Source organism: Halichoerus grypus, chromosome 3 (assembly GCF_964656455.1).
Source record: "Halichoerus grypus chromosome 3, mHalGry1.hap1.1, whole genome shotgun sequence".
NCBI classification, from domain to species: Eukaryota; Metazoa; Chordata; class Mammalia; order Carnivora; family Phocidae; genus Halichoerus; species Halichoerus grypus.
In genome coordinates, this window is record NC_135714.1 from 200,577,873 (window position 1) to 200,821,665 (window position 243,793).

At 38.7% G+C, this 243,793-nt stretch overlaps 4 protein-coding genes across 13 annotated transcripts; 2 read left to right on the plus strand and 2 right to left on the minus strand.

Moving 5' to 3' along the window:
• Positions 1-11,677: 11,677 nt before the first annotated feature.
• SPCS3 (signal peptidase complex subunit 3) lies at positions 11,678-23,234 on the minus strand. The gene is made up of 5 exons (XM_078069871.1): positions 22,944-23,234; positions 21,388-21,463; positions 19,326-19,400; positions 16,112-16,227; positions 11,678-15,225 (listed from the first exon to the last, which is right to left on the minus strand). The coding sequence occupies exons 1-5, from the start codon at positions 23,084-23,086 to the stop codon at positions 15,093-15,095; spliced, it is 543 nt and encodes a 180-aa protein (XP_077925997.1). The 5' UTR covers positions 23,087-23,234; the 3' UTR covers positions 11,678-15,092.
• On the plus strand, positions 22,929-104,834 carry ASB5 (ankyrin repeat and SOCS box containing 5). 4 transcript variants are annotated; one of them, XM_078069869.1, is made up of 8 exons: positions 22,929-23,018; positions 54,902-55,186; positions 95,558-95,637; positions 97,957-98,064; positions 98,774-98,924; positions 99,088-99,222; positions 101,430-101,621; positions 102,811-104,834. In XM_078069869.1, exons 2-8 carry the CDS (start codon positions 54,991-54,993, stop codon positions 102,936-102,938), a joined length of 990 nt encoding a protein of 329 aa, XP_077925995.1. In that variant the 5' UTR covers positions 22,929-23,018; positions 54,902-54,990; the 3' UTR covers positions 102,939-104,834. The 4 variants fall into 4 exon arrangements, with proteins under 4 accessions (XP_077925995.1, XP_035966445.2, XP_035966439.2 ...); XM_036110552.2 differs by lacking the exons at positions 22,929-23,018; positions 54,902-55,186 and adding an exon at positions 80,276-80,400; XM_036110546.2 differs by lacking the exons at positions 22,929-23,018; positions 54,902-55,186 and adding an exon at positions 84,044-84,298.
• Positions 104,835-110,642: 5,808 nt separating this feature from the next.
• SPATA4 (spermatogenesis associated 4) lies at positions 110,643-123,162 on the plus strand. Of its 2 annotated transcripts, none has more exons than XM_036110566.2 (6): positions 110,643-110,881; positions 111,972-112,101; positions 112,466-112,584; positions 112,692-112,912; positions 119,749-119,865; positions 122,447-123,162. In XM_036110566.2, exons 1-6 carry the CDS (start codon positions 110,664-110,666, stop codon positions 122,515-122,517), a joined length of 876 nt encoding a protein of 291 aa, XP_035966459.2. In that variant the 5' UTR covers positions 110,643-110,663; the 3' UTR covers positions 122,518-123,162. The 2 variants fall into 2 exon arrangements, with proteins under 2 accessions (XP_035966459.2, XP_035966468.2); XM_036110575.2 differs by having other exon boundaries at positions 122,937-123,162.
• Positions 119,906-230,208, minus strand: WDR17 (WD repeat domain 17). 6 transcript variants are annotated; one of them, XM_078069875.1, is made up of 33 exons: positions 230,016-230,203; positions 209,667-209,828; positions 208,910-209,032; positions 197,598-197,726; positions 189,837-190,020; positions 185,223-185,453; positions 179,070-179,321; positions 176,804-176,926; positions 173,370-173,554; positions 170,999-171,167; positions 168,501-168,592; positions 166,226-166,308; positions 164,010-164,096; positions 158,729-158,893; positions 156,414-156,616; positions 155,298-155,447; positions 155,080-155,210; positions 154,655-154,780; positions 153,475-153,630; positions 150,525-150,589; positions 147,946-148,078; positions 147,073-147,164; positions 145,452-145,551; positions 144,492-144,631; positions 142,148-142,168; positions 140,168-140,279; positions 136,169-136,310; positions 135,639-135,741; positions 134,367-134,468; positions 131,030-131,128; positions 130,309-130,492; positions 127,349-127,517; positions 121,313-121,415 (listed from the first exon to the last, which is right to left on the minus strand). In XM_078069875.1, exons 3-32 carry the CDS (start codon positions 208,973-208,975, stop codon positions 127,398-127,400), a joined length of 3,945 nt encoding a protein of 1,314 aa, XP_077926001.1. In that variant the 5' UTR covers positions 208,976-209,032; positions 209,667-209,828; positions 230,016-230,203; the 3' UTR covers positions 121,313-121,415; positions 127,349-127,397. The 6 variants fall into 6 exon arrangements, with proteins under 6 accessions (XP_077925998.1, XP_077925999.1, XP_077926003.1 ...); XM_078069874.1 differs by lacking the exon at positions 121,313-121,415 and having other exon boundaries at positions 126,171-127,517; positions 230,016-230,202; XM_078069872.1 differs by lacking the exons at positions 127,349-127,517; positions 209,667-209,828 and having other exon boundaries at positions 119,906-121,415; positions 230,016-230,208.
• Positions 230,209-243,793: the final 13,585 nt, after the last annotated feature.

A 243,793-nucleotide genomic window follows, 5' to 3' on the forward strand; every position in this document is an offset into this window, starting at 1 on the left:
GGCACCAGAAAGAACAGCCCCGACAGGAACAGACAGACTTTTTCCTTATCCCTGACAACAACCATGGTCAAGATTAAAGAAAATATAGATCTATGGGAGATTCAGTTTCAGACCTGAAGGTTAGTTGTCCTGAGAACTGTGTACTGTCCTCCAGAGATAGATTACAAATAATTCTCCCACTCGGATTACAAAACTCAGAGCCCCTTCCACTCTCTTGGACCCCCTTGGATTATGAGTAAAAAATAAGTATGTGTTGTTATTGAGCAACTGAAATTTGGGGATATTTTGTACTTTAGCTTAATCCAGACAACCCTGATGGAAACAAAGAGTTAAATGTAAAATAAAGAAGGCAACTCCTAAGTCCACTTAACTGGGGAAACAGAAATACATCTTAATATGCCGAAAGCAAGTAAGGTATTGCCCTGTCTCTCTACACCTTGGAATCCTCACTTTTCCTGAGGAAACTGTGTATGCTGAATGTGCTTGTCATTTTCTGACACATTGATCGAAAGAAGGCCCCAGAGTCAATGGATATTTAACCTCTCTGACCTCACATTCCTGCCTTGCTTCATCATGGGTCTGCAACCATATTTCTGCTTGATAATTAAGATAAATATTCTCAGTCAGAAGAGTAAAACCTCCTCCTAGCATGTGCGTCCAATGATGGAGCATCTCAAAAGGGCCAGGTTGCTCTTTCAACTTTCAGTTCAACAGAATCATCTTTGTTACTTCGGGGGGGGTGTCAGGTCTGCAGTGGGGGCACTTGTCCCCTGGCAAGTAGGACCTCTAGAGTAGCACAGCCTAAGTCATGAGAACAGACATGAGAAGGACAAGAGGTACCATGGGTATAAATGTGAAAGCTCACTCCCAGTTCCCTCTTCATTCCTAGACCCTGATAATGGCCATGAAAACCAGCACTGAATGCTGGTTCTGAGTATGTATGGTATCCTACCAGGAAGTACCACCAACTTGCAAATGCTCTCTGTCAGGTGGCTCTACAAATCAGTCCTCATAAAGCTGTACTCAAAGTAAGTTTCCACTCCAGTGACGGCAAATCCCTGCTTTCTCCGTACTAGAGGTGGTCCAGTACGACCAAGTGACCCCTAGGTGACACGATTGCCTCCCGTCCTCCTTGGGACAGGACGCCATATTGGGGGCCGTGCATTGGTCAATGCTACTGGCACTCTTGAGTGGTAGTAGCCACCTCTCACTTGGCAAGCACAAGGGATCTTTGGGGTTAAACCCGTGAAAAACCACCATCCTTGTTAACAATGGCCACTTTATCCTAAACCCACTAAACAAGAACTGGAGAAGGTAAAGACAGAACTAGCAGCTACAAGACAAGTCATCCTTTACACTTGGTCATAAGGAGCTACGTCTTTGGTGAGAGCCCTTCAGTGAGCATTTACTCGAGTCGCTAATGTTTCCACATTCTCTGCACGTTCTTGGATGTCCTTGCACATAGTCTTCCCCAAGCTCACTTGTCACCTATTTTCCAATTTTACTTCTTCCAGATGCCGACCAACCATCCAAACCATAAGCAAGTCCCCAAGAACTGGTGTAGATCCATACCTCTTACACTCTCTGTCCAAGGAAAGAGGAGAATGAGACATGCTACTTAAATATCAGGTCACTCAGATTTGCTCCTTCACCATCCAGAAGGCTGTCTCCGAATACTGTGATACTAAAAGCCTGTCACTCCTAACTGATGCCAGAAGGTCATGTAGCATCATCTGTAAAGCAGGTTCATTTTTTTTCCCCTCAGATAACTCAATATAAGGTCACAGACATGGATTGAGAAAGGGATGGACGGCAATGAGCTTTTTAGCTCATTCAGGGCTTTTCGGATCCCATATAATCCCTTCAGTTTAATATTGGAGAACTGTAATGATTTTGAGACTTAGAGGATCAGAAAAAACTTATTTTATGATGTGCCTCTCCAATCTCCTAGTTACCTGGTATTTCAAAACCTGATAGTAAGCCAAGAATTATTCTCAAAAGAATATTTACTTCCTGAAGACAGCATAGTTTTGCCCCCAAAACCTGGGGGCATCCACCCTGATTCCCCTCCCAGAGCCCACCAGGCTCCACGCAGCATCCCAGTCAGATGCGGACTCTCCCACCACCACCGGTCCACTGGCAGAAGTGCGTGCAGACCCAACTGAGCGAACTGAAGGATCTTCTTTGATTCTGGGCCACAGAGTTACCAGCCTGTGACTTACTGGTGTACTGAGCATTTGGGTTGGAACAGCACCTAAATATGGTGTATGCTGCCTCCTAAACCAAAGGGGTCCAAGAAGAAAGGCTGCTTTGCATGGTGGTAGCAGGTACCAGGGGCTGCCATTTGCCTTTCACTTTAAAGGTGGATATATTATCATGACCCAGATTTCTGAATCCCTGAACACTTCACCATACAGGCAGGTCCCAGAAATCTGTGGGAAAGAGCTCCCACCCCGTCATATGCATGTGTATAAAAAGGCTACCTGGCTCACAAAGTTCTATCAGCATAATGTCACCAAAGTACTAAATCAGTATTATCCATCTTACAAGATGGATAGTGATAGAAGTAGACTCTCTGCTGACTAAATTATAGCAGGGGGGAGAAAAACACTGATGCCCTGAGGCAAGATAGTAAAGCGTACTTTAGTGTAAAAGCAAACTTCTGGCGTTCTCTGCTTATTGGGAAAAAGAAAAAGAGAAAAAAAAAATGCATTTACCAGATCAACGGCTCCATACAAGTTGCTAAGGGCTCTATTTTTGCTCCAGCAAGTTTTTTCTCCTACACATCTTTATTTGCCATCATATTGAACTAGGTCCTCTAAGAGGCCCTCCTGTGGCCATATGACAAAATCCTAGATAAAGTAAAACAAATTCCTAGCCCTTAAGAAAATATAAGCTAGCTTCAGGGGCACCTGGATGCCTCAGTCGGTTGGGCATCTTCCTTCCCCTCAGGTCATGATCCCGGGATCCTGGGATCGAGTCCTACGTCGGGCTCCCTGCTCAGCGTGGAGCCTGCTTGAGATTCTCTTTCTCCCTCTGCCCCTCCCTCCACTCACGTTCTTTCTCTCTCTCAAAATAAAGAAATAAAATCTTAAAAAAATAAAATAAAAGGATCATGGAAATTATAAAAGAACAAATTAGAACTTTAAGAAAGAAAATAAGAATTCCATAGGTGGGTTAAATAGCAGATTGGCCACAGATTAAAAGAGGATTGGTGACCTAGATACAGATTGGAAGAAAATATCCAGAATAAACCACGAGAGAACAAAGAGAACAAAACATGAATGAAAAGCTAAAGAGCCCTGGAAGAGAGGGTGTGGTGTGACATGTCTACCAGAATCCCACAGGGAGAGGAGAAAGGCAGTACTTAAAAGACAATTAGTGGGAGTCTTCCAGAATCCATAAAATAAACGAATCCACAGACACAGAAAATACAATTTCTATCACAGAGAAGATTTTACAAGAAGCCACAAAGAAAATGCAGAATAAGATAAAATGATTAGACTAACAGGTATATTCTCAGAAGCTAGAACACAAGACAGAAGATAGAGAAATAATACAGCTTAGTCTGTTAGGGCCACTGCAAGAAAACACCACAGACTGGATATCTGACAAATAACCAAGACGTATTTCTCAGAGTTCTGGAGGCTGGAAGTCTGAGATCAGGGGCCCCTTCTAGGTAACTGACTTTTCTGTGTATCCTCACACGGCAGCAGGGGCTCGGGATACGAATCTCGTTCACAGGACTCTGTCCTTGAGACCTAATCACCTAAAGGCCCATTGAACACCATCACATGGGCATTAGGATTTCAACAGAAGAATTCAGCCTAGAGCAAAAATCTTCACAGTGTTGGGAGAAAATAACAGCCAATCTGGAATCAATCATCCAGCAACACTTTTTAACAACACAGACAAAACAATGTATTTTTTGATAAATAAAAACTAACAGCAAACATCAGTCCTTCATCAAAGGAACATTGAACAGACCGACTTCAGAAAGATAAAAAAAGCACGAAGTAATGGTCAGTCAAGAAATCGGTGAATATAGAGGCACCCGCGTGGCTCAGACCTTAAGCGTCTGCCTTTGGCTCAGGTCATGATCCCAGCGTCCTGGGATCAAGCCCCGCATCGGGCTCCGTGCTTCGCGGGAAGCCTGCTTCTCCCTCTCCCACTCCCCCTGCTTGTGTTCCCTCTCTCGCTGTGTCTCCCTCTGTCAAATAAATAAATAAAATCTTAAAAAAAGAAAAAACAAAAACAAAAAGAAACCGGTAAATATATCAGTAAATCTAAACAAAGCTGTTTGTAGTGATGATGAGGGTGGTATCACATTTATGTTATTAAATTTAAAAAAATAAATAGATAATGATGGACAGCAACAGCATGTAGGCCACAAGCAAGTGAAAATGGCTAGTGTTCATAGTCCCACGCACGCTTGCAACTCTTCTAGCTGCTGGGAATATAGCAGTGGGCAGAGACAAAACCCCAGCTCTCACGGAGCTTACATTTCTTTGGACTTTACATTCCCAAGTATCAATTTAAGAATCATTAGGAATTTGTTACATATGCATGGTAATATGTCATGGTTTACCTGATTTTTTAAAAATCAATGAATTAAAAATTAAATAAAAATTAAATAAAACAAAAAGTCTCAATCAATTCAAAATAAAACAAGAGGAAAAAATAAGCATAGAAAATAAGCATAGATTATACGTAAAGTACAAAGAAGAGAGAGTAAGTCGAATTAAGTTGACATTCATATAACCACCGAGGAAAAGGTAGAGAACTTCAGATTGCATTTTTAAAACCCGTCTTTATGCTATTGAAAGGAGCTCTCTCTAAAACCTAAGACCATAAAAAGGATGAAAGTAAAATGCTTTCACACGTGTCTACTGTTGACAGTTCGTAGTTCAGAGTGCCCAGAAAATACCTCTTTCTGCATATCCTTAGTGGGTTTGTTTTTAATCTAATTTCCAATGATATTTTATTTTTATTTTTAATTATTTTTTTGGAGTGGGGAGGGGCAGAGGGAGCGGAAGAGAGAGAATCTTAAGCAGGCTCCACGCTCAGCGCAGACCCCGACAGGGGGCTCGATCTCACCACCCTGGGATCATGACCTGATCCGAAACCAAGAGTCAGATGCTTCACCAACTGAGACCCCCAGGCACCGCTCAGTGATGTTTTAAAATTTACTTGCCTCTTTTCAGTGAGAGGGGATTTATTGGCACTGTGCACACACATGTGATAACACAGATTGGTTTCTGGTAGGACCTCTCAAAGATCTGTACTTTTCTTTCCATGATACTGGTTTTTGAGTCCTCTCTCAATTTATGAGATTAGATATTGCTCCCTCTGCCTCAACACTCTCAAAGATTTTAGCAATTTTTATGTGAGGTAAGACTAAATGAACTGACAAGTGCACATTCTCACGGGTAATTTTTCTTTACACTCCTCAGCGTTGTAAATTGTGAACCTTCACCAGCCATCCTGCGCAGCAGGAAATGCTGAACTATAACTTGTTTTCCCCAACTGCACCACCAGAGGGCGCCAAAGCTCCAAAGATGTTGAGTAAATACTGGTTTAATTGAATTTATTGCTGTGATATAACCAAGTGTAAAGAGCCAGTGGTTTGTGAACGATCGATTTTAAGTTGAAAGTTATAAATCATGTGACATAGCTGTGCTTCACACTCCTCATCGTAGTCTCCTGATGAGGTTTCTAACATGTTACCTTAACCACTGTCACTTCCTGGATAAGGACCCCTGGTGCTGTCAGACGAATCTGCAGTTTTCTTCGCTCTCCAAATACCAAGGACAGTGCTGAGCTTTTTCTGAGTCCTATGCTCCCAGAAGGAAGCAGTGGTGAAGAAATCTCACTACCTTTGAAGTTCTGAGAAGCAGCTAACTTCCAGGGATCACCTCCCCCACACATTCCAAGAACTAAAGGCTTCCACCCTTGCTCATGATTTCCTTGTTCACCTCTCTAAAACCCCACGTCTTCTTCCTTTTGAGACATTCTTCTGCAGAAATGAATGTTCTCCCAATTGCAATGGGCAGAAGAAAATCATCTCCTTCATTGGTTGGTGCATTTTGTCTTGCACACCAACTTCCAGCCAAAGTTTTACTTCTTGATTTTTTTTTTTTTTTTTTCTTCTGGTCCTTTTTATTTCACATGGTTAAAATGAAGGTAAACTTTTCCATACTTTTCATGGTCATTAATAAGTCAATTTATCTGATTGAACTAAGAAATTGGTCTTTTTCCATTTTTACTAGAAAAACACTGGAGCAGACTCACTACTTTGCATCAAGTGAAATAACTACCTAACTTGTTCTATAATTATATGTAAGAGAAAAAACTCTCTCTTTGCGGAGACACTTTAAAGTCTGTGAACTGTTTAGCTTTGTTCCCTCAACCCCCCCCCCACATGCTCAACACTTCATAGAAATAATAAAAACCTGCTATATGCCAAGAATACTAGAAGTTCCTTTTCCCGCACACATTTATTTCTCACAGCAGTTCTGAAAGAAAGTTATGATCATCCCCATGTTTCTGAGGAGACAACGCAGGCTGGATGGAGGAGCTTTCTACTCTGGTGCAGATGCCAGGGTTTGGATATTGTCTTTACTACTAAACACCCTCATGACCTCAGGCAAGTCGATCCCGGTTTTCTCGTCCTTAAAATGGGAATGACAATAGCACCTCCCTCACAGAGCTGTTGTGAACTCACTTAGCGGGGAGTTTAATCTCTGCAAAGCACACGTACTCATGCCGGGCACATACAACTCAGTCCACATCAGACCTGATGTGTGGGCAAGTCACTCTGTTAGGAAAGTATCACTTACCCAAGTTCACATAGCTGGAAAGTGACAGAACCAGAATCCAAACCCAGATATTTCTGACTTCAAAGCTGATAACTCTTTCTGTTACATAGACCTGCAGAAGCTGAGGTTTTCTGTAAGATTTTGCGTACATATTTTGACTGCAGAGAAGTGTGGTAGAGTTACCAATAAAAGACTTTTGAAAAGAGAACTATCTGTACTAATACCCATTAGGATAAATTTTATTGGGGAAAAGGAATGTAAATATGATTTTAAGAAGAAAAAAGAATGATAAAGTTTTTAACATTAAGGAAAGATTTGTTCATTAGATAAATGGTTGTGACTATCAATCATTATGGTATTTCTATTCCATTTGATATATTTAGATACATTTCTTAAAGTAATATAACAGCTTGTACTTTAAGATGTTAATATTTATAATGTGCCAAAAATTACATCTTTTCTACTATTTTAACAAGATGAAAACTTTTTTTTTTTTAAGATTTTATTTATTTATTTGAGAGAGAGAGAATGAGAGAGAGCGAGTACATGAGAGGGGGGAGGGTCAGAGAGAGAAGCAGACTCCCTGCCGAGCAGGGAGCCCGATGCGGGACTCGATCCAGGGACTCCAGGATCATGACCTGAGCCGAAGGCAGTCGCTTAACCAACTGAGCCACCCAGGCGCCCACAAGATGAAAACTTTTAGATGTCTAATAATATTCGTGATTCTTATTTTTCCCCCCCATTTTCTATATGCTATGTAAGCAAAAATGTTCGAAGATCTCTTTCCTAAACACAGACATATCCACCAGGCTACCTGCGTAGGAATACTCACAGAAACTGTCCATCAATAGGAGAACAGATGAAGAAATTTTGCAGACTATGGACTGTCATGCATTACTATATTACAACTATTACAACACAACGAAAATGCATGAACTGCAGCTTCCCACAAAAATATTAATGAATCTCTCAAACTTACTAAGCCAAAGAAGCAAGACACAAAAAATTCCAATGGTAAGATTCACTTATGTTCATAACCAAGCAAAACTAAATTATATTGCTTAGGGATGTGTGATAAATTATGTCATTACTCCCAAGGATCCCCTCCCCTTTCCCCACAAGAGGATTACGAAATGCATGAGACTTGCACTATTTCCTTATTGAATTTACATTTCCACCTTTTTGAGTTTGGGGCAAAGGCTTTGCCATGTGACATGCTTAAGCCAATTAAATGAGTAGACATGAAGCTTGTCACATTCAACCAGAGGCTCCAAGAGGCATTGAGAATTTCTTGCTGTTCTCCTGCTGTTCGCTATTTCAAAGGGAACGGTCCTTCTCAATTTGGATTCTGGAATGAAGACATGAGGAGCATATCCTAAGCCAAACCATAAACTCTCATCAATACAAGAAATACATGTTTGTTTTTGTAAGCCACTGAGATGTTGCTATTGTTCCTAATGACAGCAAAACTAATATGATGCAATGCAGGTGGTAAAACTTGAGGACACAAAAGTGAAGGCCCTGGAGAGGGAGGAAGTCATGATCCAGAAGAGGTAGGGGAGGAAGGCTTGGGGTAGTGGTTACGGAGGTGCATGCTCTGTAATTATCCAGTGAACTACATACAAATACTTCATGCACTTTTCCGTGTTCCTTTTCTCCAACTAAAAATGGAAGCAGGCAAAAGATAGAAACTTAAAAGAATTTGATTGTCCTTTGCCTCATTTCAAATGTAAATTACTCCCAATCCCTATTCTATTTAACATTACTTAATATTAAGCATTATCAAGTGATATTACTGAGATACTTGTATAAGCAAATATAACTAAAAGTTACTCATCACGCTCATTTTCTTGCTTTTCATTAATTCATTCAATAAATATGTATTAAATGTCCCCTATGTAGAGAGATGGATAAAACAACATAAACATAGCCCTCCCGGTCATGAAACTGATGTATATGTACATTTGTCTATATCAGGGAGCCGATGAGATTATGTATGAGAAAGATAAAGGGATTGGGGAGGATCTGAGGAAATCATCCAGGGAGAGGAATAAAGACGTGTGTTGATCACGCAACAGGAACCTGCTTGGCGGGCTGGAGGATCTGCACGGTGGTCAGTGGTGGTTGAGCTGTGTGTGTACGTGTTCCAGGCTGGTGCGCTTTCAGTCAAGCAAATTCTGCTTCTGCTCCTTATATGGAAGCTACGGCGTCCCAGCAGCTTTGGGGCTCTCAACTGTTTATAATTACCTGTACTCAGTAGTCTGACTCCCAGGTATCTCTTCCAAGTCCAAATGGCAGGGACAACACCAGATAAAAGTTGGGCAAGAGCTCTGAGCAGCATTCACTGGGAGATCTTCTGCATATCTGAACTGCGTTGAGTGATACAAATAGCAGCAACCGGCTGGGGGGGGGGGAGGAAATCAATATAAACTAGGTACCCCTTCACTGAAACTCAAAAAATAAGAACTACTCTAAGGAGGGAATACTAGGTAGTAAGATTAGGTTTGTCAGGTAACTCTAAATGCCTGATAAGTTGCTTTAAAACCTAACTCTTAAAACCTAATATGCTCACCTTCAGAAAATCCCAAATGCCTAGACACTATAGATAAGATAGACCCCCAAAATACATAAAATGTTCAAAAGAATCAATGGGTCAAGCAGGGTGCTGGCCAGGTGATGCTGGGGAGCATAAGCAAAATGTGACAGAGAACTAGCTGTGCAAGAAAGATTTATGCTCCTCGCCCCAACTCATAGTTGTTTCTGAGAAGTGACCGCCCAAGAGAACATCGTCCTTCCCCGATGCCCCTTGCACCTCTGAATGGTCCTGCAATTAGCTCTCACCCCTGGAATCTATGACTCGCTGGTTATGTGACACTTCTGGGCCAAGCTAATTAAGCAGGTAAGATGTCTCCACTTTTCCCAACCCTCATCAGCCAGGTTGAAGGGCTGTGAGCCCCGGGATGGCCGTCCTAGCATGGGACGCACCTGGGTCCTTCAGTCACACCACGTGGAAAGCTGTCTTAACACCATCCGGGCTCCTTGCAAGAGCAAGAAATGAACTCTTATTTTCTTGAGCTACTCAGACTTTGATGTTCATCTATTACAACAGTTAGTGTCATTTTAATTAATAGAGTACTTGAGCTCTCAAATGCTGAACTGAGAGCAACAATCAGGTAGCAATCAGCCTCTCCCAACAGAAGAGCATTTGTAAACTTCTAAGAGGCGAACAGGACTCCCACTCAGTATTATAGTCTCTGTCTATACAGAAAAGTGCAACAGGGAGTCTTTTTTTTTTTTTTTTAAAGATTTTATGGATCTAGAGTGTGCGCAGTCTTTTTTTTTTAGTTTATTTATTTATTTATTTAGATGGTGAGAGAGTGCGCACAGAGAGGAGGGAGTGGGAGAGGGAGAAGACTTCCCTTGGAGCAGGGAGCCCAATGCGGGGCTGGATCCCAGGACCCTGGGATCACGACCTGAGCCGAAGGCAGACGCTTCCCCGACTGAGCCGCCCAGGCGCCCCCACAGTTGGGGGGGACCTTAAAAGCAGCAGCGGAGGCTGCAGCAATGGGACAAGCCCTAAGCTTCTCAAACTCACACAACCTGGGGGCCTCTTCTAATGGGACCTAGTTCCCTCTAAGCCCCAATGACCTTGTTTCGAACCCCTTGGAGCATGTGAAAATCCTCCTCCTCCAGACCCACAGCCATCAGACCCCTTCCAGCCCTTTGTACTCACCTCCTTTCCCAGGTAGGTTATAGCCCTTCCGAGCCTACAAGGGAGTGGGGCCAAGGGCGCAGACGTGGTGGCCTTTAGAAGGAGCAGAGACTTCTGTCTCAGGCATCCAGTGCTGATCAGGACCTTTACTTTTCTCCTCCCAGATGCTGGTTTCCAACAACGGATGCACCAGGGGGATGTGTATCAACTACACACATCCCAAAAGGGAAAGGCCTCTTTGCTATCCTCAAGTGGGAAGGAAAGGCCCAGCTGAGAAGCTACTTTAAGCTTGAAGTCTCTTCAGATAGAGCAGGGCACACCTATTAAAGTAAGTTTTCCTTCTGTAGGGATAACTCATTAATCAGGCGACAGTTTACTGCGCCCGGAATCCTTGCTTTAACCTACCACCTGGAGAGTAGGAAGGTGAAAGAGTACAAGGGCAAATGTTTAAAGATCAAAGTTCTGACGCAGGGTTGCCCAGGTTTGGAGAAAGCAAAAGCAAACAGCTGACCTCTTTTATCATCCCAGATAACATACACTTAGGTTTTAAAAAAAAAAGACCCTCAACTCAGCTGATTCTGTACCCTTAAAGGAGTATTTCTACTGTTTTGGTTGTCTTGAGTTCCCCTAGTAAACGTTCTAGATCTTTTTAGAAACTCCTCTCTCTTCTGATATAAAAAGGAAAAGTGAAATTTCGCCAACTCCGTAGGTTCAGTGCAGCCCCTCCGGCCAGATGTGAGAACCTCAGCCAAGCCAGCTCGTCTGCCCACACGGGTAGAAGCTCAGCAAACTGCACTTTCAGACGGACGCAGCTGTATTTCTGACCCATCTCTTCATGAGCTACACATGCACCTCGAGGTTGTTAAAAGTCAGGTCTATGTTGTGGTTTTCTTGTAAGCCCTTTACGCATCAATCTCCTCCTCCAGGCACTATCCCTTGGCTTTCTTAGGACCGCAAGCTGGGTCTAGAACAGAAGAGCTGCATTTGCCACAACTGAGCAGTCTAAGTGGGCTCCAAAGGAAAGAAGAGTCAGATCTAACATCACCAGGAGCTCAAGAAAGAAAGAAAATGGCAGGACTCACAAAGGAAGAAGAGTGTCAACTGCAAAGCAACCCCCACGGTTTGGCCACATTATAAAGACAAGGACTTCATTCATCATCAGTATTTATTAGGCGCCTATGACGTGCAGGGCACTGTGCTAGGCGCTGGGCAAGATACAAAGAGAAATCCAACAAGACTGCCCTCAAAGAGCTTACAGTCTAGTAGAAGAGCATTCAGTGTCTGGAGAAGATATTTTAGATGGAAAGCACCTCCCCCCCCCACCCCCACCCCACAAAAAGGAAAAAAAAGGCAAGAAAAGAAAAAAAAAATTAAGTTTACTAGACTTGGTTTCATCCATTTTCTTTTAGCTCAGCAGCTTCACATAAAAAGCATAAATCTGAAAGTCTTTTAAAATGCATACTTTTACTCGTAAACAAAATTCATTTTCATTAGAAAAAAATGCTGTTTATTGCAATTAAGAAAATCCTCAAACATCTCCTCAGTATTTTCATGAATTTTTTCTTATGAATCTGTTATTTGTGAAGTAAACAATTTCCCAAATTGCATCAAAACGCGCAACAACTTTTTGAAACCGATCTCTTTAAACCACTGGCAGTCACAGATAATGCCCACAGGCTCTCTGCTAAAAGGAAAGCTCCTGAAAGGAATGTGTTGTTTACTACCAAAGGTCACAGCTTATGGTAGTTCCCCCTACACCCATTTCATGTCAAATTCAAAATATTGTAAAATAGCACCTCCAATAACCTACACCTCCAAGACCCAAAGCTTTAGATCATCACTAAGTTTTAGATAGAAGAGTGAAAAACAATGTTCGTTATAACCTTAAAGCCCATCTCTTAGTGCTATTACAAGGCTGGCCAGACCCCATCAAAGAACTGGAAAACAATTCAAAAAAGGAAATTCGAAATCACCCACTTCCCTATTACACCCTTAGGAATTTCTGAAGTTTTCTATTATTTGCCTTGAAGCATAAAGAAACCAAGCGTCATCAATTGGGGAAATAAAAAATACTGACAGAGCTGCTTGTCTAGGTTAACCTGCTAGAGGAAAAGGAGTAGGTGAGCACATTTAAGATTAGTTCATTTCTCACCGTAAGTATTTTAGGTAAGTATCTTGCAATTGTTCTCCTTTCCTAGTATCCTGGGAATGTCTGGGCTCAGACATTTCTAATAATTTAGGGTTCTGGAAGTCTGAAGCCTTGGGTCTGTGTGGAGACTCTGCAAGACTTCTTGAAAACATTGAAACTAAAGGTAGATGATATGCTTATCAAACTGAACATGAGGCCATCTGTTCTCATGTAGAATCATGGTCAACCAACAAAGCTGTGTGCACCCAAAAATGAGTTCCTGAGACAGAGGTTTCTTATTCCCGTGTTGGAGCATTCACGTCCTGAGCAGTTTTCTGAAGTTGAGTAAAAAAAAAAAAAAACTATGTAACCATTGTGCTAGTTGGGCCTTTCTACTCCTCTTCCTCACCCAACTCAAAAAAACGGGTGGGCTTGTCAGGTAAACGTTAACTCAAGTAAATGTCAACATTCATCTCTAGCAAACTGACGGATCCGCTCACCACCCGCACCCCATCAGGTGCATGCCTTCCTGAATGCATGTACCCAATTTTTCAGCTTTGACATCTACAGAGACTAAGTTTCCATGTGTCATTTTTGTACAAAGTTAAATGTTCTGGGTATAAAATCTAACAGAGATAAAGTCAAATCAGCACACAACAGTTATGTGTTAGTCTTTCGGTCATCTTCTTGCCCTCCCGTTACTAAGGTGCTTTTCTGTTCAATCTCTCTGCTGGACAGATACCATGAATTTTATAGACTTGTGTGGTATAAAAGAACCACTATTTAAGTTAGTGAGTCCGACTCTGTCATTTTACAGATAAAGAAACCGAGACCCTGAACAGTTTAATGAAAAGCTGGGAGCCAAACCCAGGCTGGTATTCACGATACGGCAGCTTTGACCTTTGACAGAAACACATGCTCTCACATACAACAGCTGTTAAAACCAACGTAATTAAATGATGTATTTCCGATGAGGTAAATACAACAACTGTTAGCTTAAACCTATTCTTGGAAAACATTAGCCCTTTTTGGTTACTGCTGATAGTGTAACTAGAGTGTTTGGTCTTACTTTTAAGGGTAATTGATTTGTAGTTGCTTCCTTGAGGATGTTTTATTTGCTCAGTGTAGAAAAAAATCACGTTAAATTTGATCATATATTCAACCATGTATTATTCTGCATTTAATCTCTAAGTCATTTCTACATACATCTGGATTCTCTTACTTTATTAACATATGTAAAATTAATTTATGCAGAGAAGGAAATGAGATATTATCTCTACATAAGTTGTTGGCAGCTTGAGGGTGTCCAGGGTAACATAAAACAGAATGAAAATTGTAAGTAAATTTTGTTTAGTCTGTAATCTGAGCTACAAGAGAAAGGATAAGCGTAGAGAATCTGAGTGAAGTTTTAACTCCCTTCCTTGCTAGCTATGCAACCTCAAAGCAATTCAATAAATTTCCAGGTTTCAGTTTCTTCATCTGTAAAGAGCTAACATTTGTACTACTTACCTCATTAGATTATCGGGGGTAACACATAGTAAAATATAGGAGAGTGCTTGTAAGTGGAAAAGCGCACCAAGTAAGATTACTATTACCCAATAATTATTAAAATGTGGACCTACAGAAAATTTTAAATAATTACCACTCAGTGGTACTAGGCATGCTCACGAGAACAAACATAACTCAGAAGGTAAACCATGCAAACATTTTCAACTTTCAATGGCAATGCTAAAAATTCACACAAAGATATAATACAAAGGAACATTTTTAGAGAAAGCACTGAGACACACGTATTTGGTTGACTTAAAAGACTTTAAAATGAGTTAAAATGATTTATAGCATATAAAGAGGTATTTAGTCTTTAAGTGGAGAAAGTTGCTAGTCACCTGTAAGAAAAACAAGCATAACGGGGCATTCCCAAGACAAATGGAATAAAATTCCATCACTTTTGGCTATTTTGTAAACCAGGTGTCTTACAAATAACCATTTTAATTTTTCCAGTAATGAGAGATACCCAAAAAGAGAATGTCCACTTCTGAATCACACCCAATGTGAACTTGCATGAATGCAAGGCCTAAAATACAGTTCTTATAACTCCACAGGCACCTAAAAGTTTTAACCACTCTTCATGCTCACTGTATATTCCATAAGGAATCATGGACATATAGGGAATACCTCATAAATTTTTGACAAATCTTTATTATGTAGTTGTCTTATTTTTATAATACTCCACTCTGGCGGCCTTTTTTGTGTGTGTTTTGCTTGTAAAATTAAGTAGCATATTAACCTTTCCCTTCAAATATGCCTTTGATGTTAGTTCTTATACCACCCCCCCAAAAAAGAAAAGTACCAACCAAATGAAGATGCAAGGGAAGAGAAAAACGAGATATGATTCATTAAGTATAAAAATATGTTGTTTCAAATTCAGAATAATTTAATAACTCTTCGTTATTTCATATGTATCTGGAAATGGGACAGATACGTGACCTGATCCTGTCACAAGAGGTAGAATTCCAGCATTTGGTACAACGTTCCAAGATAGGGTTAAAGTGACATTCCTGTTTCCCCTATAAAAAGATAGAATAAACATGTTTATTAGATGTCAGGAGAAAACATTTTTAGTTCAACAAAAACATTTTAACTCAAGCACTGGGGTTCAAATACTTCATAACCAGCTATTTGTAACCGGAATCCTAATCTACCAACAGAAGTCCTCTCAAGTCTTTTGTAATCCAGGCATCCCATAATGACCTATCTGAACTCACTCACAGTGACAGTTATTAGAGCTATGGGCCAAAAAGCTTAAGTGAGGAAAACAGAGAGAGAGTACAGAAAGAGATCTGAGCTAGCTATCAGAAGGCACTGACTGGAAATCGAATTCTCTCATTATCTAGACCGTGAACAAATCCTCTCTCATGGCCGCCAATTTTTCATCTGCAAAACCAGGGGTTTGGTTACAACAGCTCTCCCCTAAGTTCCTTTCCAGTGTTTACTCACAGAGCTTAGGAGCTCCAATGACCCAAAATCCCAGTTATTCTAAGTCCTTCGCTGTGCATGAAAGGAAACGGGGATTCAGAGAAGCTACGCACAGCTGGAAATCCTCAGCGTCAACTCCTACACAGACACGCTCTTCCCTCCCAAAGGGCCCCCTGACTACTTCTCCCATTCCAGAAAGAGCCCCTTGCCAACGGCAGTCCTCCCTCCAGGTGGGCAAGCCCAGGCCCCCGGCATACCTCACAGTGGAAGCAGCTAAGGGCCTTTCTCGGTGTGAGCGGGCCATTTCACTTACTGCGAGAGAACGGAGCGCTCATCTTAGACCCGTGTCTCCGGCAGTGTTTCTACCCAATCTTTCCAGTTCAGATCTGTATTTCTTCTCTCTCAACTTACCCCTTTTTACCCTCTAATCACTTTCTTTAAAACAAAAACTACAAAGAATGACAAAGAATTGCTCACTTGAGGCCATTTCCATCGTCAAAGAAAAAATATTTTGTTTTCATATCTTTCAACAGCAGCTTTGGATTATCACCTCGCAGAACAATCTTGTCCCAAAGGACAACCTGGTTCAGAGCCTACATTAAAATGAAAATTAATTAGATATCTCATCAGAAATTGTATCTTTGTCACTTAAATTAAAAGCAGTGCTAGACAAATAGTTTAATTTACATTAATGAATATAAATTTTGAGGGAACTGCTAAAATAAAAGCATACAAAATAATAACAAGTGGATAGATACAAGAAGTTGAACTCTTCTGGGACAAAAGATTACTTCCCTAAAGGAAATCATTGCTTTTGCTAAAGCAACTGTATTACTTAGGGCCCTCAAAGCTTACTACAAGGTTTTAGACCCATGTGCACTCCAGAGTGAGGCCCTTGGAGAAACAGAAGGGATTACAATCCCCAGAAGGAAAGAAAGCATTCTCCTAAATTCTCTGTAAAACTTCTGAGACCTTCTGCATAGTGTCAGAGAAACTGAGACAACCATTCCTGTTCCATCACGCTGTTGATTCAGGTCTCTGCCGCCAGATGAGGTCGTGAATATTTATGTATCTCCAAGGTCTTTAAATTATCAAGGAATCACTAAAGACATGAAGCCTTCTAAATATTTTTCCTTTACGTTACATTGCATCATTGTTTTATTATGGAACATTCTAGAAGTCAATTCTTTTACTCCGCTATTTTGACATATCAAAAACAAGTTCTGTTTGGAAAATGAGGGGCATAAAATGGAGAGAAAACACATTTGTGACCACTATTAATCCTAATAAATCTGTTCTTATTAAGCTGTCATCCATTATTACTACCCTGTGAGGCCAGTTGCTCAGCGTGTGGTGACTACATTTGCTGAAAAGAAACGGGCACGTTATTTCTACGAAGGTTCAAATCTTCACCCTAAAGCCTCTTTCTAACATTAAACAGAAACATCAAGAGGGAAGAACATAGAATCTAAGATATGCCAAAGTGAAATGACTTTTTATGTACATTTATTCATTCACCGAAGCAGTGATCTGTCAAGTTCCAAGTTGTATTAACTTACTAGTCACACTGGGCTAAACCAGAATCATGAGTAAAATTTAAGTATACCTGTTGCCAAGAAGGTGACATATTAATGTGGATAATTTGTTGAGGCTTGTAGAATGGTATCTGTGCATACAGTCATTACTCTTACCTTCAGAATAGCTTTTTCTCTATGTTCTTTCTAACATTTTGTTGATTCTCAAGGGCAGGGATCGAAACTTACTCAACCCAATAATCCTAGTGCCTAACAAAATATTTGGCATAAAAGACACGCTCAAAATAAATGTAAAATGAAGTACTAAAAATTCCAGTTAACAATCAAGCCAATCAACAGATAAAGTTGATTAATTTTTCATCCCTTGAAAGTGAATACAGTTCCAATAAAATACAGAAGTAGACTCATCTCGATCTACAAGTTACCTCTAGACCATGCTGATAACAAACATGAGGGTGACTTTAGGTAAAAACAACACAGAAACACATTTTAATTCCATGGATTTCACCTTCCTATTTTAATTCATTTATCACACTCATTGACTTAACACTTTCAGGGGATTTCTGTTTTAGCGACATTCTACATAAGTATCTCAATCCTTACTCTCATCTGCAACAAAAGCTCTCAGACTGGACCAAAAAATTTCAATGACAAATTAATAATTTTAAGTGTTTTAATCTAATAGTTTAGTAGCTTTTAATTACAAAATTTCTGATAAACTCTAGTTTATGATTAAAAAGACTACTTTTAAGTCCTAAAATTTGTGAATCCCATACAACTCCAAAGCAAAGGAAAGTATTTCCCAACAGATGGAGATGTTAATTGTAGATATACGGTTTAGTAAGACTATCAAAACAGCTCACATCAAAAGAAAAATACAAATATTTAGGCGGATTTTAAAATAATCTGACAGGATTCAAAAATTTGTTATCTTTCCAGTTTTTGATTACATATACGGGTAATGAGAGTTGTAAACACAGGTCACAGATTTTGCTGATCCAAATACCTTGCCATCTTTTCTCCAATCAAAGCTGTGGAAGGACTACTTTAAAGAATCCCACTCCCGTGCAGCAACTCCACATCCCCATTTCTTAGTAGACTCATAATTCAACAACAGCCTTTCTGATCTTATCACTGGAAATGGTCTCCAAAGATTTCTGAGCACAAACCCCAAAATACGCACTTTTATTTATAAATTATGTGCGTAGTATACATTACTATTGTCATTAGATGATACATCATCACTGACAGTGAATGTAAATTTGCATTTCAAATAATACTCTTGACCAATGTTGCATTTTCTCAGCCAACTTTTTCTTAGATCTTCCTTTCTCCAATCCCTTACTGTGGCTGAGCAGCTGTGGAGGGCACACACCTCGGCTCCGCTGCCCTCCTGCTGCTTACACGTGGTTGAACCATTCGTATTATTTTCAATGTGTCATTTCTTTGCAGGAATCTTTTTAAGCCGTTTTTTCCATTTTGTGAGGATTCGTTTATTTAAAACTAGGTAACATCACCCACTGAACTGGATTACCCTGCACAACTTTCCAAAATGCTGAACTTGAATGAATAAATGCATGCAGAATGGTCAACCTTGTGCCGTGCAGAATTCCTCCTCGTACCCCAGAGAATCTGCACGTTGTCCGAGACATGCGACCGTCTGACTATGGGACTGAGGGTATCAACATCAGTCCATATTGCAAGTATTCATAAAGTTTAACTTCTTTCCCTTTTATTTTAAACACCGAAATATATAGCTAGCCCTCTCGTTTTCAGTATGACATGTCAGGAGCTTGGAAGCTGCCACTCCATCTTAACATCAAGTAAAAAGCTAACAAACTGAAAAACTGGCAACTCTCACTAGCTCTGTAAGAGAAGAAATAGTAACTCCTAATGATTTTCTTTATATACCTATGGATTACCCTGCATGCACCCCATTCTGGGGACCACAATACTAGAGGGCTACAGAAACAAACAAAAAAAAGAGGCTACCAGTCAAAGGAGATGTTTTCTTAGTAGTCACCTCTCCAGAGGCTTGTGATTTTTACCAAACTACTCACGTCAGATATTTTGAACATATAAGATTTATACCCTTTCATAAAGAATGAGATTTTAAAGGTCTATTAAAATATATCTATTTATCTATATATACTTACATTATTTTTTGTTGAATATTCTGCTGATAAATAAAGAAACAACTGCTTAACATTCCAATCAAATATATTCTCTAGATGTAAACTAATTAAGGAATATATAAATCATAAAGCAGCATACAACTTTTAAACCAATCTTATTCTTAATTATCCACAGCAATACTAATACTAAAATAGAAAAAAAAAAAAAGAGAGGTGGCCCAGAAACATACTGAGACACTAATTTAATAAAAATATATAAAAGACAAATACGTTATAAAATCCAGCTCATTTCAAAATAAAAAAAAACATCAGTGAGATTCTTAGCATCATCCCCTGCGTCACTAACCATGATTTAATAAGAAAATAACAGAGCAATACAAAATTTAGCTTTCTGTAACATTAACTAGGTCTAAAAGAAAGAGGATTTAATCTTTCAAGCACATTCAATTCCATGGAAGTTCTAAAGTATAACCAATCATCACAATTTACATTTACTGATAGGCAAATATGAACCAGCTCATGTAATTAAACCAAGTATAATAAATTGTTCACATTGCTTTTGGACACATGCCAGTAGAGATCAAAATGTCTCAGTCCACAAAGTGCTTTGGTAAGAATATGCAGCTGAACATCAATTTGATTTCATCAGCTTACCAGAATGAAAAAAAAATTCACAAGGATTAATTACAAGACCCATGTCACCGCAAAATGAACTGAGTTAGTGTTTGGATTTTATTAAGTATTACATGTAAATGGCTAAGTCATTTTATTACACGCATTTACACATACTGATAGCAACATGGTCATTATAATCTGCTTTTAGAGATGAGTATCTACTAAGAATCACTGTTGTAGAATTGAGAAGTCTATGAGAGCTCTTTATAAAAACAGGCCCAATTTCAAGTTTTAGCAGCAGCACTACAAAATCCGGCTAAACTATAAATGATGAGATTGAGAAATATAAATACAGTAGTTGAGATGTCAGGAAATTTCACTATAATTCTCCAGATAACGTTACTACTTCCATAAGAGATCCAAACTCCCTCTTACTAGATTGTTTTAAAATGACACGAAGACTTAAAAGCAGACATACCAAGTTTCCCATAGGACTCTTCTGACAGTTACACTCTATTTCCTAAAAAAGTACCTAGAGAACTAATATCTACTCTACTTCTAAACCCAACACTTTATTTCTAAAAAAATCAGGTTAAAGTAATTCCATGGCCGTAAAGAGCCAGATCAGGTAAACTCCCAGGGTTCGTCATCTGCTTCAACTGCTCTGATAGCTGCTTTCCAGAAGTTCCGACAGTGCAATCACCACCGCCAATTTTAATCCTGAGGTCTTAAACAGGCAGGTGTGATCAGACTAGACATGGCAGGGAACAACGCCGCCAAGACATTAATCTAAGACCCTAAAAGAAGATTAAATTGGCCAAAATGGACAGAGTTATCAAACGGTGGAAACTCAAGATAAAGAGAAAATATTAAATCATCCCCATTTTAAAGCACCTCTTTTAAATGTTAAGATTTCTCTGACTCTTATTATAAAAGTACTTATAAAAAAACTATGATGGCAAAATTCTAGTATGGTTTACCAATGATCATTCTGATAATGACCTTCTAAACCTTAACAGATGCCAATTCACTTTTTTAACATATGTTTCTCTCTGCTATCATAAAATATGGATATATTACTTGGGACTGTACATGAAATATTCAATCTAGGAAGGCTGAGCACTGGTAACATTTTTCTTTCTATAATCCAAATGACCTGATTTTATTTTTTTCTTCCTGAAATATAGATTCAAACTCTCTTAAAGCTTTCAATCTATTTAACGTTTCTGTGAAAAATCTAAAGTCGGTTCAGAAAATAATAACTGAAAAATCCATAAATAAATTTTCTCAAGGTGAGAATGAGGAGGTATTAAGACTATTTTACCCATGAAAACATAGGTATAGAAACTTCTAAAGTTTGGTTGACTCAGGGGAAAATCAGACTCACCGCCCCTGCCCAAAATCACTAAACAACATGTCTATCATGATCCCACTACAGAGAAAGCAATCAAGTATTTTCTTAAAGGATATCAGCAGTTATATCAAATGTAATGAATCCCAGATCACTTCTTTCTCTAGGTCCAGTGAAGTCTTCTACATTTTTTCTAAAAATAAAGATAGAAGTTTTACCATCCTTCAAACATAACGGCACACAATTCACATAATTCCTTAGAGTGAAAGAAAGGATGTAGTTGGAGGCACAGGTGGAAGGGCAATCCCACAAAGAAACAAGTAAAAATCAGAGAAACTTGTAAGTGTGAAGAGAGGATAAAAATTTTAATCCAGTATAAAATTAGGTCTGTAGCTATACGCATAACCCTTAAAAGAGCATCCCCAGCAAAATGGGGGGAGGGGGCGGGGAGCGTGAAAACCGCTCAAAGGCAGTGTGGACACTGCTGTAAAGCAATTTGGCAGCGGGGTGGAAGGTTACGGACGACCACAGGTGGCGGGGGAACGAAGCCGAGATGATAAGCACCGCCATTTACTGGGTGCTCACCGTGTGTCCGGGGCAGGTCCGACAAGGGATTTTTCATAATTATCTCAAATGATCCTCACAACAAGCCTACGAGTTGGGCATTATTTCCATTCTAGACAAAAGGAAACTAAGGCCCAGGACGGTAAGAAACTTGCTCAGGACTGACAACAGCTAACAGCGCCCGTGTCTATTTGAATTTAAAAACCAGTATCTAGCAACCAGCAAATGGGGGGGGGGGAAGGAAAAAAAAAAGGAGGGGGGGTTGGAAGTAGCCCCTCACAACAGAGGTAGCTCTTCGACGACGGGCTTGTCGGCGACTCCGGCAAAGAAATCAAGACAACTAACGCTGAAGAACGAAAGTGAACTTGATGCAAGACGGAATAGAGAAGATGTGAGAACCGGAAAAAAAAAAAAAAAAAAAGCCACGTATCAAAAAAAAAAAAAGTGCTAGCGAACACAAATTATCAAGGAAAAATAAAACAGGCATTAACGAAATGACAACGTCATTCTGAAATCCCACTTGGGGCATTTTCGCAGATTTCTTCAAGCGGCTGACTCTTAAAAAATGCCCCAGGCGCCGGCCCGGGGGCTAGGACGGCGCACGCCCTCGGCGCGTCCTCCCCTCTCGCCAACTTCAAAGCGGCCGCGAGTACGAGCCGCCCAGGAGGAGGCAGGACGAGGAGCGGGGCGGGCACGGCCGACAGGCCGAGCGCGGTCGTACGCGGCACAGCCGAGCCGGCGGCCCCGGAGCCCGGGCGGGCGGCGGCGCGGCTCCGCTGCTGTGTTGCTCCCTCATTGGCCGGGCGTGGGCGGGGGAAGTGAGGAACAGGAAGGAAGCGGAGGCACTGGCCTGAGGAACACTCAAAATTAAAATTTAAGAGCAAGCCCGGGAATCCGCGGTGCAGGGGCGGGAGCTCGAGGGGAAGCCGAGAAGCCCGCGACGTCCACCGGCCGTCCGCCCTCGGGGGGCGACGGCCGCTCAGGAGCGGGGGCCCCGGGGCCGGCGCGGACGCCCTGCCCGCGGCCCCCGGCGCGCCGGCCCGGCCTCGGCGGCCACCCCGGCCCGGTCCAGGCGCCCGCCCCGCCGGCCGGGCCTCGGCCACACTCACAGCATGATCCGCGAGACGTGCAGCCGCACCGGGACGCTCCTGTCTTTGAAGGCGGTGGTGATGAAGCAGCCGAAGGTGAGCGCCGCCATCACGCTCAGCGAGAAGGCGAACAGCGAGTTCGCCCGCGACAGCACCGTGTTCATCGCGACCGTCTCCCCCGAGCCCCGTTCCGCACGCACACCCGGGACCCCGTTCCGGCCGCGGACCGGCTCCCTGCGATCCGCGCCGCCTGCGCCGCGCGCGTTCCGGGAGCGCGCGCCGCCGCGGCCCCGCCTCCTTTCCGGTCCTCCGACGCGGGCCAGCGCGCGCGCGTACCCGCCTCCCGGGACACACCCACCCTCGCGGCCTATCGCCGCCACCAATCAGCGACGAGCAGGGAGGGGCGGGGTTTCTCCACGGAAGACCGGCCCCCTGTCCTCGCTTCCTCTCCTCCCAGCCCCTTGGCTCGCCCACCCTCCTTTCTTGGTCCTTCGGCCTGGTGGTCAGCCCTGAGGCTTCTGGAGCGCTACTGTTTTATTAATTTGCACTGAAACCCAGCAGCAAGGCAAGGTAGTTTGGAATGCATTCTGAGGCGTCGCGTTTGGAAGCAGCACTTCACAAAACTCTTCCCCTTTGTCAAATCTGGTCAAAGTTCGGACAGATTTTTGGAGGGTATGGGACATGGAGAAAGAGAGGACATCCCAGCTCCCCAAAGCAGTTTGCCTTTACTTCCCACGTCCAACCTTAGTCCAGTTCCTAGTAATGCTTTGCCTTCCAACTGCAGACTAAACTTATTTTAAAATTGATGTTACCAATTTTAAATATTTGCATTTAATGGGGTATTTCCAATAACTAAAAGAATGGCTTCACTGGGTTCTTAGGATCAAAGGAGATAATTACTGTGGAATTGCTCTACAGCACCCTAGAAAATTTTTTAATTAGCAAGGCATCAATACATAATGGCCCTGCTTCTTGGCTTTACACTCTGGTTCTCCATTCCCAGGCCCTCCTGTCTCAGATTTGCTTTTTGAATCTGGTCATTCAGACCACTGTCTTTGGTCCTGCGTGCACTTGACTATTTGCCTGCATGACGAGTTAGCTCATTTGATGACTGCTGCCTACTCCTCGTGACATGCCAGACTAGTTTATTGAGCATCCTTGAGGGGATATCAGACATTATACCAGAGACCGTTGGTTCCTGAGGATCTGTACCACACCCTCCCAAGGAAAATGAAGATCGAGGGGGCCTTTCATCCAAATTTGCTGGGATTCTTTGAATAGTTTAGGCAGTTGATGTCCAGCTTCTCTGCTCACATCACCTAGATGCTATGCTTCCAGGAAAGTGAGAGGCTGCTAGTGAAGCTTTTGGCATTTTCTTAGTTGAAGAACCTAATCATCTTTGCTCTTTCTGGCCTCCTCCAGTTCACTCAGAAATGCACTGTTGAAACTATATCTCGTACATGCCATGGTAAACATCTAGTCACTGGAGAACCCACATACATCCCAGGCATGCTGGTGCCAGCTGAGCAATCAGCCTCAAGGTTGGCTTTGGGGAATTACCCTGTTACAATATATTCAGACCACTGAAGCCCTAGGATAAGTAAGATCTGAAAATTCAGACCATGCCTGGTGAGGTTTATTATCTTCCTTAACTCATTTGAGTAATCCTTATTATAGAAAAGTTTCTAGATACCCACTGGCAAATGGAGCCAGACATATCTAGAATGGAAATAAAACGGGAAAATAGTTATGGGAACTGTGTACAAGGGTTAATATAACAGGTCTGAGACTTCTATCCTTAGAAGTACCTGCTTGCAAGATTTGCCCTTTGGCTTCCTGTCTTTGAAGGTGGTGATGAAGCAGCCAAAGGTGAGCTCCACCATCACACTCAGCCAGAAGGCAAACAGCGAGTTTGCCCGAGATAGAGCTGTGTTCATAGCCACAGTCTCCCTGGAGCCCCTAGGAAATTGGCTGGTAAATAGTTCCCTGCACTGATGTAAAATGTTTCCTAAATGATAAAAGTGACTCACTGCACCTAAACTGTTTATTGAAACAATGTGGTTTATGCCAAACACCTGCTTTCCTTCTGGAAGTTTGGAATGGCGGAGGGGGTCTACATGACCCTTCCCAAGTGAAAACCCTTGGCATTGAGTCTAATGTTTCCTAGGAATTAAGCACATACTCAGTGACTCTACTGGGAGAGTCTTTGAAGCTTCTGCCTGGTTTCCTCCAGACTTCTTTCCGTGCATGTTTTCCCTTTACTGATTTCACTTTGCAATCCTTTTACTGCAATAAACCTTGGTTGTGGGTATGACAGTATATTAAGTCATATATATATATGAGTCCATGAGTCCTGTGAGTCCTTACATAGCAAATCACCAAACCTAAGGGGGTCTTGGGGAACCCCAACACAAGGACTATCTCCCATTTCATAAATTTTAATATAAAAATGACCTTAAGGATTTCTACCAAAATCTAAGAAAACTTAACCCATTCTATTCTGTAAGGGAAGGAGTAGTAGGAGTAGTAATTTTTTTTTTTATCCTAAGTCTTATGAATGTGCCCAGTGTTTTGTTCAGGATGCTGTACTACTCACACATTTTGTCCTATCATGCTTTGCCTGGTCTTCAGATTTCTTCCTCCCCCCCTCCCCTTCAGATTCCCTCCTTCCGTCCTCCCCTTGGTTCCCAGTGCCTGTGGCAGGCCCTATTTGTGCTGTTAACTCATGTGGACACATTTCTTTTGGTTCTTGACCTTGAGTTACCCACTTAAGCTTGGTCTTTGCAGTCTTCTGCTTTTACACACGTCCATAGCACAGGATGGGAAGATGTTTTCACTACTTGTTCTTAATCATTGAGCCATTCAGTGTCTTTATCCGCTCATCTGACCTCCCTATAGGGGGAACAAATCAGGCAAAATCTGTTATCTCAGTCAAGTACATTCCTTGTGTGGATTTATTACTACTTTCGTGTTCCTCACTTATATATATAAGCTGAAAAGAGCTTAAAATCAATATATAACAGAGAAGGTTAGAAAACTCTGAATAATACCAAAAATTGCTTTTTTTCTGAGAATTTTTTTAACTACTGAGAATACCTGAAAAGTTAAAAACCCATATGCGACTCTATTATTCCATCTTAGTAACTTACAAAAAAGATATAAGAAAACATCTGAATTCTTCATATCCTTACTTTGAAAGCTCTATTCTGAAGGGGGAAAAAATGTTTCAAGAGAATGTACTAGATTTTAACTCCTGGATGCTAGAATATGTTTAAATTTTTTGCACTATTACATTTCTGTGAATCCTTATATTGGAAGGAAGTAAGAAGTACCATTCAAGTGATGTGAATATACAGCTAAAACTGAAATTCTTGAAGCACAAATTCTGCTTCTGTGGTTTAATCATGTGTCATATTGCAAGAGTTAGTCATAAGTGTAGGGACTTCTAGAGCAGATGGGGAAGCAAAGGACTGGTGACCTGGCCTAAGATCTGTTAACAGATGCCGAGAAAATGATCTTGCCATGCACCCTGATTTTACCGCACAGGCAGGCAAGACCCAGTGCCCCAGTGGTGCTCCCAGGAATGTGGTGATGCAAGCAACAATCAGCATACGAGATGTGAGTTGCACATGAACTCTTATGGTGCCTTTCTGCATTTGCATTGCTCATTTGCTTAAGACATGTTTCACTCTAAGCTACCATAGTTAGGAGTTGGTAATTTTTCTGACACCTTTACTGGGAAAGATCCCAGGTGATTCCTGACACCAAGTGATTCTTGACACAAAGGTCCCTAGAAGAAAGCAGTGACTACATCATGTCTTCCTTCTTCTGAAGGAAGTCTGTTTATCAAACAAGATAAAGAAAAAGCAAAGCTTTAGCCAATCTACAAATTATGTTTCTTCACTTTCTGCCTTCATTGAGCCTTTGGATATAGAGGTGGATACAGAGAGGGACGTACATGACACTTTTACTTTCCTTTGGTTCAACAGCTTAAAGTAAACTTAACAATTCTTCTAGAATTGTAAGTCTAAAATCGATGGTTTTAAAGTAAGAATTATTGTGTGTAACATCGTTTAAAAGTTATTTAAAAGTTTGGGGAGAGTTGCTGGAATAAAACATATGGATGATGGATATCTGGGAATATACCTTGGCCATTGACTTTACTTCTTTCAGAGATAGTTCTTGGTATATCTTTTCTCTGAAGTTGGGTTTTCTGGCCGCATAATCTTGACATATTACATGTACTCATTAGGCTTGATTTTCTGATTGTAAGAGAAGAACCCATGTTGGGGACCTTATCATAGAGGTAGTACTCAGCCACTGGGCAGGTAAGTGGTAATTGAACAGGTGTGTCCATGCAGAATATAGAATGCTCATGGGTATTCATGATAAGACTCCCAGGTACTAAATTGGATAATCAGGCTGAACTTAGAGGTAGAGACCATGGCAGACTCTCAATCCTATCTAAGATGGGGATGAGAATGGGAAGGGAATATTATAATTTGAGGGTAAACATGGCCCAGAAAGTCACTAAGGAGGCTTAAGGAGCAAAGCTGCCACAGCTGGGTCCCAGATCCCAGTTAGGGATCTTTGATTAACTGTGCTGCACTCTGGAACACAGGGGTATTGACACTGTTGATAAGCTTTCTTACCGAGGTCAGGATTGACCAAACAGCTGCAGAACTGAACCTGTAGGTTATAGGGCAGGAGGTGGGAGGGGGGGTCATCCATTATTGCCATAAGCAGCTTGGAAACAGAGGACCAGAAGGAGAAGATATGGGGAGCAGGAGGGCTGACATTAAATGCCTATTTTGATTTTCTGTTTTAAAACAAAATATCCATGACTATGTGAGGTCAATGAATCAAATCTCAAAACCTTTTTATAGAAGGATAATTACTAAAAAATACTCATACAAATAGAAAATGAGTTGTTTTTAACTCAATTATTCTGTGGACTTTATCAAATGTTTGAAACTTTTCAATTTACTCGCGAATATAATATTTAAGTTACTCTCTAATCATACGGCAAGTACTATCTTAATGCAAAAGATGATTTTGAAAATTTTCAAATTCAAATAATGTCCTATTATTGAATTATTCCAACCACTCATTCTGTAGAACATAGAGCGACCTGTAGTAGAGATCTTTTCCCATTGATTAAACACATTTTGCTGCTTGCATTCTATAAACTACCTATCGTAACACCTGAATCACATAGACACTCAATAAAAGATAGCTATTCATAGTTGCACTGCTAAAAGTCAGTTTTATCTAAACATACATCTCGAAAGTAAAGAACATTTGCTTTCAGTGTCATGGTTATACTTTCTCCCCAAGCTTTTATGTAAAAATCACATTTCGATAGAACAGAGCATTGAGTTAAACATCGATCAACAATGAATGCCACAGGTGTTATGAACAAGTGAGTGTATGAAGCAGATAGAAGATGTTAGAGCTACATTTCAGAATGAACTGTAAACTACTTCGGAGATCACCTGTAAATAGAAACCTGTTGTTTAATTTATTGGCTATTACCCGAAGTAGAAGAAAGACAGAAGGTGTGGGGGAGGGGGGCGAGAGTAGAAAATAGAGCACTCATCCAGATTCACGCCCTCCGGAGGAAAGCCACGTATCTAAAAGCTAGATGTGAATAGCGCTGCCATCTGCAGGTAGGACATCCAGCTCTCCGGCTCCTGCAGAGGCACCACTTCCATTGCAATGGGACAGCAGGGACGGATGGAACCCCTCTGGTCCCATTTAGGCACTGAGGGCTCGCGTGACGCCCCAGCGAAAGCCACCGCACAGCCCGGGAAGCTGCCGCTCTCAGATCTGCCATCACCCCTCTCCAGACCAGGCTGTAGCTCTAAGTGGCTCGCTATTCGAATCTGAGGTCATGCCAAAGCTCTAAAGCAGATGTGGGATGTAGCGGAGATACTAAATAGTTTATGACAAAAACCCAAGAAGAGAGGACAGGGCGATTCCCCAACGCTGTCCTTCTGCAGCACTTTACGTGGCTCCACCTTTAGAAGTGATCTCTTTGGGGGAGAAAAAAAGTGATCTCTTTGAAGGAGGGAGGCTTACTAGCGTCCTTTTCATGATACATTTATTTACAAGCCTACTGTGTGCCTAGCACTGTGTGAGCCTTTTCATTTCATTTCCTAGGTGTGCAATAATGAAGGGAACAGTTCTAGTCCCAAAGCTCATGGCTTTCAGCCTAGCAGAGGAGATAGACTTTAAACGACAAATAAATTATTCAAAACTGTAGTAAGGGCTGTGAAGGCAAGGAAGAGGTTGCTGAGAGAGATTGTAAAAGACATTGAGTGCTGAGGAAGGCCTGTAGGGAATTCTTTCAAGATGCTTTCAACTACAAGAAAAAGAGAACCAAAGTGGTTGACACAATAGGGCATCTCTGCCCTCACCTAGAGGGCAGGTGAGGCAGAGCTTCATGGTGGATGGATTCATTGGCCCATGTGGGTCATCAGGAGCTTGGGTTCTTCGTTCTGCTTTGCTGTCCAAAATACCTATTTCCTTTTAAGCCCGGGTCTTTTTATGTCATGTCTCAAACAATAGAAATTTATTTTTCTCACACTTCACTGGGATTACTTGCATTTTATTCACATCCGGCATGAGAGAAATAAGCTTATAGACTAAGTTCTTGAGCCTGCTAGTTTTCCACCAACATCCCTTCTCCTCAATTTTTAGCAGGGCACGTAGCCACCGGGAATAAAGATTACATTTCTCACGTTTCCTTATAGCTACATATGGCCTTGTGACTAGGTTTTAGCGATGGAATGTAAATGAAGGTAATTTGTGTAATTTCTGGGATGTATTCTTACAGGGAGGGAGTGTGCCGTTCCTTGCCTCTTCTTCCTTCCTGCGGCTTGAATGTGAACATGATGGCTGAGCGTCTGCAGCCACATCCTGAAGACGACAAAGCAGTATGCATCCTGCGAGCTTGACGCCTGTGGCCGACCATCTCTCCTCTCACTTCTTTCAAATGAGGAGAAACACATTTCTATGTTGTTCTAACCACTAGCTGGGGGCTGCAGCTCCCAGCGAATGCACTCTCCCTAAGTCATGAGCCAGACGGAAGAATGCCATACGCTGATTGACTGATTCTGGTCACTGCTCTTCCCCGGACTGAGGATGTGGTTAAGACTTCCTGAGTTGCAGAGGTTGCATGAGGGAGGGCTGGATGAAATCAAGGAGTGGTGAGGAAGGGAGGAAGGTTACTGAGTGACTGACCACTACTGAAGATGATTAGTTAACCAGGCAAAGAGAGGAGGGCTCAGTAAGACAGAATGGAAGTATGTGTTGAGTCTCTCACCAAGAATCAGCTTGGGTGTGGATGTGCTCACAGAACTGGAAGAAAGTCAACAGATAAATGAAGTGGGGAAATGACATAAGATGGGGCAGGAGTTAGATTATGTAGGACCTTTCGGCAAAGCTGTATCCGTGTTTGCCCAGGACTGTCCTGGTTGAACCACGTTGTACTAGAAAAATTGTAATGGTATTTCCTTTCACTTTCAAAAATGTCCTGATTTGGATAATAAGTTCCAAGAATGTGCGATAAATACAGCCCATGTTAAGGAATTTGGGCTTTATTCTAAATACAATGGGACGCAGTCTTCATCCTCATTTTGTCTTAGTAAAGACATCAGGCTTTTACAGTTGTTTCAAATTTTATCTTCTAGCTACTCCCTTATTTGTTCCCCTAGGCCAAGCTAGAAAATTCTTCCTGCCGAGGTCATCTAGCCTCAGAGAACTGATAAAAGCCCATTCTTGCCTCTTCTGAGCCACATGATGTGCCCTACAAGATTGCTTCTCTCAAGCTAGATTTCTAATCTAGCAGTACAATGATTGTATAAGGAATCTCGCTATGTTGTTGTAAACTATATTTCTATGGTTTAAATATTCTTGCTTCTCAAAATGGAACTACTATACAATCTAGCAATTCGAGTTCTGGGTATTTATCTAAAGAAAACAAAAACACCAATTCGGAGTATGCACTCCAATGTTTATTTCAGCATTATTTACAGTAGCCAAGAGATGGAAGCAACCTCAGTACATTCAGTGGATGACACCATAAAGAAGATGTGGTATACATACATACATACGTATAACAACAGAATATTACTCAACCATAAAAAAGAATGAAATCTTGTCATTTGTGACGAGGATGGACTAGAAGGTATTATGCTAAGTTACAAAAGTCAGAGAAAGACAAATACTGTAAGATTTCATTTATATGTGAAATCTAAAAAACATTTTGAAGAGCAAACAAAACAAAACAGAAACAGACTCATAGATATAGGAAAGTGTTGGTTACCGGAGGGTGGGAGAGGTTGGGGGGGGGGGGCAAAAGAGGTAGAAGGGATTGAGAGGCATAAACTTCCGTTTATAAAATAAGTCCTGGGGATGTAATGCACAGCATAGGGAATATAGTCAATAATGTTGTAATAATTTTGTGTGGTGACAGATGGTAACTAGATTTATCATGGGGACCATTTTGTAATGTATAAAAATATCTAATAACTATGATGTACACCTGAAACTAATAGGATATTGAATGTCAATTATACTTCAATTTAAAAATAATAATAAATAAGTATTCCTGCTTATGGTACTTCTTTTCAAATCTTTTCTAACTTGCTTTGACTGATCTTGTAGCCAGCCAGTCTGCTGAAAATTCTTCTTCTGTCTGCTTTTTGACCTTAGGCAGGTTATTATACATTTCCTGGGCCTCTTTCCTAGATCTATATTTACTTGTAAAATGGAGCTATTAATACTATTACGTAATAGGGGCTGTATTAGTCCGCTAGAGCTGCCATCACAAAGTATGAAACGGGTATAGACTAGGTGACTCAAACAGCAGGAATCTATTTTCTCACAGTGCTGGAGGCTTTAAGTCCAAGATCAGTGCATGGTCAAGGTTGGTTTCTGGCACGTAGATGGCCGACATCTTCCTGTATCTTCCCATGGCCTTTCCCTGTGTGGAGAGAGAGAGATTGAGAGAGAGAGAGAGTGAATGTCTCTTCCTCTCCTTGTAAGGACACCATTCCTACCAGATTAAGGCCTCCCCCTTATGACTTCCCTTAATCTTTATTACCTCCCTATAAGCCGTATCTTCAAATACAGTCCACTGGGGATTAGGGCCTCAACCTATGAATTTGGGGGGAGACATAATTCAGCTCATAACAGGGGTATTATGAGTAACAAATGAGATACTGCATGAAAAGCACTTGGAATCAAGTTTTATATCCTATATTTCAATATATTTTAGGATATAGAGAAATACAGAGATTTCTATGTATCCTAAATGTATGTTCCAGGGCTCAATAAATGTTACCTGCTACGATTATGGTTATTATTTGGGGTTCTTTTTTCTTAGGACTAAATTTTTTTCATTTTATCCCTGCCCTGCTCTTCAACGGGATCTTTATATCCAAGCTCTCAGCCGTTGGGACAATCATATGCCAAATGGACTTTAATGAGTCATTCTTCATCCAAATCAATGATTCTAATATGTAAAATTTGGCATTGCAGTTTATACTGTCTATAAGAAAACAGAAACTTAGAATATGAGTTAATTGCTTTATTGTGACCAAGAGGAGGGCAATATTATATACAAAATTAATTGGGAAGAAAACAATATCTTTGCACAAGTCATACTAAGTATTATTTGAAAGAATAATCCAGCACAAGCAGTGTGATAACACTGATGATTATTGGCATGATCTGTAGATTCAGAAAAGAAAAAGGGCTTAACTTTGTATCTGTGACTTTGATACAGCTGACACAATTATGATATATGCCATCTTGCTATTTTATTATAAACTATATTCATCTTGTTCATCATCTCTGGGTTTTAAATAGTAACAACTTGTAATGTAGTTAAATGCTATTTTAATTCTGCATTAACTATATTGCAGATTCACTCCAAATAATCTTGTGCCTTCCAATGTACAGTATCAGAGTCAAAATATTCTAGAACAATGGTTCCAAAATGTTGCTTCACCAATTGGTTACAAAAGAATCGTCTGAGATATTGGTCTAAATATAGTTTTCCAGGCCCTGTGGAATCAAATCTCTGAGGATGATATCCTACGGACTTCTCCCTCAAGTCAGAATGGTTGCAAGGGTCCTAGCTTTGTTAACAGCTAAAGCTCAGGAACACCAATGTGAGTAGTTAGGTGATACCCCATCATATTTAGTCATAACTCCTGAGTTTCTTGAATTTTCTAAGAATTTTATGGAAAATAATTTGAATCCTATCTATAATTGCAGTTTACAGATACAATCTTTCATGAAAACCAACCCACTGCCTTAAACACTAAAGTTGCTGGAATCTACCCCTAGAACTGGACAAATGCACTAAACTTCTCTACAAATTAAGCACTCGGCCTTGTGGCACACTGAAAAATAGGCGTGATCAACACATGTTCATCAATGTCATATTATAGAATATCTGTATGGAATATTTATTTGGGATCCAAAGAAATAATCTGGAATGAGTAAGAGGTAGTGGGGATAGATGCTTATTCTCTAATTTGTTGTATTCCATTATCAGTCTTTTAAGATAGTTCTTGGCTGCTTCAAATGTTTACCATTTTATGAGTCATTTTCCTGCTCACTTTCATAATGCATTTTCAGATGTGGACTAACCACTACTATTTTCGGTAGAGCTATATTTAGTATGGATCTCAAAATGAGAAATACCTCTTAGTGCCTGTCATACTTGCCTAAGTAAAATCAAAATATTTAATGATAGCAAATGATTGAAGGGAACTTTTTAGATAATGCAGTATAAGAATAACTAAATGTCATTTTCATTTGTAGTCTACATTCAGCCCACATAATGCTTTGTTCAGTCAATGCGTTATGAGAATTAAATAAGATAATGTATTTTTAAATTATTTGGAAACGATTTTATATATGTATATAACATAGTTATAATACATATAATATATTAATATATATAATACATAATATATATATCCAAATGAAATATATCTCTCTTTATAAATGTAAGCTAACAGAATTATTATTCTTAAATAAAATTGTATATTATTAGACTGGTCAAAAAAAACATCATAATTTTTTGGTTAAGCCAACCATGTTAAAGAGTAGGAGTCTGTTTTATTGGCCATGAAACACTGGTTTGATGTTTTCATTGTGTTTTTTTAATATCTGATTGTTGTTTTGCCAGAGGGATTTTGTCTCTATAGAAGACTTGCTTTAATGAAGACTTGTTCATTATCTGCTTTATTACTACCTAAAACAATAATGTTTGGTAACAAAGAAGAGAACGTGTTAGAAAGAAAGCTGCCAATAGCCGGCAAATTCCCCATTACTACTAAAAGGATTCACATAGAGCCTCCTACCAGAAACTGTATGTAGTAGATCGTTTCCCAAAAACTGCTTTGGAAGATACTAGAATGACTGATGCCAGTCAGGCTACTTCTGCAAATTCATATGCACAGAGAACTCTAAAAGCAAAGAAAGTAGAAGATTCTCATAGCACCAGCATACCAAGCTTGCCTACTGAGGGCGGTGCCCACACATGTCCCGTGCAAAGATTCATCACCAGTCATGCCTGATTGGTCTAGAAGTAAATTATTTGAAGACCAGTGGAATTAGAAAAGAAGGATTTCATTAGACTATCAGGCATGTTTAGATCTGACACACTATAAATAAATCTCTTGAGCAGAGACCCACTCTAGTGAGTTTGAATGATCAATTATACTTTTATTGAGAGAAAATAACTTTCTAATAGGTGACTTTGCCAAAAGGCAGGTTAACAGCTGATGCATTACTGAAGATACCCGTGCAGATTCTCAAATAATCATTTTTCATAGGAAACATTCTAAATCGAGCATCCGCAATTCTTTGGTTCCTAAATTTTTTTATTACGGTGGTGCTCAGTATTTACTATTCAGTGAAAAACTGAGTACATTTGATGATGGACTCAATAGAGCTGAATCTTGAGTGAAGATTTTGTAATGTTAACTACGGTAGACATCTGTCAGTCATGTCTACCTAAATTTTTGTCAGTGCTCTCTCCATATGGAGATAGTTGTCCACACTGTGCATTCAGCCTCCCCAGTGCAGGATCCAAGAAACCACATTTCCCAGCACTGCTTGTTGCCAGGGTACTGATGTGTGACTTAGATTTCACCAGTCAGGTTGAGCTTGATGAACCTCTGATTTGACTGATGACAGGAAAAAACAGAACTGACCTTCATACTTGCAGGCGTGGGTGTCCCTGAGGTTGAGGGTGAGTGAAGCTGCTCCTGGAAATCACAGCATCGTGGGCGCCTGGGTGGCTCAGTTGGTTAAGCGACTGCCTTCGGCTCAGGTCATGATCCCGGAGTCCTGGGATCGAGTCCCACGTCGGGCTCCCGGCTCAGCAGGGAGCCTGCTTCTCCCTCTGACCCTATCCCCTCTCATGCTGTTTCTCTCTCTCTGTCAAATAAATAAATAAACAAAATCTTAAAAAAAAAAAAATTAGGAAATCACAGCATCGTTAGGGTAGCTTGGGCGGTCACTGATGGCAGCGTACCTTCTAGATCACCGTAGAAACAGCATAGGTCTGAGGTCAGGTAAGGTAGCTGCTCCCTTGACAGTTCTTCCTGTTTTATTTAAATTTCACTTTCTTTTATTCTAGCCATTCACAAATGCTGGCCTCGTATAATTCCTATTTAAAATGCCATTTTGTGGCATTAGACTTATCAGTACAAGTCTTTTTTTCCTGGAATATCAAGCCATTATTGACTTCTGAACCTACCCCGGTACATTGTAATGAACATGAAGCATGTTTTCTCACTTTCTGGTAATTCGCTTTACAGTATTTAAGCTCAGCTTAAAAGTGCCAGATGGCAACTAATTGCCAATAATTTATTAAGCAAATACCATGTGATATACTGAACTAGAATAGGGAAATCATACTCCGTGGCCATGTTTTTAAATGTACACTGATTACATATTTCTATGGGGATAATTTTCTAAAATGAAGCCCAAATATCTCACAATATGTTTAACCCTGGAGTCTTTTCTCAGTACTTTTTTTTTTTTTTTTTAAACACAGCTGTATCCATGCTTCACAAGGCAGTGTTGAATTCTGGTGCCCCAATTTTCTGGTACTGCACATCCAAACTTTTGTTGCACCATCTCTTTGGTGTTATTCTTCGATGCCTTCCTTCGTCTCATTATCCGATTAATCACCAAGCTCTCTCGGTGGTACCCCTAAGGTATATGGTGTTCGTGCACTTCTCTCAGTTTTACTTCCATTACCCTCGTTCGGGCCATCCCCATGCCACCTGGACTATCCCAGCTCCCTTACTGCCCTCCGAGTCTACTCTCGCCCTCTCTGATTCCATACACACCAGCTAAAATTATCCTCCCTTGCTTTTATTAAAGCCGTTCAATCGCTTGCGTGGAGGTCAGGCTCGGGAAACCTCACTAGAACGCAGTCGGGAGGCCTCGGCAGGGGGCGCTCTCACGCCCTGTCACTCGACGCCCATCGCAGCCCCAACAGAAGGGGCGAACTCAACCTTAACACCGACTTGACCTTGCACGTCGCTACTAGGCCGCTCCTTCAGCAGGAGGCAGAGGTGCTGCCCTCGAACCCCAGCCTTGGCATCAGCTCCGCCAGGGAGAAGCCCCCGCACCTCGACCTCCCCGTTCACTCCAGGGGACTTTCAGTCCCTAACAGCCTTCCCGATCCACCCGTTTTCCTCCGAGAGAGCCGTGCCCGCCCTCGTTCCTCCGCCTGGCCTGCGGCTTGACCGCGGCGTGTTTGTCCCAGGCTGCAGTGCTCTTGTATTCCCGACTAACCCACCTTCTGCTGGGAAAACAACCGGCCGTTTCACTTTTCAGGGTGACGCTTTTCGTTGAATTGAGAATAAAAGCCCATGTACTTGCGGTGAGGCCGCAGCTTGGGGTCCTCAGGAAGAAGGCTCTGAGCCAGAGCCTCGCCTGCAGGAGGGGGGGTCGGGAGGCTCCTGGGCAATTCTCGGGAGACAACAGCTGAGGGCAGGCAGCAGGCAGCCCTCGCAGCTAGAGAGGAGCTACTCTGCTCTGAAGGCGGCGCTGGCGGCACATCCCGGCTGACGGTCCCCGGCCCAGCGCGTCCGTGTCGTCTCAGCCCAGCACAGGTCCTGGGAAGCCAAAAGCCTTCTCTCCTGGGCCTGGAAGGCTCTCGACGTGCCCAGCTCTCTCTCTCTCTTCGGCTCTCCGCTTCTGTCACTTTCTCCAGAAGGTGTCCCCTCGCTTCCCTAATTGTGGGTCACCGCTGTTAGGTTCTGTCACAGCGCTGCATTTATTTCCCACGTTGCTCTCATCACTGTCTTTGTCTTTTAAATAGTATTATTTGGCTTCTCCACAAGAAGATAAGCTCCATGACTAAAGCAAAAGCTGTTTTGCTCACGCTGGTCTTGCTAATATGTAACCTAGGGCTGCCACATGGCAGGCACTTAATACATTTTTATTGAATCAATGAATGAATGTAAATCTTCAGCACGTTTTCGCATTAGGGAAGCTTCGTGATCGCCTGGCTCAGACTGATCTAATTGCGTCCCAGTCAGACAGGCTCAATGCCCTGGTAACAATTTTAAAACTTCAGTGACTTAAAAATGCAAAGGATTTTTACGGCTGCCTCTACTTGTCCCTGCTGGGGAGGTGGGAGGCTCCGTTCTGCACTGTCTTCTTTCAAGGTCCCAGGCTGCGCGAGCCTTCTTTTCTTGCTCCCCTTATTTGCTGAGGCAAGAAAGAGGGAGCGTGGTGAATTGTGCACAGACACCGCAGACCTCTTCCTGGAAGTGACATACATGTGCTCACATATCACTGATCAAAGCAAGTCACATGTTCAGGCTCAGTCCAAAGGGGATGGCGCAGGGCAGTGTGGATTCCAACTCAGCTGTGGTCTTACAGGGTAAGGAGACAAGGTCCACCAGAAAACGTCTGTGCAATCTAATCTGCATGCAGTAGCTTTCCCTTTTGTGATGAAATTACATTTTTATCTCTGGAAGGTCACCTTATGAAGGATACCTCCGGGCGCATTACAGAAAATTATTAATGAGAAGCCATCATGTGGCAAAAGTGAGCCTACTTGGCATAGCCCATCACTGGGGTATGATCCATGTATTTATGGAAATAAATAAGGAACTTGAGAAAATCCATTGATAGCTGAGAATCATTCCAACAGGGAAAATAAAACCTGCTTTTGTAATACATTTGCAAAATTACTCCAAGAATGCCTAATTTTGCCTCAAAGCTGGATTGGAACAATGATTTTTAGCATTTGGATTGCTAGAAAATAGAGTTTGTGGCATTATTTCTTCATATACCTCCTTTGAGTTTAAGGAATTTGTGGCAAGAATCTTTTCCAAGTTATCATCCACCAACTCCGTGTGTGTGTGTGTGTGTGTGTGTGTGTGTGTGCGTGTGTGTTTACATGGGTACTGACAATTGTAGGACATGTATTTCAGGGACATTGCAGCAATAATTAACACTAATAATGTATCAAAGCAACTTTAAAGTAATTATTACAAATATAAGAATTATTACAGTGTCTGTCTTACTAGAAATGCACAATATTGTTACCATTAATTATAATAACAATAACTAAATTAATGATGGAGCTATCCCTACTAATGAGTTGTTCAAGGGCAAGACTGAGAAAGATGAAAGAAATGATTAAAAACAGAGCTTGATACGTAGGTGTGTGGTTACTGGAAAGCATACCTGGTTGAAGGGAATTTAAATGATAATTACCTTACAAGTTCACCTCACACAATTATACAAGGCCTATAACATAAATCTGATTAGCAAATGTTGCCAGACATTTATTGATGAAACAAATCAACACTCCACTGAAACTAAATGCATCTTGGCCCAGCTGGACATTAATTGATAAAGTGGATTATCATGAGAGAAAACTAAGGAAGGAAAAAGCCTCAAGGCTTCATATATAAAACAGTTTCTAAAATAGAATGTTATGGGGTATTTAATTAATTAATTAATGCTCAGTACAATTTAACTATTGAATAAAGTCTCTCCCTGTCTGACAGTGACCTGATTATGGTAATTCTCTGCTGTCGATTTATGAAGTTGTATTTTTATATCTACACACAGATGTGGAAGAGAAAAATGGGTCAGCAACTGACCATAGTCTTTATGACTCATCACCAATCAATATCATTTTTTTTAATTTATCATGGTAGTCTCAAGAACTGAAAGGCGACTCTTCTCGACCTTCTTCAAATAACATTTATTTTTTGTTTACTCTTAGGAAACTATGGATCAAAATTTGGGCATAATATTTTTTTTTTTTAGTGTTTGAGCCTAGTGAATGCCTTTTATTTTAAGCTATAAGAACATAGATTCCATGAGGGCAAAGAACTGTTGTGTTCATCACTGTATTCCCAGTGATTATTAAAAAACAAAATGCCTTGAGTATTTTTAACTACCTTTATTTCAGAGGACTTAGGCATAACCATTTTAAGAACTATTACTGGCTTATTGAGACACATAAAGCTTTTGCTTCAGTTCCTCTCTTATAGAATATGCTTAAAAAGTTAAAAAAAATCAAGCATAACTTCTCTCCTATTCTGCCAATCCTTTGAGAACTCCTAAATATTCTTAATATTTAACATTGACTCTTTGGAAGGGAATACTTCTCCTGATGCTTTTTCCTAGGTGTAGGGACTCAAGTGATCCCTCCCCTGAATGCTTTGTTACTTCCCCTCTTTCCCATCCCTGCACTGAGTGACTAATCTGATTGTCAAGTGTGGGGAGAAGAATCTGGACATGTTCACCTCCATTCTATGTTCTACCTCTTAGGAACTAGCTTCTAACCAGAAGGAGGCATTCTCTGCTGTTCCTCCAGGAGCAAGCTCTTCCCTGCCTCGTGGAGCAGTCTACTTCAGTCCAGAGTTGCCAGCACCTGGGTAGATAAATGTTCCCAGTTCTTACAGTAAATATAAGAGTCAAATGGATAGTATTCTGCAACCCAGACTTTATTGATAATAACAGTGATATTTTGACCCCAGCTTCATTGCTATTTGTCTTCTTCCCTTGGGAAGGATAAAGGTGTTAATTATTGGACCCCCTCAGGACTTCATCATTGGTTACATTGGCCAGAATCACAGAGAAATAAGTTATAAGGAATAAAACTTAACATGGAGTCATCAAAGTCTGGGCTTGGGGTTTCAACTTTCATGTGTGGAGGGTGCACCTGTTGTCAGGGTCAATTTACCCTGTAGACACGGTAGGCATAATGCCTAAAGCCAGGATACTTTTAGGGACCCCTGAAAATGTTTCCATTTCTTTTAAAATCTGAACAAAATAAATAGATATAATCCACCTTGTATTGGTCTTTATACCAATGCTGTCATAAAATATAATTTTTGGTATTTTAAAATATTTTTTCTTATTTTGTAAGGGGTCTCTGAAGGCAAAGAAGTGCCCAGGGCACACAAAGGGTATGATGCAGCCCGGCTTGATGGACCATGGGAGCTTGTATTAAACTGATCAGACATCTACAGTGGTGTAGTCAGCTTTTACCGCTCTGACCTAAGTTAGATTGGCTGCGGAGCTGTTATCCTGATGGGTGCGTGCAGCTTATGGCCTCTCTGTTCTGTCCGTGGATGAGTGGCCACGCCTGACAAAGGCAGAATTGCACGTGTGCAAGGCTCTAAGCAAACGGCTCTTGGAGAGCATCTCTCTGAAGCAAAGGCACCGAGACAGCAGCAAAGGTACATCCTGGGGGTACATCTGCAGAGGGTGGAGCCCCACGGGATGCTATCGTGACAAGAGCTGCAAGGAGGATTCATTAGGGAGAAATACATCTTACTGTATACAGACCTATTAGATGATAGAAGGCAGAATGTATCAGTTGCTTTTAGAATGCAGGATAACTGATTGCTTTGTTCCCACAAAGGTTCCAGAATTAAAAATGGGATGTCCCCAATTTTTTTCTTTTTCAAGTTTTTATTTATAGTCCACTAGTTAACATGCAATGTAATATTTGTTTCAGGTGTAGAATTTAGTGATTCAACACTTCCTTACAACAGTGCTGCCCACAAGTGCCCTCCTTCATCCCCATCACCTCTTTCACCCATCCTACCTCCCCTCTGGTGACCATCAGTTTGTTCTCTACAGTTAAGGGTCCGTTTCTTGGTTTTCTTCTCTTCCCCCACCCCCGTTCATTTGCTTTATTTCTTAAATTCTGCATATGAGTGAGTGAAATCATATGGTATTTGTCTTTCCCTGATTGACTTATTTCACTTAGCATAACGCTCTGTAGCTCCATTCACATCATTGCAAATGGCAAGATTTCACTTTTTTTATGGCTCAGTAATATTCCATTGTGTGTGTGTGTGTGTGTGTGTGTGTGTGTGTGTGTGTACCACATCTTCTTTATCCATTCATCAGATGATGGACATTTGGGCTCTTTCCATAATTTGACTATTGTAGGTAATGCTGCTATAAACATCGGGGTGCATGTATCTCTTCAAATCTGTATTTTTTTTTTGTCCTTTGGGTAAATTCCTAGAGGTGCAATTGCTGGATCATAGGGTGGTTCCATTTTTGACTTTTTGAGGAACTCCATACTGTTTTCCAGAGTTACTGCACCATTTTGCATTCCCACCAACAGTGTAAGAGGGTTCCCTTTTCTCCAGGGATGCCCCAAATTCTACATTTAAGTGTAAGCTGGACTGCAGAACAATAACCTTGAATTCATGTGGCTTATCCATGGGATCAAATGTAAAAATACTCAAAGAATCAACAGATAAACTTCAAAGTCACATGGTAGAAATCAAAGTGGAGAAAAGAGAGTATCTGAAGCAATTTTTTAAAAGGTTGATTTATATATTTTAGAGAGAGAGCGTGAACGGGGGCAGAGGGAGAGGGAGAGAGAGAATCTCAAGGAGACCCTCCGCTGAACACAGAGCCGGACTCGGGGCTCCATTTCACGACCCATGAGACCTGAGCTGAAACCAAGAGTTGGTCACTTAACCACCTGAGCCACCCAGATGCCCCAAGTATCTGGGGAAATGTATATAGAACTCCCTAGGCCTCTCAGGGAACAGGCATTAAAAATCCCAAAAGCAGCTTTTAGTTTAGGGTGATTTTCCAGTTTGGAACAAATGTAGAGAATTTGATTAACACCTTCTCTGAGATACAAATTTCTTAAACGGTAGCAATTCCACAGGAAAAGACAGTGGCAGCATCCTCCGAGGCACAAGACGGAAAATATCTGCTTACAGGAGAGCCCCAGTTACCCTAGAGAGCTCACAGCCAGCCAGAAATGTGAGGCTCACAGGGAAACGGACATTACCATGTTTTACTAGATGGGAAGGAAAGTCCCCCAGATAGGACCTGGTGACTGGAACTGCCTCCACTGCACATTTCGAATCTTTGTAGAAAGACTTCAGTGTCACAAATATCCCTCTCTGAGAGAGGAGATCGTATGTACGGTGGGCTTTTCCTTCCATAAGTTCCTAAGTTCATAGTAGCCTAATTAGGCTCTTGCTGAGAAATTTCTTCTCTTCAAGTTCACAGTTGTGGATGCTGTACAATTGGCATCTTTCCATAGGCAATCTGGTGAAGATAAAACCCGGATTTTTTTTTTTTTTTTAATCTACTCTCCTATGCTCAAAAACAATTGAGTTTCTGCCATGGCTTTTGGCAATGGTAATACAGGGTTCTAGAAAAGTAATTTTTCCTGGGATAATTGCCAGGAGCGGGGAATTGGTTTGTTTTCTGCATTTGTTCGGTATACGGCTAGGACTGTTGATAATCTTACAGGCCCTACTATCTCTTTGAACTTTTTGATAATGTCAGAAATGTCAGAGAGTTGGCATTGAGCTGAAAGGCCTTTCGATGCCCCGCAAGTTATTCCAAGTGAGGATCTGGGGTGGGGATGTTGCGGGAACTCTGGCTGTACCCAGTTCCTGACAACTCCTCCGACTAGGCTGAGCAGAATGAGAAATTAGTAAAATCATGTTTGGAGCTTAATTTAGCTTGAGAGTTTTGTTGTTGTGTTTTTTTTTTTTTTTTTTCTGTACTTCGAACTGGTAAGTCACAAGAGCAAATGAGTGTAATTTTGGATTCCAAGTCCTTTACGTCAACATGCTAATGGATTTATTCCCTTTTTAAAACTTAAACAATTCAGCAGCATATTGAAAATTGCACAAAATAAATGTCTATCTTAACCAGTGATCATAAAGTGGTAACCCAGGTCCAAGGAATAGGACATTGCCCTCGTCCCATGTACCCGTCCTGCCCCCACAGAACGCCCAGCCTGGTAAACACTGCCTAGCTATTCTTCATTATCCTCTTACCACCTAAGTCTGTATCTCTAAAAACAATGGTCAGTTTTGCCTTTCTATGAACTTTCTATAAATGAAATTACACAGTCCTTTTGTGGGGGGTAGAGGGGATCATTACGTCAGCAGAGTCGTACGTGTGGATAGCTGCAGTCCGATTTCATAATGAACTAAAGGCCTGAACCGTCGGGTCCGGTGAAGCAGAAACCAGATGGCGTCCATTGGGCCACTGCAGCTCTTCGGCCTCAGTGCCCATAAAGCAGACCTGAAAACGGATGTGGTCTCTCCACTCAGTGGGGGAATTCAACCCCATTCTCATAGTTCTGGCCAGTACTCCCCTTGACGAGCCTCATTCGATTTTTTATGGTTGTCAATGGCCTGTTTGGTCCGCCACTTGGAAAACTGCATACTGGTGAATTTGACGCTCCTCTTCGAGGCCACAAACTATGGAATCAAACCGTGCTACTAAATGAACCATCTGGGTCACTCATGTGGATGCCCGTGGTAAGGGCTCATTCTGATGAGACCTACTCAAGCTGCTGACTGAACCCACACGCCTGGTTTCCAAGCATTGTTGCCCGGATCCATCATGGCCCTGACCATGGCAACACATGGACATACTGGGCAAAAGTGAAAGATTCTGGGTTTTCTGCAGAGTTAACACTGCATCAGACATGTGACTCCTGTCTGAGGCTGACTCGTCTGTCCCCCAGGCGGGGAGGCTGCATGCCCCCCCCCCATCTCCTGGCACACTGACTACTTGGGGACTTTGACCCTCTCCTGGTTATCAGTGGTGCCTCATCGCCGATAACTTCCTTCTGTTTATGATCCTTTCTGGTTTTCCAGTCCAATCAGCTAACCACTGTGGCTCTCAAAACTAATCTGCGCCATGTGGTCCGCTTTCTGGATCATTTTCAGTCTCTCAATGGTGTGCTTTTTCTCACAAAAACTACTCAACGATAGACGGACAACGTATTTGATGAAGCTTCTGTGCTCCTTACCATCCACCGGCATCTGATCCTATTGGAATGGCTTCCTCAAAAATAAACTAAACAGGAAATTCTGGCCTTACCTTTCAGGCTTCTTCCTGATCCACACACCTGGATTAGGCAGACTGATCACTGAACGTGGCTGTCGCCTCCCCCATCTGCTTCCTGGATAATAATCAGAATAAAAGGAGTGGGTAGTTATATAGACACAGTTTGAAAGTTTGGGATTCTGCCCTGATCATTCCCAGGCGTAATGCATCTTCTTTTCCCCCTAATAAGCCCATCGAGCTCGGTTAGTACTCCCATCTGGTGGCAGCCCAGCCGAAGGGGGTTGTTGGGTATTCAAACAGTCCTAGTTGAGCCACCCAGATACATTTCATTTGTTGGAGTGGCATGATCCTAGATCACGACGATAAGGATGTCTGGTTGGGGCATCTGCTTGCCACGTCGCCACTACAAGGCCCACAGAGGTTTAATTTTTGCCCTCCAGATCCGCCCCAGAGCGTTCCTCAGAAATAAAAATGGCCTGTCGTAGCTTTCCCAAACTGTTGAAGGCACTCTCAGCTTAATGGGCGGCTGGATCTGGTGCCTCCATTCATGTGGTTCTAAGCACAATTTGATCACCATCCCTGTAACCATATTGGGGAGTCTACTGGAAGACAATGAGAATATTGCATTGAGAAAAGATGGTTCAAAATTTGTCCCTCCCTTTAGCTAAAGTGATCGATAAAACTACCTTGGCACAAGAAGACAGACACCAATGGCTTATGGGAGTTGTTCAGCTGGTTGGGTCCAGGACTCTGGAGGGAATGGTTGACATCAGTGCTGCAAGATTTTCCTCATCCCGCTGCTTAGAGTCTGGTAAACAGTAGCCTTATTTTCACTTTGTATGAGACAAATTGGATGGATTTGGTCCCAGCCTCTGTCCAAGCTTCTGTTGAGTCTTCAGATTAGTCACAGTGGCTGACAGAGTGACATACTCATGGGAAAATCAGCCAGAAGCCAGGATGGTACAGAAATGAAGGGTGAAGATGTTGGCTCGTAATTCCCCATGGGTCTCTTGAGTCTCTGCTCTTCTTCTAAGTAGAGGCACTTACTGTTTTTTTTCCCTAGACTGTCCTTTCAAGGATGTTTGTACAGTACATAGCCTTGGGAAATAGAGATCAATGTCTTTCTCTGGAGCAGAGAGCAGGTTTATAAAATGATAATGGTCTCCCTCCAGGGCAAAGTTTAGGCCGGCTTACTGACCATTACAAAAGATTTGGACTCCTAAAGCTTGGAGTTCCTCAGCTGTGACACAACCCCACTGTGTGTGTGGAATACTCCCGGGCCCTCCGTGTTGGCCGTGAGGGCCTTGGAGGCAAGAGGGATTGATGCAAACACTCGATTCTTGCTACTTTCTGTGCCATGAATAATAAAGTCCTCTGACAGGAAAGAAAGCCTTTGACCCAGAAGGCTCCTGTGTTCTGTGAGCAGCCAAGAAACTATGGCAGGCTAACTTACTACATTGCAAATAAAATACTATCTTAGATCCTTCATAGTTCTTGAGGGGACGATTTTTTTTTTTTTAATTAGCCTGCTCGGGAGTCATTGAGCTTCTTGAATTTGTGGATTGATATCTTTTATTAGTTTGGGGATATTCTTAGCCCTTATCTTTCCAAATTTTGCTTCTGACCATTCTCTCTTTCCTCTCTCACACCTTGATTAAATGTATGTTAGATTTTCTATTCCTCTTGTTCTTTCTTCTGCCTCTTTCACCCTGGATGGTTTGTTCTGACTTATCTTCCGATGTACAAACTTTCTTTTGGTTATATCTAATCTCCTGGTACACCCATACATTGAGTTATTAATTTCAGGAGTTGTGTTTTTTAGTTCCAAGACATGTTATTTTTTTTTTATATTTTGCTCTTAAATCTGTGATAGCCTTTTTTTCCCTTTTTTTTAAGGATTTTATTTATTCATTTGACAGAGAGAGAGAGAGAGAGCACAAGCACGGGGAGCAGCAGAGGGAGAGGGAGAAGCAGGCTCCCTGCTGAGCAGGGAGCCGGATGGGACGCAGGGCTGGATCCCAGGACCCCGGGATCATGACCTGAGCCAAGGGCAGATGCTCAATAACTGAGCCACCCAGCCTGTGATATCCTTTTTAAAGATTCCAGTTTCTTGTTGAGAATTTGAAGTTTGGCTTCCATCTTTTATCAGCTTATTATAATACTTGACACATATTACGTTTCTGGAAAACTTCACTCTCCAAATATCTATGGGTCTGTCGTTTTGTTGTCTGTGCTGGTTTTCATTCATATTAATCCATCTTTTTGTGCTCCCTTATTTTTGAGTGAGTGCTAGATACGTATGAAGAAAAATCTTACCTTGGTTTCATGGACCTCAGTGTTAGATATATTCACCTTTGTTTATCTTTGTAAAATATTTACAGAGCCCACTACTGCCTTTGGTGACATTGCCGTCTAAGGCCAGGTGGGGGAGCTCGCCAAAGCACACTAGGTAGAAAGCTTCACCAGGCCAAGCTCGGAGGCAGTTACCATGGAAAATGAAGCCCAAAAGTACTTGTTAGGAAAAAACTGAAGCTTGAGAATGGTGAGAAAGACAAGGAAGGAATAAAAAAAGCTCTGGTGTTCAAATGAAGGCTTCTCTTGACTTTTTGATGATTTTACATTCTGGGCACCAAAAAAAAAGAGCAAAACCAGTTGCGTAATTTCGAGAAAATCTATTGTGAAAAACTGGATGGTTCGTCTGTTCCAAGCCCCGACTGAGTCAGCTGGTGTTGGGCTTAACATGTGAGAGCAAGGACCTCATCTCCCTCGTCCAGCTTCGTATTCCAGCGCCCAGCAGAGCCTGATGCACAGTGCACGCACCCAAGAGGTAGATGTTGAATGAAAGAGCCTTTTCTTGACTTGCAAATCAGAGAAGGAGGTTGCAGACATTTAGCAGTGGTGAACTGCAGTTATTACTGGAGGGCAAGCTCGTTTATTATTTTAGAAAGGGCAATGAAATCAGAGGTTCATAAGTTGAGGTGTTGTCTTTAAAAGCAAATTAAAAATCTCATACACCTTTACAAGCCCATGAAGGATTTATTACCCCGTTTTACAGGTAAGAGACAGGGTTCAGAGGGTTAAGGAACTTGCCCAAATTTGACAGCTCGTAACTAGAACAACTGGGTCTTCTATAGACCTCGCCCTAGCACTCTGCACCACCTTATCCAGTCTATCCTGGGACATACATAATGTCAGCTGCTAGATGCTCATCAGACTAAATGTCCAGCCTCTTCGACGGCCATACAGCTTCCACTGTCTTCCTTCCCTTTCTTGTACAACTTTAGTTGGTTCACAGACCAGTTTAAGGTCATAAGAATATATAACAAAATACATTTTGCCATTACCGTTCTTATTATCATTGCCATCCATTACCTATTCAGGGAAGATTTTTACATTTCCAGTACCTTAGTTTCTTAACCCAGGAACCATGAATCCCAATGTGAGATCAGCTTTATTTCTGAGACTCGTACCTGCTTTCCCGCACTGTGTATCCAAAACTGCAGAATACCTTTGTCATGGACCAGGGAAAATATATAAAGTATTATAAAATATTTGTGATGAATCAATTTCCTAGGAAGTTATAGCTGTCCTTCATCTCTTGAAACAAAATTATATCATTTATTTTGTATCTAACATTGGTTGTGAATACCGGTTGTAGAAATGGGCACATTTTCTAACACCGGTGGGAGTCTGATTTCTTTTGTATGAGTACACATCTATTGTTGGCAGAAAGTATAGTACCACTGGAAGTTGGACATTTAGTTAAACAGGCACACAACAAAATTTCAGTGCCTCTGACGCAATGAATTCTAATTTAAATAACTTAAATAACAAAATAATAGAAATCATTACAATACAGATAATATTTGTTGAGCTCTTTTCATGCAGCACAAAGTGCTATGCATTATTGCATTTAAGCCCCACAACATGTGAGATAGATGCTTTAATAACGGGACTCATAATTGCAGGCAAAAAACAGATTTGAAAAGAGATCATATAAGGCAGTACCTATGCTGTCAAAGAAACTATAATCTTAGGATCCTAAAGAGATCATTTACAGACTCCAATTTTATTAGCCAATTGACCACATCCCAGGGAAATCGATACGTTTTACCTCTTTGAAGAAACGACAATTATTAATTTCTACAAGTGTATACGTATAAAAGCTGGTGAAATTGGCATGCTGAAATGGCTGAAACAACACTGGTACATCATTTCACTTCTAATGTGGCCCCACCCTTTGGAATTTCAAAACAATGCCACAGGGAAAGGCTTCTTTTTAACCAGTCTTGAAAATAGGTGGTTTGTTAAAATGAGATGGCTAGAACGCAATCTTAATACCAAAAATGCGGGTGGGGCCCATTAGCTTTAACTCAGCGAAATACACAAGTTTTTAGCCAAAGACTATTTCTAACCCCAACATGGCACAATGTGTGCTGTAAATCAAAGGGTGGGATAGAGTGGGAGGACAGTGAGACAACATGAATGTTTCCCCTCTAACCTGTGAACAATGACGTGAGCAGAACTGTAGCAGGAAGAACGGTGTGGGAATCTCAGCACCTGCACTTTAAGAGCTATCATCTTGTGCAAATTACCTAGCTTAAGTTTCTGTGTCTTCATCTGCTGCACAAAAGGGATAATGATACCTACACCTCATCATTCTTTATTTTTTAAAGATTTATTTATTTATTTGAGAGAGAGAGAGAAGCAGACTCCCATCTCAGTGGGGAGCCAGATGCGGGGCTCGATCCCACAACCCAGGGATCATGACCTGAGCCAAAACCGAGAGTCAGACGCTTAGCCAACTGAGCCACCCCAGCAACCCTCACATTATTCTTTATAATGACTCCAGGAAATATAAATTCATCAGGACTTTTTCTCTAAAAGAGAGACAAACCTCAATGCATATTGGCTTAATTAATAACAACAAATTTATTATTTCGATTACTGTCAGATTCAGCGGCTTCTGGTGCACCTGGATTCAGGTATATATTCAAATGAAGGTGCCACCATACTACCTCTCCAAAGCTTGACTATGCTTTCCTTTGCACTGGTTTAATTCCTACGCAGGCCATTTCCTTCCCGACGAGGATAGCTCCTAGCACTTTAAGACTTAGATCTTGCTATCTTGACTTCTGCTGAGTTAGAGCGTCTCTCCCAAAATTCCAGCAGAAGTCCCTGAAATACCTTTTGTTGGCTTAGTTTGGTCAAGTGTTGTTTTCTAGAGCCAGGATATCAAGTGCGTGGACTGATCCTCTAAAGAAATGCCAAGTTTAATAAAAAAAAAAAAAAAGATGCAAAAAAAAAAAAAAAAAAGAAATGCCAGGTTTACCAAAAAATGAAACAACAAACAAACAAAAAACAAAACAAAAACTCCATCGGAATAGATAAAATATCTAGAACAGTGGTTGGCACATAGTAGCTATCAATAAGTGTATGTTAATTTAAAGATAGCATCTCCTCTTCAAACCTTCAGATATGTAGAAAAACCAGCTTTCGGTGAAGTTTTCCGAGGCCACACGTACATGACGATCTGTTTCACCTCAGGGAGCCCCTAGGGAGAGATGACCACATATACGACATTTAGCGTGACTCAATTTTTAGGACAGAGGCCGTTCCGATTTTCCCCCAAAGAGCACAGTGAAATCTAAGTCAATGATAACTTGATGAATAACATGTGGGGTTTTTTTGTGGATTATCATAACACTAGCAGAAATTCCTCTTTTGTTCCATTATACTGGAAATATGGCTATAGAGGCCAAAAGAAAGCAAGTATTTACTCCCACGTAGTACAATGAAACAGAATATAATAGGTCTCAACCAAACTATTCCCAACTACCAGTATAGTCATTATTACGATGATTATGATGTCTATGAGAACTTATCCTTCATCAATAATTAAAGATATCCAGTAGAAGCCGGAATCATTGGCGCTGCGGTGACTAGAGTAGTTATCGATGACAGAAACATCACATCACAATGTCAAGGTCTCTATAAGAAGTTATGCCAGTGTGCTTTGGCTCACCTTTGTCAAGTATCTCTTTCCCTGAGTACAGCTTTTGGGTAAGTGAAGATAAACCAATTAAACAGAATCTACAGAATCTACTGAACGAAGATAAAGCTAAATTCAGTTATCAACTCCCTTTAAGGATTTCAACGTAAAGTGTAAACACTGCTGTGTTTATTTCAAATTCCTATGTATGAGATGACTGTGTTTCCTCTACGTAAAAATATTTAGGCTAAAGTTTATCAACTGGAAAGCACTCGAAAGAGGCTTTTTCTTTTTATGTCCCATTGACATTTTCAGTCTAATAACTTGCATCAGTACTGAAGCTAAGTCAAAAGAGGTTAAGCCCCATAATCTCTGGAAATGAGATTGTTCTATGAGAATTTAAAGGGTAATCTGGCCACATGTGAAAGTCATCATCATATTCAACATCTGCATGACACGAAATTAAGTCTCTGAAACACGCCAAAAAAATACCAATTCATGTCATTCCCTGAGGTGGTAATGGGATGTTGAAAGAGCTTGGACAGGAGACAGGTTGGGCGGCCCAGGGACTGCCCATGGGGGGGACTCTCCTCAGACACCTAGGTGGTGGAGATGAGCAGATCCAGTGCCTAGAAAGGTGATGACAAGAGGAAGCCAAGGAGCCTTTTTGCCTTTGGAAGCTGCTTTAAGGATTACGCCTCAACGCTGACATCCCCATCCCCAGCCCATTACCCTATTAAAATACTGAGTTGAAAGTCACCGTGACCCTTTCTGGCCAGACCTGATATCCTTCCTCCAATCCTCATTCTTTTCATTCCTACTCAGTCATTTGACCCTGTTTTGAACACTCAGTGTTTCTGATGTACTCACTCTCCACTACCCTCCTCCTTAGCCCCCCTCTCTGCTGCTTCTGTGTTGTTTTTATGGGAGCCTGTCACCAACTCTTTGCTGTGAATAATCCTCAAGTGTTAGCCTAGTCATGACATACTCCCATTTCCTTTATTCCCATTTGTTGAGCTCACAAGATTCTGTTTCCTTTAATCATCAGAACACATGTACCCTGCCCCACCAGTTCAGGTACTAATTCAGGCTCCTGATAAAATACAGCCTTAGACTGATCCCTTCACTGTATGTGTGAATCTGTGTGACTCTGTCTCAGTCTCTGTGTGCATAAATCACATTTGCTCATTCAGACTGGAAAGGATTAAAAACAGAAAATATGAGTGGTGACTTGTGCACATATTTTGAAGTCAGATCTGTGTTCAAATAGTGCTGTTTCTCATAAAGAATGTGTGCAGCTCACCAAAGCTCTCTGAAGCCAACATTCTTCATCTTTAAAATGTAAATAACAATAATAGTCAAGCTGAGAGGGAATAAGAGAGTAAACGAGAAGATTTATATAAAATATATAGCATATACTGGACTCTCAATGAATCATTTCTTCCTGTGTTTTTAATGTCTCTCGTATCATCCATTCTAGAAGCACAATCGTTGAGCTCAATTTTGGTTTGATTGATTGACTGAAACTAACAAGATTAAGACAGCTGGGATGTACTCGCTAATGAACCAAATCCCCGTACCACATCATCTCAACATGGTCAATAATAAAAGTATTTATCTCAGTAAATCACTTAAGTTACTCACCAATATTTTGTTTTTTAAGAAAATGCCAAGGAAAATAGGCTCACAGTACTTTTCATGAGTCTTTTAAATACTAATAAAGTTATTCCTGGTGTTATTTACAAGGGTCCATAATGTGAAAAATACAACATCTAGTTTCTATTTGATGACTTCATTTACTGTGAGTTATTTTATTTAGCCTTAATTTTTAGTGGTAATTAGAGATGGTAAACGTTGCCAAAGGAGAGTGTATACCAACACAGAAAACAGAGGTAAAGATAAAAGAATTCCTTCAAATAAAACCTAGCATCTTGACATCAAATCCTAAATATTGGGCAGGAGTGATTTTCTCCTGGTAAAACCACAGGACTTGAAACTCAGTGCCCCAATGATAGCAGCCTTATGGAAATAAATGTATTCCTCAACCCGAAAGTATCCAGGCCCCTGATTAGCTGAGGTGGAGGTAATTATTTATAATAGCACTTACTGGTAAAGAGGAAGGAGTGAAACCTTAGCCGTGCACTTAGGCGGGTTTTACTTGGATGCTGAAGTGCTCCGGGCAGTGACTCACAGCATTGTGACGGCGCAGCTGTCTGCGGGCCGGCCCCCCAGGGTGCGCTCACGCCTGGTGCCCGTGCCAGAGGGAAGACTAACGGGGAGGGGACCGTCATGTCATGACTCACCACCAGTGAGAGAGAAGAACGGCTCGTGCCTTTCTCTCCAATACCTCGAGGTTCACAGTCGCTGATTCCCAAAGTGCATACTCCCGGTCCAAGTAATGGCCACTCACACGGTCTAGTGCTCAGCCTGTGAAAACCATCCCACTCGCCATCTTCAGGGAGAGCTCGGGAATCTCCTTCTAATATACTGACCTAATTTATATTTTTCTGGGAGCCACTCAGTCACTGGGGAAAGAAGTCTGCTTCACTGGGCACATTTATTTTTACATCCATGTCTCCTTTGTCTTAGGAATGTTTCATGTAAATCACTCCAATCACATAAGATGAACAGCATAAAAAGCGTTTACCAAGGCAGATAAGCATGCAACACTTACCAGCAGGTCCAATCAGCAATATGCTCCTTTATTATAGGGAGCCACTTCTATTTTCTAAAGTCTTTGTTAATATTTATTATTTTGGAGCCTCTCGGAAGGATGGGGAAGCAATACATAATGAACAGACTCCAAACCTGGTCACAAAACCACATGAATAAGCTCCCTGTATAATATGCCATTTTTTATCTTGGCATTTTATTTTTGACTTAAGTGCGAAAATATTGTCTTTATAAATTATCCTTCTTAACAATTTGCTTTATTTCTCTTTTAAAAATATAGCTTGCCTAAGCTGGTGCAGCCTCTCTGGAAAACAGTATGGAGTTTCCTCAAGAAGTTAAAAATAGAGCTACCCCACGACCCAGCAATTACACTACTAAGTATTTACCCCAAAGATACAAATGTAGTGATCCTAAGGGGCACGTGCACCCCAATGTCCACAAAGGCCAAACGATGGAAAGAGCTAAGATGTCCATCAACAGATGAATGGATAAAGAAGATGTGGTATATATACACTCAGCCATCAGAAAGGATGAATACTCACCATTTACATTGACACGGATGGAACTGGAGGAGATTATGCTGAATGAAATAAGTCAATTAGAGAAAGACAATTATCATATGGTTTCACTCATATGTGGAATTTAAGAAACAGCGCAGAGGATCATAGGGGAAGGGAGAGAAAACTGAATGGGAAGTCATCAGAGAGGAAGAAAAATCATGAGAGACACTTAACTCTAGGAAACAAACTGAGGGTTGCTGGAGGGGAGGGGAGGGGGATGGGGTAACCAAGTGATGGACCTTAAGGAGGGCACGTGATATGATGAGCACTGGGTGTCATATGCAACGGATGAATTACTGAACACTACATCTGAAACTAATGATGTACTGTATGTTGGCTAATTGAATTTAAATAAAAAAATAAAAATAGAGTTTGCCTAAATGTATATAAATATATTGCTTGCCTAAGGATGCCCTTATAGACATTTGCATTCATTCACAAATTAAACCAAACTAGGGTTAAAGACTACAGGCCTAAAAAGTACATTGTTTTGCTTGGATTTGGACAGACTGTATAAAACACTCGTGCTTGTTTGATAATTCTCTGAATATGCTACCTCCTTCCAGAAGCCTTTTCTGACCCTTCCCAGTGAGGATTAGGACCTTCCTCTTTGTGCTCCCATGGCACCCTCTCCTTACCTGTATTTATCTGGTATCTGTTTCCTCCTCTAGACTATGGTTCCTTGTGGCAGGGACATTACATTCTTTGTCTCACCAGCATCCAGTAAAATATCTGACCACTGGTGAGTGCTTAAAAACTGTTCACAAAAAAATAAATAAATAAATAAATAATTTTTTTAAAAAGGTTCACAAAAATAAATAAGTGTTCACAAGATGAATGAACAGTCTAAAATTATTATTCTGTGGGTTTCCAGTCTATCCATTTATAAGAAAAAAAAAATTTTTCTGACAACAGTGAAAGCAACATAATTGGCCAATTGATGAGTTAGTCATTAAGACCATCCAGTCATGGACTATTTGATGATTTAGCTCCTGGTCTACAAATAGGCCACTTTAAAGGCTTGAAGTGATGGACTGAATTTTACCCGATAGTATGAAAATTGTTGACATTAACAACTGGAACCCCATACACAGTCTTCAAAGTGTTCATGATAAGTAGATGCCGAGAAAGGAAATCATCTTTATATGAATCTCAATGTCTGGGTTTTGAAATTCAGAGCAGAGAGGCGGGGGGGTGGGGGGGTGGGGGGGGCATTTTATATTGAGAATGGAAAGTCAGGAGCCTTGGTGAGCCAAGCATGTGTTGCAATTGCTTCCAGGGAACATTGTCAGACCAATAGCAGTTTGCGGAGAACTTTTATGGATGGTATAAATACTTTGAGCTCGGGGCATCATCATCAGCTGACATTTTTCCTCCCTCAGGACCAGCTGTTCAGGAGCATCCCGAACGAGAGCCAGGCACATTTGAGACGTGGCTCGGAGCGGAGAGCCCCGCACACTCTGGTGCAGCAATGTCGGTGTTAGAAGAAAGCCGGCCATTTGCTCAACAGTTATCCAATGTCTACTTCACGATCCTTTCCCTCTTCTGTTTCAAGCTTTTTGTGAAAATCAGTCTTGCCATCCTCAGTCACTTTTACATCGTGAAAGGCAATCGCAAGGAAGCAGCGAGGATAGCAGCTGAATTTTATGGAGTAACCCAAGGACAAGGTATGTTTACGGTAATGCGCTCTCGGTTCACGTGGCGTTTAACTACTGCTCCAGCCACAATCCCAGAAAACATCATATGTTTTCTCTACGGGTTGTTTCCAAGTGCATATGCCCAGAACATCCCCTTACAAAAACATTTGTTAATTTCATGGCTTCATAAAAAAGAAAATCATTTTGCTGTGTAAAGGTCTGGGTTAATAAAATCAAGGTATCGTTGCTAAATAGATTAGTGGAAACCTCCCATGGAGAAAAACATATTTTTCTACTAAAAAATATTTTAAAACTTTAAACATTGCATTGGCCAAGCTATAATTTTAGGGGCTTCCATTAGTGATTGTACTTCAACTGTCCTTTAACACGTACCCGGACTTTCATGACTTTTAAATCAACTCTTTAGTCGTATGTAAAACAATTGTTATTAGCAAGAGAAGATTTGAAGGTTGTATTTGTTTTTCACAACTTTTATTTGGCCAAGATTATAAAATAAAACACGGCATGTCAAATACTGAGATTTATGGCATGTGTTCTCCTGGATGGAATTGTCATTGCTTTGCTCAACTTGCAAAAAGTTGACTATAAGACAATAGGAACATGAATTAACTAATTTTATGTGTGTAGCCAGGTACATCCATCCATGTTTCTTAGAAGAAATTGAAGTATGAGACCAAATGAGAAACAATCATTTTAACCATAGACTTTAAAGGTTATAAAACCATTCACATTCTATTGGACTGATACTCTGTACAATAAAAACAATTGTTATGGTGACTTTCAAGGTGACATTTTAATTTCTTACAGTCTTTTGATTAATTTCTGGTTTGAACATCAGAAGGCAAGTATGCACATTTTAGAGCCCAAATGCCTCTAAAGTAACTTAATATTTCAGACTCAAAATATACTATCACGGAATTAGAGAACATAATTTTTTTTTTTAAAAAAGAGCATTTAGAATGGAAAACTTGCCTTCTTAAAATCTATTCTACCTTTTCAGTTTGTGGAATAATTTATTTTAGAATCTAGGTTACTCTGTAGGTACATGGAAAGCTGAATGAAGGTAGAAGATCTTTTTTGGTATGTGAGGTGGATATTAAGTCCATCCCCTCCCTTACCCAGGAAGAGTGTTCTTATGCAAAGTGAGGAATTTATGTACTCATTCAAAGAGAGGAAAATCAAAATGCCCCTATGAAAGTCTCACAAGAAGACAGGTCTTCAGGGAACAGGCAATATGTAATCCTTCAGCTGACAGCCCTGCTTTAGAATGGCTGTAACTATTTAAATGTGGCACATACCATGGTCGTAAATGGAATATTTTGTTTCAGAAGCAGCAAACATAGGAAACTAGAATTAAAAAAAAAACACCATATTTCTAGATATAATTTGAAATCGATCATATGATCATAAGGTGATAAAATTTACTCTTATAGGCAGCCTATAGCTCATTATTTCATAGTCAAATTTCTTGTCTACCTATTAGGAGAATTGCCATACATAAAAACATGAAATACTGGCCAAAAATCTACATGTTTTGTGGAGTGACAAGCGTTTTAGAGAAAGCTATGGAAGCTGTTTTTTGTACATATTCATAAATAACAGGAAACAATTGTCTTCTCTTTAACCTGATCTCCCTGCACTTTCACTGGAAGTCACAGGAATATATGAAATGGCTCCCATGTTCCTGTCTAGTTTTATGAGTCTGTGTTAAGATATATTAGAACTCTAGGATGTCCCAAAAAGGAAAGAAAAAAATTAACACTCACTAATGGAAAAACACTTTTCCTAGGAATATAAATTGGGAACATAAGGTTTATAAAAATTGTTTTGTGTCGCTTTAATATTATATCTATTTAACAAAATTCTTTTCTCATATCTTGTATTAATCTATAGGTTAAACGATAGAATATATTATTATGATTTTTATTCAGTGCAAGCATAATTAGTCTCCAATTTTATTCTAATATTAGGATGACAATAAGGTACCTTACAAACTCTTTTTTTTTTTTTTTTTTACAAAATCTTTCTTGATCTCCTACCTCTAAGAATTAATTTTTCTTTGCCTAGGAAATTATTTATTTCTTCATTTTGACATAGCTCTTCTTTTTATTTACACAATTAAACTAGTTTTATTTTGTTTATATTTTTATAATTAACCAATCAGGCTTCATTATCCTTGCTTAATCTAGCAATTTCCTCCTTCCTAGGAGAGATTATCACCTTCATTTCACTTTGAATTAGGCTTCTCATTCCTACTTTCAAGACTTAGCCAGGTTGTTCCCTAGCATTTCTGACGTGGAGTTGCCAAATTCCATGAAATAGGAGAAGATGTGTGTTTTTTCATGTCTCTCAACCACAGAGGACCCTGTTGACAACCTTCTGGATGTCCTCCCCATGCCGCAGTACTTTGGTACTAAGGAAAAGAAACTGTGTCTTACTAGATGCTATTGCAAATCAGCTCATTGTATTTGAGCAACGCAGGGGAGGGTTTTTTGTTTTTGTTTTTTTCTTCAAGTACTTTCCAGTCAGGCTTGAGACGAAGGTATGATTACACAAAGATGCTGGAAGCTAAATGGTTTAAGATTATTTCCTGCTTGATCTCCTTGCGATGACAATAAAACTTACAAATCTGCCTCTTCATCTTTTAAACTGAAGGCTTTTATCAACTCCACCATCACATTGAAGGGACCAATTTATTACAGCTTTTCTCTGTACCTGCTTCCTGTATCATTCTTGCTGTTAAATGTCCTGGTTACAATCTCTAAAATATCAGAGGACTAGTCTATTTTTAAAGCTAGCATTATACTTTGAGACTAACAGTGAGGCTAACAGGAGCTGAAAGGTGTTTTCAGTTGTCTGTACTGTAATATCAAACAGTACAGACAGCAAATGAAGATGTTGGGGGGGTACATAGATTTTATGAAATCACTCCAAGAGCCGAGAAGCCATGAACTAATGCCCCAAGGACACTTCAAGAGGCAGCAACTCTCTTCTGTGAAGAGTGATAATTTCCACATTCTATCTTGGGCTCTGAAGAAAGTTCAGTAATCTTAACTACAAGTGGATAGGGCCAGTTCTAAGCACCTATTTTTTGAGCACCCCTGGTACTGAGGCACTGAAAAAACAAGATATGAAAAGGCAAGATGTATTTTTTCCATTTGTGAATAGCTGATTCCAATTGAGGAAGTGGATATTGCGTTGACCCCAGGAGTGAGCAATGACATGGACTAGGGGTGCTCACAGAATATTAAGAAGCGGTAGATTTAACCGGAGCGAAGTTTCATGCAGCACAGAAATGATAATAAATTGGGCACAGATATGAAAGAATTCGAATGGCAGGGTAAGCAATTCGAACACAACTTTGAAGGCAGTAGGACTCACTGAGAGTTTCTGGTGTGAGTGAAAGTGGCAAAAGACATGTATAAAACCTTAAAGTACATGTACATGTAGTAGTGATCTTCGGAGTGGGACAGGCTTGAAGTAGATGACGCAGTTAGGCTCCCGCCGTGGGGAGCTGAGGAGCTAGACTTTCCTGGTGGTGGTGGTGTGGATAGAAAAGAAAGAATGATATACAAATAAATAAAAAGAAGAGAGGAGCCTGGGTGGCTCTGCCTTTGGCTCAGGTCGTGATCCCGGGGTCTGGGATCGAGCCCCACATCTGGCTCTCTGCTCAGTGAGGAACCTGCTTCTCCCTCTGACCACCCCCCCCCCCCCACTGCTCATGCTCTCTCTCCCTTTCTCTCTCTCAAATAAATAAAATCTTAAAAAAATAAAATGAAAAGAAGAAAGGAATGAATCTGATGATACCTTTAAATGGCATTGGCAGAGAGCAGATATTCCTTTAGGGGAGCTGCTTGTCTCCCAGAACTAGATGTGGACACACCTAGAGGAGAAATACGTCAGTCAGCGGAGGGACTGGTTAGCTGCGCAGGCGCAGGCGAGCCCGCAGCGGCCACCCAGGGCCACTGCGGGGGTGCACCCTTCGCTGCCTGGGGAGCCTTCGGGCTCACCTTCCCCTAGTATGAAACGTGGGGGTAAATCAGGAAGCACTAAAACTAGAATCTGCATTCTACTCTTACATTTGATTTATTTCTGTCTTCCTCTTGTTCCACTTTTTCATCACCAATATCCTTCTGATTATGACTTGGCTCTCCCTGTGGATCTGTCCCCAGAAAGAGAATGAGCTGGCTTGCCCCCAGGAGTGTGTTCGTCCGTGTGACATTTATGCTTCTTGTTGTAAATTAATGTGTTTGCATCTTGATATCACTCTTCGGTAGTGTTTTGTGTTCTTTGCGTTTGGAGTCCACCTCTGACGTGTGAATTTGCTCCGGCTTTGCTGATAGGTCAGGTTTCTGAGGCTGCAAGGCCACACACCAGACTTTACACTGTGGAAAATTCATCAAAGAAATGTCTCTCTGTGAGGCTGCTTGAAAAACAATCCTCGTGACATCCAGACTCTTCGGGCACGCCTTTCACACTGGAGACTTTATATAGAATACAGAATGCATGTATTCAATCATCTGAGACACTATCTGTTTTTGTGAGCTCATAAATTTGGTTTGGGGGTTACCATTAAGCATGCAATTTTCTTTATGGACATTGTCTATTGTTGACGCTTGAAAATAGGCTAAACTTGCCACCACAAGTCAAATGGCAAAAGTGCTGGCCATATTGGAGAATAAGGTAAGCTGGGTAGGAAAAGCAGCTAGAATTTTATATAATGTAATATCATAGCTTTCTCCATCAAAAAGTCCATCTCAGGTTTGAAAGCAGCTTTAGGAATTTAGCTCTCCATCGGATGTCAACCACATCAGCAGCAGTAATATTCATTTTGCCTGTACCCAAGCCACGTATTTCATGCAGTGTGTGGTACCGTGCGTTAATTGTGCTGGGGTTAGTTACGTTAGGAACGTGTCTCAGAATCTCAGCAGTGAAAAATTGCAAGAGGCAAATCTCTAGGATGACTTCTTTCATGGTGTTCATTATACAAAGGTATAAAAATACCTTGAAGATGTGAGAGCTTTAGACACATTTTCTATACTTAGGTGGAGCTCTCTGTAAGAATAACTTGAGCCAGTAGAACTGTTCTTCTGTGACAAAAGGCAGGACATTATAATCAAAAGTGTTACAAAAAAATTTTTAAGCTATTTTCATTTTGCCCAAGCTCTACTATTTTTTTGGAAGTGTCAGAACACTTTTTTTGGAGGATACCATTATAATAATACTGTGAATTAAAAATGGAATCTGGAAAGTTCCAAGTTCACAGAAGACTGTCATATTTATAATGTATTAATATCTTTCCTCTTCCTCTATATTTGGAAAAATGAATGGATTTTTGGGAGAACTTGGCATAGTGATAACAGCTTGCGAGGGGTCAGTTTTCCTGGGAATAGTCTTCTCATGCCTTTTGTCTCTCTCCCTTCCTTACGTCATTCAATTATTTGCTCCTTTATTACTTACAGTGTTGACTTGTGTGTATTCGGTGACAGGCATTGTGCTAGGCATTTTAAGGATAAAATACACAAACGAACCACAGTCCCTTTCCTAAAGGTGTGTATCATCTAGTGGGAGACAGATAGATAACCAAGTAGTTTAAAAACGTGCGAAGTGCCATTTTACAAGGCTAGAGAAGATGCTGTGAGCACAGAGGTGAGAGTATAGGGATAAGAATAGTTCTGCCCAGGACATGTCAGTTAAAAAGAAATCTCACTGGCAACATACATATTCGCTCCCGTAATCGTGCATGTATCCTTCATAATGCTCAAAACCTTCCCAATTCCTCACTTTCACTCCCCCATTCACTTTTTCACCTCAATTGTTATTAATATTATTATTATTATTTACTGTTTCTTTTTTTTTAAGATTTTATTTATTTATTTGAGACAGAGAGAATGAGAGAGAGAGAGAGCACATGAGAGGGGGGAGGGTCAGAGGGAGAAGCAGGCTCCCCGCCGAGCAGGGAGCCCGATGCGGGACTCGATCCAGGGACTCCAGGATCATGACCTGAGCCAAAGGCAGTCGCTTAACCAACTGAGCCACCCAGGCGCCCTATTATTATTATTTCTGACTCAATTTCTCCTACCTAAATTTTTATCTAAAAGCTTCGAGTTTTATTGTAAAAAAATGTATTTTTAGGAAAGAATAAAGTATGCTTATTACTTATCCAGGTATTGTGGAAAAAAATTTTAAAACCAAATTTTGTATGTATTGATAGGAGGCATTGTTATAATCAATTCTATAGTTTTTAGATAATAAGGACAGTTAAAGAGTGAAAACTAGGTCTGGACCTTCTGCTTTCCGATTTACTATCTCTTTTAGACGGTGGTAAATTATTGAAAGAAGATTTTTCTCGTTAATTAACGTAACTGATACAGTTTGGAATTTAATTCAGCTCAGTACTTGGACACCTTCTCTGTTCCTGGTTCAATGTTATCTGCTCCATGTAGCTAGATGAATACATATGTGTGTATACATGTGGGTGTACATATGGAGAGATTTGTGTATTTATCACAGGTACTACATGACTTGCCTTTTGAGCCAAAGGAGGCTTGGTTAAGTGGGGCCAACGTTTGCACATATAAAACAGCCGAACAGCAAGCAAGCAGAAATGCCTAAGGTCTAAATAAAAACAGCTAAGTTCTGTAATGACTGTTTTCTAAAGAAGTCTGTTGAGAGTATCAGGCGCTTCATCAAGAAGGTGGGGCTTAAGATAAAATTTCAGAGGCAGAACATATCTCATTATGTACAAGTAGAGATGAAAGCAAGCTGAATATACATGCAAAGAGGAAGTTTAGAATGTGGAACTAAACAAGCCTGGTTCGTCTGGGGCAAAGACTGGTGTATAAATATTAGATAAGGATTCACAGTTGGGTGGTTGGTGCCGATGTGAAAAATAAATACACATCTTCTCAATCACACATCCAAAAGTAAATAGTTCTATTAAGAGCTCTCTGCTGCCTTTACTAGATTCAGGCTACACAAAAAGAGCCTTTATCTAATCACGGAAATAATTACGACCAGAGGTATTTTACAGAATCCTTGGTGTGATGAGGTCATCACACCACATGAAATATGTTTATTTCACGAGCTCCATCTCAGAGAAGACAAAATACCTCCTCGACGTGGACTCAGAAAGTGCACATCCTCAGAATGCCTCGGTGGCAGTTGTGTGGATTGCTGTAATAATTTTAGCCCAGTCGGCTCATTTTCCAACATGAGGAGAAGAGAGGAAAATGTGTCCCCAGTGACAGACGAACCATGTCATGGAAAGCAGGTGGAGTATTTGGAACGCCTCTTGCTTTGAAACCACCCTCAAATCCTTTAAAAAAAAAAAGAAAGAAGAGTTTGCTTACGGACTCTGTAGACCTTTTGGCATTTCTTCTCTACCAGCTGCATGAAGAACAAATCATTCATTCTTTCCAGCCTTCTCTCGGCAGTACTACAAAGGAGACCATTGGCTTTTTAGACGGCAAATGCCCAAAGCATATCAGATCAGGGAAGGAGAGTTGCATAAATTGTTAAATTGTTAGCACTTCCAGGTGGCCTGTGATTAGACAAGTCCACTCTGTGAAATTAAGTTGGGGGAGGACATATATTAGAATGATTTTTTTCCTTATGATTTCTTTCCTTAATCTTATAATTCTCCATTGGTTACCATGGGACAGGTTTTTAAAAATCTGCCCTCTAAGTAGATTTAGGAGTTTTCTAGAAAAGCCCACAGAGAGGCTAGGGAGGCGTGCAGGGACAAGGTTCCCATGGGCCCCTTCCCCTTTCTAAACAGGATGGACTTTCAGAGGAATTTTTCTTTAAAGAAAAGGATGAAATGATGTTTAAACACAAACGCTCTGAGTTTGTTGAAAATATGATGCAAGTTACATGCATCTTTACAGAACCCAACCACCTTATAAAATGAGTCACAACGGAATAGCCTTTCAACATTCTTTCCTAGGGATTAGAACAACAGTAAACATTTTGGGCCCGTCAGGAATGTGCGCGACTATGTGAAATGGCGCGAGGCCATCCTGTCTCCATGAGGGCAGCTAAAATTTCCATGCCACCATTACCTACTGAGCAAAATAGAAACATTCAGAAATACGTACACTCTTTCCAGAAGGCTTAGAGCCTTAAACTATGGACAAGGACAAACAAACTGAAACATAATACTGATACGCCATTCATGTTCTTAAATAGAAACACTGGCTCATCTCAGTCATCAAGTGTGAGGCTTGATTTAAATGGAAACGGACAGTGATACAATGAACGTTAAGGCCCGTCCATTGAAATCTGCTCTTCGCCCTCATAATGCTGCAAAGTTCCTCGGGAGCTGATGGAGTTGGGTAGGCTGTTGCCCGAGCACTGGAGGAAGCCATTCTCCTAAAAAGGTCTCAACACAACACAGCCACAGTCAATAATGAGCACAAAAGTCGTGACTCTGGGGGACGGAAGCCCTCCGTAACAACCAAACACATCTTTGATTAACCACCGAGGAGATTTATGAGCTCCTTCTGTTTGCCAAATGACCTCACTCACTAGAGAAACGATGATTCCTATCATCCACCAAGCGCAAGGAGCAGGTCATGTTTAGCATGAATTGATGCACCAAATGAATTTCTGAATTTGGAAGCTTTGTGTCTTCTTTCCCTCTCGAGCCATGATCCAGAATGAGGAAATAGGAAAAGGAAAAAAACGCTAGTTCCTTCAGAGCTCAAATACATAGAATCACAGATCTATTGAGCCTGGGAAGGAATGAATATTTCTTCATAGTGACTCTCCAAGAAGTAAAAGAAAGGAAGCTAAACAAAAATGTGAACATCATTCTCTCCATTCCCCGTAGTTATGACGAAATTGCTCATCTAGTAAAAATCTAGTTTAGCAGCCAAGTTTTATGGCTACTTACCATTAGTCAAAGAAAGCCACAGAACAAGAGTGATTTGGGTTGGAGGGCCTATCTCCTATATAGTGGATATGAAGTCCTGAAACATTCCAAGAATGTGGAAGGAGAATCTGCTTAAATAATCTCAATCTTTAGGGCACACTGGAGGTAGTAATATTTTTAAAAAGAATTTTATTTATGAAAGTTAATTAGATTCAATGATAGAGATTTTTATAATCACTTAAAGGTTATTTTTAAGTAGCATACACAAATGACCATAAACCTGGTTCTATAGCATTATAACAAATATTTTGATCATTAAAAAAATAAGATGTTTGAAAGACAAAGGATTTAACTAGAACAGAAAAAAAACTAAGTTTGTAATTAACCTAAGGCTTAAGAGGCAAACAGGATTCTTGCCAAATACTTGGATACTGAATTGTAACAAGACTGCGGGGGAAAGCTGCATTATTCTGGAGAAGGCAAGTACAATTTACTAAGGAAAAAGTCACCAGGACCTTGAAGTAACTACCAGTGGCACATAAGAAAAACAATGCCTTGGGTATCGGAAGAATTCAGCAAATACTTATGGAATGAATAAAATACCTTAAACTGGGAGGAAATAGAGTTTAAAATCACGTTGCAGGTAACAGTGATTTAGCCATCCATAAATTATTCTGTCATGTTTCTGGTACCTTCCAGCTGTGAGATCCTAGGAAAATTGTTTAAAGTCTGCAGCGGTCAGTTTCTTCATTATTAAAATGAAGCTAATGATATTTATTTCAGAGGATTATTGTAAATTTTCTATGAGATAGACTTGAATTACTTAAACCATTTGTCACAGTGTCTTGGAATATAATTACTCCATAAAAGTGAGCTCTTTATATTATACAATTTACAATTCTTCAAAAACAGTACAAAACTGCCTACAATTTAGTAGCTCAGAGAAGCATCGAAAAAAAGAAAGGTGGAATTATAATACATTGTGTTTGCTAAACAGTTGTTGTAGGCAGATGATAATGCTAGGACATTTTTACTAAGCAACTCTAAGTGTTCTGCCCGGCATCATGTTAGAGATTTGGGTAGATGGTTTCAGACCTTACGTGCTTGGCTTTATTTATGTGTTTATTGAAGAATAACCAACTGAAGTTCTGACAGGTTGAGTCTTTCTGAGCCATCAGTTAGGACTGGAGCAAAGCAAGGCAGAGGGTTTGGCTGGTGTGTGGCAAGGACCTAGACAGAATGCTATGGTGGAAAGGCGAATTCAGAGCTGATGGTTCTTAAATTACTTGCAGACATTTCTTCTACCATCTTACTCTGTCAAAGGAACTCTCCCGGGCAGAAATCCCTTGGATGGGAATGTTTTCCTGGGCCAAATACCTTGTCAAGCTATACCGTAGGAAACGCCTGGTCTTTTCTGGAAAGGCATTACCATGAAAGCCCAATGGAACGTTACTACTGCATATAGCAGCAAATTTCTGTTGACTCTTCCGTGGTGAGTGCCTTAGAAAGAGCTGAAGCTGCTTAACCTCCAAAATACCAAAGCACCGGATATTAACTTCCTCTGCCAAGCCTTCTTGCCCTTTTATTTTCTTTCCTCTTAATCCCTGGCAGCTGAAAAGGGAAGACAAAACCCAGTCATGACAACAGGAGCAGTGAAGAGCTGAGTCAGTGCGGGCAGGGATTTGGCTTTTTTCCTTTATTTTCTCTGTTTCTCTCTGTCAGCTGGTCTCTCCAGGAAGCAAGCAAAACATAATTTTTTAGTCTATCTTACAAGAAGTTTTTTTTTTCTTATGAGGCAGGAGAAAAATAACCCTTTAAAAAAAAAAAACAAGCAGATTATATCTGGAAATGAAGATGCATGATTATTTCATAGGGTCATTGAATAACCTTAGAGCCTATCAATATTTTAAATGGTCTGAGGCCCCGTGCATAGGTTTGCAAAATATCCCTCCAAGAGCTTCCAGGAACACTTCTTTATGAGGCCACTGCAAAGGTTATCTGAAGGTGGTTAGGCCTCTATTCAGAAAAGAATACGTCACGGATAATGATTTCATCTCCCCTCTTCAGTAGGAGACCATTAAACTGTATAGTGATGATCCAAGCCATAGGAATATTCAGGCTGTTAGCTGCAAGGTCCGAGGCAGGAATATGATAATGGACAAAGCACTTTTTCAAAATGGAATATCTAAATGCGACTTTACTAACTGGGGAGTAACACAGCGACCCCCACATTTTCCTGAGGTAGCTCAGTCTAGCCTAGTCTGCAGTAGGCCTCGGAGGAACAATGAAGCTGATCCAATATTGGCCATTTGTTTTATGAGAAGATAGGAATCAGTTCCATGTTTTAATGTCAGAATTGTAATATTCCAGCAGAAACGCTATTGTTCCCAACGGCTTCATCCTCGGTGCTTTTAAAGCTATGTTTAAAACTTGGTAAAATACCCATCCAATAGACATATACCAGACTATATGCACAGCTGTGCTTAAAAGTTGTGTACAGAACAGCTTTTAGGAAATCACTGGATTTTTATCTTCCCATGTCAACTTGTCACTTAAAAGAGTCCCTTCGGAAATGAACGATCTATTTATTTTATAAATGTAAATTTTTCATATACTACATTTTCTTAAATTGAGATCCTATCCTGGTAAATATTATGTGGTTACTATGGTAGGAAGAGAAGATGAGAAAGGGAAAAAAGTGAATCCCTTGTTTTCCAAATTCCCTGTAATTGGACTTAACAGGGTGCCTAGCATGTCCCTTGACCTTTTCTATCCCCAGCTTTGACATTACATGACCCAGCTCCCACTTTCTGACAGCACTATGTCATATTTTTTGTGTAATTTACAAAGTCTTTCCATACACCCTATCCCTTTTCATCCTCATAATTGTCCCCTACAAAGTCCATGGTATTAAGCCTTCTTTTACCAAGAAGGAAACAATTTAAAATGTAGAGGAACTTGCTCGAGGTTATTGATCTCATTAGAGGAAAGTCAAAACAGGAGTCCTGGTATTTTAACGTTGCTTCTGACCTCACTCATCTTGACCATTTGTGGGACTTTGTGTTTTTTTGTTTGTTTGTTTATATTATGAAGCAGGCAGTGTCCTTTTTCCAGAGCTAGCTCTTTTTCGGGTTGCAGTCCATCTTTTGGGGTCTCTGTAATAATCCCAGCCAGACACAGAATCACTTAGCACTTTCTGGGCTGCTCCCCCACCCCCACCCCCGGGGCCTCGTGCTCATGCGTGAAGACAGGGCGTCGCGTCATCCTCGGAGCTGACCTAGCACGTGGCAGGTCCTTACCAAATAATCAAGGAAGGAAGGAACAAAGGAAGGAGGAAAAACAGAAGGGAAAAGGAAGGGGATTCAAACTTAAAACCATGGATTTTATTACCACTTTCAACAAAGCACTTCACCTATTCTTCTCATGCGTCGCCCAGCAGTATAAACGTTCACACACTGAGTTCAAACGTTCATGGAGAGACTTGGGGAGTTAATTCTCAAAGAAAAATGAAGACATAAAATCAATACTGTCTAGAAGTTAAATCTCTAATAATGCCCTCCACTCTTCCTTCTTAATCAGACTTATTGTCCCTTTTCCGTGATTCCTTTTAGCCTCATGGATGGGCATGAGCCTTCCTCCTCAAAGAAAACAACCCATTACCTGTCTCTTTTTGACTGGAATCAGTTAATGGCTGTTAATGTATTCAAGTATCTTATACAGATAAAAACTCAAAGATTGCTTGCCTTTTGGTGAGGGATGCTACTTGTTTACCTTTTGATTTCACACTTTAAGTGAATGCATTTTTATTCTTAAAATGTTAGACTTTCGGGGCGCCTGGGTGGCTCAGTCGTTAAGCGTCTGCCTTCAGCTCAGGTCATGATCCCAGCGTCCTGGGATCGAGCCCCGCATCGGGCTCCCCACTCTGCGGGAAGCCTGCTTCTCCCTCTCCCCCTCCCCCTGCTTTGTTCCCTCTCTCGCTGTGTCTCTGTCAAATAAATAAACTCTTTAAAAAAAAAAAAAAAAAAAAAAAAGAAAAAATGTTAGACTTTCCGAGCCAACCTTCAAATATTACTAAATGTTCACTTTAAGCTGAATGCTCATTATGGCCCTTCAAAGTGTATATAGCACACAGAAAACACCCCAAACGCCATATATGAGAACTATAATTGAGAGGAGATCGCTCTCTTTTTTCCTCTAAAGCAAGTCAGAAAATTGTCAAGTGCTAGAAGATGTTACAAGAAGGGGTTTGGCTGATAGAAAACTTAGCATCAATACCTGCTGTAAATAATACCTCTGGACTTCGGCTCTTTACCCTTCAAGCCTGTGCCCCAAATTCTTTAGTGTCTGTTTTAGATAGCAAAATGGTAGGAATGATAAAAATAAAAATGTTTTTAAAATCTTGCTTTCACGGGGGCGCCTGGGTGGCTCAGTCGGTTAAGCGTCTGCCTTCGGCTCAGGTCATGATCTCAGGGTCCTGGGATCGAGCCCCGCATCGGGCTACCTGCTCGGCGGGGAGTCTGCTTCTCCCTCTCACTCTCCCTATGTACATGCTTTCTCTCTCTCTCTCTCAAATAACTAAAATTTAAAAAAAAAATCTTGTTTTTGCCTATGCACACGGCTGGCTTCTTCATACGTGGGCAGCAAAAGGATTACAGTGGGGGGTTGGTTTGTGCCCGTGTCCGGAATCCTTTGTAGTTATGGTAACACCGAGGTAAGAGACAGCTGTAGCCTCCACAGTGTGGGGTAGGACTCCTGTTTGGGGACAGTTGCACAAGGACAGACTGCCCCCAGGACCCCGGAGCGGGCCCACCAAAGCGTATGTGAGGTCTCCATGGCATGCCAAGCCGCAACTGAGGCCAGCACACCCGGGACTCCTGACGTTCTCTGCTTTGTGCTCTAAGACCCGCTTCTGCACGTACGTGCAACGTGGCAGAAACGCACATCAGTACCCGTCTCTGTTCAGTGTCAGCAGGAAACCCCGAAGCTCTGCCCGCGCCTCAACCTTCCGTGAGCACATGGTTCGTGGTGATACAACTGTTTGTGGCTAGAACTACGGGGAGGAGGAGACGTATGTGTAAAATTGTTCTTGCATTAAGTCCTTGTCCGTGGTGCGTGTCAGATTTTCTTCCCCGCAGCTGTTGTGCTCAGACCAGAGAACACAGGTTGCTGATTTCATTCCTTGTATGGATTTGTGGACCTTGTTTAAATTTCAAGTTGGCCCCTGGTAGAGATAGAACATTGTCGCCAAGTGGGTAAAGAGAAGGAAGGAAGAGGAAAGTGTCATTTCATGAGAATATGATAGCAAACACCAGCCTAGTTCTGAGCCATGTGCCAGGGACCGTTCTAATCATGTATGATCATAAACTCATTTCATCCTTACAAAAATCTTATGACGTAGGTGCTATGGTTGTTAGATCTGTTTTTTGCCTTCCTTATTTTTTTAAAGATTTATTTATTTATTTAGGGGGTGGGGGAGGGGAGGAGGGAGAGAGACTCTCAAACAGACTCGCACTGAGCATGGAGCCCCATGTGGGTCTGGATCCCATGACCCCAAGATCACGGCCCGAGCCGAAATCAAGAGTTGGACGCCCAACTGACTGAGCCACCCAGGTGCCCCTGGTGGTAAGCAGCAATGCCGTACATTGGAAAGAGAACAGGTAGGGAGCAGACAATCTTGGTTCCAGTCTTGCTTTATTGGTAACACTCTGGGTGACTTTGGGGACACCGCCTAACTTCTCGTGACTTCAGTTTCTTTATCTGCAAAATGAAGAAGTTAGACAAGATCAGTGGGTTTTGAACCTTTCTTTTTTTAAGCTATTGACTTTTTTTTTTTTTTTTTTTTTATGATCTGGAAGCTCGATTTGTGAAGCTGATAGAGTGGCAGCCATGCTGTTGGAAGGCAGAGCCCCATGCTTTGCTGGCACGCTCCAAGGCAGCTCGGTTGAACTCCCGGGGCTCTTTGAAACCATTTGTAAATCACTGAAGTAGATGGCATCTAAGTCCACTTCAGCTCTGAAGTACCATGATTCTTTCATGTTATTTTGACTATTGGTGGATCATTTTTGACCAGAGAAGCCTTTAGCACAGATAACCTGAGTTCCTTTTTGTGAATTTATCACACCCGTGACCTCACCCCCCCATGCCGGAACATGGAGAATGTAACTCAACTGCCCTGCTCAGAACTGTCATGAGTCAGCAAATAACAGATAATGACAATGATTTTAGAATAGCCCCTGTGGTCTTGCAGACGCATTTTCACGTAATCACTTCATGGGTCACCCAAGGTCGCTGGAGGCACATGGTTGGCAACTTTCCTCTGCAGCCCTGCTGGAGTAGTGCTCTGGTCGAATATTTTCTCTTCCTCTCCACTATGTACCCCTTTCCATCCACAACATCCTCTCCCGTGTCTCCAGAGAGAGGGTGACTACGTTTACAGTAATCATTTTCTTGCCTTTATAGATTTCACTCCCCTGACTATGCCTCAAGTAGGTAACAATTTGGTTTAGCCTGCTTTTAAATTTTTTATCAATTGACTCATTCTCTCAATATTCTTTCATGATTTACTTTTTTCACTGAACAACATGACAGAAAGATTTATCTACGTGTACCTGGAGTTCATTCACATTCAGTGCTGTAAATTCCAAATTTGGGGTAATTATGAATCACATTGATAGAAACATCTAGTACAAATAAGTTTGTCTAGCTCCAGGGCTGGAATTGCAGGTCATACAGCATGTGTATCTTTGGTTTTTTTAGTTGCTGTTACACTATTTTCCAACATGATTTTATCTGTAGTGAAATCCACAGTGTATGAGAATTCATGGTGCTTCCCATTATTGCTAATATGTGGTGTTGTCAGTATTCTTAATTTTTGCCAATCTGGTGGGCATGTAGAGATATCTTATGGTTTAATTTTCATTTCCCTAATAATGCCATTTTCATGTTTATTGGCCATCTGTACCTTCCATTTTTGTGATGTGCCTTCCAAAGATTTTGCCATCTATTCTATTGGGTCTTCTGCCCTGTTTTTCATTGATTTTAGAAGTTATTTATATGGCCTAGCAATTAAATGGAAAATGGAAAAAAAACCTTAAAAACGCTACTTACAAATATGTTTCGTGGCTTGGCTTTCACTTTTCATGGTTTTTCTTTTGGTGAACAGACGCTCTTTATCTAAAATAGTCAAATTTAGGGGTGCCTGGCACAGTTGGCTAAGTGTCGGACTCTTACTTTTGGCTGGGGTTGTGGGATTGAGCCTCGCATCCAGCTCCGCGCTCAGGGTGGAGTCTACCTGAGACTCTCTCTCCTTCTTCCTCTGCCTCTCCTCCCCCACACACATGCTCGCTCACTCACTGTCTCTCAAATAAATAAATAAATAAATTTTTATAAAAAAATAGTCAAATTTATAAATATTTTCTATTTTGGTTAATACTTTCTGTATCATTTATTTTTAAAATTCCTGCTGTACTTCAAGATAATCAAAGTGTTTTTCTGTATTCTCTTCTTAAAGCTTTCCTTTCAAATTACCGACTTGCAATTGAGTTTTTGAATGGTGTAAGCCCATTTTTTTCTAAGTGGGTAGCCAATTATATTTACCCCATTTAATGGAAAGTCAGTCATACATTCTATAAACCATAGTAAGTGCAGCACCCCCTCTGCATAAATTTAGTGTCTGTTCATGCAAAGGTCTGTTTATGGGCTTTCTTACTGGGTACACCTCTCCAGACCTAAACCACACTATGTTGGTTTCAACAGCTTTTGAATATCTTGATACTTGGTAGAGCAAGCCCTTCCACTTTGCTCTATTTTCTCAGAGGCTTTGGCTGTGCTTGGTAATTTGAAATTCCAGATTTTAGAAGCAACTTCTATCATTCACAAAACACCTGTTGGGGTTTTGTTGTAATTCATTTAACCTGTCAATTATTTATTAAAGGGATAATTCACATCTTTGCAGTACTTGCCTTCCAATGAATAAACATGATATATTTCCCCATTTATAAAGGTTTTCTTTATGTCTCTCAGTAAGGTTTTATTATTATCCTTTGAGGAGGTCTTACATATTTTTGTTGAATTCATTCCTATGCATTAAATTGTTTTATGCTATTGTAAAAAGTATCTGGTTAAATTGTTTCATTTTCTATCTCTATGTTGTAGGCACAGAGGAAGACAGTTTTCATATATTAATTTTATACCCAGCAAACTTGCCAAACTCTCATTAATTCTAATAAGAATCTGTAGGTTCTATGGGGTTTTTTTTAGGTAGAAAATAATATTATCTGTGAATATATAATGCCAGTTTTGTTTCTTCCTTTCCAGTTGTTATACCATTATTTATTTTTTCTTCTTCAGTTACTCTATGGATTAAAACCTTCAGTCCAATGTTCAATGGAGTGGTGATAATTAGTGTCCATTTTTTATCTTTCAATTCAGAGGGAAAGCTTTCAGCATTTTGCCATTAAGTATGTTTTCTGAAGGTTTTGTTTCTCTGGTTTTGTAGATAACTTTTATCATTTTTAAGGAAGTTCCTTATTATTCCTGTTATGTTAGCTGTGTAACTCCAGCATCTTCAACTGGGTGGACATCTGAGCATTCTATTTACAGAAGGAACACTTAGCTTCTACAAATGCATTTTTTTTCTTTTTAACATTCTTCATACCATCAATGGTGTAGTTCATATTTTAGCCTAATTATCTGAAAGACAGTTCACTCTCTTCACTGACTTCACCAGCGATACAGTATGGCATGGGGTGCCTACACCTGCATTCTGGGGGTCTGTCTGCTGCTATGATATAGATTTAAACTCAGTCCATTCCTTGCCTCTTGGGCACATGGAATGCACATTCCTGATAGATGGTCTGGAAAGTTCTTCTTTTTTATGATGAGGTTTTTTTTCAGCTTTTAAAAATCTTGTCTCAGAAAAATCTGATTTAACAATATCATTCTTCCTTTCTCCTGTTATATCCTGGCCCACCAATTGTCTTCAAATTGTCTGTAAGAGGTATAAATAACCATTATTAATTTTATGCCAAGGTCAACTTCAGGATTTTTCTGTGTTTAATTATGTTTGCATAGTTTCTGTAACATGCCTCGTTGCTTCCTGGTAATGAACTGAGGAAAGATTAAGGTAATCTGGAAACTCTTGCAAAGCCAGGTGCAGAGCATAAGTTATAAGGAGGGTGGTGGCTGAAGTGAGGCATGGGTCATTTTAACTGAAGTGACTATTCAGTTTGGCTATTTTCACGTGGTAGCAAGATAAGATGGAGATATAGCAGAGCTGGCCATTTTTAGAGAATGATTTTTTCTCTGCACTGGATATGAGGTCTTATTTCTGAACAGAGGTTCCAGATTCAAATCATATATAATAATTTAGAGTCATGGGCACCTGGGTGGCTCAGTTGGTTAAGCAACGGCCTTCAGCTCAGGTCATGATCCTGGAGTCCCGGGATCGAGTCCCACATTGGCCTACTTGCTCAGGGAGGAGTCTGCTTCTCCCTCTGACCCTCCCCCCTCTCATGTGCTCTCTCTCATTCCCTCTCTCTCAAATAAATAAATAAAATCTTTAAAAAATAATTTAGAGTCGTAATTGGCAGGTAATAAGTAGCCATTTTTGTATTTTGTACTATAGATGTAAGTAGCTATGGATATAAATGTGGTTTACATGTGATGCCCCATATAAAAATGAATTTGTGCTTTGGTGTATGGGACATGGGCCACTACAAACTTATACTTGAAAGATGTCACTTCTGCAGACAAGATCATAGGTATAATTTTATCCTAGCTCTCTTTAGTGTTTGAAGATTTTTTATTTATTTATTTTTGTGAGAGAGAGAGAGAGAGCGCAAGCACATGAGCAGGGGGAGGGGTAGAGGGAGAAGCAGGCTCCCCGCTGAGCAGGAAGCCCGATGTGGGGCTCGATCCCAGGACCTTGGGATCATGACCTGAGCCGAAGGCAGACGCTTAACCCACTGAGCCACCCAGACTCTCTAGCTCTCTTTAGTGTCTGAGCCTGAATAAAACATTTGGCACAGAGTTTTTAAAAATATAGTATATAACTTTCAGAGAAGAATAGGGGAAAATGGAATCACAAAATTAATCAAACCAAAAGAACTAAAGAAAGAGACCATAGGAACCGTGGGGAAAATACAAAGTACAAAACTAATATGGGAAAAATCAATCTAAATATCATACCAATAGTTAAATATATCAGTAATTTAAATAATAATTTGAAATAAATAATGAGTTCTCTAGATTAAAGATAACAATTTTCATATTTTGGGGGTAATACCCAGCAATATATTTTAACTGAGCCATCTAAAACATAAGGATTCAGAAAAGCTGAAAATAAAGGATCAAGAAAGATAGGCCCAATAGAAATAGAAATACTCCCTGAAAATGTATCACCATATTAATATGAGGTAAGACTTGAAGGCAAAAAAAACATGACTAGATGCCACTATATAATGATAAAAGGTGAATTTACATAGAAGCAATAACAATCCTGTGTATTCAGCCAATAAAATTGCGTTAAAATGAAAACTTTAAATATTGACTTAACTAAAAGCAGAAAGAAAATTTTAACAGAATTCTCTTAGTTATTGACAGATTAAGCAGACAAACATTGATGACTATGCAAACATTCAGAAGAAATTGAAAATGTAGATCTAATCTGGATATAGAACTCTCTGTCCTCATGGCTTCATGTACATTTTGAGTATTTGAGTTCAACTGAGTTCAAAAACTGAGTATACACGAGGCCATAAAGCATGTCTCAGTGAAGTTCAAATGATTACTACTATATAGGCTGTAGGTTGGGAAACTTTTCTGTAAAGGATAAGAGAGCAAATATTCTATGTGCGTCGTATGGTCTCAGAGATGCAGTTATGGTGTAAAAGCAGATGATCTGTCAATGAACGTGTTTGGCTCTATTCCAATAAAACTTTATTTACCAAAACTGATGGTAGGACAGATTTGGCCCACAAAACATCATTTGCTGCCGCTGATATGGAACATATCCACGAACCTCAATAAAATTAATGTAGAAATCATGAACAAAATGTAATTAGAAGAAAACTCCTATGTTTGGAAATTAAGAAAATGTCTTTAAGGATCTCAGAGGTTTAGAGATCAAAATTATAAAAAGAACAACACAGTCAACTTTCACACATTGAAGTAAGAAAATCATAGAGCCTCAAGCAGAAATTAATAAAGTGGCTTATTATAAACAAATTATAAACAAAGCTAACAGGTGATCTGTTGAGAGACTAATGAGATCGGTGCACCTATGTCAAAACAAGGTGCACGTAAACAATAGTTGGAATTCAAAAGAGAACATAAAGCAGGTGTCAATGATATTTTTAAAAATAAGTGGTTTTATTTAACAACTTAATGCCAATAATTGGGATTATTTGGATGAAATAGACAATTTCCTAAAAAAAGAAAAATACGACTTGTCGAAGTTGTTTTTGAAGAAATGAAGAACCTAACTAATCCTGAAATCACTAATAGATATAATCACAAGTTTTAAAACTTCCTCCAAAAAAAAAAAAAAAAGAAAATCCAAGGGCAGCTGATTTTCCCCGGGGCCTCTACCCAGCGTCCTAAGGCAGAAACATTCTAGCAGGTGCACCGACCGCAGAGAAAGCAGGGGACCCGTCCCCAGCTCGTTTCACGGAGTTCGTAGCCGTGCGCTGTGGCGGCTTTGAACCGTGTCAACTCAGTTATGCCCGAGCTGCGTCCCAGAATTCCCTTCCTGGTGCTGCTCCGGGTGCGGACGGGCCAGAGGAGAACCTTGTATAACACTCGGGGGGCGGACAAAGAGCTGCCGGCTTCACGCGCTGAGGCCGGTGGACGCGCCGCTGGGGGCTTGCCCGGCTCCGGTCCTGCGGCCGCGCCGAATCGCAGCCCCCCGCTCCCGCCAGCTGGCCGGCTTGCAGGTCTCCGAGTCCCAGGCCAGCTGCGGGTGCATTCTGCGGTCAAGGGCGCCAGTTTCTCCTTGGGTCACCCACATCGCTGAGGCTGGAGGGGGTGATAGACACTGTTCCCGGTTTTCCTCAGAGCTTCCAGAAGTCTCTGCCCTCCCTGACTTGCAATCAGCTCTGTTGCCGACTGTCAGCGGACAGCCTAACGGCGACTCCAAGCCCAACACGCCCACAAAGACAGCAGCCTCGAAGAGATCCCTTACCCTGCAGTTGTGGAGGGTCGATTGGGTACGAAAAATTCCTCATTCTAGAACACTCAGAGCGATCAGAGTTTAACTGATACATTACCCAAACTCGAAAAAGTCAGTACAAGACGTAAATTATAGGAAGCCAATCTGACTCATGAACATAGCTGCAAGAGTCTTAAATAAAATATCAGCAAACCAAATCTAGCATGAAGAATTGGGTTTCTAAGAAATCTCTTATGATAAGGTTTCCTACTTTAAATAACATCCTGGCCCGGGTGCCTGGGTGGCTCAGTCGTTAAGCGTCTGCCTTTGGCTCAGGTCGTGATCCCAGGGTCCTGGGATCGAGCCCCGCATCAGGCTCCCTGCTCCGCGGGAAGCCTGCTTCTCCCTCTCCCACTCCCCCTGCTTGTGTTCCCTCTCTCGCTGTGTCTCTCTCTGTCAAAAAAAGAAAAAGAAAAATCCTGTCCCATCAATTGAACTGAAAGGTAACGCTCTATTACGAGATACAAGCTTGCTTTTGCAGAAGCACACAACCAAACCTGCAAGAGTTACCTTGGGATTATTTTGAAGCAAATCCCAGACGTATCACTTAATCTATAGAGAACAGATTGGACGATGGCCAGAATGGATGTAGGGAGAACAGTCAGGATGTGTTACCGCAGCTTGGCCTAGGCCTTTGACCAAGAATTGGAAATGAATGAATATGGATACAATCAAAGGAAATTTGGGAAGAAAATTGGCCTGGTGAAATAATGCATTGGCTTATGCACACTTCCACATCAACATTTCAGAGTCCTGGGGTAATGGCAATTAACTTTATGAAGGATTTTCAGCATAGGACATTAAAGTATATTATTGCACATTTAGGAATTGTCATCAGTTTCTTGCATGTTAAGCTGACATTGCCTAGGAAAACACTTAAGTAAAATTCAACTCAACAAACCTATACTTGGGGATTGTCCTGATCATCTGGCTTCATCACCACTAGCAAAAGCCTTCCAGAACCTAGGGACTGTTGATAAGGATATTCGAGAAACTTCTGTGCTTCCAGAATATTGCTGATTCCCATTACTTCAAAATTCGGGCTTCTTCCCTTTTCTTTTTAAAATTTTCTCATTTCTAATATTTTAAGGATTTTCTTTCTTTTTTCTTTTTACACGAAAATAGCTGATCTGTTGTATATCAACCAGCATTTCTTTCTTTGCAACCAGTGGATTCACCTATGACATATTTTTGGGTCCACAGCTGTTCTAGTCTGTTTTTCGTTGCTTAATTTTTGTTAGCTATTTTTGTTTGGTTGTTTGTTTTGTTTCGTTTTTCTTACAAAGTAGCCAAGTTATATCTAGTAGAACAAGAACTGTTTACGTATGCCACGGTGACTGAGCAACTAAAGAACCAGGAGTATTTGTGGGGCTTACCAGTAACTGAAGTGCTTGAGTGTTGTGAGTTTTGAATTTGCTTTTTAACTTTATTACTAAGTAGAAAGCCAAGATTCGATGAAGAAAGCATGAATGATGTATTTATACCTACATTATACACTAGGAAGAATAATGTCATAAAAACTAACATTAACTGAGGGCTAACTGTATACCAAACATAGTTCTGATTTATCTATTAATTCATTTAATTCGTACAGAAATCCTGTGTGGTAGGATTGTTATCCCATTTTCCAGATAAGGAAATTGAGGCACAAAGAAACGAAGTAACTGGGGCGCCTGGGTGGCTCAGTTGGTTAAGCGACTGCCTTCGGCTCAGGTCATGATCCTGGAGTCCCGGGATCGAGTCCCGCATCAGGCTCCCTGCTCAGCAAGGAGCCTGCTTCTCCCTCTGACCCTCCCCCCTCTCATGTGCTCTCTCTCTCTCATTCTCTCTGTCTCAAATAAATAAAATCTTTAAAAAAAAAAAAAAAAAGAAACGAAGTAACTTTCTCAAGGTAACAAATTTAGTATTTGCCTGGCTTGGGATAGGGACCCAGCTTTGGTAGTTTGAGGGCAGTGTTGAGGCTCCTAACTATTAGACTATGTTGGAATGAATAGCTCTATTAGAAAGTGGTTCACCAGGGGTTCCTAGGTAGCTCAGTTAGTTAAGTGTCTGACTCTTGGGTTTGGTTCAGGTCATGATCTCAGGGTCATGAGCTTGAGCCCCGGGTCAGACTCCACGCTCATTGTGGAATCTGCTTAAAATTCTCTCTCTCCCTCTGCCCCTCCTCCCCCACCCCGTCCCCGTGCTTGCTCACTCTCTCTAAAAAAAATAAATACAAATTTTTTAAAAAAGAAAGCAGATCTCCTGAGATTTGTTAAACCAAGTGTAGGTACATTGCTGATGCATGTGGAGTTGATAAAAACTAGTTACATCATTGAGAGTTTTAAATCTTTTCGTTCTATGTATTGTGGCTAAAACATAACATTAGAGTTTTTTTTAATGCAGTATATAGTTTCTTCTAAAAATATGTTTCGCAGAAGCCTGGAGAAATGTTGAGTTCTGTTTCAAAACCAGAATTGATATCTTTGGTTAGATTTTCCTTGTTTATTTTTTCCTTTCATAATGGCATTGTGATACCTCTCCATTCATTTCACAGTTTGCACACTAGCCAAATGCTTTCCAAGATACTGTGTTAAGAATAACAGCAACAGAAAAAAAAAAAAATATATATATATATATATATATGCTTTTTGTCCACTTTTTCACAAAATTGCTTTGGGCTTCATAAAAATCTTAGTAATGGAAATACACTGTCTACGATAACATCGGGTCTTCTTTATGGAGAAGCGCTACTTACTGCTTACAGTTTATGAAACTTCAATGAAACTTATATGTAAATCAGATATTTTGTGGATGCTTCTTAAGGAGCATCCCTGCAAGTTAGCTATGGGAATTTCCAAGTTTGTCATGAGTCTAAGAGCTCTTGATTCCCAGACGTACAGACGTTTCTTGGACAGTAATGGAGACACATGCCAATTCTGAAATGCCTACCTGGAACGTAAGGTTCAAGTGGACAGCAACTGTCCTTTCATCTCTGTGTACCCAGGACATAACACCCAGTAGACATCTAAGAAATACTGAGTGAATGGGTGAATGAAGGCATGAATAAATGACATTTCATCACCTTACTTGTGATGAACACAACTAGAAATTAACATACTCTAGTCATTAGTGTTTATGCTAGTCTCTCATGGTTTAAACATTTAGGGATTTTGAATTTAAATTGTATTTTATTATTTTCATTCTACCTATGGGGGTTATTTGTGTCTTTTTGAAAAATCATTTACATCTTTTGGTGTAGTAAAAAAAAATCCCAGATTCAGAGACATCTTTTATATTATAATGTTGAAAAAGATATTTTAAACATTTTGAGAAGACTTTAACTCTCGATATTAACAAATATGTATGGTAGAAATCACCCTTACATGACCGCTAAAAGAGACTTACTCTGCATTGTGAAGGGTCCTGGACGATGGGGACAAGTACATTTTCTTCAACAGAACCCCTTACCTATCTGTTTCAAGATCTACCATAAAAAATATGCTGTATGCAAGCATATAATTTTGTTACTTCAAACTACATTTAACTGGATTTTATATTATGCTTCTGCTTTTTAAAAAAATCATCCCACAACAAGTTGATAATATTGAAAGAGCCTCCTTACCTAACATTTATTCTCAAAGCCTTGCCCACAGCAGCTCATAAAGTATCCCTCACTGTGGTTATTCAGTGCTGTGATCCATGCGGTTTTGTGAGGATCCTGACCGTATATTCTCTGTGATTTCTCAGACCCCTGGGGCCTTTCCTAACCCCTCCGTTCCAACTAAGAGAGGAGCGATCTGGGACCACAAGATGTCACTGTAGGTTTCCCAGCAACCTTCAGAGGAGAAATGAATGACCCTCTGACAAAGGTTCACTGTTAGATAACAATCACTCTGCTTTTCCCCAAGGTCAGGCCTGCCCTCAGACCTCCTCTGCCCTCACTCCCCATCCCTAGGCCAACAGATTTAGGTACCCATGTTTACATAAAATAGAATAAACAGTAAAATGGAGCAACGAGAGTGGGGCTCAGGGATGACGGTCTTGAGCTCCATGTGTGTGGGGCCTGGCAGAGACGCCCACAGCAAGGCGGCCTCCCAGAGCTGAACAATGGCCCGTTCCAGATGCGGCTGTACAAGGGTGGAAATTTGGCACTAGCAGGTACAAGGCAATCTAACGTATCTTGTGATGATTTAAGGTGAAGTTTTTATCTTGCACTTAGTGAGTCATTGGTACTTTAGAGAAAAGAAACTTTTTTTTTTTTTAAGGATGGGAATCTTACATTTTTTTTAAAAAATTTTAGAAAACGGAGAGATCACAGACTTTTGCCCTAAGATAAAGCCTGGTGATGGGTATTAAAGAGGACACGTATTGAATGGAGCACTGGGTGTTATACGCAAACAATGAATCATGGAACACTACATCAAAAACTAATGATGTAATATATGGTGATTAACATAACATAATAAAATAAAATTAAAGAAAAAATCTAAACATGATCAATGTAGGTATTATTCTAGAAGGCAGTTTATGAACTAGGCTGCTCTTCAGAAAATAAAAATTATCCACGTGTGTTTGATGATATATGGAATTACTGCTTTTGTGTGATTATGGTACTATAGTTACGATTGCAGGGAATCCTCATCTTTTTAGAGGTATATACTGAAATATTTATGGGTCAAATGATATAATGAGGTTTGCTTCAAAATAATCCCAGGAGTGGGGTAGGGAGCGCTGTGGGTGGGTTGAAGATGAACAAGACGAGTTGTGAATTGGTAAATGTTGAACTGGGTGGTGGATAGTGTACATGTTTAGAATATTCCATTGTCATAAGGCGGGGGGGAAACTGCCAACCCGGATCCGAGCTGGAGTCTCTCCATCTTGATCTGTTTCTGAAGATTCAGGTGGTAGCTCAACACGGCCTTTTGGAAGCAATGAGCTCCTAAAGTTTGTGATTGGTTGTGTAAACCAAAAAAAAAAAAAAAAGAGTGTACGTTTGTGTCCCACACGTAATTTGAAAACTGTCAGAAGTGGATCCAACTCTCTAGTTTTTCAGAATTTCTTGAAAATGTGTACTCACTCCTAACAGTGCATCGCATAATTACATAGATTTCTTTCTAGCATATCCCTCTTAGATTTCAACTTTCCATTTTGAAATTTCTCAAGTATTAAGATTGCTCTCCTCTAGAAGTGCCTTTAGCTCTTGGATGGTTTCCAGTGTCCTTCTTTGAAACTTTTCCAGCCTTCACAGCACTTTCTCACTGAGGATTGGCAACCAGCCCAAACTTAGGTTCCCGAGTTTTCAGACACATTAGCGTTGATTAAAATGGGAATAGAATGGCCCCGTTTCATTTCCCATATCCTGCCTAAAAGGTGTAAAATTTTATTTTAGCCTTTGTGGGTAGTAATAGTATGTCATCTCTAATCTACAGTGTATTTCAGATGCTTTTTCTGAGACATAATCCTTCAGAGTCCATTATCTTCTATGGAATATCATTTTTATTATTTCCTGGAGTATTTTTTCTAATACTGGTTTGCTCTAAAACTTCTGCCTCCTCACAGGGCCCAGTGATACCCTGCCACTTACCGAATCCACTTTTGCACTGACACAAGGAAAGATGCTAGGTTCTTCTTTATATCCAGATATTTCGTAGTGTGTTCATATTTATACAATCTCAGATATCCAGTATTTGAATGATTTGGTCCCAAACACATTCACTTCACTATGCATTTTTTTAATGAAATCATACAGTTGAGCTACTCCATAGATTTAATATTTTGTTCCTTGTCTTTTCCAGTAAATCAATTGTAACAACATTTTCCTTCAATTTCCTGGAATCATTTTTTAAAATTATTTTGCTTTGGATGCACCTAAAATTTTTGAAAGAAGTAATTGTTATTTCCTGAGTCCACTTGATTATTTATGTGAATTATCTTGTATTCTTCAGGCCAGCACATATCTCACTTAACTAAGTACGTAGTTACGATGAAATCCAATGGCTTTTTTTCGCCCCACTGCACTGGAAATGTATTACCCCCATGGACTACATAAAACCCTCTTGAAGTATTGAAGGATTCTTTGGAATTCCATATTCAAATTACACTTTAACTTTTTTTCTTTTTTTTTGAGAGCCCACTATTTAAGAGGTGCAGTGTGGTAGATCCGTGATATCACGGATGTGTGTACTCCGAGTACCCAACCCAGTGGAGGGGACTGTCATAGAAATAATTACAATATCTGGTGTCCAAAACTTTTTAAGAACAAAAATTGTCCCAATTCTTACAATGAAGCATCCTATATTTATCTTACAACCATGAATGGAAAGTAGAAAGCCAAAAAGTCAGAAGCTTAAAATTGGAGTTTTTTTTAAAACAAAAATTAGTATTTACTTTTACAGTGTGCCTTGTGTAGATTAGCATACACCTCCCTGTATGGGAACCACCTGGGGACAAAGAGCATATGGTCACTGACAACTGGACATGGAAATAGAGTGGACTGAATAAGCCCCTCATTGACGACCCTTCGGCCTTTGCTAATGCCTAGGAACGTGCCCCCTGTACGAGCTGCCCCAGCTGAGCTGGTCCAGCTTTCCTGGGAAAGTCTGGCCTCCTTTGTGGCCATAGAATATGCTTACAGCTCACGTGCCACCTCGCCCTTTGTATGTGAGTCATAGAATCCGAATCAAAGAATGTTAGAGCCAGAAGACAGTAATCTTATGCAAGTTCTTCATTTTGCAGAAGAGGACATCTACGTGTCATTAAGCTGCTTGTGCCAAGTCATATAGTTTGTAGGATTAAAGCTTAATTAAAGATAAAGAAAAGATAGTGGTATCCATCAGTGATAATTTTGAGGTAAATACTGGCAATGGAATATGGCAGCAACTCTGAATAAGGTCATGCACGGGAAATAACTTTACTCACAAAATGGTTTTGTTTTTACCCGGTTTGTTATATGAAGGCAATAGGCCAATAATTTTTTTTTTCTGTAAATACCAGTGGAAAATAGAGCCTAAAAATAGTGATAAAAAGGTAAAGACAGAGAATGGAATCCGTGACCATTTCTCATCAAGACAGAGCTGGGTATGTTAATACCGTGTAACCTCACCCCCGGCTCAGTTAATCCTTGGAGACCTACCATGGACCAGTCACTGCTGTCCACTCGGTCATGGCCATCATACCTCGTTCAACTTTACGTGCCAGGCACACATGTGGTTTTTCCTGTCTCTTTGCTCTGCCTTTTAGGGTGAACACTCTCCGTTGTACTTAAATTGACCACTGACGCCCTCTGGCCTAGAAATGACCTCCAGAAGAATCACAATAGTGAGCTGGGCCTATGTAAATAACAGGACTGTGATTTTTTATGGAAGCCAATTCTAAACTTAGATTCTTACCAAACGAACAAGAGCTACCTGCCAGCTGAGGTTAATGCACATTCACTATTTCTTCCCGGGGATGAAGAAGACAGGCTCCCTAGTGACCCATCTCTGAGCTCTCTGGCTGTAACGTTGTCCGCACCGGTTTTCCAGGGGCAATTTTACAAGGGACTGATTTGTACATAATTCAAATCGGCTTTCCAATTTTAAGTATAGAGTTCGTGTCTATTCTGTTTCCGAGTAGGAAATGCAGTTTTACACATTTTTTCCTTTCTGTACCGTGCAAACAGTTAAATACTTCCGGCTGCAGCTGAGTCTCCACTTTAAAAATAGAAAATCCTGCTGCACTTCTGGCCCATCCCCCACCCGCTCCTTCCCAACCGCAAACGCTTCTGAATAGAGCTCAGTGTCCCGGCCCCTCTCCAGTTAAGCACACAGGAATCTTTGTGAAAGTCCGAGGGGGAGGAAAACGTAGCTAGAAATGCAGTCGCTGGTATTTCTTCCGGCTAGAGCATTTTCCCTATGACACCTGGTTGTCGCAGACAGAAACATCAGCCCCGCTATGCCCGCAGACACCGCTGCTGACGGGCACTGCGTAAAGCAGATCCTCACGAAAAGAAGGATAGCGAGTGTAGAAGAATGTTCTTCTGAACGAAAAGCTAGCTGGGGTATTCTGACCAGTCAAGGTTAGTCGGTGTCCTGAAATAAACTATAGTGACCTGTTTTTGGCAAATACTAACTTTAAACTGGGGGTGCTTTCCAGAATGTGGGTTCTGAAACGTAAATGGATGGCGTGGCAAAGGAGTACGCTCTTCTCACTGTTTGGTGTATGGAGAATGCATCTGTGGACTCCTTTTTATGAGCATATGTGAAAGACCGCGGTACAATCTTAGTCTCTGCGTTGTTGACCTTTCCACTTCTTGATTAAAAAATGGGTATTTAGAAAAAAAAAAATGGGAAGGATATACACAACCAAATGGAATGATTGTATTTGGAAAACATCATGGTTTTTTGTGTTTTACAATGTATTTATTGTCCTGGTTAATGTCCCACTCTTATAACTGGCCAAGAAAACACAGCTATTGTTGCTACGATTTCAAATATACATACTATTATATGAAAATGTAGGCAACAGTTCCACAGTTCTTTTCATTTTTAGAAGGCAACTCTTAGTTTGTTTAATAAGTTTATTTTTAAGTATTACGGACTGCTTTCGGATTAACAGCCCCCTAAATACACCACGCGCGCTCTGGGGTTGCAGAGAGACTAGTAAAGTTTCGCTGAACATTCAAAAGGACTGAGTTTGCTTCCTGGCTTTATTGGTTATTGATTTTGACTTGAGGCAAAGCATTTAATCTCTGTCTTAGTCTTCTTGGGCCGCCATAAAGTACCAGAGACTGGGTGCTTAAACAATAGAAATTAATTTTGTCACAGTTTTGGAGACCTCAGGTCTAAGATCAAAGCTGCCACATAGGCTTTGGTGAGAGTTCTCTTCCTGGCTTATAGATGGCCACCTTCCCACCGTAGGCTCACATGGTCTTTTCTTGGCACGTGTTTGTAGAGAAAGAGATCTGTCTCTTTCTCTTTTTTAAGTCCACTAACTCTAGGGGCGCCTGGGTGGCTCAGTTGGTTAAGCAACTGCCTTCGGCTCAGGTCATGATTCTGGAGTCCTGGGATCGAGTCCCGCATCGGGCTCCCCGCTCAGCGGGGAGTCTGCTTCTCCCTCTGACCCTCCCCCCTCTCATGCTCTCTCTATCTCATTCTCTCTCTCAAATAAATAAATAAAATCTTTAAAAAAAAAAAAATAAGTCCACCAACTCTATCAGATTAGGGCCCCATCCTCATGGCCTTGCTTAACCTTAATTACCTCCTAAAAGCCGTATCTCCAAATAGAGTCACATTGGGTATTAGGGGTTTAACATAGGAATTTGGTGGCAGACAAAATAATCCTATCTTAGTCTATTTGTGCTGTTATAACAAAATACCACAGACTGGGCAGCTTATAAATAAATGTATTTCTCACAGCTCTGGAGGCTGGAAGCCCAAGATCAAGGTGCCAGCAAGGTCATGCTCTTATGAGGGCCCTCATCCTGGCTCATTGCTGGCACTTTCTCATGGTACCCTCGCGTGGTGGAGGGGCTGGGATCTTGGGAGCCACTTTTATGAGGGCACCGATCCCATTCATGAGGGCTCCACTCACGGCGTAAGCACCTCTCCAAGGCCCCACCTCCTCATATCATCACATCGGGCACTAGGGTTTCAACATATGAATTTTAGGGGGACACAGTTCAGCCCACAACACTGAATCTCAGTACAATGGAAATAACAGTCAGGGTTCTATTAAGGACATACTTTGGGTCAAACATTTCTAACACAGGTCGATTTAACCCTTATAACAACTAGAAAATGTAGATATTATTGCCCCCATTTTATAGATGAGAAAACAGATTTAGCAATTGAAACTTGCAACCAAGCTGCAATAGCAAATGCTGATAGTCAGATGTCCCGTCCAGATATGCCTTCCTCCACAGCCCATTGTGAACCCTACTCCCCAGCTCCACATGACTTCTCAGACAGAGTTCTTATGAACATGGACTTGACTATAGCCGAGGAAGCAGGAAGAGCCCACTGTGGAGCAGTGGTGAGTGAGACTCTGATTTCAGAGAATCCAAGTTTGCAGCATTGGTCCTGGCAACCCAGGAAGGCCAGAGACGACGCACTCACTCATACGGAGCTGAGAAGAACACTTCTGAGCTGGCCTCTGGAAGGATGTCAGGGAAAAACCCATCTAGTTTGGTGAGAAAGAATCTGACTCTGAAAATTGTCATGGTCAAAAGAGGACCTTCCAAATTAAATCTGGCCTCAAGCTCCCATCCCTCGGGCTGACTGGGAACGTTATCTTTTTAATAATGTCCCTTCTCCCTTTCCTCCTCTTCAGTTTTGCGCAGAAGTGGGAGCTGAATGCTAGCGCAGTAGGGAGGCGCCTCCGACCTTCAGTCCATCTGCTGGCCAAGCCCATTTATCCCTTGAAACAAATTCAGCAAATCTGTGGCCCCCATGTCAAACTTAAAGCATGCAACTTTGTCCTGAAGGTGGGGACACAATGCCTACAGCCCACTTCTTCCTCGGTCCTATCACCTCCCCCCGGGCGGGGTCAAAGCATGGACTTAGGCTCTTGCCGTGCCTCAGGATCAGCATTGAAAACCATCTCTATTGCTCTCTGCCTCTCCCTCCCTCTGTTCCTTTGCCCCTCCTCTCTCACACTTCCCTCCCACCTCTTCATCCTTCTTTCTCTTCGCTGGCTTCTCCTCACCCTACCAACGTACCTTCTCCCAACCAGGGGTCTAACTCTCCACATAAGGGAAGCTATCTTCGAGCCGCTTCTGCTGTCTGGACCTCCTAAGCCCCTGTGAGCAGAGCAGGTAAACCAGCGAGGCAGATCCAACCAATAGATGACTCTGCAACAAAAGAAGGAGAATTGTGGGGCTCCTGGGTGACGCAGTCGGTTGAGGGAGGGACTCTTGGTTTCTGCTCAGGCTGTGATCTCAGGGTCCTGAGATCGAGCCCTGCGTGGGGCTCATGCTCAGAGGGGAGTCCGCTTCTCTGTCCCTCTGCCCCGTGCCCCTGCACTTGCCCTCATGCACTCTCTCTCAAATAAATAAATAAATAAATTAATTAATTAATTAAATAAATAAAATCTTTTAAAAAAAAGAATGGAGCAGGGGGAAGATGATATGGAAAAAAGAAAAAAAAATGGGGAAATATATACAACAGTCCAGTTTAATTGAAGCAAGTGTGTGAAGGCAAGTAATGGAACATAAAAATGGAAGGTCTAATCCACATTGTAGATAATCTTTTATTCTCGGATGACTGTACTCCGTGGCGAGCCATTGAAGTTTTTGGGCGGGAGAGCAACAAGATTCCAGAGGTGTTTTTGGGGCAGCCATGTGCAATTGTGCAAGCTGAGCACGTGCAGCCAGGCTGCTATGGAAACGGATGCCTTTTCTCATTTTCCTAAAGGCACTGTACGGGCTGGCTGGAACTCTAGATGCTTTTGGAAGTTCAGTTCAGTGGCAGTATTCAGAATGGTGGGATAAAGATGGGAGTCAGGAAAACCATTCAGGGAGGGTATAGTCCAAATTGAATTCAAAAGGAAGTAAACCATACTTCATCCATCTTTGTGTATCTCTGGCATCTAGGAGGGTGAAAATTGCCCTCGTAGATCACCATAAGTGTTTAATAAATGAATACATAGTGGATGAATGTGAGGGCCAAGATTCCCGCTTTAAGGAAATACTCTTAGGGCTCAGTGATGGGGAAGGCCAGAGGCTTGGCACAATGTGAGAGCCCATGAATTTAGGAGCAGAGCACCCAGGCTCTAGAGCATCTCTACAACTCATGAGATTTTGAACATTGATTCATCAGACAATGAACATTATTCACGTGCTAGGTCTTGGGGACACACTAATGAACAAAATATACCAAGTCCTACTTTCCAAAATCTTACATTCTAGCAGCAATCAGTGGTCGGGGGGAAAAAAAAGGCAGAGTAAAGAGAACAAAAAACAGGACTAGAAGGACTCTTTCCTATAAGGTGGTCAAGGAAGGGCATGTCCGATAAAGTGGCATGCCGGGGAAGAACAGAAGACAGAGAGAAAGCCACGTGCATCTCTCAGAAAGACGCAGTGCGGGCAGAGTGAACGGAAGTACATCTAATGTGTTTGAGAAGCAAGGAGGCCACCGTGGCTGATGGAAGAGGTCCAAGGTAGAACCTGAGATCAGAGAGGAGCCTGGAGACCCTTGGAGGTCGTGACAAGGACTTTGAATTTTCCTCTGGGTAAGAGAGGAACCCACTGGTTTCTTTCTGACCTAAAAAGGATCTTTTTGGCACCTGTGGTTACAATGGACTGTTGGAAGGGCTCAAGTGGAAACACATAGACCAGTCAGCAGACTTTTGCAACAAGTCAGGTGAGGGTAACGGGTGGCCTGCACTAGGGTAGCGGCTGTGGAGGTTAGGGAGACAGTAGTCAAAGGCTGGACTGCATTTGAATGGTAGTGGCAGGAGACCCACTGAAGTTTGCCTGTGGGGTGTGAGAAATGGAAATGGAGGATTACATGGAGCCCTGGATGGGTGGATGTGCCAGGTGCGGATAGGGAGGAGATCTAAGAGGAGCACAGCATGTGTTCTGTTTTTTCCATGTGAGCTTGAATTGCCTATTTAAATACCCAAGTGGAGAAACTGAAGGGCCAGCTGGCAATTCAAGTCTGAAACTTACAGGCGAGAGCTAGTCTGGAGAAATAAAGTTGGGCTAATCAACATGGGATAATATTTCTATCAATGGGACTAGAAGAGATCCCCCTAAGAGTGAGTGCAGATAGATGCTAGGACTCCACTTGGGATGATGAAGATCCACTGAACGAGAAGTACCCAGGCAATAACTATGACCTCGCAAAGAAGCACACGAAAGAGTCAACACATATGAAGTTTCCTGGAAAATTATCGTGCTTAAATTTAAGACCATACTATTAGTGCCAGGTGACAGAGGGAATGGTATTGTTTAAAGCAAAAGAGAAGCAAAAAGAAATAACTGGTTTTGAGAGAAAGATGATGTGTTTGGTTTCAGAAATGTATCGAGAGGCCAGCAAAATATCTGGGTGTAAATTTTAAAATTGGCAGTAAACTTTGTGGGAGAGGCCAGGGAAGAGCTATAGATTGGAGGGCTATCCATATGGATGAGATCATTGTCCCTAAATTTTGACCATTCCCTATCTACTTATATCTCCTACAGAGATATAGACAAGAGGAAGACGATGAGCTAAAACCTCATAATCTCAAATAATTAAGTTGTTCTACCTCCTGTTTGGAAGAGGTAATCAAAAGCTCATGGGGCAGGTACATGGAAATAATTGTCTAAAATGGAATTTCGATTGTGTTGTCATGTTTCTCCGATGCGTTTGGTACTATGCTAAGTACTCCACGTTCACTATAACCCTGTGATGTACATAGACTTATCCTTCCCTTCATGGCTGAGAAAACTGATGTTCAAGAGGTTAAATCACTACCAAGTTCACACAACTAGTATCTGTGCTGGAATTTGAACTCAGATCCATCTGAAGACTTCCAGCGTGCTCTGTCCACAGTCCCAGGGACCAGTGACAGTTAATTGGGATGACTGAGTAGTCTCTTCCAAGAGCAGCACTGTTACCTGAAGAGGGTCTTAAAATCTCTTTCTCTCTTGATTTTGGATATTCGTGGATATCATAGGGGAATCCATTGTCTTCACTTTGTTGGAAATTTTGTCTTTTTTTTTTAGATCAACCCCAGCACTTTTTTCACTTACCTATTGTTTTTTTCTGTTGGGGGCCAGACACTATCTTCTTAGGAGACAATGAAGGGATCCTAGACCGTGAACAAGAGATCAATTAGAGTAAGTCACATACCCATGCAACTCGCCATTTATACCTGAAGTTCCCTAGGCACAGCTGGTGGTTTCAAATCTGGACTAGATTTTTGTAAGGAAACTTCCAGAAAGGCAACAGGAATGGAAAGAAAGGGCAGTCTCAAGCTTGGAAGGGACTGGTTTTAACAGCATGTTACTTCCCTCCTTGTCAAGCATGCCCTCATGGGTCTGTGTGGCTCTGTTAATGTGGTTAAACAGAAAAATACACAGTCAAGGTCAGTAAATGCCTGGTGATTTTTAATTATTTTGCAAACCTGTGCATAGGGATGGGCCAGATGTTGAGCCTGAAGCTTATCTGCATTTTGGGATCTTCTTTAAGCAAAATAACATGAAATTACAGAGTCTTAGAAAGTGTCTGTGCAATGGAGGGGTCCTGAACTTGAGTTTCATTGGCTTCATGGTAAATCCATCGCCATTAGGAAGAACATTGTTGATTTAATGCTTTATGGCAAAGGGAGCTATAAAATGCATTAATATTTGGTACTGATTCCTATATGAAGATGCCATTGCTTCCCACCTCTCTTTATAATTTCCTGTCTGAGATAAGTGTCCTGACTTTCCTCTTTTGGGACCGAGGAAAGTGGGTGTGACCCAAACTCAACCCTCTGCACCACTTTGAGGTTAGCTCTGGAAGGAGTCTACTGCCTACTTCTGTGCTTGGGACTAAGAAGGAGAGCCAGGAAAAGACTTTCTAAAAAATAAATTGGTTTCATCATAGCTCTGCGCAGAGCTGTAATTGCAATACTCTGATTTTATTGCAAGGCACATAGTGTAAGGAAAACTATGTTAGGATAAGCAATTTGTCAAAGAGGAACAATCAATAAGGAAAGGCAATTTTGAAAATAAATCAGATTTTCACAAGCTGTATTTGCTTTTGGAGGTGAAAGGTCATGTTACAAGGAGCTTAAAGCTCCTTAAAATGGCCGAATGGAACTAGCAAATGACAAGCGACTTTTTTTTTTAATGCTGATTAAAACTAAAAGATATGAGTCGGATTTACCTCAACAGTGGCTGGCTTGAAGTGCCATGGGGAGATGGTGATTTAGGTATGGTATAGACACTTACCAAACTGCGTATTAGCTAAGAAAGTGACTGTTTTTACTCTAGCAATGTGTTGTTTACAGAACGGGGCAGGCGCGTTCCCTGTAAATTATATACCAGATGTCTGGGGACTGGTGGTGTTTCTAAATATAGTCAAGTCAGCTCTTGTGCAGCCACAGCGAGACCTTCCTAGTAGGCATTCGATTAGCATGGGGAAAGTTACAGGTGTTTTGCAAAACAGTTGTCACTGTGAATAGCTTATCCTCAAGAGTTAAACTGGACATTTAAAAAAATCTGAGCTACCCCGTTAAAGTTTGACAAGATTGTAAATTTACTGAACTGCTATCTCTGAAGATATGTATAATTTTGCTTGGTTTTGAGAAAGCTTATAAATCTTTCTAATATAAAACATATCCATATTGAAAGGTAAGAGATTTTATATTGAACACATTTGAATAGAAATTTGCAGTTGCCGAACTTCAGATTTTGAAGGGAAGGAATAGGGCGGGGTGAAGACTCAGTTCAAAACAGGAGCTAGAATTTGATCTAGTATCCTTTGATTCTCACCTGTTACTGGATTAATTTCAGAGAATCTTCTACGGCCTTACAAGGAAGCCAGTGAGGTGGGGTTGCTTGGGAGTTAAGTGAGCAGAGTTCAAACAAACAAAAAGCCTTTTGCGTTGAGTCCAGGCATGTACTATTGGTCACTCCTTCAATAGATGGACATATCTTTATTTCCTGTAGCTTACTTGGGAAAGAAAAACACAGCAGCAGATGTTGATTGTTGGCTTAAATGCATTTATAAGTCACTCAGCTGCTTTATTTAGTTTAATTAAACTGATAGCAGTGAAAATCATTTTAGTCAATAGCTGCTGCTATTTATGGCTTGAGTTTCTCTAGTTTTGGAGAAAAAAGAGGGTTCCATAAGATTCATATTAAAATCTCTCCTATTTACCAGTTTGCTTAGCAAAGATACTAGGTTATTATCTATTGTGCATTTATAAAGCAGGCACTTCACCAGCTTATTTCCAGTCCCCCCCTCAGTCCTGTCTAATTGTTGTCGGTGCTTGTCCCATTTTTTGGGGAAAAGTTAGGTGACTTCCTGGAAGCCACTGTCCTAAACTGGGACGCAGATAGATCCTGGCCTGCCTGGCTCCTCAGTCTTTCCCCTCCTGAGCTGCTGAGCTCCAGCCCCATAAACTCTTCCCCTCAGTCTCCTGCCCCTCACCCCCTCCCCCCGCCCCGTTCTTGAAGGAATGACAGACAGCAGGGGTCCCATGCACGTGTGCTGAGCTGAGTTCATCCCAGGAAACAACAGGGCAGTGCACTCTCATACCCTTTGTCCCTGCCTGATGGGCCAAGGGATTCCTCAGCCAACATTGCCGATTTCCAGTGGTTTTGTCACAGACACCCCCACAAGGGGGTTTCCTGCAGATTACTGTGACATTTAACTCCTCTGTCTTGCCATTGGGGGTCATGTTAATAGAAATAACAGCAAATACACATTGCCTTCAGCCTTTTTTCTTCCCATCGTCATAGGCCTCAGGCTTGGTGATGAAGAAAATGTCAGTAGGTCAGAAAGCTGTGGGACAGTGGGACAAGGAGCTGCAGGACACTCTGAGAGGAAACGTGGTGGCTGGGGTATGGGGCACTACATTGAAATACTCACATTTCTTTATTTTGCTCCTTCTGTGGTCTGTTTTCTAAATGACCCTTTTCCTTTTCTTTTTTTCCTTTCTTTGTGAAGCAAGCAATGCTGAAATTGTTCAGAAGTCTAATATAATATTTTTGATGGGGAAACACATTTGTATGCAGAAGAGTTCCCATTGGCTGCAAATACTGTTAGCTTTGCTGCCCCTTAAAGGTCTTCATAAATATACCAGATAGAAATAAGCCCAAAATGGATCCAAAAGACCATTTCTCTAAGCTTTTCCCAATCCCAACATCTGGTCAATTGCCCTTTAGCTAGTGGCAATGAAAGAACAGGCAGCAATCATGATTTGGCATCAAGTGATTCAACATCTATCTTTTAGAGATAAATGAAGGTAATGAAATTTATCAAGTCGTTATACAAGAGGGAAAACATGATCATTACAAATACTACAAATGATTATTTAAATTCATATATTTAAGCATTGGTTAGTTTAACTTTATTAATTTACTACTGCTCTGCTGAGTAAGCTGAACTTATGTGATCTCTTTAGAAAGTTAATATTATAATTTTCTTATTTAAGTATTAACAATAAAATCGATACTATATTCGAAGTCCTCCAGAGTTTCACTTTGCAGTCAAGTTGTTTAATGATAAAACAAACAGATGTGTATGATTTTTAAAGCATCAAATTTCATCTTAGAAGCTGAAATTGAAACATGGTTGTTCCCCCAAATAACATTACTTAGGATGTTTTGCACTTTCTTTAGTAAGAAATCATGTTCCACTTTCTTAAGAATTATTGCTTTGTCACCAAATGTGATCTTATCAACAAATGTTTACTGGTGTGCATTATTTCAATTCTCTTTTTACTATATAATAGGAGTGCCACATACTGGAAGGCAAGAATACCCCAGAGCCAATAACAGTAGCTCTTCTTTCAGTGGAGAGCTCAAAGAATTGGATGTCTGGCTTGCTAATCCTTTCGAATAAGCAAGAAATCATGGAGGATGGACAGGAAAACTGCAGTGTCATAGCTAGGAGGGCCAACTCTAGTTAGATTATGTGACTCTCCTAAATGATTTCGCTCCTTTTGGCTCTCCTTCCTCAGCTTTAGAATAGAACGAACAACTGTATACTTGAGTGTGGGTGAGAAGGAAATGAGAGAATGCTCAGCGCGCCGGCGCGGTTGTCGTGCACGTAGTCATCGCCATTTGGCCCACCTACTGGTACAGTAAGGAGAAGAGAAGGTCTGGCCCCTGCCCTTAGGATTTGTAGCTTCCACAACATCCCATGATATCACTGGATATTAAAAAAATACATGGATGATTGGCAGTTGACTTCTTCCCTCTCCACCAGGTTCCCTTGGGCGTTTCATTAATCCTGTGATACGTGTGTGACCCACAGTTTATTCAGTGAGATCGCTTGGATCTCCCTTAAGGTGCTTTGGCAAAGTTCTTCTGTAAGACCACAGTGTAGAAGCCTAGGTCTACGTGTAGGCTTTTTCAAAGGTATGAAAACACAGGAGCAATGAAGTGGTTTCTAAAGTACGACTCCTTACCATGTTTCCACTAATTTTCCTGACCTATTTAAGAAGCTTTAGACATACTTTTCATAAAATTTATGTTTCTAACAGCTAAGTGACTTTATTGAAATTGCACTCGGACTGATTAGCAGGGTTTTTAAAAATTATCTTTATTTATTGCGTCTCAGGGATCCAAAACAGGAGGAAGAGGTAGAAGATAAGAAGACAGATACTAGCAAACATAATCCCATTACGTCGGGAAGATTTTCTCCCTAGTCAGCCTTACTTCAGTGTATCAGCCATTGATACCCTTTAAATTAATGTTTTTCTGATTTGCATAGTTTGCATGTTTAATCACATTAAAAACCTCCAACATGATCTCAAGTCCATTATATAGAATCAACTGTGCTGATCCTGTTTGAATTACAAGAAAATCACTGTGCACCCACCCAGTATCATATAAAACCTCCAGGGCAGACCACAGGGGGAGAGAAGGAAAGGGGGGGGTTCCACATGGGAGGGCACTGATTTTTCAAATGGGAGGGGTGCAAAAGGCATGTAAAGAGGGGGAACTTGGGGGGACATGGCAGGTCAGTGCCTTTTTCATCAGGGCATGGGGTTGAGGGGACAGTACCATCATCCACTGGCCACTGGTACATGGAGAATCAGTGAGCCCTGAGTGAGCCCTTAGCACTTTTCAAGACCGTTTCCAACGCTGACGACAGTCTGCTCCTCCCAACCTGTGACACCCCTTTTTAGGGCCCGCCCGGCTTGTTCCACAGTTCAGGACTTAGGGAACAGCTACTCAGTCTCCTTTGGCAACCTGCTGCAGCCCCCTTATACCCTAGGGCAAACTGTAAGGGCAGGGCAGTCTGGGGGTGCAGAGAGAAGAGGGGACAAGCAGGGCGGGCATGGAATGTAGAGAGTGGGTGTTCCAGCTGCTAGCCCTGCTAAAAGTGCCCTGAAAGAGTGAAACACATATTTTTGTGGCATATCAAGCGACTTTAATCCTTCCCTTCTTTGGAGGATAGTTCAAAAGGCCCAGGAGTTCTGGGATAGGTCAGTTCCAGAACATGCGTTATAACCCTCTGTGTTTGGAAACTGCCAGTCTGGATCCTTTAGACAAGAATCAGATTTCCTGGTAATGTGGTACAGGTATCTTGATCACCTTGTTGAACCCGGACTCTGAAGAGTGTTCACAGGAACTGATTGTATCTGTTAGGGTTAAAACAGATGACTCACAGATCTTCTCTTTCTTTTCCACCAGGTTCCTGGGCAGATCGGTCACCACTGCATGAAGCAGCAAGTCAAGGTCGTCTTCTCGCTCTGCGAACATTGTTATCACAGGTAAAATATTACTTATGGCTTGAAATATGCCCCTTTCCTGTGAGCACAGCACATTAATTTTCAAAAGTAATCAACTCAAAAATAAGAAAGCTGCCTAGTAAATGTCACCAGTTTTTTTGTTTTAACCCCTATATCAGTCAGGTCCCTAGTTCCCATTTATCTTTGAAATGTCTTTATAAATATTTTGGTATAATCTTATGTCTCAATAGTTCAAGCTTCTCATACGGTATACTTGTTCCCTGATAGACCTAGTTCAGCAAGAAGTTAATTGGATGTACATATTTTTCATTAAGCACTTCGAAATGCTTAACTCTATACAATGTGGGCAGCTAATTGCAAAGGAAGTTTTAGTCATAAAAGAGCCAAAAAGGGATCATCAGAGCAGATGTCTAAGCAATCTTTTTTACATTAATCGGTAACATGTGGTGGGGAATTGCCCACGGACGGGACAGAACAATCATTTCTCCACCCACCTCTTCCTCAGACTCATCAGAGAAAAGCAGAGATGCCTTACCTGAATGGAAAGGACTCTGGCTTGGCCTGTGCATTTTTTTAAATTTCCAATGTGATTCAAATCTACACCCAGATCTGGAAGTCATTGTCCTAGTCCTTCGCAGTATCAGGGAGAAAGGGATGTTCTCAGATGGCTGACGGGGAAGGAAAGGTGGTGCTGCCCTGGGACTCAAGGCACCTGGACTCCAGGCTGGTACTTAGAGTGAATCGCAACATAGCTGACCTTCATTTTCTTATCTAGAAAGGGAACACGTAGGAGCAGATGCTCCTTTAGGGCTCTCCAGTTCCATGATAACCATGCGGCCATTTTGTTTGCTCACCACTTGGGAAAAAAAAAAAAAAAAGTCAGTAATTTCTAAAGGTAACCCCTCGCTCCCCACCCCCTACTGAAAGAGTCATGCAGTTCTTTGAGAGGAGAGCAGTCCTAGGATATTTTTCGACATGTATCTCATATCCATTGCCACACCAGACAGGAAGAGTCTGAGGCTGCCAAAGCCCGAAGTGAAAGGGAATCTGGACCTTCGCAGATGGTCACCCGAGGGTGTGGCACTTAGGAATGAGCTCCCCGAGTCTGACTGCTGGCTAGACAATTCGAAATCTTTGAAAGGATAACTGAAGGGATCTAAAAAGTTGCCGCTTGTTAGTGACCAAGATTTGGCGTGGCCATTTTCTTGCCTTCATTTTAAGATTCCTCCTGTCCATCCAGGTATTACAAACCACGGTAATCCTTAATATGTTATGGGGATTCAGCCGCAGAAATCTTCCTATTATAGTGCTTAGTATGATTGTCAATAGATAGTGAGTTGTCAAAAATAGCAAGAAAGCAGAGTCTCATGTCCTAATGAGATTTCATTATTTTAGCCTGATATCATTAGTTTAACTGAAATAAGGATGTTTAAAGTGTTTATTTGGTTTTGAATGGATAATAAAATAAAGCGGGACGCTCTCCATATGCTCAACACTGTAACAATAATTGCTATACATGCGTCATGTCATTTAATCCCCATGATGACCCTAACATTTAAAGTTTAATGTACTCATCCAAATTAAAATAATTACTGCATTATGGAACAGGGCTTCAAACCCAAGTGTAAATGACTTCATAATCAGAGCTCTCAACCTAGTATAGACCTTTGTCACTCCTATCTAGTGACAAAAATTCACAAAGCAGCTTACTACAATTTAGAGTATTCCCCCCCCCCCGTCTGGACTGACCTGTAATGTTACAGCCCCAGTCAAAACAAGTGATCCATGGGGCGCCTGGGTGGCTCAGTCGTTACGCGTCTGCCTTTGGCTCAGGTCATGGTCCCAGCGTCCTGGGTTCGAGCTCCACATCGGGCTCCCTGCTCGGCGGGAAGCCTGCTTCTCCCTCTCCCACTCCCCCTGCTTGTGTTCCCTCTCTCACTGTGTCTCTCTCTATCAAATAAATAAAATCTTAAAAAAAAAAAAAACAAGTGATCCAGCCTATAAATAATCTTTAGTTCTACAAAACAAAAAACAAAACAACAATAACAATCAAACAATCCATAAAGACCAAAGAAAGTTAAGCAGAATTTAAAGAAAACATTCACAGTCTCTTCAACAAAATACTTAAGGCACTCTGGGGTTTAGAAATGGTGGTATTACAATAATGAGGAGTTTTGACAATTGATTGACTCTATGGCATCAGAATTGGCCTCTCGTGCTGAACTTAAACCTGATTTCCTGAGAGTCTTTGATCTTGTATATCACTTGTATATCACATTTGTAAAGATGATTTCATATAACTTTTTGCTCACCTTTCAAAATGACTCATGTCATTTTTAGGGTTATAATGTAAATGCAGTAACTATAGACCATATCACCCCCTTGCACGAAGCCTGCCTCGGAGACCATGTGGCGTGCGCCAGAACTCTACTGGAAGCTGGAGCTAATGTAGGTACCCATGAAACCATTAATAATTTCACACCTACTAAGAGAATGGAACAAAGTTCTCATTTTGCTTTTCTTTCCTTCTTAGTAGTTTTCAAAAATAGCAGAATAAAAGTCACATTGCTTCAGTCCTCTCAGTGCACTCTAAGAAGGATTTCCAATCATTGCAAAAATGGCTAGTATGCTGCATAATAATATAGAATATTCTCTGAGTTATATCCTGCTTTCGTGATTTTAAACAGCAATGGGTGGACCTCTTTATGCCTATAATGTTTGCCCGTCTTTTGGATGATTTTCTTTAGATGAATTCTCAGAGAATTTCTAAGTTCACTAATTCACATTGCCACCAGCAAGATGACCTACCTGATCACAACTTTTGTCAACATTGCATTTGTGGACTTGTTTTCCTAAGTGAAAGGCACCTAACCATTGAATCAGTTTTTGTGTATTTGATTCTGGAGTATATATTTATTTTCATGACATTTACTAGCTGCATGCCCACTCTTGCAAATTACCTACCACATCATATTTCTGTTTCTCTCTTGGCTTTTAAAAGATTTGCTTATTGATGTGTAGGAGCTAAATATACTTGGTCATATTTACTGCACACATTTTCCCAATGATTTCTGTTGGATCGTATAACTGTTTTAAATGCCTCGCACTTAATCACGCGGGACTGTGAATCTCAGTCTCAAACTTTGGTTTGGTTTAGGTAAATGCAATCACAATAGATGGAGTGACTCCATTATTCAATGCATGCTCACAAGGCAGCACTAGCTGTACGGAACTTCTTTTGGAATATGGTGCCAAACCCCAGCTGGAGTCGTGTCTTCCTTCTCCCACCCACGAGGCCGCCAGTAAAGGTAACGTAGTTATCGGAGTCAGTGACAAGTAGAGGAAGTTCCTTTAGCAACGTGCAGTGCTCCATTTTTCTTCCAGTGAGTCACTGCCGGGAACAGCATGTGGTGAGGTGCAAGGGGATGGGCACTGAAGAAGAGTAAACTCATTGCTACCTTGTGTTGGCAGGTCATCATGAATGCCTAGAAATACTGATATCCTGGGGCATAGACGTTGACCAAGACATTCCTCATTTGGGAACTCCTCTTTATGTGGCTTGTATGTCGCAGCAGTTCCACTGTATCCGGAAGCTTCTTTATGCTGGTAATTTTCCTTAAAACATCTCCCATTCTGCCCATACACACAAGCAATGATTCAGGTCCCTATTTATTTCTCTAAATAATCTGTATAAAGATATCTCATTGCTAAAAGTGTTCTTGGGGCACCTGGGTGGCTCAGTCAGTTAAGCGTCTGTCTCTTGATCTCTTGATCTCAGCTCAGGTTTTGATCTCAGGGTCTAGAGTTCAAGCCCTGCATTGGGCTCCACGCTGGGTGTAGAGGTTACTTAAAAAAAAAAATGTTCTTATTCTAAGCATTGCCCCGTGTAAGTATATAACCAATAATAAAAGAACTGCATTCTAGATAACTCTACTTCACCCCACAAGTCCAAAAGCCCTACTTACAAAGGTCATAAAATTTAAAACCACAAGGTTGAATATAATGTCACCAAATATATATCTATCCATGAATAAATCCATCAAAATAAATTTTAGGGATAGTAACTGCCTAGCTACCTTATCTTCTACCAATCGTAAGAACTCATGTGCTTTCCCAGACTTTGTCCTGTCCCATTTACCAAAATAGACCTATTGGTCTTTTCCTCTTACTTGAAACGTATCAGTTCCCCAAGGTTCAGCTTTAGCCTCCTGAGAAACTTGTCCTAATCTTTTGAGACCATAGTGGCCTCTCCCACTATAGGAATGGGAGCTTTTCTAAGGATGTGGATGAAGTCCTTTCCCCCATCATCTCCTTTCCCTACCACAGTGCCTCTCACGTAGTAGGGACCTAAAATATGTGTAAAATGAGTAAATGGATTTCTAGGCTCTTTACTGTTTATGGAATCATTTGGCCTCTGATATACACTGACAGTTTTAGTAACCTCTTCCTGTGTTACTCACATTATCTTAGCTAAATTATAAGCTTCTTGTAGGCAGTTTCTGCTCTGCTAGTTCACTCCTATTACATCTAGTAAGAGTCTTAAACGTGACCTCTGCTACTCATCATTGACACATTGTTATTTTCTGGCTGTGATCTCTCATGAATTTGTATAACCAGAAGAGTTTATTCTTTATTGCCTTTTTTTTTTTTTTTTTTACTTTGCTGTGAATGTTATTCTTTCCACCAAATATTTTATATTGGGTAAAAAAGATACTGAGAAAGTGCTGTTAGTAATTGTGGACTGATTGTTATTATCAGGCTCTGTTCTCCCATAAAATTGACATAACCAACAGAGTTTATGCTTTCTCTATGGAGATTTTGTTATGGACTATCATTCTTTCACTGAACATTTTATATTTGTTAAAAAATATGAAAACAATTACATCTATTGAGATTTGAAAGTAGCAGGAAGGCCTAAAGGGACTCTTAAAATGTACTGCTTCTTGTAAACATCATTAGTTTTACTGATAGTATCAGAAAACAGAGTTGAAAGGACTTATGCATTTTTACTGATAGATACTTCTTGGTGTCCTGACCACTTATGTACTGGAAAATGAGGTTATTATTCTTTCCAGTATTACACAGTATTTATTTGTTGCACATGCACTGAATGATCACCACGTGCCAGGGCTCACACTAAGAAAAAATAACTATGCAATAATAAATAATTTAACAGATAAGGTTTTTTTTTTAATGTAAGATTTTTTAAAAAATTTACTTGGCATGTAGAAATACAGTGTGCCTTTTTACTTAAAGAAACTCAATGCCTTTATATATTTATTGATTTACACTATATGAGTGAGAAGTGACAGGAAAATCTATATTCATTTTACCTAAATAGCTCACACATTTAGATTCGTGAATTATCCAGGAAACAAAAAGAGCTCTATTGCCTCAAAATAAATGAAAAGAAGAAGAGCATTAATAACAATCCTAAGAAATATTAATTATGATGAAAACAGATGTGAACGAACCTAATTGTTTATAATACTGTTTATAATACTAGTTAATAGGATTACTTTGGGGACTTAAAAAAGTTTAAAAATATTGTGTATTTTGGGATTTTTCAAGCATAGAGAAAAAAAATATTAGAGAACATAAGCATGTGTACTCTCTACCCAGATGTACCAAGTTTTAAGATTTAATATCTGTGTGTGTGTATATATATATATATTATGTATATTAAAGAGAAATAACTCATTACAGACAGAAGTGAGGTCCTCTTGGTGTTACACCTTTCTGCCTGCACTGAGGTAACTGACTGGTCTAACAGTTTCTGTTTGTATTTATCATCATTCCCTATTTACATGCAGGCGCTGATGTACAAAAAGGCAAATATTGGGACACTCCATTACACGCTGCCGCCCAACAGTCCAGCACGGAAATTGTAAACTTACTGCTAGAATTTGGAGCAGATATCAATGCCAAAAACACAGAGCTTCTGCGACCTGTAGATGTAGCTACTTCTAGCAGTTTGGTGGAAAGGTTATTGCTTCAACAAGAAGGTAAGGATACGTGCGCATTTAAAAACACAAAAATACATTTGCTTGAAATAGACAAAACTGAAAATCTTTTTGTTTGCATATAAACTGATAATGGCATAACATTTAAAATACTTTGTGTGAAAGCAGATAATTTTTTAACTTAGGTTCTATCTATAAAGAAGATACCACCATGATCTTAATTTTCTTTTTTTCACCTTACCTAAACTTCATATTCATTTGGTTAACTTAAATAGGTTCGGTTTGTTTTGACAATATATAATATATAATTCTGTTTAATGTCTGCTCATAAATAGTTGGAAACATGTCCCATTTTCTGAGGGCATGCAGCTTCTTTGATATGTTGTAGAAACGGAGTCAGGAAATATTTTCACACCTAAGACTTTTGTTATTCTAAAACAGAATCTCTCTCCCCTTTTTTTAAGTTTTATTTATTTAAGTAATCTCTATATCCAATGTGGATCTCGAACTCACAATCCCAAGATCAATGGTTGCATACTCTTCCAACAGAGCCAGCCAGACACCACCAAAGTAGAATTTCTTAAGCCTGGTTCAGACACTATAGTAAAATTCATTTTGGCTTAACTAGTCAACCTAATTTGAGAAAAAAAATATAACTTAAAATTTCCCCCTTTAGTGCCTAACACTTCCTGAGGCTTTTGAGTTCTATCTTCTTTGAAAAGCAGAATTTATTTCTGAGGTTTTAAATGCAACAACAGTATCATAAGCCTGAAGATGTTAATGTTTTAAAGAACCCACATACAGGGGCCCCTGGGTGGCTCAGTGGGTTAAGCGTCTGACTTTTGGCCTCGGCTCAGGTCAAGATCTCAGGGTTGTGATATCAGAGTCATGAGATCCAGCCCCGCATCAGGCTCCACACTCAGTGGGGAGTCTGCTTGAGATTCTCTCTCTCCCCTTCTCCCTCGGCCCCTCCCTCCCATGCGTGCTCTCGCTTTCTAATAAATAAATCAATCTTTTTTTAAAGAACCCATATGGAATATACCACAATAATAATAAAAGCTTGTAAATAACAGCAATATAAATGCTTTTGCAAATGCCCCTGGTATAGTGGTCATCCTGCCCTAGTTTGCTTGAAAGCACTGTAGCTTATTTATGGTTGATTTCATGCATCTTTTAGCATATAAAAACCCATTTCGATGTTAATTAACAAATACTTTCTTGTCTTTTGTAGCTACTCCAAGCACCCTTTGCCAACTTTGCCGACTCTGTATCCGAAACTACATAGGAAGACCCAGATTGCACCTCATCCCACAGCTCCAGCTGCCAACATTGTTGCAGAACTTCTTACAGTATCGATAAGGCAGTAAAAGAATTCTGAATGCTTTCAAACTCATTTCGATTTCATCTGCATAGTGTATATTTTATATTAAATTACGCTAACGATAGAGTGTAAGTGAATGGGGGGACCCAGGGAAGAGGTGAATTTAAATTTTAAGTGTACTAGTGAGTACTACTGTTTTCTGCATTTTTACTGTTTTTTGGACTATAGCATATTTAACATCCCTATATGTTATTAGTCATTACCATGTACCCTTTTGGATTCAGGGGGGGAAAGAAGGGAAATCTCCATTTCATGTCTTTTTAAAGTGAAAAAGAAAAATGTGAACTCCATTCTTCAAATAATGCATTAACTTTTAAGTGTTAGCCACTGTAATTGATTATCTCTCTGTAGTTTTCATATAATGCAAAATATGCATATGGTTTAGAAAATAACAACTAATATCCTTTTTGAAATAAAGATGGCTGTCATTCAGGAAACCCACTATATTGAATGTGCACCTGTTGTTATAATGATCAGTTCATGAAGAAAAGATAACTTGCCCCTTCCCTGCAAAGATCTCACTAGTCACTTCACCACCTTCAATGTCCCCATTCCAGAAAGTGGTGGGACTCTGGTTATAGCTCCCTCTGTCTCATCCTGAGATGGTTGGAACATTATACCCCTGCTAAGATTTTTTAAGACCTCCTCCTTCTCCAGGGTAGCCTCTGAGGGTCTCTCTTCAGTGCTTTTGTACATAGACTCCAGCCTTCTTCCGCCTCAGAAACTGTCGCTAGCTGGTGGGGCCTGGACCGAAGAAATTGAACTTCATACCCAATGGATAAAGAGGCCTCTGGGTCACGCTCCAGGATCAGGGCAGTCCAAGGCTGTGGAAAACGGAAGATGAAAATCTTAAATTATGGGGTTTTCAAAGAAAAGAAAGAGGGGGTGCCACTTAGCAAACTTAGAGACCTTATAAAATTTACCCCATACATAGACCTTACTAGTGCTGTTTCCAGTCCTTCTTACACAAAGCAAGGCTTCGGTGTAGACTGTATTAGGAAGGGAGTGTCGGGGTACAAAGTAGTGTCCTCTGCAAGGGTTCAGACTGTGTTTTTTGTCTTCTGCTTTAGCTGTACTTCAATGCAGTAGAAACCATAATGAAACAAATTTTGTGCCTCCTTTGTAATTTAGACAAGATTTGAGTCTGTTGTGGACTAAGAAATAAAATAATCTGGATACTCACAACTGTGTGAAGTAGAAAATATTTTGATGAGCTTTATAAATTTATCAAATTTTGATAAAATATTTTGACCACGATTTTAATAACCCAGGGGCCTATTTTCCTTTCTCCTTAGTTCTTGGCTGACTTTTGGAGACCCATGGGAAATCAAACTATTTTGAATGTAACCCCAAAGTCACTAAGATTACCTTTTTTAAAAATCATGTTTAAATTTTCAAAAATAGAAGTAAAGCTGTAGCGGGTTTGTTAAAAAAAAATGTCTTCTATGGGGCTAGAGAGTTTTATGAGTCTATTTTACTGAATATCCCAGCCTAACAAATCTGAAATGTCCTCATGAATAATGTGCATTTCTTTATTATAGAGTAAACTCATTACATATAATTAGGTATCAAACTGTTCTTCTAGTAAAACAGGTTTCTGCTAGTATTTTCCCTGAGCTAGAGGTAGTCTTAGAGTGTAAGGAAATATAATTCAACCCTTAGAGTGTAAGGTACCAATAAGAGAAGTAAATACCAAATATTAAAATTAAAATGGACACCTTAAATTTTTAGTATTCTGGTATCTTGTATCTTTGCTTGAGTATGATTGTCTTATCAAAGAAGTGTTCTAATTTAAATATATCATCTGTTTGTTAATATATTAAAGTGTGACTATTTTCCCTGGAATAAAACACCTTTTCTTTTTTCTCTCCTAATTAGTATTTGATTTTCTAATTGAAGGTAATGGAAAATAAGATTCAATTGCTCTAATTTTTTCTCCTCCAGTTTTCAAGATTTATATATTTATTTGACACAGAGAGAGAGACAGCAAGAGAGGGAACACAAACAGGGGGAGTGGGAGAGGGAGAAGCAGGCTTCCCGCCGGGCAGGGAGCCCGACGTGGGGCTCGATCCCAGGACCCTGGGATCATGACCTGAGCCGAAGGTAGATGCTTAACGACTGAGCCACCCAGGTGCCCTTCCTCCAGTTTTCAAATCATTGTATAATGGTCATTAGGTGTAGAGTTGTGCACATTGAAATAGATACCTTGAAGGTCTCCTAATCCAGATCTTATTATATGTGTGTGTGTGTGTATATTATATATAAGATATAAGATATATATATCTTATATATACATATATAAGATATAAGATATATATATATATTACACACACACACATTTATATACATACACACAGATACACACACAAAGATCCAAGGACAAAATTCCACAAAGGGAAAGACCAAGCCAAACCAAACTATTTGACTTGAGATTAAAGAAATGCAGTGAAATAATCATTGTAGCAAGGCTTTACTGAAACATTTATTTTGTAGGAGAAAGTATTTCATTTCAATTATTGTTTTAACCACAGAGTATATTTGATGTTTCCAAAGAAGTAAACAGAAACACAGTGTGAATTGATAGCCCCTTGGGAATAGAAGGTCCACAGGTACTCATTGTGTTCCTCGCTCTGTGATGGCCCAGAACCCAAATGACTGTGGTTATCTATCTATCTGACTTTACAAATTCTCTCTTCCTCGGATTATTCTCACTTTTTTACTCTAATTTTTCTACTTTTTCTTCTTCTTTTTTTTTAAGATTTTATTTATTTACTTGTCAGACAGAGAGAGAGCACAGCAGGGGGAGAGGGAGAAGCAGGCTCCCTGCTGAGCCCGGAGCACGATATGGGACTCGATCCCAGGACCCTGAGATCATGACCTGAGCCGAAATCAAGAGTCAGATGCTTACCTGACTGAGCCATCCAGGCGCCCTCTACTTTTTTATTCTTATTATCATTTACAATTAGTTTATTTTAAGGCCTGCCCTCTCTCTTAGAAACCTAAATGACCATCCTCAGATTTTTTCAGCACTGATGGCAGGAAATTCATTCAGAAACTTCAGGTGAGTTTTTACCTCTCCAACTGCTGTAGGACCTTCAACACATCACTTTAGCTCTGGAGGTCTCAGTTTTCTCACTTTTTAAATGATGGGTTTCTTCCCATTTTGAATAGTGTGTTCAAATTCAAGGAGTCTTTTAATAAGTAAATTTCAAAATTCAAATGCATTTTTCAAAACATGTTTGGTGTATAAGAGGCTTACGTTGTAGGTACAGATTTTATAAGTCACATATTCAAGTGGATAAAAGCCAACTTTATTATCCTAGTAGAACTTCATTTTTATCTCAAGCTTCCCTTTCACCCAGTGAAATCTGACCACTTTGGGTTTACTCATTCAATTCAATGATTTCTCAGTCTCTTAGATGCATTTTTCAGATGAATTCAGTTAATACGAGCCTCTTACTTCCCACTCCATTTCTTTCTGGGGTGGCATCTGACTTCCCAAAGATTCGGTGAAATCCGCTATTCGGTGGGAGTGCGCATTGGCCACTGTCTGTCCTCTGGAAGACTCATGTGCATCAAGAGAGGGAGTGGTAGACAGTGATCAGGGGACAGATCACGAAAGGCCTTCATAAGGAAGCTCACAATAGGAAAGTCGAAAAACGGACTTGACTCTCCTCGAGCTCATCTTGCCTCCTTGCCTTTGCAAATGTTGTTCCCTCTGCCTGGAACACTCCCTACTCCATTCCGCTACCTTGTATTGCCCTATTCCCACCATCCATTAGCTAAAAAATGACTCTTCACGTTCAGCTGCAGGTCTCCCTGTCTGAGGACGGTGTGTTTCTCGTTCAACAAAACATTTATATCAAAGCAAGCTCTCTGAAGTTTCTCCTGACAGGTGCTAAGTCAAAAACAACTCCTGACTTTGATGGCTATTTGGTTTGTGCGGAAGTTGGTGGATTTTACAGGGTGACTACGGATTACTGTAAACTTCATCAGGCAGTAACTCCAATTATAGCCGCTTTTCCATTTGAAGTATCTTTCCTGGCATAAATTGCCCCAGTCTCTAGCAACTGCTATGCTGTTACTGATCTGGAAAGTACTTCTCCCCTCTATAATAGTCTGTGAGAACCATCGAAAGTAGTTTGCTTTAATTTAGCAGGACCAATAGCGCACACTCATGGTCTTGCCTTACGTCAAAGCACTTCTCTTGCTCTCTCCCACAAGATCAGCGGAGGTTTTTGGGTGTCTTAACATCCCACAGAACATCACACTGGTCGGCTGTGTTGATGATATCTTGCTGACTGGATCTGATGAACAGGAAACAGCAAGTTCCTTCGATGCCTTAGTCACATGCAGGTCAGCTAGTGGTAGAGGGAAACATCCCTCCACCTATGAAGCAGGGTATCATTCAGCAACCGGTCAGGAAGACAGAAGGAACTACACAAATTAAACAAGAATTTAATATAAGGAAAGGGTTAAACATGCCGATGAACTGAAAAACTAAAATGGGACCATCATAATGTGGGAAGCAAAGGCAGAAGAAAAATTATTAAAGTTCCTTACTACCTAGAGTCCTTGAAAGAGGCAGAGTGACCTTCCTCTAGGAACTCAGCTGCCTCCATGTTGACACTTTGCTAAGGCAAAAGGCAATCCTAGCCTGACCCCACCGCTCCAGGAGCCTGTAAGTCTACTTTAACATATAAAAATTCCTTTGGAAACTTCCTTTATCTCTAAAGCCCCCAAGATGCATGTTGGCAGTCATTCCCCAAGCATATGGCCCACTGATAGACATCTGAAGGGTCTCATGACGCAGGTTTTATGAGACAGTAATAAATGACCTCTCCCCAACAATAGCTAGCCCTCTCAAGGTCCTGGAAATCTTGCTTCCAAAATTCCTTAGAGACTTCCACTATCCCTAACCCCCTCCCAACTTGAAAGTATATAATGGGCCACTCCTCATGACCCCAGTGCCGCTCTTTCTGCCCATGGGTCCTGTCCCCGTGCTTTAATAAAAGCACCTTTTTGCACCAAAGACTTTGGCTGTCAGCTTCAAACCCTAATGTCTTTCCTACATCAATCAAATCAACAGAAATAGATGACTCAGGAAGTAATTGTCACTGCTAGAACAGATTTGAGAAGTTAGGGTTATAAGAGCCAGAACTTGGAGGGAAATCTCTATAGAATGACTATTTTCTTTTTTAAAGATTTTACTTATTTATTTGGCAGAGACACAGCGAGAGAGGGAACACAAGCAGGGGGAGTGGGAGAGGGAGAAGCAGGCTTCCCGCAGAGCAGGGAGCCGGATGCAGGGCTTGATCCCAGGGTCCTGGGATCGTGACCTAAGCCAGAGGCAGACGCTTAACGACTGAGCCACCCAGGCGCCCCTATAGAATGACTCTTGAAGGGGGACCGTAACTACAGGGCTACTGCCAGCTCTCTGGAGCTCAGAAGGGCAGTCCCAGAGTAAAATCCCGGACTCTTTAAGGAGGGTCACTTCTCAGTGCTTGCTAAACATCTGAGGGAGTATGATGAAATCTGCTCCAGGAAAGCTAAAAAAAAAGTTGGAGACTGGAACCAGCTGTCACTGCCAGGTTAACTTTTGTTGCTGTGGTGACATCCCTGTGAAATGCAAGCAGAAGGGGAAACAGCAAATCCCTCTTCCCTTCCCCTTCCCGGCCTCTCTCTAGCTCCCCCTATTGTCACAATTTAATAAAGCTTTTAGCGAAGGAGAAACCACACTGTGGCGTTCCAACAAGCTAAATAAAGAAGGGTGTGTTTGAAACAGAGCTGTATCTGCTTAACAACTGGCACATTTATTACAGGAAAGTTCTGACTCTTAGCAAGACTGTGCTCAGTTAAGCCCTAATCTACCTCCTTGGCCGTTACTACCTAAATCTTGGGTTAGAACTCATGCTAAAGCCTAAATACTTTCTCTAATCCTAAGGATTTGGTATTTCCCCAAACTCATTAAAAAACTCTCAAATCACAGATTATATCCTCTGTGCTTTTGCTCAGAGTAGTCATTCTGTGTGGAACTGTTCCCGTCCCCCTCATCCCACAGATTTCCCGACTGTCTTAGAAACAATAATTTACACTTACTCAACACTTACTATTGCTGCACATTATTCTAGGCTCTTTGCATATTTAACTTATTTAATCCTTAACACAACCCTCTGAGGTATACATTATCTATTTCCTCCTTTTGCAAATAAAAATAGCTATATAACTTGCCTGAAGTCATGTAACTAATAAAAAGTAGACCCAGTCTTCCAAAACCTCTGTCATAAGCAATTTAAAATACTGCCTTATAAGATCCAAATCAAAGGTCACCTCCTCCAAAAGGACTGACTCCTAGAGTCCCTCAGGCCAAATTATTTGCTTCCTCCCTGATACTAATATATTTTTACCACGGCAGAGCTTTTCAGTGTACATGATCTTTTTACTGATATTTATAACTGTGTACCTTCTATAAATAGTCTAGTCCACAGCTGTCTAATAGAGCCTCCTGCAATGACAGGGTTGTGTCTCTTCTTTACAACACACGTAGCCACTAGCCACACGTAGCTATTAAACAGTTGAAATGTAGCCAGTGTTACTCATTTTATTTTATTTAAATTTATATCTAACTAGCCACAGGTGGCTAGTGGCTACAGTACTGGATAGTGAAGATCCAGTGCATAACATAGCACAGAACGGTTCCTCAAAAAAAAAGTTCACTGAATGAATGAATCCTTCATGAAAAACCTCATTGGGAAAAAAAGAAAACGCTTTCTTAGCTTCATTTTTTTTTCTTTCAAGCCATATACAGATTCACATTGGTTTACTTCATTAATAAATGTGTATTTGAGTAAACATTCAATGAAATATTATGTAGCTCCACTATCAAGATCTAGTCATATTTTATCTTGCATAATAATACGTATCTATATGCCACATTAAGTGACTTTATTTTTTGCAAAAGTTTTTAAAGGATTTTAGTCAATTTGTTGTGTCAATATTTAATTTGTAACTGTGGATGCTGGCTCAGCAATCATTTTTTTTCTCTGCATTGTTCACTGATAAACCCCAAATGACTAGGTCGGTGCCTGAAGGAATGAATCATATATACGAGGGCATCTTTGTGAAATGTGAAAACTTACAAATTATTTTCGAATATTATGTAATTTTTATGAACACTTAATGTAATAACTGAGGAAACGTTAAATCTATAGACGTTAGACATCTATTCCTTTTAATTTCGAAAATGTTTTCTTTGGCGTTTTGGAGCAAATACCCTATCATTTCCAATTTCTAAACAAAAACTGACGTCTTCTGGAGGCTTCTCACATCCTCCTCAAAATGCTTGACTGATAATAGGCCTTTGGCTGGGCTGAAACCGCAATATTTAAAATGTAAATGTATAAGGACAAGGGGTTTGGAAGGAAGCTCTAAATTGGTTAGAAGTGAGGCTAACGACAACTAAGATTGAAAGCGTCCACCCAACGAAGCCAGGGATCGCGTGCCCCAATCCCAGCGTCAGCTCCCCTAACTGGGGGATCCGCGAGGCCCCCCGCCTACCCGGCTGAAGCCCCGCCCGCCCACAGGCCCCGCCCAGCCACACCGAGGCCCCGCCCCGCCCAAGCGGGTCCTCCGGCCTCACTGAGGCTCCGCCCCCGCAGGCCCCGCCCCGCCGCACATGCTGCCATAGAAACCCAGAAAGCGACATGGCTGCCGCCGGCCTGGGAGAAAAGTTTTTGACGCTGCCGGCGGCAGCCCTACCCACGCCACCGTCATTTTCGCCACAGGCGGCAGCTCCCGTCCGAGGGAAGCCTAAGAAGTGGCTGGTCTATCCGCATCCACCGAAGAGCTCCCGCCTGTCTCGGTCGGTTCTGCGCTGGCTCCAGGGCCTGGATCTCACCTTCTTCCCCAGGAACGTCAGCAGGTGCAGGAGCGAGCCGCCTAGACGGGCGCCTGGGCCTGAGCATCCCGGGGACCCACGGACGACCCCGTGGCCCCGCCTGCCCCGCCACGGCGCAGGGGCCGCCCCACTCAGCTAGCCTGCTCCGCCCAGTCTAGGTTTCCGTGCCAGACCCCTGCCCGCTCAGCGCGCGCACACACACACACACACACACACACACACACATACACACACACGTACACACACACACATACATACACACATACACGCACATACACACACACGCACACACACACATACATACACACACATACATACACACACGTACACACACACATACACACACACGCACATACACACACATACACACACGTACACACACACACACATACACACACATACATACATACACACACGTACACACACACGCACGCACGCACACCCCTTCCCCTCTGAGGGAGCGGGCCTGCAAAATACACGAGGAAGCTTTCGTATATTTATCCATTCAATCAATCATTACATTGTAGACTTAAGCTAATATAGAATGCCTCGGTGACTACAAAAACATTTAAACAGTCAAGCCTCTTTCTTTAGAAACACTGGACATCAATTAATGGCCGTGGGGATCAGTCTACCCTCCGGATGGCACCTACTGAAGAAAGTTGATGCCTAGCTGCAGCACCCTGAACCTCACGGGCAGTTAATATCTGCTCTGGGAATGCGAACTGACTCCCATAAACATGAAGACGATGACATTTTTTGCAGTCAAGGACTCTGGTTTACTAATATCAATATTTTTTGATAAAGACATGCCTGAAATTTTCAATGTGCATAGGAATCAGCTAGGGATCTTGTTAAAATGCAGAGTCAATACGAATTAATAGTTTGGGTTCATAAAAAGAACACCAAAGCCTTTGGTGTGTATCTAATCTTATCAAAATTCTATTCCATAGCAAATCTTCCTCAAAGCAATGATCCAACAAAACTAATTTTATAAGTTATTTGCTGTCAGTATGGAATATTCAATCGGTGTTAATTGATTATAAAATATTACCAACTGTAAAAGTAACTACATTTTATTTCATTTCCTTAATGCTATCTATGTGTGGATCAGGGATTTTTCAAATGGTTTCCTGATTGCAGAAATATTCACTATATATTACCCCTGGGACCTTAAATTGTCATCCTTTGAAAATGGAACTTCTTTGAAAGTCAAGTTGGATAACTGGGCACAGTTGGAGCAGGTAAATTAGCAGTCATTGACACTTTGTTAAGAATTTTGTGTTTTTAAAGGTGTACTTCTGACCTCTTGGATATCTACACATATGTGTGTGTGGCTACTGAGTTGGCAGCTCATTTCCCTGTATTGAAAAGAATGTTGTTAAAGCTTGTCATGAGTCCCTTATGAAACTGAGCATACTCATTTCAAATTGGAGTGGGACAGAATAATTGGTTTTCTTGCTGAAGAATAATATCTTTTAATAATTAACACGTTAAACACAAAAAAAATTAGTTGAGAGACAAAAGGGGGATTAAAGTGAATTCCTAGGAATTGGAGATTTATATAGAACTTCTTATAATGAAAATTCTTTCTTTCTACTATTAAAGTTCCTGGCAAGAAAAAAAATTAAATTACCTAAAGAGCTAATCCATGGAACAATTCATTGCAAAGCTGGAGTACCTGAAATCCTGATCCAAGAGGTTTATACCTTGTTAACACATCGAGAGTAAGTCATTCGGAATTTTTCTAGCAATACAGTTTAACATGAAAATTTGATATCAGTCTCATTACTAAAATGTGGCTTGTGAACAGTATTTTATTTTTTATTTCCAGAATTAAAAGTATCCAGGACGACCTCGTGAATTTCACAGACTATAGTTACCAGATGCGTTTGCCCCTAGTTCCTCGGTCTACAGCTTCCAAGTCGATTAAAGATAACATCAGGTTATCAGAAATAATAAGCAATCCCAACATGCTCAGCAATGAACTTAAAGTAGAGTACCTCTTACTTCTACAAATGTTGCAAAGAAAATTAAGCAGAAAACTGAATCCAAGTAAGTTTTCCTTGGAAATAGTCGATTGAGTTCTTCCCAACTTAATGAGGCTATACTTGAGTACAAATGAAAGAAAAGCTGGCCATTGTCTGTCCCATTTCTGCTTTTTCTGTCCCAGGCTTAAAGGGAAAATAGTTCTCTTATGCTAGCAGTGGAACGATTTATTATCATTGGAGTGGTTTATGTAATAATTTTTCTAATGCAAACATAGCTTAACTGAGTGTATTAATACTTTTAAGAAAAACGTTAGTGAAAGCGTTCACATAAAATTTTGTGGGAAATAAGAGGTTCACATATCATCTCAAGTTACTAAAGAGGATGGGAATATTTAAGACTTCATCAGGATATAAGTACTTTAGGAAAAGCCTGGACTACCGTGATTCATTCCAGATGCTTTCTAGCGTATGGCCAGTGTTACCCTTTCTGTAGTAGCCTCCGTATGTAGATTGGGTAAGGTAAGGCTGACTGGGGCAACCCAAGGCAACTTTCCAGAGATACCACCGAAATAATTCTCAAAGCATCCAAAGCATTTGCCATCAGAGTCCCAACAGTTGGCAAGTTAGTGAACTTTCTTTTTTTTTTTTTGTTTTTTGTTTTTGTTTTTGCTTTTGCTTTTCTGACACCACTCGTGTCCTGGAATTTTGTAGTCCTTGATTCCAGACACTTAGTGACTTTATCGTGACGGTGGCACCCAAACCATTAATGAATAAGGCAGCTGTAGTCATTAGGATTTCGCTCTTTTGAACCCTAGTTTTCTGAAGAGCCATTTTCTCTCTAGTCCCTGGAAGGAAACGAGAGCAGTAACTGTCACTTGCCCCTAACTGTGAGTTGGATATCTTGGATTTTGTCCTCTGTTACTCTGTTCATCTTCCATTGCCTATCAGTTTTTGTTTCTCTTCCTTGATTTGCTCTCCTTTCTGGTTCCACTCATGAGTTTGTGAGTAGAGAAAGAATTGAGTTTATTAATCCTGTTGTGGAATTGTGTATTCAAATTCTTTTGTATGTTTTTAAACATTAAAATTTTGCTGTGATTTTTGTCATACATGCATGCATATAAAGTGTATGTATGATTTAAAGAAGACAATGAATAAATATTTCTGAATCCCTTTATGGTCTAGGAAGTGGCACATTACCAATACCTTTACATTCTGCTGGTCTCCTTCTTACTGCATTCTCCATGGTTCCCTCTGAGAGTCACCACTGTCCTGCTGCCTTTGTTTGTAATTTCCTTGATGTAAAAAAAAAAAAAAATAGTTCATGCATACAATTTATGTTCTTCTTAATTTCATTCATATATATTTCTTAATTTAGATTTTATCCATCTTTGTAGTAGGCAGAATGGGGCCCCCATGTTGTTCATGCCCCAGTCCCTGGAACCTGTGAATATGCGGCATTACATGGCAAAAGAGGCTTTGCAGAAGTTGCACACCTTGACCTAGGGAGTTAATGCTGGGTTATCCAGGTGGGTCCAGTCTAATCACATGAGCACTTAAAAGCAGAGAACTTTCTCCAAGTGGAATCAGAGCAATGCAGCAGAAGCAGAAGTAGGGATGGTCTGAAGTGTGAGAGGGCCTCAGCCTTCCGTTGCTGCAGGGGCCACTCAGAGAACACAAGGAGATAGGGGCATGGCCTCAAAGGGCAAAGAACAACCCTCGGAGACAGCCAGCAACCACACAGAGACTTTGGACCTAGAAGGGCAAGGAACCAAATTCTGCCAAAAACCTGAATGAGCATGGGAGAGGATTTATCCCCAGGGCTTCCAGAAGGAATGCTGCCTTGCCAACACCTTGATTTCAGCCCAGTGAGACTTTAAAAAGAAGCCCTGAGACTTGTGTACTGGGAGAATAAAATGGCTGTTGTTCATAAGTCACCAAATTTATGGTAATTTGTTATGGCAGAAATGAAAAACAAATACAAACTTCATGGTCAATACTGTTGGCATCTTGGGGTTATAAAAACATTCTCCTACATTTAAATTTACTGAAGTTTAGCCTTTCACTTTTATTTATTTTTTAACTTTTAATTCCAGTAAAGTTACCATACAGTGTTATATTAGTTTCAGGTGTACAATATAGTCATTCAACACTTCCATATGTCACCCGGTGCTCATCACAACAAGTGCACACCTTCATCCCCATCACCCATCCCCCCCCCACCATGCACCTCCCTCTGGTAACCTTCAGTTTGTTCTCTAGAGTTAAGAGTCTGTTTCTTGGTTTGTTGCTTTTGTTTTCCTTTGCTCATTTGTTTTGTTTCTTAAATTCCACATATGAGCAAAATCATATGGTATTTGTCTTTCTCTGATTTATTTCCCTTAGCATTGTACTCTCTAGCCCCATCCATGTTGTTGCAAACAGCAAGATTTCATTCTTTTTTATGGCTGAGTAAAATTCCATTGTGTGTGTGTATATATATACATATATGTATACACACACACACACACACACACCACATTTTCTTTATTCATTTATTGGTGGACACTTGGGCTGCTTCCGTAGTTTAGCGAGCGTGAATAATGCTGCAATAAACATAGGGGTATATTAATTCCTTTGAATTAGTGTTTTTGTATTCTTTGGGTAAATACCCAATAGCATGATTACTGGATTGTAGGGTAGTTCTGTTTTTAAGGAACCTCCATACTGTTTTCCACAGTGGCTGCACCAGTTTGCATTCCCACCAACAGTGCATGAGGGTGCCTTTTTCTCCACATGCTCACCAACACTTGTTGTTTCTTGTGTTGTTGATTTTAACCATTCTGACAGGTGTGAGGTGATAGCTCATTATAGTTTTGATTTGCATTTCCCTAATGATGAGTGACATTGAGCATCTTTTCATATGTCTGTTGGCCATCTGGAAGTCTTCTTTGGAGAAATGTCTGTTTATACCTTCTTCCTATTTCTAAATTGGATTATTTGGTTTTTTAGGTGTTGAGTTGTATAAGTTCTTTATATTTTTTGGATACTAACCTTTTATCAGATAGGCCATTTGCAAATATCTTCTCCCATTCCATGAGTTGCCTTTTAGTTTTGTTGATTGCTTCCTTCACTGTGCAGAAGCTTTTTATTTTGATGTAGTCCCAATAGTTTATTGTGTTTTTATTTCCCTTGCCTTGGAGACATATATAGAAAAATGTTATGTTAGCCTTTCACTTTTAAATTTTTTTCAACTTTATTGAGTTATAATTGACAAATAGAAATATATTTAAGGTATACAACTTGATGTTTTGATGTACATATACATTGTATAATGATCACTGCAATCAAACATATCCATCTCCTCACATGATTGCCATTTTCTTTGTTTCTTTCTTTCCTTCTTTTTTCTTTTTTTTTCCTTGTTTGCTTGGTGTGGTGAGTACGCTTAAGATCAATCCTCTTAGCAGCAAATTTCAAGTACATGATACACTATTAACTATAGTCACCATGATATGTATTAGACCTGCAGAATTTATCCATCTTACATACCTTTGATCAGCATCTCCCCATGTCCCCTTCCCCCCAATCCCTGGACATTACCATTCTACTCTCTGCTTCTATGACTCTATTTTAGAGTCCACCTAGAAGTGAAATCATGCAGTATTATTTTTCCACATCTGGCTTATTTCACTTAGCATAAAGGTTGATTAATATTCCATTAATATTCCATTGTGTGTGTGTGTATACACATACATATCACATTTTCTTTATACATTCATGCATTTCCATATCTTCAGTGATTGTGAATAATGCTGCAATGAACATGGGCGTACAGATACCTCTCTGAAATACTGATTTCATTTCCTTTGGATATATACCCAGAAGTGGTATTGTTGGATCATATGGTAGTTCTATTTTTAATTTTGGGTCTCCATGCTGTTTTCCATAATGGCTGTACCAATTTACATTCCACCAACAGTGTAGAAGGGTTCTCTTTTCTTCCACATTCTCACCAACACTTTTTATACTTTGTCTTTTTTTTATAATAGCGATTCTAACAGGTGTATGATGATATATTTTTGTGGTTTTGATTGCATTTCCCTGATTACTGATCATGATTAGTGATGTTGAGTACCTATTTATATACCTATTGGCCATTTGTATATCTTATTTTTTTAAGATTTTCTTTTTAAGTAATATCTACATCCAACATGGGGCTCAAACTCACAAGCCCAAGATCAAGAGTCACACACTCCATCAACCAAGACAGGCAGGTGCTCCTGTATTTCTTATTTTGAGAAATGTCTACTCTGGTCCTTTGCCCAGTTTTTAGTTGGGTTATTTGTTTTGTTTGCTATTGAATTGTATGAGTTCCTTATATGTTTTGGATATTACTCCTTTATACATTGTAAATTATAAAACATTGATGAAGGAAATAAAAGAAGACAGATAAATGGAAAGACATCCTATGTTCATGAATTAGAAGAATTAATATTGTTAAAATGTCTATACTACCCAATTGATCTATAGATTCAATGCAAGCTTGCAAAATTTCAATGGCAGTCTTTACAGAAATAGAAAAAAACAATCGTGAATTCATATGGAACTACAAAAGAACCCGAAAAGCCAAAGCAATCCTGAGAAAGAAGAACGAAGCTGAAGACATCAGACTTCCTGATTTCAAGCTAAATACAAAGCTATAGTAATTAAAATAGTAAGATACTGGCATGAAAACAGACATTTGGACCAATGAAACAGAATTGCAAGTCCAGAAATAAATCCATGCATTTACAGACACTTGATCTTCAATAAGGATGCCAAGAACACACAATGGGGAAAAGATAGTCTCCTCAATAAATCATGTTGAGAAAATTGAATATCCACTTGCAGAAGAATGAGTTTGGACCCTTATCTCACACCCCAACATAAGACCAGAACAGGTCTTATGTTTAAGAAACCATAAAACTACTAGAAGAGAGCATAGGAAAAAAGTTTCTTGACATTGGCATTGGCAATGATTTTTTGGAAATGACATCAAAAGCACAGGCAACAAAAGCAAAAAAAAACCATGTGCGATTGCATCAAACTAAAAGGCTTCCACATAAAAAAGGAAACAAGAGTGAAAAGGTAACCTATAAAATGGAAAAAAAAAAAAAAAGGTTTGCAAAACATAGATCTGGTAAGGGGTTAGTCTCTTTTAAGATCTTAATTCATCTGCAACTGAAATGGAGAACCAACTGTCTCAGACCATTTCCTGAACAAAATTTATTCTTTTCTCACTGATTTGTAATAATACCCTCCTGTCTCAAACGTTTCCAGTTTCTTTATGTATATGGGTCTGTTTCCCAGCTCTAGCTGATTTTGTCTACCTGTGTGCAACCTCAACACCCTCACTGTCTTAGTTACTAGTGCTTTATAGTAAGTGCTGATACTTGGTAAAGCAAGTCCTGCAATTCTTAGAAATATCCTGTGGCATGGACCTTTGTTATTTCATTCACTGTGATTTTAATTGTTATGAATTCAGTAGTACTGCCTACTGTTATATTTGCCCTCACATCTATCATATTATTTTGTGGCCTTTTTTTCTTTTTCTGTTCCTTGTTTTTGTCTCACCTATCTTTTCTTTCGGATTGAATCTTTTTTAAAGACTTCCCCCCACCCCTACTAATTTGGAAAATTTAAAATTTCTACTCTTTCTAGTGCTACCCTAGAAATTTTAACATGCATATGTATCCTAATGTAAAATTAATATCTTTACTTTCTTTCTCCAACTATAAGGACCCTAAAACAATGACAATGACGACTCCTGCCCAGCCCCCTACCACACTTCAGCATTTTAGTTCTGTCAAGTTTTTTTTTTAATACCACAAATCAGATACAATTATTTTTTATACATAACATTTGCTTACATTTAGTCGATCTCACCATTTCTGCTTCTCATTGGCTCTAGTTGGGATTTCTAGAACAAAACACAACTATTCTATTTAATCTTCTATTTAAAAGTCCATCTTGGTGCAAAGCTAACCTCTATCTCCCTTGTCTTCTTTTGACCACAATTTCTCTTTAGCCATGGTTCACCTCAACCCTTCAGATTCCTGAACAGTATTCAATTCTTACCAGTCTTGATTTTTGAGACTGTTGATTGTAAGCTCAGCCAAAGTAATTAACTGTGATAATTATAGTTCTGAGAATGTTATTGACCAGAGCTGTATATAGCATTAACAAGGTCTGATTGATGAGTAGAAATTACCTTAGACTCTTTTTCCGGCCTCAGTGAAGGCTGAGAGCTGCAGAGGAGGGGTAAGTGATCTTTAGAAGCACAGGGAAATCAATGCCCAAGTGTGATAGTTTATAGATTTAATGAGAAATATGGGAAACATGGAAGTAATTTTAAGTCACTATTTTTATAGTATAAACATGTTTGAAAATGAAATAAATCCTGTATGATTTATATGAAATATAAAAAAACCCACATGAAATACAAAAAAATCATCTAACCTTTTATGACAGAAGTCAATACAGTGTTTTCTTTTTAGGGTACTGTATGGGAGAGATAGGCAGGGGATTTGGGGATACTAATAATACAACCCAGGTGTATTCATTCCAAAGATTCATCAGCCTGTAAACACACGATTTGTTCACTTTTCTGTATACATATTACTATTAAATAAGAACTTACTAAAAAACTAATAGGAACATAAAGATGTTGTCTTTAAAGTAACTTTTTAAAGCAACTATTCTGTACATCAGAGGTGTGAACAATGTGGGGAGAGGGTTAATAACCTCCCATCCACACCACTCTTAGGAATATGATTAAAGAAACGTCTAAAGAATTTGCCTACTTTGTAAATTGTGGTGTCTTATTTTGGCAATGGCCATAGTGAATTTCTAACGAAGAGTTTCTGTACTCGTATTTTCTAGAATGGTTTGAGGTCAAACCAACAGTGGGAGAACTTACTCTCGATCGTCTTCCTCCCAAAGTCTCTGGGTGCAAACACAATGCCATGATTTCAAAGGAAGGCCTCACTCCTGCTTTACGTGAGTTTTTGTGATTGTTATTTTTAACTTTTTACCTGTTAAATGAGTGTTTCTACTTCATTCCTTTGAATTTAAAAAAAATCGTTAAAACGTCAGTCTAGGCCTTTAGTCTACCACTGTGTATTGTGTTGGTAGGCTGATGTTTTGATAGACTGAGGGGCCTGCAGTCTGCAAGTGCCAGTCGCGTCCAGAGACTCCCGAGCCAGCCTCCCCCCCCCCACGAAAGGGACAATTTCTGCTGATTTCTCTTGAAGTAGATGAGTCTGAAACAGGTGGGGCTCATCAGCAGAGCTCAAAACTCAGTTCTCTAGCAGGGATGATGCATCTGTCCCACGGCAGCGAGGGACACTTGCCTGCCTACATTTCCCAGTTGGTTGTACCCCAAGAAACCACTTGTCTAAATCCTGGTCGTTCAGAAAGCAAGTACAGCATCGCAAACTACACCCCACAAGCCAACGTCAGTCTCCTGCCTGTTTTTACATAGCCTGCAAGATAAGGATGGCTTTCACATTCTTATGTGGTTGAAAAAATATATCAAAAGAAAGATGATATTTCCTGACACATGAACATTATATGAAATTCAAATTTCCATGTCCGGAAATAAAGTCGTATTGGAACCTGGCCACGCCTGTTCTTCATGCCTTGTCTGTGGCGACTTTTGCCCAACAGCAGGGCTGAGTCATGGCCAGTTGTTGCCCACAAAGTGGGCTTCTAGATTTAATGAATACAAACAGACATAGCCAATACAACTAATACTTCTGCGGACATGTTGAGGACATACTTTTATTAAAAATTATTCATTGTTTATCTGAAATTCGAATTTAACTGAGTGTCCATATTTTATCTGACAAACCTACCACAAAGCCTAAAGTATTGACTGTCAGGCCTTTGATGGAAAATATTTGGGGACCTCTGCTGCAGGGCATGTTTTCTACTGTTAAGGGATTTCATGGGAGAGAAAAAGGTTTTTGTTTACATAAGGTCTGGAAAAGCAATGTCAACAGATTCCTTCATTTAAACTTAGGATTTCACAGAGCCTTTTATATGCTAATATGCATTGTAAATATTAAAGAGCAGAGGTACAGAATCAAGTGTTTTCCAAACTCTATTTGATCACACATCACTATCATTGAGTTCTGTTTTTGCTAATGGCCTGCTAGAACTACTGTTTCTCAGAGCGCACTTCTTAGTATCTAGACATTAGGCCCGTCCATGAAAACCTCTTTAACTCATCACATGCCCAAGGCATGGGACTCTGCATGACAGAACCCAACAGAAGTAACGATGTTTCTATGGGGAAAAAGAATGTATCCATAGTTTCACCTTCAGGTTCTGGGCCTACATCCTCTCCTTCAATCTGCCTCAACCTCGTTCCCATGGTGACGCCTGCAGTGAAAACTCCAGCAGGCTGGGAGCCACAGGAGGGCTGAGGCCGAGTCAGGGGGGAGCCTTCCCCACGGCTCTTTTGGTTCACTTGCTTGCCTCTTTCCCCTTCCGGCTACTTGGACCTGACTCAGGCCAGGAAAGCACGTGGCCACTTGCTTTGGGACCTGCAATGAAAAGGCAGAGGACGAATGAGTCGCAGCGGGGCGTCCTTCCAGTGTGAGAAACAGATGCAAAGTGTCCATATTTGAGAAAATGATGCCTACCAGTGCTTGAATTGCTAAAGAGCATTCCTCATTTCTGTTCTCTTTTCAGAAAAATTTCAAGGTCACACACAGGCATTTTTAGAAAAATAATGCTATCATTTCAGATCAGAATGCCCAAGTAGAGTGGATTCTTGCTTTTACAATTTTAATCATGTATGAGCAGCTATAAATAACTTCTCCCCCATTTTATTCTCTCAGTGCTCTCTGTTATGAGTCCCTCTCACTTCGGTGGTCTTTTTCTATCCTTTTTAAAGTGGATGATGGGCTATGGAGGTTTTCAGGGCAGATCAGGATAGGAAGAAATATGCTTTTATCTTTATATGTCTCTCAATCCTGTTCCAGATACTTGGATTCTCTTAATCTAGGCAGAATGGAAAGTAATGAATGAATGGAGCAGACTTTGGTTAATTACATGGGAGAGAGCTGTTTTGCTAAATTTTATTTTCTCCCCAAATTTGTTCAAGGGATTCTATTTCAATTATTTTTTTAATTTAAATTCAATTAGCCAGCATATAGTACATCATCAGTTTTTGGTATAGTGTTCAGTGATTCATCAGTTGCGTGTAATACCCAGTGCTCATCACAACACGTGCCCTCCTTAATGCCCATCAGCCAGTTACCCCATCCCCCCACCCTCCTCCGTTTTCAGTTGTTTCTAATAAAAGAGTAGAGTGATAAGTTCAAGTCAGCTAACATAATTTGAAAGTTAATGGAAGGAGAAACAGAGCTAGACCACTGGAACTGGGCCCTCTTTTACCATCTAAGATTGCACTGCACGTAACAACACTGAAACGACAAGGCCATTCATCTGAAAAGCTTCTAATTATCTGATAAGGTGGTGAAAATTAATTGTTAGATAAGTCATTACCTTTGTTTTTGTTTTTGTTTTTTCTTTAACACTTAAATTCCTCCATTTGTTTACCTAAACCTAGCATCCAGCAAACTACTGGGCCGGGGGAAAACAGATTTCTTAGCTGTGACTGGCTCCTCACGTTGGAACTGAGTAACCTGAAGAGTCTGGGCAGCTTGGAGGCTTCAGTGCAGAGCTCCAGAAACTCAACTATGAATTCTGTGTATTTGCCAAATCTCAGCCCTGTGAAAACCATGGCACTGTTACCTCAGCTGCTTTCTGAAGCAACATCTAAAAATAACTGAGTCATATTCGGTATCAGATACACCAAAATCAGCCCTGGGTATTTTAGGCACTGCTAATGACTTTTGGAAGTGGATGACATTCAGATTTTTTATTTACGGCTACTATAACGTATGCTTTAAATATTCTGTTTACCAGGCATTTGGATGAACCTGGGCTCAGCCTGCTGCCCATCATTCTGCATGTTTCATGTATTAGAAACATTGGTCATTGTGCAGATATCTAATAACCACAAACTGATTTTAGTGTTGTTTATTTAAATATTCCAGGAAATATAGGTACTGGTGGCAATCCACTTAAGAAACTTGTGTGAAGCAAGCTGGAAAACATTCTTTTGAATCTGCTAGGAAATCTATAGAAACAAGGAAAAGTAAGCTTGGAAAGCACCCGTCTAATGGCTTTGAAGAAGCGATGCCCCGTCTCCTGCCATACTAAGTGGATAGAATTACCTAGTCTTGGATATATAAGTAAATTAAAGTGGTGTCTCATCCATAATTGGGCTGAAGAACATGCTTTTTCAATTCAATAACCATTTATTAAACACCTGTGCCAGTTACTGTTAAAAATACAAAATCAAATAACACAGAATGAGCAAGAATCATTTTAAAGGTACAATTAAACATAACTCACCATGACAAGTCAGTTATTTCTCATAAATTCTGTAGGAATGGTGAATCTACGTTTTTGTAATACATTTTCCTCATTAGAAATGAAAAGAGCTACTACTTTGCCTGATACATATTCACACATCACATGCATTCATAAAAATATTTATTCTGAATGATTATTATTTTACATAGGCCCACAGAGAACCTTGTCCACCCCCATAAATAGCCTGACTTGAAACATTTTTTAAAAAATAGGTGTCCCTCCTGTTGATAAGAGTTGTGGGAAAGGAAAATTGTGCTTCACTTGGAATTTGGTTCTGGGGTTTAGCAAACCATTCAGTTCAATTAAACATTTTCTACTGGTTGCTTCCACTCCCCATAATTTCGCTGGAGGGAAACCAAAGCAAGCTGGTATCTTGAAAGATTAATTATCTTTCATACATTCTTATAATTTTACATTCACATTTGGAAATTTTTCTTCAACTGGAATTTTTCATGTCTTTATGCTCTCTCATTAACAGTCTCATTTGCAACTTCTGAGAATGAGTATTAGGAACACTGAATCCCACGACGTGCCTGTCAATTTCCAGCTAAACTCTTGTCAATTGTTCTGCATTTTTGAAGGCTTGGCTTTATTAGAATTTCTCTCTCCAGAGACTTCCCAGTTTAATTTCACATTTTTGGCAGGTAATATTTAGTAAAAGAAAGTAAAGAGAGCCCTGATGAAATAGGATTACTTCTTGGGAGTGAGTGTGTTTAAAATCTAGTTTTATCTGAGGTAAAAGGTATACTTTAAATGCATATCTTAACCAGCTATAGGTTATTTATCTATGAACCTTGCATTCTTTTTTTTTTTTTTTTTTTTTTTAAAGATTTTATTTATTTATTTGACAGAGAGAGAGACAGCGAGAGAGGGAACACAAGCAGGGGGAGTGGGAAAGGGAGAAGCAGGCTTCCTGCCGAGCTGGGAGCCCGATGCGGGGCTTGATCCCGGGACTCCAGGATCATGACCTGAGCCGAAGGCAGTCGCTTAACCAACTGAGCCACCCAGGCGCCCCTGAACCTTGCATTCTAATGGGACAAATTTAAAGTAGAAAATTATGAGAATAATTTTCAACCCATAGAATATAGTTCCTTAGGAAAGGGTTATAGAAACAAGTCTTCTGAAGCTTGGCTGGGGAAAAGATCCAGAGAGAAGGATTAGATTTGGGTAAACAGTCATATAAAAAGTTTATTTATACTTCTCTTGACTGTATGTTCAATCACCTGAAAAAGCTAATCACTCATGGCCTATGGTAAGTTCTCAAGACTCCCGTGGGGCCTTTGGAGAGCTGTGGAAAACATGAACTAGTTTTATAGGTTTCATTTCATAGTGAGTAAGTAAATGAAGGTAGCAGGCCGTCAAAGTAGCAACTTCAGGAGCTCCTTGAAGATGAGCTGTATTGAGAGGCCAACACTACAGGTGTCTTCGGAAGGCCATCTGCTTCACGAAGGAGCTTTTCTAGGAGCTACAGCAGTTCCTCTGGGAGAGTCTTCAGTCAGTTGGCAGAATGCTTACCCAGAATGGAAGCCTCTGAGATACGCGGTTTGTATTCATTAGTGAAGCTTTTCCCCCTTTTATAAGAATTTTAGGGTTTGTTGTAGTCAGTGTTTCTTATGGGTGGAGAATTAACCTCGTGAACAGTCCACAGTGGTTTTTCTAGGTTTCCAAGTCATTGCTTTAATGTGACCATGTTCCTGAACACCTCTGGATGATGTCATGGAAATATATATAAATTTTGATTGACATAAAAATCATATTTTCACAAGATATAACTCATATTGATGTTGCAATTTTGTTAACGACCTGGTAATTTTTATAGGCAAAAATATTTTTCCAATGCTATTAAAACTATTGTCTAATGAGGCTTCTTTCATAAAAGCGTATTTAAACTTGGAAAATAATTTGTCCACATTATCAGTAATATAGACATCTTCTAGTAGTAAAATAAGTTCATATTATTTGTTTGGGTTTTCATGCATATGAAATCTAACAATGGAAAACCTTTTATAAATTTAAAAAATGGCTTTGTTTTTCATATTAAGGCACAACAGATGCAGACTGATGTGGTGAAATGACACAGTTCTATGAAGAATTAACAGTTATAATTAATAATAAGGTATAGAACACTGCAGAAGTCAGAGTAACAGAACTGTATTTGAATCTGTCCAATTTAGATTTTAGACACAAATTGGGTTACTCATCTATTATCTTCATGTGCTAAAGAGTTATGCGATTTTTTCATAGTTTATATATAAAATATCATTTCCCTTCATTCATTTAAAATAAAGAAGAAGGAAACAATCATTTATATATGTATAACTTAACACTCAATGGATCTTTTAAAGTAGCTAAAGCACCAAAGATAGGCTTCTTAATCTATTTTAAAACAAAATAGAGAATTATAGTAGGATTTCAACTGCTATTTTTAAGTGAAAAGATTTTACTACATATATGCTAATTAAAAATCTGCCTCATCTAAAAAAATTTGAGTTAAGCATATCACTAAGGATTAAAAAAATACTTCACACTAGTGATGCGTCACATACATTCTCTTCTGTAATGTTCATTAAATTTTTTTTTATAAAATAGAATTTAGGCCTATAATGCCTTTTTGAGAGTTAGAACTGGTCAATGTAATAGATATATACATAATATATATTGTTTTCTGTTTTAAGAAGCTTGTTTAAGAAAAATTTTAAATTATTTTAAGATTTTATTTATTTATTTGACAGAGATACAGCAAGAGGGGGGAACACAAGCAGGGGGAGTGGGAGAGGGAGAAGCAGGCTTCCCGCTGAGCAGGGAGCCCGATGCGGGGCTCGATCCCAGGACCCTGGGATCATGACCTGAGCCAAAGGCAGACGCTTAACCGACTGAGCCACCCAGGCGCCCCTAAATTATTTTAAATGTAACAAGTTTAAAGATAATAAAAACCACCATTATTCTAATTATATGAACTCACTCTTTAGACAAAAACATCTATATTATAAATTCTGTAGAAGAGCTTGAGTATCAAAGTACTGTTCTTCCCAGTAATGCATTAATTTCATAGACCTCAAAGTCAGAATTCTAGTACAACTGAAATACTTGCAGTCATGCCTCAGGCTTTTTTTTTTTTTTAAATAGTTTTACTCTTTTAATTAATATATAAAAAACTTGAATTTATAATATATCCCAAATTTCAACTAATATGTACTTAGAGAAATTTATTTGACACTAATTTTATCAAATAAATTATGTTACAGAGTTAATATAAATCGATTAGAAATTACTGTAAATATTAAATGCATTAATCAAAACTAATATCCATATATACCAAATATCTTTTAAAATAGTCAATTATCATCAAATGTAAATTCTCATACAGATTTAACTGCATTTGTGTTTTTTACTCCTCAATTTTTGTTATGCTTATAAAACCTATTCCTTTATAATTCGACATTTTAATTTCAGTTAAAAAACTTGGTAATGCTTTCTTTTAAAAAAATAAAACTCAGAAGTATTTTGACTGTGTATCCATTTATTGATACACATCAAACTCATAACTGGAAACTTTCATTAAATATGAACTGAAACTATTGGTGTACTATATATTTTATAGAGGACAGTATGGGTGTTTGATAACTTGAAGATCAGTCACACATACCTTATATTTTGATATCTCAAGACACTCAGTCATTCCAATATTCATTAAGTACTTACTCTATGTCAAGCACTATTGTAGGTGTTGCATTATTTTATATGTTTCAATGTTTCAATAATATAATATTTTGGTACCTTTTATGAAACTCTGGTACCTTTGTGAAACTTATATATGCTCTTTTAGATTTTTCAGTCTTTTATAATTTAAATATTATCTTTCTCCCAAATATGACTATTCTCTTTTATAAAGGACACGTCTATTTTTCCTTGAAATTGTATAAATATTTTATTTTTTGAAGATAATTTATAAAGTCAACCCCTACTCCCCACCTCCCCCGCTCCCTTCAACCTTTGGCTCTTGGACAACAAAGGCTAAGGTAATACTAACCCACAAAAGGTCTTTAAAAAAACAATTAAACAAGGAGAAAAACTTTCTGTCAAAATGGGTTGAGTCGTATTCCAGTCCCTAAAGGTGAGAATGGGTTCACCTTTGCCCACATCAAAGCGTCATTCAATGAGATAGTGGATTTCCCATCTTCAAGGAAAAATACAGGGCCCTGTACACAGAGTTGAGGAAAGAGAAGATGGGATTATAAATTTGCAACATGCTTTAAACTTCCAGAAACAGACTCCCTTTAATTAAAAAAAAACAAAAACAAAAACAAAACCACTGGCAGTATTCAGACAATGCTAATAGAAAATTTTATAATATGAGAAAAATCAGATTTTTTAACCGCTCCAAATATACAAAAAATTTTAAATATCTTAACACTATGCCCCCATGTCTTTCAAAATAGAATTTGGTTTTATAATCTGAATTCTTTGAATATAGTAGTGCTATCAATGACAAAGGTATTGCTAATCTGCTAACTAATACTAAATTAACATTTTATAAAGACATATATATGCCCAGCCTAGATTTAAATACACTTTACTATTTTACTCATATAGCCGACATCAATACAGCTGGGGAAATCATTTAAGCCAGAAGCTCTGAAACTGCTCTCAAGAAGATGAAAAGTATATTACTGTGTATGTGTATACATAATTTAAAATCATGTCAATCATATGATGTACTAGCATATTTATGATTCAGTTACTCAGGTACTTTGCATGTCAAGGGTGGTTCTGAAGAACCAAATGCAAAAAAAGACCTTTTAATCTATTTCTCCCAAACTCTCAGAAAGAAAAAGGAAAGAAAAGCATGATTTCAAAAACAAAATGAACTAAGAACTAATCTTCTTAATTATTTTCTAAAGTTATCAGATTTTTAATCACAATTTCAAATGATACAGCTTGTTGTTACTAAACCATGTTTAGACATTGGAAAACCCATCATATGAAGTGGACTGCTTCCTACTCAAAGATACTTGATATTTCACAGTTAAAACCAGAACATTAATTTTCTGTTGAGAGAAAAGATCCTGAGAGGGAAGCGCCCCATTCACATTAGTCCTAGCTGATAATTAGTAGGTCCTTTCCTATCGCAGGTTTGGGTGCAGAGAGGTGAGGCAGCGTATGTGCCAGGTCCTTTGGCTACTGCAGATGGAACGGAGAAAAAGAACCTGAAGAGGGGAAGAGAAACAGGAAGGTGCAGCAGGAATATGAAGGAGGAGAAACAGGAAGGGGCACTAGGAATATGAAGGAGGAGAAACAGGAAGGGGCGCTAGGAATACGAAGGAAGAGAAACAGGAAGGGGCGCTAGGAATACGAAGGAGGAGAAACAGGAAGGGGCGCTAGGAATACGAAGGAAGAGAAACAGGAAGGGGCGATAGGAATATGAAGGAAGAGAAACAGGAAGGTGCAGCAGGAATATGAAGGAGGAGAAACAGGAAGGGGCACTAGGAATATGAAGGAGGAGAAACAGGAAGGGGCGCTAGGAATACGAAGGAAGAGAAACAGGAAGGGGCGCTAGGAATACGAAGGAAGAGAAACAGGAAGGTGCAGCAGGAATATGAAGGAGGAGAAACAGGAAGGGGCACTAGGAATATGAAGGAGGAGAAACAGGAAGGGGCGCTAGGAATACGAAGGAAGAGAAACAGGAAGGGGCGCTAGGAATACGAAGGAGGAGAAACAGGAAGGGGCGCTAGGAATACGAAGGAAGAGAAACAGGAAGGGGCGATAGGAATATGAAGGAAGAGAAACAGGAAGGGGCGATAGGAATATGAAGGAAGAGAAACAGGAAGGGGCGTGCTAGGACTATGAAGGAAGAGAAACAGGAAGGGGCGCTAGGAATATGAAGGAAGGACTAGGGCACAGGGAGGGCAGGGAGTAGCACTGAAGATATATTCTTAAAAATTGCATGATGTTTTTTGCTCTTAATTATAAGTTATTGAATTTACTGCTTTGATTCTTTATCTTTGAACATAAGTGGATAAAAAAGCATGCACACAACTAAGTGTCCTATCTGTTTTTTGGACTATATTAGCATATTCTGAAGACGTAATTAGTTGATAGTCTCAAGTCAAGCTATGGTGAGGGTTTACGTAAGCAGCAAGCTATTTAATTTACTTCAAGTGGTTATCCCAAAAACAGCTGTCCCCATTGGCCTGGCATATCAGTATTAGAGATGTAATTAGTCACATTCCATCAGAAATAGAAGAATCCACTGTGTAAAATGTGAACATTTTTCTGGGAAGTGGTGTTCTTTCAGTCCGGACTGGAGCTTCAATCTGCAGTCTATGTGGACTCAGCTTGGTTTCTCTGTGTGGACACCTCCACCTGGCCTAGCTCTGAGACCATGAAGACGTCTCCACTTTCCCCAGAAGTGGGGCACTGGGAGGTATTATTCCCCATCATTACTTTTGACTGTACACTAGGGACCTTCCTTAGGGATTAGCCCTCCCTCATGATCGATCCCAATAATTTGTAATTGCTGAAAAATTCAGAAAGTCAATGTAAGAACATGTATATCAACAATATACATATGCCAGTTCTTAATTTCTTTGTGTTTATAAAATACAAATGGAGACTACAAAGTTAATTTTAATCTATTGCGATATGATAATTTATAACTGTGTTGACTGTTGCTTTGTCCTCCCCTTTTTAATTTCCCTAAGGATATGATCTACATGTATTTTTAGCATTTGTTACTAAGTATACCTATTACATGAATTGCTTTCATGATAATAATACCATGACCATCTCTCTGAATTTATTTTAAGGACAGAGAGACCATTTATACCAACTACAGAGCATTAAGGGCGATATGTTCTCACTAGGCAAGAGTCCTCTTTATAGGTACCTACTTTTATTCAGATTATGCTTACTTTAAGACCACATTTTTAAAAATAATGAAACAAGGGAAACAATGGAAATGAACAACTTATGCCTTACATTAGGCTATACCTGGATTTTTAATCCCGTAAGACAAGAGATGTGGATATCAGAATGACTGGGCAGGTTTGATCCAGTCACGTAATCTGGTCCAACAATTCCTCTGAGCGGTTCTTGCTGTAGTCTCTTTAGTAAAGTTGCATAAACCATCTTTTGTGAATCAGAAGGGGGAGTATATGCAGACTCTTCCGATGATCTATATTTTCAACAGATATTACATTTTCATTTTTGTAGAACCAAAGAATTACTAAGGTTTAAATCAGAAATCCTCAGTCCCTGGGGCGCCTGGGTGGCTCAGTTGTTAAGTGTCTGCCTTCGGCTCAGGTCATGATCCCAGGGTCCTGGGATCAAGCCCCACATTGGGCTCCCTGCTCAGCGGGAAGCCCGCTTCTCCCTCTCCCACTCCCCCTGCTTGTGTTCCCTCTCTCGCTGTGTCTCTGTCAAATAAATAAAATCTTTAAAAAAAAAAAAAAAAAAGAAATCCTCAGTCCCTGAGGATTATTTAGTCCCCATTTAGAGATGATGGCAACTTAGACTTAATTTATAGTAAAATGAATGACTTCAAAAAGGCAGAAAAGAACAGGATTGTAAATTATTACTGAATCTATGCTAAGCAAACCAAGATGCATTATTTGGCTACGATTAATAGTGAGCCAATCCACATTTTCAACAAGTTTGCCTATAATATTAAGTAATACTTCCACACTCCAATTTTCACATCATCTCCACTCACCGGCTGACGGATTGTGTGCAAGCTCTCCACGCATCCAACTCCTTGGAAAGGTGCTCAATTTTTAAAGGCACGGACACCACCCGATGTTTTAACAGCTGACTAAAACATGTGAAAAAGAAATTAACATCTGACGTCCAAGACTACAATATCAAAAAAGCAAATGAGCTTTAAATAACTGCAATTTCAGATTTAACAACTACAGTTCAAAAATATATGTGTATATATGAATGTGTGTGTGCACATGCGTGCACACTTACTTGTATATCTGGCCTTTAAGTTCCCTGAAGTCAAAGATGTTCAGTAAATATCAGCTGGATGACGGTCTGAGTGAGCAGACCAATGAATGAACTGCAAGGGAGGCGTTGGGGGCAATGGGTGAAATAGGAGATGGGGGGGATGAAGGAGTGCACTTGTGATGAGCACAGGGTGTTGTATGGAAGTGCTGAATCATTATACTGTACACCTGACACTAATATTACACTGAATGTTAACTGGAATTTAAATAAAAACTTAAAAAAATAAAATGGAAAACTAGTAAATAGGTAAACAAATGGAGGAACAAGCGAATGGTGGCGAATGGACAGACAAGCCAAGCAACGGTGTATAATAGCCCCACATGACTACTGTATGGTACAACGCACGGCTGAATTAGAAATGAGTATTAGAGGAATAAGGGATTAAGTGGGAGAACAGCAAGAGAAGAATGTCAACTAGTGCAAAGGAACGGAAATGCTGACTTCAATTCTTTAAAGACAGAGATGTGTGAAAAAAGGCAGTAAAACAGTGACATCAGTGATCCATCACATCTGTGTAGAGAAAACTGGAAAAGAGATATAATTAGTATTAATTAGGAAGCTTTAGATAAAGAATTACCAGTCCTAGTTTCTATAGTAAGTTACAAACTCATTGCGTTTTCCAAGGAACTAGTTAGCTGAAATTTAAAAGTAAAAGCTGTTTGGGAGATAGAAACAGAACGTAAGACCTTAGAGATGAAGTAAGGGTTAAGTAAGCCGTTCTGTAACGTACATTTTATGATTCCTGCTAGTTGTCATCTGCTGGGCCATGATAACACTTGGTGAGGAAAAAGGTATAAATCTCCCCCTACACACACACACATGCACACATAGGTTTAACACTGTAGTAATATTAACTGAAATCGGCTAGTGGCTTATCATTTTCTTTTACCCCAAATTACTGAACTTAAAATTTTGATTGACAACGTGGCTAACTCCAAAATGAATTCCTTAAGCACCCTGGCTTCCCTGTCTACAAATGTGCACTTGATAGGACTTTATCTGTCCAGTAGTTAAAGATGATCTACTATATATAAAGCAGTGATGAAAAGTGAGGAGGAAATCCAAGGTAAATAGGTGGAGGGGACGCTGACAGACTATCAGGGACAGCTTCCATATGTATGGGATCACAAGTAATTCAGTTTGGCCGGAGTGGGGAACTGAGAAGGCTACAATGGGACACATGGTCAGAACCCTATTTTTGCACACCTTTAACGTAAGACTAAGGATCTGGAAGCTCTGTGATGGACAGTGGGGAGTCGGGAGGGTACCGAGGAAGGGGGGTGCTTCTGGGGAGGCGGATGCCACAGCAGGAAGGGGATGCAGCGGGAGAAGAACAGAGATGCAGAGATCAGGTGAGCAGATGCAGCGCTATGGCAGGAGGGAGTTAATGCAGACCCTAACTATGGCGGTCAGAGAAAACAATTAATCAGGACCTAATCATGTACTTCTGGGCAAGAGAAACACAATGACACCATCAAAAGAAAGAGAGAACACAGGAGAAGCAGCAGATTTGAGGAGGAAGAGGAGTTTCACGTTGAGCACACGAAGTTGAGGCCAGAGTCTGTGAGCCACAGAAACAATGCGTGAATATAAAAACCACCACGGAGGTGACGGGTGGAGCTCCAGAAATGGGGAGGTTTCTAAGGGCAGAGAACTGAGGGGAAAGAGGGGTGGAGGGAGACCGGGAGAGCAAGCTGGGAAGCAGAGGAAGGGAGGAAGAAGAGGGCCAAAGAGAAAAGCCCTGGGGGCTCAGCATGAGGGGTGAGGGCAGCAGCATGAGCACAAGACAACAGACGCCATAATCAGGCAAGTAAGAAGTTCCTTCCAATTAGGGCCTTCTTAATTTCTCCTTCTAAACTAGCATGTTTAGATACATTCTCCCAAGTCTCTCCCGCCTTACATGTAAAAGCCTCCTTTTAGTTCTGATATTATTCCAAGGGACCATTTTCTCTCTCCTTTCATTACCCAAGTCATATATAAATGGAACATATTTCATAATATTTTCATCCCATGTGGTACACGCTATTGCTCCCATAAGATATTTTAATATTGTTAAACGTTGCCTTCGAGTTTGGGTCTGCTGCCTGCACAGAAACTGATTTTTCCTTTAGTTTCCCGGTAGTACCACTCCACACTGTCCCTCAGCCTGGTCCAGGTGGCAGCCCAGTCGCCGAGACAGGAAAGAGAAAGGAGGGGGGAGGAAGCTTTCTCTCAGAAAGTCCGCCCCGCGTGAAGGGCACTCAGACAAACTGCTTTTACCCACAGACTCAGCATTTTTAGGAGTCAGCTACTCTGCTGTGTAGCAAACTAGTCAACTTGGAAATGATGTTTTGCAAAGGTGCTGTGGATTCTTTTTGACTGTAACTAGTTTTAAGCACAATGGCTGAAGTTATTAGCAAGCTGACAGAAAATAGAGGGGTTTGGGAGGACTGTCAGGCATGACTCTAAAGTAGTGAGTTACCCGCTGTTCACAAATCCTCTTTGCCTTTTCCTACCCTAGAGATCGGAAAGCTAAAATACACAGTTTCTCTGCTTCTTCTAAAAACAGGGTTCCACAGTTCTGGCTGAAGGGATGCGGGCATATAACGCAAGGGGACCTCTCCTTCCTGAGTCAGATGCCTCATGCTCTGGGGTCCCTATCCTGTCACCCTTCTCTGCTTCCTGCTTAGAATGCAGACCCTGTCACCCTGGGTTCCTCAAGCAAGTGGAAGGAAGCCAAGGAGGTCAGTGTCAAAAGAAGGGAAGAATTCAGGTCCTGGATGGACTCTGTGAACAGCTCTAACAGCCCTGGAATGCCGACCAGATGTCTTGACATAAGACCAAGAAACCCCATGTGTTTAAGCTAGAATTAGGATTTCTATTATTTACATCCTAATTCACTTCTAATTCATATAGTTTATCACTGCTTTATTATAAAGTACAGGCTGAATGAATTAATGGATGCATACAATATGTATTTGGTGCCTTCTAGGATACACTTAGAGACTATCTTAGTGAAGGGAATTTCTCAAATTTCATAACAGAAGGGAAATCGGTTTTACCTTGTATACTCATAAAGTGCTGGAACAATGCTTTGGTACTGTCTTCTGATAGCCAATAATGCACCAATATAACCACATAATATGAGCAATTCATTTCGAGCTCTAAAAGAGAATATATTTATTTTTTTAATTCCATAACTTGAGGTCTAGAACATTACTCACATATGTAGTTACTGTACTTGTATCTCTATATTTTGATGACTGACATTTATAGCAAAATATGTTTAGAAAATTTTCCAAATTGAAGATGTTTTATAAGTTAACTCTTATTCACACATTTATGCTATACCACAAATAACGTTTAACTCTTGCCTTCTTTTTTCCTCTATTCCTTGACTGTTTCTTCATGTAAATTTTTCTCTAAGTAACTCATTAGGCCCAATCTAGGAATTCCTGGCATGTTGTACAGACTCTAGGAAAGGACAGAGCATACCCACTCCACGTCCTGCTAGGGAAACTTGTCAAAGTTGGGCAAAGATGCCCAAGGCTGTGGCATCATCTTTTCCACACACACCATTAAAGCAAAAATAGCGCAAAGCCTCCGTTACAAACTACACACTGTGTCTGGGGACTTTTCATTCTATGGACAACAGTGTCCTTAAATTATACTTGAATGCAGGGATGGTGTTTATTTTTCACTTCCTAGCACCTTCACTTTTTTCCCCAGCCTCATTTGCTTTTTTGCACACAGTGGCTATTTAATAGATATGACCACTAGCTTCTTGAGGACTAAGACTACCCCAAAGCTTTGAATTAGCTCTATTTGAGCCAGGTAGGGGAGAGAGTGTGTGTTTGTGTGTGAGTGTGTGTGCATGCGTGCGCACGTGCGTGTGTGTACAAACACATATATAAACATACGCACTCTGGGTATTAGTAAACAGGACCACTAAGACTACTTCTGTTTCAAATTGACCTCTGTATGTTTTCTTAAGAATAGCAAATAAAGGGGCACCTAGGTAGCTCAGTAGGTTAAGTGTCCAACTCTTGGTTTCAGCTCAAGTCATGATCTCAGGGTCATGAGATTGAACCCCAAGTTGGGCTCTGAGCTCAGCCCACAGTCTGCTTGAGATTCTCTCTATTCCTCTTCCTCTCCCCCCTCCACTCTCTCCTTCTAAAATAAATAAATCAATAGCAAATAAAAATGTAATTTTTCTACAAGGGCATCTACCTGTCCAAGATGATCTTATTTCATGATCTGAACACTAAAAACAAAATAACCATTTTAAAACATTACATAGGTTCAGTTATATATTTTGAAGAAAGAGTACTCACTTAGTACATGTATGCAAGACTAATTTTTCAGTACGAATATAACTCAACAGGTCAAGAACAGGATAAATGGTATCCAGTGTCCAATCTGAACTAGTGATGTATTCTGGCAAAATAAAACAAAATAAGAGATTCTCTCTAAGTATTAAAACATGTTCATCCAATTTTTAACTTATGTAATTCTCTTCTGGTAAATCCCAACTACCTCCTTATTTTCTAGGTCACAAGTATTTTTGTATTTACCCTCTCCCAAGTTCCCATACCATACAGTACAATCACCAATCTCTTTATTTTTTATATTTAGTCCAGTGATGGGTATTAAGGAGGGCACGCACTGAACGGAGCACTGGGTGTTATACGCAAACAATGAATCGTGGAACACTACATCAAAAACTAATGATGTAATGTATGTTGACTAACATAATAAAAAAAAAATTAGGATGGCCAGTGCTTGATTTTAAGGTTGCTTATCAGTATTAATGAAAGGATCAAATAAATGAGATTTTAGATTATACTACCAAATAAAAACTTACCTTTGATGTAATCAATACCAATAGGAAGGGCTTTTTCAGGTTCCTGACTTAATAAATAATACTTCACAGTTTCAAATATATTACCATCTGCCTGGGCTGTCTCCGCTAACTGCGTACATTCCTCTACCGTGGGGAGCTTGCACTGAAAAGTAATTGGTTTTGATGACGTTACTAAAATTTACAGGGATAAAAGCAGCAGTATAAGTACTAAACATTTCCAATATGTCTAGTATGTTTTTCTTATTGAATCGCTCAAAATAGATATAAATGAAATAATTTGTATTAAAAGCATACATTTATGAAAATATCCTTAGGATCTAATAACAATAAATAGGGTATTACCTAATGAGTTAAAAGTTTTTCATCACATAAATACCTAATAAAAGAGGTACAACGAAATTGTCCTGACTGTGATATTGGAATTAGTATCCACGCATATAATTCAGAAAAAAACTGCTGAGATTTGTTATTTCAAGATATACGGACTGATGCCAGAAACTACATTAAATGTAGAAAACATCAACGATACACTCTTCCACGGCCTCTACACTCAAGTTTCATTTCATTTGGCCTTTGAGACAAAGCCACGTCATTTCAAGCAGGAAGGCAAAACACGTACAAGCCCTCAAAGTTTTTAGCTCTGACATTCTGAAATACCACAAAATGGAGATTTTGAGCCTATGAGATTTCGTCACTGTAAAATACAAAGCAATACTCCCTATTTTTTCCAAATATTTTTTTTTTCCTGTTCAAACAGAGAGTCTGCTCCTCCCTAAGGTAAGTTCTTCTGCTTCCATAATGTAGGCATGAATTAAGGTATCGTTTATATCCAAATCTGATGTGTTCATGATGTTTGAAGTGGAAGTGTTGAAAGTTTGCTGGTTTGTTTCTAAGCAACACCTATAAATAGTTGAACGCTTCGGCTCGCTGGTCTTTGGCAACCGTGGAGAAGGTGCTCCCAGTGCAGAGAGGATTCTGTGTTGTGACCCCACATGCCGCAGTTCAATCTCCGAAGGCCGTCTGTCTGCTCGCCTTTGAGATTCATCACTCTCTTCCCTTCGTACTTTCCCTTTATGTCCCCTCAAGTCACTAAGATGGTTTATTCGACCTATTTATTAATGCATTTATTCAAGAGTTTCATAACTTCTGTGATTTAAAGTGGGTGGGGGGTGGGAGAAGTAGGTGATGGGGACTAAGGAGCGCTCTTGTTGGGAGGAGCACCGGGTGATGTATGGAAGTGATGAATCCCTATATTGTACACCTGAGACCAATATAACACTGGATGTTAACTACCCGGAAGTTAAATAAAAACATAAAAAATAAATAAAAATTTGGTAAACTGAACATTTTAGATTCCTCAATCTCTCTCTTAAAAAATTACAACAAACTAAATTAAAGGAGCTTTCATACATATAACATTTCACATTGCTTCCCCATCTTCATTTACTAAATGCCAGTTATTTACTGAGCAACTACTATGTGCTAGGTACTCTGCCTGGCTAGATAAAATAAAGCTTCTTCACTTTGAGACATGCTCAAAGAGTAAAGGAAATAAAAAAATGGTTTCTGTTGAAATTTTATTCTCAAATAAAATATAAGAGTAAGATGATCATTCCTGTCATTTCTGTCTTACCTTAAAATTCCAAAAGTTATATAAATTAATATAATATTTGAAAACATAATTTTTAGCATTGCTTGTGAAGTTGTCCAGAGCTAGTAACACCTTTACACACACTGACTAGAGTGTCTAAAGAGTTATTAATGAAGTCTGACCAGAAAGTCTGATGACATCCTTTTAGAACATGTGATGAAAAGACTATGTAAACGCCATCTTACCCATGTCATTACCAGGGTGTAAACACAGATATTTTGCCTCTCTAAGCCCCAATATTAGCGCCTGCTGTTCTCACCTCAGGAGGTATGTGGGTTACACTTAAAGCATTAGGCAGGGCGCCTGGGTGGCACAGTGGGTTACGTGGCGGACTTCGGCTCAGGTCCTGGTCTCAGGGTCCTGGGACTGAGCCTGGCACAGGGCCCTGCACTCAGCGGGGAGCCGGCTTCGCCCTCTCTCCGCCCCCCCCGCCCTCTTCTCCCTCTGCTCCCACTCTTTCTCATATCAATAAATAGAACTTAAAAAAGGGGCACTATGCGGCAAATGTACACTTCCTACTTCCTTCCCTATTTGAATCTCAACATGGAAATTGCTTTTATTTGTCATGTTTGTAAAAGCAAGTGTGGCTCATTTAAAAAATAATTCACAGAATACAAAGTGTAAAAAGAAGTTAGATCACCCAAAATCTCACAACCCCCTGGTCACTGTGCACACTTATCCTTTCACAAGTATTTCCCCTGGTATCACAGTCACTCACACACACACACTCACACATACGCTCACTCACACATACCTGCTCACACACTCACACCCACTCTCACACACTCACACACATGCTCACAACACACACACACATATGCTCACACACACATGGTCACACACCCGCTCACACATACACTCACTCACACACACATACCCGCTCACACACACACACACTCACACACATATGCTCACAACACACATACGCTCACACACACGCTCACACACACACATACCCGCTCACACACTCACCCACTCTCACACACTCACATACGCTCACAACACTCACACACACTCACACTCACACACACATGGTCACACATACACGCTCACACACACATGCTTACAACACACACTCAAACGCTCACACACACGCTCACACATACACGCTCACACACACACATGCTCACACACACACGGTCTCACACACACACACATACACTCACACAAACACGCTCACACTCACACACACTCTCACACACACACATGCTCACAACACACACACACATGGTCACACACATGCTCACACATACGCTCACTCACACACACATACACGCTCACACACACACACATGCTCACAACACACACACACATATGCTCACACACACATACACGCTCATACACTCACGCTCTCACACACGCTCTCACACATGCTCACACTCACACACACACACTCCTTGTCTATTTGCACTATCATAATACTTAGTAAGTATCCACTGATGGATATCCCCATCCCCACTCAGCCCCTGGGGACAAATCAAGGTTCATGTAAGTGAAACAAAACATTGTTTTTTGGAGTTAAAGATAAAATGTTTTATTATATCTTATATTTTTCTTAACAAGAACTTTACATATCTCCTTAAATATGCTATAAATAACAAATACGTACAGTTATTTTCAAAATGAAAATCACATGGCATGTGCATATTTCGTATTCTGCTTTTTTATATGACTGTTTTACAGCCATCTACCAATGTCAATAAAAACAGAGCTTCATGATCTTTTTAATGGATTAAAAGCACTGAAATACAGAAATGTACTGCAATTTACATAAACAATCTTCCGATTATTGAATATTTTGGTTGTTTTTATATATGATCTTGGTACGTAAATTCCTATATTCTACAAAGGAATAATTTTTTAAGGCGCTTTAGAGTAATGCATGTGAATTTCATTATACTTCATTAACTCTTTTAAGGATCCTAAGTTGCCTATTTTTAAAAAGTTAGCATACATGTTCCTTACAATGCAGCGTGGCAGAGTGGGAAGGGCTTGGGACGTGGAGGCAGACATGCTGAAGCTGAAATTCACCCTCCACCTTTAACTGAGGGCAGTTCCTTACCTTCTCTGAGCTCACTTTCTTTGTAAAATATGAACAATAGCCCCTGCTTTTCAGGGTTTCATGAGAGTTGAGTAAAACGCAAATCTATGTGAAAATCTAGAACTATTCCAAGCATACAGTAGAAGCTCACAAATGTCATGTATTGTTACCATTTCTGTTATATTTATAAAAGGGTTGGAAAGGGATATGTTTGTCTCTCTGCCTGAATCTCTATGTGCCCAAACCTAAAATAAGTTAAATCACAGCACTGCATTCCAAACTGGAGTATGTAATATCCTTTGCGTACCTTCTCATGAAGATCATTTATCTCTTCAGTACACCCTGGGTAGAAAGCACAGAGTTTAACTAACTGCAGTTCATTATCAGGAGTCATCAGGAGAAGATCAGCTGCCAGGTTCCTATGTACATAACAAAAGGGGAAACTTCATTTAAGGAAAAAAATCTAAAAATAACATTTAGAACTATTTCAAAGGAAGAAAACTCTACCACCTCCCTCGATTTTCTACTTATGTAAACAGTACTAATTTTCTACCTAATTATGAAAGTCTTCTAAATGTAGATGACAGAAACTGAAGAGCATGAAGGATAAATGGATTATGAAATTTCTATAATTTTTTAAAAATCAAAATGAATCTTTATATATTTGCAATTAATTTTGTTATTACAGAATAATTCTCTAACCAAACTAAGTAGTATTAGATATATTCTTTGGAGTGAACTATAAAGCAAACTTTGTGAAAACTAATTCTCATCAGCTTTAGTTATGCTAGCCAGCCGCGGCTGGATTAGCCAGCTCCTTAAAACCAACAGAATACTTAGATGTTTTAAGTTTAGAATTTTGGATATTCTGCATCTCTCCTAAACTTTAGGTGGAAATCAAAGATAGAAATGCAATTTTCTGATTTACTTTTTAAAGATTCAATAAATGGAATAAATCACTTAAAAAATAAGGTATTTTAAGGTGTTGTATGGACTCAACAGCTTTACATTAAAAATATTTTGCATACCACTTTTTAAAAATCACTAGGTAAAAAGTTTTTGGTTGCATACATCATAACTGAGAAGACACTAATTTTGAATGGTTTGAGAAGTTATTCTATTTTCAAGAAACTGATATATGACACATTCAGCATAACTTGAGAATAGACAATTATTTCAAATGTGAATTTCTGAAGGGAAGACTTCTGAGAGTAAAATCCTCCCTCACCTTCTTTGTAAAGCCTTCAGTAAAATGTACGTTGGTCATTTATGTGAATAATTATTTTAAAAATATTAAGAGATATTTAATCAAGAATATCATGGGCACAGAACAGGAATAGAGACAACTTGTGTGTGTCAAATATTCTATCATCACAGAGCAGGTAAATCTTTGAGTGTTTTTACAAGTTTCAGATTAGGGTAATTCATCTGTTCTTACTAAAAGGTTTAAATAACTGTATTTTCTTTTCTTTCTTTTTTTTTTTTTTTTAAGATTTTATTTATTTATTTGACAGAGAGAGACAGTGAGAGAGGGAACACAAGCGGGGGGAGTGGGAGAGGGAGAAGCAGGCTTCCCGTGGAGCAGGGAGCCCGATGTGGGACTCGATCCCAGGACCCCGGGATCATGACCTGAGCCGAAGGCAGACGCTTAACGACTGAGCCACCCAGGCGCCCAAATAACTGTATTTTCTGATACCAACATTTAATAGCAGTGTTCAATTATGTCCATGAGAATATAGAAATTACCACTTGCTTTTATAGTGCATAAAATAGCTGTGCTAAAATTCTATTCAAATACAAAAACCTGACTTTCTCACTGTAGAATTATATCCTGATACACTGAAATTTATAGCAATGCTAGCTAATTTTATTCACTCTTTAGTGTAATTTACTATTTATTGAAAATTCAGTTCACCAATTGGGGAAAATGTATATATTTGTAATGATACAAACCTACCAAATAATCTAAAATCTTAAATTTTGCTACCAGAACAGGCATTTTTCACTTGCTTAGCTATTAACTATCATTTTGTACTGTAGAAAGTCACAGTTTGTTTATTACACAAGTTTTAAGTATAAAATCCGGAGTGATTTTGTATCTAGGCTACAGGAACAGTTCTTATTACTTTGTAGTTAGGTTTCATATGTTATAAATTCTATAAATGAACTAGCATTCTGTAAAACAATGAAGCAAGAACAGGTAATGATCTTAATATAGAGTTAATATTCTAAAACTAAAATAAAACATAGTTTTTTAATTAAATGTTTTTATAAAACTAGATAATACCTGAATCCAACAGATGGAAAGCTAGAAAGAAAAGGATTTTAAATATGAATACCATGGATAATATGCAACGAGAACCAAGAAGAAGGAAACTTTCCCCAGTAAATGTTATGAACATTCTCTCGAAATTATGCAGCTATCCATTTTTACCTAAATTTCTGGAGCTCTATGAATACCCCTGAGGATTACAGATTCCTCCTGGAAATAAACCTGATCGGCACCACATATTTCAGAATTTGAACTTTATCCTAGTTTATGGTACATGTATCTATGGATATATAAAGGAAACTTCTTGGGGCAGTTACAAGGAAATGGAAGTTTGTTTTATATGAAAAGCAACTAAGACATATAGTCAGTTGAAAGATTTTTTAGACTTCACTTAAATTTAATTTCAATTTCTGTTTTGCTACATTTTACCCTCACCTAAAAAAAAAAAAAAACAAATCACATTTTATTTAGATTAGATGATGACTTTTAGCATGGAGTTGGTCACCTTTGTGAATATAAATCTGAGTTAAACCTCATGCTTTGGGGGCGCCTGGGTGGCTCAGTTGGTTAAGCGACTGCCTTCGGCTCAGGTCATGATCCTGGAGTCCCGGGATCGAGTCCCGCATCGGGCTCCCTGCTCAGCAGGGAGTCTGCTTCTCCCTCTGACCCTCCTCCCTCTCATGCTCTCTGTCTCTCATTCTCTCTCTCTCAGATGAATAAATAAAATCTTTAAAAAAAAAAAAAAAAAAACCTCATGCTTTGGGATGGGTCCAAGGCAAGTAGGTAACTGACTGCTATCCTTCTTGACAGAGGGAAAACTGGGCGCTAAGGATGGTGGGCATTTAAGACATTTCAGTCTAAGGCTGATATTGGGGGGCTACTACATTTGGGTTGGGGGAGGGAGCTCTTATCATAAGATACGGTAAAAAATTATAAAACCCCTGGGATTCCTGATTCACTGTGAAGCCCCCAGATCCAGAAAGAAGAGGAAAATGGGAAGTGTTGCTCTTTTGCTGACTTAGCCACAGATTACAGAGGTGGGATAGCGTGATAGCTGACCCAGAGACTGGATGCTTGTGTTGCCCTCCAAATTCCTATATTGAAACCTAATCCCCAATATAATGGTATTTGGAAGTGGGGCCTTTGGGAGGTGATTAGATCCTGAGGGCTGAGCCCTCATGAATGGGATTAGTGCTCTCATAAACTAGCTAGCTCCTTCCACAAGTGAGCAGAGCAAGAAGATGGCCAGTGATGACCCAGGAAGCCAGCTCTCATCAGACACCAAATCTTCCAGCATCTTGATCTTAGCCTTCTCAGCCTCCAGAACTGTGAGAAACAAATTTCTGTTGTTTATAAGCCACCCAGTCTGGGACATTTTGTTGTAGCAGTCTGAACTAAGACAGTAGCTAAGTGCAAACTTTGCAGCCAGTTTATGTAACCTTGAATCTTGGCTCTAACACTGACTGAGGCCTGAGGCAAATCAGTATCAACAGCATAGTATCTAGTGAGTTATTACATGTAAAGTGCTTAAAACAGTACATGGCATACAGTAAGCAGCGTAGAAGGGTTAGTTAGCTGTCCTTATTATTATTATCTGTAGAATTCAAAAGTGGAGTCTGTCTAGCTCCATTGTAAGAGTGGTATGTATGTGCATGGGGCGTAAGGTGGGAAGAGGTGCAAGACCTGAGAAACAAGTTCACTTAGAAACTCCTTGAGGTTCTAAGTACTTGGGGAAAGAGAAGATAAAAGTCTAAAATCGCCTTTATTCAATAACCACCTATTGACTGTCAGCATCGTCTCTCTCCTGAGTGGCTCCATAAGGAAGGACTGCCTGCCCTGAGATCAGGGCGCTGCAGAAGGGAACGAGAACTGCTGCGACAGGGCCTTCCCCGGGTCAATTTCTTAGCATGCTGCTCAGGTTTGGGGAAATGGCCTGTTCCAAGTCTCCGGCTAAACCACGTTATCACTCTCCATTAGAAAAGTGACTTTATTTTCCAAACCTTAAACTAAGACACAAGATCCGACAAGAATGAGGGCAGAGAGGTAGAATTTAAAACGTGGAAATGTGTGGTCCTGATTCTCTTAAGAAGCACACATTTATTCTCATGTTTTGTGTGCTTAAACGATCATGGAGTTCCATCTGCCCTGCGTCAGAATGGGTCATGGAAGATTTCCTTATATAACCAGGGTAGTTCTCACTGTTACTTCCTTGTCATAGCATGGTTTCCTCCCACAATCTGCTTTTATTTTAAAAAAAGGAGATGCTGCATTCTCCCAACACACATCAAATGCAACTTATGATATTTAAAAAACGTATTCCATCACTATAGAATCATTCTTTGAATTTAGAAAATCTTACCATGTTGGAGTCATCATGCATTTTCTTGCCAACAATTCCAGGGCATAGTGGGTGGCGGGTGCTGCAGCGTCCCCCAGCACTGTGCCCACACACACGGCCAACTCTAGCTCATTCCCACGGATCAGGTATGCCATAGCAAGCTTGCTCAATAAGAAAATAATTCCTTCAGTTTCACAGATGCTGGGTTGGATCATCATTCCCCACCAAACTCATAAAGTAGATAAAGTAGTACTAACCTATAATCAATCATTCTTATAAAATATTGAATGTCATATTCCTATAAAGTACTTATATAAGTATAAATGCAATTTCCAGGTGGAAAACTTGTGATAAAAGGACATACAGGAAATTTTTATAAGGTCAGAATTTAAGTTTAAAAGCCTTAGTAATATTTTTGTAATTAATTAATAACAGTCTTTCTGCCATATCCTCAACATGTCCTTCAATCTATCACAAAACAATGTAAATTCTTAAAAGCTTTTTCAATAGTGTACAATGGTTACCAATTATCCCTTAACTATACTATATCTAAGGATACATGCAAAATAGAATCCATCTTTATTTCACATTCTTATTAGATTAGTGGGTCAAATGGAAAATACCTTAAAAACAATCTGTGAAGAATATACTAAAGTATACTTAAAAATAAGTGCTTTCAAAAGTCAGGTATTCCGAGGCCCAGTCCAGAGATTTTTCCCTTTACCACATTACTGCTTCTCACATAGGATGAAATACCTAAAGTAAGGCTGTTACAAACCTGTATCTTGTGATAAAAATAAATAAATTGAAAAAAAAAAAAAGATCTCATAGTCTCTAGAGTTTATGTGTGCTCAGGAGGCGTGGAAGCTCAGGCTTGGAAAGCATGTACAATCAGATCTCACAGAGAAGTTGCCATATTTTTCCAAACACCATGACACATCTTAAGAGCCCTTCATCCACACACACCACCGTGAGCCGTACCTCAGTGTTATCCACAGCCAGCTGGCAACATGCCGCGAGCACGGCACGGCCGTCCTGAAAATACCACTCAGCCAGTTCTTCACTGACTTTGCGCAGGAGCCTAGAAAAGAAAATAGTATACATTCTCTATAAACACAAAGATTCCACCATAAAAGGGGCTATTGCCCTTTCATAATAACAAGCTGATTAAAGGATAAAATCGGATTTAATTTGATCTCTTTGATTCAAGTATAAAGACCGATTTTTGGTAAAAAAAAAAAAAAAATCAGGAAAGCAGGCTTGGCAGACAAACTGATAAGTGGGCTCCCCTTCCCCTCAGAAGAAAAGCCTAACTTTCAAAATTTACCATCCTACACTGAATCATTTATAACTCAGCTATAGGGACAGTCAACCTTAGAAGAGTTATAGGTTGAACTGTAACTTTTCAGAATTTAGGTGGTGACACAAAATACGGGTAGTGTATGTTCAAGTTTAGAAATGAGAGAGAATAGGGGCGCCTGGGTGGCTCAGTCAGTTAAGCATCTGCCTTCGGCTCAGGTCATGATCCCAGGGTCCTGGGATCGAGTCCCAAATCGGGCTCTCTGCTCAGCGGGGAGCCTGCTTCTCCCTCTGCTGCTCCCCCTGCTTGTGCTCTCTCGCTCTCTGACAAATAAATAAAATCTTAAAAAAAAAAAAGGAAGAAAGAAAGAAAGAAATGGCAGAGAATAGCAGTGAAGAACCAGGAAGGAGTATGTTGGTCGCAATACATTATTTGCTTAACATTGTATGACTCTTTTTTACTTTAAAAGTTTAAATATCCAATTTTCTAGAGCAATAATTGGAGCCAATAGATGTGGCACAGGAAAGTAGATTATTAAATTTTACAAAGGTCAAAGGCTGAAGAATTCTAACTTCCATTTCTTTTAAAAACATATGTATCTGGATTTCTTCTTTAAAAGGAGCCTAATTTTATTCCCAACACTAATTCTGGGGGCTTGGGATTATGAACAATGAACAATTATCTACACTGACTTTACAGTGAAACATTAATAAACAGCACACCTGTATTTTCACGGCCCCTCCTTCCTTAAACAGGTTTGATCAGTTTTTAAGTATTTAAGTACTTAGGGGCTTTATTTGCAATCTATCTACTGAAATGCATTTTGCCTCTCTGGAAGCGACACAAAAGTTGCGTGGGCTGCATGTCCATCTCCGTGCCTGAGGTTGCCCTGTTCACGTAGGGAGGGGCTGAGATGGCGCAGGACTGTGGTGAAACGAGGCCAGCCAAGCCCTCTGTATGCAGAGAAAGATGAACTGCATGGCTCTCAAAACCTCCTACAGGGAAGCCAACCATTAAAATATGACCCCACGGGGTGCCTGGGTGGCTCCGTCGTTAAGCATCTGCCTTTGGCTCAGGTCATGATCCCAGGGTCCTGGGATCGAGCCCCGCATCAGGCTCTCTGCTCAGCGGGAAGCCTGCTTCTCCCTCTCCCACTCCCCCTGCTTGTGTTCCCTCTCTCGCTGTGTCTCTCTCTGTCAAATAAATAAATAAAATCTTTAAAAAAATAAAATAAAATAAAATAAAATAAAATAAAATAAAATAAAATAAAATATGACCCCACGCAAAGAATAAAATGCTCACTCTTTAAAGTCTTCCTTGTAGATATCATCAGAAGATGAAGATCCTTTTGGCGTAGAAACATGTAAGGTCTGCATGTTTCCCTCACAAGCAGCCTGGAATTTAATGAAATCTTTAATTAATTTTTAGCTAATTGTTGATAGCTGACCAATTTCAGAATATTATTTTGATCGAAGTACAGCTGACCCTTGAACAACATGGGTTTGAACTGCGTGGGTCCACTTACATGCAGACTTTTTTTTTTTTTTTCCAATAAATACAGTACAATCCTGTAAATGTATTTTCTCTTCCTTATGATTTTGTTAATAACGTTTCTTCCCCTAGCTTACTTTATTGTAATAATACAGTATACAATACATATACAAAACATATGTCAATCGACTATGTTTTCAGTAAAGCTTCTGGTCAACAGTAGGCTATCAGTAGCTAAGTTTTGGGAGAGTCAAAAGTTGTATGTGGATTTCTGACTGGGTGGGGGTTCAATACCCCTAACCTCTGTGTTGTTCAAGGATCAACTGCTCACTCAAATCGTGTTTGAAATCTATACAATTTGGAGATACCCTTAGAATTTGGAAAAAAAAGGTGAACTCCCTTTGTATCTACAAGTACATGGCTACTAGAAAAAGCTGCTCAACCACATCTGCCATTCATCAGCACACGGAAGTTCAGACTTCAGGGCTGCTTGTAGGTCTAAAGTACATTCGGTGTGACCAGACTGTGTGACTGCAACGTGGACAGAGACGGCTGGGAGGTGGGCAAAAGCCAAGCTGTCTAGGACTCTGGATCATGTGAAGGCCCGTGTGGTCAGTCAACACCGCCTTCCTCCCACACACCCACCCACCAGGGCATGGAGCTGGTGTGGTTACATCGTCCTACCTGTGCAACAAGCAGAGCTTCTTTAAGCTGACCTCTCGACATAAAAAAGTTGACCAATTTTTTCACATCACCAATGGCAATGCAGTATGGAACGACATCATCCTTATCTTCCTGGATTAATTGATCTGCTCTCCTAATAAAATAAGAACAATTTCTTTTATAATATACTAATTTCAAGGTTCTAGGTTGGACTGAGATTTTCTGAAATATCTGAAATATCTAAAACATTCAAATATTCAAAATATGCGGTAGAGTTCATAAGCCCTTTTGCACATCACTTTTCTAAAAGCCTCAGGTTTTATAATCAAATCAGATATGGAAGACAAAAGTTTTCTGGAATAATAAATACAATAGATACTTGCTTTCTCTTAGAACACTACATATTTTCATATTTTTAAATGCCACAGAACATTTTAGGTCTTAAAATGAATGTAGCTTATCTATTAAAATGAGCAATATATTTTCTGAAAATAAGTTGTAAACTAGATATGCGTGATGGGTTATCCACTTCAACTGCATTAATAAATACACAGGCATCTGCTTCATTAAAGACAGTAGAATTTTAAATGTTTTAGTGATCACAACAATGAATGGAGAGCTTCTAAATATAAGTAGCTTAAAATCATTACAAAAGACAACATAAGAGTATAAGAATTGATAATAAAATACAGAATATTATGAGTGCCCCAAGCAAGGTAGTTTAAAAAAATAATGCTCCAGATATGTGAGGGGAAAACAGGATCCTGATCTTGGAGATGATGAAGGGTATAAGTATGTCTGCCCTGTCTCTCTCTGTATCCTGTCTTTCTCTTTTCCTAACTAAGTCCCAGGGAGTTTCCCAATGATCAACCAAATTAATTCAACTCTTACAGTTTCGTTGAAAATTAATCTGGTCTATTTAACTTATGCTGGCATTTGCATTAAACTACATTAACTGCCAATCTTTGGGTAGGTGTAGCAGACAGATTTTGTTTGCCCAGCTCACTGTTAACAGTCTCCCACTCACAGGGTCACTGGCGTTTTCCCCAACGACTGTTTTAACCACGTGACCCTGATTTCCTTGTTGGAGGAATAACATCCCCTTCTAGGAACCAGGGCTCAGATACTGTCAGTTGTGGCATTGTGGGGAGACCATTTTCTGGCCACCAGAGAAAATCAGGTGCTGGTTTCCCAAAATAAATGAAATAGTTTTTGCTGAGGTTGAAACAAAATTGTTTTGTGAAATAAACATCATCTGTTAACTTGACCTTATTAAGGTTTCAGTGGGAGGGATAACATTCACAGCTGTGCAGTACAGGAACTTGGAATTATTTGGGATTCTTAGGACTTAAGATGGGGAGCCTACAGTGGGGGGGCTGGAGCCAGCCCATTGATAAACTTACCACTGGGAAAGCAGGCGCTGGGGAACAGTCTACTTTCCCATGGCAGATATGTTTGTTAACCTTTTGCATTTCATGTTTAGCCTCTGACAGATTTTTATTTGTACATGTGAGCTGCAGTTGATTTTGTTTCTAAATCATGTCTCATGAAAGAAAGTCAAAACTTTCTGATGCCAGAAGCAAGGCAATTACTCGTTAAATAGTACTCTACAGGCTTTAGCACAGAGACTGGCACAAAGTGAACACTAACTAAATACATATTCACCGAATGAATAGAATAGAACAGAAAACAGTCTTATGTTGTGAGTTGAAATGTGTCTGCCCAAAAGATATGCTGAAGTAGGAAGCCATGATATCTATAGGTGTAACCTTATTTGGAATTACGGTCTCAGCCAATGTAATCAGTTAAGATGGAGTCATACTGGTTTAGGGTAGACCCTAAATCTAATATGACTGGTATTCACAAAGAAAAATGGAAATGCGAACACAGAGACACACAGGGAATAACACCCTGTGAAAACAAAGCAGGTGTTGGAGTGATGCATCCATGAGTCAGTAAATGCCAAGCATTGCCAGTAACACCAGAAGCTGGGGAGAAGCATGGAACTGAGTGTTTCTCAGAGCCTTCAGTAGGAACCAATCTGTCCGGCAACCTGATATTGGACCGCTAGCCTCCAGGGCTGTGAGAGAATGAATATCTGTTGTTCTAAGCCAACCAGTTGATGGTACTTTGTTGCAGCAGCCGTAAGACTAATATATCTCAGAAAGTCTTCTCAGTCATCAGTTCCTCCTTTATATTCATGGACAGGAGATGGCAGGGACTAGTGTCCAGAGAGAATTTCTGAGATTATTTATAGAATAAGTATTCTGTGAACTTTTGGTAACCGTCAGAAAATCTTACCACTTATATTTCAATAGCAATATATTAACCAATAAGTATGTTTACTGATCTGTCCGTCCCTCCACTGACATAGGAAAATCTGCCTTCCACTGTCTCTTTCAGATGTCAGGTCAAATATAAGAACACCAAAATGACTGGTAACCGATTCATTTAATTCACTGTATTAGTAGACATAAAATTCAGCTATTTTTAAAGACAACATAACAGTAAAAACAATCTCAAAAGCTGCTATCGTATTTATATACTGCTTCCATTTTAACATATTTTAAAACATGTATTTGGACACAGACTCTTTTTACCTCTGCATCAACTTCTTCCAGTATTTCACAGACACCCCTGGTGCAACTGACAAGGCTTTGTCCCACTAAAACAGAAAAAAAGAAAGGCAAAAACAGATCTATTTTGATTGCACTAACTCTTTTTTTTTTTTTTAAAGATATTATTTATTTATTTGAAAGAGAGAGAGTGTGAGAGAGAGCACAAGCCAGGGGAGGGGCAGAGGGAGAAACAGACTCCCAGCTAAGCAGGGAGCCCAACTCGGGACTCGATCCCAGGACTCCTGACCTGATCATGACCTGAGCTGAAGGCAGACGCTTAACCGACTCAGCCACCCAGGTGCCCGATTGCACTAACTCTTAATGGACTTTTTTTTTTTTTTAATGAACTCACATGTATAATATGAGTTTCTAGTGTGTTTTTAGAGTGTTTGGATTTCCAGGAATATTTTTGTATTCTATCTGATGCATTCCACAGAGTATAAATATACATTTTAAAATAAAGTAAGATATATAAATTGTATTATTTAGCATGGAAAATCCCAAACCTAGAGGGCAGGGGGCAGAGTGAGGGAAGGAGAAGAGTAGTAACTAAAGTATGTAGTTTGAAAAATATATTAACTCATCTTCTGACACAACCTCAGAATAATCTGTTCTATGGTAATCTACGTTCTATGTTCAAAATAATACATACTGAAATTTTTACTACACTGTCACTTCTGTTTAACAAATAAGACGTTTATTTCTATTTTTATTCTTTCCTTGTTTTTTATAAACTTTATTTCTTGTCACTTCTTCCTTTATAGTTGATAATACCGATCTTCACATTTTAAAAATTAGACTGTTATTAAAGAAGATCATTGTTCAGTCAAGGCAAATGGACAATTATACGGAAATATAGATTTCACTGAACTCATGCCTAGAAGGGAAATGAAGGTAAAGTATTCTGAAATATCACAACATGAATCTAAGCTTCATTTTAATTAAGGCTCTCCCAAACAGAATTCTACTGCAATTAAGGCTAGAAAATTGGTAATTAGCCTGAAAATAAGGGGTTAAATTTTAAATAGGTAACTTTTGTTTTGTTTTGTTTTTATTTAAATTCCAGTTAACATACAGTGTAATATTAGTGTTGGGTGTACAAAATGGGTAATTTTTAATACTATATTATTTGTAGTCATGTTACCTTTTTTTAAAAAAGTAATCTAAAATATATTTTTAGGGAAATTTGCCTTTATTATAGTTGAGGCAAATGGAAGAAAGAAGTTAAAATGTTGGTTAAATTAACTTAGAAATCATCAAGATTTTTCTATAGAAACATGTCTTGTAGGTGAAAAGATTAAATGTTTTCCTAACCTCACAGTATTAATCTCAGAGGAACAGAAACTACGGAAGGAGGTGACCATGAACAATTACAAGGACATTCCTATTTCTCAAGGATTGTAAGCACAGTTCTTCGGATCATTAAGAACATTAATGAAACTGCACAACAACAAAATTCTTAAGCTCCAGAAGTAGATACTTTATTAAAGTATCTTTAATTAAATTTGAATTAAATATAGCTTAGAAATATATATACCCAGATATAAAACTGAGGAAGATGAAGAATTAGTATTCTGTCAAAATTTATTATTCTTTTTCTCCTTGACTAGATATTCTAATAGAGCCTTGTTAAAAGGGTAACTTTTAAGACACCTCAACTTCTTCAGAGTAAAATTTTTATATTGCTCCTAAACCCTTTATAGTTTGCAATACCTTAAAAAAAATTTTTTTTAATTTCTTTAGAGTGAGAGAGAGAGAGAGGGAGTGCACGCACAAGCGCAATGGAGGTGGGTGGGGCAGAGGCGGAGGGAGAGAGAGGATCTTAAGTAGGCTCCATGCCCAGCACAGAGCCAGACTTGGGGCTTGATCTCATGATCCCGAGATCATGACCTGAGCCAAAATCAAGAGTCAGACGCTTAACCAACTGAGCCACCCACGCACCCCTTCCTTTTCAATAACATTTTTAAATAACATTTTGTCTTAGGTCAAGCAGTAATTCATTATTTGCCTCTAGTGTATGAGGGAATAAAAAGGTGAGTTAAATTTAATTTTGATGTATTTTAATGTAACTTTATTGCTTAGTTTTACTTTATATTATTTATTAGTACACTTAATAGCATGCTTTGTAATTATAAAATTAACTTAGAGCTTTTCAAAATGATCAACTATGAAATGAGTCCATGCCATTCTAATTTTTTTTTTTTTTTTGGAGGGGTGGGAGAATTTTTCTTGAGCTAAAATGGCTGTTAATAAAAATGAAAAGCTTCATAAATTTGCACAAAATGAATACATTCAAGTAACCAGCACCCGGATCAAGAAACAGAAGCTCCTTCTCCCTTTTGTTCTATTTTACTTACCACCCACTTTTCAAAAGAACCACTATCTTGAATTTTAATAGGATAGATTCATCTTAACCTCTTTTGAAAACTCTGTTTTGTTGAATCAGTCCTCTAAACAATCAAGATGTGCCTTAGAAGCATCTTTCACCAGATGATCCTCAATGAAACCCTTCTTCTGGCCAGTGTGGGGTTTAGTCACGACAAACAGTATTAGCAAGGGGAGTGCACCGTGTGCCACTCAGCCAACATGGATATTTACGGGGTATCAAAGAGCCTACCCTAGGGCAGTGATTCTCAAACTTTAGCATGCATGTGAATAACGTGGAGGGCTTGTAAAAGCACAGATCATTGGGCTACATCCCCGGGGTTTCTGATTCTGTTAGGTGTGGGGCGGGACATGCATGTCTAACACGTTCCCAAGTAACGCTGATGCTGCTAGTCCAGGTGATCTCACTTTGAGAAGTACTGCTCAGATATACACCTGATACCAGACCAGCAGAGAAGCAAAAGATCTGGAAAAAGAGAAGCTTAATATTTAGCATTTCACCAAGACTTGGAATACTTTGTTAAACTCACTGATTTTAGCACTTTACCTCTCCAAGTTCAACCATCAGTTCACAGTATCTCTGAATTTGTCCTAATCTCAAATGTATGTCAGCAGCTTCCTTCAGCCTTTCCTCTTTAGTGGGGACACCAATACCACCACCAAATTTAGACATCTTGACTGTTGTCAATTCTTGGGCTTCAGACTGGTTAAAAAGAAAATAAAATTTTCTAAATTTTGTTATACAAGAGCTGGTGATAACAGATGATTATAAAAGCATTACAGGGGCATGTATTTTAAAAAGCACGTAGCACTGGAAATTAAATATTCTAAAAAATCAATACTTTTTCTCTATAAAATATGATACCTCTTCCACTATAATATATTGGTGTGGGTGCAGGGTAAAGAGTGGATGTGTCTGGTGTGGGCAGGGAGAGGCTAAACCCCATTGTCCTTAAAACTCACCAGGTGTTGTGGTTCTATAGACGTTCAGGGGCCAAAAGGTCATGAGAGATAAAGTGATATATAACTAGTGAAAAAATGTACAAAAGTCTGGAATAAAAATAAAAAATGACAGGCTCACTCCAATTGGCTCCTGTACCGGCAGGAGGTAAGAGCTGTTGTCCTCAGGTGGTGGTGTGACTACAGAAAGTCCTCCTTTATGAAAATAACTGTTTCGTATGACCCTCAAATCCACATCTCTGGCCCAGTTCTCATGCTCTAACAGCTAAGTTAACCATGATATTTCATTGCAAATATAAGAGCTACTTCCTCTTTCTGGTCCCAGCACTGGTGTGTTGGTACTGGATATCACTCCAGGCATAAGGTCACTGATGATTTTGAAATGAAATCCATTAAGAGTTCTAACATGGCCAGTTTTAATAAAACATATCCCAAAATACAGTCTATCAGGCCCTTGAGACTAAAGTCAGAGTGGTCCACATGTCACAGTCATCTGGAAATAGGGTAAAGCATTTCAAGAAGTTCCAAGTGACCTTTGAAGAAATTCATGAGATTCGACCTATGGGACCCAAGGCTGCCTTAATCTGGTCTCAGACAATTCAGACTCTCATGATCGGTTTTCACTGAAGATTTATCTCCTCAGTGTTCACTTACTTCAGGCTACTCACTCTAATTCTATAAATTTTTCAAAAAATTCTTGTATTTCAACAGTGAAAAGGCAAAAATAATTTCTGCTTGAGGACATGATCCTTGCCTACTTTACTTACCGTTCTAAATTTAATCAGATGCTTCAAATGCATTATTCCTTTACAGTAGTTCTGAGGAAGCAGGCTGTCGTCCTGCCCTCTGATCACAGCAACTAAGTTCCACAAATTGTCACTGCCACCTGGAGGCTAAAAGGTTGGTACAGAATAACCAAAGATATAATAATGCATTCAAAACCCCACAGAATTTTGCATTTTCAAAAATATGATGCAGGCATATCTAAGTTGAAAAATTAACCAAATAATAACAATACTTGATCTCATTTATTGTTTCTGGTTTCCATTTGCTTTCTTACTCTGCACCAACTATGCTCAGAGGGACCAGCTGAGTTGGGATGATACATGTAAATATGTGATAATGGTAAGACTTGCAAGGATTCATTCTGACTACAGGGAAAATGTTCACATTTAACTCCTGTAATACTCACGGATAAACATTCCGAAAACCATCTTAGTTTTTTTGCTCGAGGATTCCCAGTTAGTTTCTCTATTTCGTGTTTAATATCTCTTGATACTTTACCACACAATAGAGGAGGAGTGCCTTGTGCTATGGCATGATCTGAAGAACAGACATAATTCAGTGAGAAAGGATTGCTTGTAAGATATTATTTAAAAATAAAATCTAATAGATGCTTATTTTCAATACCAGTGTTCCCGATAATTTCTTCCCAAGATCTGTCTGCCAGAATATTTATTTGTAGAGGAGTGATTAAAGGTGTTAACGACCAGAGTCTCACTGTAGAATCTCGGGAGCAAGAGGCCATAGTGAAGGGGCGGCTCGGATGACATGTTAAACCTGAGGGAAAAAAGAAACCTATTTCAACTAAAGTAAACATTGAAAAATATTACTTATCTATGCGTACCTCATAAAACTACAGAATTTAAGTTATATAGAAGTGTTTTGAAATAGCATTTCTATTTCGGCTGGAAATGATACAAGAATATATTTAGCATATTCTATAAATACAAATACAAAATTGAATAATGATTAGCAAATGGTCCTGGGTGAAAACGTTGAAACTACATTTCAGTTGGTTCAGCAGCAAGCACGCTGTCACAGCAATGGAGTCATGGTAACCTGTGAGGTAATGGATGGACGGAGGTTCTAAGTACAAGAAGAAAGAGAGTTGGGACCTTCCAGTTTAGAACATCCAGAAAAAGGATTCTCTCCCACACTCAGCCCCTCTGCCTCAACTGAAAGGCCACTGAGGTAAAGTATATGGACACAAGTGCCTAGAGTGGGGTGACTTTCTCTAAGGAACCATTTTCGTCTTCTTAATTCACCACTTAGGGCCACTGAGGTTTGGGTCTATAAATGAAAGTGACATGCAAAATGCAAGAACCCTGAGTCCTATACCCAGCTTAACTGTATTTAAAGACTTACTATTATATTAAAAAGCAAAACATTTTCCTAAATATCCAAGAGTAGAGATACAGGAATGGCTAGAGAAGTTATATCTACTTTATCACTGATATCCTGTTTTCCAACGTCCTTCTGGAGTGATGGTGAAGGAAGGGAGACAAATCCAAGCCACATGTGTGTGTGTGCGTGTGCACACAGAAACACAAATAATTTCTCATGACATTTTGGATTATCTTCTGTGTATTCTGATATTTCAATAATAAACAAGTACAGTTTTAATAAGAAAATGTTATTTTACAATGAAACACTGTAAGCTTTCTTAAAAAAACATTGTATTTCTCAGAGATGATAAACTTCATTAATACAGCAAAATTTAAAAGTGCATGAAAAACACTTTACCATATACATCTGCACCATGGTCATAAACAGTATCCAAACACGTTCCTTCTCGAGTGTCCCATACTTTTATAGTGTAGTCCCAGCTGCCAGATATGAGTAGATACGGAATCTCAGTATTCCACATTAATCCCCTCACAGGTGCAGTATGGCCACTAAGAATGTTTATGCAAGCATCTTGAGTATAATCCCAGATTCGAACAGAACTGAAAACAGAATATTACATATATAAAACCTTTCAAGTTATAATTTGTCTAAAGTACTGACACATTTTTAGTGGAGCACAATTATTTCTCAGTAAATTGAAAAAGGATTTTAAGTTTCAAGGTATGTTACAATTCTTTTCTTTATAGCAGATGAAAATGAAAAACTAGGCTAGAGCTAGCCTATTTCAATATTTTGTTTCCCTACTTTAACTGGTCCTTTCCTACTGATCCTAAAGCTACTATTTCACAGTTTATAGACTTAAAAAATTTCTTTCTTAAAGTGAAATATCCAGAACAGATAAAGCCAAAAATATTACTAATAATATGGATATAATAATTTAACAACACTCACATTATTCGTAAATCATGAAAATATAGCATGTATGATGATGGGTATTATATGAAAAATCAATTCATCTTTATGCTCCTATCACAGAGCAAATCATTCCTGCATGTTTTGGTCAATAAAATAAGTTGGCTGATTATTTTATAGTTATTCTAAAATCAAGTACAAAATTTAAATATAACTGGATTCATGATATTACTTGAATCTACCAATTGTACAAAGTAGAAATGTTATTGAAATAAAATTTGAACTCAGAATCAATTTAAGACCTCCAAATGCCAACTTAATTCATAATAATTTTTAGTTGCAGATTTATATCAACCTGACAATGCCAAAATATTAATACTTCAAAGGTTATATTACACTATAAAGGAGATACATTATATATTTTTTTATTTCTTTAAGGCATATTTATTTCTGCTTTCTATGAAGACTCACTTCTTTTTCCCCTTATCCTGGTACCTGTGTCCAGGCATATCACAACCTAATTTTGTGCTAAATCCTTATGTTAGCATTGAAGTTATTTTGGTTAATATCATGCTTTCATAAATAAGCTAATGTTAAAGTGAGATGTATCAAAATACTTTAATGTTATCATAAGAGATACTAGAACGGGAGTTCTTGCTTTATGACATAATTTAGATTAGGCAAACATCAGGCTAACATCATAATTATTTTTTGTAGTCAAGCACAAGAAAAGCTTTATCTATCCATCACTGTACAAAAGCATTATTTAAAGGTGCTAGACAGCATGTTATCATCTATATAGTCATATAAAGGGACCAACAACCAGAATTACAAAAGACTTTTCAAGTTCTATCACCATAATTAAGTAAAATGCTTACTGCTATCTTTCTGACAAATATTTCTTAGACAATCGTTGAAGATTATACTTTTTTTGATGTAGCAATAGAATTTAGACACTGAGGTCTATGTTAAGAGACAAAAAATCTCTAAGTCAACTCATTCACTTGGACACGATAACCTTACTATAAGTAACATTTCCAGTGATAACCCACAGAAATCTCACAATTGCTTTTCTCAGGAAATTTGGATGGATGCCAAAATTTCAAGATGAAAATAATCAATTATTCAATATTGAACTTGTGGCTACTGTATAGTATGATTTCTATCTGCATAAAGTAAGATTTTTCTTACCTAAATTTATCTCATATTCAAATAGGGACCAAACTATGCAAAATCTATCCTGTTTGAATATAAAATAGAGACAAGATTTCAGTAACTTTTTCACAAACCCAGAAAAAAAATGTTAAATCACTCTCATTTCTAAATAAATTCTCTTCATGCTAAAAATACATGATCATCTTCTTGTTTTCTATTCTTAATGGAAACAGAGTACAGCTGTTTTCCATATTAAATATCAGGACATTACTAAAAATAAACTCTTCTCTATATTTTACAGAGATTTGTTTGTTTCAAGTCTTTTTTCCCTTTCCAATCTGATCCTTTTGAAATTTTTGTTTCTGTTAACTCTGTTGCTAATAAGATAGAAATAAGCATCCATAATAAGCAAAACAAGTAAGGAAATAGAAATCATGAATATGATAATAACATAAGCATGGCAAAATTTAATTTACTATGGTTAAATGCAATTAGGTAATTGTTAACTGCTTATACATCCTTGTTTTATGTACATATTTAAAATATTTCCACCCATAAGTTGGATCATATAAATACATACATTTCTAGAAGATTATAAGCTTATGATTTTAAGGACTAAAAAATTAGAATCCAAAAATACATACCCATCATCAGAACCACTACAAAGAATTCCTTCGCTCAGAGGAGACCATTTAACATGGAACACTTTTGCAGTATGTCCACTAAATACTTTCAGTGGTTGATCAGAGCTGGTGGCCACGTAATAGACACGAACATTTTTATCTTCACAGCCAGTGGCTATCATGTCTCTGAAACATCATCAATGGCACATTAAAACATGAAAAAAATTGATATTATTTGTTATGATAATTTTAAAATGTACACAGTTCGAATTTTTAAAACTACGATTTTTTGCTTCCTTAATGAAGTTAGACCTAAAACTCACAGAAGTAAAACCATTATTCCCAGAAACTGCCTTAGTGCAAAGAATTTCTTTATATTCTCCTTTAGTCAGTTGAATTTTTAGTTTTTAATCTTAGATCAGAGATAATGGAATTCATATTTCTCTAAGTTCTTTTTAAAAATGTCCAGATTCATAACTTCTTGAATATTTCTCAGATCTTTATATTTCACAACTGTTGGGTCTTAACAAGGGTCCCCAATGGTGAGCGATTGAGATTTGCTTCCTTGCTGGTAAGCAAATTATTAATCACTATATGCCCTGACCACTGGTAAATTTTTCTGTGGCATGAGCACAAATTGCAGAGCTTCCCCTGAAGGATGCTGGAAAATCTCCCCATAGACCAGGGTTGTCCCATCTGACAGAAAGTCACAGTCTTGGTTTCCTAATTGTCTCTGGTGGTTGCACCAGCTTGAGATAGATGCTTTAACTGTTTGTTCCAGCTAAGGATCCTCTGTAACTAAAATATGTGGATATGATCTTTTAATAATCTTTGTTTGTTATTCTCAAGCGAGTGAGAGTAAACTAAGCAACCATTAATATCTATTTACATCCTCGTGGTCATACTTGGAACACTGTTCCGAATGGAGTTAGGATGACTAGGAAAGAACTGTGGAAATCATGCCCGAAGTCTCCCTTCCAGAATGTAACTCCCTGTTTAACAATCATACAAACAGCCCTCATGCTCTAAATGGAAGTTACACATTTTGGCCCAACTGTTTCCTCAAACTTCAAATTGCTAATTTTTGTCATGTGGGTTATAATACTTGCATTTATTTAAGCCCACATGCATAAATACACCAGTTTGCAAACTGGCATGCCAATCTGCATGTTATTATATCTGCCTAAGTCCCACTGACAAATGGGCCAGTCTCTACATGTGGGAAAATACACTTTGCATAATGCAAATATTTACATGTATACATGAGTATGTTTTTATATATGTGTATATGGACACATGAATGTAAAATCTTAAAAATTAAATAATAAACATTCAAGGAATGTACATATAGATATCCAAATTATAAATTCAGAGATATCTTATGAATAAACTTTTGTAAGTTCAAGGTATTTTTCACATCTCTTAAGGGGCTACATAAAATATGGATACTGCTATTCGAACATTTTTAAAAGGTTTTAAAAGGTTTTTAAAAATAAAAATGAAATTTATTAGGTATACTTGGTAGTAAGCATAAGAGTTAAGTATAAAAGACCTTTTTTTTAACCAACAAAACATATTGCATTAATATCTACTTTTTATTTCAACTGGTCAAATGCTTACTAACCTTACAGAACAGAGAAATAAGAATGTGGAACTGTTCTACTAATCAGATACAAGATAATTCTATCCATTTGTATACTGAAGAAATATTTTTTAAATTTCTACTTTCTTCTAGGCACAGAGAGGGTTAGAAGCACAGTGTTTTGCTAAGAATATACTGCTAAAAATAGATAACACAGTTGCTGATCTCATGGACCTTACATTTTAGAGGGCGAGACAGCAAATTTCCAACTAAAATTTAATTACGGTTTTTAAAATTATATGTATTTATATTACTCATATGGTTAATCGTTATGTCAAGTAATTCATAGTTGATTTTTTTTCATCATGATAAGTGTACTCTTCAATATCCATCCCATATTTCCCCCATCTCTTCACCCACCTCCCTTCTGGTAACCATCAATCTGTTCTCTACAGTTAAGAATCTGTTTCTTGGTTTGTCTTTTTGTTTTTCTTTGCTCATTTGTTTTATTTCTCATATTCCACATATGAGTGAAATCGTACGGTAATTGTCTTTCTCTGACTTATTTTCCTTAGCGTTTTACTGTCTAGCTCCATCCATGTTGTTGCAAATGGCAACATTTCATTCTTTCTTATGGTTGAATAATATTCCATTGTGTATTTATACATATATATACCACACCTTGATTATCTATTCATTTTAACATTTGCTCTTCCAACCCATTGAGCATGGAATGTCTTTCCATTTCTTTGTGTTCAATTTCTTTCATTAGTGTTTTATAGTTTTCGGAGTACAGGCCTTTCACCTCTTTGGTTAAGTTTATTCCTAGATATTTTAATTGTTTTTGGTGCAATTATAAATGGGATTGTTTTCTTAATTTCACTTTCTGATGCTTCATTATTAGTGTATAGAAATGCAACAAATTTCTGTACATTGATTTTGTATCCTGCAACTTTATAGGAGTTTTTTGGTGGAGTCTTTAGGGTTTCCTGTATAGAGGATCAGGTCATCTGCATATAGTGAGAGTTTTACTTCTTCCTTGCTAATTTGGATGCCTTTTATTTCATTATGTTGTCTGATTGCTGTAACTAGGACTTCCAGTACTATGTTAACTAAGAGTGGTGAGAGTGGACATCCTTGTTTTGTTCTTGACCTTAGGGGAAAAGCTCTAAGCTTTGCACTATTGAGTACCATGTTGGCTGTGGGCTTTTCATATGAGGACTTTATTATGTTGAGATATGTTCCCTGTAGGCCTACTTTGCAGAGGGTTATCATGAATGGATATTGTACTTTGTACATTTCATCGATTGAAATGATCATATGGTTTTTATCCTTCCTCTTATTGATGTGATGTATCACGTTGTCTTGCAAATATTGAACCAACCTTGCATCCTAGGAATAAATCCTACTTGAAGGTGGTGTGTAATTTTTTTAAATATATTGTTGGATTCGGTTTGCTAGTATTTTGTTAGGGACTTTTGCATCCATATTCATGAGAGATATTGGCATGTAGTTCTTTTTTTGTGGTGTCTTTATCTGGTTTTGGTATCAGGGTGACACTGGCTTCACAGAATGATTTTGGAAGGTTTCCTTCCTCTTGTATTTTTTAGAATAATTTGAGAACAATAGATATTAACTCTTTTTTAAATGGTAGAATTCACCTGTGAAGCTGTCTGGTCCTGGACTTTTGTTTCTTGGGTGTTCTTTGATTACTGATTCAATTTCATTGCTGGTGATTGGTCTGTTCAAATTTTCTATTTTTTCCTGCTTTAGTTTTGGTAGGTTGTACGTTTCTTGTAATTTATCCATTTCTTGTAAGTTGCCCAATTTGTTGGCATACAGGTTTTCATAATAATTCTGTTATAATTGTATTTCTGTGATATTGGCTGTTATTTCTCCTCTTCCATTCATTATTTTGTTTATTTGGGTCCTTTTTTTTTTTTAATGAGTCTTGTTAGAGGTTTAGCAATTTTGCTGATCTTTTCAAATAACCCAATTCCTGGTTTCATTGATCTATTGTTTTTTTTTTGTTTTGTTTTGTTTTTTAGTTTCTATTTTCTTTCTTTCTTCCTTCCTTCCTCCCTTTTAAGATTCTATTTTTGAGTAATCTCTATACCCAACATGGGGCTAGAACTCACAACCCCTGAGATCAAGAGTCACATGTTCCACTAACTGAGCCAGGTAGGCACCCCTCTATCATTTATTTCTGCTCTAATCTTTATTAATTTTATTTGTTACAATTACTTTTATTATGTTAAGTGCTCCCAGGATATCATAGAAGAAATTTACCTAACATGGGGGTCAAGAAACACTTTTCTGTAGAAGTGATTTGGTGCAGAGAGCTGGAGTATAGGTGGGTGTTACCTATATACAATACAGAAGGGTTGTGCGGTGTGGGGTGTGGAACAGAATCCTAGATATGGGGAGACAGCATGAGGGAAAGCTTTGGTATGAAAATGAGCTGACTAGTTCAAGAAACTGAAAGCCAATGTGGCTGGAATACAAAGAACAAGGGGGAGCCAGGCTTGAAATGACATGACTAAAACACACAGGAACCAGATTATACAAGGACTTCCCTGCTGGGCTCCTAAGATTTTGCATTTTACCCTACAATCAATGTAAGCAATGAAATGGTGCACTGAGATCTGGTTGTTAAATACTCTGACTTCAACATAAAGAAGGTAGGGCAGGGAGACAAGGAAGTGGTGACGAAGAATATGAATTCTGGAATTGATTTAGAAGGTTTTTGAGGAAGTCCAAAAGCAAACAAGTATTATTGGTTATGGCAGGGGAAGGGAGTGGTTGGAAAAAGAATATTTAGATGGATGATATCACAGGAATTGATGGCTGACTGGAAATTGAAATAGACAGATGACAAGGTATAAGAGAAGAGGCCAAGGATTTTGGCTTCGGCAGCTTTGTTGTGAACATTATCAGGCCACTTAGATGGGGAATCCTGGGGGAGAAGCTGGGCATGAGCTCACTTTGCAAAAAACCTCTAACAGTGTGTTATAAATTCTTCTATATTACTGAAAAAAATACATAGATCCATCATTTTGTATGTGATTTGACTCAGAACACAAGTATAACAAGGTTTTAATATTTTAATATGTGTATTTTCCACTTGCAATATGGAAGAGCATAATTTCACATTATTTTCACAATATCTAAAGAAAGTTTGAATCTTTAAGTATAACTTACATAGCATAAAGAGAGGTTTGAAATGCAAGATTCTTGGAAGTGCAGTGACTTGAAGGATCAATTTTAGTGGGGGTTTGACTTGGATTGATTTTTAAATCTGAGCTGATTTTTACATGGTAAATACTAGGCTCATAAGCAAGGATGACCTTTCAAAACTATGTACATAAGTTCTACATTTTAGAAAATCATCCAATGTCAAGGCATTAGCATGGGGGGGGGGGGCAATGGAAAGTTGTGGCAGAATAATACCATTGGCAAGATTCCTAAAAGGGTTTAAGGAAAGGGCTCCATACACTTCCATGGTAGAAGCCACATACAGATGAGACTAAATTTCCATTTTTTATTAGTTAGTCCTATGCTTCTTCCTAAAGCATCAGCTAACATAAACAATTACAAGGCTAGACAACAAGAACATTAACTAAATAGTGATGAGTATTACCTGTGAGAATAACATTAAATTTCATGCTTATTTAAAAATCTCAGAAATTATAATTTATCTTTGGAAAAAAAAATTCTTACTTGTTGTTTTGGCTCCAATCACAACCAAACACCGCAGCTGGATGTTTGTATTTGTGTAGCACTTTACCATCAATTGTTCGAATAATACTGAAATTAAGTATAATATGTTAACAGAAAAAACATTCTAAATACATTGTTCACAAAAACAAAGCCAGAATTGTATAATTAAAAATAAGTTTTTTAGGATAGAGACCTTGTCTTCAAAGCACGGAGAACATTTAAAAGTACTGAGTAAATGATATTATCAATTATGAGTGAGTATATTTACATAAGACAGTATTAATTATGGCAATCCACTTCCACTTAAATTAATTTGAAGGTGATAAATTTTGATTTAGAAACTACTCCTTATAGAATATTGTTAGGAAAAACATATATTTTTTTAAGATTTTATTTATTTATGGGCGCCTGGGTGGCTCAGTTGGTTGAGCGACTGCCTTCGGCTCAGGTCATGATCCTGGAGTCCCGGGATCAAGTCCCGCATCGGGCTCCCTGCTCAGCAGGGAGTCTGCTTCTCTCTCTGACCCTCCCCCTCTCCTGCTCTCTGTCTCTCATTCTCTCTCTCAAATAAATAAATAAAATCTTTAAAAAAAAAAAAAATATTTTATTTATTTGACAGAGAGAGAGAGAGAGAGAGTGCACAAGCAGGGGGAGTAGCAAGCAGAGGGAGAGGGAGAAACAGGCTACCAGCTGAGCAAGGAGCTGGACATGGGGCTCGATGCCAGGACTCTGGGATAATGACCTGAGCCGAAGGCAGATGCTTAACCAACTGGGCCACCCAGGTGCCCCAGGAAGAACATAGTTTAATACATATATTTTCAAACAATGCTATAACTAACATATGCATTCGATTTTCAGCTTCAAAATTTAGCAGTTCAAAATTTGTATTTTGAACAACTCATTTATAATGCAAGTTGCATGTACTATTCCACCAAGTCAAGGACACATAAGTTGTAACATTGTTGTGGCATGTTCTAAGTGCATAACTAGAAATTTAGAGGATCCCTTCTCCCCCAAATATATATTTTAGCTGCAAAATTAAAGAAGCTCTAATACCCAACTATATCATTGCCATAACACAGGGCAATTGATTCCAAAAAGGAAAAAAGAAGAAGCTGTGTATAAATTAATGTATTACAGGGTTTTAAAAGTCTTTAGAAAAGATCCTCTAAAACAACATTAGGCCAGACTTCTGAGGCTACTGGTGGTGACCTATGCTTACAAATGTTTAGTCATTACCTGTGGTGTTTATCAAACCAGTGGTGTCCTGAAAGTACATGGTAAAGCTAACTGTGTATCACCTTATCAAAAAACTCTGAGGCACATCTTTCCTATTTTGGTATTTATCAATTAGCAAAGAGTTCTTTTCAGGGAAAAAAAAACCACTAATTTGCTTATTTCTGGAAAATTTCAACTTCCTGGTGAAGATCTTTGGTTTCCATACGAACTGTCTTTTTCATTGAAATTAAAAAGAGAGGATGAGAAAATTGGGCCGGGTACTGCAAAACCCACCAGGAGACCACCTCTGCTATGTTTGCAGCAACCGTGCATGTCTATACCACCTCCCAAAGATGATAATACTTAGAGCAGCACAATAGCTCAAAGGCAATTCTTCCCTTACATATATTCCTTGGAAACCTACTTTTTCCTGGGACTTAACAGAATTAAGAGAGCACTTATTTCTGAAACAGAAGGTCCGAGACGTTAGGCATTTCCCACATGCATTACCTTAGTCCTCACTGCAAAGGCTTTTCATCCTTTTATAAACAACAGCATCTACAAAAGGTGAACAGGTTTCTAGAGCACTTGCTATCTCTTGAATCACTTGTAAAACTGAAATACCACTTCCTCAAAAATGTGATGAGGATTAATTAGACTCTTGATGAAAAGTTCTTAAAGTTTCTTTGAGGCAATTCACAGTACGTTAGTTACAACTCCGGCAGTATCTTCATTTAGAAAGACATTACTGGTTTACTTATTTTAAACATCACCGCACTCTTTAGTGCTGATTTAGTACTGATACGGCAACACGGCATGTGCCCGTCCGGGCTGACACGCCAGTGAGGGGCGCCCGCGCGGGCGTATACGCTGGTGAGGGTTGGTGCAAACGTGCAGATGGAATCGCACTGACTACTCTGACATATGTGCTAACATGACACAACGGGTATTATCAATACATCTTTCGTAAGCAGTGTAACTTCATACATAGTACTTACCAGAAACCATCACTACTGCAGGTGGCTATTCTTTTGGAATCTTTATGACTCCAGGCAACGCAGAATATTCCATTTTTTCCATGCTTCAAAAAATGCAAAATACCTATCAATAAAAAATAATTCACCCCTTTTTTCTCTTATTTATTTACTTCTTCTAGTATTGCTTTTCCGTCAGGAACTTACTCTAGACGATGCTAACAGAGTAGTATTACTATCAACAGCAGGAAGCGGAATATAAAAGCTATCACACTTAAAAAACAAACCCCCTGTGTTAAGATATCAATTACGTGGCTCTATTTCTGTTTCGCAGACGCTGGTAGAGAGCCAGGGTCTGCGGAGGAAAGCCGTGCTTAATGCCTTTTCCAGAAGTCCCAGTGTGCAGAGGAAGACAGGCATCTGTCTGCTTCCTGACCCAGCGCTACCACAAGTAGAGTGTAAGAAACGCTGCAAGCAGTTGTTATTACTGGCTGTTCTCCTAAATCTCAACGTTTTCTATCTTATAAAAACAAAGGAGAAGGATTTAAGGCTCTTCCAGTGACACATCAGTCTATTTGACCCGTTCCTCTGCATTCTTGGACTGGGGAAGGAAAGGGCTGTAGTCACAACCAGTATGAGGAGCCTTTGTAAAACCACAAGGAATATATTATACATGGGAATGTCATTCATCCACTGGGACATGGGTGAATAAAGGTTGCAATCAATCCATTTCCAACTTTTATTTAACTTTATAGAGCAGTTCAGTTTTGGCTGCAGCTAAGGAGAGACTAAAGTGACTTTTTATCTTGAGTTTGAAGGCGACTTTACTAAAGTGGTCTCTAGTTTGCTGTCCTTTCCTCTTTGGGGGTCAAGGGGGTTAGCTGTATAAAGATGGGCACAAAATGCGGTAGTGTCTACACTCACGTAACTGAAGGAGTGGAGGCCTCCCGTCAGCTTCGTTTAGCCCAAGAAAAATGCAACTTAGGGCTTCTAAGACCCTGCATCTCCTCTGTGAGACACATGTAACTCAGTTAATTACAACTGACCTTGTCCCATAGTTATTAACCTAGATTTAAGTACTTTTTCGATCAGTCTCGACTGTGCTCCTGAATGCTGGGAAGACATGAATGGGTGTGAGAGACACACCCCTGATGCCAGGATGCCAGTCGCCCGGAGTCAGGGTGGGGCCGGGCAGCGCTGATAGGCAGATATTTGAGGTCTCAAGAGGCCAAGATGCCGCAAGACGAGATCAACAGAAGTGACACCTAAGGATAACATCTTTGAATTTAGGTCAATTTCTTTCTCAGATTCATTTCTTTTTACATGACTATTACAGAATCAGTGCTGTTCTTGATGGGAGGGCAGAGGGCAGGTTGGGGTCACTGCTGAACTGAAAGTATTGTTATGTAGAGAAAGGGAGGGAAGTAACTATACATGCCTTTGTCAAAGCTTCCTCTTTTGAGGGCAAAATTGCTTACTGGTGTTTGGTAAAGTTTTCCTAATACTCTGCATTTCCCACATTACTTTAGTGTCCCCTAGATCAAAGCTGCTTGATCCTCAGAGGAAAATCAGTTTTTTGTATAAATGGCTTTAAAGTCTCAAATATAAGCTATTTTCAAATAAATTATATATTCAATAAACTCCAACAGTAGTCATTTGAAATGAATGAAATTTCAAAAGAGAGATCCTTTCCTATTTCCCTTGATTCATATCTAACATATTATAATGAGATTACATGCAGTTTCCAAATATTAGTGGAACTCAGTAAAATGTGGGATGACAATTTAACTCCAGGCAGAAGTCAAGTACAATCTGTATGATTACAAGCAGGAAGAGGGGAGGTTTTAGTGCTTGTCATGGAGAATTTGAGAGGTGGAAGGAAGTCCAAGAAACTGTATAATCCAACTTCACCATCTTACAGGTGAAGAATCAGGTTCAAGACATTAAAGAATTCTCCCTATGTGAATAGCTAATTGTAACAGAATTTAGACTGTAATTTGGAACTTGTTCCGAGTTTAGTCTTTTTACAACTATTAAATATTTGCCCAGATAATTTTGTGGAAGATGATTCAGAATTCCTTTGAATCTCTAATGCAACTTTAGGTGAATTCTTGTACCTTAGACCCATCTACGTTTTTCAGAATTCATTTCAACATGTGTATGTTCTCTTGGATTTTTTTTTCCAAGTGACAGAACATAATGTCACCTGGTGATTATTAAATTAAGAGAGAAAAGCATTTATAAAACATGAGGCAGTATAAGACATTATACTATTCAGCCAGTAATAAATACACCTTACCTCATTAAATCGTTGCACCATTTTGCCCTTTTTAACATCCCAAATAAAAGCACCATTTCGGGAAGTTGCTCCAGCAATACAATTTAAATCACCTTAGGAAACAATTTGTTAGTCCTTATATGAAATGTTCACCACACATGTAATTCTTTTCAAAATATCATTTTTGAAAAAGACTTGGAATTTACAAAGTAGTTTTTTTAAAGTTTTTTATAATGAAAATTATCAAATGTATAGAAATAGAGAATAGTATAATGAATGTACCATCATACAACTTCAACAATTATCAAAATATGGTCACTCTTGTTTTGTATATAGTCCCTCTTGGGTTTCTTTGCAGCAAATCTCTGACATTCTATCATTTCATCAATAAATACTTCAGTACAAATGTCTAAAAGACTCTTTCATTAACATGACCAAACTATCACAATCACAAATACAAAAATTATCAATAATTCTTCAATACTATCACATATCCAGTCAGCATTTACATTTTTCTTTACACTGCATCTAGTAAGGTTTTTTTTCTTTCTAATTAGGAAAACATTTCTAAAAGCAGAACACATGAAAAAATTCAGGTTTTTAAAATCAAAAACATAAACAATGCTCTTTGTTTTTAAGAAATAAAAAAATCTGTGAAAATCAAAGTGCTGCTAAGTTAGTAGATGATCTAGTACTTAAGAATTTCTTGCAAGGCAGTCAAAGAAGAGGCTTTCTCCGTTAAAAAAAAGGAACAGTCTTCCTGTGCTACCTACGAGTAAAACATGGAGGAAATACTTTGTGATAAATGATTATAAACCTAAAAAAAAATAAGTCCTTACTGTATTTCTAGTATTTTCATTCTGCTCCCCTGTTGGGTTCTCAAATTATTGAGGAGGAGTTTCCATATTAATTTGTACTTTTTTTTTCTTTTCCTGTGGTTGCTATTCTAAAGTTACAGCAAGTTATGCAATCCTCTATCCTCTACTTCCATCCCTATCAACCTTCGTTAATCTTTTAAATTTTATCCATACTTAGCTAAAAGTAGTGATTCCTCAGTAACCACATTTCAAAAAATTAAAGAATTTCCATTTTCCAACATTTCTACTTTCCCGAAGCAGGTAACCCGGGCAAGTTATTCAACCTCTCAGACCCTCTTTAATAAATGTTGGTAATCACAAAGCGTCACATAGGGATGAAGAGGAAGAAGGCAGCAGGTAAGAGATCTGATTAGCTCTTTTCGTGCCTCACTTCTTAATTAGTGAAGTAACTTTTTTTTTTTTAATTGGCCTTGTATCCGTGATGGCCCTAAGTATGTTCTGCTTACAGAAACAACTACTGTCAGAGTAAGAGCTGGATCTTCTTTTACTGGATCCTCTCCTCATTGTGGGAGAAGAGGGATAAATAAAACAGCACTAGGTTCTTCGCCTTTTTTGTATCACACACCTCTCTGAAAATCCGATTCCTATGATGATCTTTGACAGACACAGGCATGTACACACATATGCTAAAACTTTTATGCATAAAATCCAAGAGATTCCCAGCATCCCTGAAGACATCAAAACCCCCCGACAGCCCATAAATTCAAGGCTAATAAACCCTGTGCATGAGAAGATGATCTAAAAAATAAGCTATATCCTAGTTATATGTGGTTTTTAAATTAATATGTTGTCACTAAGACAAATAAGAAAAGCATTCTATATACTTTATAAAGTGAAAAATTCATTTGGGTGTGCAAAATGATATAGGGAAATAATGTTTTTTTAAAAAAAGTCAGAAGTTTCAAGGACATCTTTTTTCTCCTTTAAGTACGGGAAGGTATAAAGGTAGCATTTTTCTGAGATCAAACAAAAGGTCCTATTCTGGCATAAGACCATGATCAAAATTGAACTCTGATTATATATAATCATTCATATTTACAAACAGATGTGTCAGGGAGAGATACATATATTTTTTATTTTCATGCATTTGATTCACATGAAAATTTTAAGGAAAACTTTTGTCACATAAAATGTGTTATACCTTGAAAAGCATAGCTATACAAATGCAGCTAAAATTCGATGGGTCAAGATCATCCTTAAGGATGGGGTGATCGGGGGACAGGTATTAAGGAGAGCACATGTTGGGATGAGCACTGGGTGTTATACGCAACTAATGAATCGTTGAACACTACATCAAAAACTTATGATGTACTATATGTTGGCTAACTCAACATAATGAAAAAAATAAATTTAAAAATTTAAAAAAAATTTAAAAACAAACAAACAAAAAGATCATCCTTATTGACTGTGGTTTTTCTATATGATTATGTCATATAGAAAAGTCCAGAAATCAAAGTGCCTGTGCAGGGGCAGTTTATTCAAAAACCCCACAGAAACGGAACCAACATATATGTTGGTACCAATTTGCCCCTACAATTATTTGGAGCAAGATGGCTTTGAGAGAAGAATATAATTCAAATGAAAACAAAACTTAGGAGAGTCATCTAATTGCACACTTGATTTTAATAAAACACTTCTTACCTGGGGCCCATGAAAGGGAGTAAATAACCCCTTCATTACCCGGGGAGGTGTACACAGCAGTTAGTGTGTTTATGTCCCAGACTTTTATAGTGCCATCAAAAGAAGCTGTTGCTAAAAGATTGGGATCATCAGGTTTGAATTTGCAGTCAAAGATCGTTTCCACATGTCCCTAGGAATGCAGCGTAGAGAAGTCACAACTACTGAGGAAGATTCATGTTATTAATAAACAAACTACAATGTATAGTCAAGTTAACATATGTACTACAGTTTCCAAATATTTATATAAAAAAATATATATTATATATGTATATATATATATGTATATACAAAATTAGAATCACTGTTGTGGTTGAATGTTCTCTATGCTGTTATTACTATACTCTTTTGTACAGACCTAGATTTTATTCAACCACAATGCCTCCAATCCGCAACTAAATACAAAGATGTTAAAAAAAGAAAAAATGCAAAATGTATCTTTTCTGATATTCATATACAGGATACCATGCTAGAAATTTATAAAGCAATTAACTATTAATATTTATTATGTCATTCTGGAAATATAATAAAAGACTAAGATGAAATTGAAACTATAGGTCCTTAAATGCAAATATTCTCTTTTTTATACCAATGACATACTCCAAAAGAACTTCATGATTTTGGCAGAAATAAGAAGAACCCAGCATAGCCTTGATTTTTAGTCTTGTTCAAAATTTTCTAACAACTTTATTCTTTGAAAATTATAAGGAAAAAAAATCACTATCTCTTCTGACTGGCAGGCATTATTTTTTTTTTTTTTTAAGATTTTATTTATTTATTTGACACAGAGAGAGAGACAGTGAGAGAGGGAACACAAGCAGGGGGAGTGGGAGAGGGAGAAGCAGGCTTCCCGCTGAGCAGGGAGCCCGATGCGGGGCTCGATCCCAGGACCCTGGGATCATGACCTGAGCCGAACGAAGGCAGACGCTTAATGACTGAGCCACCTAGGCACCCCTGACTGGCAGGCATTATTAAAGTGAAAACAAGCCACTGAAATAATTTAGAATCAAGGAATATCTTAGTTTTTATAAGAACTCTCAAATTACATAGTTTTCTAAATAAAATATTTTAATATGAAGACACACACTCAATAGAAACGCTACTGAACTTAGATTGCATGATTTCTTCTTTGCTAATATAAGTTTTTATAGATTTAAATGTATTCTTATATTTTTCTCCCTTCCTTTTCATAAATTTTTTTAGAAAGTAAATGATAATTTGAAGTACAGGAGAGCTGACCACACTGGAAAAGAGTTTATATAAAAAGTTTACATGGAAAGAAAATGAAATAATCTAGAGAATATCTACAAAAGGAATATTTAAAAATAAGCTACACATTGTTACAAAAATTTTTTGGCCATATTTCAAATTTTTCACTCAAGGACAAAATTAAATTTGTCCTAAAATGATACAGTATTACTTTCTTTCCCTCAATTATTTTATAAGGGTTAAGTATAGCTCTATATTCCTTTTCTAAGTTTTTCTACAGAAAAACAACCAACACTTAAAAGTTTTTTAAATGCCTAGATGAGTCTAATGCAAACCTGTAAAAAATAAAAAGGCATTTTTATGCAGTCCGAAATAGGGAGATTTAAAGAAGCTGACTCTTGACAAATATCAATTACAACACAATATACATTATTGCATGCCTTCACTCATTCACAGATTCATTCATTCAACAAAACTGAATAAAGTCTTGCTATGTGCCAGGTACTATTTTAGGTGGTTAAAGCACAGAACAAAATCAGTCAAAAATGTGAGTCCTCAGTGAGGTTGTATTCTAATTTATATGGAAGCTTAATGATCATGAGAACAAAAGTTTACAGAATCACAGAATCACTGTATTGATTTGATAACAGCAATAAATCTTAGAAATCTTAGAAAATCTTAGAAAACACTGAACCCAACCTTGTTCATTTCACACATACGAACAATAAAACTTGGAGTAACTGGCAGAGATGGACTTGTCCTTCCTCCTGAAAGAATATTTATTTCTCTTTTTGCTTCCAAACTATAGTACAGCAATGTAATTTTCCAGTACTATATGAAGGATCCACGTGGTGTACACAATACGAACCATGCAGAGTAATCATAAGCTAAATAAACATTAATATTGAAAGAAGTTTAAAATTTAAAATTTTAAGAATTGTCCTAGTTTCATCATCCATCATTCTGTACATAATTCTAAAATGTTTCAGCCAACCAAGATAAAGTCCTAACATACAATTCTTTACGAAAATAACTTTAACAATCTTGGTGTGTAAGTAAAAGTAAACATCATGAGCTAACACAAAATAAGTGTTGTGTATAAAAGAAGGAATGACCGCAGACATACCAAGTCCCTGAGAAAATCCCACTTCTTGGCTCCCAAGTCATAAAGTCCAACTCCACCATCCAAGAAGCAGCACACTGCATGCCCGGGAGGAAGAGAAAATGCCTGATTCTGTGTCAAAGTTGGGGGTGAAACTGCTTCGCTTGTTGAGGACATATAATGATTTTTAGTTGGAGACTGGCTTGAAACTAAAAAAAGAAAAAAATAAACAAGTAAATATTTACATTAACAGCTTCCCATAAGCTGGAATGAAACCACAGGGCTTAATTTATAAAGATGCCCCTCTGTTTTCTTTTATCCAGAATTTATATCAGTAAACCACGAGGCAAGAACCACATTTTCTGCCACAGAAGTCCTTCTGCAGCATGGCTAAAAATCATACATACGTATATGTAAAAGTGGATGTTATTTTGAAGAGATGTATAAAAGTGCAGGTGCAGCAAAATGGATGAAAATTAGTGAGTGAGGAACCACGATATGTTGTGAATATTTGGATTCTTATTGCCCCATAAATTAAACCACAGCATGATTATTTTTTAATTAGAATCATTTTTTCAAAATGCTGACTAATGGCTTACTTCCCCTCTACACACACAAACATGCATGAGAATGTTTTTATTTTAAAGCTAATAACTCTCTTCCACTAATTTCCAATCCAATGAAAATAATTCTTTTTGAGGTTCTTTGTAATTCACTGTAATTTAGCACCCAAATTAAGAATCACAACTGCCTGACATACATTTGCATCTCAATGTTTCTCTCTTCTTCCTCGGGTTTATTTTCACTGTTCATTCACTTCCGTTTCTCAATTTTAAATTATATTAATATGTCTCTCTGTATATTCTTTGTCTTGTCTTTTGTCTTCTCTCAAGAAGTTTTTCCTTAGAACGTGAATATTCTCTTGCAAACATAATTCAAAATAATGATACTTCTGGAAATGATCAGGCCAATCTATATTAATTACATAGAATAGAGATGAATATTTCCCAGTAAATTCTTTTTGATCCAAATATAATAAAGTCTTCCTTATTGCATTCATTTGGATAACACTCATTTCTCAGAATCTGACAATGACAGGAAGTCCAAACTAGCATAAACTACAAATAACAAAAGAGGCATTTGGTTCAATAAAATACTGCTGACAGTTTCATTAAAATTAGCATCTTCCATGGCTGGTTCCTCTAATATTTTAATTTGTTGACATTATGGGTGGTGTTGATACCTTATACGCACCTATGTATCTGTCATTTATCTTTTTAAAGGATTTGGTAAGTATGTCTACATCTAAAATTTTTCATTTTCACATAATTTTCCTTATTTCACACTTTGTTACTTTAAAAAATTGGGAGGAAAAAAACAAGATGTCTAATAATAGTTATCCTGAAAGGATTTGCTTTAATAATGATAAGATTGGTATGTGCTTCTTTATATTTTTGGTTTTTCCTCTAATGGGCAGAGGCTACTCTTGTAATAAGAAAAAAAAATACGAGAAAGAAGAGAATCTATAAAATTTCAGTCATCCCATGATAGCAACTAAACAAAGAAACTAAGAACTTAAAAAAATACAGGATAAAAAATATGCTAACCTCCAGCATATTACTTCTCTGGCCCTAATGTTTCTATACCCTCCAGTTTCCAGGATTTGGAACTGTTAGGATGCCACAGAAAAGCTTAAATTTGTGGAAAGCCTGGAGGTTCAAACACAGAAACTGTCCCCTATTTGCCATTGCCCACTAAATTCGATACTAAATTTGCAACCAAAATAACGTTACTTTGAATTACTTTGAATAGCCCCTGGGGTTTGTGTGTGTGTGTGTGTGTGTGTGTATAGAATATTACTCATCCATCATAAAGAACAAAATCTTGCCATTTGCAATGACATGGATAGAACTAGAGAGTATAATACTAAGTGAAATAAGTCAGCCAGAGAAAGCAAGTATCATATGATTTCACTCATATGTGGAATTCAAGAAACAAAACAGATGAACATACGGGAAGGGGGAGAAAGAGAGAGGGAAACAAACCATAGAGACTCTTAACTCTAAAGAACAAACTGAGGGTTGATGGGGGGGAGGTCGATGGTGGATGGGCTAGATGGGTGATGGGTATTAAGGAGGGCACTTGATGTGATGAGTACTGAGTGTTATATGTAAGTGATGAGTCACTGAATTCTACCCCTGAAACCAATATTGCACTGTGTGTTAACTAACTAGAAATTAAATTTAAAAAAATTGAAAAGAAAAAAATAAAATAAAAAATAAAGAGACATTAGACGATAAAAAAATGAATAGCTCTTGCTAATTATTTAGTATATTATAAAGATAAACAGTAGTGAGTAAGGGGGAGTCAGTAATTCTTGATTGCTCAATCACTAAGTCCCCCACCCCATGTTTTTCTATGATCCACACAAAAATGAAAGCACTACCAGCCACACAGAGTAATCATGACTGGCTCACTAGGAAGCCAATCCCTTTCTCTCATGTTTAAGAAAAATTCAAATTCTAAACCTCCCCCCAAATTCCAGAGTCTTTCCTTTATTGCTTAAGCGTATTTTATTATTTTTTTCTTGATTAGAGAAGCAATTAAAAGTAATCAGAAAAAAAAGTAGACAAAAATAAAGAATATCCAGGGCGCCTGGGTGGCTCAGTTGGTTAAGCGACTGCCTTCGGCTCAGGTCATGATCCTGGAGTCCCTGGATCGAGTCCCGCATCGGGCTCCCTGCTCGGCGGGGAGCCTGCTTCTCCCTCTGACCCTTCCCCCTCTCATGTGCTCTCTCTCTCTCTCTCATTCTCTCTGTCTCAAATAAATAAAAAAATCTTTAAAAAAAAAATAAATAAATAAATAAAGAATATCCAAAATAGCAACTACTAATCAGTGACATCTGGTATCCAACCATGGAATATATGTTCCAGATCCTATATTTCAAATATTTAGGTTATTTCAACTTTGCTATAAACCCTCCAGATTGTAAAAGAGCCACACTTAAAACATAAAGTCTCCTAGTTCAGATCAATTTTATTTGATCTATTACTCTTGATATTTCTTATTTTCACCAAAATCATTGCTTCATTTTCCCTATGTAGATAATTTGAGATTATCTTAATATCCTCATTTATTAGCATTTTAAAAATATAACTTGGCTCTAAATATTTTCAACTTAGTAATATTAGATATTATGTGGCCTCGATAGCTCTTTAGTACACATATTGTCAAAGGCCATTTTTTAAAACCTGCTTTTCAGTAGCATATAGTATTTGGTATGTTTATTTTTTTTCTTTTTCTTTCCAAGTTTTTATTTAATTTCCAGTAGGTTAACATACAGTGTAAATTTATTTTTTTTACTATGTTCAGTTGGTATATCATTATATCAGTCATTTTATTTGATAGCAGTAAATCTGACATTTTAAAATATTAAATTTTGATGATTTTTTACTTACATTTTTTTCTTGGAGGAGAATTAAGTACATGTAAGCAGTGAAACCCTGTTTTCTTTAATTTAAAATTATCAATAGGTGTTGTTCTTGAAACATTCCAAATGCGCAAAACCCCCACTTTAGAATCTAGTCAGATCAAGAAAAAAGCATTATATTAACTAGTTTTATTTGAAACATAAAATGCCCAGACACAAAAGTAGTAACAAAAACTTTAACTTGCAAGATTTTTAGCACCAGTTACTAACATTCTTCAAACAATATCGTACAATAACCCAAAGAAACAGGTGAAATGCTATTCATCCTTTAAATGTTTGGCTTATTTTGCTTTTTTCTGTTCCAAATCCTTTCCTAGGGTTAACGACTGTCTGCTTTGGCGGCTTCCCCCTACAAAGATCATTATCAGAGTTTTGATCACCCCACTGACACCTTTGCTCTAGGGAAGCCAGCTACAAAAAACTTTCCACCTCTAACATTAAATAATATTTTGTCTTTTGAAATGTACGTAAACTGCCCCTTTGCTCACCTGCAACCAAGACTGCCTGACATACCAAAAGACCAACTAGAAAGCTCCCCACTTCCTGAAAATCCCACCTCTTATATAGAAGCTGTTTTGGGAAACTTTCTGGCACTTCCTCCAGTGATTAAACAGTTACCATATGACTCAGCATCTCTACTCTTACACACATACCCAACAGAATGGTAAACATCATGTCCACACAAAAACCTCTACACCGACATTCAGCACAGCATTATTCCTAATAGCAAAAAAACCAAAAAAGTGGAAACAAGGTAAATGTCTGTCAACTGATAAGTGGATAAACAAAATCTGGCATATCCATACAATGCAATATTATTCATCCATAAAAAGGAATGAAATACTCATACACACTACAACATGGATGAACCTTGAAAACTTTATGGTCAGTCCGACACTTGTACTGAATGATTTCATTTCTATGGAACGTCCAGACTAAGTACATCCACAGAGATAGAATGTAGGTTAGCAGTTAAATACACACACGTGTGCACTTGGGGCCACGGAGAGGGGTTCATGAAGAGCGACTGCTACCAGCTACCGAGTCTACTGGGGGCATGACAAAATGTCCCACAGTGAGATCATGGTGATGATTGTACACCTTTGTGACTACAGACACCACTGACACATATGCTTCAAAGTTTTGGGCGCCTGGGTGGCTCAGTCGGTTAAACGTCTGCCTTCAGCTCAGGTCATGATCCCGGGGTCCTGGATCGAGCCCCACATCAGGCTCCCTGCTCTGCTCTCTGCAGGGAGCCTGCTTCTCCCTCTGCCTCTGCCTGCCACTCCCCCTGCTTGTGCTCTCTCTCTCTCTGGCAAATAAATAAATAAAATCTTTAAAAAGCAAAACAAAATGCTGAGTTTTATGGCATGTGAATTTTAACTCAGGAATAATGATAATATATTTTAAATGTTCCTGCCTGTCATTAATTATATCGTACAAAGTGACAGGCAATTAAGCTATGTAAGACTCCATCTACATCCATGCGTAATGTAAGTGCTTAAAGAAGTAAAGAATTTCTTCAAGACAGTTGTGAGGATAAAGACTCTGTTATTTCACATTAAGCAAATATGGGAAGTATTTATACAGTAGCTGAAAGTACTCAGTCTTTCAGAGACCTCTCTCTTGCATCCTAAGAAACCAGTAGAAGGAGTTATTTAATTTCTAATTACTAGCTTAAGTGCACTTATCTTCCCATCCCCTGTCACTTCTTAGCTTTACTAATTGTCTCATGACTGGGAAACCAAGAAGGAGCTTCCTTTCAAGCCATGATGATAAACCCCACTTTCATTTCCAACTTAGATTGAAAATGCCTTGGTCTAATTAGGTACTCATGGTCACTGACTGTCCAAATTATCAGTGAGGCTAACAGAGCTCCCATCTAGAGCAACTGTTTTTCTAGTTACTACTTTTACTGTCATCCTTCCATGACTGAAACTGAATTATCTTTGTCTTCTACACACAAACACAAAAACCCGAGCACACGTGTGCACATACACAATACAGTCCAATTTAATACCAGAAACCTGGAAAACTGGGCCTTAATTTCATATTTATTTGCCATTATGTTAATGACATACAGTATAAATAAAAGTAACTAGGCATTTACTATAATAAATGATAGTATTGGGTATTAATACATTTTATACAAAATTAACCAATAAAAGACTATAACTTCCCTGACTCAGAGAATAAACACATATTTAAAACTTTGGGGAATAGGGTAAACTTACCCCCAGTTACAAACGTCCCAGGAGCACTGGGAACCCAGGCCAAGCACTGAACAGAAGCTGCTGCACTGGGAAAATTAAATGTTGTTATGCAATAAAGTGATTCCGAATCTAGCAGGCGAATTCCAAAATGCGTATTAGCCACAAGGAGATAATCGGTAGACAGTGGGTCCCATTCCAGGGCTGTCACTGGATCTTCCTCATCTGTCCCTTCAAGAGATTCAGGTCTCAGAACATGTTTCTGACTTTTATTACCTATTAAAATATAAAGAAAAAGATTTTAAACAAAATGCTCAAAAGAAAATCAACAACTGAGGTCATATTAATTTCCTCTTTGCACATCCCTGGTCTCTGAGAGTACTGGGAACAGAAATCTGGCCTTTGTGTGCAGAGGTCCTAAGTGACACGGGAGTGCAGGGGGACGAGATGAAAGTCAGACTGAACTGCTCTGCTCTGGCCATCTCTGGTGCCCTAAATGTTTCTCTTATTTGTTACTGAAATGCCAAAAGAAAAAGATGCACATAAACAATACCCAGGATCACGTCATCAACTACAATTTCCACCGAGTTGCAGCAGTGTGGGGATAGGGAAGTACTTACCAAGAGGAACACCCTGTTGTGGTTAAAAGCACAGACTTTGCAGCCCACTGCCTGGGTGCACAGCCTCGTTCCACCACCGACTAGCTCTGTGCTCTTGGACAAGACACTGAATCTTTGTGCGCTCAGTGTTTTATTTGTACAATGGAGAACATAACAATACGTAGCTCATAGAGTTTTGTAAAAGAGTGAGTTAGTCACTTCAAGTGCTAAGAACAGTGAGGCCTGTTATAAGCAGCGTATCAATATTTACGGTCCCCCCTTCCTCATGCATCACAGCAGTGCTCATAAGCATAACTCACTCCCGACAACCAGTGTAAATAAGGCGGCCAGAAAAATAGGGACATAAAACATGTGGAATTAAATGAAGCGAAGGATTATCAAACAACCCTCTTGTTCCTTCCAAATTTAGACACAACTGGCAATGGGGAAAAAAATGCTTCTGCTGATATACCACACGGGGCTCCAATTAGCCGGCCTCCCATTCCGAGGAAAGGCAGCAAGACAACGGTATTCAGAGACCACAGTCTTCACAGAACCGACTCCTCCTGAGGATTATAAACGCCACCAGAAGTGTTTACTAAACAATAACCCAACTGACAGATACCATAGCTCCTTCTGTAATATCACCATTACATACTGTTTTTCAACATATCAGATTATAAAAGCAAAAAAATAAATTTCCTTGGATTTATAAGCTATTTATAAAATGAACTGAAAACTTTAAACAGTTTCTGGGTTGGGATTAAATTTGTCAGAATACATTATTCTTTATGATGTTGATCTTACATTTTATTTAGAATTTTTGCATATAAAATCATAGAAGGTACATGTGATGTTTCTTTTATTTGGCTTTATCAAATTTCTGAAATCCTCATCGAGAAAAGTTTGCTTCTTCTTTCCCAAAATAAGTATCTGCTAAATTGCTATTTGATCTAACAAACAGTAATATTAATACAACAAATCATTACAAGTCAGAGAGAGACAGAAAAATGATCAACCTAAGTTTTACTAAAGCTATTTCTTAAGTAATTTTCAGGTATTTGCATGTGCCAGTTAACATCAATGGTTTATGAAAAATATTCCAGAATGTGAAAAAAAATAAAAACAACCCACTAACACAAACATGGGAAAATCTGCAATGCAAATGCTATGGTATCTAAATCATGTTGCTTGAAAGCCCATGCTTAGTCAAAATGATTATGAATTACAGTCACTGTTTTCTGTTCTGTCTAGTAACAACATTTTTATTATAAAAAATAGAAAACTAAATCTATAAAATTTTACAGCCAACCATTAGAACAGCTGATAATACTTTCATTATTTTATATTATTTATTTTTATTTATGGTCTATTTTATTTTTTCTTTTGAAAAAAATTTTTTTTAGATTTTATTTATTTGAGAGAGAGAGACAGAGATAGTGAGATAGCACAAGTGGGGAGGAGAGGGAGAAGCGGGCTCCCCACAGAGCAGAGAGCCCGATGCGGGACTCAATCCGAGGACCCTGGGATCATGACCTGAGCCGAAGGCAGATGCTTAACCGACTGAGCCACCCAGGCGCCCTCTATTTTATTATACAAATATCAGGCAACTTGTGTTGTCAGATACGACAGAAGCATTTGAGAAGAATAAGTCAATAAGAAGGTAAGGTTGATAATTTGTGCATAAAAAACAAAAACTAGGGGCGCCTGGGTGGCTCAGTTGGTTAAGGTCTGCCTTTGGCTCAGGTCATGATCCTGGGGTCATGGAATGAGTCCCATATCAGGCTCCCAGATGAGCGGGGAGTCTGCTTCTCCCTCTCCCTTTGCCCCTCCCCACCTTGTATGCATTCTCTATCTGTTCTCTCTTTCAAATAAATAAAATTTAAAACAAAAAACAAAACCAAAAAACCATAACCAAAAACCAGGGCAAGGGAAAATTGGGGTTTAAAAATGAAATAATGAAAAAAAATAAAAAATAAATTAAAATGAAATAATGAGGTGGCATATAATCCACATAGCTGTTCAAATTTTGATTTTGAAACCAGTGGCCAAAGCAAAGAAGAAAAAAATCATGAAAGGTTACATAACTCACCGTGTCCATAGGATAAAAATAAAACAAAAGGACCAAAAAAAAAAAAAAAAGTGCTCAGGAGAAACAATTTTCCCAGAACTGAGACCAAAATTACAGGTCTCCTGTGTGTTTTCAAAAAGGGAATGCAGTATGACAGGGAATATCATCAACATTTCTAAAATAAAACCATGCAAATTTGATTCACGCACATCCTTGGAATAACACAAAAAACAATTCAATGAAAACATTTCTATTATGAAGATAAAAAAAATTTCTGATGACCTAGCTTTGTCCAAAACTGTAATTTTAAAATAGCTAGAGCAGTTTTCTAATGATTTTGGCTCTAGAATCCTCTGTTCATTTGTGAATTTTTACATGAAAATCCAATACACAAATATAGAATAAAGTGGTGCTTTTCAGACTGAAAGGGAGAAGGCATGAAAGGCAGCAACATCACCTCCGTGAATATCTCCTTTTTTTCCCTAGAGAGAGAAAGACCGGCGAGCAGAGAGCTTGAGGTCTCGGGCTCCTGCAGGAACCTGGAGGACATAAATTCTATCTTGTTACACAGAGACAGAATAATCTGTTGTGCCAATAAGTCATTAAGAATTTAAAGGTGACCCTCCTTAGGAAAAGTAAAAAGCATAACATCAGTATTAATGCTAACAGTCTCAAAGCTTCAAACTCGCAATGCAGAATTAACATCAGAATAAAAAGTAGTATCTCCTTTATGACCCATTAGCTCATGTATATGCAAAAGGAAAATACATGGCAGGATTATACCTTTCCTAATGTTTTGTATATATTCATTGCTAAACATCCTATGGAATAAATGAGGCCAGCAAGTCTGTATGGGGTTGTTATGGGTTTAATTGTATCCCCCCAAAAGATGTTGAAGTCCCAACCTCCAAGGATCTGTGAATGTGACTTTATTTGGAAATAGGGTATTTGCAGATGATAAATTAAGATGAGGTCATGAGGGTGAACCATAATCCAGCATGACTGTGTCCTTATAAAAGAGAAATTTGGACACAGAGACCTGCATGCACACGGGGAGAATGCCATGTGAAGACTGATGCTAGGCTGCCACAAGCTAAGGAATGACCAGAAGCTAAGAGACAGGCCTGTTGCCTTCAGAGGGCCTTGCTGACACTTTGATTTCATATTTCTGGTCTCTAGAACTGCGAGACAACACATTTGTTGATCTAAGCCACCCAGTATGTGGAACTTTGTTAGGGTAAGCCCTAGTAAATGAATCCATGTGTGGGTCCAGAAAAATAACACTTGATGATACGGGTAGAGATGCACAAACTACTGCATTTAGTAACTGGAAGATGAGTTATGGGAAAATGATGGCCTCTTCTGGAAGTCATAGGTCAGATGTTGAAATATAAAACATTCCACTCTGACTTAAACCCACAAAAGGGAGACACAAAGGGCAAAGGAGGTCTTTATGCCTCCCTATCCTTTCAATGCCAGAATAAGCATAAAATGTCTCAATGTTTTATATTTTAGATACATGATACAATGTCTCAATGTCTTAGGACTTAACACATTCAAAAATACCTAATTAAAAAAATGCCTAATAGTAATAATAAAGCAAAAAAAGAAAGCCATAGTCAATGAAAAAGAGATGGTCACAGTGACAAATTATGAAATATGAGTAATATCTAGAATGAAATTTGGACCAAAGTAAGTGCACACTCCTCATTATCCTCTTGAGAGCTCAGCAGCACACAGACTCCTCAAAAAGAAAGTATCACAATCCTTATGAAATCTCTGGGTGCAGGCTGGCTGGGGAGTAGTGGGGAGTCCCTAACAAGATCTGGTTACACCCCCAGACCGCAGAGAATCAAGAGAAGGAACCACACAGCACACAGCCACCCTGACTGTCCCTAAATCCCCCCGCCCCGGGACTGAGGAAGACTGCTGTAGATCAAGAGCTCAGGAGGGAAAAGAAGTGGTATGCACCAGATCAGAGAAAGCCTGTGAATGAGGTCACTTAAGCATGAGCCTAATGACCAACTATAAAACAGAATTTTCTCCCAATGCAGAGGACAGAACAGATTAGGTGGGGGTGTCTGAGACAACAAATCCAAATGAAGCAGAAAACAAGCACAGATCCCTCCCCACTCCAACTTAAAACAAACAGATAAAATTCTCCCCAAGTTACATTAGTATAACCAAAAGGAACAAGAGGATATGCACAAAGAGCAGAGGGGAGGTGGCAAAGAAGTATAATTATTATCTTTCTTTACGAAGTAAAACGGTAGATCCTGTTTGAAATGTATTTGAGATAAAATGGCACCAAAATATCAATGTTTTATATATCATTTTATTTTTACATCTGAAAAAAATCTCTTCATCTTTATTATATAATATAATCAGGGAGTGATATCCCATCACCTTTGACATATTTTTTAAATTAACATATAATGTATTATTTGTTTCAGGGGTACAGGCCTGTGATTCATTAGTCTTACACAACACATAACCTCCCCAATGTCCACCACCCAGCCACCCCATCCCTCCCACCCCCCTCCCCTCCAGCAACCCTCAGTTTGTTTCCTGAGATTAAGAGTCTCTTATGGTTTGTCTCCCTCTCTGGTTTCATCTTGTTTCATTTTTTCCTCTCTTCCCCTATGATCCTCTGCCTTGTTTCTTAAAATTCCACATATCCATGAAATCATATACAATTATCATATATATCATTTTTTTAATGTTAGAAAGATTTAAGAAATATTTATTCAAATTTTTATAATTTCTTGTGTTCAAATTCAATTTCTTTTTTCTTCTATTAGTTTCAGAAAATTGGATGTGATACATTTTGTGAAAGTAATGATCTTAGTCCTAAAAATCACTTTTATCCATCTATCTAGCAAGTCAGGAGTCACATACATCAAGAGAGATGCCAGATGGCTAAAAGCATGTTTCTCAAATGGTAGCCATACTACTTTTGAGTGGAGAGCTATTCTGGTATTTTTCAGATCTCCCCATTACACATTTTATCATTGTTTAAATTGAAAAAATAAACATAAATTAGTTCCTCAGACCCGTTCATTCAGCTAGATTAAGTAACTGATGGGGGAATCCAAAGATTTACTGTTCCTTTCTATCTCAAGTTCAAAGTCTTTGCTAAGGACCTACGATATCACAATGGTATTTTACAAACAGGTGGGAAAATATTTTTGAGAAGTATTAGTAAGTCATCATATTCCTCTGCTGTATGTCCTTATTCATTCAGGTCATTTTTCTTAGTAAATGTACAGAAATAAACAATTGACTTAAAGTAAAAATATGGGGCAAATGACCGGATTTGGGTTAACTCAAAGTACAATCTACACAGTTGAGTTAAATATATTACAATAAAACTTACTTCGTGGTGCTGGATATTATTTGCACAACTATTATTTTAAAATTAAAATACTGTGAACTTTGGCTGTATGCTGTGTAAACAAGAAATCACATAAGGTAAGAAAAAGAAACCTGACTAAATTAAATTCTTACCTGGCTGAAAAACTGACAGACTTCCATCCATATGACCAAATACAACCTTCCCCTTTTTCTGGGTGTGCCATCTGAATATACAGATATCAGACAAGAAGCCATGCGCCTCCTTGTGCACAGTGACCCCACTCTCTGGGCCTGAGACGGTCCAAATGAACAGCGGTCCTCTGTGGGAAACAAATGCCACGGCGTCACCCGCGTTCCAGCACCAGCTAAGAGAGGCAGGCATCCCTAGAAGAAATAAAATACACATACGTAATAGAGCCGTGAGGAGGAAGATGTACCACTAAATAGTATTTCCATTGCACAGTTCTAAAGCAACTTAAACTGTAAGAATAGGCTTGTCATTTAAAAAAATATTACTACCTTCCTAGTTGGGAGTCGGACTTATAAAGTGACCCTAAAGACTACAGGCAACATATGTAGGGTGCCTCCATAATGAAAGGAAAAGTACCTCATTAGGTTTAAAACTACTAATTATCATAATACGCTTCATAGATGCAGACATTTATAGAGTTTTTTTCTTTCAGAAGCTACATAGTAAAGCAATAAATTCTTACTGAGCTTTTGTGTAGACTCGTAGACATTCTAGGTATACAAGTTAATATGGTATACAATTCCTGCTTTAAAGGATCTTAAATATAAGATATAATATCTTGGGAAGATAAGGATTATATAAATGAAAAGTTAAATGCAACTATAGGGATTTAATAACAATAAAATTAATGCTACAATCTATGTTTTATCAGGGTTTAGAGTCAAATCTTAGTGCTGCTTCAGATGAACTAAACAAGTAATTTTACCTCTTAAACCTGTCTTCTCATCTATAAAATGGATATAACCAAAAATAGCTGAACACCTATTCCACATGAATATTAAGAAAGGAAATATAATAATGCATGTAAAAGACCCTTTTAAACTATAGAAGAAATACAAAAGTTAATTGTATTCCCCTCACTATTACTGTGATCAAATAAATCATATATAAAATAAGTGTTATGGTAAATTTATAACTCAAGACAGAGATTATGAATCTCCCAACACAGATACTTTAAACAAATCCATCAGAATCAGCAAACTGAATATGCACATCAGCTCATATGGAATTCGGGCCCAGGAATCTATTTGTAACAAGGTATTCCAGGGCGCCTGGGTGGCTCAGTCGGTTAAGCCTCTGCCTTCGGCTCAGGTCATGATCCCGGGGTCCTGGGATCGAGTCCCTCATCAGGCTCCCTGCTCAGCGGGGAGCCTGCTTCTCCCTCTTCCAGCTTCCCCTGCTTGTGCTCATGCTCTCTCTCTGTCAAATAAATAAAATCTTAAAAACAAAAACAAGGTTTTCCAAATGACTGGGACATTCAGAAAGGTTTGTGAACAGCTGGGCAACTGTCCTGGAAAGAAGCTGGATTTGAATTATACTTTGAGGAAGCAGCAGAGTTTAATGTATGGGATAAGTAGTATTTCCCAGGAAGAGGAAGTGCTATAAACAAAGATACAGAGTTGAAAGTTGTTCATTGACAGTAAATTCAATTTGTGTCCTTAATGCTCCAAGAGGCAGAAACCAGAAGCCTAACGCCTAGTTCAGGGCCTGACATAAAATGGTAACTCCATAAATATTTATAGAAGGAATGAATGTGTCCATGAATAAGGCCAATAAAAAGCTGATATGGTGGGCACCTGGATGGCTCAGTCGGTTAAGCTGCTGCCTTCAGCTCAGGTCATGATCCCAGGGTCCTGGATCGAGCCCCACGTCAGGCTCCCTGCTCAGTGGAGAGCCTGTTTCTCCCTCTCCCTCTGCCTGCCGCTCTGCTTACTTGTGCTCTCTATCTCTCTGTCAAATAAATAAATAAAATCTTTAAAAAATATATGTGGTTTTAGAATACATTAACAGAAGTAGAATTTCCCAATAAGGGATGAGATACTCTGAATGGGTCAAACCACCATCGCACCCCTGAAGAAAGCCACTAGAACACGGGCTCTCTGAATGCATGTTTCCAGAGAGGCAGCAAGGAAGAGAAGGGACCAGAAACAATGTCATTTGGTTGAAACAGAAAAGGCTTCTATAATGGTTTATTATTTCTAAGTACTTCTAAGAACTCTATAAAATATCAACTCATTTAATTCTCCCCAAAATATTCTAAGATGCGTAGGCAGTACTATTATCCATTGGGAACAATGTTTTGGGGTGTTTTTTCTGAAAGGATATTATCAAGTGGGATATTTTTCAACCTTATGATAATTTTAACATTTTACATTTAAACAAACTAATACTTGTTTTAAATAAAATTTTTATTACTGTGGAAAACAGAATAACGAAATAAAAAATAGAGAGGCAAGTTCAAGTTCTAATATTGATTTTTAAAAAAGGTTGACTAAATGCAAATTTCTACTTTGCTTAAGCTGGATTCTGAAAAGAAGAAACAGAGTCTAAGACATTTCAAAGGGAATTACTTACAATGAAAATAACCAAAATATTCATAATTTTTTTGCAAATATAGCTTTCAATTTTCAAAGTAAGAAGATATTTAGAAATGGCATGAGGAACTTATTGTAAAGCCTCTGAAAATTTTCAAAGGAAAGGAAGATATGTAAGGAAAGGAAAAATATGTAAAAATGATCAAAACTGTTATCATAATTATTTAATCATTCTACAAATGCTAATGAAAAAAATTTTTTTTTTTTTTAGGATTTAGCTATTTTTTAATTTAAATTCAATTAGCCAAGGTATAGTACATCATTAGTTTTTGATATAATGTTCAATGATTCAACTAATGAAGAAGTCTTATTTAATTGTATCCTCTGTGGCAAAAAAAGCTATGGCGCACACAGCTAATGAATAAAAAACTCTTCCATCATGAAAAGATGTGATGCATATGGTGTTTGATGACAAATCAGTCGATAAACTAGGTGATAATACAATAATATACTGTCTAATCTGTACCTACCATAACATTTAGAAAATGTTGCTATGCAGTTATAGTCTAGTATAGATTTTGTGTGATAACTTCATAAGAACAATGACATCATGTAGCATTTAAGGAGTATTTATTGTGTTACCTAAAATTAATTTCACATAAAGCTGAATATAAAGTATTGAGAAAATGTACTATTGACCATTAAAAACAATAATGGAAAAACCTGTAGGATTTGTGATTGGTAGAGAAACAGGTATGACTAGAAAAACATGAAAAATCTTGATTGAGGCTATCAATTGCTGTTTCTACATCACAAAGCCTTGTAGCAAAAGTATTTCGGCTTTTTCTCACTGATGTATTGAAAACCTTAAGGAAAACCATTACATTAATGGAAGCTCACTGAATAACTTTAAAAAAATTTTTGCTCAGAGATGGGAGCACACTGCACACTATCTAATACTGAAGCTCAGTGGTTGTTGCAAGTGAAAATAAGCAGCAGATTATATGAGCGTGGGAATGAGATTCACATTTTTCTAGTTGAAAAATTAAACTTGTTCGGCAAATTTTTTTTTTAAGATGAAAGTTATGTAACAAAATTGGTTTATTTTACTGGTATTTTCAACATTCCTAATGACCTAAATTTGAACAGACAAGGAAAAAGAAATAATACTAAGTATGCTGAGCATATCCAAAGGTTCCAAAAGGCATTATTATTATCTGGGAAGCAAGATTTACATATAATTGCCTATGAATTCTCAATATTGTTGCTACATACCGAAAAGAACATTATAAAGAAACTGAACAAAATAAAGTTAGCGAGACTGTCACATCTCAGTTTTCTGTCTCAAAGTTATAACCAGTAATTGTGAGAGGAACGACCGCCATGAAAAACACATCCAGCAGGAGCTCGCAAAATCGTAATTAATAACTGAGACGCCCTTAGCACCCAAAAAGGGACTGAGTTATTGCGACATCTAACACAGAAAAATGGTAACTTCATTATTATCATGGGGTAAGAGGCTAGCTAGAAAGAGAGTAATAATATTCAATTCACTAAGACCTACTTGTGTGAACTAGGACTTTCTATCTTGACCCAATTAAAAATAAAAGAAACCAACTCAGCAGGGCTCTGATTACATGCGTAACACTGTCAGTGTATGTTTCAGATTGGAATAGAGTAATGAACGGGCTAGACCAATTGTCTCATTAAGAAAATCGTACCAATTATTTTTATATTTATTTTGGGAAGTTTTGTTATATTTACCTATTAATGAAATCATTCGGTATTGACTGTTTTTAACTGATCGGTGTACTAAGTATAAATATTTCATGAAATTTTGTTTCAGTTTTATATGTATGTACAATGAGTCAAGATATGAAATTTCTTACATAGATTTCCACTGGAAAGTTTGAAAAGCAGTACTTTAAAACCTGAGCTAATTTAAATAAAATATTTCGCTTATTAAAATAAAAATATTTTGGAGTGCCTGGGTGGCTCAGCTGTTAAACATCTGCCTTCGGCTCGGGTCATGATCCCAGGGTCCTGGGATCGAGCCCCACATCGGGCTCCCTGCTCCGCGGGGAGCCTGCTTCTCCCTCTCCCACTCCCCCTGCTTGTGTTCCCTCTCTGGCTGTCTCTCTGTCAAATAAATTTTAAAAATCTAAAATCATTTAGTAAAATAAACCCCAGTCATAAATATACCTTTTGTATTGTCGAGCTTAGCAATGACTTTTTGTTCTGCAACATTCCAAATGATCACTAAATTATCGGTACTGCCACTTGCAAACACATCAGGGTTATGTGGACACCAAGAGATAGCTGTGATTGTTTTTTTATGTTCAGACATAATTGCATGAAGTTTGAATTCATTATAACGGTGATCCAACTAAAAAAAATATATAAATAAGACATTTTCAGTGCTTCTTTTTAGATAACACACTTTTCATTAATAATCACATTTTTAAAAAGCTACATACATGAAAATTAGTACACCTAATAACATGATATGAACACATTTCAAGCCTTGGTCTACTTTCAAGTGTTAAGTGTATTCAATCAATATAAAGAAATCATTTTTTTAAGTTTTTATTTTAATTCCAGTTAGCTAATAGTGTTATATTAGTTTCAGGTGTACAATATAGTGATTCAACACTTCCATACATCACCAAGTGCTCATCACAAGTGCACTTTGTAATTCCCAACATCTATTTCACCCATCCCCCTACCCTTCTCTCCTCCATCAGTTTATTCTCTATAATTAAGAGTCTGTTTCTTGATTTGTCTCTTCCTCTCTTATTTTTCCACTCGCTTGTTTTGTTTCTTAAATTCCAAATATGTGTGAAATCATATGGTATATGTCTTTTTCTAACTTATTCTGCTTAGCATTATACTCCGTAGCTCCATCCATGTTGTTGCAAATGGAAAGATTTCATTCGTTCTTATGGCTGAGTAACATTCCATTGTATATATGGTCCACTTCTTCTCTACCCATTCATCAATCAATGGACACTAGCGCTGCTTCCACAGTTTGGGTATTATAAATAATGCTGCTATAATCATAGTGGTGCATGCATTCCTTTGAATTAGTGTTCTTGTATTCTTTGGGTAAATACCCACTGGCGTGATCCAGAGATCCTAGGGTAGTTCTATTTTTAACTTTTTGAGGAGCCTCCATACTGTTTTCCACAGTGGCTGCACCAGTTTGCATTTCCATCAACAGTGCATGATGGTGCCTTTTTCTCCACATTCTCGCTTTCTTGTGCTTTTTTATTTTAGCCATTCTGACAGGTGTGAGGTGAGATGTCATTGTAGTTTTGATTTGCATTTCTCTGATAAGTGATGATGAGCAGAAAAAAGATCAGTTTTTAAAAATAAGAGAATTGAAATAAATAATTTTAAAACAAGTAAAAATAAATGTACATTTAAATGTACATAGTAATTCAGAGCTTTATTATATTTTTAGAACTATATCTATTTATGAAGAAAAACCCCTTGGTTTTGGGATATTTTTTCTGTAATTTTTCAAATAGATTTAAATGAAAAAATTTAGGCTAAGAAAATAAACTACTGGGACTACACCAAATTAAAAAGCTTTTGCACAGTGAAGGAAACTGTCACAAAATGAAAAGGCAACCTATGGAATGGAAGAAGATATTTGCAAATGACATACCCAGTAAGGAGTTACTATCCAAAACATATAAAGAACTTATAAAAATGAATACCAAAAAACCTCACAAATAATCTGATTAAAAATGGGCAGAAGACCTAAATAGACATTTTCCAAAGAAAACATACACATGGCCAATATTACTCAACATCACTCATCAGCAGGGAAATGCAAATTGAAACCACAACGAGGTATCATCTTATACCTGTCAGAATGGCTAAGATCAAAAACACAAGAAATAACAAGTGTTGGTGAGAATGTGGAGAAAAAGACTATTGGTGGGAATGTAAATTGGGACAGCCACCATGGGAACAGTATGGAAGTACGTCAAAAAATTAAAAATAGAAATACCACATAATCTAGTAATTCCACTACTGGGTATTTACCCAAAGAAAATGAAAACACCAATTTGAAAAGATATGTGTACCCCTATTTTTTATTGTAGCATTATTTACAATAGCCAAGATATGTAAGCAACTCAAGTACCCATCGATAAATGCATAAAGAAGTGTGTGTGTGTGTGTGTGTGTGTGTGTACGCGTGTGTGTGTGATGGAATATTACCCAGTCACAAAAAAGAATGAAATTTTGCCATTTGTGACAACATGATTGGAGGTAGAAGGTATCATGTTAAGTGAAATAAGTCAGAGAAAGACAAATATCACATCATTTCATTTACATGTGGAATCTAAAAATCAAAACAAACAAGACAGAAAACCAGACTCAATTACAGAGAACAAACTGGTGGTTGCCAGAGAGGAGATGGGTGGGGGGATGGGTGAAATAGATAAAGGGGATTAAGAGGTACAGGCTTCCAGTTATAAAATAAATAATTCACAGAGATGAAAAGTACAGCATAGGGAATACAGACAGCAATACTGTAAAAACACTGTAAGGTAACAGATGTTGACGACACTTAACGTCATGACCATGAGTAATGCACAGAATTGCTGAATCAATATGTTGTACAGCTGAAACTAATATAACATGGACTGTTAACTATACTTCAATAAAAAAATTGGGTTAAATAAACCAATTGCTCATTATTATATTATTAAGATGTCTAAAGTCTGCAGAGCAATATCACTGGGCCCATTTTCTGTTATTGCTTTTTGCATGGGGCATTATGTTGTGGTCTTGTATGTAACCGAAAAAAAGAAATAGCCTAACTTTCCTATTTCCTTTGTAAATGTACCATTAATCAGTCAATTTTTCTTTCTAGCATTTTCAACATGTCTGAGATTATATAGTATATGCCGTTTTGTTGTACCTGGCTTTTCCTTTTAATAATGAACCTTTCACAGTATTATGGAAGAGTGTTTCAAATCGTTATTATATTAACTATTTATTACACCATTCTTTCTTCAACCATATACTTGCAGTAAAATCGTAACTGCAACACGGCCTTCGATGCCCTACATTATGAAACTCTGCTATTTGCAAGGCTCACTTGGTATAGCATTCTTGCTTGTCCACTCTGACCTTCTTGTTTTTCTATTACAGCAAAATTATTTCTGCTTTAAAGCCTATGTTTGCTGTTCCCTTGGCCTTGAATGTTCTCCCCATCGATTTGCTCATGGTTACTCATTCTTTCCTGTTCAGGTCTCAGTTCAAAAATGCCTCTTTACAAAGGTATTTTCTGACCACAGTACCTAAATAAATTTACGCACCCACCCCCACCCCAAAACCTGTCCCATACTCTATCCTTTTTTTTAAATTGAGATATGATTGACATATAATATTAGTTTCAGGTATACAACATAATGATTTGATATTTGCATATATTGCTAAATGATCACATAAGCCTACTTAACAATCACCACACACAGTTACAATTTTTTTTCTTGTGGTAGATTTTAAGATCTACTCACTGAGCAACTTTCAAATATACAATACAGTGTTATTAACTACATTCAACATGCTGTACATTGCATCCTCATGACTTACTTAGTTTGTAATTGGAAGTTTGTACCTTTTGACTCCCTTTACCCATTTCACCCCCTGTACCCCCACCTCTAGCAACCATCAATCTATTCTCTGAATCTATGAATTCAGTTTTGTTTTAGATTCCACATATAAGTGAGATCATACAGTATTTGTTTTTCTCTGATATATTTCACTTAGCATAATGCCCTCAAGATCGATCCATGTTGCAGCAAATAGCAAGGTTTCCTTCTCTTTATGGCTAAATAGTATTCCATTGTATGCATATATAGATCACATTTTCTTTATCCGTTCCTCCATCAATGGACACTGGGGTTGCTTCCATGTCTCAGTTATGCTGCAGTGAAAATGGGACTGCATGTATCCTTTCAAATTAGTGCTTTCATTTCCTTCACATAAACACTCAGAAGTAGAATTGCAAGATCATATGGTAGTTCTGTTTTTAATTTTTTGAGAAACCTCCACAGAGTTTTCCATAGTGGTTGCACCAATATACATTCCCATCAACAGTGCACAAGGGTTCCCTTTTCTCCACATCCTCCCTGACATTTGTTATGCCTTGTCTTTTTGAAAATAGCCATCCTAATACGTATATGGTGATATTTCAGCGTGGTTTTGACTTGCGTTTCCCCGGTGATGAGTGATGCTGAGATTTCTTTTCATGTGTCTGTTGTCCATCTGTAAATATTCTTTAGAAAAATGTCTATTCCGATCCTCTGCCTATTTTTTAATCAGATCATTTGTTTAATTTGGTATTGCATCGTATGAGATCTTTATATGTTTTGGATATTAACCCCTTATCAGATATATGATATGCAAATATTTTCTCCCATCCAGTGGGCTGCCTTCGCATTTTGTTGATGGTTTCCTTTGCTGTGCAGAAGGTTTTTAGTTTGAGGCAGTCCCACTTGTTTCTGTTGCTTTTGTTTTTGGTGTAAATGACTCTAACATATTACCTGTTTTTATATCCTTTGTAGAACACATTTCTTCCTGAAACACTTATTTATTTATTTGTTTGTTTAATGACCTCTCCCTGCCCCCGTCCTTACTAAGAATATGAATTCAATGAGAAGAATTTGCCTGATTTGTTCATAGTTTCATTCCTAGTGCCTAGTGATACTTGGCCAACAGAAGAGATTCAGTAAGTATTATTGAAAAAAAAATGAGCCATTATGCTATTGTTTACCATTTAAGCAACTTTTAACTTTTGCTATCACAAAAAATGCTGTAGCGAACATCTTTATATAAAATTTTGACAAATGACCTAATTATTTCCTAAGGTTTTCCCTTCTATAATTTCTGTATCTCTTACTACTTAAACTTCAGCTATTCCTGAACAACTTCAGATGAAAATATTATTCAGAGATAACCAAGTACCAGTGGAGTTTTCATCTGATTAGTATTGCAGTTATAATAATCTTAAGTTGGCCTATTTAAATATATAAGTGCATTTTCTGTACATTTAGGAATAGATTTGTAAGTTTTAAGTTATTCAGTGATTTATCTATGGTAAATACTGTGAGTGCGTCTAATGTATCGAACAGAAAAAACTCCTACATAAGTTAGAAATTCAGTGGAAGACTCTATAAATACATGAAGAAGCTATGTTGCATATCAATGATCTTCACTGGCTTTACTATACAAACCATCCAAACAGTATCTTAAGCACAATATAGAATACTTACAGGGATTAATTTATTAATACATTCCTATTATATTTACAATTCAGGATTATGAGTCTATACTATTACATTGAGTTGGACCATAAATCATTTTTAGAGTAGTTAATACAATATATTACTGCATTACAATTCAATGGTCAAAGGAAAAATTCTTACCACATTTACAAGTATCATTTAACAGTTCAGACAGATGTGATAATACCTGGGCATCATTATACAGACTGCGACAGACTATCAGACTCTACGTTAACCCCAGGTATGATTTAATAACTATTCCCTTTGGAAATAACTATAACATTTTATATTTATGTAGCATAATTTTCAAAGCACTTCAATTTAGACAATGATATTTAAAAAATACTGATTAATGTAAGGTGAATGTTAATGTCACCATTTAATATAAATGTAATTTTCCATTTGCATACTTTGAAACAAGGTTTTACAGTGAACTCTGTAATGAACTGTCAACTGAGTTTATTTGTTTTAATTTCTAAATCAGGGTGATTTTTAATTTGTTTCGGTCTTTAATGACACATACATTTTCTTCGTAAGTTTTTTTATATTAATAATTTTAGCTCAATCTTCCTAAATATTCAAGTTATAAAATATCATCATAAAACTTAAGACACATGCGAACATAAAAAAAATTAAGTGCTGCCTTCGTCCATTCTCTGACTGTCCTTACTCCTTGGAGGAATAGTTTACCTAGACTGATACATTCTTCTTCTGTAAAAAGAAGTAAGTCAAGAAGTTAGGGACTTAAGACTAAGAGGCGCCTGGGTGGCTCAGTCGTTAAGCGTCTGCCTTCGGCTCAGGTCATGATCTCAGGGTCCTGGGATCGAGCCTCACATCGGGCTCCCTGCTCGGCGGGAAGCCTGCTTCTCCCTCTCCCACTCCCCCTGCTTGTGTTCCCTCTCTCGCTGTGTCTCTCTCTGTCAAGGAAATAAATAAAATCTTAAAAAAAAAAAAAAAAAAAAAAAAGAGAGAAATTTTGTAGGAGACCTTTGGGAGTGAGAAGCTTATGGGGACATGCAAAGTGTAAAGGAGGCAGATGGGAGGAAAAAGGGAGCAATTAGCAGGCTTGCTGCTGTCTTCTCCATGGGGCAATGGGAAGTGAAAAAATATGACTTATACTGAAACTGAGGTTGATTGCTGGGTGTTTCTATAACCTTGAGTAATGGACTACATAAAATCCAACTTGAAACTGTGTAAAATTAATGGGTTTATAGATTAATGCTATTATTTCCTAAATTTTCAATAAACTACACTATTGGTAATCAAAAGGATTTTTATTCCAGAATAATGCAATCATCTTTTTCACTATTAACTGAAATGAACTGGTGTTTCAAAACAACAAAAAATATATCATTCAAAAAATATTTAACGAGTATCTATCAAATTCCAGAGAGTACCGAGTAACTTGAGAAATCAAAGGTGAGGAAGACTGATTCTGGTAAAGGGAAGCAGGCAGAGAGGCAGTCCATTTTCTAAGGTCCTTTGCTAATGGGAAAGAGGAAAAAGCAGAATACGGAAAAGAATTTATACACTTGAGCTGAGATTTGAAAGATGAGAAAACACTCTCTAAACAAGCAACACAGGCAAATGGAAAAATTAGTGTAAGCAAAGGCAAGATATAAAAGAGTCTGAGATGTTTTGGAAAATACAATTAGCATGGTCTGCCCAGGGCACAAGGTGAGAGGAGATGGAGAAAGACATTGCGAAACAATGTCACACTACGAAGTTTGGATGTTAATATGAAGGAACGAGGAGCAGCTGAAGATTGAAAATTGCAGATATGAATTACAGATGACTGAGTACACTAATGTATAAACTAGAGGGAGTCAAAGCAGAGGCGAAGAGGATAGTAAGAGACTATTATAATAGTTTAGGTGAGAAGGCTATAAGGGTACAAAATGCTAGGATCACTCCTCATTACCTACAGGATAGGAGGTCAGAAGGAGGAACCAAAGAGAGCTCACCCTCACAGCTGTGGTTCAGGTAAGTGGTTAGCTGCTCACACTGAAATGCTGACTCCAGGTTTGAGGAGAAAGATGGACCTGGATTTAAGACGCTTATGGCACTTGTAACTGGGACAATTCAGAAGGCCATTGGCTCTATAGATTGGGAACTGATGAGAGATGTCTGGATGGAGTTCAGACATGAAAAAAAGGGAGTTGTAAAGTTTTGTATCTCAAGAATATCTCAAAATATTTTATATCTGTACTGTTTTTAATATAATGATCTCTAATGGATGACCCACATTCTTCAACTGATGATTTTCTCATATGAAATGCTGCTGAGCAAGGTCTGAAACAAATGAATAAATGAATTGCAATGATTTATATGGAAATATATTTTAAAAGCATTAGATTCTAATTGCTCATCATTCACAGATTGGAAGCTTTTAATTCTTGAAGAAATTCTTTTTGATGAACAGCACATAAAGGTTTATGAAATCAATTAAGATTTTTCTAACAATCTGAAACTATGATATAAGCATTTTTTAAAAGCTTGAATTGTAAAACCAATATAGTATAAACAGCAACAAAATATAAATATCAATTAAATTACAGTACTTAAGCCTTTCCTATAACAGGGATTTTAAAATATGTATTAAATATTAATTTTACCTAATAAAATTAGAAATCAAAAAGCATCCCTAATATTTTACCTGGTAAATATAGATGGCCAGAGTGGCACAGTACGCGAACCTGTCCCCACTGGCAGCACACACATCTTTGTTCCACGGCTGACATCCAGCGGCCAGCAGGCCCACTTGCCTGACCTGGGACATGTTTGCCTTGAAAACCAAATTTGGAGAAATATCAGTCATTTTCATTATGCAATAAACTTAATTATTTTATAGCTATCTTCACCAATCCTTATTTTTATGCCCTGAAAAAAATTTTTACTAGGACTATTAATCTCTTTCAGAGAACAAGAGTTGAAATCCCCAAATGTCTAGACACATCAAGGCAGGTAACTCAAATTTGAAAAGCAAGAGATTAGAAGATGATCAATAACAAATAACACTTGGCTGAGGACTGGGAATCCCAGAGGAGTGATGGGGGCCACAGTGAAATAGAAGGTGCATATTCTATCTAAAGGGCTTCAGTGCCACTGGAGAAGTCCCTTCCCTTTGCCAGATTAATGAAACTTTCCAGAGAAACGGAAGCATCTAGATTTCTGCATATAACCTACCAATTTTTAAATACAGGCAGTTCAATTCAAGGCAGCAAATTCAAGTGTAAAACACCGTGAGCCAATACTGGGAAGACTGTGGCCTCTGCCAGGGAGCGTCATTGTTTTTATAGTGACTCAGGATCGTCACACAAACTATTTGTGGTACACAGGGCAGGTATACGAGCTGCGTTAACAGTATCGTTCATTGTGAAGATGGGCCAGAAGGAAGCTGGAAACTACTGGTCACAAAATGTTGACGTGGCCAGCAGAGAATGGTGGAGCAAACAGCCCTGGAGATGCAGAATCAGTCCGGCTGGGACTCAGCAAGCAGGGATGCAGACCCAGCTCCAAGCCAGCATAGAGTGTGAGCTGGAGTGAGGCGTCTAACCTCGGGTCTCTGTTTCTTCCATCTAAAAGAAACCATCTGAAGGAGGTTTTCCCTACCATTTCTCTCAGTTCAAGGGATTCTGTGAATCTATGTGTAAGCTCAATTTTTCTAGGATGATGGAAAAAAGGAAGCCAAGAGTGAGGCTGTTTATAAATCTACGATCATACTGAAAACCCAGATAGAGGGAAAACACTAAGGCAAAAACAAAAACAAAAAATCTATTCTGAGTATTACCCTATATAGTTACCTCTTCAGTGGCATTCAAGAATAGATTGACCAAAAAAAACTTTTTCAAGGCAGAATCGAGACCATTATTTGGTATCTTTTCTAATATGGTCAAAAAAATTGGTCTAAAAATGAGGACTCTTAACATGAGACACCTTCACTTATACCACAATGTTATACCATGCAAATATCAATTTTTCACTGTCAATTTCATATCTGATTAAAATAAGGAAAAGGTATAAAAAGCAATTATAACTTAAACTATTTTTGAAAAATTAAGTAAATACCTAGCAGATATAATAAATTTGGGTCACACTAACATACCAAGTCAATTTTTAATGAGCATTTTGTTTATGCTGTTCAAAAGTTTTATATTATTTTAGTAGCAAAATGTTATTGCTTTAACACAACATGTGAAATATCACACAAATGAAACATTAGCACATAAATATATATATACATCTGACCCATGACACAAGTCTAATAGGTAACTGTTCAATGTATCCCCAGGAACCGTCCACCTCAACCTGCCTCTTCTCTCTCTACCCTGCCACCTAGTGGTGTAAAACAAGCTACTCTGAACCGAGGATACTTGGTACTGTCATTGAAAAATAAAGCAGTGTCTCTGGATCATCTGCTTCCTTCTCAGTATCAGTGGAATCATGTATTGATCATAACACTACATTTATCCTTTATTTTAATGCTCAGCAATTAGTAAATTCTAGTCAGTTTCATTATCTCCAATTTATTTATAAAGCTACTTTCTTCTTTATATCTTTTATATTTCATTTTTCCACCTTCTAGAAAAGATCTCTTCTTTCCTTTCTTCCCCAAATCTATCTTCATCCCATTAAATCCCCTTATCTGACTGGAACTAGTGGGTTTTTTTTTTTTTTTTTAAGTAAAAAGTTATCTGAAGTGAAAAATTCCATGATAACCAAACCGTGCTTCAGTCTTTGGGTGCTTATAAATAAAAATTTTCCTTCCTCCTCCCCTGGCACCTGTATTTCCTCAAGCACTAGCATTCCTGACAAATTAAAAAAAAAAAATACATTTTTTTTAAACTAGTAATGTTACATTACTTTTCACTGAAAATATATATTATTGCAACTATAGGATGAGTCGAACAGGCTTTTGTAGTTTATCTTTGGGGTCTATGATTACTATTAATGTTTGTGTGTAAGTAAAAATGGTTTCTGATTTATGTTTAAGCAAATTTTGAGTTTATATCTGGAAAAGAAACATGAAAGATTTAAACAAACAGGTAAAATGGAGTCATTTTTTAAATTTTCACTTCCTGCTTTTTTATCTTTTTTAAACTTAATAAACTGTTTTCAGAGCGTGTTAGTTCCACAGCAAAACTGAGTGGAAATTACAGAGAGTTCCCATTCACTCCCTATTCCCCAGTTACACACGACCTCCCTCTCTGTCAAAACCTCCCATCAGACTAGTACATTTGTTACAATGATGAGCCTACACTGACCCATCATCATCACCCAGAGTCCATAGTTTGCATTAGGGTTCACTCTTAGTGTTATTCATTCCATGGGTTTTGACAAATGCAGGACATGTATCCACCATTTTGGATTGTATAGAATAGGCACAATGCTCTAAAAATCCTCTATGTTCTGCCTATTGATCTCTCCCTCTCTCAAAAACCCCTGGCAACCACTGATATTGTTACACTCTCCATAGTTTTGCCTTTTCCAGAATGTCATATCATTGTAATTATACAGTACGTAACCTTTTCAAATTGGCTTCAAGTCAGGAATACACATTTAAGTTTCCTCTATGTATTTTCATGGCCTGATAGCTCATCTCTTTTTAGCAGTGAAAAATATCCCCTTTGCTGGATGTATCACTGTTCATGTATCCATTCACCTCCTGAAGGACACCTTGGTTTTCAAGTTTTAACAGTTATGAAAAAGCTGCTATAAACATCCATGCACAGGTCTCTGCGTAAACGTAAATTTTCAATTCATTTAGGTAAATAACAAGGAGTGCAAAAGGAGGTGACTGCTGGATCCTGGTAGGAGTATGTTTGTTTTATAAGAAATGATCAAACTGTCTTCCAAAGTGGCCGTACCATCTGCATTCCCACCAGAAATAAATGAGAGGTCCTGCTGTTTCCCATCCTCACCAGCCTTTGGTGTTGTCAGTGTTCTGGATAGGCCATTCTAACAGGGGTGCAAGAGTAACTCACTGTTGTTTTAATTTGCAATTCCCTATGTCGGACATCTTTCCATATACTTACAGGCCATCTACCTTCTTCAGTGAAGGGTCTGTTCAAGTCTTTTAATATGCTAGAAAGGCTCAAGAACTCAGAGAAATATTTTACTGGATTCCTGGTTTATTAAAAGAGGATATTAACTCAGGAACAGCCAGATAGAAGAGATGCATAAGGCAAGGGATGTGGGAAGGGGCAAGGAGATTCTGTCCTCTCAGAGGGGGCCACATGTTCATCAACTGGGGAGCCCTCTGAACCCTTTCGTGTTTTCCTGGAGGCTTCATTATACAGGCATGGTTGATTAAATCACTGGCCATTGACAAAATCTTTCAACCTCCAGCCCCTCTCCCCTCCTGAAGGTCAAGGGGTAGGACTAAAAGTTCCAACCCTCCAAACACAGGTTGGCTCCAGCCAGCAATCAGCCCCCATCTTAGGTGCTTTCTAAAAGTCACCTTATTAGCACAACAAAAGACACATTTATGGCTCTCAACACTTGGGAAATTGGGTCATCTGAATGACCAAATATATATTTCTTACAAATCACAATATTATAAAATGTTATTATTGATTCAATTTCTTTAAAATGTAGGCCTATTCAGATTGTATATTTCTTCTGTGAATTTTGGCAAATTGTGTCTAAAGAATTGGTCCATTTCATCTAGGTTACCAAATTTTGGGGTATGGAATTGTATGTAGCATTCCTATATCATCCTTTTAATGTCCATATATAGTGATATCCCCTCTTTCATTATTGGTATTGGTAATATGTTCCTTCTCTCTTTTCTTCTTAATTAGTCTAGCTAAAGGCTTACAGATTTTACTGATCTTTTCAAAGAAGCAGCTTTTTGTTGTTGATTTTCTCTGCTGATTTTCTGTTTTTGATTTCATTGATTTCTGATCTAAATTTTTATTTTTCTTCTCTTCTCCTTAAGTTTGGATTTAATTTGCTCTTCTTTTTCTAGTTTCCCAAGGTAGAAGATTAGATGATGAATTTTAGATCTTTCTTCTTTTCGAATATAAATTTCCTCTAAACACTGCTTTTGCTGCACCCCTTAAATTATGTTGTTGTATTTTCAATTTCATTTAGTTCAAAATGCTTTTCAATTTCTCTTTACTTTGATCCATGTGTTATTTAGAAGACTGCTGTTTAGCCTCTAAGTATTTGGGGATTTTCAAGTTATACTTCTGTTACTGATTTGTAGTTTAATTCTGCTGATGTCTGAGAGCAGAGCTTGTATTATTTCTATACTTTTAAGTCGTTGAGATGTGTTTTACAGCCCAAAATATAGTCTATCTAGGTGAATGTTCCATGTGAGCTTGAGAAGAATGTGCAATCTACTGTTGCTGGAGGAAGCATTCTATAGATGTAAATTAGATACAGTTGATTGAGATGCTATGCAGTTCAACTCCGTTCTTACTGATTCTGTGTGGTAGATCTGTCTGATCCGACAGAGTAGTAAAGTTTCCAACTATAATAGTGTGCTCATCTATTTCTCCTTGCCCTTTTATCGATTTTTGCCTCATGTATTACAATACTCTGCTATTAGGCACATACACATTAAGGACTATTATGTCTTTTTGGAGTATTGACCCTTTTATCACTATGCAATGTCCCTCTTTACCCTTGCTCTGAATTCTGTTCTGTCTGAAATTAACATAGCTATACCCACTTCTTTTAATTAGTGTTAGCATGGTATATCTTTCTTCATCACTTTACTCTTACCCTATATATGTCTTTACATTTAATTTGAGTTACTTGTAGACAACATGTAGTTGGGTCTCTGTCTTTTTATTAGTGCATTAGACCACTGATGTTCAAGGTAATTATTGATACACTTGGATTAGTATCTACCCTATTTTTACTGTTTCAATTTGTTCCTGTTTTTGTCTTCCACACTTTTTCTTTCTTTTGTGGTTTCAACTGAGCACTTTTGATGATTCAATTTTTTTTCTTCTTTCTTAGCATATCAATTATGTCTCATTTAAAATTTTTGTGTGTATGATTATCCTAGACATTGTAATATACATTTACAACTAATTCAAGTCTACTTTCAAATAACACCATTCTCAGGTAGTGTGGGCACCTTATAGTAACAAAATATCCCTAATTCCTCTTCCTATCCCTTTATCATTGCTGTCATTCATTTCACTTATACATAAGCAACACAGCATATATATATACACACATATATATGTATACATGTGTGTATGTATGTGTATATAAGCATACATAATCAAATACATTGTTGCATTTTTATTTTGAACAAACTATTATTTGTTAACAAGATCAATTAAGAATAAGAAAAATGAAAGGTTTTCTTTTACCTTTACTTATACATTCGCCAATACTCTTCCTTTGTTTATGAAGATCTGAGCTTCTGACCTATATCACTTACCTCCTCTGAAGAACTTCTTTCAACATTTGTTGCAACGCAGATCTATGGCAACAAATTCCCCAATTTTTGTTTGTCTGAGAAAGTCTTTTATTTCTCCTTCACTCATGAAAGATAATTTCACAGAGTATGGATTTCTTGGCTGGTATTTTATTTCTCTGAACACTCTAAATATTTCATTCATTCTCTTCTTGCTTTCATGGTTTCTGAGAAGTTGAATGTAATTCTTGTCCTTGCTCCTCTGGTTTTTTTCAAGATTTTCTCTTTGATTTTTTTGTTTTTTAGTTTGAATATGATTTGCCTAGGTATAGTTTTGTTTTTGTTTTCGTTGTTGCTGTTTTCCATTTATCATGTTTCGTATTTCCTGGGCTTCCTGGATCTATGGTTTGCTGTCTGACATTAATTTAGGGAAATTTTAAGTCATTATTGCTTCAACTATTGCTTTCTCTTTCTACTTGTTCTGGTACTTACAGTATGTGTATGGCATACCTTTTTAGTTGTCCCACAGCTCTTGGATATTCTGTTTTTTATTTCCCCATTATTTTTTCTCTTTTCTTTTCAGATTTGGAAGTCCCTACTGTCATATCCTCAAGCTAAGAAGTTCTTTCCTCAGCCATATCGAGTCTACTAATGAGCTCACTATAGACATTCTTCATTTGCTAGTGTTTCTGGTCTCTAGCATTTCTTTTTGATTCTTCTTAGAATTTCCGTCTCTCTGTTAAATTATCCATCTGTCCTCATATGTTGTCTATTTTTTATTAAAGTCCTTAGCATATTAATCATAGTTTCTTTAAATTCGTGGTTTGATAATTCTAACATTCCTGCTGTATCTGACTCTTGTTCTGATGGTTTTTTATTCTCTTTAAACTGCGGGGTTTTTTGCCTTTTAGTATGCCCTGAAATCTTTCCTTTAGAGGAAAACGTGATGTACTGGATAAAAGGAACTGTGGTAAACTGACCTTCAGCAATATAATGGTAAGTCGTGGGAAGAGAGGAAGTGTTCTGTAAGTCCACTGATTAGGTCTCTGTCTTTTGGTGAGCCTCCTACGCCTGGGGAATGTGAATTTCACCAGTGATTCTTGGGGAGGGAGGGTGGGGGTTTATCCCTTAGGTGGGACATGATGGGTACAGTGAGCTGGAGCTGGTTATTTTCCTTCCCCACATAGGTTAGGCTCTCAAATAACCAGCACATTAGGCTCTGGTAGAACAATTTCTCCCAAGAACAGCCTTGCTAAGAAAAAAATGTCATATTTCAAAATGGTTCCTTTTCTTCTCCCCCTGCCAGAAGCACGAAGGGATCTTCCCTGCTCTTCAGGGAAGATCCCTGGGAAGACCTGGTAGAGATCCTGGAGGTTAAGCACACAAGCCTGGGGGTCTTCCTGGAGTTTTTAACTCTCAGACCTGGGACATGAGCCTCCAGCAATTCATCAATTATAGTTCAGGTTTTCCTATTCTGGCTCTGGTTCCCACAGAGGTTTTAGCTGGGAGGTCTCTGCTCCAGTAGGTTGTGAATTTCTATAACTGCCTGTCTGTCTCTCCAACCGTGGAAGAAGCAATTTGCCTCGTGACCTCACTTCTCTTAGAGATCTAAGAAGAGTGGTTGATTTTTCAGTTTGTTCAGCTTTTTATCATTTTAGGCCGAAGTGAAGACTTTTTTTTTTTTTTTTTTTTTAAGATTTTATTTCTTTATTTGACAGAGAGAGACAGTGAGAGAGGGAACACAAGCAGGGGGAGAAGGAAAGGGAGAAGCAGGCTCCCCATTGAGCAGGGAGACCATCGTGGGGCTCAATCCAGGACCCTGGGATCATGACCCGAGCCAAGGGCAGATGCTTAAGACTGAGCCACCCAGGTGCCCCCCCGAGTGAAGACTTCTAAGCTCCTTACCTGCCAGACTAGAAACTCAAAGTCCGTTGGCTATTTATTGAAAATAAATAAGTTACTTCAAAATTCATTTTGTCAATGTATTTTTACTTTAATTATCAGTTTATTTTGATTTACTACTTTTATTAATCTACTTTTTAATTTCCAAATTTAGAGAATACAAAAATTTCCATATTGTCATACAATTTGGTATGAGCTTGTTTCTAAGCAGCTTTCACAAGTCTTAAAATCTAACAACTTAATTCCTTTTTAAATTCAGAGTTGAATAACTTGTCCAAACCAGCCATTAAAATAATAAGCAGGATAAAACAAAATGGCAACTTATTGTAAAAATCCATGATTTTAAATGAAATTTGAAAAAATTATACATCATTAAATACATGAATACTATTGCATTTATAAATCTTATTTATGCATTTAAGCAGGCAGTATTAGGGAGCCTGGGCTCAGTCAGTTAAGCGTCTGCCTTTGGCTCAGGTCATGATCCCAGGGTCCTGGGATCGAGTCCCGAATCAGGCTCCCTGCTCAGCAGGGAGTCTGCTTCTCCCTCTGCCCCTGCCCCCTGCTCATGCTCTCTCTCTCTCGCAAAAATAAATCTTAAAAAAAATAAAAATAAATAAAAAATAAAAGGGCAGCATTTGAAACTTCCACATTATTTTTCAAAAGTATTATTAAAAATATATGTAATATGATGTAGCTTTTATTAAGGAGATAAAAAGAAACATCCAGAAGCTTTTGTTATCTTTGTACTCAGCATGAATGGTTACACACTAATGATTCTGCATTACTGAACATGGAAAATGTTCCACTGCAGGTCCATTCCAAAATATATGCCTTTTTTTCCAACATAAATCCTAAAAAGATATGTCACATATTTAGGTAAATAAATATATGCCAACTGAATGTTACAGTTAATTATTGGTTTCAGATAAAAATTATGTACTTTTTTGTATCCTTACTTAAGAATAGGTTTCATTTTTAGGTGAATGACTTAAGAATTTCCATGTCCATTCTAAAGACTTGTTGCTTCGGAAAATATAATCTTTCTGGCCCAGAAACAATATGCACACTTTAAAGATGAAGTACTAACCCCTGTGGTACACTGAATAATGGAGAGTTATAAAGGCTTCGGGAAGAAAGCCTGAGCACGGTGTCACCCCACATGTAAGTAAGGCTGCCAACAGCCTACGTGCAAAGACATTGTTTTCTTAACCTAAATTCAATTTTTTGTTTCAATCTCATATGATACAACACCTACATTACAATTACAGTAAAGATGCTCTACACATTAAGTATATGAAATAAAAAAAAAGTGATAAGACTATATTTACATTAGACTTTTATAATATTAAAGTTCACTTTTGAATATACAAGAGTATGTTGATATGAAATAATCACAATGAACTTTAAAATATAGCTAGAGTTACAACACTGCCAAAAATAAAATTGTAAAACTAAGCTAAAATCAAGTTCATATATATGTGTCTGTGTATCTGTAGAAATATATACATATGCCATAAATATTAATATCAAAATTAATTCTATCAAAATTTTGTACTAAAGATCAAACTCACACTTGTATGTAATTTTTCAAACAGTACATTTCTAAATTATAATTTTAACTTAAAAAATCCAACTTATCTTTTCCTGTGAACATTTAAAAAAAACGCTCTATTCCCACCAACAGTGTAAGAGGGTTCCCCTTTTTTCCGCATCCTTGCCAACATCTGTTGTACTCCGTGTTACTGTTCTACTTCACGTAAAATGTAATAACCCCACAACCATACTTTCATTCACCCCATACAGTCCTTTGTACTATTATCAAATATGCTGTATCTATGTACATTCTAAACCCCACATTTCAATGTTATAATTTTGCTTTTAAATAAAAATTAGGAGAAAAAAATTCTATTGAAAAAATTGTTATGCTGGATGCTGATTATATAGGATATATATGCACATACACATCATCTGAAAAATAATAAGCTGGACTTCTGGAAGAAATTAAAGTCCATATTCATGAGCCAATTTTCATTACTTAGAATAGTATCTTTCATTCTCATCTAAATCTACATAAGAACCGACCAAAACTTGAGCCAGAAGAAGCTCAAACTCAGGAAGAGGACAGTATGGTAATTTCAGGGCTGAACTGTACCTACATATAATAGCAGCTACTTTTGTGATAGGTCTCAGAGCCAGGAATTCATTTATAAAGGCCAATGGTAGTATTAAAGGGCAGGCTGGGGTTACAATGGAGAAAAAGATTTGGAATCCTCATCATCTCTATGAACTACCCTGAAGTCACTAAAGGAACACCCAATTTTAGTAAAAAGCATTTTAACGAGTTAGACTACCATCCCTATGCTCTCCCATTGAGAAATATATGGACTACACTTGGAAAAAAACACCCTTTGGTTCCAACATCAAAAAAGCACTAATTATTACACTGAAAATCCATGCACACAATACAAAAAAGGGTGCTGGCAACGTAGCGTGCGTGTGTCCAGTGGGACTTATTAAACTCATAAGCTGAAATATTTCCATCATTTAGGGATAAGACTGAAATTCAGAATGACAGGCTACCCACTGATTCTCAACCTGTTTTCTGAAGAACGCTTTAGGATCCACAACAGGAGGATTACTCTCCAGAGTTTGCTATTAACTGGCTGCAGAGATGTTTACCAGCTTGTTTTAGAGCTGAAAAAAAAAATCTTAGGAAAAGCCCAAAAGGCAGGAGGCTTTAAACTGCTGAGGAATTACAATTCAAAAGGTAACTAAAAGGAAGTAAAATACTGAGAAAATGTCTTTCATGGACGGGTGGAGGAGGGACCCTGAGGAAATAAGGCGGGAGAGAAATGCAATGCTTCCTATCTTTGGCATCCTTTGCCTTCCAACAATAACAGGGAAGAAAGCTGGTGAAACTGCAGGAAGATACTCTGGCTCTTTTGTTCCACTCATTAATAAAAAGAAAAATCCAGGCCGTGTAAGAAAAGAAAAATCCACAAAGTGCCTTCATTTAAATGATTGAGAAATCTTCCATTAAAAACGTGAAAATAATAAAAAAGACATCGTATTATTTTACACTAAATCCATTTTGATTAGATGTATTTTTAAATAGCAGTTTTCTACTATCGCAATAATAGATCAGAATAGCTATTTTCAAAATACTATACAAAAGTTGCCATGGTAACAATGCAAATCTTTTGAAACATAATTAATTGCCTAAAAATTCATCAGATAGAACATGGCACTCTTCTTCAGAAAATTTTTGCATTTTCTTTTACAATATTAATATAATATATAGTATCATGCACATCTTCTACTTCATTAAATGTTTTTCTTTATGTAAAATGACTATTAAAATATTGTTGTTTTTATACATTAATCTCATTAACAAGAATTCTATTTTATATTTAAAGCCTGAAGACAATCTGAAAACATTAAGAATTCATGAAACAAAGACAGAAAAAAAAATACCTTTTCTTCAATGTATTATTATGACTATATTTATATATTATCTTTTTATACCTCTGCTTTGGAATCTATCAAAGTATCTTATTTACCCTCAAAATATTGCAATGCAAAAATGTCTGCAACATAAATGACAAAGAAATACAGCTGCATGAGTAGTAAAGCAGAAAAAGAAATCCACAGAAAATCATAATCACAACATAAATATATCTTACTCTTTGTAGTCCTTCATACCAATCATCTTGCTCAAACCAATGTGAAATGTAAGTCATCCAAGCCATAGAATGTTTCTACTTTAATCAAGGCAATTGGAAACTCGGCATCAGAACAGTCCGCACCTAAAGTAACAACAATGTGTTTCAACCAAACAGCTCTACCAAATCTGCCTTGTGAAATGTTGTTCAGTACACAAAGCCAGAAGCACACAAACATTTCAGCTGAAATAGTTTTAATAATTTACAAATAACAGTACCTGTAAAAATAATGCTAAACCAGAAAATGTAAGCCTATACTCAAATAGGAAAGAAATATCAAATAATCATTATATTGTTGTATAGTACCAGCAAATACTTTATCAAATATTAGGCTTTCAGTTTTCATTCTAAAAAAACATACTTGATTCAACTGTTGCAAGAGATAGGCAAATTACATCTAAAAGTTACCAAGTTACAAATAAGGAATCCAGAGAAACCACAAAGCAACAGGAAGCAGAAAAGCAGTTCTATTTTCAACCTTAGGAGTTGGAGATAAAGCCAGAAGAAATCTTCTAGGTTAAAAGGTAGACAATGACAAGGCCAAGTCTATATTTCTATTTGCTTCCATCTCCATCCTTGAGAGTTAAATCATTTTACAGTTAGCTAATTACCTAAGTGCTTCAAAAATTTAGAGACTGCACATCACTTAGTAGAGGGCTAACATGTTCAACAGAGAATCAAAATCACATGAATTCGGCTACTTTTTCATTTTACTCACTTCTGGAAGATACTATTTACTGGCCATGCTAAATAAGAGATTTCTTGATATACTGGAGAATACGTGAACTTCAAAATATCCTCTGCAAGGTTCAGGTGCTTCACCCAACATATAGCAGCAAGTTCTGACCTTTTCCTCACCAAACTCATCAAACCATTACACCTCAGTGGAGAAAAAAGGAAAGAGACGGAGTAACGGTGGGGGGGGGGGGGGGTTGCAGAAAGAAAGAGAAAATATTTGGGTAATTTGTTTCATTCTTCATATCCTAGAGTAAGATAGCATTTGTTCTGGTATAAAAAGGGTACACTTCTATGACATATAAACATTACCATGGCTGACTGAAAAACAGCTTTATCTCTAAAAATCTATCAGATGGAACATGGCACTCTTCTTCAGACTAATTCTTCTTCTCCCTTTTCTTTTTCCTAGAAATATTTTCAAATATCTGCCTGAAGCCTCAGGTCAAAATGCCTGGGAATAGGCTCTCGCACAGGAAGTTGTAGGACTAATGAAATCTCTTGTTTAATTTGTTTACATCTTGATGACTTCCTTGATTCTGGACCCTTTCAACCACCTCTAAACATTCTTGACTTTCTCCTGCATTTCCCATTTCAGTGACTATCATTATACTCTAGACAGTAACCTGAGATAAAAAACAGCAAGCCGGGGCACCTGGGTGGCTCAGATGGTTAAGCGTCTGCCTTCAGCTCAGGTCATGATTCCAGGGTCCTGGGATCGAGCCCCACATCAAGCTCCTCGCTCAGCGGGGAGCCTGCTTCTCCCTCTCCCTCTGCCTCTCTCCCTGTCTCTCTCTGTATCTCTGTGCCTCAAATGAATAAATAAAATCTTTAAAAAAAAAAAAAAAAAGCAAGCTGTCTCTGACTCTTTCATCATCTTCCCCTCCCTGTGCCACTATATTCGATCACCAAGTCTTAGCAAACTGTCTTTAAAATATCTCTTCAAAAGGCCCTTCTCTCCATCTCTAATGTCAATGTTTTAGTGAAAACCCTCATCATGTCTTGTATGAATAAAATAGTTTACTCACTCATATCCTTGCTTGCACTGCAATTCCTGAACATGTTCTATACCATCATCACTTTATGCCTGTTAGTTTTTAAATTCTTCTGCCTGAGCTGTCCTTCCCCTTTTGCTGTGAATGAGATCTGTCACATTTATGGTCCTCTAAGACACAACTTAAAAATCCTCCTTCTTTGAAGACTTTCTCAAATGCAACAAATCCCTCATCTGTTTGCCTTTATTTACATATTTGCAAGGACTAGATACTGATTATTTGTGTAGATACAAATTGTGAGTTCTCCAAGGCAAAGGAACTTGTCTTATTCATCTTTGTATAGAAGATACAAAATGTTTGTTCAGTGAATTGACACTCACAGCCCTAGAAGTCTGTCAGCTAATGGCAGTTCACATGAAGCAAACTTACATATTTCTCAAACTTGGAAAGGGTCTAAGGAAATGTATCCAGGTGACAGGTAATATACTCACCAACAAATGAAATGGGACTACCATTCAATTCCTTATAGGGAAATGGCTAACCAAATCATTGGTTATCATTTAAGACATTTTTTAAGCATAAAATTAAATGCCAACTTGAATCGGTAAAATTATTTTATAATCATACCAGGCACAAGTATATTTATTATACCATTTTAAATACAATGTAGTTAAAATGAATACCTTATTCCTAGGGCACACAATAGTTCAATGCCTTATTCTGTGATATTTTTCCATGAGCACTATTTACCATATTTACAAGAATTAAGAAAAGTAAAATATTTCACATCATGTAATCCCAGATGAAATATGATCTTGCATAAGGATACACACTTCCTGATGGTAGTCAGGTGTCTTGATGATCTGAGAGTGAATAGAATCTGGTTCATTTAGTGTAAGAACGACTGACAGTTTTCAACTCTCACATCTGCTTGATGGGTTAGGACTGTCTGGAGCGCAGAGCTGAAACCTGCAGCCGACCTCCGAGGGGAAGCATGTCATGATCACGGAGCAGTAACTGAGACCAGAAGAGACAGTCATGGTGGCACTTGGTCCACAGATTTGTATCTGCATTAGTCTGTGGGTCTAATTGACCAATTATTGCTAAAATCACAAATATAACTTAATTCAGAGTCAGAAAATTCTTACTACCTCTTATGACTAGTGATGGAAGGAAACAGTAATCAAAGGGAAATGTCACGTTAAAGAAAGTAAAGAGAATGAAGTAAAATCTTGTGTATTGTCAGAAAACTTCCTGCAGGCATTCATATCCAAACACACAAGTAACCTGAAGTTCGATTATTGGTTCTGACTTTTTTATATCCCTCTCTTTATCTAAATCGTTGCCATGACCCTGTCATAGGCATACCACTGCCTATGGCTTTGGACTTGCCCTGTGACTTGTTTTTGTCAGTGATATGTGGGCAGAAGTCAGAGATTCCAGTTCCAAGCTCTGGCTGAAGGCCTATTTTCATCCATATCCTTGCGCTTCAGCCAACAAAGCGAGAACATTCCCTGGCTACCCTGCTGGTCTAAGAAGGATGAGAGACACAAGGAGGAGAGCTGCCACAGAGAAATCACAGATCTAAGTGAGAAGCAGAAACACTCAGCCAAGCCAAACCTGTTGTAAAACCCTAGTATTATACTTGTGAGCATAATAAATGTCTAATGTTGTATTTTGCTGAGTTTCGGAGTGGTTGATAACAAAATATTTTTGTGGCAAGAGCTAACTGATACATTACCTCGAGTGCAGGACGATAGGCACTCTCTATGGAGATTAGTTGATCAAATCAATATTCTCACCTTACCTACATGAGGAAACCCAGGTCTATGACTGTAGGAAATAAACAAGATTTAAAGCATTATGCCTATGTCCCTGGCAAAACAGTTTTAAAAGACAGGATTTTTAAAATGAACTAAATATAGCAAGACATATTTATATAAGTAATCGGAGTTATCTCACGTTTTTCAACCTCTAACAATCATTGAAAAACAGTTGAGTTTTTCTTTTCATAAGAGAGAAGTAATCAGCACATTTTGTGTGATCCATTCATGTGCATGTGAAGTTTCCATTTTGCTATGACTCTCCCTTGTTTAGAAGTGCTTTTAATTCTTTGTGTTAGAACAGTTAGGACCAACTAGGGGATAGAGCAATTTTAAGTAAATAAAGTAGGGCTCTGCTCTCACTGAGAAGCTGGTCCTATCTGCCAGTCATCAACACCCTACTATAAATATGGGGATTAAAATCAAGACATATGTCAGCAGTCCCTGGTCTAGAAATGAAAGTACTAAAAGTTCTCTGGTTGTGATTTTTTGTGAACCTAATTGTACCACATCCTGAAATGTTTATTTCTGCTTTCTTCTGCCAACTTGATAATGTTTTCATTTACTCATGCCTGTTTAAAATCCTAAAGAGAGTAAAATGACATGTTTTGCCTATCCTAATGTTTGGGCTCCATGATGTCTGTTTTGATTCTACATTTAGATTTTTCCATCCAGTTTTACCTGATTATCTCAGACCAAGATAATGGCTTAATCCTCTGAAATTTTGTTGGCAGGCAATCTTTTCTGTACTAAATTCATCCCCTCCAAGTTATGTCCTCTTACCTACTATACTATCTCCAGTTCCTACATTCTCTTAGTCAGCCCCCGTCTCTGCTGTCTTATGAGACAGCAATTATATTTTAAGCTTCCTAACAAACTAAGTAAACATGTGAAATAAGCACAGGCCGTTGCTTATTCAAACAGGGCAAAATGAAGGATAAAATAAATGGCATTGCTCACAATTATTCTCTTTTATCTGCCTGTATCTGTCCTGTCTAAAGTCACGGTAAGTTAGGGGAGAGGACAGGGGTTGGGAAAGAGACTCAGGATGTGCACACGGGCCTCATGCTAAAGATGTTGTACAAGATGACAGAGATCTGGGACCATCTGTCTGCTTACCCGTACTATGAACAGATACTCCTCTTGAGGCATCAGTTAGTAGAGGGCAGATGACAAAAGTATTACATCATACAATCTGGGGGAGTTGTCCATCCCAACTAGATTAAAATTCTACATAAAAATGTCAAGAGGAAGTCTGAGTTAGAGAGCAGATAAAAAGTTTACCCAAGTGTGCTCTGAATCCTCAGAATGATTCTATATATTTAAAAGACTGCTACTTACAAGACCTCGGCTTCCAGCAATGGCAGACAAATGTGTACATACATACACAAACACACACACACGTATACACACTTGCATACATACTGTGTGTGTACACACAAAACTCCAGTTCTCTTACTAAGGACAACTAGAAAGGCTGGATAAAAATATGTAAAATCTCAAACTAAAAAAAAGCCCCAAGAGAAACCCAAAGCGTCTAGCCAGGTATTTTTCCTTTGGTGGTAGTGGCGGGGTAAGGGGTGGGAGGCAGGGAATGCTACTTTTTTCCCAATAAGATCTGCCTATAAAAGTAGTAGCTACAATACTGAAAAGTTATGGAGAGTTTCAATAATCTCATAGGGCCTGAGGGAAAAAAATGGGAGTTCAGATGTTGCCAAAGAAAGAAGTGATCTAATACTGGCGTCTTTTCAGTGAGAACTACCTGGGTCTACATCTTAAGACTAAGAATGAAATAGAATTAGACCATTCCTTACAAAGACTGAGGCTCAGCTTCAAATAAATTCCGTGACTGGATTCAGTTGATCTTCCTTACTCTACTACTTTCTAAAAGCAAAAGTATATATTTTCTTTGCAGGAAGATAACATTACATTGTCACGTTGGAAAGCAGTCAAGAAAACTCCAAAGCGTAACAGGCCGCTCTCTGAAGTGAGGACACACTAATAGTGTCACCTTTGACAAGGCCTAGAAGAAAGAGGTGACTGCCACAAAAGCAGGTAAGAAAAGAAATCAGATAAAATGGTAATTAATTCCCAAAGGCCAATGTGAACTACAGCATCAGTTTAGAATTACTAGCTGCGTGCTGAGTTTGCACTCAGCTGTAAGATCTCCACAGACCTCAACTGCGTGCTTAGGAGAAAGACTGGGGGCAAATCAGGCATCGCCCCCCTCAGTGGCTCAGATATGCACGAAGCAAATGGCTTTAGACGGTTGACAGGCATGAAACACTATACATCCATGAATCCTTCAACTAGTAGGAAAGAGAAAAACACCCTCACTGCCAGGGACAATGGGGGAAGAGAAAAAGCAAACCTTATCTGCCTCCAGGAAGAGACAGAAAATCCTCCTTTCTGACCCCAGGTACTTTTGGGAGAAGGGAAGAAGCAAAAGCTGTCTGTCCCTGGGGGGTGGGCAGGAAGCCATCTCAGGCTCCCATCTGGTACCAAATCACAGATCTGCCACCATTTGGGGAGATGCAAAAAAATGGTCTCCTATTCAACACCCACCATAAATACAAAGTGCAGTTTGGAGGCCACAGAGAAGGGCTGGGGAGGGAAAGACACAAATCTCCGCCAAGAACCAGATTCCCCCAATCTGGGAGATAAAAATTGTAATACAGTCATATACTGGGATACTATGCGATAATTAAAATGAACTATGCACAACAAAACGGATAAACCCTACAATGTAATAACGACTGAAAGTCAAACATGAAAGGATATATATTGCATGATTTCATTTATAAAAAGCTTAAACACAAGCAAAGCTAATCTATACTATTAGAAGTTACGAGAGAATTTTCTTCAGGCAGAAGTAGTAGTGACAGGAAGGAGACATGAGGGGGATTTCTAGAAAGCTTACAATGTTTCTTTTATGCTAATTATGCTAATGAGCACATTTTGCTGGTACAAAACACTAAACTGCACATTTTTGCTGTCACATATATAATCTAAGTTTAGAAAATTACACGCTAAGAATCCACAGCAGTGTTTTCCAATACTAACAAAATTAAAAGGGGGAAAAACCCGAAATGAACTTGTCCACATATAGATATGGTATAATTGGATTATATTTCCTAATTTCACTTGGACACTTTACTTTATTCTTCGAGTTTTCAGCCTCACTTGCTACTCCCAGCCATCGTATTTCTGGACACATTAGCTTAAGTGTCTCTCTCTGAGATACAATACTAATACTTCTTTAATCCACAAAGTATTTTTTAGAAGCAATGACAGGGACAAGCAGATGAGGAAGATGGACATAAAGAATAATCTCACAACAAGAAATGAGGAAAAACTGATCTACCTTAAGAAGCTGAAGAGGACTGAGATGGACTACATTAGGATACATGTTTGGAGGTCCAAAGGAATACCAATAGGGAATGTGATGATTGCCATTATCGTCCAAGTGGATGCCAAAAAAAGCGTAAAGATATAATGTGTTAATGGATAATAAGATTTAATACTGTGAAGATGTAAATCCCCTCAAAATTAATCTACAGATTCAATACAGTCACAATCAAAATCCCAGCATGTTTGTTTGCATGTGTGTGCGTGTGTGTGTGTGTAAATTAACAAGCTAATTCTAAAATTTATATGGATATGTAAATGGCCAAGAAAAGTCAAGGCAGCCTTGAAATAGACGAATAAGGCTGAAGGTTTACACTATTAGTTATCAATACTTCTTATAAAGCTATCATAATTAAGAGTGTGGTATTGATGTAAGGCTACGAAAATTCACTAATGGAGCACGGTTCGTCTAGAATAAACCCCTTCATATGCTGTTTATGATGAAGGTGACAATGTTGTACACTGAAGAAAGAATGGACCTTTCAATAATTGCTGTTGGTTGACTGAATACCCTTATGGAAGACACATAAAAATCTTCATCCCAATCTTACATAATACAAAAAAAAAAAAGAGAAAAAAAGCACCAATACCAGAGAGACTGGAAATCTAAATATGTAAGGTAAAAGAAAGCTTTCAAAGAAAACTAATGAGAATGTATTGTCTCTGGGGTAGAAAACGGTTTACTAAACAGGACACACCAAAGAAACACAAACCACAAAGGGAAAAAATTGACATATTTTTGATTACATTAAAATTACAAACTTATGTTCATCAAGACATCATTAAAAGAGTGAAAAATAAGCTACAGAGTGGGAGAAAATATTAACAATATATATATTCAACAAAAAACTGGTTCACTACTACAAAAACAAAAACAAAAAAGGACTGGCAAGCCAATAGAAAAATGAACAAAAGGCTTTGGACAAAAGACAAAAGAACTCCATCATCACAAAAAGACAGCAATGAACATATGAAAGTTGTCCATTATTATTGCAAATTAAAACCACAGAAATACTGCTACCATTTCCAACAGGAGGGCTAAAATGCACAATAGCACAGGTTGGCAAGATTGCAGAGTAATTGAAACTCATATACTGCTCATGGGAATGTAAACTGAAACAAACAATTTGGATAACTCACTGGCAGGATGCTCTAAGACTGACAAATATATACCACATGACCCAGCATTTCACTCCTAAGTGTTGGCCAACAGCAGTGGGTATTATAGGTAGCTATCTATGTTCACCAAAGACATGTATTATAATGTTCAGAGCACCTCTATCACAGGACCGAAGTGGAAACTGCTCAGGTCTATAGTAACAGCAGAATGGGTAAATCACTGTGGTATGTTCATACAATGGAATGGTTTGCAATAATGAGAATGAATGGTGACAACCCCAAGCAACCTATATAGATGAATCTCACAAACATAATGCTGATTGAAATAAGCTAGACACAAAGATAATATTATCATCATATTATTCCATTTACATAAAGCACAAAAACAGACAATATTTATCTATACTGCAAGAGGTCAGGACAGTGGTTATTCTTGGTGGAGGTTGTGAATGCTGGTAACATTCTGTTTATCCTTAAAAAAACCTAAAATCCAAAAAAAAATTCAGAGAAGAATTGCCTCTGGGTGATAGGTTTCTTTGGATCCTAGTTATCACAGCCAGTAAGTTCTTTTTAATGAATCTTCACATCCTGGAAGTTTGACCAAAGTTCCTAACTGGAATCTCTAAATTGATCTAGTCAAAAAATTAAAAATGACTTGCACTAAGGTAATCTAAGAAGTCTAAAATGTCCAGCACATATTATGGTGTATCATAAATCAAATATTTTAGTTTTTTTAGACTATCTAATGGAATTCCAAGTTAACTGCTATTCAATAATTTGATTTTCTAAGAAAACCTATTTTGAGCAGTTTCTTAAATATACTGTATTTCTAAGATACATAAATGTAGTCTGTCAAAATTCAAAGAAAAACATTTTCATTTTTTATGAAAGCGATTCTTTTTATGAAAGTGGACACAGCAGAAAGAGTATAATCAACTGTTCAAAATATCTGTATTTTTAGATAAGAGTGTATTTCTCTGTATACACGTCATCTTTGCCTTTGCTATTTCATAAGACCTAAAATAAAGAATAAACGAATTCAAATGTCCTCTGAAAAACATTTCGTAAAATGTAGATGAATCAGTATTAGAGAAAATAATTTTAGAAATAGAAGAAAGTATATTACTAAATTCTTTATTTGCCCAAATTCTGGACAGTAAAAAGCACTAGGACATATTGTCTACTTGAAGAGCGGGGGCATACTGTTGGCAGCCCACCCTTCACCGCTCACCTGCACCTGACAGATGAAGGTGGAAGCCCCCGTAGATGTACTGCATCATCAGATGAGGGTTCCACTCAAGGAATGGCACAACAGTGAACCTCTGAAAACTAGAGCTAGACCTCTGGGAACCTCTTGGACTTCATACCTCCAGGCTTTTTTTCTTTTTCATGTGAGAGAGAAATGGACTTCTATCTTGCTTAAGCCCCTATTACTTTGCATTTCTTTATTATATTTAAGTAAACCTCAGGTAGGTGCTTAGATTGCATCATTTCCAAAGTCGTATTTTAGAAAGTAGAATTCGTCAGTAATGTCAGTTGGTTATAAACTTCTTAATTCTGTCTTTAAATACAAGTAACTACCATGCTTTCATGAGCACAGGCACACACTATAATTAAACTTCAGTCATTACTGTCTACCCTAATACAATACGCAGGCCGGTGTTAGCCTATTTTGCTTTACCGAATGTATACCTGTGCAACCACCTCACTTGAGCGAGAAGCATCTTCATCTATGTCTACCTGCTGTATCAGAGTATTTCATTCATTTCAGCAAATATTCGGTGAGTGTTTATCATAGCTGGCCACTAATGCTGGTTACGAAAGATACAAAGATGAACAAGAAACAAACGGGGGGAAAAAGTCCTTCTTCAAGAAGCTACGGCATTGGGAGAGCGAGACCTGACCAACAACATCCCCATCGACCTCCTTCCCTGCCAACAGAAACCTAGACCACCCAGGCGCAGGTGGAATTACAGTAATCTCAGGGACGATGGCATCATTCCTATTCTAGGAGATGAACGATGCTGGTCTAGACCAGTCGCACTAATATCGTCCTCCTGGGACAATTACTGCACTAAGTGTGGGCATGTGACTCAGTTTCAGCTGATGAAAGGGAGGTAGAATTCTCTGACGTCCTTCTCCCCCTGCTTTTGACCTGGACGACATGCTACTGTTGCTGTAGGAGCTATCCCGAATCCACGACATAAAGGCCAAGAAAACTCCAGAAATGTCGCAATGCTAACATTATGACGACTATCTTCACTTATTTATTTTTTTAAATGTCTCTTTAAGTTACGGGTTTTCTGTTATTTACATTTCACTTCATTTCTGATAGACACAAATAAATGCATGAGATAATTTTCAGTAGCTGCTTTAATAGAGAATGAGCTAGGGCTTAGAGGAGCAGAAAGACAAATGTGCCCAAATCTACTTGAAGGGCTTAAGAAGGCTGTCCAAAAAAAAAAAAAAAAGAGGAAAGAGAGATGTGAACTTTTAGGCAAAAATTATTTTCCTATGCCTAAAGTATCACGGTACATGAGGAGAACAGTGATTTGTCCACTGGACAAGGCAAAAGATATAATGATGGAAAATCATGTAGATCATGATATGGATTGTGGATTTTATTTTCTATGTGACAGCGAGTCCTTGAAGCAGTTTAAGCATGGTGATAATGATATCAGATTTTCTGACTTACAAATATTATCCTGGCACTCTGAGGAGGGCTACAGGGCAGAAAAACATAAAGAGGTAGGGGACAAACGATGAGGTTGAACTACTGGCCTGTGGGAAGCGAGCGCCAGGGAGGACTCCAGGAAGACGGTTTCCCAGCTGCTGGCCAAATGACGCGGCAGCGCCCACTGAAAGGGGAAATTAGGGGGAGGACAGGCCCAGGGTAAAGCTCCACTGAGACACACTGACTGTGGAGTGTGTGCACGACATGCGGGTAGCCCTGCCTCAGAGTCACTGAGAAATAAAGATCAGGAGCCAAAAAATGAGAACCAGCTATAGGCAGGCATAGAGAGTATTTACATTACTGATAATTCATTCCTGGGTTCTATTTTTCTGATACTAATACATTTCTTAATTAGTTTGCATTTCATTACTTACATATTATAAAGTCCACAATGATTAAAATGTGAGCATAACTAGAAAGATAAATAGCTGAATATAAGTTTAATTAAAACTTGTTATACTTTCAGATTCCAAATAAGGAGTTTTGCTCCCCCAAGCTTCAAGGCTCAAAGCCCTATTTTGTTCACCGGCTCAATCTGCCCCAGTCGCCTGTGTTTTAGAGGGTAAGAGGTGTTCCAGCATTTCTAGCGGCTTCTATCAGAGTCTCGCACAACGTCCCATCTAAACACAGCAGTGAACATCTGTTGTCTGCCTCCCCATCATCTTCCTTCCTTTCTTCCAGAAATAGTTCTACATTTTTGTTTGGTGACCCCCCCCCCAACTCTGCTTTGGTCCAGGTTTAAGTGGAAGACCCGTCTGAACTAGAGCAGGTGGTTCAGATTTACACTAATCACTTCCCCGCTGTGGTGATGGCTCAATGACAAGAACAAAGCTTAAATGTGTCTAAGCATGAAACTTAGGACTTTTATAAGAACTACTCTATCCTCTGTCGACATGAGCCAATGGTCAGCCTGAAATCAGAGCTAATGCAACCATCTTGCTCTCACGAGAAAACATCTAGAACTGCTGGGGGCTACTACCGAGAGTTGGAGAAAAGCCAGCACAGTAGAGAGGGGCTGAGTCACAAGAACAGTAAATGAGCACTGAGGTTAACTATGATACCAGCACTCTAACTTCAGACTTTTTAGTTATATGAATAGAAATACATGTGGTATTTTCTGTTGCTAGAAATCAAAGAATCCTAACTGGCTCTTCTAAGATCACAGAAAACACACACACACACACACACAGATACACACACCAAAAAACCTTCATAGCAGCACTCAAAACAAGGTCTTGGCATCATTCCTGTGAGGAATTCCCACTAAATACAAAAGTTCTCTAATTCTGTCATAGGTACTAGTGTCCTAGTGGATCATCCACGATACTGTTAGAAACTTAAAAAGCCTTTCTCCCAAGAAGTATGTATAAATTTACACTATCACTGCATCACTATCTGCCCCCCATTTAGAGAAACAAAATCTACGTCAATCAGAAAATTCCACCATGTCATGGGACCACAGAGCTGCCTCTGTCATTCCCCTCACGCACCTCTTCCCTGTCCTCTCCACTCAATCCGTGACCTCTACTATTCCTAGTAAGCAACTACAAAAAACAACAACAACAACAACAACAAAAACAAACCCAGTGACTAGAAAAGAAATGGGAGACAAATGGGAGATAAGAGAGTAACACTGTATTCTGGGAAGTATAACTCCTTAGTTATATATTACAGATGGAAGGAAAAAGCAAAAAGGTATTTGTATTTTTGTATGTATTTTCCCCATCTATTTAGTCAAGGTAGAAAGGAGAAAATTCCATCTTAGGACAAAAGAACCATACTAGGTAATGAAAAGCATGCTAGATGATGGCAATTCGGTCAGGATATTGACATAAGTTTCTATGTTGAGATTTCTATATTAATCAAATAGTGATATTTGGGCTGTCCAAGGAAATAGAGTTTGGGCCTGCAGCAATCTGCATAGTGTCTTTTGGTTATCCTTTATGGGCATCCTCTCATTCAAGAATAAGAATGAGCACACTCCCAGCTAAGATAAAAAGGCTCTGGGACAAGATAGTCAAAATGATTATCATGAAGCAAATAAAAGGCAAGAGCAGAAGAAAGATCCACATCAAAGACCAATAAAAGGCAGAATTCAAACTGCAAAAAAAAAATAATAATAATAAAACAAAATTTCATATTAGTGATTTCAGAAAACAAGTAAAAAACTCAAAAACATTATGGGAAGGGATGCCTGGGTGGCTCAGTCGGTGAAGCGTCTGCCTCAGGCTCAGGTCCTGATCCCAGGGTCCTGGATCGAGTCCCGCGTCAGGTTCTCTGCTCAGTGGGGAGCCTGCTTCTCCCTCCCCTTGCTGCTCTCCCTGCTTGTGCTTTCCCTCTCTCTGATAAATAAATAAAAGCTTAAAAAAAAAAAAAAATCTTTGTTTTCCCATAATATTTTTTTTTTTTAAGCTTTTATTTATTTATCAGAGAGAGAGAGAGACAGAGGCAGGCAGAGGGAGAAGCAGGCTCCTTGCTGAACAAGGAGCCCGATGTGGGACTCGATCCCAGGACCCTGGGATCATGACCTGAGCCGAAGGCAGAGGCTTAACCGACTGAGCCACCCAGGCATCCCAAAGATTTTTTTTTTTAATTAGAGAGAAAATGAAACATACCAGTGTATGGGGGATGAAAACCCAAACTATGTATTACAAACTTGTTTAGAGAAGACTAAAGCACAAGTAAAATAACAGAAATAAAGGCAACAACCCAAGAAGTAGCCAAAGCAACATTACTTGAATTGAAAAAGACCCTGATTAGGGCTCTGAAAGTAGTCTTCTTATTTCAAGCAAAATATATTTTTAAAAAAAGATCCATGCTTAGGTACATTAAGGCAAATTCAGGGGTTAATTTAGTTTTTTACAACTCTATGAGTATCTAAGTAGAATTCTTAAAAATGTTATGTACAAATGCAGAGAATTCAGATTGATGTCATCTCTCACTACTACACTGAACTCCACATATCAGTGGTACAATAACTACGTTAAATTCAACTACAACGACCTCACTATTCTATAAATGACCAAAACATAATTCATGTGTTAACGGAAAACAAACAGAAAGACACTGTCATAGACACAAGGATTTAGAAGGCTATTTACCCATGTAATATTCCTTTTAAAATTACTTGAATAAAAATCACAGGCTTTTGGAAAAATGAATCAGAACAACTCAGATATAGAAGTTCATGTAATTTAAAAATACATTAAGCAAAGAAACCTGAATATCTACGCTATATGGTTACAAAAATGCATATATCAAAGGTAATTACTGAAAGAGAAGACCAATACTGTAAAAGTTAGGTATTAAAATCTAATCTCGGTTTTCCCGAGATTTAGGAAAAGAAGAAAACAAAGGTGTGCTAAATTTCTCATTTTACAAAGGTAATCAATAGACACAATTTGTTTCTTGATATTTAGGGAGAAATTGACTCAAAGTATTTTTACAATTTAAAAATAATCATCATGAAAAAAATCATAAAACATTACATTTTAAATTATGTTAAAACAGACCATAAACAAGGTCAAAAGAAAAAAGACAAAAATATATAAACATATACATAATATCAATATGCAGAAAGTGATAATGAATCAATGACTTGAAAAAGTTCTCTGTAGTTAACTTAAAAGGCATGTTATAGTTATGTCCCTATGTTTAAAAATCCACATATAATTTATATATATGTATAAACATATACACACAGACACATACACACACTTTAAAAACTAAGAGAATACACACCACAAGGTAAAGAGTTGGCTATTTAATAGCTGGAGATTTATTATTCCTTTGACTTATTTATATTTTCTAAAATTTCACTGATTCATTCAACAGTTATTAAGCACCAACTACGTGCCAGTCAGGCACTCATGAAAACACTCTGCCAAACAGAGAAAAATCCTGCCCTTCCGCAGTTCTTATTCTTGTGGGAAGGAATGAGAGAATGAGCTAAGCAAGCAAGGAAATGATGTATGAGAAGAGAATCTGTGGCTTGGAGAAGATAATGGAGGAAAAGAGGACACGCAGTTCTGGAGACAGAGCTGGTGTGGGTGATACTGAGGTGATACTAAGCAAAGACTTGACAAGGACGAGAAGGGCAAAATATCCAGGCGTCTGGCGTCCGGTGCAAAAGCATGCGGCCAAAGCAAAGGCGGAAACTGAAGCTCCTGGCCGGGTTGAGAAAGTGAGAAAAATCAATAAAAGGATATAAAAATGTATTCAAACATCAGAGACAGATCAGGATGCAGAGATTCAAGGTAGTTTTGTTTAACTCACCTTTATAGTCTCCAGAATTTTGCAAATGTTCTTAATAGAACTATATTGATTATACTAATAAAAAACAAAGAACAAGATCCTAAAAACTTCTCGCTGAAAAATCAGCGTTTAAAATTTGAATACATCTATGCTCAGAGCTATGCAAAAAAAAAATTTATAATTATATAATCAATATGTGATCTTTAGAAAACACTTGGAAACCGCCAAAAAAAATGTGTTTTTTTTTTTTTTATCAGCCATTGGCTCATTAACTTGAGATCCTCCTCCTCTGTCTAGTATCCATAATTCTAAATGACCACAATTCTCACTGATATGTGGAGCCATGGATTATCAAGGATGAATGAAATTTTAAAACATCTCTAAATCAATGCATCTCAAAGTGTGGGTCTCAAGTCTCTTGCATCAGAATTAACTGAGAAACACTAAACTTGCTATTCCTGGATCATATCCCAAAGATAGTGGGTCAGAATCCTATGGTAGAGCCTGGAAACCTGCTTTTTTTTTTTTTAAAGTTTTTATTTAAATTCTAGTTAGTTTACATACAGTGTAATATTGGTTTCAGGAGTAGAAGTCAGTGATTTATCACTTACATACAACACCCAGTGCTCATCACAACAAGTGCCCTCCTTAATACCCATCACTCATTTAGCTCATCCCCCCATCCACCTCTCTCCACGAACCCTCAGTTTGTTCTCTATAGTTAGGCATCTCTTACGGGTTTGCCTCCCTCTTTTTTTCCCTTCCCTTATGTTCAGCTATTTCGCGGAAACCTGCTTTTTAACATTACTCACAGATGATTTATATGCACAGTAAAGGTGGAGAACTACTTACATAGTTTTAACGACAAATAAGATAATTTACCCAAAATACCACCTCTGGAATCTTGTACTGACCAAGATTCAACTTCTAAATTTCTATCATTCCTAAATTTACCTTTCATGAGCTTGGCTGGGCAGTTTATCCAAGCATGTCCATCATATGTCAGATCATAGTGTTCTTAAAAGCTTACATGGTAAAATAGGTCACAACAAGCACACGGTATTAACCTACGTTAAAATCCTGGATTAGGTAGCAAATAGAAAAGACTAAGGTCATTATGGTAGTTCTAGTTTGGACTCAGAAAATGACCACTTACACCAGTTCGAATTCCAATTCAATCAGGAAAACACACGAGTTATAAGTCAGACCAAGACCCTGATTTAAAGATGCAGTGAACGGAGTTATTTCATCATCCGCCTACACACTTATTCTACCATCCATCTGCACATTTATTTTTACACTTTCCTACACTCTAAACACCAAAATGAAAATTATATGGATTTGAGTTATGGAATTACATTTCTCTAGGTAATTGGAGGATTACAGAATCTCTTGAGCTGCAATATGGGGATAACTTTTAATTTGATTGAAGAAGTAATCCATTTTTCTTGAACAATAGGATCATTTATATACCTTCAGTGTGACCATTCTGAGTCAGCTAAAGAAAAGTAGAGGAGGGGTGAAATCATATAAATTTTCACCCATAAACTAGTAAGTTAGAGGTAAATATTCCATTGACAGAGACATTTTAATATAAGTATGTATTTGTCATAAAAAGATATAGGATTATTTCTATATTAGGGCATGACAAAAATATGTAGCCTTGTTTTTATAAATAGGATCATTCCTCCTGAATAAAGACTTGAGAAGCTATGCCATGAGTCATTTTGTAAACCTGAGGATCCCCACCCCCTTCTAATCAGTCTGTTTTTGTGGGTTGGATTTTTTATATGAGTTTTTGAAGTAGGGTGGGCCTTTATGCTTCTGTGAAAATCAGGATTTCCGTTTGGCAGAAGCTATTACTCGGACCGGCATTTTCTTCTTCTTGGCAAGGGGTATTAAAAATTATTTTGGTAAGTCAATTTAGAAAAACCAGCAAAGGAAATCCAATGGTTTTAAAGCTTGAAAACTTTAAAATGAACAGAAATAGCCCATATAAGTCACTAAATCCAAAAATGTCTTCAATGTACGCATTCATACATTGATAGAAGGCCTGAGATAAATCCTAAGGTTTGATAAGTGAAGGGTTGCATGGGCTAAGTCAGGACCAATGCAGATCAGACAGGTTGTTCATCTACTTGATAGCCCATCTGTCAAAAATTACGCCCTTGGCCAACATAAAACATCCCTTAAAGATGAACTAATGTAATTAATAATGAAGGTGAAACATTATGCCTAAAAAGCTACTATCAGATGTTATGAAATGTACCCACTATTATATTTTCAGGAATTCATTTATTCAGCAGTTCATGGTGCTCCCAAGTAAAGTTCCAAAAGTGGTATCATACAATGGCTATTACCAGCTCATGAGGTGACAGGGTCCAAGGGCATAATGTACCTTATCTCAGTACTTCCCAAACTCTACCTTGTTTAAGAAACACTTGAGGCTTAGTAAAACAGATTCTGACCCCTCCCTTAGAGCTTCTGATTGGCTAGGGACATGGCCTGAGAATCTGCATTTCTAACAAGCTCTAGGAGAGCTGCTGGTCGAAGGTACACTTTCAGTAACACTGTTCTAGATGGCATCTGGTACCAACGTGGCACGAAGTCTAGAAAATAAACATCTAACTTCAAAATGATACCTAGCGGTAACCATTACCTAGGCTTCAAATGTAACTTCCAAAAGTTTCTTATTTCTACTATTTTTGTTTGTTTGTTTTCCCCACTTATGTTTAATTCTTTTTTTAATTTTATTTTATTATGTTATGTTAGTCACCATACATTACCTCATTAGTTGTTGATGTAGTGTTCCATGATTCATGGTTTGCGTATAACACCCAGTGCTCCATGCAGAACGTGCCCTCTTTAATACCCATCACCAGGCTAACCCATCCCTCCACCCCCCTCCCCTCTAGAACCCTCAGTTTGTTTCTCAGAGTCCATAGTCTCTCATGGTTCGTCTCCCCCTCCGATTTCCCCCCCCTTATTTCTAGTATTTTTAACATTCAGCTGCAGGTGTGATGGCTAAGGACACCTACGGACCACTGAGATGCACTGGGATAAAGAATTTCTAAGATTCCTGGATCCCCAAGAAAATCATGTAAGACTCTGCAGCAAAACTTAACTTGTATTAATGAGCAAATCAAAAAAAGGGAAATTGTGGGAAAACACTTTTTAACCAATATTTTAAGTAAAGTTTCTATATGATGAGACCAAACACATGTACAGTGTTCACTTTGTACAGTAATTATTTTAACAATATAGAATAAATATAAAAGTGATCTAATTCCTAACTACTCGAAGTTTTGAGTTAGCCATTTGAAAAAATGTAATGAAAGAGAAAATGATAGGGTGCCTGGATGGCACACCCCTTGAGCGACTGACTCTTGATTTTGACTCAGGCCTTGGCCTCAGGGCTGTGGGATCGAGCCCCATGGCAGGCTCCCCACTCAGCACAGAGTCTGCTTGAGATTCTCTCTCCCTCTCCCCTGCCCCCTCCACCTCCCCTGCCTACTCATGGGCTGTCTCCCTCTAAAATAAATAAATAAATAACCCCCCCCCCCAAAAAAAGACAGAAAATGATGCTGATGACATATTTTGCGCTTCCTTAGGGAGCAGCGCAATGCTGTAACAGCTTTCCCACTGACTCATTTTGAGCAACTTATCATTATGTGTTTAGTGACCTCATCTACAAAATAAGGGTGTTAGATTAACTGGTCTCTAAGGATCCTTCCAGCTAACATTCCGAAATGACTCTTTCAAGCCATGCTTACCTTAAAAATAAAATGTTAACCCTTCATGAAAACTCATTCATAATGTTTTATCTCAAAGGGCCAAATTTAATTAAATATTACCTGTTTCATATTAACCAACTGTTTAATTTTTAAGACTCCACATGGAGCTGTTTTACACTGAAAAAGGAAGGTTTTCCTACAGCACAAACATGAGGGTTCTGTGCAATGAGAATTATTTTCTACTTTCCAATTTGAAGTAAGTTTTTGTGTGTGAGATACACAAACACATTCCAGCTCTCATAGTCCCTCTACTGGGAGCAGAGGATTTAAAAACATTTTTTTCCTAAGCTAAATTAATTTGTGGCTTTCTAATATATGGAATTATTATGCAATGAACGACAAAAATTTTAGTACACCAATATGTAGTAATAACAAATGAAGAACTTTTAAACTTTCGAGTAAATATATTTGATTTTTTTTCTCCAGAGATACCCACAGTTCTTTACTATTTCTATAAACATTAGCACAGGAGAAAAAAGTCAAATCAATGTAATAACATTCAATGAACCATTTTAATATAGTTTATGCAGCTCACTTAAATATATGATTTTTTATGTTGCATATAAAAAATAAATACAGCGCCCATTATATTTTGGGCTGTTCAGAAAGAAAGAATGAAAGAAGAATGAAAGAATGAATGAATGAATGAAAGAAAGAGGATTTTTCTTTCCATGTATGACCTTTGAAATAGACCACTGGTTTATTCCAATAGAGAAGACTTCTCAAGAACTCTTAATGCAATGACCTAAAACTAGTGTTTGTGACATTAATCTCTAGACAATCCACTAAAGTATGCTTCCCAAAATTTTGAGTTAACTGACAATTTTTCATAGTCACTTCATTCCTATTTTAATTTTAGATCATAGAACAGTAAAGACTGTCAGACCACTCGTCTCAGATTTCTGCCTTCACACAGATAAGACATAACTATGCCCATTTTCTTGCACTCTTAAGCCAATGAGACAGAATCTCAAAAGGACATTAAAAAAGTGCTTTTTCCATAGTGGTTGTAATCACCGTAAGTCCAGCATCAGCTGCCCTCAAGCAGGGTAGTGAGAATATCCCAAACCTGCTGTGTTCTGTGATAATCACATGGAGATTATTCTCTCACTGTTGATGAGACCATTCCTGGAGACCCATTTGTGAGCGAGAGATACGGATACCTAAAAAGAATTTTAGAAGTTCCCCAAAGAACTTACTCTGTAGAGAAAACCTGAAGGAAAACCTTTTCTTACCTGATGTTACATTACTTAAAATTTTATTCAAGAAGGGCTTGTAACTTTGGTTATAAAAATTGGTAGGGGAAAATGAGTTCCTCTGAGGGGTATTTCTGAAATAGTGCAAGATTCAGAAACGTAATTTCTCTCTCTTTAACCCTTGTTAAAGACTCCAATTAGGGGCGCCTGGGTGGCTCAGGTCATGATCCCAGGGTCCTGGGATCGAGCCCCGCATCCGGCTCCCTGCTCCATGAGGAGCCTGCTTCTCCCTCTCCCACTCCCCCTGCTTGTGTTCCCTCTCTTGCTGTGTCTCTCTGTCAAATAAATAAAATCTTTAAAAAAAAAAAGAAAAAGACTCCAATTAATCAATCAGTAGAAGTTACAAAAACAAGTGGGGAAGTTTTGGTACACAAAGTGATCACTAAATTTCATTCAAATCAATTGCTTTTAATATAGGAAATTTAAAAAGTCAGCTTAAATTTTGCTCCTTTTAATATGCGCATGCAAAAATCGGGGGGGGGGTTGTGTATAGAAAAACAGGAAAGACTGTATTTTTATGATTTACCACATATTATGCTTCTCCCATTCAATACTGTCTTTTTTTTTCTGGAATACACCTCCATTTCACTCAAAGCCTTCTTGGTACAACCTGCCTATTAAGACCATCTTCAAAGGGGTGGGAAATCTAGACCGAAGTGCCTGGCGGGCATACAATCCAGACTCCGGGCATACATATACTTAATAACCTTAAAAATTAGAATCATGGACAGTCCACACTCCAGGGGCAGCTCAGCTATACACACGCTGGCTGCCGCTCGGGCCTCGTGACGAGCAGGTGCGTGACCCTAAAACTCCGGGGATTCACGCGTCAGGCACGTCGCGCGCAAAGCCCGGGGCCGCGCCCGTCCCCGCGCCGCCGCGCCGCTGCCAAGACCACTCATGACGCCTGCGCCCGCCCGCTCTCCCCCTGCGCCCGGCGGCTCCTTACCTGGAGGGGGCGGCGACCGCGCCGGCGGACAGCGGAAGGTGCTGAAGCGGGCGCCGCGGCGGCGCGAGCACGGCCCGCGCGCTCCCCGGCCTCCCCCGCTGCGTGGCTCGGGCTCCCGCGGCGGGGCGGCCGGACCGCGGCTTCCGTGGGGCGGGGAGGCGGCTCCGAGCGCCGGAGCGAGCGCCGGGCTCTCCTGGGCACTCCCGCGGGCCACGTGACAGCACACCGGCCCCTGATTGGAGCGCCCGGCGGGGAGCGGCGCCGGCTCCCGACCCGGGGGGACGGTGTGCGCTGGAGGTTGGTTACCTGGCAACGGGGAGTCTGCGCGGCGGACACGGTGCCGCGGCATTGGGCGGGGCTGCCGCAGAGTTTACCGTGAGGCTCGGAGTGGAGGAAAGCGGTGCACCACCGGCGTGCCCGTGACCTAGCGCGTGCCACGGACTGCGTGCGCACTTTCCAGGAAAATGAGTCAAATATACAACTGACGCCGGCTCCTTCTTGAGCGGCGAGGTGGAGGGCGTCGCGCCTCCTTCAGAGGCCAGGCTGCACCGGTCTTCAGCTGCCATCACCTGGAAAGCGAATGAGTGTAGATTGCTGTCTCTCCTGCACTTCATTATTGCCTGATTGGGCTCAGGTAGCTCGGTGGGAGACTCCTGTGGAGGCAGCTATTTGTCTTTATTAGTGGAGTTGTATGTAGTTAATATATCTGCCTCCAGTGTGTGCAAAACTAACATTTTCCTTGTGGAAATGCTTGGTACTGTCATTCATAATTTCTTCGTATCTCTGAAATATCTTCACTACTCACAGCCTTTATCAAACACACTGGAGAAAACGAGCCTTCATACATTCGGAACAAAGTGTACTTAACATTTATGGAGCTTTATTTATATGTCAGACTCTGGATAGTTAATAAATTAATAAATTAATTCTCCAACCAGGGAAATTCTCTGGACATAATCCCTACCCGCCTGTGCCGTAGATTTTTCTCCTCGTTTCTTCCAAAGTATTCTCTGCAGACCGTACCCTACCACAGCACTTAACATTCTGTTTTGCAAATTAAAATTTACCTAGAAGTCGCCTCTCCACATAGACAATACACTTGCTTAAAAACCGGCATCCATTCTTACAAACTCTTGCCTACATTCTAACAAAGTGCTTGATGAATAGCAGATCTTCAATAACTGATGAATGGATAAATAAATTAGCACATGATCTACCAGAGAAAGTAGAGAGGGCAACAACGAAGTATAAAAGTATAAATTCAATGTAGGTTCTGAAATACGGTTGTATAGAAGTCCTATGTGAGGACTCTAGGAGGGAGACATTTTCTCCCAGTGTATTCAGAGAAACTTGCAATAAGAGTGATGTTTGAGGGGCGCCTGGGTGGCTCAGTCAGTTAAGCGTCTGCCTTCAGCTCAGGTCATGATCCTGGGTCCTGGGATGGAGCCCTGCATGGGGCTCCCTGCTCAGTGGGGAGCCTGCTTCTCCCTCGGCCTCTGCTCCTTGCTCGTGCTTACTCGCATGCATGCTCTCTCTCTTTCTCTCAAATAAGTAAATAAAATCTTTAAAAAAAAAAAAAGTGATGTTTGAACAGGAACGTAATAAATAGATTTCACCTGAAGGAGAAGGGGAGCAGACTATGGAGCAGGGACAGCATGGCCTAAAGCACAAAATGGGGGAAACGCATGACTGATTTAAATGACTGACTTGATTGCCTTGCCTGGAGGAAGTGAGAGTGGGTATCTAAGGATATGAGGGAAGAAAGAAATTAGCAAAAGATTAAACTGGAAAAATAAGAAAACCAGATTGAGGAGGATATTGGACTTCCTGTTTATATTAGACTCTAACCCCTAAGATCAGGGCTTCAGGAAGGACACCCTGGAAATGTAGGAGGTAAAAAAGTGTATAGAGAAATGAAAAGCATGATGGATTAGGAGAAAATGCAGTAGTTCATGGAAAAGATGCTAATGGCCTGAATTAAGACAATAAAAATAAGAATGATGAAGAGGGAAAATGATAAGAAACACTTCTGGGAGAATAGACTATCATTTTCATTTATGACTGATATTTACTGGGGCCAGTGCTAAATAGTCGATAATACACATGGAGAGAAAGATTTGTCAAAGACAAAATGTCTAGCTTGGCCCATTAGTTGGATAGAAAAGTCTTTTATGTCTCATTTATTCAAAATTGCTCCAATCCTCCCGTTAAGAACCATGAAAGCAAATGAAACATTAGAAATTATCTGGTTATGCATTCACAATTTAAAGATGAAGGTGCTGAGGCCTGGAAAGTTATAGAATTTGTCAAGGTCACACAGCTGTTGGTAGCAGAATTGATGTCATGAGCCCTGATTCTCAGTCAAGTACGCTTCTCCCTTTTCTGTGATTTGGTTCGTTAGTTTTAAAAGGGAAATTTAGGGGCGCCTGAGTGGCTCAGTTGGTTAAGCGCCTGCCTTCGGCTCAGGTCATGATCCCAGGGTCCTGGGATCGAGCCCCCTGTTGGGCTCCCTGCTCAGCGGGGAGTCTTCTTCTGCCTCTGTCCCTCCCCCTCTCCGGCTCTGTCTCTCACTTTCTCTCTCTCAAATAAATAAATAACAATCTTTAAAAAAAATAAATAAAATAAAAGGGAAATTTAAACAATCGCAGATATAGTTAGATCAAGAACCCAGAGAAACAATATAACCTAATTCCTAAGGAAAAGATCTCTTTCCTCTGATTTTCATTCTTTATTCAACAAATATTTAATGTGATGCTCTTATCACACAAGTTCCAAAAAACTCGTCAGTCACTCAGGCTGACTGGCAGTTTCGGGGCAGTCATTAGTTCTTAACACCTAGAGTACAGAGTTCTTCAGGATGAAATTTAAAGCAGAGTGATTAGGGGAATCGAGTGAGTCTGTTCACTTCATCTTCAAGGCTAGGCATGTTCTATGAGAACAGTGGCTAGTGTCTTTTTAGTGGATATTCTAAATAAAAAACCAACCGGGAAGGACTTTTTAAATTTAACTTTTTGGAAAATTAAGCCAAAAGGCTTCAGAGTCACTTTTTAATAAAAAAGCCCTTTCACACTAGTTTTGTTTGTTTGTTTTAAAGATTTATTTATTTGAGAGAGAGCGCGTGCTGAGGTGGGGCAGAGGGAGAGGGAGAGAGAGAATGTCAAACAGACTCTACTTTGAGCATGGGGCCTGAAGTGGGCGTGGTCTCCCGACTGAACTCACTGACTGAGCCACCCAGGTGCCCCTCACACTATTTTTTATGTAAAAATGGTAAGAGAACAGAAACAAGTGTGACGAAAAGAGGTGATCCAACTGTAAATCAATTACCTAGAGAACTGAATACTTAAAAGCTTACTGTATGCAAACACACTTTTAAAAATTAAAATAGTTTTTTAAAAATATATTTCCATAATTTTGCTCTTAATGTGTATATATATTACATATATTTAAAATGAGCATTTCTGTTATTATTAAATGTATTACCTATCTAACATCACTCTTTGGACTTCATGAGGTACCAAAATGGCTTAAAATTAATTAACCAATAATTGCATAAAATTTGAGATTTTATCTCCAGAATAATATTGATTGAATTTTTAAAAATTTTTTAAATTATAAAGTTTTTAAAGAAGAAAATACAGAGAACACTACAATAAACATTTGCATTTAATAAATTGTAGGCTTCTGTCATATTTGTATCAAGTCTTTCCTTAAAAAAATAACACAATGCGGATAAAGTAAAATCATACTTTTTTTTCCTCTTGTCATTGGATTACACTGATCTAATTAGATGTAACTAATCTAACAGATTTACATATATTCTAAATTATTTCCTGTCATTATTTTTTAAATTTTATATATATATTGGTATGTATGGTTACAGTTTGTTCATTTTGATTGATACGGATCTCGGCGTACACATATATCGTCACAATGTATTTATCTATCTATTGAGTGTTTATGTTGTGTGAACTTTTCCGTATTGCAAAAATGCAGTGAATCTCCTTGTATGTGTGCTCGTCTATGAGTTTCTCAGACCCCCAAGTGGGTTTGCTGAGTCATGATACATGTGAACCTTCTCCATTTATGCTATAAGCAGCAGTATATAAATGTTTTTCCTGCTCCATATCCTCACCAAGATCATATTTTCAGTGTTTTTAATCTAATAAAGTGGCATCTTCTTATGATTTAAATATGTATTTCCTAAATTTGTTGAAATGGAACATCGTTTCCTGTTTATAAATTGTTCATTTCCTTTGATTATTTTTCCTTATTTGTTTAACTTTTCCTTATGGATTCGTCATTTTTTAAATAGTTGGGGTGTTAATCTTTTTTCGATATATCCATTGCAAATATCTCTCCAAATCTTCAATTGTGAAGAATTCCCAATTATCATTCACTTCAATATTTATCCTGTTTCCCTCTTCTAAATTTCAAGGGGACCTACAATAGAGTTGTCAAATGTCCCGAGCGTATGTCTTTATCACTTTTTCTTTTCCTATCTTTTCCTGTTGTCCCTCTGTACTGAATTTTATACAAATCACTCGGTACAGTTTCGATTGATGAATTCTTTAGTAGTTTCAAAGTGGTGAGTCTGACTCCTGCCCTAGACTCCTATGAGCACCCTAGGCTCTGTTTCTCAGCTAGCGCCAACTCTCATCTGCGTTTACCTGCTTCAGTCTTGAGATCCAGGAGGCTTATGGTTTCAGCCCCAACTCGTTATATGTAATTCTCAAATGTGTTGATCAAATTTTGCAGTGAGGCTAGCCCCTTCAGTATTAAAATTCTCAAAATCATGATTCCCCAACACCCCAGAAAGGTTGACTTATTCCCAGGAAACTGTTTTTTGTATAGTCACATAAAATTTGCCTGTGATTTCAGAGGGATCACCTTCTGAAATCCTTCCAAGGATCCACAACCCTAGGTTATAAAGCCGTATTCTGTTGGTTCCATTCTTCTGTAATACATTGTTCTTCCCACAGCTGGAAATGCCTTTTTTGGCAGTATATCCACTTTCACAAATGAGTTTCAGACGAACGCACTTTTTCAGTATTCTCTTTCACTCACCTTAGGTCTTTAATATCTTTTTGGTTCAATTTAATTTACATATAGTAGTAAAGCATGTGGTATGCTCCCTCAGTAGGCTGCTAAAGCCAGATTGTACTAGCTCTGGGGAGACAACTACTAATGTTTTTCAGGATTTTTGCCACCCCTTGTTAAACACAACCACTCTTAAAAGTAAATGATACAAATTTATAATTTAAAAATTTTATTAGAAACAAAGTAATACTCAAAACTCATCACTTCCTAGTTATTTCTTAATATTTTACTTTTATCTGTGCTTTTGAGGTTATTTATGTCACATCTGTGTGGTAGAAATACAACATAATGTGTATTTCTTCCCACCCTGTCATTCAATGATAGCACACTGATGGCTTGAAATTGGCCCCAACGGAGGTCACACTCCAGAAATGAGCAAATGCTACAATCAGGGTGTGGTTCACAGTTTTGTTGACTGTCTAGACCTACACTGTGTAACATAGTATCTACTAGCAAAATATGGTTATTTAAATTTAAATTAATTTCAATACAATGAAAACCTTAGCTCTTCAATCACAATGGCCCCATTTCAAGTGCTCAATGGTCACATGTGGTTAAGTGGCCACCATATTAAATAGCACAGATAAAGAACGGTTTAATTATCACAGAAAGTTCTCTTGGTAAGTAGTGGTTTATTTTGGGAATCAGAAAACTGTTTTTGTAAAGAGCCAGAGAGTAAATTTTCTAGGCTTTGCAAGTTGTGCAATCTCTATCTCAACTACTCAGTTCTGCTACTGTAGCTCAGAAGCCATCAGATAATACATAAATGAATGGATGTGGGTGTGTCTGGAAAAAACTTTACAAAAACAGGAGGCAGCTGGATTTGACGTACAGGCTATCTGCCAATCCCTGGTATAAACTTAAGAAAGTGATGGGGAAAATATCAACAATGCAATTCAACCGTAAAGTGGAATGTGTTGGGGCACCTGGGTGGCTCAGTGGGTTAAGCTTCTGCCTTCAGCTCAGGTCATGATCTCGAGGTCCTGGAATCGAGCCCCGCATGGGGCTCCCTGCTCAGCGGGGAGCCTGCTTCTCCCTCTCCCTCTGCCTGCCGCTCCCCCTGCTTGTGCTCTCTCTCCCTCTCTCTCTCTGTCAAATAAATAAATAAATAAAATCTTAAAAAAAATAAAGTGGGATGTGTTTATAGTTGTTACACTGTAAATAGCACAAAAAATTGAGGAACTCTGCTTCCAATATTCAAAAACTATTATCCAATATAGCTAAGGAGTTGCTAAGGTGAATGATGAACAAGCCTTCATTGTTTTGCTTTTGACTTACTCATTAACATAAAGAAAAATATTAATCAGCTTTAGAGTCAGCTATAAGTCACTGTGTTCATTTGTCAATTGCAGCCATAAGTTGGCTATGAAGAGAAGAGTTTAGTAAAATTTAATGAAAGAATCCTGTGAAAATCAATTAGCTACATGGAATATAAAATAAAGAATATTGCATATTGTACTGTGTGTAAATTGCATGCAACACACCCTTTATATCAGCAAAACTTACAGTAAACTTATATACATGTGTCTATGTACACATTGCTTTTTTTTTTTTTCCAGAAAGCTAGTTGTTAAATGTTTATTACTACACCACTGGCAAGTCCTTATATATGTCTAAAGATGTGATTTCAACAGTGCATGATGATTCTTAGTGTTTCTAAAGCCATCTGTCTACGTATCCATCTGTCTTCCTTTTTTTTTTACTTTTTTATTGTTATGTTAATCACCATACATTACATCATTAGTTTTTGATGTAGTGTTCCATGATTCATTGTTTGTGCATAACACCCGGTGCTCCATGCAGAACGTGCCGCCTTTATTGTATCTTTTTTTTAAATTTTTTATTGTTATCTTAATCACCATACATTACATCATTAGTTTTAGATGTAGTGTTCCATGATTCATTATTTGTGTATAACACCCAGTGCTCCATGCAGAACGTGCCCTCTTTAATACCCATCACCAGGCTAACCCATCCTCCCACCCCCTTCCCCACTAGAACCCTCAGTTTGTTTTTCAGGGTCCATCGTCTCTCATGGTTCGTCTCCCCCTCCGATTTCCCCCCCTTCATTCTTCCCCTCCTACTATCTTCTTTTTTTTTCCTTAACATATATTGCATTATTTGTTTCAGAGGTACAGATCTGTGATTCAACAGTCTTGCACAATTCACAGCGCTCTCCATCTGTCTTTCTATCTATCGTTTTATCTAGCATGGTCATGAAAATGTGCCGCTCATCTCCAGCTCTGGGGAACATAAAGGGGAGATGACCCCACTGCTATGCTCCAAATCCACCACCACTATGTGAAAGCCACACTTTACTGTGTGTAAATTTTATCTTGATAATTATTATTGACCTTGGCAAATAACTATTTGTCCACAGTTAATATTGAAATGTCCAGTAGTATACAGTTGGCCCATCAGATTGAAGGAAAATTATGTGAATAAATTTCTTTAGAAAAATGGGAGATACCGTTTGAACATATATTTGCATTGAGTATTGGAAGTTGATAGAAACATGAGTAAAACTATTCTTTTCTTGGACAATCACCTGAGTTTATACCCTTCATTTTGCCATGTTTCTTTTAAATAATAATATATTTTCAGCTTGTATGGACATATTTTTTGGTAGAAGGTAAAGGAAACTTTTTTTAAAGATTTTATTTATTTATTTGAGAGCGAGAGAGAGAGCACGAGGGAAGGGGGGGCAGAGGGAGAAGCGGACTCCCCACTGAGCAGGGAGACCTACACGGGGCTCAATCCCAGGACCCTGAGATCTTGACCTGAGCCAAAAGCAGACGTTTAACCCTCTGAGTCACCCAGGCACTCCGGTACAGGAAACTTCTATCTGAGATAAACATTATGACTCCCTAAATGTAAAACTCCTAATATGGGCACTCAATTCATGTGTGTGTGTGTAATGTGTATTTTGCTCTCTATGTATTTGATAAAATTTATCAAACTTTATAAATAACATTGAAGAAGTATATATAATACCCTGATTGCAGTGTGACAGACTAAGCCCAAGCAAAATAAAGCAAAGCTCAGACTTCTGGTTCTGGAAAATATGTTAGACCATTTCTCTATGAAAACAAGACAAGATGTTGCTATGAATGGGAGTCCCGGATGAAGCAATTTGCTGAAAATATCTCAGAAGACTTTTGCCCCTAAGACAAAGCTTTCTGGTTCTAGAGATGACTGCCAACATTTTTAATCCACAATTTTAATCTTTAGTGACACCAGGTTGAAGGACTCTTGATAATTTTTTACCTGTTTTAAAAATGCTTAAGATCATAAACAATAAGTAAAAATCTAGCATCCAGAAAATTTGTTCAGCACATGGCCAAATTTCCTTTAGCTATGCTTTTGGAGAGCGATTCTAAAATTATACCTCAGAGGATTTCTTCTGTGTTACTGTATTCCCAATCATAGCCATCTTGCCAAAAAAAAAAACAAAAAAACAAAAAACAAAAAACCAAAACCAAACTAAACCACACACACACACAACCTGAAAAGGCTCTGAATATATACTCCACTAAGTATGAAAACAATATATGTTACATTGAATTTTTCTGGATGCAAACTGATACATTGGTTGATTTTATTACCTAGATATATTTTTCTAAGAGCACAACAGCTTAAATTAATAAAAAGTATGTCCTTTTTTTTTTGCATATTGTTTTTCCACACTCCCTTGTCCCTATGCCATTCCGATTCCACAACTGTATTATAATCCTGGGTTTTTAAAGATCGAAAAAGAAATAAGAAAGCAACTGATCCAAATCCTCTTCTAAAGAAGTTAATCTTGATTTTTTTTTTCTCAAAAGTAGAGTGGGCAAAGTAAATTAGTAAATAAGCAAATCTATCCTGAATGCCTAACAAGCAAGTCAGTGAATATCTAATATTTGCTACTTACATAAATTGCTTTGTTGGGGCGCCTGGGTGGCTCAGTCGTTAAGCGTCTGCCTTCGGCTCAGGTCATGATCCCATGTTCCTGGGATCGAGTCTGACATCGGGCTCCCTCCTCGGCAGGAAGCCTGTTTCTCCTTCTCCCACTCCCCCTGCTTGTGTTCCCTCTCTCGCTGTGTCTCTCTCTGTCAAATAAATAAATAAAATCTTTAAAAAAAAATTGCTTTGTTAAATTGTTTAAAATTTAAAATTTATATTTGCTAAGTTAAAACTTGAGAAGATGGGTGTATTTAGCTTTTCAAACCCTTGTACTGAAACATACCTCATTTTTAAGTTGAAACTTAGTGATCATGAGGCAAGATCCTTAGGGATCAATTTATAAGTAGTCTGTAACTCTTCAATTGCCAGAGCATTTTAGTCTAGTTGTTCTTGATATACAAAGGGACTTTTCCCTCCACTTCTTGAATACATGGTTAATGTTGAGAAATTTGTTATTGAATTATATGACACTTCCCCAGTTTTAAGAATTTTATTCAAACAGGAGGGAGCCAGGTACATGTTATAACCAGTTCAAGGAAAATTCAGAGCATCAAAAATTTACATAGTATGTAAAAAAAATATTGAAATGAATTTCAAATGGAGGCAAAAAATGCGTTTTGAGGAGGGAGAAGGAAGTCAGTTATATCCTTACCAGAGAGGACATACTTTAGATACCTATCAGTTACCTACAATTTAAAAAGAAGTGCAAAACAGCTCAAAGACAACAAATTAGCCAGCCAGGGGTTAGAATTAGCCAGCCAGGAGGATGGGCTATAGTCAATGTATAGATTTTTATTGTCTTTTCAACAGCAAGTGTTGGTGATATTTGGGCACGCATTTATACTCATAGAGGTGACAAATGTGTAGACTTTAACTGACTTGATTGATTCCTAACAAACATCACATGCAGTTTCTCTAGGGTAACAAAGAAAATCTCAGCGCATCAGAGGACTGAAATAATATTTAAGACTGAACTTAAAATAGCACATAGGCATGATTGTAAACCAGAATCATCTAGTAGCCATCAGAGCATTAAAAGAGAATTTTAGTTTATTTATTCACCACCACTATTCCAAAATCTTGATTGTCAAATTGACAGTGGTTCATTTTTTGGTGGGTGAACAAGTAGAGTATATTATAGTTATATATAGTGGGAAACATATTAATCTCAATAATAATAAAAAAAATCCTGGAGATTCCTAGTTTGGTTAAGGTATGGAATTTAAAAATAAGGTTTCTAACATTGTCTGAAAGAATGATAGGTTATCAGAACAATCCTCATTTTTCTAGTGATTTTTTAAAATTTTTTATTTTTTTTATTTTTATTTTTATTATGTTCAATTAGCTGGCATACAATACATCATTAGTTTTTGATGTAGTGTTCAACAATTCATTAGTTGCATATACACCCAGTGCTCATCACCACGTGTGCCCTCCTTAATACCCATCACCCTGCTACCCCATCCCCCCACCCCCTCCCTTCTGTAACCCTCAGTTTGGTTCCCAGAGTCCAAAGCCTCTCGTGGTTCCTCTCCCCCTCCGATTTCCCCCCCTTCATTTTTCCCTTTCTTCTCCTAATGTCCTCCATGCTATTCCTTATGTTCCACATATGAGGGAAACCACATGGTAATTGTCTTTCTCTGCTTGACTTACTTCACTTAGCATTATCCCCTCCAGTTCCAACCACGTCGATGCAAATGGTGGATATTCATCCTTTCTGATGGCTGAGTAATATTCCACTGTATATATGGACCACATCTTCTTTATCCATTCGTCTGTTGAAGGACATCTCGGCTCCTTCCACAGTTTGGCTATTGCGGACACTGCTGCTGTGAACATTGGGGTGCATGTGCCCCTTCTTTTCACTACATCTGTGTCTTTAGGGTAAATACCCAGTAGTGCAATTGCTGGGTCATAGGGTAGCTCTATTTTGAACATCTTGAGGAACCTCCATACTGTTTTCCAGAGTGGCTGCACCAGCTTGCATTCCCACCAACAGTGTAAGAGGGTTCCCCTTTCTCCACATTCTCATCAACACTTGTTTCCTGTCTTGTTAATTTTTGCCATTCTAACTGGTGTAAGGTGGTATCTCAGTTTGGTTTTGATTTGAATTTCCCCGATGGCTAGTGATGTTGAACATTTTTTCATGTGTCTGTTAGCCATTTGTATGTCTTTGGAGAAATGTCTGTTCAGGTCTTTTCTAGTGATTTTTAAGTGATAATTCTGAGTTGCCACTAGGTGGCACTATGGCATCCTTAGTAAATGTAGCAGGTGCGTTCTCTCTTATTGGCTGTCCTGAAGGAAATGGAAGTCCCATCTGGCCAGACTTGATCCCTAGCCCCTGCATCTGAGTGTTTGCTCAGTCATAAAGGTCTACTCAAACCAACAATCAGTTACGACTTGTTGCCTGTCCAACCCTGAAATGATACAGGAATCCTGATAGCTGTGATTCTTCCCAGTTATTTGGAGCCAAACCAACAACACCCAAGCATTAGTCCTCCCCTCTTCCAGGGGTCAACTTGCTTGGTATCATGCATGTTTATAGAGCATTATGTCGTACCTCGGACCCTGCCAAGTTGCCTGTCTGCCAGTTCTCCCATCACTTGTCATTCCATTGTGGGACACCTGGGCATGGTTCCCCTGACCGGATGTGCTCCTTTTCAGAAGCCAGAAGCAGGAGGGTGAATATGGAGTTCCTTTGACCCTTCTATCCCTTCCTATGCCCCAGCAACACCGCCCCATGCTGAGCGAATTGGTGTAACAAGCTTGCTGAAGGGTTGGTGTAACAAAGGAGCTATACTGTAGGAGGAAGCAACTTCAAACTGCATGCTCAATATGCCTCTTCTTACCACCCAGATGAAAGCCACCCAAGAGCTCAAGTTACAACTTCTACAGGCTTCGGGTTTTGATTGATGGGTACACTGAAGTTCTTATCCTTGATGCTCCTTCCTCAGTAATGGCTACTTTATCAAATTACCTCCTTCTTCTAAGTTCTGCCATGAAGCTCTCCACTCACAATTCAAGGAATCCACTTCTTACTCATAGAGGTTATTTTCATCCCAGGATCCATCCCTCTTCTGCTACCAGAACATTTCTCTAAGTTAGAAATAACCATTCTAGGATAATAATAGCTCTTTGGGGTCCCCAGGTGGAGGGAAAAGAGGAGGAGGGAGGAAAGTGCTCCAATGGCAGAATCATTGTGCTGGTGTAGACCTCTGGCATTCTAAGTATCTCATTATGATATCAGCCCAAATGAACACTCCCACTCTGTTCCCCTCAAGGTCGTCCCATATTATAGTTGGTAGGTACACTCTTTTCTTCAGATTGTCGAATGGGCCATTGAGAAATTAAACACAGACTGGCAAGGAACCTGTTTGGGAGTACACACAGCCCTCTAAAGACAAATAGCAATTAACAGAGCCAGCAGAATGGAAACAGTGGTTGCAAGCTAGTTGGGACGAGCATTTGTGTTGTGTTTGACTTAAAGTCTTCCCCAATTTGTTTTAAAATGAGCAACATTTAAAAATCAGGAGATTTTACTGTAAAACTCCATCGTTCCAGCTTTTCTTTCTTTTTTCATTATGTTTAGTTAGCCACCGTATAGTACATCATTAGTTTCTGATGTAGTGTCAACGATTCATTAGTGGCATATAACACCCAGTGCTCATCACAACATGTGCCCTCCTTGGTATCCATCATCCTGTTACCCCCTCCCCCTCCTCCCCTCTGAAACTCTCAGTTTGGTTCCCGGACTCCATAGTCTCTCATGGTTTGTCTCCCCCTCTGATTTTTCACCCCCTTCATTTTTCCCTCCCTTCTCCTGTGGTCCTCCATGCTATTCCTTATGTTCCACATATGAGTGAAACCCTATGATAATTGTTTTTCTCTTCTTGACTTATTTCACTTAGCATAATCCCCTCCAGTTCCATCCATGTCGATGCAAATGGTGGGTATTCATCCTTTCTGATGGCTGAGTAATATTCCATTGTGTATATGGACCACATCTTCTACACAAATCAGAGCCCTGGCAGTGGGGGGCCCTTATCCCAGATGACAGCCATCCACTGGAGCTGAGTTACTGGCTCCCGAGAGGAGACAGCCTTCCCTCTTGGCCAGTTGCTGCCCCTCCCTTTCCTTTCACACCCGCCGCCTTAACTTTGTTACCATCCGGGCTTGACCATGGCAGGGACGTGGTTTTGCAAACTCTGACCTAAACTGTTAAGGAGTCTGTCCCCAACTGTCCCCTTGGTTAGAAGGCCCCTTCTCTCACATCAGTAGAATCAGTACTTGACATTGTGCGTTTTGTACCTCGGTTCTTCCCCTGCATCTTCCTTCCCCCATTCCTTCAAAATGGACCCTTTTAGTTTTCACAAGATGCATTGATATAATCGGTTGATGCCTCAGCATTGTCGCTATGCAAACATTTCAGCCTTTGTCAGGACTGGCAATCCCTTTAGTCCCCAGCTCTGAACTTCTCCTTCCATGTATCATCTGACTGGTACCAATGTCTTTTGCATTGAAACAAACAAAATATACATATAAACCCACTTCTTAGGAATGTATCTCAGAAGGCTCTTCTCTTAGCTACACGAACGTCTTGTGGATGTCCAAGCAGAAGTGAAAAGGGGAAGTTTTCTCTGCAAGTTGTATAGCTATAAGCTTGTGCAACCTTGAATAAATTAACCAGCCTCTTGGATGGTCAGTCTTCTCACCTACAAAGTGATGTACAATAGTTT

Excerpts from the sequence above, each read along its gene's own strand:
- SPATA4 (XM_036110566.2), top strand. The coding sequence starts at position 110,664 with ATGGCTGCCGCCGGCCTGGGAGAAAAGTTTTTGACGCTGCCGGCGGCA. Across the intron at positions 110,882-111,971 it reads TTCCCCAGGAACGTCAGCAG|GGATTTTTCAAATGGTTTCC; the intron begins GTGCAGGAGCGA and ends TGTGTGGATCAG. Across the intron at positions 112,913-119,748 it reads AAGCAGAAAACTGAATCCAA|AATGGTTTGAGGTCAAACCA; the intron begins GTAAGTTTTCCT and ends CGTATTTTCTAG.
- WDR17 (XM_078069872.1), bottom strand. The coding sequence starts at position 208,975 with ATGGCTTGGATGACTTACATTTCACATTGGTTTGAGCAAGATGATTGG. Across the intron at positions 179,322-185,222 it reads TCTGTCAGTTTTTCAGCCAG|GTAATAAAAGTCAGAAACAT; the intron begins GTAAGAATTTAA and ends ATATTTTAATAG. Across the intron at positions 155,211-155,297 it reads AGAAATTATCGGGAACACTG|ATCATGCCATAGCACAAGGC; the intron begins GTATTGAAAATA and ends TCTGTTCTTCAG.
- ASB5 (XM_078069869.1), top strand. The coding sequence starts at position 54,991 with ATGTCGGTGTTAGAAGAAAGCCGGCCATTTGCTCAACAGTTATCCAAT. Across the intron at positions 98,065-98,773 it reads TACTGGAAGCTGGAGCTAAT|GTAAATGCAATCACAATAGA; the intron begins GTAGGTACCCAT and ends GGTTTGGTTTAG. Across the intron at positions 101,622-102,810 it reads GTTATTGCTTCAACAAGAAG|CTACTCCAAGCACCCTTTGC; the intron begins GTAAGGATACGT and ends TGTCTTTTGTAG.
- SPCS3 (XM_078069871.1), bottom strand. The coding sequence starts at position 23,086 with ATGAACACGGTGCTGTCGCGGGCGAACTCGCTGTTCGCCTTCTCGCTG. Across the intron at positions 21,464-22,943 it reads CACGTCTCGCGGATCATGCT|AAAAAATGTAGAAGACTTCA; the intron begins GTGAGTGTGGCC and ends CTTTATTTTTAG. Across the intron at positions 19,401-21,387 it reads CATTTGATATAACTGCTGAT|CTAGAGAATATATTTGATTG; the intron begins ATCCTTTAAGAA and ends ATTAGTTTACAT.